Raw genomic sequence first — 288,358 nt, 5'->3', positions numbered from 1 at the left:
GATCACACTGCTAATAAGTAATGGAACTAAGACCAAAACCTTGGTCTGTTTTTTATTTCATAAGGTGATGCTGTGTTTTACTGGCATTTGGGTGGAGCCATCTCCTGAGGGTTAAATTTGGGGTATGCAATCAAGGCCAGGAAAGATTGAACACAGGGGCCAAGTGTGCACTAAACCTTATAGTAATAACCTACCAGGATTATCCAATGACTTCAAAAGCCCCTGTCTGCAGTGAAATGCCTTTCTGCCTATAGCATAACAAGGTTAAGACACGGTGGCTAAGGAGCCACAGGGACTTCCTAATGGTTTTGGCAACCAAGCCCCTTCCAGAGGATGTCTGTCTAGCACTGCTGCTCCCATTCGTCATTTACCACCTGTCCCAGAATGGAGTTTTCATTCAGCCTCAATACATTCATACTACCATGAGCAAGAAAGTAAAATAACTCAGTTCTGCTTTTTGTTCTGTTTTTCTTCTTTTTACATTTTTGTTTGGACAGAGTAGAGCAGTTCAGACCTGGAGATGAAAAGAACAAAAGGTCAGCTGGAGCAGGAAAAGCTACTTACCACACAAATGGACATGGTTACACAGTCAAAGCCCGAGAGGTAAGCGTGTTATTGTGCAGTGTGAGGCATTTCAGAATATTAAATTATCTTGAAAAAATTGTCCTTGGGTCTTTGACCTTCTTTATTTCTTCCACTTGGATGCCTTATTTATTTACCCCAAACATAAACCACAGCCTTGTTCTGAGGCTTCATCTATTTTGGGGGGTTAGTATTTAACTAAGCTATGAACGATTTGTCTCAAAGAACAATCAATCCTCATCCTCACGTTCCATCCTCCTACCCCATCCCCACAGCTTGGCCACTAACCCCTTAATGGAGCTCCAAATCTCTGTTTCTCCTTCACTCAGGAGGATTAGGCTTGTGGAACTGAGACCAGTCTCTGACAGCAGACACACTCTAGGCCAACGTCTATGGCAAGTTCTCCCCAACTCATGATATCCTTTCAGAGTCATGTGAGCTGCAGGTAGGACACTACTTGATTCCAGGACGCCTTCTAGTTGTTTCCAAGTTCGTGGGCTTGGTAGCACAGGTAGGATATTAGCAACCCCAAATATACATTAGGTTGTTAGGGCTGTGAGGAAGAATCTGTTCCAGGACTCTCTCCTAGCCTCTGGTGGTTATCTGTCAATCTTTTTTTTTCTTTTTTTAATTAAAAAAATCTATACATTTTCTAAAGCTTACTTTCCATTTACAGTTGTAACAAAATATTGGCTATATTCCCTGTGCTGCCCAATACATCTTTGAGCCTACCTTACACCCAATAGTTTGTACCTACCACCCCACCACCCCTATAATGTCTTTCCCCTCACTCTCCCCACTGGTAACGACTAGCTTGTTCTCTACAACTGTGAGTCTGGTTCTTTTTTGTTATATTCACTACCTGGTTGTATTTTTTAGATTCCACATGTGATATCATACAGTATTCGTCTTTCTCTGACTTATTTCACTTAGCATAATGCGCTCTGAGTCCATCCATGTTGCTGCAAATGGCAAATTTTCCTTCTTTTTTATGCCTGATTAATATTCCATCACACACACACACACACACACACACACACACACACACATACATATATATATATATACACACCACATCTTCTTTATCCATTCTTCTGCTGGTGGACACTTCAGTTGCTTCCATATGTTGGCAATTGTATATAATGCTGCCATGAACATTGGGGTGCATGTATCTTTTTGAACTGGTCTACAAATAACAAATGCTGGAGAGGGTGTGGAGAAAACGGAACCCTCCTACACTGCTGGTGGGAATGTAAGTTGGTGTAGCCACTACGGAAAACAGTATGGAGGTTCCTCAGAAAACTAAAAATGGAATTACCACATGATCCAGCAATCCCACTCCTGGGCATATATGTAGACAAAACTGTAATTCTAAAAGATACATGCACACCTATGTTCATAGCAGCACTATTCGCAATACCCCAGACATGGAAACAACCTAAGTGTCCATCGACAGATGAATGGATAAAGAAGATGTGATACATATATACAATGGAGTACTACTCAGCCATAAAAAAGAATGAAATAATGTCATCTGCAGCAACATGGATGCAACTAGAGATTATCATACTAAGTGAAGTACATCAGAAAGAGAAAGACAAATACCATATGATATCACTTATATGTGGAGTCTAAAATATGGCACAAATGAACCTACCTACGAATCAGAAACAGACTCACAGACGAAGAGAACAGACTTGTGGTTGCCAGGGTGGGGGTGGAGGAGGAATGGAATGGGAGTTTGGGCTTAGTAGATGCAAACTATTACATATAGAACAGATAAATGGCAAGGTCCTACTGTAGAGCACAAGGGATTATACCCAATATCCTGGGATAAACCATAATGGAAAACAATATAAAAAAGAATGTATATATGTGTATAACTGAGACACTTTGCTGTACAGCAGAAGTTAACAGAACACTGTAAATATTTCTATTAAAAAAACATAAATAAATAAATAAATAAAAGGAATCCAAAAGGAATCCAAACAGGAAAAGAAGTAAAATTGTCACTGTTTGCAGATGACATGGTACTATACATAGAAAATCCTAAAGATGCTACCAGAATGCTGCTAGAGCTCATCAATGAATTTGGTAAAGTTTCAAAATACAAAATAAATATACAGAAATATGTTGCATTTATATACACAAACAATGAAGTAGCAGAAAGAGAAATTAAAGAAATAATTCCATTTATCACTGCACGAAAAAGAATAAAATACCTAGGAATAAACCCACCTAAGGAGGCAAAAGAGCTGTACTCAGAAAACTGTAAGACACTGATGAAAGAAATGGAAGATGACACAAACAGATGGAAAGATACACCATGTTCTTGGATTGGAAGACTCAATATTGTTAAAATGACCATACTACCCAAGGCAACCTACAGATTCAATGCAATCTCTATCAAAATACCAATGGCATTTTTCATAGAACTAGAACAAATAATTTTAAAATATGTATGGAAATACAAAAGACCCTGAATAGCCAAAACAATCCTGGGAAAGAAGAATCCCTGACTTCAGACTATACTACAAAGCTACAGTCATCAAAACAGTATGGTACTGGCACAAAAATAAACACATAGATCAGTGGAACAGGATAGACAGCCCAGAAATAAACTCATGCACTTATGGTCAATTAATGCACAACAAAGGAGGCAAGAATACACAATGGAGAAAAGGCAGTCTCTTCAATAAGTGGTGCTGGGAAAAGTGGACAGCTACATGTAAAAGAATGAAATTAGAACATTCTCTAACACCATATAAAAAAGAGAACTCAAAATTGATTTGAGATCTAAATGTAAGACTGGATACTATAAAACTCCTAGAGGAAAATACAGGCAGAACACTCTTTGACATAAATTGCAGCAATACTTTTTTTGATCCACTTCCTAAAGTAAAGGAAGTAAAAGCAAAAATAAACAAATTAAACTTATAACCTTTTGCATAGCAAAGGAAACTATAAACATAATGAAAAGACAACCTACTGAATAGGAGAAAACATTTACTTGCAATCTCTGATGTTCCTTGGCTTGTAGAGGCATCACCCTGATTCCTGCCTTCGTGTTCATATGGTTGTTCTCCCTGTGTGTGTGTGCACGTGTCTGTGTCCAAATTTCCCCTTTTTGTAAGGACACAGTCATATCAGATGAGCACGCACCCTAATGACTTCATCTTAATTTGATCATCTGCAAAGACCCTATCTCCAAATAAGGTCACATTCACAGGTACTGGGGTTAGGACTTCAACCTATTTGGGAGAGACATAATTCAACACACAACAGATGTCTGTGCACTAATCCCTGGAACCCATGAATATGTTACATTACATGGCAAAAGGAACTTTGCAGATGTGATTAAGCTTACTCAAAGGATTTTGAGATGGGAAGATTATCCTGAATTGTCCAAGTGAGCCCTATAGCATCACATGAGCCCTTAAAGTAGAAAATCTTTTCCAACTATGGAGAGACAGATATGTGAGGATGGAAGAATGGTCAGAGAGATGTGATGAAGGTGATGGAAGAGGGCCCCAAGCCAAGGAATGTGGCAGCCTCTAGAAGCTAAAAAAAAGAAAGAAAGAAAGAAAAATCAAAGAAATTGATATTTTCCTAGAGCTTTCAGAAAGGAATGCAGCCCTGCCAACACCTTGATTTTAGCCCAAGGAAACTTATGTCAGACTTCTGACCTACAGAACTGTAAGTTTCTAAAATTGTCTTCTTTAAGTCACCAAGTTTGTGGTAATTTTTAAGGCAGCAATAGAAAATTGGTCTTAGGTCATGTTCCCTAGAGGCAGAGCCTGAGATGAGGATTTCTGTGCAAATGATTGGGTGGGGGGAGCAGGATAGGATGCGGGCGAGGGAAGCTAAGCAACGATGTGGTCTCTACTGGAGGCTGGCTTCAGCCTGATCCTATGATGAGCTCTGGATCACAAACAGCACCACCAAGTCGGTCAGAATTCCAAAAGGCTTTTCTACCCCCATGCCAGTCAGTGACTGATCAAGGTCGTGGGGGTTTGGGGGAGAGGTTTAAGTAAGGGAGGGGCAGAGCTTGCAGAGACAGGAGCAGCTATGAGTTATCAGCCAAAGCTCCCAGTAGCTGGGAAATGAGGGTCCTACAGATAACCTTTATGACCTTCAGCTGCCTCTCGTATAGACCACCAGGACAATTTTTTTCCCACAAGTTTAGGGCACATTTTTTCCTGTGCCTCTTCAAGGACATGACCTTGCCCTGGTCAGCCTAAGGCCTCTATCTACTGCGAGATGGGGTGGGGCAGGGTGAGAGATTATTTTCCTATAGAGGGAATGTGGTGAGAAAGACCAAAGTAATATTTGGCTTTTGACATTCAAAATTGAAATATGCAGCCAGCAAGGGGTTTGCAAGCCAAGAGATGGTCTTCAGGAAAGATTTTCCAGAATCCTTTGTCACCTCTTGGAGCCAGTCAGCAAATGAACTTGGACGACTCTGCTTCTGGGTTTTTACTATGGTGGAAAAGGGGAGACCTTTGTCTGCCATGAAGGCATAGCTGGAGTCAGGAAGAAGGAAACATGACAAAAGGGAAATAAAAGTCTACCCCTTTCCCACCCTACGAATTTGTGAAGAGCAGGAGAGTGTGAGGTGAGCAAGCAGTCACAAGGGTGTGTCCTGGGCGCCCCTTTCTGGAACGTGCAGTAGCCACACTGAGAAACAAGAGGGGCTCAGACCAACCTCAAAGTCACCTTAAAGTCAACTGGGAGGTAATGGGATTGAGCACAGGGGTCTCTGGTCTCCCCAAGCTGCCTTCGTTCCCGGGAGGGTATGACACCTAAGTTAAGAGCGAGAGGGCCCACTACGAGTCTACCTTGGCAGGACAAGGTCACCCTGCAGGGGGCTGCACAGAGGCATCCACAGGTACCCAGGGGGCTGCAGCCAGCAGGAGCCCCGGGGAGGCCTAGTCATCCTGGGAGGGCCACAGGCCTTGACCACCCCCAGAGAATGGTCCGAGCTCAAGCTGCACCAGCAAAAAAGACATCGGTCTAGTGTCCACAAGAGGCTAAGGAACCTGCCCAAGCCCCTTTCCTCCTGGAGTTGGGAAAGCGCTGTGAGAGCCAAAGTTTTCACCAATTCAAAGTCTGAATATCTCCTCAAAGGCCCATTTACATGATCGCAACTGACTACATCAAAACCAGATTGGACATTTCATGTACGTTTTTCCCCACCAACAAGCAGGTGGGGGCCTTAGCAGACTCATTAAGGATCAAATGATAACTTTTCGGCACAGCCCCCGCGCAGGTGTTTGATCCTGCCATGTGCACCATGACGAGGGTGAGCCAAAGGGTCTTCCATGTGCTTCCTAACCTTGACGTTTTGGGATCGTGACCTGCCGCAGCGGGAGGGCCCGGGAGTGGCGAACAAGTAGAGAAGAGGCCCACCCTGGCTCTCCACGGCCGGAGGCAGCCCTGTAGCCCGAGCCCTCGTCCTCGTCGTCCGGGTTTCTGGGGCGGAGCTGAGGGCCCTCGCTTCCATGCTGCAGCCTCAGGCCCGGGCCCTCCAGCTCGTACTGCTCCTCTACTATTCGCCCCGCCCCACAGCAGGAACTTTGTGCTTTTCAGGGCTCACGAGTACCTCTGTCATCGGAGAGAGGGCAAAGGGCAGAGAGCTAGCCTCTTCTGGTAGTTCTCAGGAAAGGTTTGCTGGAGGGAAGGCGAGGAAGCCCACTGAGGTTACCATGAGGTTCAGAGATGGTCAGTGAGTTCCAGCAGCTCAACCAACACCAACTGAACTTGACATTCTAGAACATGTCAGTTCTGCCCCCATGATCATGGCCTCACCTGCTTTTCCTTTCACTTCGACTGCTTTGCTTCAAGTGCATGGTTTCTCCTTCAAGCCCCACTCAAATGCCACCTCCTCAAGGAAGCAATCCCTGACAACTCCAGGAAGAGATGCCTCCCTCCTCTGGGCTACATTTTGTCCTGGCTGCTAATGCAGAATTAAGTCCCTTTCGAGGGTTTCTGCCTTATTTACTTACTTATTTACTTATTTATTTACTTATTTATTTATTTTGGCCGCATTGGGTCTTCGTTGCTGTGCACGGGCTTTCTCTAGTTGTGGCGAGTGGGGGCTGCTCTTCGTTACCGTGTGCGGGCTTCTCACTGCGGTGGCTTCTCTTGTTGCGGAGCATGGGCTCCAGGCCCACAGGCTTCAGCAGCTGTGACACACAGGGCTCAGTAGTTGTGGCGCACGGGCCCAGCCACTCCAGGGCCCGTGGGATCCTCCCGGGTCAGGGCTCGAACCCGTGTCCCTGCATTGGCAGGCGGATTCCCAACAACTGCGCCACCAGGGAAGCCCCTCTGCCTCCCCTTTTAAAAGAAATTTCCGAACTCAGGTGCTGCCTTGGTCTCAGTTCTGTGTCCCCAGGGCCTGGCACATTGAAGACACTCAACAAATGTTTCTGGAATGAAGGACAGGCAGGAGGTGTGTCCCTGGACCAGGGGCATCATCATCACCTGGGAGCTTGTTAGAAATGCAGAAGCACAGGCCCCACCCCCTGGTCATTCCTATATACGGTAATGCTTGAGCACCGCTGCCTCACACACCGTGGACTCAGGGACCTGCTGCCTGCAATGTGGGCAACGTTCTTCCTCAACAGCCAGACAGTAAATACTTTCAGCTTTGTGGGCCTTGTACAGTCTCTGTGGCAACTACTCAATACTGTCATTGCAGCATGAAAGCAGCCATAGACCATGTGTAAATGGGTGAGCAGGGCTGTGTTTCAATAAAACTTTATCTACAGGAACAGATGGCTGGCAGGATTTGGCCTGCAGGCCAGTTTGCCAACCCATGGTTTACCAGAAGGAAAGGTGAATGCACTCATGGAAACAATACTGTTTTGTCCCAAGCTCCCCTCCCACCCATGCTTCCACACTGAGCTTCTAAAAGGGGAGAAATTCCCAGTAACTCTTAGAGAAATGAGTAGCTTGACCTCTTAGCAGCTGAGCGCTCTTGTAGAATATCCCTTGCTTTTCATGGCGCCATTCGTAATTTGGAAGTGTTTTTTGTGTGTGAAATTTTTGAGAGGAGAGATGCTTCAGAACTCTCTTTTATTTTTTTTAAATAATCAATAAAAATGTACACGTACAAAAGAATGTATAAAACATATGTACAGTCCACAGAGGAGCAATGAACTGATAACCTATCACACGGCCTAAGAATTCAAACTTTATCTTCCCCCAGAAGCCCTTGCACCCCCATGTCCATCTATAATTGAACTATCCTGTCCACCCCCACCAGAGGTAACTGTTATCCTTAATTGTGTATTAATCTCCCTCTTGGTTTGCTTTCTATTTTTTTTATCATCTGTGCAGTTATTCTTAATTTTTTCATTTCCCCTTTGTTGAACTTCAGGCAAATGGAATCATTCTGCATGACTCCCTCTGTGACTTACGTCTTCCCAGCAACATCTAATTTTTGAGATTCGGCCACGTTGATGTAGGTAGCTGTAGTTCCCTCATTTGCACTGCTGTATAGTATGCCATTACATGCACTATGCTACCACAACTCATTCATCCAGTCTGTTGTTGACAGACACATGGGTTTTTTCCAGTTTGCAGCTGTCATGCGTCCATGAACGTTCTTGCACACACCTCCTAGTGCACGTGTGCAAGAGCTTCTCTAGGGCATACGCTGTGGAACGGGACTGCTGCTTTGTAGGGCATGCACATGGGCAGGTCTACTTGGTAATACTCAAATCTAGATTCGGCCATTCTCCCACAAGCAGTGGCTGAGGCTTCCTATTGGTCCACATCCTGGTCTCATGGATTTACTGATTCCAGTTCTTGCCATCCTTTTGTCTCCCTTTCAGTCATGGTTCTGGCCTCATGACCTTGGCTTTTTCCTTGGGTAACTCTTCAGTTCTCCCACACCATTCATTCAGCACCTACCCTACATCCAGACATCAAGTTGGGGGCTAGAGTTTGGACAAATATAAGATGTAGACTCTGCCCTCAAGGAGCTCAGCGTACTGATTACGACAGACATGTAAGAATTGCCATATGATCCAGCAATCCCATTCCTGGGCATATATCTGGACAAAACTATAACTCAAAATGATACATACACTCTTAGGTTCATAGCAGCACTATTTACGATAGCCAAGACGTGGAAACAACCTAAATGTCCATTGACAGATGACTGGATGAAGATATGGTACATATATACAGTGGAATACTACTCAGCCATAAGTAAAAACGAAATAATACCATCTTCGGCAACATGGATGGACCTAGAGGTTTTCATACCAACCGAAGTAAGTCAGAAAGAGAAAGACAAATACCATATGGTATCACTTATATGTGGAATCCAAAATATGACACAAATGAACTTATTTACGAAACAGAAACAGTCTCGCAGACAGAGAGGACAGACTTGTGGTTGCCAAGGGGGAGGGGATTGGGGGAGGGATGGAGGGGGAGTTTGGGATTCGCAGATGTAAGCTATTCTATATAGAACAGATAAACAACAAGGTCCTACTGTATAGCACAGAGAACTATATTCAATATCCTGCGATCAACCCTAATGGAAAAGAATACAAAAGAGAATGTATATATATATGTATAACTGAATCACTTTGCTGTACTGCAGAAATTAACACAACATTGTAAATCAACTATTCTTCATTTAAAAAAAACACAGACATATAAACAAATCTTTGTAAAATAATGTGGTTCAGGCAATGACAGAAATGCTCGCAAGGCATTACGAGAGTTCTGAGGAGGGACACTGCAGGGCTTGGGTCCAAGAGGCAAATGGCTCTGCAGACGGGGCTGGGTGGAGAGCAGTGCCAGCCCAGACACCGTCAACGTGGATTACTGATGCGCACACGTGCGCGCGCGCACACACACACACACACAGATTCCCACCCCCAGAGCGCAAGCTCAGCTTAAAAGGCTGTGAAGTATCAGATCTGAGTCCCTTTCCCACAGTGAAAGGAATGTGAATTAAGTTGAAGTTTCCTTTGAAAATGCTTCTAAGTTTCTAATGGTCTGGCTCCACGTGCCGGGCCACTGCCCTATACAGAGAGGGGCTTGGGAAGCCCCACACCTACAACAAAGCATCTCCCCAACCCAGGCCAAACTCACTCTGTGCTCTTAGCCTAAAGTTGCTATTAACGGCTGTTCCGCGAGGGAAAAGCAGCCTCCAACTGGGCACAAAGTCGGTGATGTCACTTATCCACCCACACGCCCTCAGAGCTATTCCCCATTTTGGCACATGGCACCTGGTGCGCTTTCCCACCCAATCACCAGTACCTGTGTCTCGTTTGGCAGGCTGCTCTGATCATCGACAACGAGCTGCCCAGAGACAGTGTATTGGTGACGTACTGACGGGTATAGGCTTTAAACACCTCGTCCCTTAATGCGGACACAAACTCCAGAGCACCGTTGCAGGCGTGAGTCAGTTACCCCCATGGGCTGTGCCAGTTGCCTCACCCTTGCCAGGCCCCCTTCCCTCCCCAGCCCCACTTCCCACTCCCCTCCCGGTCTTTAAATACAGCACCGTCCCATGAAGCCCGAGGCCAGGGTGTGCTTTAGGGAACCCATCCTAAGACAAAAGGCGAGTATGACTGGGGGTGGCTGCCTTTCCCACCGGCTTGATTTCGGTGAAGGCTGGGCAGGGGGAGCTGACTGCTTAAAGCCTCCGACCTCTGTCCACGCCATCTGGTGACAGGCACCCTGGCCAACACTGTTCCTTCTCCAGGCTGCAAGCCACAGTGTGACAGGGCCTGACTCCCCTCACCAATGGCCCTGTCTCTCCCCATCCTTGGCCAGGTATTGCAAGCTCACCAAACTTTCTGGGCCAAGACCTTCTCTGCTCAAATGCTAACAGGTCTCCTAGAAGCCATCGAAAGTAGCTTCCTCGGTCAACTTCGCTTGGGCTAGCCCGAGTGGTTCTGCCAGGTGTCAGGGTGACAGCACAAAGGTTTGAGTGCTAAGTACTCATCCTGGGGTTACAGTGGGAAAGGGTGTGGGAGCACTTCTCCCGCGGAGGGGAGACGACCAAAGAACTCTCACTCCACATGGAGCCTTTCCTGCCCATGTTTGTTCTGAAGGCAATTCTGTTAAGAGGTGTCCTTGACCACAGAGGAGCATGAACACACTAAGGGAACATTCCTCATCTGAATGGAGCGCCTCTAAATCATGTATCTTGGCTGCACAGATCCTGCTGACTTGGGATGTCAGAACTGGCAGGTGAGAAAAATCCCTACCGTCCATCACTTCAAAACTCATCTTCCCCCTGGGGTCCGAAGCTAGCAGAGCTGAGGAAAAAGAAAACACATCGAGGAGGAGACCCTGCAGGAAAACCAGCCAGGGCTTTCGGATTCAGAGACGCCGACATTCATCATCATTAGACAAATGAAGAGTTAAGCCAAGGGTCGGCAACCTACATTACTGGCTCCCTCCTCAGAAGGGCTGGCAGGAAGGCGAGCCACGTAGCTGGTGAGAGGCCCACGGACTGTGGCCCAGGTGCCTCGTGAAGACCTTCAGCAAAGCCGTGGCCAGGAACCCTTGATGCTCCTGCCCCAATGTCTGCATCCTAGGCAGAAACTTGGTAGAAGGTCCTTGTCAACCCGAGGAGAGCGTACACGAAGCACAAGATGGGCTCTGGAGAGGGCACAGGGAGGCTCAAGAGGGAGAGGGCTCAGGGAGGAAGAGATCCCCAGGGGCATGCAGGGCTATGGCCAAGGCTGCGACGTGTTCGCCAAATCCCTTTCCTGTCTTCACTGGCACACAGCAGGATACATTTCCCAGCCTCCCTTGCATTAGGCATTGACAAGTGACTGAGTTCTGGCTAACGTAATGTGGACAGAAACGTGGACGTCTCGGCCTCGTCTGGCCCACAGAACCTCCTCCAGGAGCCCCTGCGCTCCCCTCCCCCGCCTGCCTTCCAAAGGCAGAGGATCTCGCAGGCAACAGCGAAGCCCGGGAGAGCAGACCCACAGGTGGAAGGGATCTGGGGCCCTGCGTGACCCCGTGGAGCTGAACTCCCTCCCCACATGGCCAGCTGGGCTTTGTGTGAGCCACACACCAATGTCGCCTGTGTTAAGCCCCTGAGACTGACGGGTTTCTTTGTTACAGCAGCTGACATTACCTCCATTAATTCAGCAGGGAAGCTGAACCATGAGAAAAAGCAACCTTTGATGTTTCACAACTGGGACAAGGATGGGCCCCACGGACACTCATCCTCACAAGAATCTTGACAAGCGCTATGCAGGCTGACAAGACGTGAATCGGGCTTGGTCACTGGCTAGTTGTGTGACCTCACAAGGACACTTCACCTCTGAGGCACAATCTCCTCACCTGTAAGCTACAGAGAACCACATCCCGTTTCTGTGGTGGTTGTAATGCTCGGATTCAATGAGACGACACATCTGCTGTGCACACAGTGCCCCCCCTTAAATATGAGTTTCCATTCTCTTGTCTTTCTCTGGGAACTTCTCAACACTACCAGTTTTCCCCGTAATCACTGGGTGCTGTGTGACCTCGGTGAAATCGCCGAAACACATACCTCTTGCAATTTATCAGGTGCAGGAGAAAGACAGGGCCTGGTACTGGTCTGCTCTGTCACGCTGGGGTAACCGGACCGAGGCTTTCATTCCACTGATGGATCACGTTCATTTCAAGCTGCGTTTGGCTGCTCAGAGAAATTCATCCCCAGTCCTCACAGTGAGCTGGAAGGCTGGCCCGGCCCCAAAGACACCTCAGCAAATCTGCTACCCAGCTCCAGTGGCAGACAGCCAGGCGTCTGGTCCCTCGGCCTCACTCGGCCAGCTGTGAGTGACAGGCAGCAGGGAGCTGAAGATCTGCTCTGGCTTCTAGAAAAACAGCGGCGGCGGCAGCAGGCTCTACCGGAAAGCAGCCCTGCCAGCACGGCCGATGCAGACGCCCCGCTGCCCAGGGACCCACACCGGAGGGTAAAACAGCAGGTAATTGATGACTTCCCAAACTAACTTAGCAGACTGAGTCGACTCTGAAGTTTAAGACAGAGGTTTGATTCCAGCCCGACCCTAGTGGGCCATTTCCTGACAGCTCGGAGCAGCAAGCAGGAGCTGACTGTTGCTTCTTTGGCTGCAGACACAAATAATGCCTTGCAAGTGGCCGCGGCTCTAGTCGTGGGTCTCCGCCCTGCTTGCATAGTGGAATCACCTGGGAGCTTTAAAAACCGCCCTGCCTGCATAGTGGAATCACCTGGGAGCTTTAAAAAACCCCGCCCTGCCTGCATAGTGGAATCACCTGGGAACTTTAAAAACCGCCGGCTGCGCAGGCTGCTAACGTCAGCGTTTCCGGGGCTGGGGCCCAGGCATCTGGGGGGGCGGGGGGGGGGGGGTGTTTAAAGCTCCCCAGGTGATTCCACTATGCGGCCAAGGGCAAGAATCACTGGGCTACAGCCTCCAAGTTCTCACCCAGGCATTAGCTCCCTTGATGTTGGCCCCATTTGACAGAGCAGACAATAAACTCAGACAGGAAAAATCATTTGCTTAAAGTCAGATGCTTGGTAAGTGAAGGAGCTGGGACACGGCCCAGGCCTTTGGGTATTTAATTCAATCATCCTTCTCGTCAACCCTTCTGGCCTCACCTTGCTCTTCTATAAAATGAACATATCATTAACCTACCTCACAGGGTTGTTGTGAGGATGAAACAACTCGGTTTTCTTTATTTGTTTTACTTTGTATCTACATATGGCCTTCCGCTGTGCCCAGCACGACTCTAGCACTTTACAAATAATATGAACTCGGCTAGGTTCACTAAAATAGCCTCCTGCACCTTCCTACACCCCTGCGGGGAATTGCTCCAGGGAGCAGTTTAGCAGCCCTACCCGTTGCCTTCAAAATGTGTGAACTTTTTGACCAAGCGAAGTCTCCTAAGTCATGCAGAGGAAATAATTAAGGATGTCTTTGAAAAAATTTAACCACAAGGGTGATCACTGCAGTTTTTATAATGACAAAATGGAAACACTAATGTTCGAATATAATGGATTCGTTAAATAAATGATTGCACATCAAAAAACCTGAACTCGCATGGCTCAGTTTTAAATGGTGTGTGGCACCCCTTCCATGTTATCTGACTCTGATTCCACGGAAGCTATTTTACAACTCTTTAAAGTGTATAACTGATAGCGATGTGAAATACCTCTTGCTTAGAGACATGCAAATCCTGCCCTGTCCTGTCCCACAGAGGTTCAAGTGGCTGACCTCTCCCACTGTGGAAGAGGCTGGTTTTGTCTCCACTGGCACATTCATGCCAATATTCTTGATCTATAAATGTCTGTTCTTTGGATTTTCTTTCGAACTGGTTATACCATATTCCTGGTTATTCCATATTCACTGATTAATGAGTTAAAAAATCTTTTAACAAGGATAAAATAAAATAAAATTTCACCAAAAAAAAAAGTGTGCAGCAAACAGATTCTAGGGTAGTTTCATGTTCACACCCTGCATAATCCCCTCCCCTTGACTGTGGGCAGGACCTGCAAATTCTAACCAATAGAATATGGCAAAGGTAGACTTCCCTGGAGGCACAGTGGTTGAGAATCCACCTGCCAATGCAGGGGACACGGGTTCGAGCCCTGGTCCAGGAAGATCCCACACGCCGTGGAAAAACTAAGCCCGTGTGCCACAACTACTGAGCCTGTGGTCTAGAGCCCGCGAGCCACAACTACTGAGCCCGCATGCCACAACTACTGAAGTTTGCACATCCTACAGCCTGCACGCCACAACTACTGAAGCCCACACGCTCTAGGGCCAGCATGCCGCAACTACTGAGCCCACGTGCTGCAACTACTGAAGGCCGTGCGCCTAGAGCCCGTGCTCCGCAACAAGAGAAGCCACGGCAATGAGAAGCCTGTGCACCGCAATGAAGAGTTGCCCCCGCTCACCTCAACTAGAGAAAGCCTGCACGCAGCTAGGAAGACCCGATGCAGCCCAATCAATCAATCAATCAATAAAATGGCAAAGGTGATGAGATGTCACTGGTGTGGTTAGATTATAATAGTGATAGAGAGAGAGATGTAGACGTGGATATAGACATAGATAGAATACTGATCTTGCTAGCACACACTGGAGAGACTCTCCTGCTGGCCTGGAAGAAACAACCACCATGTTGTGAGCTGCCTAAGAGAGCCGCATGGCGGGGAACCACGGGTGGCCTCTAGGACCCAAGAGCAGCCCCTAGCCAATAGCCAGAAAGAAGCGGGGCCCTCAGACATAAAGCCTCAAGAGAATGAAATCTGCCACCAACCTGAATGAGCTGGGATGTGGATTCTTCCTCATCAAGCCTCCAGATGAGAATACAGCTGGCCTACACCATGACTGTAGCCTTGTGAGACCTCAAACAGAGGCTCAAGCTAAGCCAGGCCTGGGCTCTTAACCCATGGAAACTGTGAGATAATAAATGTGTGTTATTTTAAGCCGCTCAATATGTAGTAATTTGTTACACTGAAATAGAGACGAATAGAGGTGTCATCGAAGAACATTCTCTTACATGAAAGACATTTACAAAACATAACTAAATTATAAGCTCAGATTATAAAGCAATATGATCCAATACCCTCACACACACACACAGAATCTGGAAAAGCAAATATAGTAGAACTTGGGGTGACTTTTATTTCCTTCTTTTCGATTCTCTGTTTCTTCTAAAGTTACTTGCATTATTAGTATAACACTAGAAAACACTGAAAATAAAAATACTGAATAAAATATTCAAGTGTTAACAGTGGTTGTGTCAGGGTGGTAAAATTGTGGTTGAATTTTATATTCCAGAATTCTAGAAAGTTATTTTAATTTTTCTACTTTGAAGAGTTGACATTTCTTGGTGTAATTAAACAAAATATCAATCAATAAATAACTCCCAATTATTTTTTTCAATTATTGAAAAGAAAATTCCACCACCAGTGCTTCCAGATTGAATTAACAGAGGAAAACTAGCCACATTGAGTCTGTCTGCCACACGGAGAGATGCAGGATAACCTAGAGCTAACAGCACTAATTCTAGTACCACATGACCTCAGTTCCAAGCCTGACTACCCAATTGCTGTGTTTTCTGAAGTTGGGCAAATTATTTAGCCTCATCTATAAAATGAGAGAATAATAATGTCTACCTCATAAGGTAAGGATATCATGGAGATTCTATAAGTCAGTGTATATAATTTATTTTTAAACGAGCATGGTATATAGCAAGTGCTCAATAAATGTTTGTTAGTGTTCACCATCATCATTAGTATTATTAACCAACCTGTCATTGTAGCGGTGGCCAGTATTTCAGTCCTCGTGTTGTTCTTAGGTTCAGCTTTTAAAACAAGTGCAAAAGATAAACACAGGAATTATAATGATGGCACATTAATTCAGATATTAAAAGGAATATCACAACCCTTTAAAGACCTAAAGTAGATGCTTTGTTGTGGGTTGCTGAAGACACATTTTGCCCACTTCAATGGTAGAAAGAGGTTCTTAAATACAATTAGCGTTACGTTCTGCTAGGTGACATGGGGTGAACTGGCCCTTTAAGAATCTGAGCCAAGCTGGTTTGAGGTTGACTGCATGCTACATTAAACTGGTTAGTTATGGTGTGAGGTGAGCCAACTCTAGGGCAACGCTCTCTCTCAACATTCCAGGGGCCTCTGGGCACTGGGTGGGAGGTAGAAGCACTCCAAGGCCACCATGAAGCACAGCTGAAGAGCTACAGCTGCCCTTGGGATAGTGTCAAAATCTGGGTCGGCTGGGGCAGACCAGGCCAAGGAGACTTGACAAACAGGCTGGAGCAGGGGAGGGGCAGACATCACAGACCTACAGGCCAGGTGTCCGGTTGTGCGGCCACAGGCAATAGGCGAATGGCCAGCCAGACAGGCAGATGGAGTCAGGGATGTCCTACAAAGTTTTCATTGCCTGGGACAGACCTGGCCTTGGGTGTCTGGCAGAGACTGGTGGGCAGAGGCTAGGCCAAGCCACTGACGGCACAAGGGAGCCAAGCTGCTGGTAGCAGTGCCACAGCTAGGAGATGCTAAGGATGGCTTGTGGTCCCAAGGAGCAATTCTAAGGGATGAGTCTCCCTCAGAAGCGTGTGACTCCAAAACACTTCCAGGGACAGGCATGGAACTACTCCCGGGGGGACAGGGTAAAAAATGAAATCCATCCAAATCTTCCCCAGGAAAACGCCTAAAGGATCCTCACATCTCCTCAGGAGGACCTGTCTCCACACTCACGAGGAACTAAGCAGTGAAACAGTGGCATCCATCTTGTCTAGGTTAGGAGCTCGGTAGCACATGGGGAGGAAGGTGCCACTTATCCCCAGGCTTAGAGGAAGAATAGTGCCTCTCTGGTGGGTCAAGCTTTATCTTTATCATCATCATCATCCTTTAAGAAAACCCTTCAGATGTGTTTATTTTTGAAAAACTGGCCTTTTCAGATTCCAATCCTAAAATACCAGGACCCATTTTCTAATTCACAACCAAACAGGTGGAAACCAATTTAGGCATAAGCATTTTCCTGTGTATGTGGGAATGTCCACGATGTAACTAGTTTCCTCCCCTGGAAGGAAGGTGTCTAACTTGAAAGGACTCTCTACTTTGGTGCTATCCTTTTTGCTCTTATGGCCAAGGCCACATCCAGATTATTGTCTCCTTTGACCCAGAATACTGCAGGAGGCTTTTTACCTTGCATTTGGCTGCTAAAGCCAGCATCCCCAAATCACTGCTTTGAGGGTTCCAATACCCCCACTCAAAAGCTTGCGATGGTGCCTACATTAGTCTGGGTGAGTAATACCAGATGCTGTAACAAGCAACCCTCAAATCTCAATGACCTAAAAGTTTAATGTGATAAGGTAAAGTAGAACATGATAAAAGTTTATTTCTTGCTCATGCAAGGACCACTCTGCTGAGTGGTTCTCCTCTAAAGAGAGACTCAGGAATCCAGGTTGTATCCATCTTGAGGTTCTACCATCCTGTGTGTTCGAGGCTGAGCTGATATCACCAGCTGCCAGGTGGGGCATAGAGAGAGCATGGAGGATCTCATACTTCATACCTAGCCATCTCAACCTGGAGGTAACACAGACCCCTACCACTCACATCCCACTGGAGAGAACTAGTCATGTGAAAAGAGAGCTGGGAAAACATGGTTCCTGGCTGGGCAGTCTGCTCCAGCGACAACTCTACACTATGCAATGTGGAACACAAATGTTTGGTCATCAGCCAACCATCTATTCCACAGCACCTCTCTGCCCAGTGAATTACTTTCAAACTCTTTAGGGTGGCATTCAAAGCCTACCCCAGGGACTTCCCTGGTAGCACAGTGGTTGAGAGTCCACCTGCCAATGCAGGGGACATGGGTTCAATTCCCTGGTCCGGGAAGATCCCACATGCCGCAGAGCAACTAAGCCCGCATGCCACAACTATTGAAGCCTGCACGCCTAGAGCCTGTGCTCTCTGCAACAAGAGAAGCCACCACAACGAGAAGCCCGCACACTGCAACGAAGAGTAGCCCCCACTCGCCACAACTAGAGAAAGCTTGCACTCAGCAACAAAGACCCAACGCAGCAAAAATAAATTTAAAAAATTTTTTTAAAAAGCCTACCCTGGGCTTCCCTGGTGGCGCAGTGGTTGGGAGTCCGCCTGCCGATGCAGGGGACACGGGTTTGTGCCCTGGTCCGGGAAGATCCCACATGCCACGGAGCGACTGGGCCCGTGAGCCATGGCCGCTGAGCCTGCGCGCCCGGAGCCTGTGCTCCACAACGCGAGAGGCCACAACAGTGGGAGGCCTGTGTACCGCAAAAAAAAAAAAAAAAAAGAAAAGAAAAGAAAAAGAAAAGCCTACCTCAACTTGGCTCCAATTCAAGTCATGAAGACCATGTTCTAGCCAATCAGGATGACCCAATTTGCCACCAGACATATCGGTTAGCTTGTGTTGCAAAGCAAACCATTCAAAACTTAGTGGCTTAAAACAACCACCATTTATTTAGCTCACAATTCCTCAGACCGGCTGTTTGGGTTGAGCTCACCTGAGAGATTTCTTCTGGTCCAGCGATGCTCACTCATGTGTCTGTGGTCAGCTGCCAGGCTGGCTGGGACTTTGGGTCCAGAGGATTTCTCAGCTGAGCCCGCTTGCCTTTGCTTCATGTGGTCTCTTATCCTCCTGCAGCCTAGTCCAGGCTTGTAGACACAGCAGCGGCGGGCTTGGAAGAATGAGAGGAGACTGGGCGGAGCCACCTAAGGCCCACACTCCCAAGTCACTCACTTTTGCAGCACTTTATTGGACAAAGCCAGTCACAAGGCCAGTGCAGATTCAAAGAGTGGACAAGAGATTCCACCTCTTGATCGAAGAAACTTCAAAACGACTCCACCAGGTAAGTACTGTACTTTCCATGCCTTCCACACAATGTGCCATCTACCTAAAACCTCCCCCTCTTCTTTGTCTTTGCCTGTGGACCATTCCAGCTCAAATGCCTCCTATTCCACGGTGGCTTCTGCCTTAGTTTAGGCTCTCCCCCAGACAGTCTGAGACAAGGGCTTGAGTACAGATATCGAGTGAAGAAGTGTGAGGAGTAGAACAGAGACGCAGGAAAAGCCAATATAAGGATGCTTTACTGAGATCACTGCTATGGGCATGGGAGCTGATTCCACAGGGATCCGCTCAGCTACGGGATGCCTCTCAGAACCGTCCATCCTTCAAAGTGGAGGTGGAGCCTTTATCCACCAGCTCCCATTTTGATTGGTTGAGGGTGACCCCGGAGAGCAGTATCTTCTCTGCACTTTCAGGCTGCTCTTGCATGTGGACTGAGCCAGCTCTGCAGTAGGAGAGGAGAGACCCGAGGCAGAAAGATACACGTGCAGGCTCCAAGTGGGATGCTCTCAGCCTGAGACCCTGAGCTTGCCTGGAACAATCCACTACAGCTGTGTCTGAAATCAGAGACCAGGGAGTGTTTTGTGAGGTACCAAAGAGGTTAGGTATGATTTCTCTAATGTCTGCTTGGAGGGGATTTCTCCCTCCTCAGGGATCCCGTGCTCTGAAATTCCCACCATCCTATGGCACCAATTATACACTGTTTTTAATTGCAGACATTCACATATGTGTATAATCTCTCCTGCTGGACTACAAGCTCCTAAGGACAGTGGCCACACTGGATGGAACTATTTAGACCCCTGTGCTGGCCCCTAGCGCAAAGCCCTATCAGTTTTGCTGGCTGAGTAAGAGAAGAAACTTCCTAGATCCAAGACATTGTCATCTTTCACTCAGACACTCCTTCAACAAGTAACCGTAGGTACCTACCATGTGCAGTGCTACAAGGGTTGTAAAAAAAACAAAACCCAGCAGAAGATCCACAGTCCCCAATATTGAAAAAATTTAATTGGGTATATAAACCACACATACACCATAAAGTCTAAAAGTAAGCATGTCTAAGGCAGTGCCATGGGCATAATCTGGGGAGACGACGGTTACGCAGGGAAGCCTCAATGGAGGTGGTGATTTGGTCTGGAGGCCATAACGGAGGGTGAGCTGAAGAAGGAGATGACGCAAGAAAAGGAGGTGCCATTTTCACCAAATTGTTCAATATGTCTACAACGCCCTTCTGACCATAAATATGATACATGCACATTACAGAAGAGTTAGAAGAGCAAAAAAAAAAAACCCCAAAGAATAGAGCTACCACCCCGTCACAATCCTACCACCCAAAGGTATCTGCTAAAAACATTTTGATGTAGTTCCTTCTCACCTTCCTCCTACACGCTCATGTTACATGACTGAAGTCATTCCTGATTTACTTAGCATGAGAGCCAGAAGAGACAGAGAAAATTGAGCTCAACCTCTTCACTATATAAGTGAGAAACAGGGAGCTTCCCTGGCGGTCCAGTGGTTAAGACTCCATGCTTCCACTGCAGGGGGCACGGGTTCGATCCCTAGTCAGGGAACTAAGATCCCGTAAAATGCACGGCCAAAAAAAGAAGAAGAAGAAGAAAGAAAGAAATGAGAAACAGGAGGCCCAAAGAAATCAAGGGACGTAGGAAGGCCCTAGGGCTTGAGACCAGAATGGAGGTCCCCCATTCCCAATCCAGGGCTCCTTCTTCATGCTGCTGCCTGTATTTAACTCTTCTTCCTCCCCACACGATTGTGAGTACAGACAAGAAACTTATGTTCGGGGCTTGCGATTTTCCAAATCAGTACGTGATCCTAAAATTGTCTGTCTACATAGGTAAACATTGCTGGGGAGAGAGATCACGGCTGCCGACAGAGTCACTGTGAGAGGTTAAGGCAACAACACAAATGAGAAAGCACCCTGCATGCAGCAGGGGCCCCGGAAGTGTGGCTGGGTGGACACGTGACTGGGGCGGGGTGGGGGCCGGGGGACCCCGTCTTCTTCCACACGTCCTCGGGGATGGGCTCGCAGCGCTCTGCTGCCCACGTCCCAGGACAAAATAACCAGCTTCTCAGCCAGAAAGGTGGCTCTGCCAGGTCCCCTCTGTGTCTGGGTGGATTCAGTTTTCTCTAAACTTCATGGTCCTTTGCAAAGAATGACTACAAGGGCTGCAGATGTCGCATGCTCCTGTGAGCAGATGTTCATGCCTGTAAAAATCTCAGGGAAATTATACCTCAGCCTTTTAAGTTAATGAGCTAAAACCCAACAGAACATTCTGGGCTCATTTATTATTTTCCCCCAGTACAGCAGGCTGTGGATTAGTAGCCAGGAAACAAATACGCTTCCTGGGGAGTAGCCCATGGTCACTGGAGTCACAGAGAAGACCAAGCTCTCTGTGTCTTAGCCACTCTGGTTATCTCTCTTCTGGGCTTTGCTGATGACACAAACCCTCCGGTAACAGAGGAGAAATACATTCAGGGACTCTGTGGGTGGCAAAGGAAACAACACCTCCCCACCTCTCTTCCCACCAGCCACTTCCAAATCCTCCACTGCCATCATCACCCATGCCAGGGGCGAGAATCAGAGCAGCAACAGAGAGCTTGGCAATTATTTAACCTTCCTCCTGCGCTGGAAGCCGGTGCGGTCTTGGAAAACAACATGTGTAACAATCAGGAAGGCTTAAAGGAATTTTAGAAATAGAGCATTAGATGAAGTCACAGCTTGCTTGCTCTCTGTCTTTCTTTCTTTTAGTAAATGCAAGAACATCTCTTTTGGAGTGGACATATGTATACGTAAAACTGAATCACTTTGCTGTACAGCAGGAACTAACAATATTGTAAATCAACTATACTTCAATAAAATTTTTAAAAAATTAAAATGAAAAAAAAGAATCAGTGGAGCATATGGGAGAAAAAAAAAGAACATCTCTTTTGTTCACCTATACCTCAGCGTCTAAACACACTTTTGTGGGGAGGGATCAGGTTACCTGCGTAAAGCAATGCATCATTTCTCTTGGAGAATAAGGCCAGGGCATAACCTTCTCATCACCATGAGCAAAGAGGCACCCAGGCTGCTCTCTTTCCTCCCTTCCACCCAACCTCGCCTCCCTCCATAGCGGCCCCCTGCCCAAGCGTGGAGGTCAATGAGTGATGAGTAACAATCTCCCTAGCATGACGTTCTGATATGAGGCCAGGGCATTGTAAACGGCAGACTGCAAGGAACTTTCCAAAGCAGAGTCTGTTCGAAAACGCACTCCACTCCTCCCTCAGGCAACTCAGAAGGGTGCAGGTTGGGTCACAACCAGAATCCCCTCAGAGGCAGAGAGAGAGCGACATCCCTTGAAACAGAACTTGGAGAGAAAGAGCCACATGAAAATGTTGGGCTCACTTTAAATGCACAAGGGGAGAACAAGATTCCCAGGCGTTGAGAACAATTTTTAACCAGCAAACAAACAGGCACTTCATCGCTGAGCCCGTCCCAAGCGAGGCAGCCGGGATCCAATCTGGTTCTGTTGGTGGCAGTGGGCAAAGGTCCAGGTTCCCCTAGTTTCTCCCACTGGTTTGTCCATCTCTCAGTTAAATGTGCAGAGTTTGTTTTTAAAAGGCATTGCCAAAGGCTTCTCTCACAGTCTGACTGACTCACCGGATCTGTCTTCGGGTGGAGTAAATCAGGGCTGTTAGTAAGTTTGGGGGTCAGAAGCTGAGGAAGTTCCCATCTTATGCCTTCTGTTTTCTCTAGGAAAATGATGACAAGTTTATTTCCTGCAAATTCAATGCAGGTGGTGTGTGCCTGCGCGTGTGTGTGTCTTGGTGGAGGGCAGTGCTGAAGAAAATGGAGAAGTTTGAAAATAACTCTGGCAGAAAACGGGAGAGACATCTAAGGACACAGAGAATGACTATATAACAGTTTTGAGGACCCAGTAAACTTGGACAATCTAACTTTGTATATGCCATTGTCTGAACTTTTTTCCATGGGTGCAGCTACAGAGTGAATGAGTCTGAGCGCCAGACTGATCCAGGGTGGGGTTCTGTCGGGCGAGTACAATTAAAAGACAATGAGGACAGGGGGTTGAGGAGATTTTCAAGAGAGTGAAGAGTAGCTAGAGGGAAAAACAGGAACAAGATGACCTACAACTCATACGAGGCAGGATACAGCACCCATTCCCACCAGCCAGAGTGGAAAGTCTCAGAATTCACAGGGTATCAGGTACAGTATTCAGAAGCCTGTTGACTCAAAAGTGGGAAATAATGAGCCTTAAACTGAATGCTGCCCAGTCCTGCCTAGCAAATCTTAAAAGCAAGACCCAAAAGAATCAAACTGTTTCTAAGTAATTTAACCACATCCCAGAAAAAGGGAAAGCAATTTAGAAGAATGCAAAAAAAATATCCAACACCCAACAAGGTAAAATTCACAATGTCTGGAATCTACTTTTAAAAAAATCAGGAAAGCAAAGAAGCAGGAAAAATCAATCAATTGAAACTGACCAAGAAGGGAGAAATGATCGAATTAGTAGACAAACTCATTAAAACAGTTATTATAACTGTATTCCATACGTTCAAGAAGCTAGACGAAAGAGCACAAGTTAACTGGAAACAAAAATGGTAAAAATATAGGCAAATCATAGTTCTTTAAAGCATGCGTGAAGGTTGAAAGCAAAATATATAACACTGTATGATGGGGATCTCAACATAGGTAGATGTAATATATAAAACTATAGTATAAGGGGGAAGGAGAGAGGGATCCATATGGTCGTAAGGTTTCTACATTTTCATCGAAGTAGGAAAACACTGATTCTAAATAAAATGTGAAAACTTAAGCATGCATTTTGCAATCCCTACAGCAACTACTAAAAGATAAGTCAACTGTTTAGAACATACCATAGCACTGACCTGATGAAGGAAATACTACCTCTGCTGCAACAAAAAAGCTAATAAAATATCATAAAACTACCATCACCACAATTATTGCTCTAGGACAGGGGGTGAGCAAACTATGGCCCGTGGGCCAAATTTTTGTAAATAAAGTTTTACTGGAAAACTGCCATGCTCATTCATTTATGTATTGTATATGCTGGTTTTCATGCTACAATGGCAGACTTGAATAGTTGCAACAGAGACCACATGGCCCTCAAAGCCACAAATATTTACTATCTGGCATTCTATAGAAAAAGTTTATTCAAATATCTTTGATATCGCTTATATGTGGAATGTAAAAAAATGATAAAAACGAACTTATTTACAAAACAGAAACAGACTCAGAGATTTAGAAAATAAACTTATGGTTACCAAAGGGGAAAGGTGGTGGGGAGGGATAAAACGGGGGTTTGGGATTGACATATACACATTACTGTACTTAGAATAGATGGCCAACGGGGACCTACAACATAGTGTGGGGAACTCTACTCAGTATTCTGTAATAACTTCAATGGGAAAAGAATTTGAAAAAGAATAGATACATGTACATGTATAACTGAATCACTTTGCTGTACACTTGAAACTAACACAACACTGTAAATCAACTATGCTCTAATATAAAATAAAAATTTTAAAAAAGGAAAAAGTATGTTACCTCCTGCTCAATTACCATACAGCCTCAACAAAACAAAAGCCCCATGATCTGTTCCTCAACACCCATGAAGGGAGGGCTTCATACAGGGACCACTGTAAATGCTACTGCAGAGAAACAAAACTCTACAACTGTGTGTGCCATGAGAAGCATGGTGTCCACCTCATTTCCACTTAACAAACCTCTCAGGGAGGTTATCTTCACGGCAAAACCTAGGACACATATGGAATCCAAGCTATAAGAGAAAATGAGAAATGACTTTAGCTTTCAAATCCCCAGCATGCAGTAAGGCACGCTATAGAGGGTTGGAATGGAAGTGAGTGGGCAATTCGTACTATCTGTCAAACCGTCCACCCTGGTGGTCATTCAAAATAAGGAATCCACAATCAAGCCAACAGAAGGGGGACCAGGAGAAGGTTTAAAGCGGAGAATAAAAGGCACGTTACTTCTATTATTTAATTTTTCTTGAGATATAACTCACATACCATAAAATTCACCCTTTTAAAGTGTATGATTTGGTGATTTTTAGTAATGTTCACAAAGTTCTGCAACCATCACTACTATCTAATTCCAGAATATTTTATCACCCCAAAGATAAACCCCATACCCATTAACAGTCACTCCCTATTTGCCTCTCCTTCCAACCCCTGGCAACCGCTAATCTACATTCTGCCTCTACGGATTTGCCTACTGTGTACCCTTCATATAAAGAGACTCATGCAATATGTGGCATTTTGATTTGCAGCAACATGGATGGACCTAGAGATTATCACACTAAATGAAGCAAGTCAGACAGAGAAAGACAAATACCATATGATATCACTTACAAGTGGAATCTAAATTACAACACAAATGAACTTATCTACGAAACAGAAGCAGACTCACAGACATAGAGAACAAACTTATGGTTATCAAAGTGGAAAGGTGGTGGGGAGGGATAAATTAGGAGTTTGAGATTAGTAGATACAAACTATTACATATAAAATAGATAAACAACAAGGTCCTACTGTATAGCACAGGAAACTATAATATCCTATAATAAACCATAATGGCAAAGAATATGAAAAAGGATATATATATTCTTTTTACGTATATAACTCAATCACTTTGCTGTATACCAGACACTAACACAACACTGTAAATCAACTATACTTCAATTTAAAAAAATACGTGGCAGCTTGTGTCTGACTCCTTTTACTTAGCATAATGTTGCAAGGTTCATCCATATTGTAGCCTGTTTGTCAATACTTCATTCCTTTTATGGATATGTATAGACACACCATATTTTGTTTATCTGTTCTTTGATTGATGGATATTTGGGGTGGTTCCACTTTGGGGCTACTATAAATAATGGTGCTATGAACATTTGTGTACAAGTTTTTGCATGGACATTTCAATTCTCTCGGGTATATGTGTAGAAGTGGAATTGCTAGGTCACGTGGTAACTCTCTGTTTAACTTTTTGAGGAACTGCCAAATTGTTTTCCAAAGGAGCTGCACCACTTTACAATCTTAACAGCTTTGTACAAGGGTTCTAATTTCTCCACATTATTGCAAAATTTGTTATCTTTTGCTTTTTCTTTCCTATTACCAACCTAGTGTGCATGAATGGTATCTCAATATGGTTTTGACTTGTATTTCCCTAATGACTAACGGTGTTGAACATTTTTTCACGTGTTTGTTGGCCATTTGTATATCCTATTTAGAGAAAGATCTATTCAAAGACTTCACCCATTTAAAAAATTGGGTTATTTGATTTTTATTGGTGAGTTGTAAGAGCTCTTTACATATTCTGGTTACTGGTCCATTATCAGATAAATGATTTGTAAATATTTTGTCCTATTTTGTGAGTTGTCTTTTCACTTTCTTGATAGTGTCCTTTGAAGCACAAAAGTTCTTAGTTTGATGAAGTCAAAATTATCTACTTTTTTCTTTCATCACTTATGTTTTTGCTATCATAGCTAAGAAACTATTGTCTAATTCAAGAATATGAAGATTTATTTATGTGTATACTTTCTTCTAAGAGTTGTATAGTTTTAGCTTTTGCATTCAGGTTTTTGGTCCATTTTTAGGTTAAATTTGGCATATGATGTGAGGTAGTGGTCCAACTTCATTCTTTTGCATATGGATATCTAGTTGTCCCATCACCATTTATTGGAAAGGCTATTCATACCTTATCGAATTGTCTTGGCACCCTTGCAGAAAATCAATGGATCATAAATGTAAAGGTTTATTTTTGGAATCTCAGTTCTACTCCATTGATCTATATGTCTATACTCATACCAGTACCACACCATCTTGATTACTGTTGCTCTGAAGTATTATAAGTTTGCAACTGGAAAGTGTGAGTCTTCCAACTTTGTTTTCCTTTTTCAACATTGTTTTAGCTGTTCTGGTTTTTTTTTTTTTTTTTTTTTTTTTTTTTTGCTGTATGCGGGCCTCTCACTGTTGTGGCCTCTCCCGTTGTGGAGCACAGGCTCCAGACGCGCAGGCTCAGTGGCCATGGCTCACGGGCCCAGCCGCTCCGCGGCATGTGGGATCTTCCCGGACCGGGGCACGAACCTGTGTCACCTGCATCGGCAGGCGGACTCTCAACCACTGCACCACCAGGGAAGCCCTGTTCTGGGTATTTTGAGTTTCCATGTGAATTTTAGGAGAAGCTTGTCAATTTTAGCTTTAAAAACAAAGCAGCTAAGATTTTTATAGGGACTGTGCTCAATCTATAGATCAATGTTGTAATCTTAACATTAAGTCTTTCAATCCATGAACATGAGATGCCATTCCATTTATTTAAGTCTCCTTTAACTTCTTTCAGTGATGTTTTGTACTTCCTAGGGTACAAGTCTTACACATCTTTTGTTCAATTTACTCCTAAGCATTTTATTCTTTTTATTTCTTTTGTAAATGGAATTATTTTACTTTATTTTATTTTTGGATTCTTCATTGCTAGTATATAGAAATACAATTGATTTTTTAATATTGATCTTGTGTCCTGCAATTTTGCTGACCTGTTGATTAGCCCTAATTGTGTGTGTGTGTGTGTGTGTGTGTGTGTGTGTGTGTCTGTGAGAATTCCTCAGGATTTTCTACATACAAGATCATGTCATCTGCAAACAGAGGTAGTTTTACTTCTTCTTTTCCAATCTAGATACCTTTTATTTCTTTTACTTGCCTGACGGCCCTGGCAATAACGTCCAGTTAACTGTTGAATAGAAGTAGCAAGAAGGGGACACCCATCTTGTTCCTGTTCTTAGGGAGAAAGCTTTCAGTCACAAGTATGGTGTTAGCTGTGGGCTTTTCATAGATGCCCTATACCAAGTTAAGGAAGTTCCCTTCTATTCCTAGTTTGTTGAGTGTTTTTTTTTTTATAATGAAAAGGTCTTGAATTTTGTCAAATGCTTTTTCTTTGTCTATTGAAGTGATTATGGGGTTCTTCTTCCTTATTAATATGATGTATTACATTGATTGATTTTCATACATTGACACCATCTTGCATACGTGGGATAAATATCACTTGGTCATAGTGTAAAATCCTGTTTATATTTGGATTTGGTTTCCCAGTGTTTTGGAGAGTATTTATGCATCTATAATCATAATGGATATTGGTCTATAGTTTCTTTTCTTGTAACGTCTTTGGTTTTGGTATGAGGGTAATACTGACCACATGGAATGAGTTGTTAAGAATTCCCTCCTTTATATTTTTTGGAAGAGTTTGCAACAGCTTGGTGTTACTTCTTCCTTAAACACTTAGTAGAATTCATGAGCAAAGTCATCTGGTCACGGGACTTACACTGTGGGAAGTTTTTTGATTCCTGATTCAATGTCTTTACTTATATTTAGATTCTCTATTCCTGCTTGAAACAGTCTCAGTACTTGTATCTTTCTGGCCTTTACAGATTCCAATTTGTTGGCATATAATTGTTCATATTATTCCCTTCTAATCCTTGTTATTTTCACAGGGTCAGTAGTAATGTCCTCACATTCATTACTCACTTTAGTAATTTGAGTCTTCTCTTTTTTTCTTGCTCAATCTAGATAAAGGTTGGTCAATTCTGTTGATCTTTTCAAAGACCCAGCTTTTGGTTTCATTGATATTTCTCTATTGTTTTTCTATTTCATTAATTTCCACTCTAATCTTTGTCATTTCCTCCCTTCTGCTTGCTTTGTGTTTAGTTAGTTCTTCCTTTTCTAATTTCTTAAGGTAGAAAATTAGGTTATTTATTTGAGATGATTCTTTTTTTAATATAGGCGTTTATACCTATAAAATTCTCTGTAAGCACAGCTTGAGTTGCATTCCAGAAGTTTTGTCTATATCTGCCTTCAATCCAGTCAGCTTTTGTTTCATGATTTTGGGGAGTCTGTTGTTACATGCACATATATTTATAATTGTTCTATTTTCCTGATGAATTGACTCTTTTATCATTAGAAAACATCCTTCTTTGTCTGTAGTACCAATGTTTGTAATAAAGTGTATTTTCTCTGATATTAGTATAGACACTCTAACGCTTTTAGCTTACATTTTCATGTTATCTTTTTCTTTTACTTTCAGCCAATTTGTGTCTTTGGATCTAAAGTGTGCCTCTTGAAATAAAAGCAAAAATAAACAAATGGGACCTAATTAAACTTAAAAGCTTTTGCACAGTAAAGGAAACTATAAACAAAACAAAAAGACAACCTACTGAATGGGAGAAAATATTTGCAAAGGATATGATCGATAAGCAAAATATATAAGCAGCTCATGCAACTCAACATCCAAAAAAAAAAAAACCCAAATAAAACATGGGCAGAAGATCTGAATAGACATTCTTTGAAAGAAGACATACAGATGGCCAACAGGCACATGAAAAGAGGCTCAGCATCGTTCATCATCAGAGAAATGCAAATTAAAACTACAATGAGATATCACCTCACATCTGTCAAAATGGCTATCATCAAAAAGACCACAAATTACAAATGTTGACATGGATGTGGAGAAAAGGGAAGCCTCCTACCCTGTCGGTGGAATGTAAATTGGTGCATCCACACTGGAAAACGGTATGGAGATTTCTCAAAAAACTAAAAACAGAACTACCATATGTCCCAGCAAATCCACTCCTGGGTATTTTTCCAAGAAAAAACAAAAATAATAATTCAAAAAGATACATGCACCCCAATGTTCATAGCAGTGAGTGTCCATAAAGAGATGAATGAATAGCTGTGTTCCTTCTCCATAAATACAGCCCATTCTGAACTCTCCACAGACTGGCCTGTAACTTGCAACACTGAGCCTTCCAGAATTGCAGTTCCTCTGCTATTCCCCAGTAAACTCAAGTTCAGAAACCCCATCAAGGCTCTGGCCTAGAGTTTCCTCTGACTCCTGTCTTTGCCACCTGAGCAAACCCTGGACCATCCTCTGTGGCCCTGCATGGCATGCAGTAACTCCCCTCTGGGATCTCTGTGTGGCTGACAGGGTCTTGCTGTTCCGGTCGGGTGTCATGCGTGAGCCTCTGATGTGGGAGAGCCAAGTTCAGGACACTGGACCAACAGAGACCTCCTGGCCCCAAGTAATATCAATCGGTGAGAGATCTCCCAGAGACCGCCATCTCAACGCCAAGACCCAGCTCCACTCAATGACCAGCAAGCTCCAGTGCTGGATGCCCCATGCCAAACAACTACCAGGACAGGAACACAACCCCACCCAGTAGCAGAGAGGTTGTCTAAAATCATAATAAGTTCACAGACACCAAAAACACCACCGGATGCAGTCATGCCCAAGAGAAAGAAAAGATGCAGCCTCATCCACCAGAACACAGGCACCAGACCCCTCCACCAGGAAGCCCACACAACCCACTGAACCAACCTTACCCACTGGCAGCAGACACCAAAAACAATGGGAACTATGAACCTGCAGCCTGCGAAAAGGAAACCCCAAACACAGTAAGTTAAGCAAAATGAGAAGACAGAGAAACACACAGCAGATGAAAGAGCAAAGTACAAACCCACCACACCAAACAAATGAGGAAGACATACGCAGTCTACCTGAAAAAGAATTCAGAGTAATGATAGTAAAGATGATCCAAAATCTTGGAAAGAGAATGGAGAAAATAAAAGAAACATTTAACAAGGACACAGAAGAACTAAAGAGCAAACAAACAATGATGAACAACACAATAAATGAAACTAAAAATTCCCTAGAAGGAATCAATAGCAGAATAACTGAGGCAGAAAAACGGAGGAGTGACCTGGCAGATAAAATACTGGAAATAACTACTGCAGAGCAGAATAAAGCAAAAAGAATGAAAAGAATTGAGGACACTCTCAGACATATCTGGGGCAACATTAAAAGCACCAACATTCGAATTACAGGGGTCCCAGAAGAAGAAGAGAAAAAAAAGGGGGACTGAGAAAATATTTGAAGAGATTATAGTTGAAAACTTCCCTAAGATGGGAAAGGAAATAGTCAATCAAGTCCAGGAAGCACAGAGAGTCCCATACAGGATAAACCCAAGGAGAAACACGTCAAGACACATATTAATCAAACTATCAAAAGTTATTAAATACAAAGAAAAAATATTAAAAGCAGCAAGGGAAAAGCAACAAATAACATACAAGGGAATCCTCATAAGGTTAACAGCTGATCTTTCAGCAGAAACTCTGCAAGCCAGAAGGGACTGGCAGGACATATTTAAAGTGATGAAGGAGAAAAACCTACAACCAAGATTACTGTACCCAGCAAGGATCTCATTCAGATTCTACGGAGACATTAAAACCTTTACAGACAAGCAAAAGCTAAGAGAATTCAGCACCACCAAACCAGCTTTACAACAAATGCTAAAGGAACTTCTCTAGGCAGGAAACACAAGAGAAGGAAAAGACTTACAATAACAAACCAAAAACAATTAAGAAAATCGTAATAGGAACATACATACCAAGAATTACCTTAAATGTAAATGGATTAAATGCTCCAACCAAAAGACATAGACTGGCTGAATGGATACAAAAACAAGACCTGTATATATGCTGTCTACAAGAGACCCACTTCAGACCTAGGGACACATACAGACTGAAAGTGAGGGGATGGAAAAAGATATTCCGTGCAAATGGAAATCAAAAGAAACCTGGAGTAGCAATACACATATCAGACAAAATAGATTTTAAAATAAAGAATGTTACAGAGACAAGGAAGGACACTACATAATGATCAAGGGACCAACCCAAGAAGAAGATACAGCAATAGTAAATATTTATGCACCCAACATAGGAGCACCTGTATACATAAGGCAAACGCTAACAGCCATAAAAGGGGAAACTGACAGTAACACAGTCATAGTAGGGGACTTTAAAACCCCACTTTCACCAATGGACAGATCATGAAAATGAAAATAAACATGGCAACACAAGCTTTAAATGATACATTAAACAAGATGGACTTAATGGATATTTATAGGACAATCCATCCAAAAACAACAGAATACACTTTCTTCTCAAGTGCTTATGGAACATTCTCCAGGATAGATCATATCTTGGGTCACAAATCAAGCCTTGGCAAATTTAAGAAAATTGAAATCCTATCAAGTAACTTTTCGGACCACAATGCTATGAGACTAGATATCAATTACAGGAAAAAATCTGTAAAAAATGCAAACACATGGAGGCTAAACAATACACCGCTAAAAAACCAAGACATCACTGAAGAAATCAAAGAGGAACTCAAAAAATACCTAGAAACAAATGCCAATGAAAACACGCTGATGCAAAACCTATGGGATTCAGCATCAGCGGTTCTACAAGAGAACTTTATAGCAATACAACCCTACCTCAAGAAACAAGAAATATCTCAAATAAACAACCTAACCTTACACCTAAAACAATTAGAGAAAGAAGAACAAAAAAAACCCAAAGTTAGCAGAAGGAAAGAAATCATAAAAATCAGATAGAAATAAATGAAAAAGAAATGAAGGAAACAATAGCAGAGATCAATAAAACTAAAAGATGGTTCTTTGGGAAGATAAACAAAATTGATCAACCATTAGCCAGACTCATCAAGAAAAACAGGGAGAAGACTCAAGTCAACAGAATTAGAAATGAAAAAGGAGAACTAACAACTGACACTGCAGAAATACAAAGGATCAGGAGACATTACTACAAGTAACTATATGCCAATAAAATGGACAACCTGGAAGAAACGTACAAATTCTTAGAAAAGCAACATCTTCCGAGACTGAACTAGGAAGAAACAGAAAATATGAACTTACCAATCACAAGCACTGAAGTTGAAACTGTGATTAAAAATCTTCCAACAAACAAAAGCCCAGGACCAGATGGCTTCACAGGCGAATTCAATCAAACGTTTAGAAAAGAGCTAACACCTATCCTTCTCAAAGTCTTCCAAAATAGAGGAGACGGAGGGACACTCCCAAACTCATTCTACGAGGCCACCATCACCCTGATACCAAAACCAGACAAAGATGTCACAAAGAGAGAAAACTACAGGCCAATAACACTGATGAACATAGAGGCAAAAATCCTCAACAAAATACTAGCAAACAGAATCCAACAGCACATTAAAAGGATCATACACCATGATCAAGTGGGGTTTATCCCAGGAATGCAAGGATTCTTCAATATACACAAATCAATCAATGTGAAAAACCATATAAACAAACTGAAGGATAAAAATCATATGATCATCTCAATAGATGCAGAAAAAGCTTTTGACCAAATTCAACACCCATTTATGATAACACCCCTCCAGAAATTAGGCATAGAGAGAACTTTCCTCAACATAATAAAGGGCATATATGACAAACCCACAGCCAACAAACTTCTCAATGGTGAGAAACTGAAACCATTTCCACTAACATCAGGAATAAGACAAGGTTGCCCACTGTCACCACTATTATTCAACATAGTTTTGGAAGTTTTAGCCACAGCAATCAGAGAAGGAAAAGAAATAAAAGGAATCCAAATCAGAAAAGAAGAAGTAAAACTGTCACTGCTTGCAGACGACATGACACTAGACATAGAGAATCCTAAAGATGCTACCATAAAACTACTAGAGCTAATCAATGAATTTCGTAAAGTCGTAGGATACAAAATTAATGCACAGAAATCTCTTGCATTCCTGTACACTAATGATGAAAAATCTGAAAGAGAAATTAAGGAAACACTCCCCTTTACCAGTGCAACGAAAAGAATAAAATACCTAGGAATAAACCTACCTAAGGAGACAAAAGACCTATATGCAGAAAACTATTAGATATTGATGAAAGACATTAAAGACAATACAAACAGATGGAGAGATATACCATGTTCTCGGATTGGAAGAATCAACATTGTGAAAATGACTCTACTACCCAAAGCAATCTACAGATTCAATGCAGTCCCTACCAAACTACCAGTGGCATTTTTCACAGAACTAGAACAAAAAACTTCACAATTTGTATGGAAACACAAAAGACCCCGAATAGCCAAAGTAATCTTGAGAAAGAAAAACAGAGCTGGAGGAATCAGGCTCCTGGACTTCAGACTATATGACAAAACTACAGTAATCAAGACAGTATGGTCTGGCACAAAAACAGAAATATAGATCAATGGAACAGGATAGAAAGCCCAGAGATAAACCCATGCACATATGGTCACCTTATCTTTGATAAAGGAGGCAAGAATATACAGTGGAGAAAAGACAGCTTCTTCAATAAGTGGTGCTGGGAAAACTGGACAGCTACATGTAAAAGAATGAAATTAGAACACTCCCTAACACCATATACAAAAATAAACTCAAAATGGATTAAAGACCTAAATGTAAGCCCAGACATTATAAAACTCTTAGAGAAAACATAGACATAAAATTCTATGACATAAATCATAGCAAGATCCTTTTTGACCCACCTCCTAGAGAAATGCAAATAAAAACAAAAATAAACAAATGGGACCTAATGAAACTTAAAAGCTTTTGCAGAGCAAAGGAAACCATAAACAAGACAAAAAGAGAACCCTCAGGATGGGAGAAAGTATTTGCAAACGAAGTAACTGATAAAGGATTAATCTCCAAAGTATACAAGAATCTCATGCAGCTCAATATCAAAAAAAAAACAACAAAAAAAACCAATCCAAAAATGGGCAGAAGACCTAAACAGACATTTCCCCAAAGAAGATATACAGATTGCCAACAAACACATGAAAGGATGCTCAACATCACTAAACATTAGCAAAATGCAAATCAAAACTACAATGAGGTATCACCTCATACTAGTCAGAATGGCCATCATCAAAAAATCTACAAGCAATAAATGCTGGAGAGGGTGTGGAGTAATGGGAACCCTCTTGCACTGTTGGTGGGAATGTAAATTGATACAACCACTACGGAGGTTCCTTAAAAAACTAAAAAATAGAATTACCATACGACCCAGCAATCCCACTACTGGGCATGTACCCTGAGAAAACCAAAATTCAAAAAGAATCATGTATCACAATGTTCACTGCAGCACCTTTCACAATAGCCAGGACATAGAATCAACCTAAGTGTTGATCGACAGATGAATGGATAAAGAAGATGTGGCACATATATACAATGGAATATTACTCAGCCATAAAAAGTAACGAAATTAAATTATTTGTAGTGAGCTGGATGGACCTAGAGTCTGTCATACAGAGTGAAGTCAGTCAGAAAGAGAAAAATAAATACCATATGCTAACACATATATATGGAATTTAAGAAAAAAAAAAAAAAGGTCATGAAGAACCTAGGGGTAAGACAGGAATAAAGACCCAGACCTACTAGAAAACGGACTTGAGGATATGGGGAGGGGGAAGGGTAAGCTGGGACAAAGTGAGAGAGTGGCATGGAGATGTATACACTACCAAATGTAAAATAGATAGCTAGTGGGAAGCAGCCACATAGCCCAGGGAGATCAGCTCGGTGCTTTGTGACCACAAAGCAAAGGAGTGGGATAGGGAGGGTGGGAGGGAGATGCAAGAGGGAGGGGATATGGGGATATATGTATAGGTATAGCTGATTCACTTTGTTATACAGCAGAAACTAACACACCATCGTAAAGCAATTATACTCCAATAAAGATGTTAAAAAATTTTTTTAAGTTTTAAAAAAAGAAGAGATGAATGAATAAAGAGGATGTGGTACATATATACAATGGAATACTACTCAGCCATAAAAAAGATTGAAATTTTGCCATTTGCAACAACATGGATGGGCTTGGAGGATATTGTGTTAAGTGAAATAAGTCAGACAGAGAAAGACAAATACTATATAATATCACTTATATATGGAACCAATACAATAAAACGAACTAGTGAACTTAACAAAAAAGAGGCAGACATATATAGAGAACAAATAGTGGTTACCAGTGGGGAGAGGGAAGAGGGGAGGGACAAGATAGGGGTAGGGGATTAATAGGTGTAAACTACTAAGGAGTATAAGATAAATAAGTTACAAGGATATATTGTACAGCACAGGGAATATAGGCAATATTTTATAATAACTATAAATGGAATATACCCTCCAAAAATTGTGAACCACTATGTTGTACACCTGAAACTTAAATAATATTGTAAATGAACTATACCTCAATAAAAAAAGAAAAAATACATATGTGAAATGGAAAACCCAGCTTTGCAGATTGATAAGGTGATAGATGGCAATACCAGGTGTTAAATCAACTGAAAGTTGTTGACTCAGATAAACATGACACACACGCAAAAATATATTCTGCTCTATTCGAAATCCTGTTGTCTCCACTAAATAGCTGTGATCTTGCACAAGTTGCTAGAATTGGGAAAAGTAGTGATATCAATTATAGCATCAGTAAAATTATTAGTTTACTAATAATATTAATGTTTAATAAAAATATTTGCCTCAAAAAGATGAAGTGTGCCTATTGTAGACAGCATATCATGGATCATTTTTCAAATATCCATTCTGCCAATCTCTGCCTTTTGACTGTTTAATCCACTTATATTTTATAATATAGGATCTACATCTACCATTTTGTTACTTGTTTTCTAAATACATGAACTATGTCATTTTTGTTCCTATATTCCTCCATTACTGCCTTCTCTTGTGTTAAATACATATATTTAGTGTACCATTTTAATTCTCTTTTTACTTCTTTTATTATATTTTTTAGCTATTTTCTTAGCAACTGCCCTGGGGATTATAATTAACATCTTAACTTCCAATTGCCAAAGATAAAACAATTTGAACAACAAAATAACTAATGATAGCATTGGATTTTAACCCAATAAATAATATCCATGAGTCCATACTGAAATAAATAAATGATTGATTTGCATTTCGCTAATAATTAGTGATGTGGAGCATCTTTTCATGTGTTTGTTGGCCATCTGTATGTCTTCTTTGGAGAAATGTCTATTTAGTTCTTCTGCCCATTTTTGGATTGGGTTGTTTGTTTTTTTGACATTGAGCTGCATGAGCTGTTTGTATATTTGGGAGATTACGCCCTTGTCAGTTGCTTCATTTGCAAATATTTTCTCCCATTCTGAGGGTTGTCTTTTCGTCTTGTTTATGGTTTCCTTTGCTGTGCAAAAGCTTTTAAGTTTCATTAGGTCCCATTTGCTTATTTTTGTCTTTATTTTCATTACTCTAGCAGGTGGGTCAAAAAAGATACTGCTGCGATTTATGTCAAGGAGTGTTCTATGTTTTCCTCTAAGAGTTTTATAGTGTCTGGGCTTACACTTAGGTCTTTAATCCAGTTTGAGTTTATTTTTGTATACGGTGTTAGGGAGTGTTCTAATTTCATTCTTTTACGTGTAGCTGTCCAGTTTTCCCAGCACCACTTATTGAAGAAGCTGTCTTTTCTCCACTGTATATTCTTGCCTCCTTTATCAAAGATAAGGTGACCATATGTGCGTGGGTTTATCTCTGGGCTTTCTATTCTGTTCCAATGATCTATATTTCTGTTTTTGTGCCAGTACCATACTGTCTTGATTACTGTAGCTTTGCAGTATAGTCTGAAGTCTGGGAGCCTGATTCCTCCAGCTCCGTTTTTCTTTCTCAAGATTGCTTTGGCTATTCGGGGTCTTAACACAACATTGTCAATCAACTATACTCCAATAAAAGTTAATTTAAAAAAATGAATAAAGGGAGAAAAAAATGATTGAATAATAAATGGGGATGAAGAAGCAAATATCGCATACAGAAGAATTTCAATTAATTTCATATGCAGAAAGAACGAGAGAAAGAGAAAATCACCCTTAGAACACCACAGCAATACCTGCTGCAGGCAAGATTCATTGATGTGTATGCATATGTCAAATCCATCCAATTGTACATTTTACATATGTGCAGTTTCTTGTATGTCAATTATACCTTAATATCACTGGAAAATGTATTAATCTAATACATGCTATTCTCCAGTGAAAAGTTAATTTGGTGCCTCACTCAACTAGAGAAGGTAACCTTCTGTAGGCAGAGGAAGTGTTCCAATACCTATAGCTCAGGTACCAGAGCATATCCAGGCTCTTTTGGTGGTCTGCCCTCATGCCCACACCCTTACCACTTCCAACAGCCAGCAACTGTGTTTGCCTGATGGATTTCTCTAGCTACTGAAGCCTAGTTTGCCTGCCATATGTCAGGCCAGAAGTGCCAGGAAATTAATGGCCCCAGAGGAACTGCCTTCAACCAGTGACTGCTGGGAACCGATTGGTATATAAATATCCCAGCTTCCTCATCCCTTGGGTGGAGTAACTGAAATGCGTGTTCCACACCATTTTCCAGAGTTCCACAACAAGATTATGCTCTCCAATTGCCTACAGAAGTACCTGATAATGTATCTTTTATTGGCTGCCTTCCCATACTTGTCTCACTTCCTCACTTCCCTACTGGCATTGGCTTTACTTCCAAATAAACTACTTGCACTTGAATCCTTGTCTCAGGACTGGCTTCTGGGGGTACCCAAACTAAGACAAATATGTAGTGGGCACCTTTAGTGAATAATGAGCATCTCTTAGAAATCTTGCTAACGAACATACCCCTCTTGAATAGCAAAGCTACCAAGAACTTCAAGAGCCTAAAATTTGGCCCCTCCCTGTCACGTGCAGGGTGCATGTGCAGAGGCGTCCTGAGCAAGCGCAGTGAGGACCATGTTGCTTTGGAACATCCTGCTCACCGGTACAACAGGGATTGGGAAAACCGCACTAGGCAAAGAACTTCCATCAAGATCAGGACTGAAATATGTTACTGTGGGTGATTTAGTTCGAGAAGTCTGATCACCGTATATCATGGAGTCTGGCAAGATGGCTTCTCCCAAGAGCATGCCGCAAGATACACAGATGATGGCACAAATCCTAAAGGATATGGGGATTACAGAATATGAGCCAAGAGTTATAAATCAGATGTTGGAGTTTGCATTCCGATATGTAACCACAATTCTATATGATGCAAAAATTTATTCAAGTCATGCTAAGAAAACTACAGTTGATGCAGATAATGTGCGACTGGCCATCCAGTGTCATGCTGCCCAGTCATTTACCTCTCTTCCCCACAAGAGATTTTTTATTAGATATTGCAAGGCAAAGAAATCAAATCCCTTTGCCATTGATGAAGCTATATTCAGGCCCTAGACTGCCACCTGATAGATATTGTTTGACTGCTCCAAATTATAGATTTAAGTAAGTCTTTACCACAAAAAGTACCTACTTCTGCAGGGAGAATAACAGTTCCACAGTTAAGTGTTGGTTCAGTTACTAGCAGACGAAGTACTCCCCCACTTGGCCCACCAACCCAACAAACCATGTCTGTGTCAACTAAAGGAGGGACTCCAGTCAACCTCAGAGGTTTACAGTACAGATGCCCACTTCAAAATCTCCATCTGTAAAAGCATCAATTCCTGCAACATCAGTAGTTCAGAATGTTCTAATTACTCCTTCATGAAATTAGGTTCAAAATCATTTTCATTACAACTAACATGGTGTCATCACAGATACTGCCAATGAATCATCAAACGCATTGAAAAGAAAATGTGAAGAAGATTATGACGTGACTATGATAATTTGCAATCTAGCTTTGATGCATGTAATATGTATACTTGGTTTTGAATCCATCGCACTGAGATTAAACATGCGTGCTGGCTGTTTCCGAGTTGTGTTTTAAAAAAACAGTATTTAATGAGTAAATATGGTTACCATATTTTTCATCTGAGATGTTGTGTTGGACTTTAATAGGATTAGAAGTGGTTTTTCGTCAGCCTTTAAGTGTAAAAAATAACTTGTAATTCATCAGTTTGGGGAAAAAAAGAAAAAGAACCTAAAATTTGTGGGGTTTTAAAATTTTTATTTAATTTATATATATGTATTTTTTTGGCTGTGTTGTGTCTTCGTTGCTGCGCACGGGCTTTCTCTAGCTGCGGCATGCGGGGATCTACTCTTCATTGCAGTGCTCAGGCTTCTCATTGAGGTGGCTTCTCTTGTTGTGGAGCATGGGCTCTAGGCGCATGGGCTTCAGTAGTTGTGTCACGCGGGCTCAGTAGTTGTGGCTCGCAGGCTCTAGAGCACAGGCTCAGCAGTTGTGGCACACGGGCTCAGCTGCTCCACGGCATGTGGGATCTTCCTGGACCAGGACTCGAACCTGTGTCCCCTGCATTGGCAGGCAGATTCTTAACCACTGCGCCACCAGGGAAGCCCCAAATTTGTGTTTTTTTCAGCCTACAATATGTTTATAATTACTGTCTATAAAACCAGTGTGATTAAAAATAAGCAGTAATATATGCAACTGACTTAGAGTGGATTTGCTCCTCACCGTTTCTGATGGAGAACTCAGGCAATGTTGGCCAACACTCAGTTTATTCTCAGCCTAACAGTATATATTTGTCTATTTGTCAGCAACTCTTCACCCCTGGAGTTTTTGTTTTTGTGATCCCTTACTCATTTGTTTTCATAAGATACATGAGAAGAAAAGACGAAAGCAAGCTCATTGCACAAAACTGCAGCTTTTTAAGGCGATTACTTATCCTAATGAGAGGGGGTGCTGAGCTCAAGGCTTGAACACAGTGGTTTTGACAGTGAACAATTTGCATCACGCATTAACGTGGCAATTACAAGCCTTGAGAAATCTAGATACTGGAAATGAAATGGTTCTGGAAATAGCAGCAGCTGACATGGTTACTTAACACCTCTGAGGGGAGAATGTTGGTAACTGTGAGAGACTGCAAAAATTGCCCCAATTCTTTACCCTTCCCTGTTTCAATATTCTCTTTGCAAAGTAACTTTGCAGTGTTCTGCTGTGCCTTGGGGCTCAGCCATGTGGCTTACTTTAGGACACCCAGACAGAGACGAACAAGACACAAGCAGAGGCTTGAAAAGAGCTTCCATGATTGGACTGGCTCGCTCCTGCCTTCTGCCAACACCATGAGAACATGTGCAGGATGGCCTGCTGGTAGATAAGAGACGTGTGGAGCACAGCCGAGTAACCTCACTCATTTTAGCCAAGGCCATCATGGACCAGCTGACAGTCAGCTAATCGCCAGATAATGTGAGTGAGCTCAGGCAAGACCAGAGATACTGCCCAGTTGAGCCCAGCTTAAATCACCAACCCTCAGACACATTAAATTTTTAGTTAATATTTTAAGCCACTGAGTTTCACCGTGATTTGTTACACAGCATTTTGATGGAGATAGATAATTAATACAGTAAAGATGGAGACTGAGGAGTATATCCTTTCTTGGGCAATAAACCCCAAAATTCACATAAAATGGGTAAATTCAGCATGTCATCCGAATACTCATAAATACCTACGTAAGTGATGGATGGATTCTAAAACACCCAGGTCAGCGGGTGCAAACTGGTGACCCACCATCCATATCCAATCTAGAGATGCGATGCTATGCCATGATGAAACCATGATATCTTGTCTTCTTTTAAGCCAGCAAGAATAATTGAGTCTATTTTAGAGAGCTTACCTCCATTCGTTTAAACTTCTTTCACTGCTACGAATAGGATGTAAAAGCTAAAGCTAAAACCTGGGATCAGGAAAACTTGACTCTGTGTATCACAGGGTTCAGTCAGAGAAACAGAACCATGAGGAGTGACGTAGAGTAGGAATTTATTATAGGGATTTGACCTTGAGCAATTATGGGAAGAAGTGAAACGGTCTCGGTTTGGTTGCTTCTTCTGTGTCTGGTACAGAGCCTGGGATCAGGTAGGCATGAGGTAGGAGAGAATAGGGGCCACTGGAACTGGCAAGGAACAAACTGGAACTTGCATTGATCTCCAAGCCTCCAGCCGCGATGTTTTGGGTGACGAGCAGGAGAAGCTGGTGCTCTTGCCATGAAGCCACACTGACATCTGACCCAGGATTTGGAGAAGCTGAGGAAAGAGATCCCGCGGTAGCTGAATTGTGAACCTGACTGCTGCTCTGGAAACAAGAGCAGGAGATCCAGGAAAATGTGCACTCACTGTTAATAGGGCCTGACCCATGCTGAGTTTCTGAAAGCGAAACATGGCGACTGCGTCACTTCCCCTTTGCAAACCTCCTGCAAATGTCTCCTGTGACCAACTCTAACTAGAAACATACAAGGAAGGGAACTCTGAGAAATGTAGTACCAGCTTTTAGCCAAGTCGACACATCACAAAGCCACCACATCTTGACACTTATTTGAACAAGTGAAAACTTGGCTGGAAATCAGGAGGCCAGCTATTATAACCTAAGCTTTCAATTTTTGGATGAAAACTAGAGAGACAAGAGCCATCCAATTCATACTGTGTGTCTCAGGAAGCTTTTGACTGCAAGTGAGTCAAAATGGCTTAAACGTAGGGAGACTTCTTGTCTCACATGAGAAGTTCAAAGGTAGTGTGGTTTCAGAGAAGGCCAATTAATGGCTCAATGATTCCATCAGCATCCTTCCCATCTTCTTGTTCACCATCCTTAGCATGTTGGGTTTGTCCTCAGGTTTGTCTCTTCATGGTCGCAAGGTGTCTGAAGCAGTTACAACCATCACACCCTCACACACTAACATTCAAAAGTGTCTGTTTTTGACTTGTGAGGAAACCTTTCCAAGAAGTCTCCCTAGCAGACCTGTCTTGACATCCCATGGGACGGACTGGCCATATGTCCACCCTAAACCAACCATTGGCAAGGGGAATGGGATTATAAAAAGTGCGCTTCTTAGACTATGATTATCTTCTTGCCACTTTTTCTCTCATTTTGGTTATCTGCTTATGACATATGCTTCAAAGTACAATTATTAGGTCAAAAGGTATGACAGTACTTTTTTATTTTAAAAATGTAAAGCTAAACCAGCCCTGTTATTGTCTTCATTCTTCCTTCCTGAGTTCATCATTGGAGTGTTTATACACTGAGCCAACCAGCGTCTCAATGGTTTAGCCTCCCGTGAATCATATGGCTACCCATTACCTGAACCAAACTGGGTTTCTATCAGCAAAGAACAACAGGAAAGACGGGCGGGCAGTGGCTTTTTGTGTGTCTATCCATTCACCCGGCATTTACTTTACACCTGCAACTGTATCAGGGGCACTAGATATGAACGCTCCACAAATAACAGACAGGGAAGGGGGAAGAATCTCTTCTTGGCCCAGAGAAATAAAATGTGAGCATCATGTAAGTTCTGGAGGGAAGCTTTAAAATAGGCAAATGAAATGGCCAACAAACCCGTAAAAAAGATGCTCGAGATATAATTAGTTATTAGGGAGGTGCAAATCAAAACCACAATGAGGTACCACTTTATATGCACTAGGCTTTCCCAGAAAACAGGGTAAATAAGTGTTGGTAAGGTTGTGGAGAAACTGAAACCCTCATACACTGCCAGAGGGAAGGAAAATGGTACAGTTGCTGTGGAAAACCGTTTGGCGGGCCCTCAAAAAGTGAAACAGAATTATCATGACCTAGCAACTCTACTCCTAAGCATGTACCCCCCTGCCACCAAATACAAATACTTGTCCACACAAAAACTCATTCACAAATAATTCATATCAGCAGTATTGATAATATGAAAAATATGGAAACAACCCAAATGTCCATCAATGAAGGACTAGATAAACAAATTGTGGTCTACCAGGTATACAATGGAACATTACTCAGCCATAGAAAAGAACGAAGTCCTGATACATGCTACAGTACAGATGAACCTTGAAAACATGGTGTTAAGTGAAAGAAAGGTCGCATACTGTATGATTCCATCTACATGAAATGTCCAGAATAGGCAAATCCACGGAGGCAGAAAGCAGCTGAGTGGTTGCCTGGGGTTGGGGGAGGGGGAATGGGCTATGACCGCTCAATTAAACCCCATTTAAAGTATGGGGTTTCCTTTTGGGGTGACGAGGATGTTTTGTAACTAGATAAAGGTGGTGGTTGGAGAACATTGTGAATGTACTGCCACTGAATTCTTCACTTTAAAATGGTGAATTTTATGTTATGTGAACTTCATGTCAATTTTTTTAAAATCTAAAAAGTAATAGACACATGAGAGAAAATAGCTTTTCCCACCTTATTGTTAAGAATAAAGTGGTTGGGACTGCTAAAGCCACCCTGTGGTCAGGAAGAGACAAGTCTGAGGAATTACAACCTTCTAAAGACGGCAGAGCAAAAAGATGGAAGGAACCTGAGTTGTGGATAGGTTGTCAAGCCACTTAATCTGCCACAAAACCACTCTTGCTTAGGACTTTTTATTTTGTAAGATAATAAATTCCACTATTAAGATGTCCTGGGGTGGGATATTTGCCAAATGCTTTCATTTTTTTCTCTTTTATTTATATTTGCTGCCTGGAAGCTGGCAGGCTTCTGGAGGTTTCCCTGAATGATTCCAGATACTCCCATAATCATTTTCCGGCAACTCAGCTTTTGAAAACACTCCTTTTCTATTTACCTGCAGAAACCAGACATGTACCATTCCTGCTGTTATAAAAGTCAAGCCCTGTGAACGTAACCACTTACAGAACCTAACCATTCCAGCCCTCCCAGAAACAGAGACCAAGGTAGGACAGAACACAGGTGCATCACGTCCAGATCCTATCTGCAGTCCACAGGCCCTTGAGATTCCCCAATCAGGAGGAACCTGACCTTCAACAGAATGGATCTCTCTCTTTTTAGTCCCAATCTCACGTCAATTAATTTCAGTGTTTCCGTATACGCTGTGGGGGCCTCTTCCCAGGCCCACCACTATACGTGTACACGCATGCACAGGTGCACAGCTCCTCATACCATGCTCCTGGAGAAATGGTTTTTACCTGAAAAATCACTCAGAAATCAAAATGCCACGAATCCCTCAACGTAGCTACCTCAGCTTCCCCCAGCCCTCCCAAGAAAGCCACCTTGGGTGGAAGTGGAAAAGAGGTAGGAGGCAGCTTTCCACGTCCTGCCTCTGCCCCACACTGGAGCCATGAAGAAGGTAGCGATCCTCTGGGATACTGGAGATACGGCTGTGGGGGGATCCCATGTCGGCAGCCACATCTGCCATCAGCAGGAGCCATGGCAGGGTCTCTTTTATGCTCTCCAAGATGTTTTGTATGAAGAACTCAACTGATGTCTGTTGACTTAAGTTTTGTGTCAGTATCACAGTTGTCACAAATCCCAACCGTGACTTATGTGATGCTGTCTATACAGCTGACAAAATGCTTCCACGTGCATCATGTTATTTAATTGGGGCTACAGTTCCTTAAGGTGGATCTTCTCGTCTCCACTTTGTGAGAGGAAGCCAAGGAGAAGTTAGGAGAAGTGAATGTCACACAGCCACAGCCTGGAAGTGATCATCAAACCTCCGGCCCAGGCCTTCTGATCCCAGATCTCTTGCTCTTTCTCTTTCTGTTCTGTGTTGTGGACATCTGGGGCCCAGGAGCCAGTACTTGGCCCTAGGATCCTCCTCTGGAAGACGTGGGAGTCTCCAGGGACTCCTAACTCCCACCCCACACAGTCCAACTCTCTGATGCTCACTTTCCTAATGTCATTGTTACAGCATATATTTATAACTGTGCTAAGAAATGCTGCTTTCATGGCCAGGCTCATGAACTGGGGAGTAAATAATAACCCTGCAGGACTGATGTAGATAGGAACAGAATCTCCTCTAGAAACCCACTAGAAGAACCCATTGTACCTCTACTACCTTTTTTTAAACTTTTCAAGACAGTCTCGTTAAAAACTATGAATGCTGGGAGAGGTCAGAAAGGGCTTTTTATGTTTTGGCCTCTCCCCTATCCCTTCCTACTCCAAACCCAGGAAATTCTTGGTAGAATAAGGACTTTGTATTAGTTTCCTATCACTGCTGTAACAAATTCTGACAAATTTTGTGTTTTCAAACAACATAAATTTCTTATATTACACTTCTGGAAATCAGATATCTGGGTACAGCATGGCTCAAGTGAGTCTTCTGCTTAGCGTTTCTCAAAAACAAAATCACGGTGTTGGCAGGGCTGTATTCCTTTCTGGAGGCTCTGGGGATGAATCTGCTTCCACGCACATTCAAGGTGTTGGCACAATCAGTTCCTTGTGACTACAGGGCTGATGTCCTGTTTCCTTGCTGGCTGTCAGCTAGAAGCCTCTCTCAATTTCTTTGGCTGCCTGCATTCCTCATCACGTTGCCCCTTCCACCTGCAAGTCCTTCTCATGCTTCACATCTCTCTGTCCTCCTCTTCTGCATTTAAGAGCTGATGTGACCATATTGGGCCTGTTGGATAATTCCCCTACTTTAAAGTCAGCTATTAGCAACCATAATTACATCGGCAAAGTCCCCTTTACCATGTAACATAACTACAGGAGTAATACCAGAGGGCTAGGATCCTTGGGGGCAAAATTCTGCTTAGCACAATCCACCCTCTGGTGGTCCCCATGACTCCCATCCATTCCACATGAATCCATTCCTCATGGCCTCCTAGTCCAGATTTCTACTCAGTTTCTCTATGGTATTTAGGCTTTCTCTGTAATTGTCCTTAATCCTTCTGAGCCCCCACCAGCATCCTTTAATATCCGTATTTCTACTAAGAGTCTGTTCAAGGAAATCTAGGCTTTTCTCTATCATGCTGCCATGTCCTAAGTAAGTTACTTCACTTCTCAGGGTTAAAAACTTCCTCATCTGCATAATAATTCTAGTTTTAAATTTTAGGAGAGAGAATACTCCACAGAATGACCTTAATCATCTTCTGATGGGCTTTGGATTTCAGCCATTACCAGGCTCCACAAGAAAAATGTCATCAAATGACCCAGTGGTCACATTCTGGCCAGTTCGAAGAAGGGGAGAGCAGTTTGGCCAAGCTGTTTGCCCATCTTGAAACCAGGGCTTTGGGGCTCTGAGATGATCTCTGAGATAGGAGCACCTGTGTCTTCTACTTCCCAACACTGGACACAATGCCAAGGCCTGACAACCACCAACTGTCAATTTTTAATTTAACAAACACATGTCTAATGCTTACTAGGCACTATTCTAAGTGCTTTATATTTATATTAACATATAGGCACTATTACTGGTAACTTATGGATGAGGAAGTGAGGCACAGAGAAGCAAGTAACTTACTTAAGATCACACAGTTATTAAGAGACAGAGCCAGACATGAAAAGATGCTCAACACTGCAAATTATTAATTAGAGAAATGCAAATCAAAACTACAGTGAGGGCTTCCCTGGTGGCAGAGTGGTTAAGAATCCGCCTGCCAATGCAGAGAACTCGGATTCAAGCCCTGGTACAGGAAGATCCCACATGCCGCGGAGCCACTAACTGAGTGCACCACAACTACTGAGCCTGTGCTCCAGAGCCCACGAGCCACAACTATTGAGCCCAAAGTGCTGCAACTACTGAAGCCTCGCACCTAAAGCCCGTGCTCCACAACAACAGAAGCCACTGCGACGAGAAGCCTGAGCACCGCAATGAAGAGTAGCCCCCGCTCGCCACAACTAGAGAAAGCCCGCGCACAGCAACGAAGACCCAGCGCAGCCATAAGTAAATAAACATTTTTTTTAAAAAAAATAAAACTACAGTGAGGTACCACCTCACACCAGTCAGAATGGCCATCATTAAAAAGTCTACAAACAACAAATGCTGGAGAGGGTGTGGAGAAAAGGTAACCCTCTTGCCCTGTTGGTGGGAACGTAAATTGGTGCAGCCACTGTGGTAAACAGTATGGAAGTTCCTCAGAAAACAAAAAATAGAACTACCATACAATCCAGCAATCCCACTCCTGGGCATATATCCAGACAAACTATAATTCAAAAAGATACATGCACCCCTATGTTCATAGCAGCACTATTCACAATAGCCAAGACATGGAAATAACCTAAGTGTCCATCGACAGATGAACGGATAAAGAAGATGTGGTAGGTACATACAATGGAATACTATTCAGCCATAAAAAGAATGAAATAATGCCATTTGCAGCAACATGGATGGACCTAGAGATTATCATACTAGGTGAAGTAAGTCAGAAAGAGAAAGACAAATACCATATGATATCACTTATATGTGGTCTAAAATATGACACAAATGAACCTATCTATGAAACAGAAACAGACTCACAGACATAGAGGACAGACTTGTGGTTGCCAAGGGGGAGGGGGTTGGGGTTGGGGTTGGAGGAGTGACGGAGTGGGAGGTTGGGGTTAGCAGATGGAAGCTTTTATATACGGAAGGGATAAACAATAAGGGCCTACCATATAGCACAGAGAACTATTTTCAGTATCCTATGGTAGGGACTTCCCTGGTGGTGCAGTGGTTAAGAATCCCCCTGCCAGTGCAGGGGACACGGGTTCGAGCCCTGGTCTGGGAAGATCCCACATGCCGCGGAGCAACCAAGCCCATGAGCCACAACTACTGAGCCCGTGCGCCACAACTACTGAGCCCGTGCTCTAGAGCCCGCGAGCCACAACTACTGAACCTACACGCCACAACTACTGAAGTCCACGTGCCTAGAGCCCATGCTCCACAACAAAAGAGAAGCCACTGCAATGAGAAGCCCGCACCCTGAAACGAAGAGTAGCCCCCGCTCACCACAACTAGAGAAAGCCCGCACGCAGCAATGAAGACCCAATGCAGCCAAAAATAAGTAAAATTTTAAAATAAAAGAAAAATTTAAAGAAAATATCCTATGATAAACCATAATGGAAAAGAATATTTTTTTAAAAGAATGGAAATGAATAAATAAAAGAGATGGAGCCAGGATTTGAGTCCAGGCAAACTCCCAATCTCATGCTTTTAACCAGTGTGCTATGCTGCCAGAATGCCATCCTTCAGGCTCCACCTCTTCTTATTCATTCTAACAGTGGGATCAGAAGAGGCGACAATAGGAAATTATCCTCCCACCCGACGCCACTGCCTCCAACTGGACCATCAGAGAATTAAGGAAGAGTGGTGCTTGGGAGAAGAATAAAAGGAGGAGGCTGAAACCAGAGTCAGGGAAGGAGGTCGAAAGTGAGGAAGTTGGACATTAATGAGCTCAAAATGTTAAAAGTTTAACCTCTATTTCTCCACGTCTTCTGCCTCACCGCAGCTTGAAGCTGACTTCCAGGGATGCTGAGAAAATTTAGAGTTAGAGAGCAGAGTGAAGAACGGATCAGCTGTGGACTTCACAGAGCCCAGCAGGCTGAACACACAGTGGAGGCCAATTAAAAATACTTGATCAAACTTATGGCTACCAAAGGGAAGGGGAAGGAGGGATAAATTAGAAGTTTGAGAATAAAAGATGCACATTACTATATATAAAATAGACAAACAACAAGATCCTACTGTATAGCACAGGGAACTATGTTCAATACCTTGTAATAACCTATAATGGAAAAGAATCTGAAACAGAAAAAACATATATATATATATATATATATATACACACACATATATACATATCTGAATCACTTTGCTGTACACCTGAAACTAACACAACATTGTAAGTCAACTATACTTCAATTTTTTAAAAACTTGATCAAATCATATTTTAAATATTTTTTTCAATTATTGTGTCTATCAGAGGGAGGGAAGTGCTACTTAGAAGCTAAATTCATTATCAGCCACTCTGCCATCAAGGGAAAATTTCTTATTATTGAGAAATAGATCTCTACATTGTTTCTTCCCCTTACAGAGGCTGGCAAGGAAAGAATGAGGAAATACGGAAATGTGAGAGCTTCTATCGTTCTCCTATGCCGCTAAAGGTGAGGCTGCAAACTGGCCACGCAGGGGCCGAGCTGGCTCGCAGACATGTTAGCCTGCACAGTGGGGTTCCCCCCCCACCCAGTGTTTTAAATTGGAAATAGTGGCCAACATATAAAAAAAAATAGGCAAGAATCCTTTGACAGATGTATTGCAAATAAGTTCTACTGTTCTGCAGTGTGCCAAAACTCTCCTAGCTGTGAATTTTGACAAACAGAAGTTCCTAATTTCAATGAAATCCAATTTATCAGTCTTTTCCTTTATGGCGACTGCTTTGTATGCCCTGTTTAAAAAAAAAACCTCTTTATGAAATTCATGAAGATATTATCCTGTGCTTTCTTCTAGCAGCTTTACTGTTTTACCTTTCACATTTAGATCTAAGACCCATACTGAAATAATTTGGGGGCATGGTAGGGATCCAGGTTCATTTTTTGCCATGTGGATATCCAATTGCTCCAGCGCCATTTGTTGAAAACACCATTTCCCCACCACCCCCTACTGGATTATGATGGCACCTTTATTGTAAATCAAGGGATCATATATGTGTGGGTGTTTCTGGCCTCTCTATTCCGTACCATTGCTCTATTTGTCTAACACGTGCAACAATGCCACATTCTCAGTTACTGTGACTTTCTAGTAAGTTCTGAAACCTAGTACTGTAAGTCTTCCAATCTGTTCTTCAAGATTATCTTGACTATTCATTGGGATGGACACTTAACATTGGTGCACGTACGTATGTATCAACGTTAAGCCTCAATGAAAAATAACACAAAAGGGACTTTCTGGGGGTTAAGGGAGATGAGATACTGAGCCTCTCTCGAAGAATCAGAAAGCTAGCAACACAGAAGCCTGTATGGCAGTAGTCTAGAGCTGCCTTTCTAGACACGGTGTGCAAGCTCCAATCTGTGACAGGCCCCACCTACCGCTCCCCACCACTGAGGAAGATGGGCCACTGACATCTCTCATCTTACTCTGGACTTGCTTCACTCATTTACCTTGCTGCTTGGATCCTGGGCGTATTTGAACGAATGGACTAGTTTAGCAGAGCCTGTTGCCGTAGCTCTGGCCATATGAAGAGGCGTTCCTGGTGATGGTGAGAAGGCTGCATAGCTCTGGATAATTGAGGGAGACGGAAGGATGGCCGAGGGGCTCCTCCAGAGCAGGTTTCTCAATATGCACACTACTGACACTGTGGGCCAAATCATTCTTGGTGGTGGGACTGTTCTGGGCACTGAAGGATGTTCAGCAGTATCCCTGGATCCCACTAGATGCTCTCCCAAGTTGTGACAACCAAAAACGTTTCTAGACGTTGCCAAACGTTCCCTGGGAGCAGAGGCAGAATCGCACCCAGTTGAGAACTGCTGGCCTAGACCCAGAGCACAAACAGGAAAAACGAAGGGAGATGTGTAGGGGGTACGGGCCCTGGGTTAGGAACACAGGCAGGACCCCCGCAGTTCCCATCTACCCACCTTCCCTCAACACGCAGAACAAGAGATCTACAAAGAGGGAGAGGAAGACCGACAGAGAAAGAGTGGATGGTGCCATGGGGAGCTGTGAGCAGGACAGCGGCTTCACAAACTCCAAGGGGCATCTTCTGTGTAAAATATAAGAACAATGTCCCCTAGAGTTGTGCAATGTGTGGCCCTAGATATAAACTATTTAAAAAAGCTCCCATCTCTCTAAATAGTCTATAAATTCTGCCCCTTTCCCATTCCGAGTGACTAGGATAAAAACATCAGCTCCTCCACCATTACCTCTGCCTCTCAGAATCTCCAGAAAGATAAAGATGCAGGCTCTCAGCACACGTGGGTTGAGGTTCAAGCCAATTTCATTTGCATTTCAAAGGTCCTGCATCACTATTCTCCGTATCTGTCTTTAATTTGCTTTGTGGTCCCTTTATTTCATTCCCCAAGCATTATCTTTCTTCCCCTTGGCTTTCCTTCAGCCTCATAGCATTGATGAAGTCTAATGCAGGGGTGGAGGCCTGTACCCTGTTCCCCAGTGATGTACCAAGGATGGGAGCGGTCCACGCAGTTACAAGAATAAGGGGTAGGGCTTCCCTGGTGGCGCAGTGGTTGAGAGCCTGCCTGCTGATGCAGGGGACACGGGTTCGTGCCCCGGTCTGGGAGGATCCCACGTGCCGCGGAGCGGCTGAGCTTGCGCGTCCGGAGCCTGTGCTCCGCAACAGTGAGAGGCCCGCGTACCGCAAAAAAAAAAAAAAAAAACAAAAAAAAAAACAAAAAAAAAACAAGAATAAGGGGTACATTTTCGGTAGAAAATTTAAAAACATTAATAAATTTGACTAAAAGTCAGTCTGCTTTTATTAATCAGCGTGCACCAGCACTTCCAAAATTGTTTAGACATTTGTCAGTGATAAAACACCCCTCCCCCCGCCCCCGATTCCCTTGGTCTATGTTCCAAATGATTACTGTCGTTATTTTTTAATATACACATTTATAATCATAAGCAACATCAGCAGAGAACATAAATATTTTACACACACACACACACACACACATATTTATGTCCTCTGCTGATGTTGCTTTTGCTTATAATGCTACAGGATACTCACAGGTGAACCTTGAAAATTTCATACAGCTTCTGTGCCAATTCCTTTTTCCTATCAAATCTGCTAAGAGGATTTCAGGGCAAATAAAGGAAAGTATATCTGGGTTACAATCTTATTCTCAAAGATACTTTTTATTCAGTGTTTGAAAGAAAAATGCAGGGAGGGGAAAACCACTCCAATACCTGCAAACACTAAAGTTGGCTCTTCCAGAACACCTTATATTTACAAAACAATATGGCAGGGCTCTCTGAAGTTGCATTTAGCCATTGAGATGCTATACTTGGAGCATTTCCCCTCCAGGCTCAGGGGTTTTTCAAAATTGTTAAATAAACTCAACTGAGAATCCTTATTCAAATGGAATTGGATATTTCAGCTTCATTTCTAAACTCTTCATTTCTCTACTTTGATAAGCCTTCTTGCCAAAGAAAACGGGGAGAGGGGGACCCTGCACCTCTCGGTCACCTCAGAGCCCCTGATATCTCCCCCTGCCCCCAAAGAAAGAGTTGAGGATGGATAAAGTCTCATGTCATCCGGTAGGACTCCTGCCTACCAGGGCTTAGGCCCTTGTGTTCTGGGCTTTGCCCCTTTGTCCAAACACATGCCAGAAATGTAACAAATCAAACTAGCGGGCTTGGTTCATGACAGAAACACTAGTTTACAGTCTTCCAGTGAAGCATTTCAGGAGGAGGTTGGGGAAAAAAAATTGGGAGAACACAAACCACTCCTTGAATATCAGTGAAGTGACATCATTCACTGTGCTTAAATCTCAAAGCGGGCTGCAATGGCTGGGTGCTTTATGCCTTCCTGGGACATGCCAGGCCTTCTCTTCTGGCCTTGTGCCTGACTCTGGCCACTTCCTCCCCTCATTCCATCCAGAGGAGACTCTTTTGCAGTTCCCAGAAGGTGGCACGCTCTTTTCCAGCCTTGCCTTAGCACACACAGCTCCCTCTTCCTGGAACACCCTCTTTTTCTTGCTTAACGCTCCCTCTTCTAAGACTTCCATGAAGCCTTCCTGGATTGCCACAGTCTGAATTAGATGCCCCTCCTGTGTGTTCTCAGAGCCACCTGGCTTTGTGCCTTCTGGCGGATGCTGTGTTCACCGCAACTTACTCCTCCTGAGCTCACAGCTAGACTACATGTCCCAGTCACCCTTGCAGTTAACTCCTGTCACATGACCGAGCTCCAGGAAATGAAATATGCATAGAAGTGATGTGTGAAGAGAAATTGTATCCTCTCTACAGTTCTCTGTTTCTTCCACACACTGGCTAAAAGGAGAAAACTCTCTAGCCCTAGAGGAAGACGGAAGCACACAAAGAAGGGGTCTGGGTCCCTACATAACCACAAAGAAAAATGGCACAACCATGAACATCCACTCTGGACTATACATTGAATGAGAAACCTTCATTGCGTCAAGCCACTGAACTCTCAGGGCTCTTCGTTATAGATAGCAGTTAGCTGGCACTGACTAATACATCATAGTGCCTACCCCGCACTGCCTTGCAAGTCATCTGGTCTCTGTGAGTTCCTTGAGGGAAGGGACTCTGTCCTATAGGTCTCATCTCGAGCTCTTAACATAGTGTTTGATACAGAGTAGGGCCACAGTAAATATCTGTGGAAGGAAGGTCAGGAGAGGGAACAAACTTATGAATGGACACTGTAGCACAACAGAAAGTCGGCCCTAGGAACATTTTTACCCTTTGCTCAGAATTAGCTGAGACCCTAGATAAGTCACTTTTGCCTCTCTGCACCAGTGTCCCTGACTGTAAAATGTGGTTAGCAAGATCAGTAGTTCAATTTTAGTGAGCAGTCACTGTCCCCTAAAGGGCTTGTTAACAGGAAGATTGCCGGGCTCATTCCCAGGGTTCCTAATTCAGTTGGTCTGGGGTGGGTCCCAAGAATTTGCATTTCGAATTAAGTTCCCTGATGATGGTCCGGGGACCAGGCTTGGGAACCACTTGCCTAGATGATCTCAGATCCCTGGGAACGGTCAGGGCCTGGTGGTCTCCAGTGGTCAAGCTTATAAGCCAAATCATGCATGATTCTTCCAGAGTTAGTTTGGCATTTGGAACTACTAGATTGGAAATATCCTATGTGTGGCCAATTTGCATTCACAGTACGGAATAAAACTCCCACCTGATAGGAGACTGGTGGCTCCTAAAATTACCCAAGTATTAAAGATAAGAAACTGCAACTGGGGTGCCAGGTCACCTGGTGGGAATTTAAAACCAACCCTTCCTGATCCCTCCCCTTCCCTTGCACACTAGGTAAGGGTATTATGATGGAAACATTTCTGAGCACAAAGAATGCCAAGAAGAGAGCTTCCCCGGTGGCGCAGTGGTTGAGAGTCCGCCTGCCGATGCAGGGCACACGGGTTCGTGCCCCGGTCCGGGAAGATCCCACATGCCGCGGAGCGGCTGGGCCCGTGAGCCATGGACGCTGAGCCTGTGCGTCCGGAGCCTGTGCTCCGCCACGGGAGAGGCCACAACAGTGAGAGGCCCGCGTACCGCAAAAAAGAATGCCAAGAAGATGAGGCAAAAAACTTGACCCTAGATTAATCCAAGTTTTCAGTTCGGTGGAACTTTAAAATGCACTGTGAGCTGGCCATGATACCCCATGAATGCCGAGTGTCAGGTGTGCACAGATATTTAAGGACCCAGCTCAGATCACCAGGAGGTGAAAATAACCAGATCTCAGACTTTGATTTAACTGGGAAGACCTCCAACTCCTTTTCACGTCACTTGCATTAAATACACGAGACCAAATGCGGACCACAATATACTGACTGACGCTAAGACTCCACCAGAGCCACGCTTCGTTATCAGACATTTATTTTTTCACATAGCACCCCAGTTTCACAGCATGTACATTTTCCAGAGTTGGAGATTCTCAACCTACTATGTTCTCCACAGACTTTCCAACAAGTGTGAAAGAGAGGCAGTAAGGTTAGCTTGAGTCGACAAGTCACAATCCAAATATAGGACACCCTGTATTTATTTACGTTTAAGATCAATATACATACAGTTCCCAATGCTTAGCACCTGAACGAGACTCTGGCTGAGTAAAATACTAACACAACTTGCTAGCACATTATCATGAAAAGACAGAAGGCATCAAATATATACTTTGCTGTTCCTCATTTTACAGTTCAATGTAACTGTAGTGAAAAAATATACATTTTTACTTTCGAGGTTAAAATAGACCATCAACTCATTATCTCTCCAGGCCCACAGCTACAAGGAGCAAAATGGCTCTTCCCACCTCTGGCTCACTTGAACATTGGATTTGTGCTGAAGACAAAAAGAATGGCTAAAGGTAAGGGTACACCCCAGCTCCCGGGCTGGCTGCAGCTGAAGCCCTCACACAAGTTACCTTAAAACAAAATAAAACCAGCACAACTCAGTTGATCCAGTCTCCATACAAGGCGGTCCCTGCGCCACCTGTCCCATTCCCAGGTCAGGGCTCCCTGAAGGAGCTTTAGGATCCAGTCCTGATGTCTGACACAGTGCTTTAGGACAGAACTGGGACCAGAAGTTCCCCTACCGCAGCCCTCAAACTCCAGTTCTGGCCTGCTTAAGTTCCAGTGTCCTCTGGTCTTCAGAATCATAAACCACTTGCTCCAACCTCCCACAGTCCTGAACTTAGCTTAGAGCAGGGCAGTAGAACCCCCAAAACACAAAAACTAAACACTCCTCAAGTGCTGAGAGCAGAGCAAGACTTCTGTCACTAGAACAAATCCTGTCGATTGAAACGCTGTAATGCCTTTCGGAAAAGGTTCCTTTATCAATCATGTGCGTCAGTAAAAGCAGAAAATAACGAGACAAGCCTAAAAGTGACCGTGCACCTGGGATGTCTCCCCACATTCACAGACTGGCTGTTTCAGGGAACACTTAGTAAGGTAACCTCTGAAAGTCTATTTTGGGGAGAACCAGTTGGTATTGCTCTTCACGTCTGCCCCTCTTGGTCTGCTGTTCTTACAGTTGCTCTTGGGAGGGTCACATAACCAGCTACATTTCTCACTGCAAACAGCAAAGCGGGGAGGCTCCTAGAGTAAGACTCTCATGAACTGCCATCGATGACTAATCTTTGGGCGTTGGTGGGCAGCCTCCCTTAGCCTGGGCTGAAGGGGAAGCAGAATATGCCACTTCAGGACTGCAAAAGCCCACATCCCCCCACCTCTCACCAGGAATTTGAACCACACTGAGGCAAAAATCTGTAACAAAGCACCCATAACTAAAGTGTAAATTCAAGCGATCCTTTGAAATCAGTTTCAAAAGAGTACACTTGAAACAGAGTAAACCAGTCGGAAAGAGAAACCAAAGTTACTAGCATGTTCTCTTTAACTAGAGAAGAAAAAGACCTCTCAACAGAGATTTCATTTTGTTCACATTCATAACGTTCAAACCACAACCTACTGAGCCCTACTTCTCAGCAATATGGGAAGATCTGGGTGCTATGATATCTGTAATTCTTTTTCTTTAATATTTTACAAATCAAATTCCCTTAGCGATATCTTGTCAGGATAGCCTGTGCTGAACAAATGTTTTTAGCTCTAAGGTGTTATAATGAAACTGAGATCTTTCCAACTACTACATTTGCAAATGGCTGTCTTAATTTCAAGGAAAACATCCATTCCAGACTATTTTCTCATTGATATTCTAAGAGCACATCTATCATTACCATGGTTGTGAGCTCATCTAAGAAATGGACAACTATCATTTAGAAACAGACTAGAATCAAGTCACATGAAGAGAAGAATGTTTCATGATAGTTCAGACGCTACTAGGAAATCAAAGAAAAATCCATGTTTTTGATTACTCACCCTAAACTGTACTGAAACTAACATTTGCAACCCAAGTAACCCAAGATATATTGAAGAAAACTATAACTTACTACATATTGAGTTCATTTCAATCACAGTAGTCTATTTTAAAAACAAACTCCCATAAGGAATACAGGAATGGAATCTATTCAAAGCAACAGCTGTCAAAAGTTCTGCCAAGAAACTCAGGGTAATTTACTGCATTGTGAAAGATGAGGTGTTCTGAAGAACAAATACTTCAATCATATTCTTTCTCTTCAGATTTTAGTTTTTGCTTCAATCCAAGAGAATTATCTAGATCTAAAGCTCACTAAGACCTGTTTTCATATTAAGACTGATAAATTAAGTAAATAAAATTCAACATGGTACATAGAAAAAAACCCTTCTAATCTATTTTTAGTAATGCTCGTGGCGAGAGGACTCAACTGAGAATCCATAAAATCCCAACTCTGCCACCAGCTCCCTCCTTCTATGGATTCTTGGACTAGGAACTGTGGTTTCTTAGGGCCTTGGTCTCCCCACAAGCAAATGCAGGATATGGGAAGGGGTCCTCTCATCCCTGACATCTTACTGTGCAATGAGAAGAAAATGGGCACAGCTCCCAGCTAAGCTGCCTCCTTCTCCTAACCAGACCCAAAGCACTTCTCTAATATTTATCAAGCAGTCAGATCCCTCCAACTAAGGCAAATGCCTGCCTTGATTCCAACACACTCCCCAATTCCAGAAATCTACCTTTTGGGTTTGCTTCATGGCTGCTGGATAGGGAGGTGGCCAAAGCAATAAGCCACATACCAGAGACACTGAGGTACCCAATAAGCTGGTGATCTACTCCTACCGTGTTTTCACCCTCGGGACTGTGGGACTCCCATGGAGGAAGACCACTTAACAATAAGGTTATTAAACCCCCGTGGATGGGGGCAACGTCAACATTCTGCCCAGAGACTTCTGCCCAACAAGCTCTTACGCTTGAGTAGTTTTATAGAAGAGGTATAATGGTGATATCAATAACCCAGCCTTCCTATAAATCATATTAAAGGCTCACAGAAACATTATCAGGAGTTATAATCCTAAATTAAATAAAAGTATACATCCTATGAAAATAGAGAAAGAGAGGATGAGCGCTAGTTAGGTAATATCATGTTCTCTGTGTGTGTGGGGGGTGTAATTGTTTTTTTAAAAATCCACTTCTAGGCAACTAAGAGACTGTGGTCACTCTTAAGTCCAGTCAAGAAGGTGCGGTGGAGATATTATTGGTGTGGGCTTTAATGCAATGCCTATGTTAAATTACTGGTTAGACTGTGCAATGCATGAGGCTTCGATTGTCCAATGCAAGTTTTTTCATTTAATGAAATCCAAGCTAACTAAACAAAACCCCAACCTCCGAATTTGGCTCACTCTGGCCTTGGCTTGATCGGAGAAAAACATGTCAATATTTTAAAAACGCATAACATAGACTAACATTCTTTAGTTTATATGTCTGCTTAATGGATATGAAGTGCTATCTGGAGTGTGTGCATATGTCCTGGAAGACTATGAGATGAAGTGCATATGCTAGTCTTTCCTGGATTGAATGGAACAAAAGGCAAACATGATAATGAAACGTCTGTGACAAGGACACTGTTGATAAAATGTGTTGCAGCCCCCAGATCTCAAAACAGGTGAAAAGAGGTTACCTAAAAATTGTGCACTCACCCATTCATAATCTTAGGAAGGGTTTAAACTGACTCTGAACCCCTCCCACAGGGACAAAAAAGGCAGCCAAAAGGGAAGGAAAGGGGGACTAGAGAAATAGTTCAAGTCCTGTGATTTTCAAAATCCAAGCAATTCAGAATCCTTTAATATGCACAGAACAGAATCAACAATTTGGTTTGTTTTGGAAAAGCATCATCGTTTGAGCGTTTCTCTTCTGTCATTAAGCTATTGATAAAGCTTAATGGAGTAAGAAAGCATTAAAACAAAAGCCTACTTCTTCTAAAAGCAGTCAACTCTATTGAAATCAAAGGCTTAGTCCCGCGTACCGCAAACCTATCCTAAACCACTTCAGAAAGGACCTAGCACACCTCACCCCGCTATCCTAAGAATCGGTAAATTAGCAAAATGCACAAGAGACCGCATGTCTTGCCATCCGTCTTCTGAAGTGATGTTAAAGCTGGCGAGGCCGGATACCTGGGAGGGTCGATCAATTCCCACTTTCAACTTGAGCTTACAGGAGAAGCAGAGGCTATGTAAATTTCTATAGAGTACTGGCTCCTGCAATTTGAGCTTACTGTTTTACATCACTTACAGTGGAGTCGGTTGGGCGCCTCTGAACTGCACATAAAGCAATCCCTTCCCAAGGGTACACTTCACAGAGAACAAAATAGTCATATATCCAGTGTGAGGATCGGCTTTCTTTCATTATTTCTTCATACCCAATACACTTACGATCCGGGTTAAAATAACAAAGACAAAAATAACTACCAGAGATTGTTGCATTACTGGTAACAACCATCGCCCCTTCTTCCCTAGTTTGAATGCCTGGGTTCAGACGACAAATATTTATCAGTCCAAACAGTCTCATCAGCCGTTCACATTTGATGGGTGGTTTCCAAATTCATGCATTTACAGATACGTTAACCCGTGCAGGATAGAAGTAGAGACCTGACAACTATTTATTTAATTTGATCGGGCAAGGCAGCTCAGGCAGATTTCTCTTGCCCAAAAATCTACATGAAAGGGCTGAGTTGTCTGGGTTGACGGCTTAGCTGGGCCAAGTTAAATAGATCATGGACAAAACTACTACTTTACAGAGGTGTAAAGACTGAATAAGTCTTTGCCATTCAATAGAAAACAATAGTCATGTATTATTTATAGCTAGATATAATATCAAGATGGCACTAGAGAAGCAATTTTTGGCATATAGTGGTGGAGGGCACGGCGCCAGTCTAAAGCTAATGCTTTTGTTTTCTTCTCCTTTTTGTTTTTATTATCATCATGCCAAAGACTATCCAGTTGGAATCACAATTATTCAGGAAACCAATCTACTGTATATGATATACATATGAAAATAAAACAAGCATCCTGAAGGTACTGGATTACAAGGTTTTGTACAAGTCATAAATTCTTTAAATAAGTAATGCTCTAAATTGTTTTTATTTGCTAGAAGATTGGTTTTGGGTAAGGAGCAACATCTAACACCTTGAGGAAGTACTTAAGAATGGGAGGTAAATCCCACTGATAGTTACAATTTCAAGTGTGATAATCAGTTGTATTTTTTCCACCACAGTAAAACATACACGTGAAGCACAAAAGAAAAGGTGATATGGGTTATATTCCGCCGCTAAGAGCTTTTGACACAGTCTCAGACATCTATGACAAGTAGTTGCGTTGAAACATTCAAAGGAAAGATCTTGGCAGGAAAGGTCACCCACTGTTACTTGAATCTTGGGGGTCACAACACAGTGACTGGACGAAGTTGTTCCAGTTGGTTTTCCAATGCAATCCGTTCTTGATGAACCTCCTGAGTTGTACAAAACAAAGAGAAGAGAGGGGTCATTTCCTGGGTTCATCCCTACTTCATCAGATACTGAAAAGAAACTTATGACTGGACCCACAAGCATTTAGGTGCCATATGACTCAAGGACAAGTGGACTGGGAGGCATCATATTTAAAGCTGGTGACCGGACACAGGAGGCTTCACAATTTGCAGTCTCTCGACTCCTTTCTTAAAATGATGAAATGAAAGTGATTGACCAACCCTCCCCACCCCCCACACCTAAATCTCACCCTCAGTTTTAACAGCGACTGGCACAGAATGATGTTAAAAATTTTTTTAAATGATTGGAAGGGAGCAGAAAAGCAAAAGCAGACTCCTAATATTGAGAGGCGAGCCATCAGGACTACATCTCTAGTTGCAATCTCTTGTTTCCACTCCAGCACCATACTGGATTAGGACTGAGGGATGAGAAAGGGCACTGGTCATCCTTCCACCAAAGTGTCATCCAGGTTCCTGCATAAATTATGGCTGAAGGTGTGACTTCTTGGCTAAAGGTAGAAAACAGGATCCACAATCTGCTATTTGGGAATTCAAACTTTGAGCCCTAAAACAGACCTACTGGCAGGGAGAGATGGGGACACGTAAAGGCACTCTGAAGTAGAATCAGTCAAGGTGGGAAGGAATTCTGTATAAAGGCTCAATTCTGGGCTTCCCTGGTGGCGCAGTGGTTGAGAGTCCGCCTGCCGATGCAGGGGACACGGGTTCGTGCCCCGGTCCGGGAAGATCCCACATGCCACGGAGCGGCTGGGCCCGTGAGCCACGGCCGCTGAGCCTGCGTGTCTGGTGCCTGTGCTCCGCAACGGGAGAGGCCACAACAGTGAGAGGCCTGCGTACCACACAAAAAGCCAAAAAAACAAAACAAAACAAAACAAACAATAAAGGCTCAATTCTGAGACGTCCCAGAAGAAACAACATGCTAATAGTAGCGTAGAACTCAACAAACATTTATTCACCCACCCTCCTACCTACCATCCAACAGTCTTTGAGTATCTATCTACTATGGGCCCGATTCTGCTCTGGGTGTGATGATACCACCAAGGAACAAGATAGATCAAACCAATGCCCTCGCAGGGCTCATACTCAAATGGCTAGAGAAAGACAAGAAAGTCAAAAGAAAAAAGAAAAAAAACGAGATACTTTCAGAAGGAAATAAATAAGATGATGTAATAGAGAGTAATGTGGGGGATCTGGGAGAAAGGTGGAGAGGGTGGTCCGGGAAGGCTTCTCAAAGCGGATGCTACTGAGCAGAGGCTTGAATGAAGTGAGAGGTGAGCCACATGAAGATACAGGCGAAGCATATTCAGGGAGATAAAATGGCAACTGCTAAGGCCCCAAAGGAGGGAACAAGCTTAGTGTATTTGATGAACCAAAAGGCCTGTGTGACCAGAGCAGAGGAGACAATTAAGACCTTGGCAGGAGCTAAAGTCAAAGAGTTAGGCAGGCACCTTGTGGACAGAATAAGGAGTGTGGATGGATTCAATAAGGATTCAAAGTGTACGGCAACGAGGACTTTGAATCAGGAAAGGCATTCGGCCTAACTTAGAATTCAGAATTTTCACTCTGGCTACTACGTAGACAATGGATTGTAGCAGGACAAGAGTGGAAGCAGGGAACAGTTGGGAGGTTACTGAATGGAACCAGGTGAGAAATGAAAATGGCTTAGATCAGGTAGCAGCCATAAAGATAGAGAGAAGGAGATGGATTCTGGACATAATTTAAATCTAGAACTAATAGGAGATGTTGATGAAGGTGATATAGGAAAGAAGGAAAGGAATTTGGGATTGAGCAACTGGGCGGCTGGTAGTGTGGTATTAACTGAGAACAAGAAGATTGGATGAGAAATGGGCATTTCAAGGAGAGGGTTGGGAGTGAAGCATCTGAGATGTGTATCAGATATATTACGAGAAAAGTTGAATAAGCAGTTGTAAATACATGTCTAGAGCTTAGAAGAAAGAGAAGTAGGGCTTGAGGCATAAATTTATGAGGTTGGATAGCCTTCAAAGCCATAGGATTATGTAACAACACCCAGCAAAATAATATATTGGGTTGGCCAAAAAGTCCGTTCTGTTTTTCCACAGCATCTTTCGGAAAAGCCCGAACTTTTTGGCCAACCCGATAGATGGAGGCTGCAGGTAAAGACAGAATTTAACATATGTACCAAACTCATTCCCTACTGCAACTCTACTAAAACAATTTTTTTAACTGGCGGGGTGTGCATGGTCATAGACACACAAGGACAGGGAAGACAAAAGGGAAGAGGTGATAACGATAAAATTGGTAAACTGGAAGGCAAACTGATGAATGCTGAATGAATTAGCAAATCCAGGAAAAATAAATGTGGGGATTCTCCTAGGTGCTGAATACGTCTCTTCCAGTTACGCATCATGGAACTGGAGAAAGTAACCACAGGGTGGACTCGGGGATAAACTGAACCCACTGTGACAAGGACCTGAGCTACAACTCCACTGATCACCTGACCTCCATAAGCTCCTACTCTTAACTGGTGGATCATAGTGATGTTTTGGGTCTCCTGGAATAAGTATCAGTTCAGAGCCTGTGTCCAGTAATCCCCCCTAAATCTGATGAGTCCCTTTTCCCCAGTGCACAGTCAGTCACACACTTTGGGAAGGGCTGGGAGAAAGATTAACAATATAAACTTTTGGCTGCAGAGTACGGTCCTTCCTAAAGGTGACTCAGAGGCCCCTTTATGCAAGGGTTCTGTATCTGTAAACTGACTTAGTCTGGGAACTGACTGAGAAGCCATGACTAGAGCTCTGCTTGATGATTCTTCAGACTTCTGTCCACTAGACCTAGAACTTTTTCACTTCTACAGATCAAGTAAAGAAAAGTGAACTGCAAGCTAAGCATGGGGATAAAACAAGAACCAATCCGATTTCACACAGAAGAATCCCGAAAGATTCAAATTGGCAGCACCAGATACCTATGAAAGTGGGAGTGAAAGAGGGGAGGATGACTGGCTTAAATAAGTTTTGCTTGAAAGTCTGCTTCAGAAGTAATTAGATCCCCGAATCCTTCCTGCCACTATGGTAGAACACTGAAGGTTTATTTCTTTGAAAGGTAAAACAGATGGCCTCTGGATTAGCAATAGAGAGATACAATTAAGGACTAGAAATTGGACTGGAAATAGGGGGGTTAAATGAATGCCCTGAATGCTGAGAACCAGAGCCCTCTCCTCCACTGAACCAGGTCTTCCCTCCATGCAGGAGACCACAAGAGTCTCCTCCCTGAGGACTCCAACCAGACCAAGAGGAAACAGCAAATGACACTGTCTTTGGGGGCTCCCCAACTCTATAGCTCAGCCAAACTGGGGGAGAATGAAGCTCAAAGTTGACAAGCCCCACAACAGGCTATGAACTTGCAATATACATTCTCATCCTCCTCCTAAATATAAGCAGAGAAGGACCATCAGCTATTGAAGGAAAGTATCTAATTAGAAGTGTACACAACAACAAAAAAAGCAAGTATTGAGGAAGAAGAAAAACTACCATTAAGAGAAGATATTACAACACCGAAACAAGAATAGGATGCCATTGAAAAGAATCAGAGAACAACAACAAAAATGAACTCTTGGTTATTAAACACAGGAGATGTACAGTTTAAAAAATAAGTATGTCTCCACATATAGACAAAAGAAAGAAGAGAAAAGAAAGAAACTAGAAAAGAAAAATTAGAAAACCAAACTAAGAAGTCCAGTGTCTGAAAACTTTCAGGAAGGGAGAACAGAGAAAATGGGGGAAGGGAGGTCAATAAAATTCAAGAAAACTCCGAGAACTGAGGAACATGGGCTTCCCAATTAAAAGGTCCTACCAAATATAGAGACCAATGGATAATAGTGACCTACGCCAAAGCAAAGGTAGGGGCAGGGGGAGGCAAAAGCAAACTGCAAAACAGAAACGAGGTCACATACAAAGATCCATAAAACAGAATGAAGTGTGACATTTTACAAATTTTTTTTATTATCATATGGTAAAATTGACTCTTTTCTTTTATTGTACAGTTCTACAAATGTTAACACATATAGATTTGTGAAACCACCACCACAAAGAGGGTTCAATACAGTTCCAACAACCAAAAAGCTCCCTGGAACTGCTCACTGATATACAAACCTTCACCTCATGCATAACCCTTGACAACCAGTGGTCTGTTTTCCAGCACTATAGTTTTGCCTTTTCAAAAATGTCAAATAAAAGGAATCATGCAGTACATAACCCTTTGACACTGGCTTGTCTCACGTAGCATAACACCTTTCAGTTTCATTCAAATTGCTACGTGTATCATTCCTTTTGCCTGATGAGTACTATTTCATCATACTCCATTTATCCATTCATCCTTTGAAGGACATTTGAGTTTTTTTCACGTTTCCACTATCATATAAAACTGCTATGAACATTTGTGTACAGGTTTTTGAGTGAACATAAATTTTTCATTTCACTAAGGTAGATACCCAGGAGTGGAACTGCTGGGTCACAAGGTTAAATGTATATATAACTTCATAAGAAAATGCCCAACAGTTACTCAGAGTGGGGTATCATTTGGCATTCTCACCACCAATTCACGAGGGTTCCAGTTGCCAGCACTTGATGCTGTCACGATTTTCTGTTTTAGCAATTCTATCACTGTGTATACTGGTCTGTGATCATGGTTTCAATTTGCATTTGCCTAATGCCTAACAATGCTGAATATCTTCTCACATGTTTACTTGCCATCCTTATATCCTCTTTGGTGAAGTGTCTGTTCACGTCCTTTGCCCATTTTTAAATTTAGTTGGGTGAGCTTTGAGAGTTCTTATTACTGAGTTCTTTATATAATCTGGACACTAGTCCTTTGTCAAATACGTGGGCTGCAAATATTTTCTCCTAGTCTGTAGCTTGTCTCTTAATTCTCTTGACAGTGTTTTTGGCAGAGTAAAAGTTTTAATTTTGATAAAGCCCCATTTATTGATTTTTTTTGTTATAGATTGCGCTTTTGGCATCATTTCTAACCCCGGGTCACAATAACTTTTTCCTACGTTTTCTTCTACAGGTTTTATACCTTTATGTTCTACATTTGCATCTATGATCCATTTCAAGTTAATCTTTGTATCAGGAGTGAGGTCTTCGATCAAGGTTCATTTTTTTTACAGATGGATGACCAACTGCTACAAAACAGTTTCTTGAAAAGACCATCCTTTCCTCAATGAACTGATTTTGTACCTTTGTCAAAGATCGAATGCCTATATTCATGTGGTCTACTTCAGGACTCCCAATCCCTCTCCACTGATCTATCATCAATCCCACACTGTCTTGATTACTGAAGCTTGATACTAAAAGTGATTCCTCTACCTTTGTTCTTCTTTTGCAAATTTGTTTTAGCTATTCTAGTTCCTTGGCCCTTATATATAAATTACAGGATAGGCTGGTTTATATCTACAAAATATCCTGTTGGGATTTTGATTGGTTGCAATGAATCTCTAGATCACTTTGGAGGAAAAAAGTATCACTACTATGTTGAGTCTTTCAATCCACAAACAGCATATGTCTCTCCCTTTATTTAGGTCTTCTTGGATTTCTTTTAGCACCATTTTGTAGTTTTCAGTATACAGATCCTGTGTTTTACGATGAATTTATACTTAAGTATTTCATTTGGTGGAGGGGGCGAGCTATTATGAATGGTATTGTTTTTCAAATTTCTGTGATCAGTTGTTCATTGCTTGTATATAGGAATATAATTGCTTTCTGTATGACTTTATATTCTGTGACCTTCATAAGCTCAATTAGAAAATGAAATTTTAAGAAACAGTTCAATTTGCAATAGTGTCGCCAAAAACAAGGGAACAAATTTAACAAAAGACACATAATACTTACACACTCAGAACCACTGAGAGGAGTGTTTTCTAAAATCTAAACAATTAGAGAGAGAATCTTGAAAAATTTATACTACCTGATTTCAACACTTACAGAAATCAAGACCGTGTAGTACCAATATAAAGATCAACAAATAGGGGCCAGACTGAAGCTGGAATGGGGCCAGTGTGAGGCATCAGGTGAATAAATTTTCTTTTAAGGCCGAAAAGCGAGTTAACCTTACGCAAGATAACCATGAATTACAGCAGCCACAGCAAGAACTTCTAACCCAGATAAGCTTTTCCATTTACAAGGTGCCCTAGAAAAAAAAGGGTTCTCGGCCAAGCACTCACTAAAAAAAGAAGAGGGCAAACTAATTTTCCACCTCTTCGTGAGCTTCTGGTGGCCAGGATAAGACCAGGTGGGACATCCCACTCGCTCCAGAGCCTACAGAATCCTGGGGAAAACTGGCAGAAGAAAGCAAAGGCTGTGTGGCTGACAGGGGCTTGGTGCTCCAGCCAGGTGTCAGGCCTGTGCCTCTGAGGTGGGAGAGACGAGTTCAGGACATTGGTCCACCAGAGACCTCCTGGCTCCATGTAGTATCAAACAGCAAAAGCTCTCCCAGAGATCTCCATCTCAACGCTAAGACCCAGATCCACTGAACAACCAGCAAGCTACGGTGTTGGACACCCTATGCCAAACAACTAGCAAGACAGGAACACAACCCCACCCATTAGCAGAGAGGCTGCCTAAAATCATAGTAAGATCACAGATGCCCCAAAACACACCAATGATGCGGTCCTGCCCACCAGAAAGACAAGATGCAGCCTCATCCACCAGAACACAGGCACTAGTCGTCTCCACCAGGAAGCCTACACACCCCACTGAACCAATCTTAGCCACACGGGGCAGATACCAAAAACACCAGGAACTACAAACCTACAGCCTGCGAAAAGGAGACCCCAAATACAGTAAGTTAATCAAAATGAGAAGACAGAGAAACACACAGCAGATGAAGGAGCAAGGTAAAAACCCACCAGAGCAAACCAACGAAGAGGAAATAGGCAGTCTACCCGAGAAAGAATTCAGAATAATGATAGTAAAGATGATCCAAAATCTTGGAAATAGAATGGAGAAAATATAAGAAACGTTTAACAAGGACCTAGAAGAACTAAAGAGCAAACAAACAATGATGAACAACACAATAAATGAAATTAAAAATTCTCTAGAAGGAATCAATAGCAGAATAACTGAGGCAGAAGGACAGATAAGTGACCTGGAAGATAAAAGAGTGGAAATAACTACTGCAGAGCAGGACAAAGAAAAAATAATGAAAAGAATTGAGGATAGTCTCAGAGACCTCTGGGACAGCATGAAACTCACCAACATTCAAATTACAGGGGTCCTAGAAGAAGAAGAGAAAAAGAAAGGGACTGAGAAAATATTTGAAGATATTATAATTGAAATCTTCCCTAAGATGGGAAAGGAAATAGTCAATCAAGTCCAGGAAGCACAGAGAGTTCCATACAGGATAAACCCAAGGAGAAACACGCCAAGACACATATTAATCAAACTATCAAAAATTAAATACACAGAAAGAATATTAAAAGCAGCAAGGGAAAAACAACAAATAACATACAAGGGAATCCCCATAAGGTTAACGGTTGATCTTTCAGCAGAAACTCTGCAAGCCAGAAGCGACTGGCAGGACATATTTAAAGTGATGAAAGGGAAAAACCTACAACCAAGATTACTCTACCCAGCAAGGTTCTCATTCAGATTCCATGGAGAAATTAAAACCTTTACAGAAAAGCAAAAGCTAAGAGAATTCAGCACCACCAAACCAGCTTTACAACAAATGCTAAAGGAACTTCTCTAGGCAGGAAACACAAGAGAAGGAAAAGACCTACAATAACTAACCAAAAACAATTAAGAAAATCGTAATAGGAACATACATACCAAGAATTACCTTAAATGTAAATGGATTCAATGCTCCAACCAAAAGACATAGACTGGCTGAATGGATACAAAAACAAGACCTGTATATATGCTGTCTACAAGAGACCCACTTCAGACCTAGGGACACATACAGACTGAAAGTGAGGGGATGGAAAAAGATATTCCATGCAAATAGAAATCAAAAGAAAACTGGAGTAACAATAATCGTATCAGAAAAAACAGACTTTAAAATAAAGACTATTACAAGAGACAAAGAAGGACATTACATAATGACTAAGGGATCAATCCAAGAAGAAGATATAACAATTGTAAATATTTATGTACCCAAGATAGGAGCACCTCAATATATAAGGCAAATGCTAACAGCCATAAAAGGGGAAATCAACAGTAACACAATCATAGTAGGGGACTTTAACACCCCACTTTCACCAATGGACAGATCATCCAAAATGAAAATAAATAAGGAAACACAAGCTTTAAATGATACATTAAACAAGATGGACTTAATGGATATTTATAGGACAATCCATCCAAAAACAACAGAATACACTTTCTTCTCAAGTGCTCATGGAACATTCTCCAGGATAGATCATATCTTGGGTCAGAAATCAAGCCCTGGTAAATTTAAGAAAACTGAAATCCTATCAAGTATCTTTTCTGACCACAACTCTATGAGACTAGATATCAATTACAGGAAAAAATCTGTAAAAAAATACAAACACATGGAGGCTAAACAATACACTGCTAAATAACCAAGAGATCACTGAAGAAAGCAAAGAGGAAATCAAAAAATACCTAGAGACCAATGACGATGAAAACACGATGATCCAAAACCTATGGGATGCAGCAAAAGCATTTCTAAGAGGGACGTTTATAGCAATAAAATCCTACCTCAAGAAACAACAAACATCTCAAATAAACAATCTAACTTTACACCTAAAAGAACTAGAAAAAGAAGAACAAACAAAACCCAAAGTTAGTAGAAAGAAAGAAATCATAAAGATCAGAACAGAAATAAATGAATCAGAAACAAAGAAAACAATAGCAAAGCTCAAAAAAAGTAAAAGCTGGTTCTTTGAGAAGATAAACAAAATTGATAAACCATTAGCCACACTCATCAAGAAAAAGAGGGAGAGGACTCAAATCAATAAAATTAGAAATGAAAAAGGAGAAGTTACAACAGACACCACAGAAATACAAAGCATCCTACGAGACTACTGCAAGGAACTCTATGCCAATAAAATGGACAACCTGGAAGAAATGGACAAATTCTTAGAAAAGCACAACCTTCGGAGACTAAACCAGGAAGAAATAGAAAATATAAACAGACCAATCACAAGCACTGAAGTTGAAACTGTGATTAAAAATCTTCCAGCAAACAAAAGCCAAGGACCAGATGGCTTCACAGCCGAATTCTATCAAACATCTAGAGAAGTGATAACACCTATCCTTCTCAAACTCTTCCAAAGTATAGCAGAGGGAGGAACACTCTCAAACTCACTCTACGAGGCCACCATCACCCTGATACCAAAACAAGACAAAGATGTCACAATGAAAGAAAACTACAGGCCAATATCACTGAGGAACATAGATGCAAAAATCCTCAACAAAATACAAGCAAACAGAATTCAACAGCACGTTAAAAGGATCATACACCATGATCAAGTGGGGTTTATCCCAGGAATGCAAGGATTCTTCAATATACACAAATCAATCAATGTGATACACCATATTAACAAACTGAAGGATCAAAACCATATGATAATCTGAAGAGATGCCGGAAAAACTTCTGACAAAATTCAACACCCATTTATGATAAAAACCCTCCAGAAAGTAGGCATAGAGGGAACTTACCTCAACATAATAAAGGCCATATATGACAAACCCACAGCCAACATCATTCTCAATGGTGAAAAACTGAAACCATTTCCTCTAAGATCAGGAACAAGACAAGGTTGCCCACTGTCACCACTATTATTCAACGTAGTTTTGGAAGTTTTAGCTACAGCAATCAGAGAAGAAAAAGAAATAAAAGGAATCCAAATCGGAAAAGAAGAAGTAAAACTGTCACTATTTGCAGATGGCATGACACTTATACATAAAGTATCCTAAAGATGCTACTAGAAAACTACTAGAGCTAATCAATGAATCTGTTAAAGTCACAGGATACAAAATTAATACACAGAAATTCTCTTGCATTCCTATACACTAATGGTGAAAAATCTGAAAGAGAAATTAAGGAAACACTCCCATTTACCAGTGCAAAAAAAAGAATAAAATACCTAGGAATAAACCTACCTAAGGAGACAAAAGACCTGTATGCAGAAAACCATAAGACACTGATGAAAAGACATTAAAGACGATACAAACAGATGGAGAGATATACCATGTTCTCGGATTGGAAGAATCAACATTGTGAAAATGAGTATACTACCCAAATCAATCTACAGATTCAATGCAGTCCCTATCAAACTACCACTGGCATTTTTCACAGAACTAGAACAAAAAATTTCACAATTTGTATGGAAACACAAAAGACCCCGAATAGCCAAAGCAGTCTTGAGAAAGAAAAACGGAGCTGGAGGAATCAGGCTCCTGGACTTCAGACTATAGTACAAAGCTACAGTAATCAAGACAGTATGGTACTGGCACAAAAACAGAAATATAGATCAATGGAACAGGATAGAAAGCCCAGAGGTAAACCCACGCACATATGGTCACCTTATCTTTGATAAAGGAGGCAGGAATATACAATGGAGAAAAGACAGCCTCTTCAATAAGTGGTGCTGGGAAAGCTGAACAGCTACATGTAGAAGAATGAAATTAGAACGCTTCCTAACACCATACACAAAAATAAACTCAAAATGGATTAAAGACCTAAATGTAAGGCCAGACACTATAAAACTCTTTGAGGAAAACATAGGCAGAACACTCTATGACATAAATCACAGCAAGGTCCTTTTTGACCCACCTCCTAGAGGAATGGAAATAAAAACAGAAATAAACAAATGGGACCTAATGAAACTTAAAAGCTTTTATACAGCAAAAGAAACTACAAACAAGACGAAAAGACAACCCTCAGAATGGGAGAAAATATTTGCAAATGAAGCAACTGACAAAGGATTAATCTCCAAAATTTACAAGCAGCGCATGCAGCTCAACATCAAAAAAGCAAACAACCCAATCCAAAAATGGGCAGAAGACCTAAATAGACATTCCTCCAAGGAAGATATACAGATTGCCAACAAACACATGAAGGATGCTCAACATCACTAATCATTAGAGAAACGCAAATCAAAACTACAATGAGGGGCTTCCCTGGTGGCACAGTGGTTGAGGGTCCGCCTGCCAATGCAGGGGACGCGGGTTCGTGCCCCGGTCCAGGAAGATCCCACATGCCGTGGAGCAGCTGGGCCCGTGAGCCACGGCCGCTGAGCCTGCGTGTCCGGAGCCTGTTGCTCCACAACAGGAGAGGCCACAGCAGTGAGAGGCCCACGTACCGCAAAACCAAACAAACAAACAAACAAAAAAAAACTACAATGAGGTATCACCTCACACCAGTTAGAATGGCCATCATCAAAAAATCTACAAACAATAAATGCTGGAGAGAGTGTGGAGAAAAGGGAACCCTCTCGCACTGTTGGTGGGAATGTAAATTGATACAACCACTATAGACAACAGTATGGAGGTTCCTTATAAAACTAAAAATAGAACTACCATACGACCCAGCAATTCCACTACTGGGCATATACCCTGAGAAAACCATAATTCAGAAAGAGTCATGTACCACAATGTTCATTGCAATTCTATTTACAGTAGTCAGGACATGGAAGCGATAGATGAATGCATAAAGATGTGGCACATGTATACAATGGAATAGTACTCAGCCATAAAAAGAAACCAAATTGAGTTAGTTGTAGTGAAGCGCATGGACGTAGAGACTGTCATGCAGAGTGAAGTAAGTCAGAAATGAAAAATAAATACCGTATGCTAACACATATATATAAAATCTAAAAAAAAATGATTCTGAAGAACGTAGGGGCAGGACAGCAATAAAGACTCAGACTTAGAGAATGGACTTGAGGATGTGGGGAGGGGGAAGGGTGAGCTGGGATGAAGTGAGAGAGTGGCATGGACTTACATATACTACCAAATGTAAAATAGATAGCTAGTGGGAAGCAGCCGCATAGCACAGGGAGATCAGCTCGGTGCTTTGTGAGCACCTAGAGGGGTGGGATAGGGAGGGTGGGAGGGAGGTGCAAGAGGGAGGGGATATGGGGATATATATATATATATATAGCTGATTCACTGTGTTGACACACCATTGTAAAGCAATTATACTCCAATAAAGATGTTAAAAAAAAAGATCAACAAATAGGTTAATAGAGTGGAATAAGAACCCATAAATAAATCACACTTATATAGTCATTAGATTTTTGACAAAGGCACCAGAGTAATCCAAGGAGGAAAAGAAACTCTGTTCTTCAAATGGTTCTAGATTAATGATACTGGTATGGAAAAAAATGAACTTTGACCCTAATCTCACAGCATACAAAAAACTTAATTCAAAATGTATCATAGATATTGGTGCAGCCACTATGGAAAACACTATGGAAATTCATTTAAAAAATTAAAAATAGGGCTTCCCTGGTGGCACAGTGGTTGAGAGTCCGCCTGCCAATGCAGGGGACACGGGTTCGAGCCCTGGTTCGGGAAGATCCCACATGCTGCGGAGCAGCTAAGTCCGTGCGCCACAACTACTGAGCCTGTGCTCTAGAGCCCATGCCCCACAACAAGAGAAGCCACTGCAACGAGAAGCCCGTGGGTACTGCAACAAAGAGTAGCCTCTGCTCGCCGAGACTAGAGAAAGTCCGCACACAGCAACGAAGACCCAATGCAGCCAAAAATAAATAAATAAAATAATAAATTTATTTTTTAAAAAAAGAGTTCCTCTTTAAGACTCATTATAATAAATTTGTCAAAAATCAAAGACAAAGAGAAAAATCTTAAAAGCAGTAAGAGAAAAGAAGCTTGTAACTTAAAAGGGACCTATCATAAGGCTATCAGTGGCTTTCTCAGCAGGCACCCTTTGAGAGAGTGGGATGATAATCCAAAGTGCTAAAAGAAAAAGAAAAAAACTGCCAATCAAGAATATGCTATTCAGCCAAGTTATCCTTCAGAAATGAAGGAGAGAGAAAGACTTTCCCAGGCAAACAGAAGCTGAGGGAGCTCATCACCACTAGACCTGCCTTACAAGAAATGTAGAAAGGAGTTCTTCAAGCTAAATGAAAGGACACTAATTAGTAACATGAAAACATACAATATACTGGGGTAAAGTTAAGTATATAGTCAAATTCAGAATACTCTAATACTGAACATGGTAGTGTGTTAACCACTTAAATCTAGTATAAAGGTTAAAGGAAAAGAATATTAAAAATAACTATAGCTACAATAACTTGTTAATGAATACAAAATATGAAAAGAAGTAAATGATGACATCAAAAACAAAAAGGGGGAAGTAAAAGGGTAGAGTTTTTATACACAGTCCAAGTTAAGTTGTTATCAGCATATAATAGACTGTTATATCTACAAGATATTTTATGTAAGCCTCATGATAACAACAAAGCAAATACAAAAACCTAGAGTAGATTCACAAAAGATAAAGAGAAGACAATCAAAGCATACCTTTATGGAGAATCACCAATTCACAAAGGCAGGCAGTAAGAGAGGAAGAAAAGAACAAGAGCTACAAAATAGCCAGAAAATAGTAACATGGTATTCGTAAATCCTTACGTATCAATATTCACTTTAAATGTAAGTGAATTCAATTCTCCAGTCCAAAGGCATAGAGCAGCTGGATGGATTTAAAAAACAAGACTGAACTATATGCTGCCTACAGGAGACTCACTTCAGTTTTACAGTCACACATAAGAAAGAATTAAGGGATGAAAAAGATATTCCATGCAAGTAGATACCAAAAGAGAACAGGGTAGCTATTCTTTTACCAGACAAAATAGACTTTTGGCCAAAAACTATAACAAGAGACAAAGAATGTCATTATGTAATGTTAAAGGGATTAATTCATAAAGAAAATATAACAATCGTAAATATACATGCAGGCAACATCGGAGCACCTAAATATATTAAGCAAATACTAAAAGATCTGAAGGAAGAAATAGACAAGAATACAATAGTAGGGGACTTCAATACCTTACTTTCAACAGTGAGTATATCATCCAGACAGAAAATCAACAAGGAAATGTTGGACTTGAACTATACTTTATACCAAATGGAGCTAACAGACATATACAGAACATTCCAGCCAACAGAAGCGGAATACATATTCTTCTCAAGCGCACATGAAATACTCTCGAGGATATATCATATGATAGGTTACAAGATAAGTCTTAGCAGACTTAAGAATATCAAAATCATACCAAGTACCTTTTGCAACTGCAAAGTTATTAAACTAGAAATCAGTAACAGGAAGAAAACTAGAAAATTCAGAAATATGTGGAAATTAAACAAAACACTCCTGAACAACCAATGAGTCAAAGAAGAAGTCAAAAGGGGAATCAAAGAAATATCTTGAAACAAATAAAAACGGAAACACAACATTCTAAAACAAATGGCCAACAGCTACATGAAAATGTGCTCAACATCACTAATCATCAGGGAAATGCAAGTCAAAACCACAATGAGATATCACCTCACACTTGTTAGAATAGCTATCATCAAAAAGATAAGAGATAAGTGTTGGCAAGGATGCAGAGAAAAGGGAATGCTTGTGCAATGTTGGTCGGAATGTAAATTGATCCAGCAACTACAGAAAATAGTATGCACGTTTCTCAAAATTAAAAAAAAAAGAACCATCATATAATCTACCAATCCCACTTCTGGGTATCCAAAGGAAATGAAATCAGGACCTCAAAGGGATATGTGCACTCCCATGTTCACTGCAGCATTATGCATTGATACAATAGCTAAGATATGGAAACAACTTAAGTTTCCATCTACAGACGAATGGATAAAGAAGATGTACATACATAAAATAGGGTATTATTCAGCTGTAAGAAAGAAGGAAATTCTGCCATTTGTGACATGGATGGACCTTGTGGGCACTACGCTAAGTGAAATAAGTCACACAGAGAAAGGCAAATACCATGTGACATCACTTATATGTGCAATCTAAAAAAGGCCAAATTCATAGAAACAGAGTAGAATGGTGGTTGCCAGAGACTGAGGGGAGGGTCGTGCAGGAAATGGGGAGATGTTGGGCGAGGGTACATACTTCCAATCATAAGATGAATAAGTTCTGGGGATCTAATGTATAGCATGGTGACTACAGTTAACAACACTGTATTACATACTTAAAAATTGCTAAGAAAGTAAATCTTAAATGTTCTCACCACATAAAAGAAATGATAATTATGTGAGTGATAAAACAGAATGAAATTTTGCCATTTGCAGCAACATGGATGGACTTGGGGCATTATGCTAAGTGAAATAAGTCAGACAGAGAAAAACAAATACTGTATGATCTCACCTATATGTGGAATCTAAAAAAAAGTCAACAAACTTGTGAATATAACAAAAAGGAAGCAGACTCACAGATATAAAGAACAAACTAATGGTTACCAGTGGGGAGAGAAAAGGGGAAAGGGGCATTAGAGGGGTAGGAGATTAAGAGGTACAAATTAATAGGTATAAAATAAGCTACAAGGATATACTGTATAACACAGGGAATATAGCCAATATTTTATAATGACTGTAAATGGAGTATAACCTTTAAAAATCATGAATGACTATATTGTACACCTATAACTTACATAACATTGTACAGCAACTATAGCAACAATACTTCAATAAAAATAAATACTAATAATGAGGGTGAGAGGGAATTTTTAGAGGTGATGGGCAGTTTTATGGCATAAACTGTGAGAGACTCGTGGATTTATAATTATCTCCAAACTCATCATGTTGCATACATTAAATATGTACAGCTTTATTGAGGTATGTACAATCTTATCTCAATAAAGTAGTTTAAAAAAAAACAAATGTTATCATAGATCTAAATGTAAAAGTTAGGGCTTCCCTGGTGGCGCAGTGGTTGAGAGTCCGCCTGCCGATGCAGGGGACACGGGTTCGTGCCCCGGTCCGGGAGGATCCCACGTGCCGCGGAGCGGCTGTGCCCGTGAGCCATGGCCGCTGAGCCTGCGCGTCCGGAGCCTGTTGCTCCGCAACGGGAGAGGCCACAACAGTGAGAGGCCCGCGTACCGCAAAAAAAAAAAAAAAAAAAAAAAGAAACAGCAACAATAAATGTAAAAGTTATAACAATAAAGACTTTAGAAGAAAACATAGGAGAATATCTTCATAATTCAGATGTAGGCAAAGTTTCCCTATATAGGAAGAAAGTTAATAAACCGTAAGAGGAAAAAATGATAAATCAGACTTTATCAAAATTAAAAAGTTCTGTTCATGAAAAGATTCAGTTAAAAAAATTAATAGGCAAAACAAAGACTAGAAGAAAACATTCATAAAATATATACCTTGACAAAGGACTGGTAACCAAGATATATAAAAAGCATCTACCTACAACTCCAAAAAAACGGCTGAAAATGATTTTTAAATGGCCAAATATTTGGAAAAGACGCTTCATAAAATAAAATATATGAAAAGTAAATAATCACATAGAAAAGTGCTAAGGAGATGTAAAATAAAAACTATCTCACCACAGGACTTGCTAAAAATTAAAACAATAACACCAAGTGTTGGCGAGGATGAGGAACAACCAGAATTCTCACACAGTAGTGGTGGGAGTACTAAACGCTACAACCACTTTGGGAAAAGCTCTAGCAGTTTCTATTAAAACTAATTACACACAATCACCATATTACCTACTAATCCTAATCCTAGAAATTTACCCAAGAGAAATGAGAACATATTCCCACACAAAGACTTATCCAAGAATGTAGTTTTATTCAAAATAGCAAAAACTAGAATCATCTCAGGTGTCCACTAACAGGAAAATTGATAACCAAATTGCAGCATATTCACTCGATAGAACACCACTCAGCAATAAAAAGGAACAGATTACTGAGACATACAACAATGAAAATGAATCTCAAAAACATAATACTAAGTGAAAGAAGCTTTCCATAAAAGTACATGTCAGGGGACACCATTTACATAAAGTTACAGAATAGGCAACAGTATGGCCTAAGAAGTTTAGAATAGTGGTTACCTCTATGTGAGTGGGGCAGAAATTAACTGGGAAGGAGCATGAGGGAGCTTTCCGGGGAGATGGTAATGTGCTATATCTCTGATAGGGGGTTGAGATGCATAAGTAGATGCATTTGTTTAAAAGTCAGCAAGTGTACACTTAAGATTTGTACACTCATTGTATGTAAAATTTACAACATGAGAAAAACTTGTAAAAATATTGAACTCTAGTTAATGATATGCATGTTAAAATATTTAGGGGACGCATACAGATGTCTGCAATTTACTTGAAAACATGTTAAAAATAAGATGGACTGAAGGACAGGTAAGAGGGATAGAAAAACGTGATAAAACAAGTATAACGAGATGTGAATGGTAGAACTGAAGTGGTGGCTATGAAAATATTCACTGTATGATTCTTTCAACTTTCTTGTATGCTTGAAAATGTTCATAATAAAATATTAGGGGGAGCTCCCTGGTGGTCTAGTGGTTAGGATTCCGGGCTTTGACTGTCATGGCCTGGGTTCAATCCCTGATCTGGGAACTGAGACCCCACAAGCCACATGGCGCAGCCAAAAAAAAAAAAATTAGGGCGAAGCAGGGTAGTAACGAAAGAGAAAATAAAAAAGGAAGGGACAGCAGAGATTGCTAAAGAGGAATCACCAGTGAAGTAGAAGGACAACAAGGAAAGTATGATATCCCAAAAACCAGTGAGAAAGGACATTTCAGAGGAAAGAATGGTCAACGGTCAATGGCATAGATTTTTCTGAAAATCCAAATAATGTTAAAACAGGCGCACTGAATTTGGCTGTAAGAGGGGTGTAAGCGGAGGAGAATGAAAGCCACAACGAAGTGGAGGGAGAGAAAACTGCTGGTGAGGAATAAGAGACAATAAATGAAAACAACTCTTAAGAAACTTGGCTGTGAAAAGGAGACCAGAGAGACGGGGCAGCAGCTGAAGGAGGATGTGGCGTCACTACACTGGACAACACCAGAGCATGTTTATGTGTGGGTGGCAATGATCCAGCATAGAATCAGGGGGTGTCGTGGGTGCCCCGAAAATATATGTTTAACTCCCAACCCCCCGTACCTGTAAATGTGACCTTCTATGGAAATAGGGTCTTTGTGGATATAATCTAGTTAGAAATGAGACTGGGCTAGATTAAGGTGAGCCCTAACCCAATGACTGGTATCCTTATAAAAAGAGGGCACAATAAAAAGAGGAATTCCGACACAGACACAGAGAGACACAGAGAAAACGCCATGTGACAGCAGAGGCAGAAACTGGAGTGATGCATCTACCAGCCAAGGACTGCCAGCCACCACCAGAAACCAGAAGAAGAAAGGAAGAATTCCCCCCCAGAGCCTTCAGAGATAGCATAGCTCTGCTGACACCGTGATTCAGACTTCTAGCCTCCAGAGCTGGGAGAGAATAAGTTGCTACTATTTTAAGCCACCAAGTTTGTAGCGCTTTGTTAGGACAGCCCTGGGAAACTAATACAGGGGAGATTAATGGTGAAGAGAAACAGGCGATGAGGATGGGGTAATGTCCTTGAGAAGCTGATATGGAACCATTTCCAAGACACCAGGGCAGGAGTTAGCCTTCAAGAGGATCAGGGCCACCCTCTTAACACTGAAATAAGTATAGCATCATTCATGGAGGATCTAAACAAATGAGGGTTTTACCCAGAAGGCTTGGACAATAAAGAATGCTTCAAAGAGCCTTTGTAATAGCTTCTCTGTCTTTTTAACTAGCACACAATATGCAGCCTGCATATTAAAGGTACGAGTCTTCCTCTAAGCATCCAAGAACCAACCTATGAAACTTAAATACAGCAACTCTGCCTTCCAAAAGGAGTCTGAGAACGAAGAGCAAGTCTTACCAACAGGAATGGAACCAGGTGCTCAACCAATGTTTGTCAAAACACAACACAACAGACAGACACAAAGCTGGTAATCCAAATTCAGGAAGCTCCTTACCTTGAGCTGCTGCTGGAGTTCACTGTTCAACCGGGCCAGCACTGCATTTGCCTCTTTATTTTTGCGGATAGCAGTTTGAATAGCCTTCTTCTGTTTGGAAGACTGTCTACAAAAAAGTACAAACAGTTCACTGAAATAGGACTTAGAGGTCTGGATCCTTGTGGGTCAGAACTCTCCGATTCACAGTAAGTGCTAAACTAACAAGGCGTTAATGTCACAGGGCTCCAAAAATAAAATCAGATATTCACACAGGCAGGCAGGCAGGCAGGCACACACCAAAGGAAACAAATTTGTTGGGATGAATTATTTACACCTGAAATAATGTCCATTTTCTAACTTGAAGAAAAGCTGTGAATTGGGCCTTTTCAAACACTCTTCGTTCCATTTATCCAAAGACATTTTAATAACTATTTCTTCCCGACAAACGACATTAACTGAAATGCCCTTTTTGTGCAATTATTAATGGTGTTTAAAAGAACTGCAAGTGGCCCCGTGGACAAGTGTGAAGGAAAAGAATAGAAGAATATTCCCTTTAGCAAAAACTCCTACATTAACTTAGCCAGTCTACATACCTCTCTTTTATTTCTTTATTATTTGGCATGAATGCCTGAGTGTGTATGTGTGTGAGTGCGTGTGTGCGTGTGCATACACCAACATACATTCTGTGGCACTTGAGAAAAACACAAAAGTGTTTTGATACTAGTCTTCCCAAATTAAGTCAAGAGTAAATTCACAGAACAGGTATAACTAAGGGGACCACACATCCCACCCAGCCCATTACCGTCTCTGCTTACACTGCCTGTCTGGCCCTAATTTTTCTCAGCACCCTCTTTCCCCCTCAAAACTGTCAATGTGGTTGTAGAACCTATATCCTTATATCGCACAGCAAGAAATACTGAATCCTCAGAGCAAAAGGGCAATCTAAGTTCCCCTAGAAAAACAAACGTATTTGTAATCACTGGGAGAAGGGTTCTAGGCCAGAGCGACTGAACTAGAATGCATTGTGACCACTAGAGAGATCTGGTGACTGTTCACTACGAATACACACTATGCTAGCCACTCTGCTCACCTGTAGAAGGCATGCTCCCTCCCCAACAAGTTGAAAGATTAATATTTTTTTAACCCATAAATAGGCAGGGAAGAGGCTTCAAAATCTATTTTTTACAAGATATAGATTGCATTTCTGGTTTCAGGATAAGACGGAGTAGGCACACTTCTCTCTATTCCTTCCACTAAATACAGTTAAAACCCTGGACATAATATACAGAATAATATAAGATGACTCTGCAAAGTGAAGTGAAGTGGAGTGAAGAAGGTAAACCAGCTAGGGAACTCAGTTCCCAGGGAAAGAATAGCCATGAATTCCCTGGGTTTTCTTTTTTCACTTCATGCATCCCATCAATGCCAATGAGAGCAGATAATATAAAGCCTCCCCAAAATTCTGCTCTCTCTAGCCAAAGGACTTGGAAAGGGGCAACCTAACAAGACAGAAAATTAGACACAATATCCCTCCTGAATATAGATGTAAAATCTTTTTTTTTTTTTTGGGTTTTTTTTTTTTTTTTTTTTTTTTTTGAGTACGCGGGCCTCTCACTGTCATGGCCTCTCCCGCTGCGGAGCACAGGCCCCGGACGTGCAGGCCCAGCGGCCATGGCCCACGGGCCCAGCCGCTCCGCGGCACGTGGGATCCTCCCAGACCGGGGCACGAACCCGTGTCCCCTGCATCGGCAGGTGGACTCTCAACCACTGCGCCACCAGTGAAGCCCTAAAATCTTTAATAAAATATTAGCAAATAGAATTCAGCAATATAAAAAAATTATATATATCATGACCAAGAGGAGTTGATTCCAGGGATGCAAGACTGATTCAATATTCAAAAAACAATCAATATAATTCACCAACTTAACAGGTGAAAGAAAAAACCAGATGATCATATCAACTAATGTAGAAAAAGCACCTGATAAAACGCAACACCAATTTATAATAAAAACTCTCAGAAAGCTATTAATAGAGGTGAACTTCCTCAACTTGATAAAGAACCTCTACCAAAAAAACTATAGCTAAACATCATACTTAATGAAAAACTGAATGGTTCCCCCTAAGCTTAGGAACAAGGCAAAAATTTCTACTCTCATCACTATTTTCAACATAGTGCTGGAAGTCCTAGCCAGCCCAGTTATACAAGAAAAGGAAACAAAAGGTACAAATATTGAAAAGAAAGAAACAAAACTGCCCCTATCTGCAGATGACACAACGGTCCACGTAGAAAATTTCAAGGAATCTATAAAAAACTCCTAGAACTAACAAGTGATTTCAGTAAGGACAGAAGTGAATTTGCAAGATAGATTAATCTACAAAAATCAATAGTATTTTGATATACTAACAATGAACACCTGAAAATCAAAAATACAACTTCATTTATAAAGACTCAAGCTGATTTTCTTAGATATATCACAACATATATGTAATTTACATGCTGAGAACTATACAACACTGATGAAAAAAATAAAATAGTATCTACATAAATAGAGAAATGTTCACAGATTGGAAAACTCAACATAGTAAAAGATGTCAACTCTCCCCAGATTGACATAAAGGTTTAACATAACTCCTATAGAAATCCCAGTAGGATTTTTGTAGCTCAAGACAAAATTATTCTAAAATCAAATGGAAAGTCAAAGGAATCAGAATAGCTAAACAATTTTGAAAAATAATTATAAGTGGGAAAAACAGAAGACATATAGCTATAGTTATCAAGTGGTGAAGTAATGAAGATACTAATCTTCATTACTATCTTGTGTGGTACTGGCAGAGGGAAAGACACATAGATCAATGGAACGGAATAAAGAACCCAGAAATAGACTCACACTAGTACAACCAATTTATTTTTGACAGACGTGCAAAAGCAAGTCAATGGAGAAAGAACAGCCTTTTCAACAAAAGTGCTGAAGCAATTCAATATCCATAGGCCAAAAAATGAACCTTGACCCAAATCTCACACCTTATATAAAAATTAACACAAAATGGATCACCAACTTAAATGTAAAGTGTAAAATTATAAAACTTTTAGAAGAACACGTAAGAGAAAAAATCTTCAGGACCTAGAGCTTAGTGAAGAGATTTTAGAGGTGACAAGTAAAGCACAATCCATAAAAGGAAAAGAAATAAGTAAGTTGGACTTCCTTAAAATTTTTAAACTTTTGCTCTGCAAAAGACTCTTTTAAGAGGATGAAAAAACAAGCCACAGACTGAGAGAAAACATTGCAAACCACATTGATTTGTATTTAGAATATATAAAGAACTCTCAAAACTCAACATTAAAAAACAATTCAATTAGAAAATGGGCAAAGGAGGGCTTCCCTGGTGGCACAGTGGTTGAGAGTCCGCCTGCCGATGCAGGGGACACGGGTTCATGCCCCGGTCTGGGAAGATCCCACATGCCGCGGAGCGGCTGGGCCCGTGAGCCATGGCTGCTGAGCCTGTGCGTCCAGAGCCTGTGCTCTGCAATGGGAGAGGCCACAACAGTGAGAGGTCTGTGTACCACAAAAAAAAAAAAAAAAAAAAAAAAGAAAATGGGCAAAGGAGATGAAGAGACATGTCACCAAACAGGACACATGATGGCAAATACACACATGAAAAGATGTTCTAGCCATTAGGGAAATGCAAATTAATACCACAGTGGGATACCACTACACATGTATTAGAACAGCTAAATTTAAAAAACAGTGACAATACCAAATGCTGGTGAGGATGTGGAGACACTGAACCTCATACAGTGCTGGCTGGTGGGAAGATAAAATGGTACAGCCATTTTGGAAAACAACTTGGCAGTTTCTTTAAAAACTAAATATACACTTAGCACACAACCCAACAATCACACTCCTGGACATTTAGCCCAGAGAAATGAAAACTTACGTATACACAAGAACCCGTACACAGATGCTCATAGCAGCTTTATCTGTAATACTCGACAACTAGACACAAACAAAATGTCTCTCCATAGGTGAATGGCTAAACAAACTGTGGTACACCCATAGCATAGAATACTGCTTAGCAGTATTGATTTATACAACAACTTGGACAGATATCAAGGGCATTATGCCGAGTGAAAACAAGCCAAACTCAGAAGGTCACATGCTGTGTGATTCTATGAATATAACATTCAGAAAATGACAAAGTTATAGAGATGGGAAATTGATCAATGGTTACCACGGGTAAGGAGTAAAGAAGAAGATGGGGTAAGGGTGACTCCTGTACCTTGATTACAGTGGTAGTTACAAGACACACACATGTGATAAAATGGCAAAGAACTACACATATACACTATCCCAACGTCAATTTCCTAGTTTTGATATTATATTATAGTTAGATTAAATGCAATCATTGAGAGAAACTAGGTGAAAGATACACAGGACTTCTTTGTACTATTTTTGAATTTCCTATGAATCTATAATTATTACAAAACAAAAAGCATTGGTTTTTTTATAAATTTATTTATTTATATTTTATTTTTGGCTGCGTTGGGTCTTCACTGCTGCACGTGGGGTTTCTCTAGTTGCGGCGAGCGGGGGCTACTCTTTGTTGTGGCGTGCGGGCTTCTCATTGCGGTGGCTTCCCTTGTTGCAGAGCATGGGCTCTAGGAGTGCGGGCTTCAGTAGTTGTGGCACGTGGGCTCAGCAGTTGTGGCTCGTGGGCTCTAGAGTGCAGGCTCAGTAGTTGCGGCACACGGGCTTAGTTGCTCTGAGGCATGTGGGATCTTCCCAGACCAGGTCTCGAACCTGTATCCCCTGCATTGGCAGGCGGATTCTTAACCACTGCACCACCAGGGAAGTCCAAAAGTTTTATGAAAATACATGCTGATCAGAACTGGATGCCCCTACTTAAACAAATACCACGCTAAGTGTGCCAGCTTATAACAGTTTCCCCTCCTCTGGGAACTGTCTCCATCCCCTTCCCCCTCCCTCCACAGGGATGGGCCCCAGGCAGACAGTCCTATTTGTCTTAAGAAACGCTCAGCTCTGTTTTCACACTTGAACGGATGCTGGTCTGTGGTAAGCTGACCAGATTCTCTCTCCCAGGGATGTATGGGTCCTGGTTAAGAGTTTGGTTTAGCCTGGGCCCTGCACAGTGAGAATGTAACATCTGGAGCTGAAGGTGGTTGAGAAGTCTTCACAGATAAAAATGACAGAAAACAGAGAAGAATCAGGAGGAGAGCCAACAGGTATACAGTCCTCTCTCCCAATCCATCCCTGCCCCTGGTTTCCATGAGTCACCCCTGTACTCTTATAATAATGAACAGGGTTTTGCTAGCTCAAGTTGCTCTTTATGTTTTACAACCAAATGAGCCCTAAGTAACGCAAAGACAGGATCCGGCCCCAAAAACCTAAGGGTTCAGTAAAGGTGTCTAACTTGCCTCACCTCTTAAGACTTGCTTCTAGAGTTTGTCTCTCCAGGTTCTCCTAACTTCGTTACTCACTGTCCCAAGGTGGGCTCTAAGTGGCCTGGTTTCCAAGGAGGACGATGAGGGAATAACAGCAAAAAGGTGTCTATTTTGCCTGCTGCTGTTGTACGTCAGGCGATCTCTCGGTTTCGAACTGCGTACTGTGAGGCTCATCCACTGAAGGTTCTGTGGCAGACTGTCCTCCAATCCTATTCTCACGCCTTCCTGTTTTCAGTAGCATCTCCTCAGGTTGAGCTAGGCACATGGCCATGCAACTAGAAACTAGTGGCATTTCCATGTCTCCCTGGCAAGTAGATGAGGTCACATGACTAAGTCTGGGTGAAATGGATGCGAGAGAAGTGATGTATGCCACTTCTGAGTCATGCCCTTAAAAGTAATCTGTTTTCTCTCCATTTGCTCCTTTCCCCTTCCTGGGACCTGAAACACCAACATGTTAGAGGTGAGCCACCTCCGACCCTATGGATAAAGGCAACCCTCACAGGGATCTAAAACAAGACGACAGAAGGTACCTGGGTTCTGGGCAGGTACTCTTCTGGACCACTCACCAACTTAGACTTTTACATAAGAAAGTAGTTAATTTCTATGTTATGTGAGTGACTGTTACCTGGTTTATGTTCAAGCAGCTGAACCAATGTTTGAAGGACTATAAACTGGGGTCTGTAGATGAGAAAAATCTTCTTAGCCTTCACCCTGGGCCCTGATTTCTCCCACGGAATTCTGAGTACAGCTTTTAAGAAGTGAGTTTATACTGCCTTTTCTCTTCTTGGAAATGGTAGGTTTTCATTAGAGATGCCAATCATCAACCCCAAAGATATTCCAGTGTTGCCAAACATGAGGAGGGAAGGGAAACAGAATCCCAGCCACACTGAGAACGTCATACAGACAAGCAGACACTGCCACGCAAGCTCCTTGGAATGCCCTGGGGCGGCCCAGGACAATTCCTGGGGTTCCAGAGAAGAGCAAAGGCCACAGAGGCTGGCACAGGTTCAGTTACAGTACTGCCATACAGCATCCTCTAGTTCTAAACTGTTCAAACAACTCTTTTTTCCCAAAATCGATCCTTAGCAGATACATTAGATATGGGGAAAAAAATCAAGCTAACTTATTTCTAAGAAAAACCCACTTCTGTCCTTACGGGTAGCTCATTAATGATGACACAATCGGAGAGCTGTTTATTACTTGTAACCTGGACTCAGGAGCGCACACCCGGAGAGAATATTTTATTAGTTCCTCTCCCCTAAATGGAGCAGACAGTGATGATATCTGAAGCAGAATTTGTTTCTTATTAATAGATCAGTTCTAACGTTAATTTCCCCAAAGGCTGAAGACCATTTTGCAACTTGATTTGTGACTCTTTTCTCGGTTTTCCCAAAGACGGTATATAGTAACGACCACTCTAAATGCACTGGAGAGAGATTAACTTACTACATACAATGGATGTCTAAGGGCATCAGAGCTTAATTCTCTCCCAGAACCCTAGTTGAGAAAGGGCCATACAGACTAACCATCATGTGTCTGGCTGTCCTCTCTCCAGGTTTTAAAAAATTATGAATGCTAAGTTGCTCCTTATCACTCCAAAATAAACTGGTCTGGGACCTGAAGTAAGTCTTATAAAGTTCCCTGCCATTTACAGCACTATTTGTGCTGCTGGTGGGTGCTAGCCTCTCTCAGCCTGACCCCATGTGGTCACCTAACTAGTGAAAGAGTATCATGGTGCGGGCAGTGACCGAACAGGCAGATAAAAGAAAATATCTCCTTTCAACAAATGCTGCTGGGACAACTGGAATTCCATATGCCAAAGAATGAAGCTAGACCCCTTCATTATATAATACACAAAAACGAATTTAAAATAGACCACAGGGCTCAATGTAAGAGCTAAAACTATAAAGCTTTTAGATGCGAACACAGGAACAAATCTTCATGAACTTGATTTGGGCAGTGGTTCCTAAGGTAAATTTTTTTTAATATCTTTATTGGAGTATAATTGCTTTACAATGTTGTGTTAGTTTCTGCTGTATGACAAAGTGAATCAGCTATATGTATACATATAACCCCATATCCCCTCCCTCTTGCGTCTCCCTCCCACCCTTCCTATGGCACTGGGCAATGGTTTCTTAGGTATGACAGCAAAAGCACAAGTGACAAAAGAAAAAAATTCGATAAATTGGACTTGACCAAACTTAAAAATATTGTGCTGCAAACAGCACCATCAAGAAAGTGAAAAGACAATGCACAGAATGGGAGAAAATATTTGCAACTCATACATCTGACAAGGGACTTGTATCCAGAGTATATAAAGAACTCATAACTTAAAAATAAAAAGATAAATAATCCAATTAAAAATGGGCAAAAACCTGAGAAGACATTTCTCCAAAGAAGTTATACACATGGCCAATAAGCACATGAAAAGATGCTCAACATCACTATTCATTAAGGAAATAAAAATCAAGACTACAATGAGATACCACTTCACACCCACTAAGATGGCTATGATAAAAACCCTAAAAATCAAATAACAAGTGTTGGTAAAGAGGAGGAAAATTTGGAACCCTCATACTTTACTGGCAGGATTGTAAAATGCTTTAGCCACTGTGGAAAACAGTTTGGCAGGTCCCCAAACTGTTAAACATAGAGTTACCATATGACCCAGCAATTCTACTCCTAGGTATAAATACTCAAGACAAATGAAAAGGTAAGTCCACACAAAAATTTGTAAACAAATATTCACAGCATCATTATTCTTATTAGCTGAAAAGTGGAAACAACCCAAATGTCCATCAACTGATGAATGGATGAATAAAATGTCATATATCCATATAATGGAACATTATTCAGCAATTAAAAAAATTAAGTTCTGACTCACTATACAACATGTATGAACCTTAAAAACATGATGCTAAGTGAAAGAAGCCAGTCACAGAAGACCACATGTTGTATGATTCCATTTAAATGAAATGGCCAGAGCAGGCACATCTATGAAGACGGAAAGTAGAGAGTGGGGCAGGGGAGAATGGAAAGTGACTGCTAATGGGCACAGAATCTCTTGGGGGTGATGAAAATGTTCTAAAATTACACTGTTATGATGGTTGCACAACTTCGTAAATATGCTAAAAACCACTGAAGTATACACTTAAAAGAGTGAATTGTATGCTATATGAAATGTATCTAAATAAAGTTGTCTTTTGAAAAAGATGAAGAGGACTTCCCTGGTGGTGCAGTGGTTAAAAATCCGCCTGCCAATGCAGGGGACACGGGCTCGAGCCCTGGCCCGGGAAGATCCCACATGCCGCGGAGCAACTAAGCCTGTGCACCACGACTACTGAGCCTGCGTGCCACAACTACGGAAGCCCGCACGCATAGAGCCCGTGCTCCGCAACAAGAGAAGCCACTACAATGAGAAGCCCGTGCACCGCAACGAAGAGTAGCCCCCACTCGCCGCAACTAGAGAAAGCCTGTGCGCAGCAACGAAGACCCAACGCAGCCAAAACTAAATAAGTACATTTATATATTTAAAAATAAAAGATGAAAAAAGAAGATCTCTGCGTGAACTCCACCAGCGGCCCTGCCATCCAGTTTGGAGGATGTCGTAGCCACCACTGAGTGACTAGCATTGATGTGAAGTGCAGTTTACAGTGGAAAGCTGGGGAGAACATGGAAGCAAGTTTGGCTGTCTGTGCCCCTGACAGAGATGCATCCTCTAGGCTGGAAGGTGGCTGGAAGATGGCCAAAGCTTTCAGTGACTATTAAGGACAAAATACACTTCCTTTATGCACTAATACTACCAGGGAACTGTCTATTTGGAAAAAACAAAAGCCATTACCTGAAGAAGAGTGCTGCACAGATTCAGAATGGGGATTGGCTTCAAAGGCAAGCTGCACCCACAGAACCTGTTGCTTTTCTTCCCATAACAGTGTAAGCAGGAGTAACTCCGAAGCAGCCCCTGAGACCCACAGGGCCCCTGGAGCGGTGCCATGACGTATCCCGAGCATTTGTGTTACTGACTAGTCAGGCTCACTTGAAGTAACACGCAGCAGCAGTTTTCTGCCCTGGACACCTGGCTCAATTTCACTGAGGCAAGTGATGGCTCTTCTTAAAGCCAAAGCCTGGAGAAGGATGGTCTTCTCGGTCCCGGGCCATGTCCACAGGTGTCCCCACCCTCCATCCAGCTGATCATACAGACAGATATCTTAGAAGCTCTGCATGTGACCATTCTGTGCTGAGATGCTCAACAACAGAACCCCTTCATGGGGATGAAAGGAATCACACACCACATCTACTCAAAGTTGGGTCTGAGGGTCTTGAAGCTGGCCACGTGCACCGGGGAACATGAGGTAAGACAGGCAAAGAGGGAAACTGCCATTTATATTACTGTCTTCTTCCCAGGAAAACACACGCCAGAACAAAGAAGAGCGGTAGGAAGGAAAGGAAGAGGAGGGGAGGAGGGGAAGGAAATCAAACCAACCCAAAGCACACGCCAGCCTGGGACTTGCTGGTCCCTGGGGTCAAGTTAAGCCCATCACTTAGAAAGCCTCTTCCTATGTGACCGGGAGACTGTAATCCCATCATAGAAATGAGTAAGGTAAGACTATAACCATTAAAATCACACCTGTCCATGGTGATGAGAGTAAATGTAAGTTTACATTTACATATGTATATGCAGATTTAAAATAAACTTTCCGACCTTTCGCGCATTTATCCGTTCTACTTACTTTTGCACTGTTGGATGGGGTTTCACGGTTGCTACAGAAGCTGGCCCACCTACAGCCGTAGTAGGCTCTTGACTTTCTGTAGCTTGATTTTCAGGTCGGAATTTTCTACGGATGGGCTTTGATGGGGGCTGAGAATACGGTATATCCTGTGGATTTAAAAAAAAAAAAACCAAAAAGTTAAACAAATGCCACCCATCACGTCAATGCCCCATGTTGCTCTCGGCCTATCCCCAAGGTCAGTCGTGTGCTCTATTCAAACTCCACACCTCAGGACAAGTGGCTGATTCGTGGCTTGGCAAGACCTGGAGAGACCCGGGCATCAGATTCCAGGGGCCTTTCCTTCTTTCTTTTTCTTTTTTTTCATGCTTGCAGCCTATTACCTCTTTTGTCACCTGGAAGGACACAGGACTCAGATGCCCTCTCTCCCTCCCCTCTTTTCTTTTTTAAAGGCTGTGTGCATCTCACACCACAGGGCCTTTCCTTACTGAAGACAAAATTCACTCTTGCCTCACTTTGGGGCTTTTGGGAATATGTTCTGAATCTGTTCTAAGTTTTAAAGTTTGTAGGCCTTTGTCATATGCTCATCATTCTCCGACCCCCAGCTCCTACATCAAGCCAAGCTGACGAGCCACTGTGTCTTCTGGAAGGAGACAGCTGGCCTGCTTCCTTGGAGGCCCTGCCTCACCTGTGCTCCCGAGCCCAAGCCCACGTGCTCTGTGATGGGAGGAGGGCCTGAGGAAATGGGCAAGGAGAAAGGAGGGGGACAAGACAAACGGGAGAGCACAGTGAGTGAGCGAGCAAATGGCCCAGGACTTGGTGACATGGGTGGGCAAGGGGAGACCGTAGCAAAAAGACTAGGAAGGGGAGACCACCCCAGCCCCCAGCGTGCTCCTCGAGGCTTAGCAGGATGCAGGGCTCCCCACTGCACCTCTTGGTCTTGCCAAAAGCAAGGCCACCATATTTAGCTGGGAGGTTGAAGAGGGAAGTACAAACTGTCAGAAACATCAAGGTGGAGCCCAGGAATCATCAGGACCCTAATCTTCACAAAGAACCCAGATTCTAGGAAATCTGGACCATAAACATTCATGTCAGGGCATGAAAACTTTAAAACGGTATGTCTGCTAACAGCGGCAAGCAGCCCAGGGGAGGGAGGGGTCACAAGACCATCACAGTAACATCCTCACGCTGGCCTTACCTTCTTTGCTGGACTACTTTCCGCAGCTTGGGAGGGGGCTCTGTTCAGCTGGGGGTGTAACTCGGCCTCAGACGCTTGTTCAGACTGTAGCAAAAGATCACAGAAAGGAAAAAAATATAAAAACATAACCACCTAAACATGTACTGAAGAGAGCTTAGGAAAAGAGTTACTAAGGAGAAAGAGCCAAGGATGGTCAGGGCTGCCAATCCTCGAGAAAAGCTTCTGTAGACCCTGCTGTTCCCTCCCATCCCTCCTCCCAGCATTGTTCAATCTTAGGGAAAGAAGTCACAGGAACGTCTTCTATAACTGGACGTATGTATTGCTAAAAACTAATGCTTCGAAAGCACAAACTAAAAATAACAAAGCGTATCAGAAAAATAGGGTGGGGAAAGAAGTTAAAATTTCAACCCGATCACTAACAAAAACAATAATTATAATGAAAAGCACTGAAAGTTTTTTAAACATTAAATTTCTGATAAAACACTCTAGTAGATATGACTCTTCACCTTAAAAAAAGGTGAGGGGTAAGCATGATGGAAAGGGTAAACAGAGGGATTCTGGCTGCTGAGTGGTATGGAGTCCGTGAATGAAAGCACAAAGACGGGGGAGGAATGGCCCCAAAGGCCTGCAAGAGAGCGGGGCCACACAGCCCGGCGAAGAGCCCAGGGAGCGCGGGTGCCCCTGCTCAGCTTCCTATCTCCCGGGCTTGCTACATTCAGCGCTGCTGGAGTCCTTGGCTTTCAGCCAGTATTAGCCAGTGATGTAAAATGTTAATAACATGTGAACCAACGTGACCTCCACATTATCAGTCCTCTACTGACCCACAAGCTAATCTGCATCACAGAAAAACACACTGCAGCATACAACCTATGGGTCTGAGGGCACCTACCTCGTCGCTAAGCAGCCCTCTTCAAACCCTTGCGGGGCCCGGCTTCTTCCTTATTCTGACCCTACTCCTCCCCAACCACCGCCCCACCCAGCACGTTCCAGCTGCCTCTAGTCTTCAGAGACCAGCAGCCCAGCTCAGCACCCTCAGCTGTGTTTGTAAAGGTCCTGTCCCTGGCATCTGATGAGTCGCAGTCTCCTACTTGGAATCATTCTCTCTTCCTGTTCTGGCCCCTCTTGTCCCTCACGTGAGCGGTTTCTCAAGATCCTGTTTTCGGCTCTCCTGCTCCATGTTTCCCTCCCTGTCCACTCTTCCCCACAGTAAGCCCGTCTGCTCCTACACTTCCACTGCCCGCGCTGGAATCCTTGGTGCCCAAGCAACTCCCCGCCTCTTTGAAACCCACGCTGCAGGCACTCAACATGCGTGATTTCTAGTTCCAAGTTTTTCTTATAGCCTTCTCCTTTCCATTAAGGGTAACTGTATTATTATTGTTGTTGCTGTTGTTATTAATAGATGTGTACTATGAACCACCGAACACTTGCTATGTGTCAACGTGTTGCTCTAGATGTTTTGCATGGATTACTGCATTTCATCATCACAGTCTTAGGAAGTCGGGAAGAAACTAACGACCCAGAAGGTAAGGGACTCACCCAATATCACACAAATAGCAGAGTCCAAACCCAGGCCTCAGGTTCCAAAGCTGGGCTGTGACCACTATGCTCTACCGCCTCCAGCACTCTTGGGCCTGAGTGTTATTCACTCAAGAAGTACCTGTCCAACAGCCACGACAGGCAGCCCCTGTAGTAGCACCGGTGTTCAAGGATGAACAAGCTCTGGACCTCGCAGTCTAGCGGGAAAGCAGAGAATGAGCAGGCAAGCAGGCTTCAGGGGAATAAGGACTACAGCGAGGGTGTCCGGGGGCTACAACAGCAGCCGGCAAAGGTGACATCCCGGCCGCGAGCTGGGTGCAGAGGAGCACTGCACAGGGGTGGTGAGAAAGGAGGATTGAGGGGCCTCCCAGGCTCTGACACCCGGGAGGGCAGGCTGGGGTACCACGAGAGCACGGAGGCCAATCTCCGCAACAGGAACCGAGGGAGAAGCAGGTGGGAAGGGGAGCCTGCTTTGGGACACACTGAGTTTGAAGTACCCGGAAGCATCCAAGTGAAGTCGGTCAAGAGCCATTCACGGTCAGGCTCCCCCACCTTCTCGGGGGTTCGGACAGATGGCATCACACTCCAAGATGCACTAGTCCAATGTCAGCTTTCTGAATGGCTGAGCAAGGACCTGACAGGCACCTAGTGCAGGGCTGCCCGTGACCTGTGCTGAAGAACAGGACCTGGACCTGAGGCCCACACTCGCCTTCCACTGCCAATCCACGGCCTGCCCTGCTACGGCCCACCCGCTCTCCACAGGGACCACAGGTTTGCGCCCACATGGCCCAGCGGCCAGGCAGAGAGGAGAGAAGTGACGGACCAGTCACCCCACCTTTCAGTTGGTCAGTTCCCCTCCGCATCATCAGGCAGGTGGAGAGAGGTGTCCGTCCTAACGCTCCCTTTCCTGGGGAGTTGAGTGAAGTCTCCTTCTTGTGGAAATATTGAGGGAAATGATAAACTTCATCCTCTTTTCAACAAAAATGAGGATTCTGAGCACAGCAAAAGCAGTAGGGTGTCTGTATCACTGACTTCCTTTTCTTGTAAACATCTCTAAATCACCAACAACAATGGGGTGGGGCTTGGGAAGGATGAGGAGCAGTTGTGAGGCCTGAAAACTGTTTTCCATTTTAAAATTTACCTTCCTGGGCTTCCCTGGTGGCGCAGTGGTTAAGAATCCGCCTGCCAATGCAGGAGACACGGGTTCGAGCCCTGGTCCGGGAAGATCCCACATGCCGTGTAGCAACTAAGCCTGTGCAGCACAACTACTGAGCCTGTGCTCTAGAGCCCACGAGCCACAACTACTGAAGCCTGCATGCCACAACTACTGAAGCCCACATGCCTAGAGCCCGTGCTCCGCAACATGAGAAGCCACTGCAATGAGAAGGCTGCGCACCTCAACGAAGAGTAGCCCCCGCTCACCGCAACTAGAGAAAAGCCCGCGCGCAGCAACGGACACCCAACGCAGCCAAAAATAAATAAGTAAATTTATTAAAAAAAATAAAATTTACCTTCCTGAAATTGTATTCAAGGGCCTGGGTTTTCTAGCTCTATGACTAATAACAAACAACTCTGCAGTGTTAAGTCAGGCTGATCTAACCATCAGTCTCCTTAAGAGGAAACTCAAGACCTCCCCACCACTTTCTACTGGTCCAGGATCCATTCTAAATGCGTCCACCTATTAACATTCAAAAGAGCAAATCTCAGGAGGGGCCTAGAACACAAGAATCAGGAAGGACCTGGAAAGGCAGAGCCTCACCCCAGCCAGAACTTATCCCAGGAAAAGAGATGGAAAAAGAAAACTAGCTTTGTGGTTAAAAAAAAAGAAATTAAAAGAACCTGAAGATGAGACTTAGACACGCAAAAGCCCCTTTTCCCAATAAACTATTCCACTTCCCTTCATGAAAACAGTGTGAAGCTCACATAAGACTTAGCAGCTGGCAAGCAGGTCAAAGTGGGAGATTCTGTTGCTATTTCTTCAGACTTTTCTAAGTTAACAATTCTGGGAGAATGAAAACCCATGAAAACCGGGGGACCTCGGTGGCTCCCTTTCTTCTCTGTGTATTAGAGAAATGGGGGAACAACTCTGCTATCAATATGGACAATACGTCCTTGTCCAAAAGTTCTTGTTGTCTGAAGCGAAATCCAATGCCTGAACTTTATGAAAGAAATAAATATGTGGATTACAATTATACTGGAATATCAGTCCTTTCCTCATGGCTCCACGTGTAACAACACATACCTAGCTGGGATGTGACAAGCCAGGAAAAGGCACTTTTAGCCAAGAGTTCATTGAAACTTGAGCTAAGGTCCCTTTTAAAAATATAACTGTCATTTTAATACTCTCCTATCCAGAAATGAGAAACATATTTTCATTCTAAGTTTGCAATGAAAAACCTGGACAGGTCACATGGACTTGGAAGGTGCTGCCACTCAGGATGCTGAGAACTGCTGTGGGGTTTTTTTTTTTTTTTTTTTTTGCAGTACACGGGCCTCTCACTGTTGTGGCCTCTCCCGTTGCGGAGCACAGGCTCCGGACGTGCAGGCTCAGCAGCCATGGCTCACCGGCCCAGCCGCTCTGCGGCATGTGGGATCTTCCCGGACTGGGGCACGAACCCGTGTCCCCTGCATCGGCAGGCAGACTCCCAACCACTGCGCCACCAGGGAAGCCCTGCTGTGGGGTTTTGATGGAACAACATGGGCTCTGCTCAGTTGGCTCCCCGGAAAGGGACACAGGCCCAGGGAGGCTAAGCATTTGGATTCTCCACCAGAAGAAGGGATCATTCAGTTATTCAATTATACAGATAATTATATTATACATCTGATGTGTCACTTTCCAAGAATCCTCAGCTCAGGTTCTGCTTCTAGGCAACTGGACCTGAGACACCAGATAATGTGCTCCCAGAAGAGGGGAGTTAAAGTACTCTAGTATGTTTCTCCTTGGGCTGTCTCTTGAATCACTTGCTCTGGGGGAAGCCAGCTGCCATGTCCTGAAGCCACTCAGACAGCCTTGTGGAGAGGCCTACATAAGAAGGAACTGAGGCCTCCTACCAACAGCCACGTGAATGCACCGTCTTAGAAGTGGATCCTTCAGCCCCCATCCAGCCTTCAGATGACACCAGTCCCAGCTGATGTCTTGACTGTGGCCTAATGAGAGACCCTGAGCCAGAACCACCCAGATTAGTTGCTCCTGAATCTCTAACTCACAGAAGCTATGAGATAATAAATGTTCATAGTTTTAGGCCTCTTAAAAAAATACACTCTAGTAAGTCTGGAACTTGGGGTCTAGTAGGGTGGAATAAGTGTGAACAGTGGAGAACAATGGGAGAGCTGAAGTTGGAGAAGGGCAGTGGATTGGACCACACATGGTCTTACAGATTGTCATCCTGGACTATTTATCAGCCACTCAGTACCATTCCCCACATCTATGCTCTTCCCTACACTGCAGTGGGTCAGAACCTGGGAACTACATTTATAGAATCTCCTTTCAACACAGTTCCTTACTGCCACTGAGAGTCACTCACATGAAACCAAGGAGGTGAGAGAAAACAAGCCATATTACTGCTCCTCTGGCAGCGGCGGGCAGAAAAGCATGGGCTTCAGCAGTCAGAAGATCTTGCTGTGGCCTTGGGCATTTCCCTGCAAATCATGACTTCCATGCTGCAGGCATCCTGAGCATCTCCAGCTGTTTCCTTCAGTTCTTGGAGTATCTGCATTTCCAGTAAGTTGTGGTAAAGCTGATAGCGGCAGCCTTCACTCACCTCTGCTCCTCTAGCACATCTAATTCTTTCAGTAAGCACCTAATTCCGTGAATGAAATCTCTTCCAGTGTGAAACACCTAGAGCAGTTTCTGTTTGCCTGACTACACCTTGGTTGGTACAAGGATTTGGAGCTTATCCCAAGGGCCAAAGGGGCCAATGCAGGATTTCAGGTAGGGAAGTGAGCTGACTAGATTTGTGTTTTAGAAGGATCATTCTGGACCCAGTGAGTAAAACAAATTGGAAGCGACCCATACTGGGGGAAGGGAACTCAATTAGAAGGCTAAAGAAGAAAACAAGACAAGAGACGATGGTCATTCAAACCACTCTGGTGAGAGTTAGGTTAGGCAGATTTGAGAACTCTTTAGACTGGAAACTGGATACCTCCTTGGAGATTGGTGGAGTGCGGGAAGTGAAAGAACAGTGATACACGGAGTCCTGGCTTCCATCTTAGACAATGGGCAAATGGTTGAGACAGGAAACAGTTTACAGCAAGAGCAAAGAAACATGGCAGCACAGTAGCTGAAGAAATAAGCAGACTCATCACAAACCAGTGCTAGAACAACCCACCCAATAAGGGTTCCAAGGGAACACCAGTTCCACGAATTTCTTAGAGGAGGGACTGGCAAACATTTTCTGGAAAGAGCCAGATAGTAAATACTTTCAGTTGTCCCGGTCAGTCTCTGGGTCTCCAGGTCTCTGCTGCCAACCTGCAACTCTGCTGCTGAGTGCAAAACCAGGTGCAGACAATACAAGGAACGGGCGTGGCTACATCCCAATAAACTATTTACAGAAACAAGTGGCAGGATACATTCGGTGTGTGGGTGATAGTTTGCCAGTCCCTGACCTGGAGGGGAGAAGATTCTACACATAAGCTTAGGAAACACTGCAGAGTCTCTCCCTCTTAGAAATCCAGAGAGCGTACAGCACGCCACACACCCTGAACTCCTGTGAGGTAAAGGAAGCCACTGCCCTTGTTTAACCCAGCAGTTCACAAACGTATTTGGCTTCGACTCCTCATTCTCATGTAATTCACATTACCATCCAGCAAAACTAATGTTCTGTGGAACACACTTGGGGAAACACTGACCTACAGACTGGGTTCTAGAGGAATAAAGGAAAACCATTCCATTTGATTTGAATGGCAAACTCCATTCAAGTCAAATGTACATCCCTCTGCCTCTAGCCTTGGCCAAGCGTGTGAGGCAGGGTGAGGACGTGTTGTTGCTGGGCAAGAAGGGCTCCCTCCCTGCCTCTCTGCTTTCCTGCAGTAGCAGCTCTCGCTGCTGCTGCCAACTACTTCCCTGCAAGAATTTATTTACTGCACTCCTCTAAAACCTCCTGGACACAAACACAATAAAAATCATTCCTTATGGTAGTTAAAACACATGAACAGAACACTGATAACTTATGGATTTTTTTCTGAAGTAGCTTAAAAACAACACGTCTCAGGTTCCAGTTCCACCCAGGCAGGTGAGCTCACAAAGGCCCTGCGGCTCCCATCTGAGCCCAGGTGCTCATCACACCCACCCACCCACCCCCAACCTGGGCCACTGCAGAAACTTCAGTGGGTCTTTCTCCAGCCTTCGGTTTTTCCCCTGGTCTAATCCATCCTGCATAACACTGAGGAACTCATCTTGTAAAGCGCCTTCTCATCAAAACACTTTTTCTCAAGGCCCCTCGATGGGTCCCTAAGGCCTGTGGCACACAACACAACAGCTCAGCCAGTTAAAGATCTTCCATCGGGCTTCCCTGGTGGCGCAGTGGTTAAAAATCCACCTGTCAATGCAGGGGACATGGGTTCAAGCCCTGGTCCGGGAAGATCCCACATGCCGCGCAGCAACTAAGCCCGTGCACCACAACTACTGAGCCTGCGCTCTAGGGCCTGCGAGCCCCAACTACTGAGCCCGCACGCCTAGAGCCCGTGCTCTGCAACAAAGAGAAGCCACTGCAATGAGAAGCCCGTCCACCGCAACGAAGACCGAACACAGCCAAAAGTAAATAAATAAATCAATTAAATAAAATAAAGAAATAGGAAAAAAAATTTAAAAAAAGATCTTCCATCATTTGGCTCCAATTTACCTCTGCATCATAACTGCATTAGTTTGCCAATCGGGAACCCACTCCAGGCACATAAGTATTACCTGAATCTTCAAACACACCACAAGTTTCTTCTCAACTCAATTCTATTTATTCTAGAATTTCTAGCCCAATGGTTCCCAAATATAGCTACACAAGAGAATTATCTGGGGAACTTTTATAAATTACAGACTTTTAGATACTACCCCAGACTTCTCTAATTAGAATCTACTAGGGCTGGAACATTAGAACTTCTATTTTAACAAGCTCCCTGAGTGATTTTTATGTAGCCAGTCCAGACCAGCTAGGGACCACTGATGGCCCAAACTCTTCATTTAAGAAATGAGAAAACCAAGTCTCCAAGGTCCTGGTCTGGAAAAGGCCACAGGTGCTCCAGCAAAAACTAACCAGGCTTCTTAATTGTTTTCTTCTCCATTTACCATGGAGGCAATAGGTGGTATATGCAATATGGTCTCATAAATAAATAAATACATATTTGAAGCTGTGCAAAATTTTTACCAGTAAGACTTTTATTTAAAAGTCGAGGGACTTCCCTGTTAGTCCAGTGGTTGGGACTTCGCCTTCCAGTGCAGGGGGTGTGGGTTCAATCCCTGGTTGGGGAAGCTGGGATCCCACATGCCTCACGGCCAAAAAAACAAAACATAAAACAGAAGCAATATCGTAACAAATCCAATAAAGACTTTAAAAATGGTCAACATTGGGCTTCCCTGGTGGTGCAGTGGTTAGGAATCCACCTGCCAATGCACGGGACACAGGTTTGAGCCCTGGTCCAGGAAGATCCCACAGGCCGCAGAGCAACTAAGCCCGTGCGCCACAACTACTGAGCCCGCACGCGCCACAACTACTGAGCCCGCACACGCCACAACTACTGAAGCCCACGTGCCTAGAGCCCGTGCTCCTCCACAAGAGAAGCCACCACAGTGAGAAGCCCGCACACTGCAACGAAAGCAGCCCCCACTTGCTGCAACTAGAGAAGGCCGGCGCACAGCAATGAAGACCCAATGCAGCCAAAAGTAAATAAATTAATTAATTTTTTTAAAAAATGGTCAACATCAAAAAAACTTTAAAAAAAAGAAACATGAATGTGTTTTTAAAAAATAAATACAAGTCGAATTTGCAACAAGCAAAGAATCACATATTCATGCTACTAACAGATTAGAAAAAGAAACTTAAGCTTCATTTACCTCCCAAGAATCCAGGCAGATCCCAAGACAGAATCACAAAGGTCAAGACTAATTTCTAGGCAGATGAGCAGATAATCCTGCTACTGTATCTAGGGGATCTCCAGCATCTTAGTGGTAGTCTCAGTGTCATTTGGTGCTTGACTTTAACCTGACCCCAATCTCTGCTGGTTAAGGACACACCAGAAAGCCCTGTGGTCAAACCCAGGCATAGAAGATGCAGAACCAACAGCCAGCAGCACAGTGGCCACAACAAACCCCATCATTCGACAGTCAGTCTCAGAGAGAAAATCCAGAGGACTGAGTTGTCTGTAAGAACAATAACCAAAATCCATGAGCCAAGTCACTTATGAGAGACAGAAATGGAGCTGAAGCATAAGCACCTGGAGGGCAGGAGCTGGGTCTTGTTTCACTCTTGCTTTCCCAGTGCCGAAGCTAAAGACCAGCAAACAGCGGGTCCTCTGATCGATGTATGCAGTGAACTAGTAATGAATCCAACACTGTTTCATATTCCAGTGGACAAGTCAAAAACTTCATCCCATGGCAACTGGGGCCACAGAGCACAACAGGTACAGGGCACAGGCTTTGGAGTCAAATCCAGGCTTGGCACTGGCTCGGGCATGGGCTTAACCTCTCTGAGCCAAAATTTCATCATCTGCAAAAGGGGATAATCCATCTAACTCCTAGCATTGTGAAGATTGAGTGAAACATCTGTCTAGGGTGCTAAGCACAACGACCCAGTAGCTATCACTAACGGCAGCTACTAGCATAATCGGGAGTAAAGTTACAATTGGTTTCCCAGGCACAGGATCTACTTCTGTAAGTAGAAGCTAACTCAACACGAGGGACTCTTCCCCTCTTGCCAAAAGATGAAAACCTTGACTGGGAGAGTGTTGACTCTGGCTTAGATAATAAGCAGATCCCATAGAGCAGGCTGCCCACAATCCAAATTTGTGCCACTGGATATTACTGCTACCAATACTGGAGGGAAGACATTTTTACAAATAAAAGCAGATTTCGTGGCTGCCTCAGTACAAACATCTCAAGCAGCTTGCACTGAGTATCTCTGGTGGCCCTTACAGCAGGACAGTCCAACATCAGGGACACTCGGGGGAACACTGACAGAGGAGCTCAGAGACAATTTTAACGGAAGTGGATAATCAGCAACTATAATGGACAACTAGCCCCTGGATACGAAAGTCACAAAGCATAATCACTCAGGGATTCCTGGAACCTACTGGATTATGGACAACATCCACGAAACAGACTTCCTGTTACAACTAGAGGACTATGGGCACTGCATTTCGGTCTAAAAGAAAAATATTTGACCATAACTAGATTTGGGTTCTTTTCTAGTAATAGAACCAAGTCTGAGCCCCACCTTCTATTCATCCCATATGTAAAGCCGTATTATAACACAGCCCAAAGAGTCAACAACACAGGCCTCACAGATAAGGTGATATACGGCAAGATTCTCCTGAGACCCATTTTCCCCACTGTAGGGTTGAAGAAAGATGCTATATGAACGCCCCTCGCCACACCAAACAGACTCTTACTAAAACAGGTACCCACCACCATCAAAATTCAAAGGCATCTGGTTACGAGGCCTTTAAAAATCTTTTGCTGGTCCCTCACACCTGACATACACAGACTGGCAACAATACAATATAAAAATTTCAAAGCGCCTCAAAGTCCTAGCTTCACTCGATGTTTTACCACACTTATAATTTTGAATTCCTTTCCCATTCCCATTGCTCTGTATTAGTGATGGAGTGTTTCAATAACATTTCTTCTAACTGCTGATAGCTCATACTTAGACTGTGATAAATGTCCCCTTTTGGGATGACACGGCCCTTCCTGCATGAGCCAGGTCCATCAGAGAAAAGTGGCTTTAGAAGAAACTCAATTAGAAATAGCTGGCTAGAGAGAGAGCTGTAAAAATTATGTAAGAGTTAGGAACCAGCCATAAAATTAATTCAGTATTGATGAGGATGTGGAAGTGAAATGAGAACACTGTTGATGGAGTATAAATCAGTACACTTTATAAAACCATTTGGCAGCATCCACTAAAGCTGAACATATGCTTACCATATAACCCAGAAATTCTACTCCTAGGGATAGACCCAAGAGAAATGAAAACATACATCCACTCAGAAACTCGTACATGAATATGCATAGCAGCATTATTTATAACTGCCAAAATTTGAAAACTACCCAAATATCCATCAACAGTAGAAAACAGTGATATAGAACGTCCCTGGTGGCTCAGTGGTTAAGAATCCACCTGCCAATGCAGGGGACACAGGTTCGAGCCCCTGGTCCGGGAAGATCCCACAGGCCCTGGAGCAACTAAGCCCATGCGCCACAACTACTAAGCCTGCACGCACCACAACTACTGAAGCCCACACACCTTGAGCCCATGGCTCCACAACAACATAAGTCACCACAATGAGAAGCCCACGCACCTCAATGAAGAGAAGCCCCTGCTTGCCACAACTAGAGAAAGCCTGGCACAGCAACAAAGACCCGACACAGCCAAAAAAAAAAAAGGAAAGAAAGAAAACAGTGACATATTTGCATACACAACGGAATACTATACAGCAATGATCTACAACCGCATACAACAATCTGGATGGATCACACAAACAGTGTGTAAGCAAAAGAGGCCAGACACAAGAGTATATACTACATGGTTCCACTTATATAAGGCAGGAAACAAGTAAAACTCACCTATGCTGCTGCGAGTCACAACAGTGGGAACCCTAAGAATAAGGGATAGGAACTGAAAAATAGCATAAGAGGGGCTTTCTAGGCACCAGTAATATTCTGCTTCTTGAGTTGAGTGCCAATAACACACGTGTGTTGAGCTTGTGATAATTCACTGAGTTGAACACTCAATATGTACTCTTCAATACGCATATTATACTTGAATAAAAAGTTAAAAAATAAATCCAGTAAAGCCAATTTCCTGTAATGTCCTTAAAGTGCCACCTAGTGGCACAAGTTAAATGTAAACAAGAAGGAAGATTCATTTCAAGTTGACTTGAAAAACATGGCCCCATTTCTATCAGCACAGTTTGGGACTGGGCTGGAACAGTGCCCTAGATTTAAAAACAAACAAAAAAAAACCCCACAAAACAACAAAAAACCTTTCCCCTGGCACAGAGAACACTGACACAAAGATTCAGTGGCAAAATACAGCTGTCTACCACAGGGCACACTGGTACCAATGAGCCAATGATGATGCACATCCCTTCCCAACTGCACCTGCGATCAACCATGTGGGAATATTTACAACCAGAGGTTGGCAACAGCTACAAATAGGGGCTTTTTCTTTTCTCAGAGAGAAGATTTACCAGCACACAAGTAAGGGATACCTACAGAACTTGCTGAGCAGAGCAGGGTATTCAGGAGGGAGACGGGAAGAAACAACTCCTTTATCGTGTTTTCCCAGGACAAGTTTCTTTCCCTCTTCCTCACCTTAAAGGCAAGGCCTTAGTTGGTTTCTTCTAGTTATGCTTCAGAAACACAGAGTTGAGAAGGACCACCCACAGCAAGCCTTGGAAACTGCCAGGTGAATAAATGATATTTGCTCAAGGTTTTACTAGTAAAGTTGGAAAGACAGAGCATCTTGATCAGAAAAAGGTCCTCAAGGCAAAGCCGCAAACTATAGACACAGGCATTGCAATCCTTGTGTTTGGAGATGGTGGGTTAAAAGGCTGATGGGGGAACTGTCTTTCTGTTGATTCTTTTCCTTTTCATTTCCACTATTTACAGAAACAGGTGACATGTGGATTTGGCCTATAGATTGTAGTTTGTTGACCCCTGATGTAGGCAGAAGGCCAGCCGTGAAAGGTCACAGAAGGGAAAGAAGGTGGTTCAAACACAAGTAGTTTAGTAAGCCAGCCCGGCACTCATTCTGGGCTCGTGATCATGAAGTTCTGGCTGTCCTGCGTCTGTTCTTCTGTTTGCCAACTAGACTCCACCTCTGCTTCGCTGGGCCTGTACTGATAATTATAATAGCTCATTGTTGGTGAGAGCCAACCATGTGCCAGGCACCATCCTAAGTGCTTTACAGATATTAACTCGCTTAATTATCACAACCCTATGAGAGTAGACACTACAACTACCCTCATTCACAGATGATGAAATTGAGACGCGGAGAGGCTAAGTAAATGTGTCCAAAGACACACAGCCAGTAAGAGGCAGAGAGAGGATTTGTACCCCAAGCCCACGTTCTTAACTACTCTGTCAGGCTGCCTCCCTGGGCCCACCCTCTGGGCATCCTCCACCATCCTCTCCTAGTGACACCACAGCACAGGGGGGCACCCTCCCATCCCATCTTGCTTCTCCCCTGACACTTAGGGGTGCTTCCTGCTTTTTATCACTGTGTGGGGGTGTCAGAGAAGAGAAATAAGGATTCCTTTGTTCAGGAACCTAGAAACCAGCCGTAGTTGACTCCCAGGGGAAACACCGGGCTATCTTGTTAGTTATAGGAAACATGGTGTCCAGCTATCGCCTACAATCCTTGAGCACAGAGCATGAGAAAATGGGTTTAGATGAGACACATGGAAAATGACACAGTTACATACATACACCATGAGGGACTACAGGATGGAAGGTGTTAGGCGTGGCCGCTTTCAGAGGGTGGGGAAGGGGAAAGTAGCTGGAGGAGAAGGAGCACATCACAACCCTTGTGATCCCACAGCTGTCAGCAAAGTGTGGGCCTCTCGTAAGCACATTTCATTAACACCTGATGAATTGATTAGATGAACTTAAGGCATCTTTCAGAGGAGTGATACTAGCACAGTAAGCTTTACACAATAACATTACAAGCAAAATGTCATAAGGAGGGGAAACCGAGGAAAGAAAACAAGTTACCAGTGGTAGGATAAAGCTAATTTATTAAGAGGTTTCAGAACATAAAATGTATTGGTGATAATGTGTCAACTCTGTTGTTAAGAAAAAAGAGGTGGGCTTCCCTGGTGGCACAGTGGTTAAGAATCCGCCTGCCAATGCAGGGGACAAGGGTTCGTGCCGTGGCCCAGGAAGATCCCACATGCTGCAGAGCAACAAAGCCCGTGTGCCACAACTGCTGAGCCTGCGCTCTAGAGCCCACAAGCCACAACTACTGAGCCCACGTGCTACAACTACTCAAGCCCACGCATGCATAAATAAATAAATAAATAAGAGAGAGGTTAAGAAAATAACTGTGAGACATGGTTGCATAGCAGAGCATGGTGGGTGGAGCTGACTCTGAGCCTAGATAGTCAGGGTCAGAATCACAGCTTTAACGTGCTGTGGGTGACTGGGCAAATTTCTAGTTCTCTGTGCCTCAGTTTGCTTATCTGCAAAGTGACGATAGCAACAGAACCTACTGCACATGGTTGCTAGGATTAAATAAGTTAATATTTATAAAGGACTTAGAAGAGCATCTGACACATAAACACTATACTTAAGTACATGATAAATTTACAAAATAAATAATCGCAAAGCCTCAATGGTTTGTATACTTCTAAAATCAATTCTGAAATGCATAAATAATAATTATTTATGATGTAAAACTTCTGCCTTTTTTTCCCTTTTTGAAAGCAGGATGTGAATTACACTTGGCCTTCGGCTACACCAAATATGGCCCAGTGACCAAACTGTGCAACCTATTTTGGCAAAGCTGAATGTTAAGTCTTCCCTGGGGAAGGCACTTTAAACAATAAACGTTTTAGCTTAATATTAGGAAATATCGATACTTCATATTTAGAAAATGGGCACAGAGACTGAAAATCCTTATTAACTTGTGCTCAGCATACCTATAGTTAATTTTTATGATGTGCGACGAATGATTTCTCTCTCTCTCTCTCAAGGTTTATCATCAAATTTCCAGCACCAGCCCAGAAACCTTTCCCAGCTCTCCTGTTCTACAAAAGCTGGTTCTGTCACTTACTAACGAAGAGGTCCCAAGTAGTTCACTTCTGCTTTCTGAACTTCAACTTCCTGTTCTGTAAAATGCTATGCAATGACAAAGGAGAGCATGAGCACAGAAGTGATAAAATTCGAAAGACTAAGACACACTCAGCAGCAAGACAAAGATCCCCGTGGGGCCAAATCACAAAGTGGCAGGCATATGCATAAAATAGATAACTAATAAGCACCTGTTGTATAAGAACAATAAAATCCAAAACAGCCCAAAAAACCCCAGGTGGTAGGCCAGGCTGAGGGTTCAGCAGCAGGTGGAGGCAGCTGAGAGCTCATACCCAGCAGAATAACAGGGATTTAAATGCCCCACATGAGGCAGGGTTCCCGCACCAAGCTCATTCCCTAAAGTCAGAGGCTAAGGTGACACCTCACTACCTACAAACCTGCAAAGCCACGAAGAAGCCTGTGAAGGTGCTCGGGGCTGCCTCCTAATGAAAAGAAGCAGAAACAGATACAACACTTTAGCCTGGTCTTGGGCTCAGCCACCATCTGGTGACATCTGCATGATCACTTACATCTGTAACCAGACGGAAGTGCTGAACCTCAAGGAGAAGAATTGGCCCCAGACTAGAGGCCCATGGGCGCAGGGTGGTGGGGTATGGTTGGCAGGGACACCGCTGAACTGCTAGGAAGAGAGGAGCTCGGAGAACTGAGAATGAAATTGAAACTCCGATACCAAATAAGACTGCTAAGCAAATTTCCAAAAAGCATGGAAGGAAAAAAGCCAGCAGTAAGAACAGCCTCCCAAAAATAAGATGAATTCACTCCTGACTAAAATGAAGACAGAACAAGTTGAAAATAACTTTAAAATAATTTTGTTTAGAACCCACGAAGTTAAAAGTAGGGAATGCATCCTGAAAAAGAACAGAGAACTATGAAACAGAAATTGGGAAAAGTGAAACAAGAACAGATTAACATAAAAAAGAATGGACTATAAAACCTGGAATCATAAACAGTTATAAATTTGGAAGTCAAAGATTTCATCCACAGCCAACCCAGAGAGATCATGACATAAAAAGATGAAAGTACCACTACTAGAAATAAAAGATGTGTTACCAGATATAGAAGCATAGCTAATGAGTTTGAGAAGAAAATAGAAGAAATAAGTAGAGAATCAAAACCTACAGAGATATGACTAAGAGTCTTCTAAAATTAAAGACATGATTTTCCAGATGGAAAGTGCATACCAATCATCATCTAGAATAAATAAATTTAAATCTATGCCTAGACACATCACAGTGAAATTGCAACAGAACATCGAAAATAAAGTTTTAAAAGCCACCACAGAGAAAAGATAGTAACTCCAAAGGAACCCAAAATAGATTCACAGAATACTCAGCAGCAACAAAGATAAATGCCAGAAGAGAAGGAGATAATACATTCAAAATGCTGAGGGAAAATAATCTTCAACCTAGAATTCTATTCATACATGCAGCAAAATTACCACTTAAGAGAAAGGGCAATACGTTTACCATCCAGAGAACATGGATGAAAAAAAACTACTAGGTTATGTATTTCAGTAAAAGGTTTATGTGAACCTCACAATTGCTGGAGTTATCCTAACTATACGATTATGCAATATTATATGCCTCATCACAAGTTCTGAGAGCATGGTCTCTTAAAAGTAGCTTCCAAAGGCCATTTTATTCTGATAGAGCTTTGACTTTTTTTTATTCTAGTTGTCATAACAGAGAGCATTTTTTCCCTTTCTCCCAATCTTTAATTGAAAGAGGAAATCTTTAAAAGAAAAACTGCCTAATTTCCCCACCAAAACAGCTATTTAAACTTCCACCAGTTACTGCAGTCCACTTCCAAATGCTCAACAGTAGATACGTGACATTTATGATTGAAACGTATAGAGACCTTCAAGGATACCCAAATTCACAAATCTACCTCTCACAAAAAGTCTCCCCAAAATAGAGAATGTACTTATATAAACAATTTATCATAAGATGAGATAGCTAAATTATAGATGAATTACTTAAGCGACCCCTTCAGACCCCTAAAAAGAGTTAATGGGAATTCACTGAGGAGTTAACTTCAAACTTCAAAGGCCCAGTGAGGAGCGAACACTGGCCAGCAACAAAGGAAAAGGAATTTAAACTCTGACCACAGCAAAGGGGCCGATCAGTGTGTTCTATGGACCTTCAAGATCACTCTCAGAGAGTAGAATATCTTACTATCAAAGTTCTACTGAATACTTTTATGTGGTACAATCAGTAAACATTTCTGTATTTGGATCTTTTCTACTATTTTCCCTGTAAACATTCTAATGGATGTCTAATACTCTATTGGGTGGATATACATACAATACTCTTAACCAGAGCCTTCTTCTTGGGCATTTGTGTTGTCTGTATTGTTTTAATTTTTATCAATAATACTAAAATAAATGTCATCATAGAACTTTTCCTTTCTTTTGAACAAGCTCTTGGGGGAAATTCTAATGGCATTTGTTGATAGCTGGCAAACTTTGAGTGCTCCTTTTAAAAGGAGGGGATTTATACTTAATCTTTCCTCCTCTATTCCAATGCCAGTATTTCATCACTCTCTCTTCTCCTTGAACTTCTCACTACGGCCATTTCCTATGCCTTTTGAACTTCTCATTCAGTGCCAGCTGTATGAAAATAGTACTTTTCAAATTCCTTTAATAAATCCTTATAAAAGGACTTGGAGAGCTCTCAAAATTCTATCAACAAAGATTGGTCTAAACCACAACTGTTTCTTCATGCTACACCAACCTGGAAATATGATTAGCTTTTTGAGTAAACTATGAAACAATTCTAGAGCTAGGTACCATAGAGTAAAATGTACTGCCAAAATCAATGTATGAAAAAAGGTCTTACACAAAGCAGAATAATCTACTTGAATCTTCAGCCTTGATAAATTCAAAACAATGTTATCTACAGTGAGAGATAAATTTATCAGAACCTAATTTTAATTTAAAATACAGCCTTTTATTTTAACTAGAGGACAACACAAGAGGAGTTGTGTCAGTCAAGCTACAGGTTTGTCAATTTTGTTGATCATCTAAGAAACCCAACTTTTGGTTTCAATGATTTCCCTGTTGTTTTCCGATTCTCTATTTATCTCCGCTCTATTATTTCCTTCCTTCTGCTAGCTTCGGGTTTAGCTAGCTCCTCCTCTTTTTTTTTAATTGAAGTATACTTGATTTACAATATTATATTAGTTTGAGGTGTACAACACAGTGATTCAGCATTTTTACAGACTATACTCCATTTAAAGTTATTATAAAATAATGGCTATAATTCCCTGTGCTGTACCCTAACCCTAACCCTTGTTGTTAACCTATTTTATACATAGTAGTTTGTACCTAATAATCCCATATGCCTATCTTGCCCCTCCCCACTGGTATCCACTAGCTCGTTTTCTTTAACTGTGAGTCTATTTCTATTTTACTATATGCATTTGTTTACCTTTCAGATTCCACACGTAAGTGATAACACACAGTATTTGTCTTTGCCTGCCTGACTTATTTCACTAAGCATAATATTCTCTAAGTCCATCCATATTGCTATAAATGGCAGAATTTCATTCCTTTTTATGGATGAGTAATATTCCATTTTATATATATACACCACTTCTTTATCCATTCATTGTTGATGGATACTTAGGTTGCTTTCACACCTTGGAAATTATAAATAATGCTGCTATGAACACTGGGTGTATGTATCTTTCCAAATTAGCGCTCTCATTTTTTTTTTGGATGTATACCCAGGAGTGGAATTGCTGGATCATAAGGTAGTTCTATTTTTAGTTGCTTGAGGAACCTCCATACTGTTTTTCACAGTACCTGCACCAATTTGCATGCCCACTGACAATGTACAAGAGTACCCTTTTCTCCACATCCTAGCCAACATTTGTTATTTGTGGTCATTTTGATGACAGCCATTCTGACAGGTGTGAAGTGATGTCTCATCATGGTTTTGATTTGCATTTCTCTAATAATTAGCAACACTGACCATCTCTTCATGTGCCTGTTGGCCACCTGCAGGTCTTCTTTGGAAAAACATCTATTCAAGTCTTCTATCCATTTTTTTAGCCAGGCTGCTTTTTTAAAAATATTGAGTTGTGTGAGCTGTTTATTTATCTTGGATATTAGTCCCTTGTTGGTCATATCATTTGTAAAGTATTTTCTCCCATTCATTAGGTTGTCTTTTTGTTTTGCGGATGATTTCCTTTGCTGTGCAAAAGCTTTTAACTTTAATTAGGTCCCGTTTGTTTATTTTTGCTTTTATTTCTTTTGTCTTAGACAGATCCAAAAATGTATTGCTTCTACTTTTGTCAAAGTGTTCTACTTTTATGCTTTCAGGTCTTGCAGTTAGGTCTTTAATCCATTTTAAGTTTATTTTTGTACATAGTGTGAGAAAACATTCTAATTTCATTCTTTTACACGTAACTGTCCAGTTCTCCCAACACCACTTACTGAAGAGACTGTCTTTTCTCCATTGTATATTCTTGCCTCCTTTGATGTAAATTAATTGGCCATGAGTGCATGGGTTTATTTCTGGGTTCTCTGTTCTGTTCCACTGATCTATGTGTCTGTGTACCAGTACCATGCTGTCCTGCTTACTGTAGCTCTGCAGTATAGTCTAAAGTTAGGGAGAGTGATACCTCCAGCTTCGTTCTCTTTTTCTCAAAATTGCTTCAGCAATTTGAGGTCTTTTGTGGTTCCATATGAATTTTAGGATTCTTTGTTCTACTGTGGGAAATGTCATGGCTATTTTAATAGGAATTGCATTAAATCTGTAGATTGGGGCTTCCCAGCGCAGTGGATAAGAATCCTCCTGCCAATTCAGGGGACACGGGTTCAAGCCCTGGTCCAGGAAGATCCCACATACTGCTGAGCAACTAAGCCCGTGTGCCACAACTACTGAGCCTGTGCTCTAGAGCCCGCGAGCCACAACTACTGAGCCCACGTGCCACAACTATTGAAGCCTGTGCGCCTAGAGCCCGTACTCTGCAACAAGAGAAGCCACTGTAATGAGAAGCCCACACACCGCAACAAAGAGTAGCCCCCACTTGCCCCAACTAGAGAAAGCCCGCGCACAGCAACGAAGACCCAATGCAGCCAAAAATAAATAAATAAAATAAAAATTTTTTAAAAATCTGTAGATTGCTTTGGGTAGTATAGACATTTTAACAATATTAATTCTAACAATACAAGAATATAGGATATCTTTCCATTTCTTTGTATCATCTCCAATTTCCTTCATCAATGTTTTATAGTTTTCAGAGTATAGGTCTTTCACTTTCTAGGTTAAATTGATTCCTAGGTATTTTGTTCTTTTTGGGGCAACTGCTTTTTCGTTGTTTTTTTTTCTTTGCTCTTGCTTTCCGATAGTTTATTATTATTGTATAGAAAATCAACAGATTTCTGTATATTAATCTTGTATCCTGCAACTTTACTGAATTCATTAATTAGTTCTAATAGTTTTGAGGTGGAGACTTTAGGGTTTTCTATGTATAGTATCATGTCATCTTCAAATAGTGAGTTTTACTTCTTCCCTTCCAATTTGGATGCTTTTTATTGATATTTCTTTTTCTTCTCTGATTGTTGCTGTCAGAACTTCCAATACATTGTTAAATAGAAGTGGTGGAGAGTGGGCATCCTTGTCTTGTTCCTTATCTTAGAGGAAATGCTTTCAGCTTTTCACCACTGAGTATGATGTTAGTTGTGGGATTGTCATAAAGAGCCTTTATTATGTTGAGATATGTTCCCTCTATACCAACTATGATGACAGTTTTTTTTTATCATGAACGGATATTGAATTCTGTCAAAGGATTTTTAATGCATCTATCGAGATGATTACATGATAGTGATCCTTCCTTTTGTTAAGATGGTGTGTATTACACTGATTTGTGAATACTGAACCATCCTTGCATCCCTGGAAAAAATACCAGTTGATCATGGTGTATGATCCTTCTTATGTATTGTTGGATTGAGTTTGCTAATATTTTGTTGAGAATTTTTGCATCTATATTTATCAAAGATGTTGGTCTGTAATTTTCTTTTTTTGTAGTGTCTTTGTCTGGTTTTGGTATCAGGGTCACGGTGGCCTCATAGGATGAATTTGGGAGTGTTGTTCTGTCCTCTTAAATTTTTTGGAATAGTTTGAGGATAGGTAGTAGCTCTTCTTATGTTTGGGAGAATTCTCCTTTGAAGACATCTGGTCCTGGGCTTTTGTTTGCTGGGAGCTTTTTTTTATTACAAATTCAATTTCACTACTAGCAATAGATCTGTTCAAATTGTCTGTCTCTTCCTGATTCATTTTTGGCAAGTTTTACGTTTCTAGAACTTTGTTAATTTCTTCTAGGTTGTCCAATTTGTTGGCATATAACTGTCTATAGTATTCTCTTATGATTTTTTGTATTTCTGTAGTATTGGTTGTTATTTCTCCTCTTTCATCTCTTATGTTGTTCATTTGGGTCCTCTCTCTTTCCTTCCTGATGAGTCTGGCTAAAGGCTTATCAATTTTGTTTATCATTTCAAAAAAACAGGTCTTGGTTTCATCTTTTCTTTTTTTTTTTTGGTCTATTTATTTCCTCTCTGATCATTATTATTTCCTTCCTTCTGCTCATTTTGGGCTTTGTTTGTTCTTCTTTTTCTAATTCCTTTAGAACGCTTAGGTTAAGTGTTTGAGATTTTTCTTGTTTCTTGAGGAAGGCATGTATCCCTATAACATCCCTTCTAGAACTACTTTTGCTGCATCCCACAGATTGTAGAAAGCTGTGCTTCTATTTTCATTTGTCTCGTGGTATTTTCTCATTTCCTCTTTGATTTCCTCATTGTCCCATTGGTTTTTTAGGAGTGTGTTGTTTACTCTCCATGTGTTTGTGCTTTTCCTGTTTTTTTCTGTAATTGATTTCTAGTTTCATACCACTGTGGTTGGAAAAAATGCTTGATATAATTTCTATCCTCTTAAATTTGTTGAAACTTCCTTTGTGCCCTAGCTTGTGATCTATCCTGGAGAACATTCCATGTGCACTTGAAAAGAATGTGTATTCTGGTCTTTTCAGATGCAATGTCCTTACTATTAAGTCCAACTGCTCTATTATGTCATTTAAGACCACTGTTGCCTTAATGATTTTCCATCTGATCTGTCCATTGATATATGGGGGGTGTTAAGGTCTCATACTATTATTGTATTATTGTCAGTTTCTCTCTTTATGTCTGTTAATATTTCCTTTATATATTTAGGTGCTCCTGTATTGGGTACATATATATTAACAAGTATAATATCCTCCTCTTGTATTGATCCCTTTGTCATATAAAATGCCCTTCTCTGTCTTTTTTTATAGCCTTTGTTTTAAAGTCTACTTTGTCTGATATGAGTGTTGCTACCCCTGCTTTCTTGTCATTTTCATTTGCATGAAATATCTTTTTCCATCCCCTCATTTTCAGTCGGTGTGTGTCTTTGGCTCTACAGTGCGTATCTTGTAGACAGCATGTACATGGGTCTTGTTTCTATATCCAATCAGGTACACTATGTCTTTTGATTGGAGCATTTAGCCCATTCACGTTTAAGGTAATTATTCACATGTATATTCTTATTGTTATTTTGTTAATTGTTTGGTGTTTTTTTAGGTCTTTTTTGCTCCTTTCTTCTTTTGTTCTCTTGTGACTTGATGACTATATTTAGTGTTATATTTGGATTCCTTTTTTTTTTTTTTTTTTTTTTAGATGTTGGGGGTAGGAGTTTATTAATTAATTTATTTTTGCTGGGTTGGGTCTTCGTTTCTGTGCGAGGGCTTTCTTTAGTCGTGGCAAGCGGGGGGCCACTCTTCATCACGGTGCGCAGGCCTCTCACTATCGCGGCCTTTCTTGCTGCGGAGCACAGGCTCCAGACGCGCAGGCTCAGTAGGTGTGGCTCACGGGCCCAGCCGCTCCGCGGCATGTGGGATCCTCCCGGACCGGGGCACGAACCCGCGTCCCCTGCATCGGCAGGCAGACTCTCAACCACTGCGCCACCAGGGAAGCCCTGGATTCCTTTTTATTTTATGTGTGTACATCTATTATAGATTTTTGGTTTGTGGTTACCATGAAGTTTTTATATAGCAATATATAAAATATGCTATAAATATCATATAATATATGATTGTTTTAAGTTGCCCATCTCTTAATTTCAAATGCATTTTAACAACTCTGCATTTGTACATCTAGTTGTTTTGTGTATCCCTTAAGGCCACTTGGTTTTTTAAGAGTATGTCATCTAATTTCCACATATTACGGAATCTTCCAGTTTTACTTCTGGTACTGATTTCTACTTTCATTCCACTGTGGTCAGAGAAGATACTTTGTATGATTTCAGTCTTTTTAAATGTACTGAGATTTGTTTTGTGGCCTAACATATTTTCTATCCTGGAGAATGTTCCATGTGCACTTGAGAAAAAATGTGTAGGCTGCTGTTGTTGAGTAGAGTGTTCTATAGATGTCTATTAGGTATCTATTTCCTTATTGGTCTTCTGTCTAGTTGTCAATCCATTAATGAAAGTGATATATTAAAGTCTCTATTATTGTAGAACTGGCTATTATTCCCTTCAGTTCTGTTGGTTTTGCTTCACATATTTTGGGGCTCTGTTGTTATGTGTGTATATGTTTATAATTTTTATCACATTAATGGATTGACTCACTTATCAACACATAATGTCATTCTAAGTCTCCTGTAACAATTTTTGTCTTTAAGTTTATTTTGGTCTGATATAGTAGAGCCACCCCAGCTCTCTTTTGGTTACTATTTGCATGTAATATCTTTTTCCATCCTTCCACTTTCAATCTATTTGTATCACTGGATCTAAAGTGAAGTCTATTGTAGACAGCACATATTTGGATAGTTTTTAATGCATTCTGTCTGTCCCTGCCTTTTTAAAATACATATATTTTCTTTTAATGTATTTTTATTGAATTTGTTACAATATTGCTTCTGTTTTTTATGTTTTGGTTTTGGGCCATGAGGCATGTGGGATCTTAGCTCCCTGACCAGGGATCGAACCCACACCCCCTGCAGTGGAAGGTGAAGTCTTAACCACTGGACCGCAAGGGAAGTCCTGTCTCTGCCTTTTAATTGGAGATTTTAATCCATATAATTTAAAGTGATTACTAATAAGGAAAGATTTACTTTTGCCATTTGCTGTTTGTTTTCCAGGTCCTACACCTGTTTTCTTCTCAATTCCTCCATCACTATCCTCTTTTGTGATTAACTGACTTTTTTTTTTAGTGTAACATTTTTATTACCTTCTCATTTTTTCCATATTTTTTTTAGTTTTTTCCTTAGTAGTTACCCTAGGAATTAGTTAATATCTTAACTTTATAACAAGTTTGAATACCAACTTCATATCAATAGTATAGAAACCTCTGCTCCTACACAGCCCTGCTGCCTCCTTATATTACTATTGTCACAAATTACATCTCTATGCATGTGTGCCCATTAACACAGATTTTAAATTATTGTTTTAAGCATTTCCCTTTTAAATCATATAGAAAAACAAAGGAGTTACAAACTAACAATGCAACACTACTGGCTTTTATACTTACCTATGTAGCTACCTTTACCTTTCTTCATTTCTTTTTAGAGTCTCAAGACACTGTCTAATATCCTTTCATTTCAGCCTGGAGGACATCCTTTAGCATTTCTTACAGGGCAAGTCTACTAATGACAAATTCCTTGAGGTTTTGCTTATCTGGGAATGTTTCAGTCTCCAGTGACACTGTCCGTGGGGGAGTAAAGTGCCTCCCCAGGTGATCTGCTGCCATCAGTCACAGTTGAGAGACTAGATTCCCCCTTTGGTCTCTGCTGAAGCCATGTTTGCTGACTAGGAAAGCACCACTCTGGGCTGTCTACTGCTACCACATGAGGAACAAAATACCAGCCTCTCCAGTAGGTCTCTGCTGACATCAGAGGGGGGAGCATCCATGGTGTTTGGCTGGGGTACAGCAAGTATTGTTAAAAAGGTCTATATCCAGCTTAGCTACCTCCTTCCCAGTGCTTTGGCTGGGGAGTATATGTTTTTGTTTGCATCTGTCAGTGGTTCTGGGTTGCAGGCTCCTCCAGTGCCCAGTCCAGGATATATGAAAGATCTGTTAAAACTCAGGGGACTCACTACTATGCTATTCCTCAACTCCTGAGGCCCTAGTCAGCCTGCTTTCCTCTTTACATCTTTTGAAATCCTCTTTCTGCCATATTATGCCTAGAGTTTTTAGTTGTACTTAGCAGTGGGAGAGCAGGGAGAAATTAGTCTAAGCCATCTTGTCCTCAATTGTGTTTTGTGATGTTTCACCTATACTTGCAACAAAATTTTTCTTGGACCGAGGAATACAACACATAATCAGAAACTTTAAGCACTAAAAGGATCTATCTAGTCTAATCTTCTCATTTTCTAGAAGAGATAGTAGGTCCGTCAGATAAATTTGCTTACTTCCCATAAAGCCATAGAGCTTCATAATAGTAAGGCTAAGAATAAGACCACAGACAGACACATTTGTATAATGCTGTACAGCTTTCATTACGTTCTTTCATCATCGCAGATGAAGATAAATCCTGGACCTAGATCTTCTTTCCTTAATCACTGAAACACTCACTAACATACTGTGATTTTCAGCTAATCTTCAGCATGCACCGTAGGACAGAAGAGAGTAACACTTTGTAAGAAAATGAAGATGGCATCTTAGGTGATATATGTTTGTAAATTCTCTTCAAAATAATTACTGAGTTTCTAATACACAAATACATAGAAGACTACCTCTTGACATATACTAAATTTATATTTTGATGAGCGAAAATCAGGATGCCGTATATACCTTGGAAAGCTTACAAATATGCTTCATCTACAAACCAATATATTATGGTGATTTAGTAACTAATGTACATTACATGACATCATCTGAACACATTATAGCAAAAGATCTCATGATATGTGATATACGCTCACAGGGTTCTAATTTAATAAAGAAAAAAGCCACAAAGTTTTAGAAGCAGTAACGTTTCTATGTTGTTTACATTTCAAGAATGTTTCTTGCTGTTTTCTTATAGATATTTGAAAATTGCCAGTGAGATAATACTTCATTTTACTCTCCTGAAAATGGATTTAGTATGCATTTTAAATGGATTCAGTATGCATGCTATACTTTAATCAAATTTACATTTTAAAAACATATTACATAACCCTGTAAGAGACTTACATAATCACTAGTAATGCCAAAAAAGAGAGAGAGCTCTAAAACTCTTAATGTCTCCCAGGAGAATTTACTATTTTGTATCATCAACTATATTAACTTAAGGAAAACAGTCTTGAAATGAAAAGATACTCATTTACAAGGACAATGTATTTTTTTTTTAAAAAAGCAAGGAGTATCAAATATTTCAGAACTTCAGGGCCTACAAACTGCCATTTGAGTTTAAGTGAGCCTCAGTCTTCCCTTGCAAATTAAATGAAGAGAGTATTTTATATCAACTTGTATCTAAGAAATCTGGCTTTGAAGTAAAGTGGCATGCCCAGCATATTCCTACTGGATTCAGTATAGCCTTAGAGACCTGATCCTAGCCAGATGGCAAAGTCAGATGACACATTAGCTGAATGGACTATGGATTCCTTTCAAGGCCATCTGTGTTCATAGCTAGTCCTTCACAACAGTACACAGAGGACTGGAGACACACAGCGACTAGTCATTCCAGCAAGACCTTCCCATCATGCCCCCTGACCCTGCTGAAATCAGTTATCACCAGAAGCCCGGGACCCCCAGGCCATTCATTGTGATCAGGGTCCCTGTCCCCACAGGGTCTGGATATATCCCCTAACCGGACTTCGTGTCTCCCACCCTCCCCAGCTTGAGAAAGCCTCCCACCGTGCCCTTTAAGAACTCACGGTGGAGCATCAACAGATCCCCTATATTCTCAACTTCTTCTTTGAACATTCCTTCCTCTCACCTTAATCCAGTGCCTCTCAATCCTGACTGCACTTCAGAATCACCTGGGAAGCTTCTACAAACTCCCAGCGCCCAGGCCTCAGTAGGTCGCAAGCTCCCCCAAACGACGCTGGTGCCCGCAAGGGTGAGCGCTGCTGTGCTGGGTGACACCCTGTGCTGTCCCCTCAGCAGCTGCTCCCCAGACAGAACTCTCTCATCAGGGGGCCTTTCCTCTCCCACAGCTCTGGCACCACCGGGACTAAACTGAGCAGGCTGGCTGCTCTTCACTGCCACCTCCAAACATGAAATCTCTCTCGTCTAAAATCTCCTAGCTTTCCAAATTGCGGGCAGTTCCTCCAACACACAGGGACCTCTTGTACACCTGTTTCTTTGCATTTGCTTTTTCTCTACAGTAATGTTCTGAACCCCTCAGCCATTAAAAAGAAAAGTTCTCTTGTTTCTGTAAAACTCATTTCACTGGTAACCTTGGCCCTTGCATGAAGCCCTCTTGGTCTCTCTGAGCTTAGAAGTATTGCTAAAATGCTTCCTTCATAGCGCTTTCATCCCACAATGCTATTGTAGTGCTCACTGCATTGCTCGCGAAGAGCACTTGCCGTTATAAAGTGAGAAATTAGTGGTATAAGTAGGAAAATTCGGAGCACATGAGTCTACAGGGAGCTGCAATTCATCAAATGTGGTGCTAACACAAAACTGAAAATATTATCCTTTGGACCAAAAAAAAAATCTCCTCTTTATTAAAGATAATTACACTGAAGCTGTGGCTCTATCACAATTGCTATAAGAAATCTGGCCCGAGATCAACATTATTAAAGGAATTTGGCTATTGAAGTACCACACAGGCCCCGAGCAGAAAACAGACCTACAGGACAAGCACCAACCCTGTGAATGGCATTTTACTCAGTTCATATGCACACAATGAGCTAATAAGTTTAACTAACTCTCATTTTAACACTGCTCCATATGAAACAGTTACCTCTAATTGCTTTTTAATCATTTACACTATGAATCAGTCTTTTTTAAAAAAAAGTGTCACCTCTGGCCTCTAGCCTGAGACAAGATACTACACCCTGCTCTCTGGCCTGTCCACAGGAAAACATGGGACCAAAACATTTGATTCTTTATATACTCACTTGGTCCTTCTTGATCTTACCTATATAGCATGAAAAATAAGATCAGTTTCTTTGAATTTATTCCTTTTCCTAACTCCAGGGCCCCATTTGTATAACTTAATCCAGATGTTCATACCATGGTGGTGCCTGGTCTAAGTAAGGGCCAGTGAGGCTGCATTTTATGCTGAAAACCTAAATCTCATCTCTCACTTGATAAAATTAGAGACAGACTTTTGGTGTATGTATGCATGTATCTATCTATCTATCTATCTATCTATATATATAAACATATATATATATCTTTGTGCACGTATCTGCAACTGTACAAACTCTCTTACATACTTAAAAACTGATAGTGCATTACTGATTGGCCACATAGTTTTTTAAATAGTGTTCCTCTTGGGGGAATAAAATGTTTTCTTTATTATAATCTAGTCTTGCCCATTTATCAAGTTCTATAATATGAAAATGTTAAATCCAAAAACTTTTTATCTTAATCTCTTCTCAAAGCTACTAATAAATACAATGATTTTAATTATACCAGGCTTCCTGGTTTCTCCCCTAAGTACTACAGTTTAAGCCCTACAAAAGAAGTCTCTGTAGTTAAGTATATATATATATATTTTTCCAAAGTCACCTTGATTGTCCATATATACCAAAGAACAGTCAAAAAATTTTTAACATAGCAAAAGAATAACTCAGATTATTTAAGTTCTCTATAATAAAATTTGTTGCTTTTCTGTTCCTTCTTCCTCTCTCATGAGGAAGCAACGAAGAAAACACAACAAACCTAAAACACAACAATTTGAAATCCCAAGCTAATGTGTGGTAAACTTTCTTTTTCATTTTCACCTCTTCTAGGGAAACCTATTGGCATAAGATATAAAAATTTAACTTTAATCACATAATATACAGATGAGGTGACAGATTAAAGATGTTTGGAAATGTTCTTACCAATACCTTAAGGCTGGTGTATAATATAATCATGTGCTACGCCCTCAGGATATTAACAGTATTTTATAAATAAAGGGATGAATGGTCACAAGCTAGAAAGCTGCCAGCTTTAACAAAATTGAGCAGGTTGGGGCTTCCCTGGTGGCACAGTGGTTGAGAGTCCGCCTGCCGATGCAGGGGACACGGGTTCGTGCACCAGTCCAGGAAGATCCCACATGCCGCGGAGCGGCTGGGCTCGTGAGCCATGGCCGCTGAGCCTGCATGTCCAGAGCCTGTGCTCCGCAATGGGAGAGGCCACAATAGTGAGAGGCCCGCGTACCGCAAAAAAAAAAAAAAAATTGACCAGGTTGCTTTACTGTAGGACTTCAAAGCCCTTAATGAGCTGGCGTGCACTGCAAATCTCCCAGAGCAGGTACAGAGGCAGCAAATCTGTCTTACCATACAGCCCTATTAATATCTCCCAGGAGAAGGCTTCATCACAAGTAGTTTGGGAAAGACTGAAACATATAGGTGCTCCATACAGATGGTTAGGTGACTTTCTCCTGGGGCCAACAGTAGGAATTTGACACGGCACAAAGACTAAACACCACCATGTGTGGATCAGCCAGGACTTCCTCTGTTGACCGTGTGTGTCCCACGTACAGTGGGCGAGGAGGGGAGTGTAGGGGAGCGAAGTGGTGGAGGGCTCTTCTGCCTGCTTTTCATACACACCTGTTTCTATAGTCTGAAAACTCCATAGTTAGGCAGCTGAGCTGGAGGCTTGGGCTGAGTGCTAGGCTCACTGTTTACATTGTGATGGGAAATCTGATAGACAAACAAGCAGTCTCTTTCGTTAACAGTTGACTTCAGAATTCCCAGGTCCCCTCCAGCTCCTCAGTCACCAAGCCCCAGAGCAGGCAGGAAGCCCACCTAGAGCAGCTCAGATGAGGACTGCTGATAGCGGCAGCACGGTTCACAACCAGGAACTAACTACTGTCACTTGTGCAGCAGGAGAAACATAAGGAGGTTGGTCACAAAAGCCCTTTCAGACAAGTGTTCCAAGCATTCATCCAGGTGGCTCCCAAGTCCTGGTCTGAAACCAGCAGCTGGTAGATAAGCACCTCCGGAACGCCCACTAATGTTGCTGTGACAGGCTTGCTGTTGGTGTAAATCAGGAGCATCAGCTCATCTAGGTCCTCCTGGGGGACGTGGTGAAAGCCTCAACTGCCAGCGCAATGGCACCCTGTCTTCCTGTACACACGGATACTTTGACTCCAACAATGGGAAGGGGGAGGAAGCTTCAGGAGATAAACCTTGGCTCTACTGTTTACTAGCTATGTCACCTTGGGTAACTTGCTTAACCCCTGTATGCTTCAACTTCTTCATCTGTTTTTTTTTGTTTTTTTTTTAAGGTTAATATTTATACCTACACTTCATAGGGTTTTTGTGAAGATTAAATAATGCATTGAAAGCACTTAGCACAAATGCGTGCTCTACTATAGATGCTCAGGAAACACAGCTAATAATTTAAATGAGTAGAAATCACAGCCAAGGAAGGGCAAAGATGGAACTAAAGCTTGGCAGTAGTAAATAGCAGGGACTCAAACACTTGTTGGCTGGTTAATTAATCTCTCGTAAAGCTAACGCTGGAATATTGAAAAAACGGTTCTGACTTATTTATATGTGGTCAGGAGGAAGAGGGGTTTAATTACCCTTCAAACTGAAGGAGGAAGCCCATGTCTCATGGTATTTGCATCTCGAGGTTGAGTGGACACTAAAGACCACCTAATTCTCTAAAAGAAGGACAAGCCAATGTTTAAAGTGGTTTCAGTGACTCAGCGAGTCCTGAGATGCACCATATGGAAACGTATGCTCTGAACTACCCAGAGCAATGAGGTAGAAACTGGGTCGCTTTATAGAGAAATTTCTCAACATTTCCTGCCCAAAGTCAGAGAGAGTCTTTAAAGATAGTTTCTTCAGGAGCAATTAATGAAAGGAAGGATCTGTAGCGCTCTTTACCACACTCCACGGATTTGCTGTTTGCTTCTCATTTTCAACTCTACAAAGAGTGTTCATGTAAAAGGCCATAGTAGCACATGGCAATAAGGCGGAATTGATTCACAGGTGAAACAGATTCGGGCGATACAGTCTCCCAACGCTGCTGATTCAGCTTTTTGTCCCAAAGGAAAATACCATCCTAAAAAAAGCACTGTGGGCGCACTAACTCCATGCTGAGGACCATTTATTTTTAGTTTATGCAGAATTAACACAGCTCCTAAAACACTGAGGAAAATATAGGCACTCAGACTGCACATACTACACAGAAAAGCCACGTTCCCCAGCACCAATCGGAGAGGCACCCCTTCTGCTCCTCTCTCTGTAATGAAAACCACATGCAACCCTCTACAGCCAAGACTGAACTGTTTCACACATTTGCTTGGTTGCTTATTGAGGAAACTGTCCCCTTTCCACATGAGGCTGGGGGCTGGCTGGATAGGAAGAAATTCAACCCCACTCTGCTCTCCCGGTCCAGTCCAGACATCATCTTGGGAACCTGACCAGCCAGTTCTGTGGTGATCAACCCTCGCAAAGGAACCACAGTGGGAGGACAACTGCCTACTGACAGTTCTCAGAAATCAACGTCGTCTCCTACCTGTGATGGACAAGGTCTCGGAGGAAGTGCAGGTGGTGGAGGTAACAATCCTGACTTAGAAGCTAAAAAGAAAAATACACACTGTTAAGGACCACCGAAAACAACACACAGCACTCTTCAACTTGTTAACTGGGAAGAGCTATCGCATTTAACAATTTTAAATTTTTAAAATCTATCTGAGGGCTTTTTTTTTTTCCTTAAAAAAAAAGAGTACATGCTATTTCCAATTTCATTTTCCTCCTATCCAAAATCCAAATATCTATATAGGCTGTTGTGATTAAGACAGTGTTAAACAGTAAGGAAATGACACCCTTTGATCAAAAGACTGGAACCCAGCACAGGAAGGACAGTCAATCCCCAATTAATCTGATGTTAATTATTTAGTTTCAAATACTCTAGGCCCTTTGGCTCCTCTCCTATTTCTTCCAAGCTCTCAGCCATTACACTGCTCATTAGCTTGAGTTGGGAGCCAGAAATCCAGAATCCCAACAAGGCAGCACTGCTGCCCTGTGAGTGGGTCTGAGAGCAGTAGGAGAGGCTGCAAATGATAGACTAAAATGATATTTAGGGATTCTTCAAATATCTCAATTTCCTTTTCGCCCTCTGATCCTTATTATCAGGGATAATTAAGTCTGTTTCTAAAAAAATCTGGCCCCATTTGAAGCATCTTCTGAAAGAAAGTTTCATTCTAACTTTTTAAAAAATTTTTGTGAGATACAGAGAAAGCTGGAGTTAAGCCAAGAATGTCTGAGTTGTAATTTAACAATGAAAACAAACATCTGCTATCGAATTATAAATAAGGCTCATGATCACACGCAAGAAATAAGTTTATCATCACACACTGGCCAAGTTAAACCACATTCTTTACAAACTCCTTAGAAAAGCACACTGTGCTCTATATACCTATATGCAGTTATTTCCAAATCTGTAATATGTGGGCTAATATTTAAACAACTTTCTATGCCTTAAAAATAATTCATACCCTTTCTCCTGCTGCCAGGATAGGAACTCAACTCTGTGTTTCCTTGGCAGATTGCAATTCCACTGGGCACGTAGATCTTGGGCTGCGGTTCGCCGCACACCCACTACACTCCAGGTGCCCAGGCAGGGCTCCTTACACCATCCACCATGTGGCTGACATGGTCTTGGTGCTCCAGCCTGCTGTGAGGCTTGAGGCTCCCAGGTAGGAGAGCCAAGTTCAGGACACTGGTCCACCAGGCCTCTCAGCGCCATGTAATATCAATCACCAAGAGCTCTCCCAGAGATCTTCGTCTCAACGCGAAGACCCAGCTCCACCCAATGGCCAGCAAGCTCCAGTGCTGGACGCCTCATGCCAAACAACTAGCAAGACAGGAACACAACCCCACCCCCTAGCAGAGAGGCTGCCTAAAATCATACTAAGTTCACAGACACCCGAAAACACACCACCGGATGCAGCCCTGCCCACCAGAAAGACAAGATCCAGCCTCACCCACCAGAACACAGGCACTAGTCCCCTCCACCAGCAAGCCTACACAACCCACAGAACCAACCTCAACCACTGGGGGCAGACACCAAAAACAACAGGAACTACGAACGTGCAGCCTGCGAAAAGGAGACCCCAAACACAGAAAGTTAAGCAAAATGAGAAAACAGAGAAACACACAGCAAATGAAAGAGCAAGGTAAACACGCATCAGACCAAACAAATGAACAGGAAATAGGCAGTCTACCTGAAAAAGAATTCAGAGGAATGATAGTAAAGATGATCCAAAGTCTTGGAAACAGAATGGAAAAAATATAAGAAACATTTAACAAGAACCTAGAAGAACTAAAGAGCAAACAAACAATGATGAACAACACAATAAATGAAATTAAAAATTCTCTAGAAGGAATCAAAAGCAGAATAACTGAGGCAGAAGAACGGATAAGTGACCTGGAAGATAAAATAGTGGAAAAAAATACCACAGACCAGAATAAAGAAAAAAAAAAAGAAAAGAATTGAGGAGAGTCTCACAGACCTCTGGGGCAACATTAAACACACCAACATTCGAATTATAGGGGTGCCAGAATTAGAAGAGAAAAGGAAAGGGACTGAGAAAATATTTGAAGAGATTATAGTTGAAAACTTCCCTAATATGGGAAAGGAAATGGCCAATCAAATCCAGGAAGCACAGACAGTTGCATACAGGATAAATCCAAGAGGAAACATGCCAACACACATACTAATCAAACTATCAAAAATTAAATACATGGGCTCCCCGGGTGGCACAGTGGTTAAGAATCTGCCTGCCAATGCAAGGAACACGGGTTTGAGCCCTGGCCTGGGAAGATCCCACATGCCGCGGAGCAAATAAGCCCATGCACAACTACTGAAGACTGTGTGCCTAGAGCCCGTGCTCTGCAAAATGAGAAGCCACGACAATGAGAATCCCATGCGCCGCAAAGAAGAGTAGCCCCCGCTCACTACAACTAGAGGAAACCCGCACACAGCAATGAGGACCCAAGAGAGCCAAAAATAAATAAATAAATACATTAATTTTTTTTAATTAAGTACAAAGAAAAAATATTAAAAACAGCAAGGGAAAAACAACAAATAAAATACAAGGGAATCCCCATAAGGTTAACAGCTGATCTTTCAGCAGAAACTCTGCAAGCCAGAAGGGACTGGCAGGACATATTTAAAGTGATGAAAGGGAAAAAACTACAAGCAAGATTACTCTACTCAGCAAGGTTCTCATTCAGACTCCATGGAGAAATTAAAACCTTTACAGACAAGCAAAACCTAAGAGAATTCAGCACCACCAAACCAGCTTTACAACAAATGCTAAAGGAACTTCTCTAGGCAGGAAGCACAAGAGAAGGAAAAGACCTATAATAACAAGCCCAAAACAACTAAGAAAATGGGAATAGGACCATACATATCAATAATTACCTTAAATGTAAAGGGATTAAATGCTCCAACCAAAAGACTGGCTGAATGCATACAAAAACGAGACCCATATATATGCTAACTACAAGAGACCCACTTCAGACCTTGGGACACATACAGACTGAAAGTGAGGGGATGGAAAAAGATATTCCATGCAAATGGAAATCAAAAGAAAGCTGGAGTAGCAAATACTCATATCAGATAAAATAGACTTTAAAATATGAATGTTACAAGAGACAAGGAAGGACACTGCATAATGATCAAGAGATCAATCCAAGGAGAAGATATAACAATTGTAAATATTTATGCACCCAACATAGGAGCACCTCAGTACATAAGGCAAATACTAACAGCCATAAAAGGGGAAATCAACAGAAACACATTCATAGTAGGGGACTTTAACACCCCACTTTCACCATGGACAGATCATGCAAAATGAAAACAAATAAGGAAACACAAGCTTTAAATGACACAATAGACCAGATATATTTAATTGATATTTATAGGACAGTCCATCCAAAAACAACAGAATACACTTTCTTTTCAAGTGCTCATGGAACATTCTCCAGGATAGATCATACCTTGGGTCACAAATCAAGCCTTGGTCAATTTAAGAAAATTGAAATCCTATCAAGTATCTTTTCGGACCACAACGCTATGAGACTAGATATCAATTACAGGAAAAAATCACAAACACATGGAGGCTAAACAATAAACCTAGAAACAAATGACAATGATAACATGACGACCCAAAACCTATGGGATGCAACAAAAGCAGTTCTAAGAGGGAAGTTTCGAGCAATACAATCCTATCTCAAGACACAAGAAATATCTCAAATAAACAAGCTAACCTTACACCTAAAACAATTAGAGAAAGAAGAACAAAAAACCCCAAAGTTAGCAGAAGGAAAGAAATCATAAAGATCAGATCAGAAATAAATGAAAAAGAAATGAAAAAAACAATAGCAAAGATCAATAAAACTAAAAGCTGGTTCTTTGAGAAGATAAACAAAATTCATAAACCATTAGCCAGACTCATCAAGACAAAAAGGGAGAGGACTCAAATCAACAGAATTAGAAATGAAAAAGGAGAAGTAACAACTGACACTGCAAAAATACAAAGGATCATGAGAGATTACTACAAGCAACAATATGCCAATAAAAAGGACAACGAGGAAGAAATGGACAAATTCTTAGAAAAGCACAATCTTCCGAGACTGAACCAGGAAGAAATAGAAAATATAAACAGACTAATCACAATCACTGAAGTTGAAACTGTGATTAAAAATCTTCCAGCAAACAAAAGCCCAGAACCAGATGGCTTCACAGGCGAATTCTATCAAACATTCAGAGAAGAGCTCATACCTATCCTTCTCAAGCTCTTCCAAAATATAGCAGAGGGAGGAAAAATCCCAAACTCATTCTACGAGGCCACCATCACCCTGATACCAAAACCAGACAAAGATGTCACAAAGAAGAAAACTACAAGCCAGGGCTTCCCTGGTGGCGCAGTGGTTGGGAGTCCGCCTGCCGATGCAGGGGACACGGGTTTGTTCCCTGGTCCAGGAGGATCCCACATGCCGCGGAGCGGCTGGGCCCGTGAGCCATGGCCGCTAAGCCTGCGCGTCCGGAGCCTGTGCTCCGCAATGGGAGAGGCCACGACAGTGAGAGGCCCATGTTCCGCAAAAAAAAAAAATTTTTAAAAACTACAAGCCAATATCAGTGATGAACATAGATGCAAAAATCCTCAACAAAATACTAGCAAACAGAATCCAACAACACATTAAAAGGATCATACGCCATGATCCAGTGGGGTATATCCCAGGAATGCAAGGATTTTTCAATATACGCAAATCAATCAATGATACACCATATTAACAAACTGAAGGATAAAAACCATATGATCATCTCAGGAGACGCAGAAAAAACTTTTGACAAAATTCAAGACCCACGGGCTTCCCTGGTGGCACAGTCGTTGAGAGTCCACCTGCCGGTGCAGGGAACACAGGTTCGTACCCCGGTCCGTGAAGATCCCACATGCCGCGAAGCAGCTGAGCCCGTGAGCCATGGCCACTTAGCCTGCACGTCTGGAGCCTGTGCTCCGCAACAGGAGAGGCCACAACGGTGAGAGGCCCGCATACAAAAAAAAAAAAAATTCAACACCCATTTATGATAAAAGTGCTCCAGAAAGTAGGCATAGAGGGAACTTACCTCAACATAATAAAGGCCAGGGCTTCCCTGGTGGGGCAGTGGTTGAGGGTCCACCTGCCGATGCGGGGGACACAGCTTCGTGCCCCGGTCCGGGAAGATCCCACATGCCGCGGAGCGGCTGGGCCCGTGAGCCATGGCCGCTGAGCCTGTGCGTCCGGAGCCTGTGCTCCACAACGGGAGAGGCCACAACAGTGAGAGGCCCACGTACCGCAAAAAAATAAAAAATAAAGGCCATATATGACAAACCCACAGCCAACAAAATTCTCAATGGTGAGAAACTGAAACCATTTCCACTAAGATCAGGAACAAGACAAGGTTGCCCACTGTCACCACTGTCGTTCAACATAGTTTTGTAAGTTTTAGCCACAGCAATCAGAGAAGAAAAAGAAATGAAAGGAATCCACATTGGAAAAGAAGAAGTAAAACTGTCACTGTCTGCAGATGACATGATACTTATAAATAGAGAATCCTAAAGATGCTACCAGAAAACTACTAGAGGTAATCAATGAATTTGGTAAAGTAGCAGGATACAAAATTAATGCACAGAAATCTCTGGCATTCCTATACACTAGTGATGAAATATCTGAAAGAGAAATTAAGGAAACACTTCCCTTTACCACTGCAACAAAAAGAATAAAATACCTAGGAATAAACCTACCTAAGGAGACAAAAGACCTGTATGCAGAAAACTATAAGACACTGATGAAAGACACTGAAGATGATACAAACAGATGGAGAGACTTATCATGTTCTCAGATTGGAAGAATCAACATTGAGAAAATGACTATACTACCCAAAGCAATCTACAGATTCAATGCAATCCCTATTAAACAAACAATGGCATTTTTCACAAAACTAGAACAAAAAATTTCACAATTTGTATGGAAACACCAAAGACCCCGAATAGCCAAAGCAATCTTGATAACGAAAAACAGAGCTGGAGGAATCAGGCTCCCTGACTTCAGACTATACTACAAAGCTACAGTAATCAAGACAGTATGGTACTGGCACAAAAACAGAAAGATAGATCAATGGAACAGGACAGAAAGCCCAGAGATAAACCCACGCACATATGGTCACCTTATTTTGACAAAGAAGGCTAGAATATACAATGGAGAAAAGACAGCCTCTTCAATAAGTGGTTCTGGGAAAACTGGACAGCTATATTAAAAGAATGAAATTAGAATACTCCCTAATACTGTATATAAAAATAAACTCAAAATGGATTAAAGACCTACATGTAAGGCCAGACACTATAAAATCCTTAGAGGAAAACATAGGCAGAACACTCTATGACATAAATCACAGCAAGTTCCTTTTTGACCCACCTCCTAGAGAAATGGAAATAAAAATAAACAAATGGGGCCTAATGAAACTTAAAAGCTTTTGCACAGCAAAGGAAACCATAAACAAGACGAAAGGACAACCCTCAGAATGGGAGAAAATATATGCAAACGAACCAACTGACAAAGGATTAATCTCCAAAATACACAAGCAGCTCATGCAGCTCAATATCAAAAAAACAAACAACCCAATCCAAAAATGGGCAGAAGACCTAAACAGACATTCCTCCAAAGAAGATATACAGATTGCTAACAAACACATGAAAGGATGCTCAACATCACTAATTATTAGAGAAATGTAAATCAACTACAGTGAGGTATCACCTCACACTGGTCAGAATGGCCATCATCAAAAAATCTACAAACAATAAATGCTGGAGAGGGTGTGGAGAAAGGGGAACCCTCTTGCACTGTTGGTGGGAATGTAAATTTATACAGCCACTATGGAAAACAGTATGGAGATTCCTTAAAAAACTAAAAATAAGGGACTACCCTGGTGGCACAGTGGTTAAGAATCTGCCTGCCAATGCAGGGGACACAAGTTCAAGCCCTGGTCATGAAGATACCACATGCCACGGAGCAACTAAGCCCATGCGCCACAACTACTGAGCCTGTGCTCTAGAGCCCATGAGCCACAACTACTGAGCCCATGCGCCACAGTACTGAAGGCTACGCACCTAGAGCCTGTGCTCTGCAACAAGAGAAGCTACTGCATTGAGAAGCCCGTGCACCACAACTAAGAGTAGCCTCCGCTCACTGCAACTAGAGAAAGCCCACACACAGCAACAAAGACTCAATGCAGCCAAAAATAAATTAATTAATTGAAAAACAAAACAAACAAACAGAAAACCTAAAAACAGAACTACCATATGATCCAGCAATCCCACTACTGGGCATATACCCTGAGAAAACCATAATTCAAAAAGAGTCATGTACCACAATGTTCACTGCAGCTCTACTTACAATAGCCAGGACATGGAAGCAACCTAAGTGTCCATCAACAGATGAATGGATAAAGAAGGTGTGGCACATATACACAATGGAATATTACTCAGCCATTAAAAGGAACAGAATTAAGTTATTTGTAGTGAGGTGGATGGACCTAGAGTCTGTCATACAGAGTGAAGTAAGTCAGAAAGAGAAAGACAAATACTGTATGCTAATACATATATATGGAATCTAAAAAAAAAATGGTTCTGAAGAACCTAGGGGCAGGACAGGAATAAAGATGCAGACACAGAGAATGGACTTGAGGACACGGGGAGGGGGAAGGGTAAGCTGGGACAAAGTGAGAGAGTAGCATGGACATATATACACTACCAAATGTAAAACTGATAGCTAGTGGCAAGCAGCTGCATCACACAGGGAGATCAGCTCAGTGCTTTGTGACCACCTAGAGGGGTGGGATAGGGAGGGTGGGAGGCAGATGCAAGAGGGAGGGGATATGGGGATATATGTATACATATAGCTGATTGTTATACAGCAGAAACTAACACAGCATTGTAAAGCAATTATTCTCCAATAAAGATGTTAAGAAAATAATTATTCAGATAACAAAAAAATAAAATAAAATAAATCATAGCAATGTGCCAAGAACATAAAGGTTTTTGCGTATCACTTTTGATTTGACCCAGCTAGCTCAGAGAAGCTAGAAGGTGGAGCTCAGGGCTTTCCACAAAGGTAACTCAGAGTAATTTCATAGAGATTTTCCTCCTGAGCCAGTGCATGGATGTGGTACAACCATGTTGGCCCATCAGTGATTTCTCTCAATCTGTCTTTCATTAACATTTATGAAACACATCAGTGAGTCAAAACTCCAGAGGTGGTGAGACCTTGAACAGCCTTCGGTAACAAAGCATGTAGCAAGAGAGAATGACAAAAGCCTCAGGAATTATCCACCTCAGGGCCCCCACTCTATAGGTCCTCATGGATTGGGCCTTTAAATTAAGGGTTACTTTAAAAATAAAATGAAAAAACCAACAAAACACAAAATTTATGCTTGCTTTTAAAGGAGAGGTCTTGCACCAGAATGAAGTGTATGTTACAACAACCCTTCAGGGCTTTCCTGGTGGCGCAGTGGTTGAAAGTCCGCCTGCTGCTGCAGGGAACACGGGTTCGTGCCCCGGTCCGGGAGGATCCCACCTGCCGAGGAGCGGCTGGGCCCGTGAGCCATGGCCGCTGAGCCTGCGCGTCCGGAGCCTGTGCTCCACAACGGGAGAGGCCACAACGGTGAGAGGCCCGCGTACCGCAAAAAAAAAAAAAAGAAAGAAAAAAAATGAGGAAAGTAATGAAAAGTAAAGAAAGTTAACTGATAGGGGATCCTATTTCCCATCCTTCAGGAGAAGGGCGTAGACCCTTGAAGATCTGGTTCCAGCTACACCTCATGCTGTTTTGGGCTTCAGGATCCCTGCCCCTGTGGTCCCTTCTGCCTCTAATTCACCTGGATAACTCAGAATATAGTAAGTGACCAACAAATATTTGTTTGAACTAACATAAGAAAGAACTATACTATTATGCTACATTTTTAAAAAGCTGACTGAAGGAGTTTCGGAGCAGTTAGATTCTCAGATTTTTCTCACACATTCTGCACAGTTTCAGCCTTTCTCCCACTCCAGAAAAATGCTAGAAATATTTTCTTCTCCAGGGAGGACACAAGGCCCAGGTGAAGGCACAGGGGCCACACTGAAAACAGTAAATGTAGGACTCTGGACGCTGAGACACTTCCAGCCCTCTCCCTATCTGCTCCCAGACTATTTTACCCAGAGACTAGAAAACTGCTCCAGGGAATTGGACCAGCCAAGATGGAAGATCTAGATATCAACACCAAGAGATCTCCAAGAAGATGGTTCAGCCAGATCATTCTACCATGAAGCCCACGCATGGCAAGTCCCATCCACTTACTCATGAATTCCAATCAGCTTTTTAGCCCCCATTCTTAAATATAAGCAGGTGATGAACTACCACCAGATATCTGCAGAAAATTTTCTAACCTAAGACAGAGCAATAAAAATAGAAAACAGTTGGCCTCAAAGAAACAGATTAGATCTATACAAGGAGAAAAAATTTTAATGTTATTAATATCATCAGAATGATTATTCGGTTTAATCCAGAAATATTTAAACATTTACTATGTCCCAGGCACTGTTTAAGGCGCTGGGAAAATATCAGTGGGAAAAAAATACACAGGAAAAAAAGTCTTATCCGCATGAAGTTTATATTTCATTGATAAGACAGATAATGGGGTAGGAGTGAGGGATGAAATTTTTAATACAGTCAACAGGGAAAGCCTCAATAAGAGATAAAAAATGTTATTTGCAAAGATGAAATAATGGGATGTTACTGAAAACAGAATATTCAAAAAATTAAAAAGAGCGCTTGGAAATTAAAAACATGACAGCAGAAGAGGAAAAGCTTAATAGAAAGGTTCAAAGTCTAAGGAAATCTCAAAGAAAGTAGGGAAATATCCAAACAAAAGTTCCACAAAAAGAAATAGAGAAAATAGTAATAAAACAATTAACTAGTTCAAGAAAACTTCCCAGAAATGAAGAATATAAGTTTCTAAATTAAAAGAGCTCACGGAGGGACTTCCCAGGTGGTGCAGTGGTTAAGAATCTGCCTGCCAATGCAGGGGACATGGGTTCGAGCCCTGGTCCGGGAAGATCCCACATGCTGCGGAGCACCTAAGCCCATGCGCCACAACTACTGAGCCTGCGCTCTAGAGCCTGCGAGCCACAACGACTGAAGCCCACATGCCTAGAACCCTTGCTAGAGAAGCCACTGCAATGAGAAGCCCGCGCACCGCAACAAGGAGTAGCCCCCACTCGCCACAACTAGAGAAAGCCCGTGCGCAGCAACAAAGACCAAACGCAGCCAAAAATAAATTAATTAAAAAAAAGAGTCACTGTTTTTGAAAAAAATAAAATAAAATAAAAGAGCCCACTGAGTACCCAGGACGGTGGAAGAAAACAGACCCATGGCACAGCACATCAACGTGAAATTTCAAAAAACTGGAGTTAGAAGATTCTACTATTTTCCACTGGGGGTGGGAGAGGAGGGAAGGCTACATACAAAGGATCAGATGTCCAAATGGTTTTAGATTTCTTATTATACCACTGGAAGCTAGAATTCATTGGAGCAGTACCATCAAAATTCTGAAGAAATCTGATTTCCAACCTATGATTATATACCCGAACTAGCAGCCTGCGTGATGGTTCAATTAAAGATATTTTTAGACATTCAAGGTCTCAAATTGAGCACCATGTACCCTTTCCAGGAAAGCTACTCAAAGATGTGCTCTACCAAGACAAGAGTAAACCAAGAAAGAGTAAGACATGAGGTACAGGATGAAGGAGATCCAACATGGGAGAAATAGGAAGGGGATCCTTGGATGACAGTATAGGAGAAGCCATGATGAAAACTACATACCAGGCATAGAACACAATCATTTTAGATTTCCTCAAAAAGATGAAACTAATACCTGATGTTTCAGAATTTCATAAGAGTAACCTGAGAAAACTGAGGGAGTCTACAGTTGATTCAGGGGCAAGTACACTAAAAAGAAACATGATTATTCACTCCAAAGCAAACAAAAATCTGTGCAGTAGGAAAAGTGAAAAATTTTCTATATGACTACATAGCCATAGTAATAATATAAACACTTAATATTAATCTAACCAAAATGATAATATTATATTGGTGGGGTGGAAGAGGGGAAAGGTGACAGGGGAGGGAAGACAGTAAATGATGACTAAAACTGTAAAGTCAACGAGAGGTTATACAAGTATCTTATTTTGAAATATGAAGGAAATATCAAAATAAGCAACATTAAAAACTCTGTAGCAGGGCCTTCCCTGGTGGCGCAGTGGTTGAGAGTCCACCTGTCGATGCAGGGGACACGGGTTCATGCCCTGGTCTGGGAAAGATCCCACGTGCCGCGGAGCGGCTGGGCCCGTGAGCCATGGCCGCTGAGCCTGCGCGTCCGGAGCCTGTGCTCCGCAACGGGAGAGGCCACAACAGAGGGAGGCCCGCGTACCGCAAAAAAAATAACAACTCTGTAGCAGAGTGCATTCTCCCAAGTCTTGAGGTAAATCAATGGCCTCAGAGGAACTTCCCACACTTCAGTTTGTCCCGTCAGTTCACCACGGAGCCCTGGCCTTCAACGCCATGGTATCAGGATATCAGCTGTGATTACTCACTTCTGCAGCTTCTTCCCCCTCTTTCCAGAAGTCATGTCCACTGACCTTCAATCAAGAGAAGGGAAAACTAAGAGTTCCCACTCATTTCACTTCACTTCAGATTTGGAGCATCAGTAAGAAATCTCAAGACTAAAAGATCCCACATGCTGCAATGGAGATCCCACACAGGGCAACAAAGGTCCCCCATGCTGCAACTAAGACCTGGCGCAGCTAAATAAATAAATAAATATTTTAAAAGAAAGAAATCTTAAGATCTGCCTACTCACACACATGGCTCCTGGAAGGAGGCAGGCAGAGCCAAGAGTGCACCGCCAAGCCTCAGTTTTTCCCTTAGCTGCTACCCTTTCCCCCCAAAATGGCACTAGCTCATGCATCTTTCCTTGTTTGCTTGTTGCTGAGAAACTTCTTCCATGTGTTTATGATTCTGTGTTCATTTCCTTTAATGGCAGGAGATATTAATCTAGCTTCATTCTTCCAATTTTATGTCTAATTCATCTTTTGGTCTCCCGTGGCGCCTAAGCACACTACCTTGTGTTTAGTAAGTACACAGTGGGTGAATAACTGGAATTTAATTTAGTGAAAAGTCTTTCTTATAATATTTTCAGCCCATTCATGACCTTAAATTAGATTCAAATATTTTATCCAGCATGCTCTAATCACTTTTTTAAAAAAAGTACACCTTCAAGCAAAGTGAAATTGAAAATGTACTTCAGCTGAATAATCTCGTGTACACATGCAAAAGATGACAATATACCTGTTAATAGTACCACCTGCTTTCCCAGAAAGGAAGAGGAGAGAAAAGAGGGGAGGTGAACACATTTTCTGCATACATTAAAAGCAACCGTACCCGTGAAGCAATTACAGGTTTATTCCTAAAGTCTTAACAGTTAATAAGATGGGACACCAGATATCAGTAAGGCTTTGTCAAATAAGTGTCTATCAACAAATAAACGGATAAAGATGTGGTATGTATATGTACAAAATGGAATAGTACTTAGCCATAAAAAAGAACAAAATGTTGCCATTTGCAGCACCATGGATGAACCTGGAGGGTACTATGCTCAGTTAAGTCAGAGAACAGCCAGCACTGCATGTTTTCACTTGTATGTGGAATCTAAAAAATGAAATAAGTGAATGAATATAACAAAATAGAAACAGAATCATAGATACAGAGAACAAATTAGCGGTTACCAGTGGGGAGAGGGCTGAAGGGAAGGGCATGATAGGGGAAGGGGATTAAGAGATATAGACTACTTAGGTATAAAATAAATAACACACAAGGATGTAATGTACAGCACAGGGAATACAACCAATATTTTATAATAACTTTAAGTGGAGTATAATCTACAAAAATATCGAATCACTATGATGTACACCTGAAAGTAATACAACACTGTAAATAAACTATACTTGATTTAAAAATTTTTTGTAAGTGTAATCAGGGAAAAAGTAATAAATACCCATAACTTGAAAAATAGATTAAAAACTTCATAAAAGAAACTACCATTTAATCCTAAATTCAGAAAACACAGTAATAATTTCCAGTGTTTATTAAATTTATTGAAAGATATGCATCTTCTGACACTGATCTGCTGAATCTCAGCTTCTTAGTATCTTTATCCAAAACACTAAGCTCTAAAATTTTTTATCCTCTTACTACATTATGCTTAGAAATTTCCCAACAAAATATTATTCATTTATATTACTGCCTATTTACTAATTTCCTTCAGATTTTTACAAAGCCCCAAATCAATGACTAAATGAAAACATGTTCCAACTTACTGAGTGGAAATAAAGCAGCAGATGTAGCAACCGAAAGCTTCAAGGAACAGAAAGCCGATTCTTTGGGGGAATAAAACTTGGAATAACTTCAGCTGTGGAAAAGGGCTCCCATTCCCCCAAACTAGGAATATTTTATGAAAAAAATAAAAGCATTCAAATGCCAAAGGAAAAAAAACACCCTTAAAGGATGGAAAATGTTGAAAGAAGCCTGCCTGTGGGACCTACACTTTTAAGTATCAACCAAGTAGAGAGTTGGCCATATGCAAAACTTCAAGGATTTCATCAGTAAGGATCATTCTTCTTCTTGGCAAGTTTATAAAAATGGCTATTTCTTTGTAAAAGAAATTGTTCTTTCTTTCTCTCTTTTTTTTTTTTTAGAATATTTATTTATTTATTTGGTTGCACTGGGTCTTAGTTGCAGCTTGCCAGCTCCTTAGTTGCAGCACATGGTCTCCTTAGTTGTGGCATGCGAACTCTTAGTTGCAGCATGCATGTGGGATCTAGTTCCCTGACCAGGGATTGAACCCAGGCCCCCTGAATTGAGAGTGTGGAGTCTTACCCACTGCGCCACCAGGGAAGTCCCCTTTCTCTCCTTTCTAATCACAAAAGCATGTGTGAGCCTCTGCCTGCCCCCTGATCACCCAGTTACACATAGTGATGGGTTCACTACGTCATATACACCTATATATATATATATATATATGATGAAGTGTGTGCCAGGAGTACCTTTCCAACAATACCTGCCTTGATCCCCTGATAATGACCAACTTACCCTAAAAAGAATAAAAGATCATTAAATTCTCTGTTAAGCGGAATAATTTTTTCACCAGTTAAAAGAAATGTACTTACATATGCCTTGGAACTGTTCAAGAAGGAAAATACTAATGATTGCGTTTGGAAAAGTATTGAAATCAAATTCCATTCTTTCACTTTACAGATGAGAAAATTAAAGCCTGGGGCAGTAGAATGACATCATCAAGGTCACAAGGCTACTGTGATGCAGCAATCAGTATCACATTTTGAACCTATAGGACAAGTAGTGGTAAACAGCAGAAGAGGGCACTGAGATGGGAGATAAGCAGCTGCAAAGGGGTTATTCTATACCCAGAGAATAAGTATGTCAGAAGGCTATAAATCAAGAATACTGAAACTAAAGGATGCTTCTGCACATGCTACACACCACAAACTCATTTAAGTAAGATGCTAAACACTACCTAAAAATGTGCCACTGCAGCAAATGTTTAGCCTTCTGATTCATATGAATGCCTCTTCGCAAGCCTACATGTAGCTCCCCTGCTTTAGAAAATATTCAGTGTAGTAATGGCATACGGACATACAGATCAATGAAACAGAATGGAGGGTTGCGAAATAAACCCTTATATTTACAATCAAGTGATTTTCGACCAAGATGCCAAGGCAATTCAATAGGGAAAGGGGAGTATTTTTTCAACATACAGCACTGGGACACGTGGATATCTACATATAAACAGAGGAACTTAGACCCTTACCTCACACTATACACAAAAATTAAATCAAAATGGATTAGAGATGTGAATGTAAGAGCTAAAATTATAACACCTTTAGAAGCAAACAGGAGAAGATCTTCAAGACCTTGTGTTGAGCAAAGATTTCTTAGCTGTGACACCAAAAGCATGATCCAATCAGGAAAAAATTCATAACTTGCATTTCATCAAAATTCAAAACTTTTCTGCTTCAAAAGACATGGTTAAGAAAATGAAAAGACAAGGCACAGACTGGGGAGAAATCTTTGCAAGTCACATGTCTGATAAAAGACTTGTGTCCAGAATATACAAAGAACTCCAGAGTATACAACTCAACAATAAGAAGACAAACACCCAATTTAAAAGTGAGCAAATGATTTGAGTAGATATTTCACCAAAGAAGATATAGGAATCACTAATAAGCACATGAAAAGATACTCAATATCATTAGCCATCAAGGAAATGCAAATAAAAACCACAGTGAAATACCATGTCATACTTACTAGGATGGCTATAACAAAAAAGATAATAATAAGTGTGGGTGAATATGTTAAGAAATAGTAAGCATTGCTGGTTTGAATGTAAAATGGTACATGAACTTTAAAAACTAGTTTGGCAGTTTCTTTAAAAGTTAAATTTAGGGACTTCCTTGGTGGTCCAATGGTTAAGACTCTGAGCTTCCAATGCAGGGGGCGTGGGTTCGATCCCTGGTCAGGGAACTAAGATCCCACATGCTACTCGGAAAGGCCAAAAAAAAAAAAAGTTAAATATAAATGTACCATACACCCAGCAATTCCACTCCTAGGTATCTTGCCAAAAGAAATGACAACGTATGTTCACACAAGATTTTCATGTATTTAAGTCCTGACATCATTACTCATAATAGGCAAAAAGGAAAATCAACTCAGATGTCCACTGAACTGAAGAATGGATAGACAAAATGGTGTAGCCATACAATGGAATACTATTCAGCAATAAAAAGAAATGAAATACTGATACATGCTACAACATGGATGAACCTCAAAAACATTATACAAGTAAAGGAAGCCAGACACAAAAAATCCCATATTGTTATGATTCTATTTATTATGAAATGTCCAGAAAAGGCAACTCTACAGAAACAGAAAGTAGATTAGTAGTTGTCTGGGGCTGGGCATTGAGATTAACTCTAAGGCATGAAGGGATGTTACTGGGGTGCTGAAAATGTTCTAAAACTGGAATATGGTGACAGTAGCAAAATTTCATAAATTTACTAGAGATCATTGAGTTGTTCACTTAAAATGGATGAACTTTATGGTCTGCAAATTATACCTCAATAGTTGTTTTCTTTAAATTGAAGTTGATTTACAATGTTGTGTTAGTTTCCAGTGTATAGCAAAGTGATTCACTTTTTTTTATAGATAAAGATATATATTGTTTTTCAGATTCTTTCCCATTATAGGTTATTACAAGATATTGAATATAGTTCCCTGTGCTATGCAGTAGGATCTTGTGGTTTATTCAATATATTTTTTTAAAGCTACGCATGGAGAAAAAGTATAATCATATGCGAATACAGGTGAAGCAAGATGGGTGAAACACAGTGATAATTATTGAAGCTACGGGTTCAGCATTCTATTCCTTTTCTCTCTCTCACAGACACACATAAGGTTTTTTTTTTTTTTTACATCTTCATTGGAGTATAATTGCTTTACAATGGTGTGTTAGTTTCTGCTTTATAACAAAGTGAATCAGCTATACATATACATATGTTCCCATATGTCTTCCCTCTTGCGTCTCCCTCCCTCCCAACACACATAAGGTTTTTGATAATAACTTAATTTTTTAATCATTAAAAGAACAGATATATTCCTAACATCTCCAAGTACTTATGAAGGCAAAACTTCCTTTCCTGTCTCCCTGAAGTACCTCAGGGAAATCTGTCCAACACTGTAAATCACGTAGAAGGAAACAGGAAAATGATATTAGTTTCTTGCATATAGAGGGCAACAAATTTATTCTTTAATATATTATTTAACTTTAGATATTAATTAGTGTTATTACCCACAGAAAAATCGTAAGGCATGCCTCCCAAATTAAATTAATATAGATTGCTTTCGCTGACACCAAATCTGCTGCAACAAAGATCTGAACAAAGATTTCCCATCTTCAAAGGATTCTGATGGAGAACAAAACAATTACATTCTCTGGATCTCAGTCTCCTAGCCTGTAATATGTGAGAGTTGGCCAAGATGACAAGAGAACTCCAGTTCTCTTTTAGCACTGACTTTCTATGATTCTAGAATTTATTTGCCAGTGTTTACCAATAACTCCTTGTTCCTGCACCATGGGATATGTGACATGGGTTAGCTAGCTCTCAAATGGAGACACAGAGTTAAATGACAAAAACAGATAAGATTTAACTTCAGTGAAAGACAAGTTTCATTTCTCATATTACATTTACATAAATGTATTTCTCCTAATCATTTTACTACTAAACTCCTTAAATCACCAGCCTTGTGTGTGTGCACACACGTGCGTGGGCACATGCATGCACACGCGAGCATGTGCACGTACGCACAGGTGTGTGTGTTGGAAGGAAGGAAGGTAGGCAGGAAGGAAGGCAGGCAGACAGGCAACCTGGAGAAAGAGTCTATTGGAATTGTCTCTTTTCCACGATGAATTTTTAAAATATGACATATAGTCAAACCAACTTTTAGTCTTAAACATTTCAAAATGAATTTGTGATAACTACTTCACACCAAAGTTTCTTAATCACTCCACAACCTTTTGCAATCTGAATTAATCCTACCATGCCAATGGACTCCTCTGACTTCCTACAAACTCCTTCGCCCCTAGTCTCCATTCTCCTTGGCCAGTCAGTGGACTTTTAGACTTACAGTCTCCACCTATTCCTGAAATACACTCCTCCCTGGGTATGCCAGGTCATGGTACTATGTCCCTTACTGAATTCATGTACTCTAATGGCTTCAGGTCCAGTTGTCAAGACAGAGGAATCTAGCGTTTACACAGAAGGTCCTGAAGGGTTTTGAGGAAGGAGGTGACACATCATAGTTGTGCTCAAAACAATTAATCTTGTTGCTCTATGAAGTAAAGAATGAAGCAAGCAAACCAGACTGGAGATTGCTTAAGTAGCCTCCCAGGCAAGTGGTAATAAAAACTGAACCAAGGCAGATACCGAAGAAAAACGAACAGAATTTGACTGCAAAACTCATATCCACCCTTCAGAGATTAGCTTACACAAGTCTGCACACCCCTCCCCAACACATCCACAGATCATACTAGTTAGAAACCACTGAGACTCAGCACCCTTCTCCCATGTAACTGTAATACTGATTGGCAGGATGTGGCCATATCCATATTCCTCTTGGAATTCTCCATAGTACCAAGGACACAGTTAAGTGCTAAGTACTGGTTAAATGAATAAGACACTTTTCTGATCAACAGTACTGAAGTCTATTTCAGTTTTTCATACAATTCTATAAACTCAAATGCATATAAGGAATTTAGTGATGTACGGACAATTAAATTGTATTGTGGTACTCTTCAGCTCACTAGAATTATATGGGTCATAAGGAAATGTCCAACAATAGGAAAATGGTTAAATAGCCATGGTCCAAGTTAATAAAGGTAAAAGAAATAAATAGAGTATCGCCATTCTGCAACTTCCAATGAAAGCATGGATCTATAAGCAGTGGTTTGCTAGAAACAGCTCATACCAGCTTGTGAGAGCCAACTGTGCAGATCTGTCTAAACCCCACATTCAGCGACCCATCAGTAAGAGTGAAATTTGCCATGGCAGGAATGTTTACACCATAAAAACTGATAATGGCCAGTTGTTAACCATTTACTAACATGCCGCCAGATGCAGGCAATGGTGATCAATACCTGATAAAACCATTATTTGAAAGGCTGTTGGGGATCTTTATCATAATGGATGAATCAGGCTAATACTACGTGAATCCACCGATCAATCAAACATGACAAAAACAGAGGCATTAGACATTGAGAACCTCCTAACGTGATACAGTACGAAGTACACAGTTATCAGTTGGACGTCTTCTTGCCGAAAGTAGAATCTGATTCTAAAGAAGTCTAGATCTATCTACTCATTTATAGGAAATACAGGAGATGGAAGAACAGAGAACAAGTCAAATACAGAACGTGGAAATGTCTACGGGGTGGATGATTTTCTTACGAATGAATGAATAGCAAGGGAGGGGTTTAAAAAGGACCCTATCAATAAAAAGAGACTTAACAGATGGCAAAACAAGTACAATATGCATGTTGCCCTTGTTTGGATCCTGACTGGAACAAGCCACTATAAAAAAAGACATACTTGAGACAATTCAGGGAATCTGAACGCTGGCTAGATATTAGATGATATTGAGGGATTATTGCTAAGTTTGTTACATATGATAAAGCCTTAGTCATTTTTTTAAAAGGCCTTATCTGTTAGAGACACATATGAAGTATTTATGTATAAAACTATACACTACCTGGGATTTGCATCAAAATAACCTGGGGATAGGGGTTCTCTACTTTTACACACATTTGAAATTTTCCACAATACAGCTTTTAACGGAGTAGCCAGTGTGTAGAGCACATATAAAAAGAATGACATGGGCTTCCCTGGTGGTGCAATGGTTGAGAGTCAAGCCTGCCGAAGCAGGGGATGCAGGTTCGTGCCCCGATCCGGGAAGATCCCATATGCCGCGGAGCGGCTGGGCCCGTGAGCCATGGCCGCTGAGACTGCGCGACCGGAGCCTGTGCTCCGCAACGGGAGAGGCCACACAGTGAGAGGCCCGCGTACCGCAAGAAAAAAAAGAATGACAAAATTACCAGTACTGATATGGATATATCTCCAAGAAATAATATAGTATGAAAAAGCATTGGGGGAAACATGCACAGCGTGACGCCAATTATTTTAAATACAAAAAACAAAAATGATGTCACAGGTACACATATACATTAATAAGTGCACTAGAAAATGTCAGAGAAATACATTCCCAGGGGAGGACACTGGGCTTGGTGGGGATGAGGTTAAGGGACGCATCTGTAATGTATGAATTTTATACACGAGAAAGTATTTTTCTATTACTCAAACGAGTTTTACAAACATTTTAAAAATAAAGGTTACACTAATATTTCCCACCCCATCCTCCAGAGATTCCAGTCCTGTTCCTCCCCACACTCCCTAGTTAAAGCACTCAGCCAGCAGGGAGGGCTGTAAAACTGGACGGTGGATCTAAAAGAGAAAGCACGCTGCCCAACGGCAGGACCAGCTGTACCCTCACCTCAGTAGGCCTCTGTAAACCTCCAACTTTTTGTCTTTTACAGATACAAAGCATGCACTGTGCTACTATAGAAACTCTCACATCACTTACTGGAAAAGAAGAAACCTCTATAAATAGAGAAAGGAACAGGAAAAGGCAAAAAGAAGCCAAAGACAGACAGTACACTGCAACCACAGCTTCGAAAGGCTGAGACTGGCCTGAGTCTGGATGAACACACTGAACACTGGCACAGACAAACCTGAAGCACCTGGACTGTATTTTTTTTTTTTCCCAGTACACAGGCCTCTCACTGCTGTGGCCCCTCCCGCTGCGGAGCACAGACTCCGGACGCGCAGGCTCAGCGGCCATGGCTCACGGACCTAGCCGCTCCGCGGCACATGGGATCCTCCCGGAGCGGGGCACAAACTCGTGTCCCCTGCATCGGCAGGCGGACTCTCAACCACTGTGCCACCAGGGAAGCCCTGTATTTTACCTCCAAAATGTTCACCGAGCCCAACAGCCCAGTCACATCTACTTCTCTATGTTTAAATGAACTTCCAGACTTCAAATCTCATGACAAAGTGACACTATACCTTTCATAAAAGCCAACACCTTTTATCTATCAACCACTGAGAAGCCCAAGGGGAAAACTTCATGAATTCTGAGTGTGTTACTTCTCACGATAGACCCCTCCACAAACAAGACCAGGCCTGAAAGCAAGGATTCAGGTCTAGAAAATTGGAAGGCATTCCCTGGCCCTTCAAAGACAAATGACTGCAGTAGCAGCCAGTTGTCCAGGTCTGGAGATGAATCCCAGTCCTCGGCTGGCTGGTGAAGCAGGGTGAGGCCTGCAACCAACAGGAATAATAGCATTCTGCCTTCTACCCTCTCTTAAGAACTCAATCTGCAGCAGAGGCACCTGAACAGAGAGAGACGTGCCTAGTAAATATCTGGCCAAATAGACAAGTTGGGAGAGGCAAGTAGGGTAGAGAGAAGAGAAATACTTGCCCCTTCTTGAGGCAGCAGAGCACAGGCTCCAGCATTGGACTGCATGAGTTTGAGCGTTAGCTCCACCATCAACTAGCTCCATGACCTGGGCCAAATTAACTTCTGTACCTCAGTTTCTGCATCTCTAAAGTAAGTATAAAACAGCATCTACCTCATTAGGATTGTTGTAAGGATAAGAGTTAATGCATATAAAGTACTTTAAATGTGTCCTTTGTACAAAGTAAGCCTCGAATTCATATCAGCCGTTAACACTATGATACCTAGTACTTGGTGTTAATGGAGTAGAGAGCCCAGAAACAACTCTTGCAAATAGGGAAACTTCGCTTAGGACAGAGTGGACATTGCATACTGATGGGTAAAGAATATACTATTCAATAAATGGGACTAGATCAATCGGTTTCACAAATGAGAGAAAAAGTAAAACTGGTTGCAAGCATTCAGTAATGATTCTTTCCATGTTTCCCAAACACTAAAAGGGATTTCCTCCCTGACTTGTGGAAAGATGCAGGATTAGATAAACAGTTTGAAGTCGAATAATGAGTATGTTCCCTACCTCATTATCTAAGTTAAGGATAAGCTGTGTCCAGACAACAAATAGACGGGTTCAACAAAGTTACAGGATATAAGGTCAATATACAAAAAACAATTATATTTCTATACACTAGCAATGAAGATTGCAAAAATGAAATTAAGAAAACAATTTCTTTTAGAATAAAATCAAAAGAAATAAAATATAGTCGTTCCTCAGTATCCCTGGGGGATTGGGTCCAGGACCCGCTGTGGATACAAAAATCCAAGGATGCTCAAGTCCCTTATATAAAATGATGTAATACTTGCATATAACCTATGCACATCCTCCCATATACTTTAAATCAGCTCTAGATTACGTATACTACCTAATACAAACGGTTGCTGGTGCACAACAAAGTCAAACTTTGTTGTTTGGAACTTTCTGGAATTTTTTCCCTAATATTTTCAACCCACAATTGGTTGAATCGGTGGATGCAGAAACTGAGGATACAGAGGCTGACTGTAAGAATTTGAAGAAGTACAAATTTGTATGCCGAAAATTACAAAACATTGTTGAAATACTTAAACAAATGAAAGTACATTCTTCCATTAAGACTGGAAGACTTAATATTGTTAAAATCAAAAACAGGGCTTCCCTGGTGCACAGTGGTTTGAGAGTCCACCTGCGATGCAGGGGACACGGGTTTGTGCCCCCGGTCCTGGAAGATCCCACATGCCGCGGAGCGGCTAGGCCCGTGAGCCATGGCCGCTGAGCCTGCACGTCCGGAGCCTGTGCTCCGCAACGGGAGAGGCCACAACAGTGAGAGTCCCGCGTACCGCAAAAAAAAAAAAATCAAAAACACCATGCGTACACCATAAAATATATATGATTTTTATTTGTCAAATTAACCTCAATTAAGTTGGAGAAAAAATATTAAGATAGCCATACTAATCAAACTAATCTACAGATTCAATACACTCCCTAACAAAATCCCAGCTGGCTTTTTTTTTTTTTTAATAAACAGAAATTAACGAGCTGATCCTAAATTTCATATGAAAATGCAAGGTACCCAGAATAACCAAAACAATCTTGAAAAAGAAGAATAAGTGGGTAGTTATGCACTTTCCACTTTCAAAACTTATTACAATTCTCTGTAATAATCAAGACAGTATGGTACTGGCATAAGGATAGACATATAGATCAAGGAATAGAAATGAGAGTCCAGAAATAAACCTTTATGGTTGATGGTCAATTGACTTTCAACATGGGTACCAGGAAAATTCAACAGGAATCAATCATTTTCTCAACAAATGGTACTGGGACAATTGAGTAGCCACATGCAAAAAAAATGGATCTGGACCCCTATCTCATACCATATACAAAAATCAACTCAAATGGATCACACACCTAAATGTGAGAGCTAAAAATATAAAACTGTTAAAAGAAAAGGGGAGTAAATTTTTGTGACCCTGAGTTAGGCAATGGTATCTTCTTTTTTTGTTTAATTTATTTATTTTATTTATTATTTATTTTTGGTTGCATTGGGCCTTTGTTGCTGTGCGTGGGCTTTCTCTAGTTGCGGCAGGTGGGGGCTACTCTTCGCTGCTGCACACGGGCTTCTCATTGCCGTAGCTTCTCTTGTTGTGGAGCACAGGCTCTAGCTGTGCAGGTTTCAGTAGCTGTGGCGCACGGGTTCAGTAGTTGTGGCTTGCGGGCTCTAGAGCACAGGCTCAGTAGTCGTGGCGCATGGGCCCAGCTGCTCCGCGGCATGTGGGATCCTCCCAGGTCAGGGCTCAAACCCGTGTCCCCTGCATTGGCAGGCGGGTTCTTAACCACTGCACCACCAGGGAAGCCTTAGGCAATGGTTTCTTAGATATGACACCAAAAGCACAAATGACCAAAGAAAAAACAGATAAAGTGGATGTCATCAAAATGAAGAACTTTTGCACTTCAAAGGACACCATCAAAAAGCGTGAAAGAACCAACCCACAAAATGAGAGAAAATATTTGTAAATCATATATCTGAAAAGGGACTTGTATCCAGAATATATAATGAACCCTTACGACTCAACAAAAAAAGACAAATAACCCAATTTAAAAATAGGCAAAGAAAAAAAAAAATAGGCAAAGATTCTGAATAGACATTTCTCCAAAGATGACATAAATGTAGCCAATAAGCACAGGAAAAGATGCTCAATATCATTAGTCATTAGAAAATGCAAATGAAAACCATGATAAGACATCACTTCAGACCTACTAGGATGGCTAAAATAAAAAGGACAGATGGTAACAAAGGTTTCAAGGATATGAAGAAATTGCAATCCTCATACATAGCTACTGAGATGGTAAACTGGTACAGCTGCTTTGGAAAACAGTTCAGTAGTTCCTCAAAATGTTCAACAAAGAGTTAACATATAACCCAGAAATTCCACTCCCGTATATGCCCAAGAAAAAGGAAAACATATACTTGTTTACACAAAAACTTGTACATGAATGTTCACAGCCGTACTATTCATAATAGTCAAAAGGTAGAAACAACCGAAATGTCCATCAACTGATAAATGGATGAATAAAATGTGCCATATCCATAGAATGTAATATTATTTATTTATCCATAAAAGGAATGAAGTGCTGGTTCATTCTACAACATGGATAAACCTTGCGAACATGATGCTAAGTGAAAGAAGCCCATCACAAAACACTATATATATATATATATATATATATATATATATATATTTGTCTATAACAGACAAATTTATAGACACAGAAAGTAGGTTAGTGATTGCCCATGGCTCTGGGGAGAGGAGCGCGGTGTGGAGAATGATTGCTAACAGGTATGGGGTGTCTTTTGGGGTGGTGAGAATGTTCTGAAATTGGACAATACTGGTGGCTGTACAACACTGTGAATACACTAAAAGCCACTAAACTGTACACTTCAAAAGGGTGAATTTTATAGAACGTGGATTATATATACCTCAGTAAAGCTTTCATTTAAAAAAAGAACTGTCTAGACTGACAAACTGAACCCTTGGCTGGCTATGTACTGTGGACCCCAAAGTCTGGGCATGGGGCAGGAATCCCATAATTCCACTAGATTTCAAAATCCTACTAGATTTTAAAAGGGAACAAGTAGCTCTCAAAGCAATGATACAATAAGGAAATCTATAAGGTCACAGCCATCTGTGTGGCCAAATTCATCCTTTAGAAAACTTGAAAGGCAAGTTTGGTCTTGAGACCATCTCTTACTCCCAAGGGGTTTACCTTTTCTAAAGTTACAGAAAGAGGGCTTCCCTGGTGGCGCAGTAGTTAAGAATCTGCCTGCAAATACAGGGGACACAGGTTTGAGCCCTAGTTGGGGAAGATCCCACATGCCTCGGAGCAACTAAGCCCATGCACCACAACTACTGAGCCTGCACTCTAGAGCCCGCGAGCTACAACTACTGAGCCCATGCACCACCACTACTGAAACCCACGTGCCTAGAGCCTGTGCTCCACAACAAGAGAAGCCACCACAATGAGAAGCCCGCGCACCACAAGGAAGAGTAGCCCCCGCTCGCCACAAATAGAGAAAGCCTGTGTGCAGCAACGAAGACCCAGAGAAGCCCAATAAATAAATTAATTAATTAAAGTTGCAGAAAGAAATATTCATCTGTAGAAAACCCAGGACAGATTGTTCTCAGCTCATCACTCAATAAACACATCCCCCCCACCACCAAATTAAGACAGAGCCCTTATCACAACCCTTTGCCCATCCATACATCTCACAATGGAGGCTATGCGAAGTCCTCCAAAACTATTCCTCAGTGCTGGAGGGCCACTGAGGAGGAATCCGAAGAACATATCAGAGCCTTAAACAATGCTCTGGAATGCTCTGTCATTTCAGCTCCATTCTAGGAGGTGGCAGCAGATCGGTTGTAAAAATACCCTGGATACAGATTGGTAGGCAGGTTTGAGACAGATAGAGTCATCCGGGAAGGCCATCTGTGGTACTCTCAGGTGCCATCTGGTCACTGCAGCTATAGAGTGAAAAGTATATTTTTTGTACTCAGTAATATCTATACGTGAGGCAAAACTGAAGAGATACAAATGGATATTCGATGAAAAGTAAGTTTCTCTCTTACACCTGGGCCCCGGTCATCCTATTCTCTTCCCCAGAGGCAACCACTGTTACCACTTTTTCAAGTATCCTTCCGAAAAACTGTCTATACAATGAAAAACATACGTATCATGCACCAATGCCTTTCTCACTCGTCTCAGACAGCTCTCCACTTAGTACACGTACCTTATTCTTTTTAACAGCTTCATAAGATTCCATGAGATGGATGTACCATAATTTCTTAACCATGGAGTGAACTTTTATTATCAGTGTGTCTAAAGCAAAGAGAGGACATTATCTACCCATGGACAGATACTACCCATGGATGTGTTTCGTTTGGCCATCGTAATGGTTTTAACATGTGGCTCTCAGTGTCCTCGGCCATACGGGATGTGGTGGAAAGAGCTGTCCACCAAAATGCACTCTCCTTTCTTAACGTAAGCGGGGTGGCACTGGGAAGTGGCGGCCCTGCCAGGGACTTCCTTTCCCACTGCGCTGAAGCTAGCTCTATCCAAGGGACCAAGTTGCCCCTATTAGATTTGTGCGGACATGATGAAGATTCTTGGTCTGAATCTCTAAAGGGATGGCTACGTCTCCCCCCGCTCCCCGTAATCTCTGCCCTTTCTGCCAGGCGGAGGCTCAGTGGCTGGACAGGGCTGTGTGTAGCACTGAGGCAGCTGACCGTCACTATGGAAACCTCGGGCTGCAAACCCATGGCTTTGGAGGAGGCAGGGCAGTGTCAAGAGTGGGAGGAGGGGAGTTCCCACCCCACACAGTGAAACAGAAGAAACCCTTTTATGAGGGGAGGGGGGAAGCCTTATGAAAACAACTGTTCCAGTGAGGAAAAAGAGGTTAGGATCTAAAAAGTATCGTCTTCACTGGCTGATTTTTCTCACAGGAATTTCAGGAATAAAACATGTTACGTGGCTGTAAGTATAGAGCTATAAAATCTAAACCTCACTGAGCAAGTCCCAGGCTTGACTGCCTCTAGATTTTGTATGCTTGCATCATCACTGCCTTAGACCTTCTTGCACATTTTTTTCTCTCCAACAGAGCAGCTACAATGGGACTGTGAAAGGATGGCTCCACAGCCTGAATCAGCTATGACAAAGGTGAGCTCCCTTTTCCGCACAGCGATCCTATTATGTCAACTTCTCCCTATGAAAACACACGCTTTAGGTGTAATGCTAGCACCTACCTATCTCGAGCCCTGGGATAGTCTAGACTCCTGCAAATCACATGTTCACACCCTCTTTGCAGATATCAAGGTTAAAGCCAACTATCCCATGCTGCCAGAGTTGGCCTGGTTCATTTTTATAGATTTACAATCTAAAACAATCCTTCATTATTCTTCCCCATATTATGTTACCTATCATAAATTTGAAGGCATTAGTGCCACCCACTTCTGAGCTATTCCTTCCTTCCCAAGAGTCCTTTGAATGCTATCTGAATCTTACACCGAGTCTGTGGGCTCGCCCCCGCTTGGTCTCCTCAGGCTCTTATCCTATTTGCTTCTCCCTCTGTATAAACATCATCACCACTATGTAACAACCATCTCACCTTTTCCTTCATTTCCCTCTTTCACTCTTGCGTCTTTGCATCTTCTCTCCATCCTACTTCTTCTCCACACTATCGCTCCACCTTAGGCTACTCTGACTCAGCAACTTAGCCTCATTCACTCTGTTTTTCACAGTCCTGTGATTCTCATTTTTAAAAACATTAGCTTCACTTTATCTTTCCTTTTCAACTCAAGTTCATATCTTATTTCATCGCACATTATCTTTCCCTGTTTTCTTTACCCTTTCCTCGTTCTTCTATTGTTATAAACAGGATGGCCTAGGTAGAGTCTGTCTTAAGTGATAAAGTTGGCTAAACGATGGGGTACTGGGGGCTGGAAGAACACGGACCGCATGAAGGAGCAGGTTAGCTTAGCCTCCCCAAGGCCACCTTCACATTCCCAAGGGCTTGAGATAAGACAGGTCCAGGCCCTCACAGGAAAAATGAAGAGGAGACAAGCGGTTTCTGTGGTTGGGCAAAGAGCAGGAGCGCCGGAAGCTAAGTGTGCCTCCACTCGGGCAATTCACCAAAGAAGAAATATTAATGTCTAGTAACAACACAGGAAAAGATGTTCAGGCTCACTAGGAATCAAGGAAATGCAAACATCTGTCTATCAGATAGGTAACGATTAAAAAGATGAACATTACCCAGTGCTGATGAGGGTGTGAGGAAACACTCTCAGGCGACGTAACCAGTGGGATAAGTTCATAAGGTACAAGTTTTTGACAGCACAGTTTGGCAACCTGTATCTACACTTCAAAGGTATATGGCCTCTGACTCAGCATCTCCGACTTCAGCCCAAGAAAATAAGTAGACAAGGAAACAAAGACATAGATACGAAGTCATTAATAACCTCTACCTTGTTTATGACATGAGAGCAGAGAGAGGTTGGTGGCGGAGCCTGGGAAAGAGAGGTCCATGCCTCCGTGGGGGCGGGCGGAGAGGACAGAAACAGAGAGGGAAGGGGAGGAGAGGGGAGCAGCATGTGAGCACGAGAGGACACTATGAGGAAGAGACAGGAGAACGAGATGGGGGGAGACGGGGACACAGAAAGCCCCACAGGGCGCAACCAACCACGTCACCCAGGCACGAAGAAATGACACAGCTCCATATTATGAAAGAGGGTTAATCAGGAAGCTCAGGATATAGGACAGCAAGCACAGTGTGACCCAGCTTAGCTAGAGTGACACATAAAGACAAGTGTGGCAGAGGGGTGACTATGTGGGCACCACGGTTCTCGCTGACGGTGCTATGGTGACTGGTTTAGACTCTACCTCATGCTTTCCTAGCTTGTCAGAGTTTTAATAAGTAATTTCTAGCAATATGCACTACGCTAAAATTCTACACAGTTTAGAAAGAGCCTTGTACTTTCCTGTGAGAATTAACCCACAGGCAAACAAATTAAGTAGATGAAATGGTACCACCTGCTTTTCATAATGCAGACATGCTGTTTCTCATGTGATCACTTTAAACTGCTTGTTAAAATTTCATTTGTGTAAACCTGTACTGGAAAGACAGTGGAATTAAGCTATGAATACAGATGTCACCCACCTAGCTATTCTTTGGCATTTATCAAATGAAAATACTTTTCCCTTGAAGTCCTATCAACATCGGAGACGTAAAGAGAAGCCGTCTGAATTCAGGCTCTCCTGAAAGCAGCCCCTACCGCTGGGACTTGGGAGCGGGCATTTGATTTTGGTGTGAGGCGAGCACGACAGGGCAGGAGGGCAGCGGACCCAGACAAGGTATGTTAATGAGGGGCTACAGCCACAGGTGGCCACGGCTCGGTACCTCTGCGAGCCGTCCTGGGGACTGCGAGGAACGAGGCACAGAACTGTCCCACCGGGGGTCAGGAAGTCAGGGGCTTTCCTCAGAACCCCCTCTCCCCGTCGGTCTGCCGTGGGAGTGAGTGCCTAGGAGCCAAACATGGCACTACTTGAATGACATCTATTACCTCATCAACACCCTGTAATTCTCTGGAGGGTTGGTCCTGTTTTCGAAATTAGGAATCTGAGAGGCAGAAAAGATTAAGCCACTTGCTGAAAATCAGACAGTTAATAAGCAGCTGAGCTGAACTCCAAATTCAGTCTTCTCTCTCCCACTCTCGGGTGCCACGTGGTAAAGGCCACGGCCCGTCCATTCTCCAGCATAGCTGGCGCTCCTCGTGGGGAGAGAGACACAGCCTGAGGGGGAGGGGCATGTTTCCAGCCTCTCTCCTTGCGAGGAAAACGTATGGAGATGGCTGCCCAGATTGTTTTAATCTTCTTGTGTCCACAGAAAAATCTTCTAGGTCAATATCCACCAGCCACGTGAATTTTTTATAGCATCATCATCCGTGGCTACTCCCACCCCAAATACCAGTTACTATGAAACTATGCCAGAATTTGGATCAAAGTATGGGGGAAAATTCAAGACAAATTTTTATCTGATGAACTCATGGCAGAGAATCAAATTTCATAGAGAGTTCCAGATTCTGGTATATTAATAAACAATCTATAACTTTACGATGAGGAGAGTACTTTATTAGAACAAATAAAACATGCTGAGCTCTGCCGGGACACAGGGGTCATGCTCATGTGTGAGCCAAGGAGATTCTTTCCTTGCTTTAGTAAAACAGATAATCATCTGCAAATCACTAGCATCTGAGGTTGGCTTGATTTAAAATGCACAGAGATACAGAAAAAGTTCCAGGAAATCATTGTATTTAGAGCTTGCCTGCATTAGTCAGTGGAAAGGCCCTTGCGCCTCCCAAAATAACACTTGGGACAGCAGCTGTACGCTAGCACCTTCACTCATGTGAAGGCATGGCTCGCATCTGCGGTTCCGCAGGCTCCCGGGAGAACAGCTCCTCTTCACAGGGAGCCAGGGGAGCAGACAGGCCGCCCCACACTCCCCACCTCCAGCCCAGCTGTACAGCAGCTGCCTTGAGCAAGTCCCATCCCCAGAAGCCCCAGAGCAGCCCAACTGAAGGAGCCCTTGACCCAGATGCCCACATTAAACACCTAACCATCAGTCAGATTTAGAAAGCAGAGCCCCCTTAAGCATTAAGCCTGGAGGACACAGGATCTGCACCAGAAGGATAAAATGCAGAAAATTCTGGCCAGGCATTGACCACCGAGACCTTTCACAGAAGAACGGCATAAGCGTCTGAGGAAATCACAGATGGCAATCCTGGACACAAATCACCACGACGCAGAGAACAAGACCCTGGCCACACACTCAGTGCACTGTCTGGGGAGGAAGCATTTTCATCCTCTGGGTACAGAATTTCATAATTCCTGGTCCATAGCAAGTGTGGGCAAGGCTCCAGACACACGTGATATCTATGTGCCAGCCACGTGAAGGCCATCCGGGCCAGGTCTGCTCATTCTCTGGACCCACAGAGGCCTCTGTAGTGACACCCATCCAATGACTCCAACAGGAAAGGGAAGGGCTGGGGCGCAGAGGGGCACTTCACCTGGCACACTGGGCTGGAAGACTTTATTCAGATCCAAGGAGGAGGCTCTGGAATGGGTTTTCTGTGGCCGCGGTGGCGGGGTGGGAGGGTCCTCGCCCCTCTTCATGGCCTCTTCTATGGAGGTGCTAGAGTAGGATCTGCAGCAAAATAAGGGAAGGTCAGAAGGCAGACAGCAAAGCTTTCCTCTCTGAAACTGGGCTGAAACAGAAAATACCCACAAAAGGCAAAGCGACTGCCAAGGCTTGCTGAGTTCCCGGAGGAGCCAGGCACGGTGCTGCTCCCTGGATACCACACCAGCTGCAACAAGCGCCCGACCCCCAAACCTGAGTCACAACCTTTTTTAACCTCTTTGCTCTTATTATACCTTAGACCTGAACTTACCCCAGAGGGAACGCTTTCTGTAAATTCAAATCCATTTCGATTGGAATTGTTAATAACACGTAAACCCTTCCACTTAGGTACTTCCATACTTTAATAGAAGGGCTTCATGGTATTAACTGACCGCAGAACCCTTCTCCTGTTTACATGCAAACGTGATAACAGGCACATATGGAACTGGGACAGATAAGCTGAGAGTAAGAATCAAATGTTCAACGGAATATGCCACAAATGAAATTCAGGAGAGGAAAACACACATCAGTCAGGTTGAGGGGCCTTGGTTGTCTTACCATGAGAAATACAGGTTTGGGGAAATTTTCAAAGCAAAAGCCTCCTCTTAACCTTCTCTCTCAATCTGTAACAAGGCAGGAGCTAACTAGGCAATTTCAGAGATTATAACTCCAATTCACGGCATTTAATGAAAAAGGAACTAAGTAAGTTGCTAAAGGTCACATAGCTAGAAGGTTACATAGGTTTCATTCAAATTCCAGTCTCAGTTTCTAAATTATATCTTTAAAATGTTCTGAGACTGCCTGCCTATAAGCCAGGGAAGAAAACTTGGGGCACAGCTAGACTATATATTAGAGCCCTACTTATTTTCTAAATTAATTCAACTCAGTACATTACTCTATCGCTTGGGAATAAGTTTGCGGATGAATTCCCAATATGATTTTCTAAGAAGCTCATGTGTACATCTTATATCTGTTCTATTCAGCTTCTGAGCTAACTTCCTGTCAAAGAAGAAAATGACCTTTGATCAGAGATGTGTCCTACAGATAAATTAAACTCAGAAAAGTGTCTTGGTATTTAGCTATTACAGTGGCACTTGGGAAATTAGAATCTATCCATTACTATTAAGCAACTTCAGTTCTCGGTAAAGCTGGTTTTGACATAGCAAGTTCTTATTTTCCTGAATAACTTCCTCAAGGTTTCTTTGTGGTAGTTCAGAGGTTTTTTGTCATGCAAGGTTGCAATCTTTAATAAAGCCACCATAATGGCATGTGACATGCTCTGGGGTGGTCCCTGTAACACAACTGGCAAGACACGCAAGACAAAGGCAGGCAGGAACTAGCAGGAAGGGTGCTCTGATCCTTTCAACCAGAATAAAAAGGAATCCATAGAAAAGGACAACAAAGTTTTCAAATGGGAACTCTTGATTAAAAAAGGAAATTAGAGACCCTGGCTAGAAAGAACTTTCTATGTCAGATACAGCTCTAGTGACATTTTTCACTCAAGAAAGAGAAAATAATGTGTACATGTATAAATCATGTGTGTGCGTGTGTATATATACACACATACATATAATTGAGCACACAATCTCAAACTACATCTTATTCCATTTTACTTCCATATATAACCTGCGTATTTGTATTTTTATATGGAAAGTTAAATGAATATCCAATAAGTGATACAGTAAAACTATGACTGCAACCAATTAAAACATAAATGTGCAGGGAATCAACAAAATGATGAACGTAGCAGTGTTAGAAGGGTGATGTCCCTTTCCCTTACATTTCTACATGGCTTTATTATTCTAAAAAGGAGGATTAAAATAATTTAATTCTCACGGTCTCAGTAAGGACCCAGTTGGGTGCAGTGAAAACAAAAACATCCAAATTAGACCAAGAGACCAATCCCTAAAAGAATCGTATATAAAATTTAGCAGACATATTAATAATAGAATATGTGACTGAGATTTTGTCATTTCACTTGCTTTGAGAGGAAGCCAGCAGAAGTAAAAACTGTGAGGTTCAATTTCTGCCATTCAGAGAAGGGTTTGCCTACTAGGAAGGCAGATAAATGTTACTATTCATACATCCTAAAGCCAGCATGGACTAACTTGTAAAAGATCCATTCATCCTTCAAAAACAGGATGAGCAAATGTGGTGGCCATTGAGAGAAACAGGAACTATAACTTCTTTTCCTACCAAAATGAATTAGTGTACCTATTATTTTAAAAAATATGAACACAGATATCTGTACCTTCTACAAGGGGGTAACTCTTTGACTTACAAGGAGACGAGAGCTCCTTAAATTGGCAATATTGCAAGCATACAAAATACGATCCGATTTAAATTCACTTTCTCAGGAATACATCTAGCAGCCAAAGGAAGAAAAACGTCACTAAGAGCCAAAGCAAAACTTGGAAAACACACACGTAGCATCCTGTCTCCCACTGCAGTCTACTGGTAAAGAGCAGTCTCAACACCATTTCCCCTCTCTGAGGTTCTAGTATTTCCATGAGAGTCTGTATTTCTCTTCATTCCTCCCTTCTGATGTCTGATGTCAACCACAGCACTGCCTTACTGGCTCTCCCTCTTCTACTAACCTCTACTGACTTAAAAACTGTGAAGTTGAGAAGAGGCTCTAAGAGGATGAAACAGTCCACAAACACTGCTTACCTGAAGTTCCGAGCTGCACTGAAATTGCTGAAGCATTTTAGTTCCCTACTCTAGATTTTATCCCCCAGACTTCCTATTTTTGGGTGTGCACCTTGTCATGATAGGACATTTCAGTGTTAGTTACCTTTTAACGGTATTTCCCGCTTTCCAAAGCTACTTTCCCCCTATTCGTTATCATCCTGCAGCAAGAGGGTCACATCACATTGCCCCTTCTTTGTGTCAGGTGGCTGGAGAGCAGCAGCCCCTCCCCCAGCACCAACAAACCCAGAAACTAAGCGCCTCCCCAGCAGCACTGCGGGCTCCAGTCAGGCCCCTCATGACGAGTGAACTCACCCTCATCCTAAGCTTCAAATTGAAGGGAAAAGATTTTGGGTTGGGAGGTTTGTTTCTAGTCAGGGGCATGGCACAAAGGGCATTCAAGTAGAAGTTAAACAAACACTACCTGGATCTTGGTCTTGCTTTGAGACTGTTGGAATCCTTAGGAGTGGCTGAAACAAAGATTAGTTGTTGTTTGCTTGGGTTTCATGTCTGCAGTTAAACAGGTTTTAAGCAGCACCTGGGCTAGTACAGAACACATCAACAGGTAAACATGAGGTACAGGTATCCGTGTGGAAAACTTGACCGCTTCCACATTTTTGTGATTCCATAATTTTATTTCTAAAGCTAAAGGCACAATTAAAAAGAAAGAAAAACCAACATATTTTTCCTCTCATCAGAGCATTAGCCATGAAGCCATTCTCAAATCGAAGTTGATTAATGAACCAATTCCGGCCTAAAAGACAACTCTCTCAAGAGGTTATCTATTTATACAATGATGGGTTCAGACTTGAGGGTTTCTTGGTCTATCATGATAGCCTAGTAATAATAGATTTTGAACCAGTCTCCCCTGAAGGCTAGGAAGAAATCTACTGGGCTACATATTTTTAAGATTTTCTTAAAATACACCACCAGGACCACATGACCACAAGAAATCAAAGTCCCACAGTTAAGTCTAAATGATCTATGCAGCTTTTCCTATAAGAAAATATTCTTGCGTCCCAAATCGTAGAGAGAATATTATGAAGTGAAATCACTAAAATATTTTGTCAACCATACAACTTTTCCTTCTCCAATTTAAATCATGAACTAGCTTGTTCACTACCAACACACATGGAGCCTACTTTCCCATCATAAGTTGTTGGGAGTAATGAGAAATACTTACAAAAACATTAATCCTCTTTTTACGTTTTCAATCCTCTGTGGAAGACAACTTTAGAAACCACTAGCTGTGCTACGGTTTTGCAAACGTTGTAAATTTTTCATCATAAAATGTCATAAAAATTCAAAGAAAAAGTGCTACTAACTAGGAGCAAGGAGAATATAGTTTGTATACTGTTTGCACAAATTTTTCCGGAAAGAAAATGTCACACTGCATGATGCCATCCTCTTGAACATTACTCCAAAGATAAAACCCCTCCTTGGTATGAAGCATGCTGGATTTCTGACGATCATTAAACTCCTTGGGTTGGATAAGCAGGGCAGAATGCAGAGCTGAGATGCTAACAAGGCCCAAAGCAAACTAGCAACACACGTCCCCTTAGCTTCAGTCAGCTATAGAAGACGTGCTTTTCTCCCAACTGAAGCGCTCTGGCTTCTTGGAGTGAGGACACGGGCACCTTTTCACTGCAAACCACTGAAAGGCTGCTGGAGCCCCGAGAAGCACGGGAGGCCCAAGCAGCGTGAGCCTGCCTTGGCCGGTCTCGTGCGCCTGCACGAAGATGGACAACCACCTCCCCTGCTCCAGCCCCCTGGCGGCAAAAGATGGCGGCCCAAGAGAGCCTTTCCTCCAGCCCAGCAGGCTACCTGGGGCCACCTGGGGCTGCAAGGGCCACCCGCCACGGGGCTGAGGGCCACCCTCCAAGCGGGCCGCCCACGGCTGGCTCCAGCCCACTTCTCTCAGGCCCCACTGCTTCCCAGAAATATGTGCGCAGAAGTCTCAGCCATTTTAAAACACTGTTCCCCAAACCAGACCGCGGTGACCGTTACTTCCTTTGTCCAGTGCCACTATCTTTGTCTTTGTGACGGGGAGGCGGGGGGGGGGGGATGGGTGTGGAAGGAGCGGGGAACCCTGCTGGTGAGAGATAGACAGGCAGGCAGATGGCGTGATGGGTGTGGCTGAGCCGTGGAGACCAGGCTAGGAGTCCTGAGGTCCAGGGGCTACTCCTGGCCACGACCCTCTCTAGCTATGACCTCCGTGAACCTCAGTCTCCTCGCCTACAGAATGAAGATAATAAAAATGAGGCCCCTTTCTCACTCAGAGAGATAAGAAAGTGAAGGCACTTTAAAAACTTAAATGTATTCTAGAATTGCAACGTATTACTGCTGTAGGGTGTTCCTAATTTTTCAAGCTTAGAAATCTGGTTTTGAAATTCAGTTCCTTCTAGGACAGCACGGGAGGTGCAGGTGAGTGCAGGGAATGGAAAGAGAGACCAAGGGGTGGCCGCCAGCAACTGGGCAGCTGTGAGAATCACCAACAGCAGGCTGAAGACTACAGCGTGAGGGCGAGCAGGCCCTACGCCCTCGGCAGGACCTGGAGACACACAGAAAAAGATGGCCACGGTGCAGTATAGCCTTTTGAATTAGGCTAGAATGTGCCGTTAGCTAAGAAATCCATCAGATTCCACTAATATGTACATGTTCAGTACTTAAAAGGGTAAGGGTCTATGAGAAAAATATGTAACAAGGAATACCGCATTCCCTGATGACAGAGTCCCATATCCCATCTGTAAGCCACCACATTTTCTTCACCACCATTACTATTATCATGGTTATCACCACCCACTGTGGAAGGAAGAGCAAAAGAGGGAAATGAGATCCCAGGCAGGGCTGGTAAGCTTCCACAGGTTCGAGATCAGAAAAAGCTGGAGCACACGATTTTAAAGTCTTCCATCAGCCTCCAAGCCCCTGAAAGTCAGACTCAGCATTTGGAGCATGTGAATATCCACAAAAATGGCAAGGGCAGGTTGGGTCAGAATCCAGGCAGAAGCCCACGGGCGGATCACAGCTTCTCACTGAGCTGGGCAGAGGGAAGAAGAATGAGAACTTCCTAGAACACTCCAGGCATGTCATCTTTCCAGGAAACAGAAACAGGATAGGAGGGCAAGCCTAAAGTTTAATTCTCCAGAAGGCGGCAACTCAACTGAGGTGAACTGCCCACATGGCACGGACAGCCTTCCAGAATTAGAAACCACCACCTTGAAACTCTTGTGTCTCCCGCTAGGAATCCAAACATTCCCCGGAAAAGAGGGTATTAAATACGTTTTCAGATGAGGGATTCCCTCATATCCACTCCAGAAAGGGCAGCAAAGGGAAGAACAAATCAGAAACCACATAGCATGCTCCCAGACAGAATGTGAAACAAATTCAGATATACTTCACGTACTGTGGCACGCACACCCTGATAGGTTCTGTCTGGTGACGCCATGCCCCATTCAATGAAGGAATGTTGAAAATGACATCTAAAGCTCATGCCCCAGAGAACACGTAATGCTCATGGGAAAAATAGGAAGAGTTATTAGCCTAAAAGGCTGTTGGAGAAGCACAATTTAACTCTCCAAATTTAAATAACTTTTACTGATACCATAACACGAAGTTTACAAAAACTAGGATGTATCCACTTCATTTCCAGAAATTAAGAGTTGGAAAGTACCTACCTCAGGCATCTATCCTACACAAATAGAGCATTTCCGCCTATGATGAAGGAACCTGAATCAGTTCCAAAAGCCAAAACTAGGCTTGAGAATTCCTACCACTTTTGGAGTCATAGTTGATCTACGATCTTAATTTTCTATTTCTTAACGTCGCTTTCTAGAGGTAGTGGTTCCCAAAATAGGCTGAACACTGGAACCCCCTGGGAGGGAGGGGCTGCCTAAAAATACAGATTCTTAGGCCTCATCACTGCAATCAATCATATAATCTCGTTCATATTCATTCTCCCTCCCTCCGTCCCTCTCTCTCCCTCTACCCTCTCTCTTTAAACCCTAAATGAACTTAGTGTTTGGGGAAATACTGTACTGTAGCATAAGCCTCGATGTATATTGATTCCTTCGTTCCAACTTTAAAAAAATAAAGCCTGGATGATAGCTAGTAAACCAAACAAACATGATTTACTTATGAATATTAACAGAGATAACACTAAAAGAGAAAGCAGCAACTTCTTTCATGTGCTCATAACCAGAGCTCCAAAACAGTAATGCCATCCCTAGCCAGTTTGTTCTCAGCTAGGTTTCAGTGATGGCTCTGTCGAGAAAGCTGAGGCCACAGGCCTGACCATCTCCATGGTTCCCAGACACAGTTCTGACTCTCCAAGAACCTGGGCAAATACGACTTTTATTTCTCTCCTTGGAATCCACTCCATGTGTAAGCACATTTACCTGCCTTCTTGGTGGTGAGCATAATGAAAGCGTTTGAGATTTATGCTTTGGAAATGGAGTTTCACCTGTGAGCCTCCCATTAATCCACCCCATCAGCTTACTCTACACAGAAATCACAATGGCTTGTTGAAATCTTCCCAAATCCAAGCCTTCTCAATCTTATACTTAGTGACAATGAGACCCTCGATTCAAACTGAGAAATCCTTTCAGTAAAACCTATATTCAGAAATTAAAAAGAAATCACCCTCTTCTCATACCTGAGAAGAGGGGAGGAGTAAAAAAGAAACCAAAGGTTTCCTTAGAATAAACACAAGACAAATATTTGGACAGAAATATTATATATATATATATATATATATATTATATATATACTATCACAGATGTACCAGTTTTCTCACTGAAACTACAGGGTTGTTTTTGTTTGTTTGTTTGTTTTAGAAATAACTACATTAAAAATGTATTAAATTGGTTTTCTCCTACCTGAATCCTCGACATATCCTTTGGTAAGGCTTCATCCGTAGCACTCTTCAAAGCTAGCAGTGTTTCGTTTTGTTTTTAAAGAACAAGAGAGGGAAAAGTAAAGAAAAAAAAAATTTATGTCTCAGACACATTACATTAAAACAAAGAACCCCTAGTCATCACTTATGAAAACGGTGTTACAAACATCTATAAGTTGCTTATAGCACTTACTAAAACAATAAAAGTCTCCTAAACTATGGTAACAGGTTCTCCTCCTACAGAGAACAGAGGTATTTTCAATGTTCCAGAGAGAGTGCCTCTAGTGGCTGGGAGGAGTATTACCAGGAAGTATCAAATTTCCCCATTTCTTTCCTGACATCCAGAGCAAAGATATAAGGACCTCTCTGAGAGTGAGAGCCAGGATTCAGGATTTTTAGAGCTCGCGAGGTTATTCCAATGGGTAGTCAAGGCTAAGACCCACTAGTAAAGACAGTAATCAGAGTACTTGCTGCCACAGACAACATCTAGGTCTGTCTGCCTCTCCTGAGCAAATACTGAAACAGAGAGCATGCAATTACTGTTTCCTAATGGGAAACATTTTTCATGTTTAACTCCCATACAAAGCTACATCCATGGCAGGGTCACGATAACAAAAACCTGAAATAACTTCACTGATTTTTAGTCCCTTCAGATAAGCCTTTCATTCATGGGCAGTGAATCAATAACAGATAATAGAAGGAATACGGGCTTGAGAATTCGAAAATCTTGGTTCTCATCCCTGCTCTTTTTCTTACTGAGCAAATAATTCATACTGCCTGAACTTTAGTTTACTCATCTCTATATTTTATGTGATAAAACATACCAGCCTCCATTCCATTTTGTGAGGACTGAATCATACAGTGCATGAGGAAGGACCTGATAGATTATAAAGCATTATATAGAAGTACGGCAGGAGGTGGGGTGTTCCTCCTGCTCTTCTAGATAAGTCCCAGGCCAACTCATCCCTGTGCTTGATGCTAGCTGTAACACGGAACACCGTGCTGCACTGCTCTCACCCGTCCAGTAAGATAAGCAAATCATCACAACCCAACACCCACAAAGTCACAGAGAATAAAGCCCAGGGGCAGAAACTCTCTCCAGAAGGTAACTTCCTCGAGGATTAGACCTGTGTGCAAATGTGCATGTATATTGACATTCTGGGATCACATCTGCCAACACAAGATGTTATGCTCACAAACCGTTCAGCTTCTAGTCATTTCCTAATTAGTACGACCAGATTCCAATAAAAGGTGTTGGAGTAGCCTGAGGGTCAGCAGTGAGCACAGGGTCATAACTGAAGGGCTGTGGACACTCAAGGTCTTGTTACCACTTTATGAACTATAGTTTCGTCACAGCAACTGGAACTACTTAATCCATCCAAATGTTTTCATATACAGAGAACAGTCCTCAGATGCTCTAGAAGCCAGCCACTCCAAGAGAAGTAGATTAAAAATATACATAGGTAAAACGTCCCTAAAGGGAGAAAACTCATTCTTTCCATACCTTGTTTGTCATCACCAGTCACATCTTGGGTAGGGACAGGAAAGTCGGCCATGTCTTTAATAGATAGCTTCTTGGAAAAGAAAAGTAAATTAATAATATGGGTTGGAATGGAAATGAAGTGATGTGCACATCTGATGCAAATGTTTTTAAAAGCTATGTATCTTGCCAATATTTCTGTCTCCCATAAACCCTGACATTTAATACTATTTTATTTTTTAGATTTCTAGTGGGGTATAAGTTAATTTGTATTGAAAAATTTATATACATAGAGGGAAAAAATAATGACTTAGATTGAAGTACATGTATAGACCACACATTATATCTCAATCTGGTGTGGGACTCAGCCAGAGTTGTGGAGCGTTTGCCCACGACTCCAGTCAAGAACAAACCTGTGCTCTAGGTACTTTCTCACAAGCAGAGAGAGGTTCTGACAAGTGGCCCCATCACATGGGTATTTGCCAGGATCTCTTATGTAGAGGGTGTTCAACCCTGATTCAAACAGCCTCCTTGTCATGGAATAAGAGAATTTTACTGATGAGCAGAACAAAATTTTCTGCTAACTCACTGAAGGAAGAAGTCCTCACTTACACTAAGAAGATGAATACCCAAATTGATCAAGTATTGATTAGTTTAAAATTCTATGTAAAATCTACTTACTATAATTTCTTCTACACTCTCAATTAACATGGACTCTGTCCTCTGATAAGATTAAAGGATAATACATATTCATAGTTGATATATATATGTAAACACATTCTAGAAAGATATATAAAAATTGAAGGGTGATTGGTAGGTGGGAATAGGGATAAGAGGAGAACTTGCCATTATATGCCTTTTGATATTCTTTTTATTTTAAACATATTTAAAAAATCAAATAAAGATAAATTTTAAAACTTAAAGAAGTAGGGTAAATTCCTGGAGTTAGCTGGTGCTCCAAAAGGTTAACTGGTTTACCTCTCAGAATCTGAACAGCCCAAGAGACCTAAGCAATACTTCTGTTTTCAAACTGTTTCAAAGAATGGAGTTAGAATACTGCTTGGTGGTAACCTGATCTAGGGTTTAGCCATCCACAGGCAAGTCATTCTTGGCATTACAATGAAGCCTCCAGATGTAACTGAGAACAGAGAATGTATCTCAACAGCGCCCTTCTTTCATTTTCTTGTCCCACGTGGATTGTAATCCAGATCCTTAGCAGAATAAAATAATTTAGGAGTAGAAAATATGGATAAAAAGAAATCCAAAAGAACACTGTTGAAAGAAATTTTAAAAATCTAAATAAAAGGAAAGACACCCCGTGCTCGTGGTCAGAAGACTTAATATTGTTAAGATGGTAATATTCTCTAAATCCATCTACAGATTTGAAGCAATCCTTCTTGCTTTTTTGCAGAATTTGACCAGCTGGTCGTAAATTTCATATAAAAATGTAAGGGACCCAGAATAGCAAAAATATTCTTGAAAAAGAAGAACAACTTACCAGAAAGTTATAGTAATCAAGACACTGTAGTACTCACATAATGACAGACATATAGATCAATGGAATAGAATTGAGAATCCATAAAATAAACCCTTAAATTTGTGGTCCACTGATTTTCAGTAAGCGTACAAAACAATTCAGTGGGAGAAAACTGTCTATTCAAAAAATGATACTGGGACAACTCGATATCCATATAAAAATAAAGAATGAAGTTGGTCCTCTTCTTCACAGCATATATAAAAATTCACTCAAGATGGATCACAGACCTAAATGTAGACCTAAAACTATAAAAACCCTTAGAAGAAAACATAGGAATAAACCTTCATGATCTTGTATTAGGCAATGGTTTCTTAGATATGACACCAAAAGCACAAGCAAAAAAAGAAAAAAATTAGATAAACTGAACTTCATCAAAATATAAAACATTTGTGTTACAAAGGATACTATCAAGAAAGGGAGGGAAAAACAAAGAAAAATACTTGCAAATTATACATTTAATAAGAGATTTATATCCAGAATATATAAAGAACACTTACAACTCAATAAACAACCCAGTTTATAAATGGACAAGGGATAGGAATAGCTATTTCACCAAAGAAGACATACAAATGGCTAATTAGCACACAAAAAGATGCTCAATATCAGTAGTCATTAGGAAATTCAAATCAAAACCACGAGATACCACTTTACTCCCACTAGGGTGGCTCAAATCAAAAAGACAGATAATAACCAATGTTAACAAGGATATGGGGAAACTGGAACCCTCATACACTGCTGGTGGAGGAATGTAAAATGGTGCAGCTGCTCTGGAAAGTAGTTTGTGAGTTCCTCAAAAAGTTAAGCACGAGGTACAATATGATCCAATGATTCCACTCCTCAATATATACTCAAGAGAACTGAAAACATGTGTGCACACAAAAACCTGTACATGGACATTCAGAGCAGCATTTTTTCTAACAGCCCAAAAGGGGAAACAACCCAAATGTCCATCAGCTGAAGAATGGACCAACAAAAATCGTGTTAGTATCCATACAACGGAATACTATTCAGCAATAAAAAGGAATGAAGCACTGATACATGCTACAATGTGAATGAACTTTAAAACATTACACAAAGTGATCTCATCACAAGAAAAAAATTTTTTTCCTAATTCTTTAATAGCGTATTTATGTGAGATGATGGATGTTCACTAAACACAGTAATCATTTCAAGATGTATGTAAGTCAAATCATTTTGCTGTATGTACACCTTAAACTTATCCAGTGCTATATGTCAACTCTATCTCAATAAAACTGGAAGATCAAAAGCAAACATTATACTAAGTGAAAGAAGCCTGTCACAAAAGACCACATATTTTACGTTTCTATTTATATGAAATGTCCAGAATAGGCAAATTCAGAGACAGAAAATAGCTTAATGATTACTAGAGGCTGGGGAAAGCGGGGAACAGTAGATGACTGCTAATGGGTACAGGCTTTCATTTTGGAGTGATGAAGATGTTCTAAAATTCGACTATAGTGCTGGTTGCACAACTGTCAATATAAAAAAATCCACTGAATACTTTATACAAATTGTATACTTTAGATGAATATGGTATATGAATTATATCTCAATAAGCCTGTTTACAAAAGAAAGAAATCCAGTAATCTAAGAAGCACTGCTAAAGACAAGTGTCGCTGAAATTATAATCTTTAATTCTTGATGGAAATAAGTACATGGTACAGCTCTGCTGTCTTTAGAAAAAGATGTACTGCTGAGCAAACTTCTCAAGACCTGACTCAGCTATAGCTCCATTCACAACAAACACCTTTATGGAGTCATCCTTCACAGGGCTGCTACCAAGATCTATCTAAACTCCAAGCATGGGGAATTCCCTGGCAGTCCAATGGTTAGGACTACACGCTTTCACTGCCGAGGGCCCAGGTTCAATCGCTGGTTGGGGAACTAAGATCCCACAAGCCATGTGGCGTGGCCAAAAAAATAATAGTAATAAAATAAAATAAACTCCAAGCATGCATTCCTGTGTTTAAAATATCTCCATTTCCAGGCTTCACAGACACCTGGATATTCGCTCCTTTCCTTTTAGAGACGATAAGTGAGTACATGAAGAACAGCAACATGAGTCAGTAATTAATTTCCCCAAAAACAAACAGCATTATTTATCTCTGTTGGAAAAGCAGAGACCATCTGATAGCATGGCAAGTTGGAACAAAATGTTTAACTAGAAAAAATGTGAATTATGACGTTTTTAGTAAATCACCCAACAACAACATAATTTTACACAAGCAGGGGTACCCATAGCAAAAAAAAGTTTTAAATAAAACAAAAAATAAACCAAAACAAACAAAAAATAAAACAGGGCAACTGTATAAGACAGTTGTAGAGATGTCTGTCCTGGCCTGACAGACAAACGTCTCCGTACACTGTCAGCAACCCCAGAGTACACCGAGGGCCGGGAAAAGTGACTGACAATCAGACTTGCTTCACCATCACACACATTCTACAGAAAAAGAAATTGAAAAAGCCAAAACTCTTAGAATGCACCTCTATCGCTCCACCTGAAATCACCTTATCTCCTTCCCAAGAGTAGAAATCTGCTGAGGAAAGGAACACGGAGGCTACGACTCAAAGAGCAGTAGAGAGGCCAAGAGAGACGTTATCAGAGGGGGCGCAGCAGAAGCAGGCTTGATTCGCTCAGAGAAGAGCAGAGGATGGCATCCACAACATGCACTACAGGCACGAGAGCCTTGTGGGAAAGAATAAATAATCACACACAATCACAAGAAATTTTTTAAATGGCCCTGTATCCTGCCTTTGACTTCTATCATCTTGCAACGTCAGAGCACTGTAATAGGAGTCTATGAACAAACCTCCATTTATGAAACATTTCCAGACTTTTTTCAGGGTGGGAACAGCAGATATCATAAGTTGTCATCACAGCAATCATAATGGTGGTGACGGTGACGAAAGTGCTGATATTAACAATAACCATAAGGACCCCTAAAGCACACAGTTAAGCCCCTGCATCAGCGGCCCAACGTTATAGGAATTCTTCAGGTTTCTCTTGAGGATCATCCAAATCAGGCAGCTTTCAATGTGATCTGGGGCCCTCATATACAGTTCTCAAACCTCCTCTCAAAACTGTTCTGATTCATTACACCTTGTTAATAATCAGCTGCTAAAAATACAACTTTACAATGTTTACTTCAAAATTAAAGCTCGGTTAAAGTAAATAACCTGGCTTACGTTTTCCTGGCTTAGTTTGGCTATACCTAAATTTCACCTCTAAAAGGTCAAGAGGCTACTTTGCTTTTTTCACCAAATCTAGTTTTAGGGAGAAGAGAAAAAAAGATAATTATAGATATATCTGGTGTCCAGATTTGAAATGCTGAGCTCCAAAGTAAGTACTAAGTATTAAGAGAAATCGTTATGAAAGCAAGTTTTCCAGAGTTTGTAAAGAACAATCAGCTAATGGATTTAATAGTACACACATCCTTACTTATTAACATATGAAGATCTTTTACCTCCATCCGATTCAAGTCACGGGGTTGTTGGTTTGCTGGCACTGACTCAGAATAAGAATCAAATAACGCACACTCCCACTTGGGCTTAGGAAACGCTAAGAAGAAACAAAAGAATGCATAAGAATATATACTATAGTCATGGTGGTCATTGCTTCCTAGCAGCTTTTCTGTGCTTGGTAAATAGAGCAACAAAATCAGCCAGCTCCTATATGCGAGAGATGGCACTAATCACGCTGAGGTAGTATTTCAAGTTCTTTACGTATACAAGCTAGTACTTCTGCCATGCCCACTTTACACGCAATAAAACTAAGGGGCAGCGAAGGTAAGCACCTTAGTCAAGGTCAGAGAGCCAGTAAATGAAGAGCAGGGGCTTGAACTGCCAGCACTCCTGCTGGAAGGTCCATGCTGTCAGCATTTCATGTTGTAACACAGAAGTCATTTTCCACCTTAACCATCACTATCACAATACTTCAGTTTCAACTAAGCTACTAGCAGCATTTTAAAATGGCAGTAACTATGGTGATAGTTTGAATACCATAAACATTAACTGAGGAAATACTTCATTTTAGCTATTACTACTGGAAGTAAACAGACAAGATCTTACAATGATATGTGCCGAAGAAAGCTTTATGAAGTACTCATTTCTTTTGGTTAGCAGGAATAACAAAAATAAGAACACAAGTTCTTCCTGATTTATAACTATGAAATAATCACATTATGGGTTTCTGCCAATATAGTATAGTGACAGCAGCTATTAGCTGGGTAGCTGAGTGGATCAGCATAAGAAAAACCATCCTACCTGGTAAGCTAACACTGAACACTCACACTATTTCTTAGAAACAGATTCTGTTTCACCACTTTTGTCACAAAGTAAGTAAAAAATAAATGTCTCAACAACTAGGAAAATTGTCATTATTCCAAAGAGGAAAAGCAGACTGTGGTAGACAGTAAACAGAAGCTACAAATCAAATTTGTCAAGACCAGCTATTAAGAAATCAAAATTTTAGTGCCATGTTTAAAAACATTTTTTGAATCAAATGTTAAAAATAGATTGGCAGGGACTTCCCTGGTGGCACAGTGGTTAAGGATCACCTGCCAACACAGGGGACGTGGGTTCGAGCCCTGGTCCAGGAAGATCCCACATGCCGCAGAGCAACTAAGCCCTTGCGCCACAACTACTGAGCCTCGCGCTAGAGCCTGCGAGCCACAACTACTGAGCCCGCGAGCCATAACTACTGAAGCCCGCGTGCCTAGAGCCCGTGCTCCGCAACAAGAGAAGTCACCACAATGAGAAGCCTGTTCGTCGCAACCAGAGAAAGCCCGCTCGCAGCAACAAAGACCCAACACAGCCAAAAATAAAATAAATTTATTTAAAAAAATTTAAAAGCACAGAGAAGACCCAAAGAGTTCTGGCCATTTTCTTGAACCAAATACAAAAATAAACAAGGTTAATAAACCATTTAAAAGTCAACTACTAAACCCTTAGGGTTTGCCATACTATCACTAAGTTTGATGGGACTTTATGAGGTCTCATGGTTTTTGTTAGAACTATTTAATTATTACTTAAGATTAATCCCACAAACTCTGGAAATGATGTGCAATTTTTGTTTAATTGAAGGGTATATGATGGATTCTTCTTCAGTTGTTTCTATATAAATGCATGCTCCATAAAAGGCCATTAAGAAATGGGGGGTGGACTTCATTCAAAATAAAGGGAGATGCTCTTGACTGAGGCTCTATTTTTTACACTCCCCTGTACTGCGTAAGCAAGGTAAACGCAGCCATTTGCAGCAGTAAAGGAATCAAGAGGCTATTTCTCTTTTGTTAATACACTTTTTGCTCAGGGCTTTCAGACCTTTAAAAATTTCATCAGTGACTTTTGAAACACTCCGTGAAACACCTGAACACCTACAAAGTGACTCCTCAAATAAGAAGTCATGACACCCAGCCTAGGTTCCATAGCCACACCACATAAGAACAAGGAAACAGCATTCCTCAAGACCCCAAACAGGAAAGAGAGGGAGGAGAGAGAGCGAGACAGAGACAGGGACACAGAGAGAGACACTAAAGAGGAAAAAGAGCAGTGCATCATGCTGCCCAACTGCAAACTAGTTCCTGGGGACCCCTGAGGGTCTCCCCCAGACTGTAAGGAAGGGGAACACGCTGGAGTTACGGCCCGCTGGAGTCAGAAAGCAGCTGCTATTAGCAAAGTCCAAGCTCTGAAACAAGTAATAGCTTTTGCTCTCTGAACCCTCCCCTTTGTACATTTTCTGAGGGTCTCTGGGCAAGATCCCAGAATGGGTCATGCTTCCCCCAACATGTTCACCGGTCCCTGGCACCAGCCACATAATTAGTCTCTTCCTTTTGGTTGAGCCTCCACCCCGTCACTACCTAACACAGAATGACAGACTTTTTATTTAAGAGTCAGAGACCCGAAGACTGACTTAGATAAGTCACTGGGTACTCTGAATCTAGTGTCATTATGAGGAGGGGACAAGACAAGATAATCTAAGGCCTTTCCAGATCTAACCAGGAAATTTATGATCTGTTCATGACTAATCACATTTTCTTTAGACACTGTTTCCCTCATGCCAATAATCATCAATGACTAAGCTCTCATGTTTTAGAGGCCCTCTCTAAAAAGTGAGAAAGTCTGTTGAAAGCACCAGCTATTTCTGGACCCTTTCGATGAAGGCTATACTTCTGTGAATAATAAAATTCACATCAGAAATCAGCCCACTGCCTTTGAAAGGGCAAGAGACACTATTAATTTTTTCAATCTTCCAAAGAAGTTAATACAAAGGTTGGACTCACTACGACTCTTTCCTATCCAAAGGATTTGGGGGTAACTGTTTTATTAATGAGAAAGACAAAGAGAGCTCTATTCTAACTTTCTGGCGTGCTAGAATGTTCTATATCTGATTGCAGTTACATGGGTGGATACATATTTTAAAAATCGAGTGTACATTTAAGATCGGAGCCTTTCATACATTTCACTGCATGTAATTTTTAAACTTTTTCATTAGGTACAAGACTCCTAGTCCATTCCGTTGCCCAAGGCCACTCGGGGACATCGGGCTGGGCCTAAAGATGGTAAGTCAGCATTGGCTCTACAGGAAGATCTTCCTCCTAATTTTTTATCAGCTGGGGATTCAGTAGTTGCCTGGTCCACAATTTTCATGAAAGGGTTACGTGGCTTTGGTTCAAATCCACCCAGACAGTACTAGAATGGAGATAAAAGATGACTCACATTTGCTAGATCATCCCTATGACTCACATTATAAGTTGTGAGAGTCTAATATCAGTTAATGAACAGTAACTGTATATACAAAGGACTCCACAAAGTGTCTGGACAACATCTTAAGGAACAAAACTCTCTTCCAAGATCTGGAAGGAAACGCCTAAGGTTTAGGATTTATGATGAGGCATTACCTGCTTGCAGGTACTCCGGCTGCAGAGTTGGAGGCAGGCTCTCAGGCAGTGGGTAGCCGTTCTTCCGGGCCACAATGAGATGAAACGCAGCACAGAACTCCGGCAGGCTCAGGGCTCCATCGCAGTCAGCATCGCTCAATTCCCTAAGGAAAGCAGATGTTATGAGCGCCTAACACGGGGCTCAGAAGGAAAGTTACTCAGCCTCAAACATGCAAACACGACTCCCAGGCTCTCTGGTGGAGGCCCTGCAGGGTCCCCAAACCCATATAAAATCTCAGGGGGCCACACGGAGGAAGAAAAATTGACACCACTAGCATGAGTGGCACTTTATAAATAAAAATTGAAATTCTCCAGATTCTCCAAATAGATCTGTTTTACAACAGACTACACGAGTTAAAAAAAACTATGGGACAAAAAGGAAAACGATGCCCACAATTCACACTTAGTTGACAGTCATTCAGTAAATGAGTTGTGTGAACAGCCCCGGACTTGGTGCTCAAAACAGTCAGAGGAAGGGCTGGCCCTGCCCTTTCACCGGTGTCCTGGCCATTATTCAGTTACCCAAGCTCAGATACAAGCACTTCATTTCTCAGCTTTAAGGAAAAACCTTGAACTTTTCAAGTTGCAAATGTTGTATCAAAACTTTGCTTGAGAATTCCCTCCTGGGAAAACACAAGTAAGCTCAGTAAATACTGGCTGAACTATGTTTTCAGATAAAACTAGCAACTAGGGAAGGCTGGAACCAGATGAGATAGAAAGGAAGAAAGGGAGAGGCTTGAAAAGGCTTATCTTTGCTTCAGCCGTTGTTTCCCACTGAAAAGCAGAGGCCTATCTGCCAAAGTAACTAAGACCCCATAAGCTCAACCAGCCTCTTAGGTGTACAGAGATGAGTACGCTTGTGTTAGGACAAGCAGAGCGAGAAGGCATATACAATCATAGTAGAAAGGGGGTTACTATTTGAAAGAAAAATCACGGAAGGTAAGCTCCGGAACTTTCCTTTGGACCCTTCACATCCTTGTCCCCCTTGAATATTCAGAAAGCACCAGCTCCCCGAGGTGAGGAGCCAACAAACTGTTTCAAACACTGGGTGGAGAGAATCCCACAAAGCTTACATGGATATGTCTCAACAAAAAGAGAGAAATCCTCATGCCAATAATGTTAAGACTGGGAATTCTGCCAAAACAGACTGTATTCTTTACAAAATGATAGTTTCTCTTTTTTCCTAGCTTTAAAGCCTAATAAGGCTTGCCACTTTTTTTTTGAATGCTATAATATATTGCCGAAAAACCGAAATTCAGCTCAGGATCCCAGATACAGTGGCATTCACAAGTGTCAGTGGAATAGTTTTCCAATATGATGCACAAAACATGACAAGCAATTTTAAACCCTAATTTTTTTGTAAATCCTCATGAAAAAAGTTTTACATAAATATTCCAATACTTTAATTATATATTTATCACAGTGTGGTCTCCCACCCAGTCTTGAGGAAGAAGAGCCCACACGCAGCCGGGAGTTTACAGAGGTATGGAGCGTTTTCATAAACGCAAACAGAGCCATCTGGACCAACCAGCGCAGCCCTTCTGGAGACGGTGATGGAGCCGGCACAGCAGCAAAGCACCGGGCACGCCACATGTGCAAGTCTGAACCAGGGCCCAGCTGATAAACACCAGCCAAATTTACGAAGCTCAGAGGCAGTGAGAAGAGTCAAATTTAACTTAATTCCAAAATATCTGTGGAACTTCTATTCACCTGGCCTCATAAAATATTATAAAGAATAGCTTTTCAAGGTTCTCTGGTCACTTACACCACATCAAGTAGAAAAATCTGAAAATAAAACACACAAGATGGAAATTCTCGTATGCTCACACAACTGCTTAGACTGAAAAGGCATCTACGTGAGGACGATAATTAGGAAATTGCTTTTTAAATAAGAGCCCAAACAGTGCGTAGTATGTGCCAGACACTATTCATTGTGCTTTTCATATAACTTACTTAATCTTCAAAGCAACAATAATCTAAGTTCTTTTCATTCTCTTAGTCTGATTTTTTAAAAATTCAAAAGATTAGATTTTTAAAATGCAAAAGTAGGAGCTAAGGGATGGCTATGGATAACAGTATGATACTATGAGGCATTAACTGTACTTACCATATATAGGAGAGTTCTGGAATGGAAAGCTTTGATTTGGTGAAGAAGTTCTTGGCCACAGAACCTGTCAAGAGCCATTGTTTAAATAAATCATGAATTACTTATCTAGAGCAGCTTTTATATTTATATGTAAATGAATCACCATTTTTTTCATTCAGCAATTCCTACCATATAACCACAAATATAACAATTATTCATCAAAGAAACTACGAATTGTGTGGCTAAAAGCAACATACAAACGGCTTTTAAAAGAGTATGTAAATTAGAATAGGGCAAAAGAACTAACGGCATAATACTTAATTATGACATGAAAATTATATGAATTCCTTCTTTGTATTTCCAAAAATCTTCAAAATTTACTAAAAATTCAAAAGATAGCTATCAAAATTATCAAAGTAAAAATCTGTCGAGCACTTTTAATGAACAGATGCAAAAGTAATACAGGATCATGGTAGGAAACAGCAAAAAAGAAAAACTAACACCATTAATCTCATCATACTAGAGATAAGACAGACATCTTGAGAAAGCGTTTCAGTGAGATTTAAGATCTCTTGGTGGCTCTTCAAGAATCGTATCCAGGAACCTCTTGCTACTTTCTTTATTCATTGCAAATTTACCAATATCAATGGAAATCAGGTAATCATTTCATTTTACATGTAACGTAGCTTCAAGTCCCAACTGCACTTAAAATGTTTAGACCCAATCCTTATTGAGATTGAAATTTTTATGCTTTCTGCTCTCAAAACAGTTTCACAATTCAAAAGCCTCAAGTCTAACACAAAGAACACTCAAATCAAAGCCCTAAACTCTATTCTAAACTGATAAAGTCAAAAATCTTTCCTTAGCCAGCACGAGACTTCTAACTGGCCTTGAAACAAAGGATTATAGTGGACCCTAAGGCAGACTTATTTTCCTTTGATAGATGAAGGATCAAAGACAAAGTACCCTATAAACGAATGAGCCGTCTCCCCAAGAGCATCCTGGAAATAATGCTGACCCAGGACTGTTGGCCATCCATGCAGCCTCCTTGCCTTGTCAAACATTTGTCAGAAATGTCTTGAAAGCCCATTTGCCAGCTATTTTATACAAAGAAAGGCATTCTCCCCTAATTTCATTCTTCTTTTTCCCTCCTGATCTCCTTTCTTGAAAGTATAATAGGCTCAAACCCACAGCTAGAGACCTGGCCTGGCCTTCACACCGTAGAGAGAGACTGTCGGCCCACGGTGTCCCAGAGTGGTTGGGTGGCGCCCACAGGGAAGATGATGGCTAACGAGGTCAGAGAAGGAGCACTTGAGCAAGCCAGGTGCTCCCTCCTTCGGTGCTGACAGAAGTTCAAACGGGGAGCTGGAACCCTCGCCCCAGCCCCACCCTCAAGCAACAGAGAAACCCCAAACAAGCCTCCTTTCCTTGCTCTCTCCAGCCATTTTCAGATCCACCCGAGAGCCACATGTGGGGCAGAAGAGGTAGAAGGGAGGCTTAAAAGCTGTCAGCAGTCAAAGATCAAAACCATGAATCCAGACTTTTTCTTACAAGGGGTCTCTCAGCCCAGTAAACTACAGCTACCCACAGCATTGATCCATCAGTGACTGAATGTTAATATATCCAATATATACAGATCTTTAAAAAATAATAAAGACCAGTAAACCACTGTAAAAATGGATTGAGCTATGAGAGTTCAAAGAAATAGATGCAACTGACTCTTAATCATATTGAAAAAAAAATGTTCAACCTTGTTCGTGAGACATCTGTAAGTTAAAGCCACACAAAGACATGATTTCTTGCCTATCAGATGGGAAAAATACAAAAGTTCAATAACGTGTTTCAATAACAAGACTATGGGAAAACAGGCACCTCATACAATGCTGGGGGGTGACAAAATGGCACAACCCCAAAGAAGGGGTGTTTTGCAAAATCACATTTGACCCGGTAATCCCACTTCCAAATTATCCAAGGATACACTAACAAAAATATAAAAAGACATATGCAGAAGGCTATTTACAAGAGAAATATATGTAATAGCAAACGACTAGAAGTAATCCCAATAAAGAATTGGCTGAATAAATGACTGCACATTCACACAATCTGTAAGAAGAAACAAGAAATATCTCTACATACGACTACAGAGTAATCACCAGAATATATTAAGTGAAAAAAGCAAGGTGGAGGAAAGAGTAAGTAGTATGCTACCACTTATCTAAGAAAATATGGAGATAACACACACACACATATATAGAGATATGCACATATATGTATTTGTTTCTATTTTTAAAAACAGACAAATAGGCCATTAAACAAGATGTTTACCTATAGGAACAAGGAAGGAACAAGGTAGAGGAGATAGGGACAGGAACTAGACTTCTTTGAATGTAGCTTGTTTTGTAGACTCAACTTGAGGACTGTGTTAATATTTTATATAAGTAAAAAATTAAATTTTAAGAACACAATCCCTAAAACTTGAAATCAAAACAAATAAAACTGAAAAGCACAAAGTTGGAGAACTCTCACTATGCAATTTCAAATACTTACTATAATAATCAAGACAGTGTGGTATTGGCATTAGGCTAGACATACAAATCAGTGAAACAGAATTGGTAAAGAAATAAACCCTTACACTTACAGTCAGTTGAATTTTGACAGGGAACCTAAAACAATTAAATGGGGGAAAGAAAAGTTTTTTCAACAAATGGTGCTGGGACAACTAGATATTCACATGCAAAAGAATGAATTTGAATCCCTACCCCATATCATATGCAAAACTTAGCTCAAATTGGATGAAAGAACTAAATATAAGAAATAAAACTGTAATATAGGGAATTCCCTGGCAGTCCACTGGTTAGGACTCTGCGCTCTCACTGCCAGGGCCCAGGTTCAATCCCTGCTCTGAGAACTAAGATCCCACAAGCCACACGGCGCGGCCAATAATAATAATAATAATAAAACAAAATTAATATGACCTTGGATTAAGCAATGGTTTCTTAGATATGACACCAAAAGCACACGCAACAAAAGAAAAAATAAACGGAACAGCAAAATTAAACTTTTTTGCTTCGCAAGATACCATTAGGAAAATAAAAGGACAAGCCACAGATTGGGAAAAGAATATTTACGAATCATATGTCTGATAAGGAACCTGTGTCTAGAATACACAGAGAACTCTTTCCACTCAACGATTTTTTTTAAAAAATGGCAAAGTATCTGAATAGGCATTTCTCCAAAGAAGATATACAAATGGACAGTAAGAGCATGATAAGATGCTCAATGTCATTCTCCATTCAGAGAGATACCACTTCACATCCACTAGGACGGCTACAATCAAGAGATAAAAACAAGTGCTGGCAAGGATGTAGAGTAAGACACTACTGGTGGCAACGTAAAATGGTGCAGCCACTTTGGAAAACAGTCTGACTAGTCCTCAAATGGTTAAATACAGAGTTATCCTATGATCCAGCAATTCCACTCCTAGGTATATATCCAAGAGAAATAAAAACATACATCTACACAAAAACTTGTACACAAACGTTCACAGCAGCATTATTCTTAACAGCCAAAACAACCCAAAAGTCAATCAACTGATGAACAGATAAATAAAATGGTGTCTATCCATACAATGGAATGATATTCATCCATAAAAAGGAACGAAGCTCTGGTACATACCGCAACATGGATGAACCTTAAAAACATTATGCTAAGTGAAAGAGGTCAGACACCAAAAAACACTTATTATGCAATTTCATTTATATGAACAGCCCAGAACAGGCAACTCTATAGAGAGAGAAAGTAGTTTAATGGTAACCTAGGGCTGGGGGGTGGGGAGAGCAGGAATGGGGAATAAATGCTAATAAGTAGGTAGTTTATTGGGGGGAGGTGCTCTAAATCTAGATTGTGACTATACTACACTAAAATCATTGAATTGTATACTTTAAATGGGTGAATTTAGAGTATGTAAATTACATCTAAATAAAGATGCTTTCTAAAAAGGGACATCAACTAATTGCAATGTATGAACCTCTCCTGACCTTGATCAAACTAAACTTTTTTAAAAGGCATTTGTGAGACAATTGGGGAAATCTGAACAAGACTTGATATTAAGTAATTTGTGGGGTTTTTTTTAATGTGCTAATGAGTTGTGGTTATGTTTTTAAAAGAGGCCTTATCTTTACAGATACATCCTGAAATATTTTCAAATGAAATAGTCTGGTAATTGCTTCAAAACCATCTAGGCTGAGAGAGGGTATAAATAAAACCAAATTGTGAGAGCTGACTGATAGGTACATAGGAGTTTGTTATACTAGCCACTTCAGTTGTGTCTGTATTTGAAATTCTGCAAAATGAAAAGGTTAAAAGAAAATAAAAACATTCCTAACAGCTGCCTATTTGTATCTGGCTAAATATCTGTATACATTGTGAAAAAACTCACTCAAGCAGTGGGTAAAGTTAGCAAGTGGTCAATAAATGCAATCTGGGTTTCTGCTTTTTTTTAAAATCATGTTGTCAACGTTAATTTTTTGTATCTACAATATTCTGCCTTCAAATAAAGCCATTACCACCAACCAGAAAATGATATCTGCGTTTATACAGGTACATTTCAACTACGGACCTTATTTCACGAGAGAAAATTAATCTTAGTCCACACTGCGATATGTCAGGTTACAATTATCAAGGACATATTGTTATTCTTCACAATTGAAGTATAAAAAGGAAGTTTTATGAATTTGTCTTCCAGACTCTACTATTTCACTGTTTGTTTAGTCTTCAGCCGGGTGAAATGTAGGCACGTGGGAATTAAATCAGTTCCTCTCAGCTTGAATTTTGCATGAGAATTCGATAGGAATATGTATTTCTGAAGATAACCCAGAAGAACTAACATGTGGACATAAAAATGCTGGCCAATTTTCCTCCCATATTTTCTCTCAGAAAAACCAGAGGAGAAAGACTGCAGCCAAAGAAAACGAACATGAACTTGAACTCTAAGGTGTATATAACATAAGGAGACCTGTGACAGCAACTCTTTGGGAGGCTACACTATGTCCTTGCTGTAACACCAACATAGTGAGTATGCAATTAAAGGTGCGGCACTAATTTCAGGAACTGCTCCAGCTAATAAGGCACAGGATCTGAACCAGGATGCTCCAAATTCCCATTTAACCCCCCTTTGAAACGGAAACATAACTTTCCCAATATCACTGCCAAGTGTTTTTCTGCACGGTTTATAATTGATGAGACATTCAACCTCAGAGAAAAACAAACTAAAATCATAGAAGGTTGTTGTACTCATTTTGTGTGGACTATTTCTCAAGATGGGCGCTGTTATTTATGTGAGACAGTGAGCTGGGACCCGTGTTCTCACCCGCCAGACTTTGTTACCTGAAATGAAGGAACTCGGATCAGGCTGAAGGGACCGGAACTGGTTGACATAATACTCTCGCTGCTCTTCCGTTATCCTCCAGGGTTCATCTGGGTAACTACTGTTGTTATCCTGCAGTTCTCTCTCCACTGAAAAGGACTTTAAAAAGAAATCAATAAGCAGATGCTCACAGAATCTGTCTTTTGTGAAACAAAGTAGAAATATTAAACCCAAGCATTATAATTTTTTTTCCTCAAGGGAATGAATTTAAACACCTTGTGAGGAGAATTTAATGGGAATGTAAACTTCTGAAGGTCAGATATCATGCTTTATACCTCTCTTTTGTATTTCCTAAAGTTGTTAACAGGTCTGAGCATGAAATACTGAACACTTGGGTGAGTGACAAAAGATTTTCCAATGTGATGAAGGGGAAAAAAATACAATCGTTCTTTTCTTCAAATATTCACCACATTTTGATCCTTTCAAATTAGTTGAGTAGATAGTAAGGTAATCTAGATTCTTTTTAAACCATTTTTTAAAAATCTAGAACAGCTATAACCACACCATCTTTCTTTCTGAGGTATTCCCGTTGTATAAATCTGGGAATCAAAAGCTCCGAATCAAGTCCCACGTCCCCAGGTCCCACCTGAGTGGCAAGTCAGGATCACCAAACCTCTCCTTCCACATCTGTGAACTGGGGGTTCTACTTAGTAATAGAGCTGAGTGCAAAGATGGGCTGTCATGGTACCACAACAAACAGGGTAACAAGGGGTGCATCCGACCTGCCACTAGGGGGCATGCAAGTCAAATTTGAGATTTTAAGGATACAGAGAACCAAAGTAGTAGCGCAGGAGAAAAGAGCTCTGCTAAGCAATGGGGAAAGAAGCAAAAATGGTGATTCTGGAAGGAGCAGCACAGGGCTTTGCTGCATCCCTCCCATCTACCCTAAGGCTAAGGTGCTACTTGCCAAGGGCCACCTTCATGGAACTAAAAGGTAAACACAAGGAGGGTGAGCCTTTAAGACAAAAGGAGACTAGGAAAGAAGGGGAGAGGTATTACTACTAATACCCATCAAGGTGCCTGCTTCTGAATGAACACACTACCAAGTTATTAATCATTAGGAGGGTATTCTACTCACTATCCCCAGAAAAGACAGCAGACCATCTCTGCCCCCTGCCTCAACCTCCCCAACAAACACACACCACATTCTGGAAGTAACTCTTCCCTGGAACACTTGGCTCTCCTCTGATGCCATTCAGAGAAGAAACAACTCTGTAAAAAGTTTGAGCTGTGATATGACCTTGAGATGCCATCTTTGAAGTTTGCATACTAGATGAGTTTCCACTAAATCTAAATCAAACCGTTTTTAAATGCCCTGAAAGTCACTATCCAGTAGTTAATGCCTTAAATTCATAGAGTGTTTTGAAATTTACAAAGCATTTCATACACCCCTATCTCACCTGAGCACCTCAAACATTTGAGAGGTAGACACAGCAGGTATTAGTATCCTTTTCCCAGATGAGGAAACCAAGGCTCGGAGAGCTTAAGGGACATGCCCATATCCTTCACTGAACCCCTGCAGTCAGCAAATACGTGCCCACTTTTTTTTAATCTGTTGCCAAAATCTCCATGCTAGGTATTGGCTGCGCATTCCCTGGCGCTGACATGGAAGCTTCTACTCCCCTAAAATGCACTCTCCTTCCCACCTGGAACCGAAGCTGCCATACCCAGTCGTTGCTGGTAGTGTCATCCCATAACCATCTGCTCACCCTATTTCCTCTCCCATATTACTTGACCCCTGAGCGGCATCAGTGGTCTCTTAGCAGGTCTCAAGTCTAATCTGACAGCAGGAATCGGAAATGGACAGGAGAAAGTGACCGATTCCTCTGCTTAAAAGCTTTCAGGATGACCTATTGCCCAATAAAACAAATCCCCCTCCTCCACCTGGCTTTTAGGGCCCTTATAATCCAGCCTCCTCCTTGGTCACTCATATCAGGCTTCTGATAGCCCACATGCTCTCTCCTCATGGGTCAGGTTTGCATCTTCTCCCCAGACCACCCTTCCTCTGATCCCAGCCCACTCAAATCCTACCCATCTGAGCTTCCCTGGTAGTGCAGTGGTTGAGAATCTGCCTGCTAATCCAGGGGACACGGGTTCGAGCCCTGGTCTGGGAGGATCCCACATGCCACGGAGCAACTAGGCCCGTAAGCCACAACTACTGAGCCTGAGCGTCTGGAGCCTGTGCTCCACAACAAGAGAGGCCACGATAGTGAGAGGCCCGTGCACAGCGATGAAGAGTGGCCCCTGCTTGCCACAACCAGAGAAAGCCCTCGCACAGAAACGAAGACCCAACACAGCCAAAAATAAAATTAATTAATTAATTAATTTTTTTAAAAATCCTACCCATCCTCAAGTCCCATGGCCCCAAAGGACTCTCTGACGTACCTGCCAGGTCCACAGCCACCGCAGAGGCGCTACCTGCCCCCAACCCCCAGCTCAGCTTGGCTACGAAGATGGGTCTGGAACCACATGTGCACAGCATGGCCCACCTCATGCCCGGTCTCCCCCAGCTGAGTCCAAGTAAGTGTGGGTGGGCTCACAGTTGCTGGCCTCTGGGATGCTCTGGCACAGAAAGCTTTTCTCTAGCGAGAACAAGCTGCGCCAGATGCTCATTCTTGTGGATGTGGATAAAAAGTAGAAAGATCAACAAGCAGAGAAAGCAGACCCTGAGCAGATGCATAGCAGGGCGGGGGTGCCAAGCAAAGGCCAACTGGGACTTAAAGTCACAAGGGAGCAAGAAGTGAGCACAAGCAGAATCTGGGAGGAGCGCAAGTACTAGAAAGAGTCCAGGGTGAGGGTGGCTGCTGGCAGCCAAAAGGCAAATGGACAGTGAAGTCTACTTCAACTAGTCTGTTCATGGCGGAACAAACGTGAATAACCAAGAACTCCCATTCCTGGGGACCACTGGGCCAATCCTTGTCTCTCATTTCTTGGATTCCCATGAGAACCCCAACCCCTTCCTCCTTCTCAAGAAAACTTAAGAGCTAACAAGGAGAATTCCTGCTCCTTAAAACCAAAAGTGCCAGGGCTTCCCTGGTAGCGCAGTAGTTAAGAATCCGCCTGCCAATGCAGGGGACGCGGGTTTGAGCCCTGGTCCGGGAAGATCCCATATGCCGCGGAGCAACTAAGCCCGTATGCCACAACTACTGAGCCTGCGCTCTAGAGCCTGCGAGCCACAACTACTGAGCCCACGTGCCACAACTACTGAAGCCCGCACACCTAGAGTCCGTGCTCCGCAACACGAGAAGCCACTGCAGTGAGAAGCCTGCACACCACAACAAAGACTAGCCCCCACTCGCCACAACTAGAGAAAGCCCGCGCGCAACGACAAAGACCCAACGCGGTCAAAAATAAATAAAATTAAATTAAAAAGTGCCTTCCAACAATGAGAGAGGGCATGTGAACACCAGGCAACCCGTACCTGGTGTGGCCCTTCTACCAGCCTGCCCGAAACATCTTAACCTACCCCCATCTCTTTCCCCTCGCTTCTCACTGCATGTTTTGAAGTAATTTGATAAATCAAGTGATTTGAGCATCTTAGAAAATATGAATCCTTATTATAAGTATGCTAAGTATCACACAGTTTGAACATTTAAAGTGCTGTTTGTTACATATCTTCATTCAGGTTTCGATCTGGAGGGCGAGAACCATATCATCTTAGCCTTCATTCTGCACATAGCCCCTAGCAGGCTCAGCACAGACACTACAAAAGTCGGGTGGGGGCCACTTATTGACGGGCTCTAACAACTTCACGGGTATGTCTTATGCTGAAAGAGATGCAAAAACACTACTCTATGCTGCGTGTAATGAAAGAAAGCCCATGAGTCCATTTCATATTTTATTTTATTTTTTTAAAGAATAACTTGATTTTTTAAAAATATTTATTTATTTGGTTGCACCAGGTCTTAGTTGCGGCAGGCAGGCTCCTTAGTTGCGGCATGCATGTGGGATCCAGTGGGATGGAACCCAGGCCCCCTGCGCTGGGAGCGCAGAGTCTTATCGACTGCACCACCAGGGAAGTCCCCATTTCATATTTTAAAGTTTGAGATCTATCAACAGACGTCCCTGTCGGTCCCATGGTCTGATCTCTATGGAGAGGTTTCAAGTTCCTTATTCATTAAGTGAGTGATTTCAGAGACAGGTGGAAGGGGCGGATCACATTCCACGTTCCCTGAAGCCGAAATATTCCAAAAGAAAGCTAATCTATACTACAAGAAGCCAAATGATGCGAACTTTGCTGCAGAAACACTGACCTGCTCATTCATTCATTCATTCATTCACAGACACTTATTCAACATCACCAACATCCCAGACACTAGTCACTAGGGATACTCTCTGATGGTCAAACACATTCTTTTTCCCAGGAAGCCTAGAGTCCAGTGAGGGAGAAAGACGGGCAATCGCAAAACAGTGAGGTGTGAGCTATGGTGAGACAGGGAACTCTGGAGCTCCGCGGCTGGGAGTCGTTCCACCGACCGCCCGCATCCGTATCACCTGGGGACTCGTCAGAAATACAGAAGCCCAGGCCCTACCCCACACCTAGTGAATCATCAATTCTGGGAGTGAGGCTCAGGCATCTGCGATTTAACAAGCACTCTAGATGATACAAAGCACACTCAAGTCTGAGAAGCAGTGCTACAAAACACGCAGGGCAAGGCAAGGAAAAGGAACAGCATTGGCAAAGACATCTTAAAATGCCAGAAAATAGCTATCTCCTGAAAGTAGCTTGGTTGAGCTACATACGGATAGAATGGGCTGACAGTGCAGAGGAGATGCGAGTGGAGCTGCCTCAAGACGGTCCAGACCAGCGGTCCTCAACCTTTTTGGCACAGGGACCAGTTTCGTGGAAGACAATTTTTCCACGGACCGGGGGCGTGGGGCGGGGAGAGGATGGTTCAGGCGGTAATGCGAGCGATGGCGCGCGGTGGGGAGCGGCAGATGAAGCTTTGCTCCCTCGCCCGCCACTTACCTCCTGCTGCGCGGCCCGGTTCCTAACAGGCCTCGGACCGCTACCGGTCCACAGTTCAAGGGTTGGGGACCCCTGGTCCAGACCATGAAGGTTCAGGTGCACCAGGTTAAGGGCTTTAAACTGTATCTAGAAGACAATCGGGAGCCACAGATAAGTATGACACAGGCCAATGAAATAATCAGATTTGAGTTGCAGAAAGATCACTTCAGTGAGGAGAATGGAAGGGAAGACTAAAGGTCAGAAGACCAATTAAGGCCATATCGGCAACCCCGGCCAGAGGTCAAGGTGGCCCAGAGGTAGGGAGGGCTATGAGGGGAGTAAGAGAAAAAAGCCACAGGGCCCCCACCAGATGAAGGCCCATTCCAGCAGCAGGATGGCTGCTTGAGACCTCTCTGGCAGCAGCTAGGGGGCCATCTCCTCCAAATGAACCCATAAGGCAACCGTAACAAAGACGTGAAATCGGTCACCTAAGAGAGAATGTCTAATTGCAAAGACTGGAGGCACTGGGCAATGGGGGCGGGGGAACGATGGAGCCTTGGACTTCCGAGGAGAAGCCGGAACCAGGAAGAGACCCACCTCCGTGTGCACCCAACAGGAGCCCCAGTTCCACTCCAGCTGTAGTGATTTGCTTGGCTGGGTGGAGATTTTTGCTACTTGGTGCCAATTTTGAGCTCTACCAGCGTTTTTAAGAAAATATAAAAGGAGGGAGAGAGAGAGAGAACAAGAGAGACAGAGAATCTTCCGCATCTGTGTGCTTAAGCCTCATACATATGGTTCATTATACAGTTTCTCTAGACACAGGAGAATTAGATTTGCTTATATTTAAAACATTCAAACCCTTGGTTTTGTTTCAAGTGAAATGCAAATATCTGGCACTGCAACTCGTTATCTCTGGGGAATACAGGCTGTTTATAATGAAAGAGACTTCAAAAGACTCATTAAAAAGTAATACTATTGGGCTTCCCTGGTGGCGCAGTGGTTGAGAGTCCACCTGCTGATGCATGGGACACGGGTTCGTGCCCCGGTCTGGGAAGATCCCACATGCCGCGAAGCGGCTGGAACCGTGAGCCACGGCCGCTGGGCCTGCGCGTCCGGAGCCTGTGCTCCACAGCGGGAGAGCCCACAACAGTGAGAGGCCCACGTACCGCAAAAAAAAAAAAAGTAATACTATTAATAAAATCCCAAAAGGTGACATTTACCCCTGAAGTATCTTAAAATCAAATATAGATGAAAAGTATGAATTGCAAGGAAGCACTGCTGTCAGGGAGAACTTAAGAAGGGGGTGTGTATTGTTTCAACCACAGAACATTTCTCTTTAGAATATAACCCCACCCTGCAGGCCTCCTGTCAATGCTGCCTTAGAGTCCAGCCACTTCACCTAAGGGTGCGATGATCTTTGTTAGAACAACATCCTTTTGGTGCCTTAGCAAATAAACTGTCTGGGGGAGGAAAACCTCCTAGCAAGCCCACAGTGACTCTGTGAGGACACCTCCCCTGCCAACGACCTTTTGGAAATAAGAACACCATACTGCGACCACTGATCAAAGCATGATCTCATGAGCAAAGATATGAGAAGACTCAACCACCCTAAAGGGGAAGACTGGCTCACAGGCTGGTAAGACTAGAGCATAGCCCACGTGACAATTAAGCTGCCTACAGAAAGATCCAGGGATTGATCCGTCATGGGGCAGAGAAAAAAGAAGAGTCAGGGAAGCAAACGATAGCCGTGCTTCTATGTGCGGTTATGGTGGCTGTCCTCTGACCACTCACGCCCTACATGCCTGGTGTACAGGTGTCACCGAGTGGCTGCCCAGACAGTAATGACATTTTCCAGCCCTTCCTGCAATTAGCCACAGCCATGCAACTGAGTTTTAGCCAATGCAGTGGGAGCACAAGTGACCTGCACCACTGCCAGGCAGGCCTAGCACCCCGTGGTCCTCCTCTACGCTTGTCCCCATCAGCCCACTGAGAAGGGGCGGCACAGCCACAGGACAGAAGCAGCCTGTCAGCTGAATCACCATGTGGGGGAAAGCTGCCTGCCAATCTGTGAGATGAGTGAGAAGCAGACCTGCTGTGGGAAGTCATTAAAATGCGGGGCGTATTTGTTAGAGCGGTTGTTACTCCAACCAACCTACCCTTCAAGCGAGGCCCAAAGGAAAGGCACACCTGCTTAGCGCCAACAGCACAGCCACTCCTGCATTGAAGACGAAGCATGAAGCCATCTTCCTTTTGTAATCTGACCACCTAATGACCTGAGACCGCTCTGAGCCCAAAAAGCTTTCTAATTTGATTGTTCACGAAGACTGTCTTCAGGGACAGCATGTGGATGCATCTTTACAGCCGTCTTTCTATGCTTGGTTAATATGAGTTTGATAGGAGATTCTCAGGGAGGAAGTACAGAGTAAAGAGAAAAGACGGTTGTGGTAAAACTGGAAAAAACTGGGAAATGGGGAATGAAGAAAGGAGCTAAAGAAGGAGGTGGAGCTCTGCGATTTTGTTTTTCACATTCGACTGTTCCGTATCATACTCTATAGCCTCATTTATACTGTTTCCCACCTCACTCTCATTCTAATGTTAAGGCCCATGAGGACAGGAAATTTTGTCTATTCTGATAACAGCTATACCTCAGAGCCTAGAAAAGTGCCTATCACATGGGAAACACTCAAAAGACGTGAACAAATAAAATAAACAAATGATAAGTGAACAAATAAGTGAACAAATAAAATAAACAAATGATGGGACAAGCTGTCAATTCTGACTCATAGACAGAATGGTTAACCTGAGCCCTCCTATAATGACTGGAGCTGAAGTTTAGATGCACTTACCAAACAACTGTCACCCAAGAGTGTAAAGGCTGGGCCCTCTCCCTTACCTATGAAATCAGAGGGGGAAGAAAACTTTTTTTTTCTTTTTCTTTTAAAATACTATAGATTCGCTGGAAGTTGCGATAAATAACTTCTGTTTTTACCTGTAGCAAAGTTAGTTACAATTAAATCCTAACAAAGCAATTCAACTTTATCAGTTTCTTCGTGGAAATAAATTCACAAAGATGCCTTTAATCACATACTGCCTAACTTACTTAGGGATCTAATCTCAACAGCTTAGAAGGCTGAAGCCCAGACTATAGGAATCTGAGTCTAATGAGCAATGCACAGTTGCTGCTTATTATGATAAACTAAAGTTTTCAGATGATCACCACAGACATCAGAGAATGTCAGATAACATGTATTCGTTACGTGCCAGACACTGTAAGCACCTAATACTCAGGATCTACTTTCATCTTCACAACAACCCTGCACAGTAGGTCCCATTAGTCCCATTTTGCAGAACAGGAAGCTGAGGATTAGGAAAGGGAAGTGACTTACCAAGACCACACACCTAGTAAATGGTAGAGTCAGAACATGAACGGAGTCCAGAGTGTATACTCACTCAGCGAGCTCTGTGGTTCCCCACTCTTAACCATCCATCCATCCCTTAGCCATGCATCATTTCCTTTTAAGAACTAACCTCACTGTAATGCCTAAAATATTGCCGCAATTCTGCAGATTGAGGATCTGAGTTGAGGATACAAATATCCTATACTTCCACTTCCCCCTCCATTACCTAGTTTAGTTGTAGATTTGGGCCAATGAACTATTAAATCATACAGACAGAGCACCATCTTATTTCTCACATAACTTTTGCTTATAAGCATCTGGCATGTTTTCGCATCAGGAAAGAACCCTGTAGAGAGCCATACAATACAGATATTAAATCACTGCGCTGTTATTTTAGTATGTGGCACTAACACTATTTTGATTAACAAAAGAAATGCTTATGAGTAATCACTGTCTCCAATTCTTCAACCGGGAGCCAAGATCTCCTGCTCAGAAGGGCATTTTTCCTTTACGATTGTCAGGATTTTGCTCTCCGCTTAGAGGGGAAGAGCAGGAGAAAGCAAGAAATCAGCAGTAAGAAGAGCCTTGGATGAGGCTGCGGGCTTCCAGTGCTATTACACTAACATGCCAGCCCCATCCTTGCTGATGAGGTCAAGGCTGCCTGTCTCTTCCCCACTGTCGTCCCCTTAACACTCAAGGCAGCCTGAGGTCAGATGGGAAACAGATGCACCAAGAACTCAGGCTGAATCCACGGAATGCTTTAGAGAGTGAGGCTACAGACTGGAGGTGCAACAAGAGTGCAGGTTCTGGGGCTTCCCTGGTGGTGCAGTGGTAGAGAGTCTGCCTGCCGATGCAGGGGACGCGGGTTCGTGCCCCGGTCCGGGAGGATCCCACATGCCGCAGAGCGGCTGGGCCCGTGAGCCGTGGCCGCTGAGCCTGTGCGTCCGGAGCCTGTGCTCCGCGACGGGAGAGGCCACAACAGTGAGAGGCCCATGTACTGCAAAAAAAAAAGAGTGCAGGTTCTGGAGGCAGACAGGTTTGGGTTCAAATCTGGTATGGTCACTTACTCACCATGAGACCTGGGTCACTTACTTCACTTCTGAGCCAACAGTTCCCCACCTACCTCTCCGGCCTCACCTCCCCACGACTCCAGGCTCCAGACACACCAGCCCTCTTCCAGTACTCCATGCTACACGGGGCACAAGGGCTCACTAGACACGGGCTCCACCCCCTCTTAGCATAACGCCCTGCACTGCAGACAATGGCTACATAAAAACTACACCTTCTGAACACCTCTGCTGTTAGAATGCCACACTGGAGTCAGGTTCCACTAAACACGCCCACGGAAGACATGAAGAACTGAGTCGCACGGTTAAAGAGGCAGGGAACACATCGTTCACTCTGCCAGCCTTGGTCATGCAGGTGGGGCACCGGGGTGAAAGCTAGGGCAGCAGTTGCCCCATTCCACAGCTCTGCTCGCGGCAGAGGCCAGGCTTCCTTAGCTACCAGTTCTGCTGTGGGGTTTAGGAATTGTTCCTGCAATCTCAGAACACAGTCTGAATTTTCAGTCCTTCCAAAGAGTTGGCAGGCTCTCCACACCCCTTATTATAAATCCCTATTTGCTTCAGCTAGTCAGAGTAGATTCTGGTGTCAACAGTGAAGCATGCCCTTTGTCCCGACTTTTCCTGGGGTGTGAGACACCCCTCTCCTCACCTCCAAGCACCATCCCTCCAAGTCCTCCTTCACAGCTTAGCCCAGCATCACTTCTTCAGGGAAGCCTCCCTTCACTTTCCAGCCCCAGGGCCGATTTCTCTGTTATACGCTATCCAACTGCTCTCTTGCCTTCAGGGCAATTGTCAGTTTTCCATTACACATGCAGAGGCAGGATCATGCGATTCCCAACCATCTCCCCCCCGCTCGACTGCTCCTCCACAGCAGGGACCATGTTTGTCATCCTCAGGGCATGCTGGCATGGCGGCTGACCCACAGAGGCCACTTAGTAAGTACTTCTCAATGGATGAGTCGAGGACACAATCTGGCAGGCAGTCCACCCTGCAATCAAGACTGCTGGGAGGACGAAAGGGCACAGACTAGTGAAGAGGCCGGCACAGCACGGGGCCCGGAGAAGCACTCTGTCGGCAGTGCCTCTTGCTGGGACAGATGATGGGGAGCATGACATCGCCTGCTGCCCTGAGATCGGGGGATACTGATGCACTTAGGGGTAAAATGGTGCCCCTGTAAGGGAGCCTTTCCTGTTCACACCACACTATCTACTGAGACCAAAGGGTCCTAGGAAACAAACACCACACTCCCTTCAAGCTTTACAAAGTACTCTCTGACACCAGGAGTTCAACTGGGTGTTTCCAGTTATATCCAAGAGGCTAATTCAGAGGCACCTTGTCTACCAAATCAGTGCGGGCCCTAGCTACTAGCAGGAAAGTTCTGGACACCATAAGCCTTTAATGAAATGCTCACAGCTGGGGTGGAAAAGCAACACTGACCCCACAAATAAAATGTGCTTATTTGCTTTCATCTAACCAACCTGTCTAACCCCATGGATGCTAGAATCCTAATATGTACCAGCCTACCATTCTTACGTTCCCCACCGCCTCTAAGCATGGATTCTGAAAGGCCTTAAGGCGGCACCCCAATCAGTCATTGGGGTGCCCCCTTTCCCCTAACCCTTCCATTTTGGTCAGAGGAAGAGAATTTAGTTGTCTGAGCAATGCTGAGAGGTACACACACACACACACACACACACACACACACACACTGTGGTGACTTTTACCATCCCTAAAACAGAAAATTTTCCCAGCCCTAACCTCTAGCCATAAGCTAATTCAACTTTACTGCCATAAAGGTAGAAACAAGAAATCAGTGCCAATGGGCCTGGGGCACTCCAGAACCAAAGAGAAGTGGGGTCCCTAACCTCCTCTAAGGGCATCAGGGGCCCAGGACCTCCTCTCGACCACACAAAAGAAGTGCTAATTAAAACTACATCAAGATTTCATTTTTCACCTATCAGATTGGCCAAGATCCCTAAGTTTCTTAGCACACTGCGTTTGCACGGGTATGAGAAAATACACACTTTCACACATTTGTTAGTAAGTGTGTAAATGGCCACCGCCTCCAATTTGAAAATCTCTACCAAAAATTTAAAATGTGTAGCCATTTCACCCAATTATTCCATTTCTAGGAACTATTCCTACATATATACAAACACTGTGATTGCAAGTTCTAGCTATTGATCAGAGGGGACTGGTTACATGATTTCTGGCAGATGTACACAAGGAAATACTATGCATTCAATAAAACCAAAAAGATGAGGACATACTCTGTACTCTTACAGGCTGTTATTAAAGCTTATTGATAAGTAAAAAAAATGCAAAGTGCACAACAGATGTATAGTACGCTACCACACATGTAAAAAAGTGGAACGATATATTTTGCATATATTATATATAATTACATATAAGAATACCTATATTCACTTGCATATGCATAAAATAATCCTCTAATGATACAAAAGAAATGGGTCATGTCAAGTGCCTTGGGATGGGGAACTGGATGGCTGGGAGAAAGAGTGGGAAGGATACTTTTCTCTCTGTACTCTTTTGTATCTTTTGAATTTTTTACATTTTTAAAAAAATTTTAATTGCTCTGAAGAACAAGAGTATTTGAAAGCTCACAGCCCATAACCCAATAAAATAACAGCATGGTGTTTACTGCAGAATCTGAAACAAGCAACCAAAATCTTCGGGCGCTTTGGCTGCCGCCTAGTGAGGAAGGAGATCATCACTAGGCGGTGTTTGGGCTCCAGCCACTCGGGAGAACGGCACATGGTCGGCCTGCAACCTGAGGACTAGTGGAAGTGGCCCTGTGCTGGAGGAGACGCGGGGAGCTTCACAGGGGGCAAAGTCAGAGCTCGCAGAAAAGGGGCGAGGGGAAAGATTCCTAAGTAAGGGGGAAAGGCCTGAGGCCCTACTGAAAAAAAAACCCAGCCCACACACAGACCAAATGATGCCTTGCTAGGGACATCCCAGACCCTGAAAGAGCCACCACGGGCTGGCTACCTCCTGGATCATCGCCCCGGGCTGAGCATCAGGGAAGGGAACCACAGAGGCTGGGACAGGACCTGGTGTGCCCTACTTGCTTCCTGCTTCTTTCTGCTCCAAACTCGGAGCACCAGCTTCCTTATGACTCAACTCTCAGCCACCTCACTTCATCCCACCCCAATCCTTCGCCACAATAATCTCTAGTTTCTAGTCTCCTTGTCCTCCTGGCATGCTGGTCCAGTCTACCTATAAAATAGCTTTCCCACCACAGAAAGTTCTCTCAGTGCAGTGTCAGCCTCCCTGAAAGACTGTTTCTCCCTGTTCCCATCAAAACTCTTAAAATGAACAATTCACTTGTGGTGACTATCAATTCTCTCCGGATTTATGCCAATGCCACTCCAACAGAGTGTGGGGGTATTCATTTCTTTCACCACCCATGACACGGTCTTTGCTATTTAGATCCACACCAAAAGGACCAAAGGAGCAGACAGTACCCATCTCTGGCCATAAGTACCTATGGGCTAGGGTAGGGGGGCACGGCAAGAAATTGAGATTGAGTGAGAATGAGGGGAAAAAGGAGACAACTAAGTTAAATACATGTTTTTCAAGTTGCAGACTTTTAGATTTATATGGTGGCTGGCTACCAATGTCTAACATCTCCTCCTATACCTGCTCATCAGAAAACTTTCACCGAAAACATAGCCAAACCCCCAATTAGAATGGCACGATGATAAAGTTCTCTAAATTCTGTTTGTCATTATTTTGTCTTTGAAATAAGAAGAGCACCAAGTATTGAGAATTTGCCCCCAAAAGACTGTTAAGTTCATCCTTCCATAAAGAGAAAAAAAAAATCACAGCATGTATGTTTTGGGTTTAAAAAGTAAGTGTGAAAAAAAAAAGTAAGTGTGTTTGGTTTAAAATAAAAGATATTTTTTAGTGGGATCTGGCTGGAAGGAAATTGCATTTCCCAAACCAGTCTCCCTAAAGCCACGTAAAGGTATACTGCATATATTAGATATATAAGAATACCTGTATTTGCTCATATACGCATAAAACATTCCCGGGATAATACAAAACAAACAGACCATACTGGCTGCCTTTGGGAAGGAAAACCAAGAAAGATCAGACGCCCATCCCTCCAGCTGATCCTCACGGATAAAAGAGCCGACGAGCAATGAACTGCTTTTTTTTTTTTTTTTTTTTTTTAAAACATCTTTATTGGGGTATAATTGCCTTACAATGGTGTGTTAGTTTCTGCTTTATAACAAAGTGAATCAGCTATACATATGTTCCCATATGAACTGCTTTTTAAGAATGAAAATACGTTAACCTCACACGTACAAGAAATATTAGGAAGTTCTCACACTTCGTGTTATCAATGGAGAAAAAGCATAGATGAATTGAGACAAAGGAGAAAACCCAGAAGGCAAGACCGAGGCTGAAGAGTAAGGTTCCCATGCAGAGAACACTGACTGTGTGGGAAACACTGGGCAGCTGTGCGGGGCCTGCTGTGGCTACGGGAGTGCGCAGGGGCCCGACACCAGCGCCCCGAGAGCCGCGGGTGATCTGCTGGGAGCAGTGGGCAGAGAGGGACAGGCTTCAATCAAGGGGGCAGGAGGATCACATTCGTGTTTTTTAAGATGATTTTTGTCCAAGACGAGGATAACGGATTTGAAGAGGCCAGTGGTGGAAGCAGGAATAAAGAGTCAGAGGCTGACAGATTAGATTAGGTGACAGAGGGCAGCATGAACTGAGGAAGTGCAGAGAAACGGACAATGGAGAGAGGTATTTAGAAAGTGATATGGCTAGTACTCAGTAGCCGATGGGCAGACGGGATGAGAGGGGCATCAGAAACAGCCAGCCGTGTACTGGCCCACGTGCCAGGGGCGTGGAGCCAGGGGCAGGAGGGTGAGAACTGCTTTTGTGGGGAAAGACACATTTAAAGTGACAGTGGGGGGACTTCCCTGGTGGTCCAGTGGCTGAGACTCCGTGCTCCCAATTCAGAGGGCCCATTTCAATCCCTGGTCGGAGAACTAGATCCCACATGCATGCCGCAACGAAGAGTTCGCATGCCGCAACTATCATTTAAAAAAAAAAAAAGGATCCCACATGCCACAACGAAGATTCCGCACGCAGCAACAAAGATCCCACGTGCTGCAACTAAGACCTGGGGCAGACAAATAAATAAATAAATAAATAAATAAATAAATAAATAAATAGATATTTAAAAAACAAAAAAAAGTGACAGTGGGACATTCAAGTGAAGACATCTGGCAGGTGGTGAGATGTGGCCATCAGGGTCCATGTAGCTAAATAGTAACAGAGTGAGAACTAGACCCAGGGATCCCCAACACACAAGGGGCAGGTGAAGGAGGGAAATTGAAATAAAAAGCTTAGGAAGAGGCAGTCACAGAAGCAGGAGACAAACCAGGAGAGGACAGTGGGAGCAGGAGGGTCAATTCTAAACCCATGCCAGCAAAATCACAAACGACTACATGACCTACGTGGTTAGGATCACTTGTGAACAGTAAACCACAAAATGACCTATCAACACACCACGACAGAGAAGCAGGAAAGAATATTTACCATTTCTTTACACACCACTGTCAACCACCCACCAACATAGGACGTGCTCAGTATCTGAAATTTCAAGGGGAAAAACATCCAACACCTGAACGAAAAAATCAAAAGTGCGAAAATATTAAGACTGTTCATTCCAATGGCTGGGACTGAATTCCACATAAGCACCTCTGAAATGCCAAGCCCATGAGCTGCAACACTGCTGACCCAGAGTCCCTAAAAGCCTTCCCCCGTTCCCAGAGGCCACCCCTCTTCCAATCAGGCAGGAAGGACTTGAATACAAGGCCACAGAGGAAGCTAGGAGAGAGCGAGGCTGCCATCAGCCCATGCGCATGGCAACATGGGGAATGAGTGACCCCGGCCCAGCCTAGCATCACACCCAATCCCTATTAATCCCCTACCACCAAAATCTTCCACTTTACATCCTCTCATCTACATGGCTAACTCAGGTTGGCATTTTGCTGTCTGGGACATGGAGTTCAACCAAACCAAGTTGAAAGGAGTAAGAAGGAAACCTAGGAACTGAAGAAAGAAAAACACATCAGCCATGAAAACCACAGACTGCTGTCCCGAAAAAGGCCCCTTGCTCTCATCTTAAACAGAAGGCAATGCTCCAAACAGGAGGAGGGACCTACACTGACACCAAACAAACATTAAGGGAATCAGACTGCTGCAGAGTACTACAATGGTCTGTTAAATCCATTCCAGCTCATTCGTGTTACAGAAAAGAGAAGGAACTTGCCCAAGGGCATGCAGAGTCTGCCTGGACCTGGGTGAGAACGTGTCTGGCTTTTCTGCACAATCCCATGAGTCCTTCTAATGGCCAATGGCTGCCAAATACTTCTATCCAGCCCCAGCTCTCCCCAGAGCTCCAGCCCCATATATCCTACCGACTCCTTGACACGTCCTCTTGGCTGTCTCTAAAGCTCAAATGCAACACCGATCTCATGATCTTGCCTCAATACTCCCAACACTAGCTTTTCATTCAGGGCTTCTAGGCTTAACAGATGACATCACCATCCATGCGGTTCCTGAGACAAAGGCCAGGAAATCGTGTCCAGTGTTTGAAATCTAGCCCTACCAGTTCCTAGCTGTGACCGAAGGCAAACTAAGTAAGGTCTTTATACTTCAGGTTTTGTCATCTGAAAAATGGGATAATGACAGGAATTACCTCCTAAGATAGCTCTGAGCACTGCAAGAGAGGTGTGTATAAAGTGCTAAGCTCATAGAAAACATCTTTGTACGCACAGCTCCCTCTATCCTCTTGCCTGCTCTCCCCCGCCCCACCCCCCACCTGGTTAACATGGTTCAACCCTTTCCCTTTCAGCTGGAGTGTGACTCCCCTCTGCAAGCCTTCCTTGATCAGCCCCTGCCTGCCACGGCCAGGACCTAACTTCCCGCCACCATTTTTCATCCTCAAACCACACTGTAATTTCCACTCACCACATATCATAATTATATATTTACTTTGTGATGGTCTGATCAATGGCCATCTCCTCCAAGAGTCTATAAGCTCCATGAGGGCAGGGACTGGATGTGTTATACCTCATTTTTGTATTCTCAACACAATACCTGGCACTTAATAGGTATTTAGTAAACATTAGTTGCTTGAAGCGCTCAAGAAGCACGTTTACCAGCAGAAAAACGGACCTAGAGATTAGAAGAGAAGTCCCAGGACACCAGTCCAAGTGAGAGCCCATGGCAATCTCAGCCAGGTGGCTACGCAGAAAGAGCCCAGTGAGCCCCATCCAACCACGGCGAGGTTCGGGATTTACTGCTTGTTTGACCGTCATTCTAACAGTTCAGGATGTGGTCTCCACAGCACTAGAACAGACTCTGTAGAAACATGCATGGCCACACCTCACAGATTTTTTACATGAATCCCAGTCCCTCCGATACCTTTCCTAATGTAACCATCACTCCACAGTGGGTGTGATTCTCATGTTTAAAAACACGTATTTTTGTACCACAGGACCTCTAAATGCAGCCAACTACTCCATCTGCGGCTCAGCTGAAGAAACAACTGTCTGTTCCAACCTGGGGGTAAAACTGAGCTCTACTGGACCTAGGTACCAATAAGGGATTTTCAGGAATATTTTTACTACACCCTATGTTTATTTATACAGCAACTCTAGAACCCAGCCTCCTTGTAACATGGGACTCTAATGTATATAGGAAAGTATTTGAAAGAGCAGGTTTTGACATTGGGCAGGCCTGGTTCGAATTCTGGCTCTGCCACTTACTAGTTATGAATGAAACCTTAGACCCATGACTTGACCTCTCTCGGCCAGTTACCTCATCTATACTAAGAGACACAACAATACCTAGATCTGATAGTTGGAGGAAGAATTATACACAAATACACAGCATATGGCTGAATTATCTACCACCTTTAAGAAAATTCTTTGTACACAGAGATCTACCGCAGAAGTTAAGTTCTGTACCACGCCTAACACAGAGCCCCATCCCCAGAGGCTATAAAGTGAACACCTCAATCTCCCTTTGCCTTGTTTATTCTCTTCTAGAATACCAGCCCACTTCTTTATGGGACTATCTGACATCACCCATCTACTGTGAGAAATCCCTGAGCATAAATGATCCTTCTTCCTAAGTTGGACAATTCAAATGTTATACAAACCACCCTACTTCCTCTTGTCTTCAGAATCAAACAGCCAATCCAGTTTTCTCAGGGTTTTTCTCATGCTGACATACACATACACCCTTTTTCGGGACTATGACTTCACCAGCATAGGACTCAGAAATACTACACAAGATAACAGTTGCAGACACGGGAAAAAATAAGAGCTCTTTATCCAAAGGAAACACTGGAGAAAGGGAAGCTGAAATTTGTTAAGTTGTGGTGTAGCCAGGAGAAAGTGGGAGATCACTTGTGCTTCTGCCATATGGTATCGATTACAAACAGGAAACTAGTTGCTGCCACTTGTAAAATAACTGTTCTCCAAACAGCATTGAACTAGGCACTGAGAGAAAATACAGGAGAACCACCTCTGCCTTCCAAAGCTTGCAGTATAACTGGAGGCACAAAACAAAATGGGCAATAGCGAACTATGCACTGAATAAGTAATATTAAAGAATAAGGCAGAGATAAGATAGGCTGTTTTGGGAAAAGTAGAGGCCTCCTGAAGGAGGTGCCTGCTGATTAAGCAGATAAAGGTGGAAGGGCATTTTAGACATACCAAAGACTAAGAACCAGCCCGGATTAGTCTAGAGACACTGAGAAGGGGAGAAACACACACAGTAGAAACAATTTAGGAAAATACACAAGCAACAGAACAAGAAGTACAATATTTGCATTAGGGGGCAGTTTTATGTCCTGCTTACAAAACCAAAACAAACAAACAAACAAAAACAGGGCCATCAAGAAGCCATACCCCCGAAGTCTCCCACTGGCATAACCCCACAGCGGCGTCACTTACCCGGATAAGGGAAGCCTGATGCCGAAGGGGTTTTGCTCCTGGGCCCCCCAACGAGGGTCCCTCAGGCTGGACAAGGGGCTGTCTAGCTTCATAAGGAGCTGAAACAGCAGGAGGGAAAGTCAGCATGGTAGACAAAGATTCCACGCAAAAATTATGATTTCACACACAAATTGCTACAGTGTCTGCTTTTCAGGGAAGAATTAGCAAAAGAATTAGAGTTTACAGGGAAAGGGCAACCTAAGACAAACAAACCTTGGTGCCCCTGGGTACAATTTAACTGAACAATCTAAAGACAGTCACCCAATTCATGATAAGGCAGGAAAATATTTATATCAGGTTAAGATTAGGAATAAATTAGAAAGGTGGAATGGTGTGAATCTAAACTGGGATAAAAAATAATGAGAGTAGTTAGAAAAGTGCCACGGGCTTCCCTGGTGGCCCAGTGGTTGAGAGTCCACCTGCCGATGCAGGGGACACGGGTTCGTGCCCCGGTCCGGGAAGATCCCACATGCTGCAGAGCGGCTAGGCCCGTGAGCCATGGCCGCTGAGCCTGCGCGCCCGGAGCCTGTGCTCCGCAACGGGAGAGGCCACAACAGTGAGAGGCCCGCGTACCGCAAAAAGAAAAAAAGCAAAAAAAAAAGAAAGAAAGAAAAGTGCCATGTTTTAAGTGTTCAAATTCTAAATATAAGGTAAATTCTATATATACCCTGCTATTTAAACGGCTTCCATTCATCATCCACACCCCCAAAGAAGAAAAGGAATATGCATTTTGAACATTAAGAATCAACATTGTCATTTATTTTATTTTTTTAATACTTCTTTTAAAATTTATTTATTTGACTGCATTGGGTCTTCCTTGCTGCATGCAGGCTTTCTCTAGTCGCGGCGAGCAGGGGCTAGTCTTCGTTGCGGTGCATGTGCTTCTCATTGTGGTGGCTTCTCTTGTTGAGGAGCACGGGCTCTAGGCGCGTGGGCTTCAGTAGTTGTGGCACACGGGCTCAGTAGTTGTGGCTCCTGGGCCCTAGAGTGCAGGCTCAGTAGTAGTGGCGCATGGGCTTAGTTGCTCCGCGGCGTGTGGGATCTTCCCGGACCAAGGCTTGAACCCGTGTCCCCTGCATTGGCAGGCTGATTCTTAACCGCTGCGCCACTAGGGAAGCCCCTATTTTGTTTTATTTTTGAAAATAAATGCCACTGTCATCTTTTCCTTAACGGAAAGAATGTAAAACCAAGTAGAGAAAACTACAAAAAGGAATAAATGCATTTTATATTTATTATTTTATCACTTAATAACCAAACTAAAAATAATTTTGCTACCTTGAAGAAAAAGTTTTAAGCCACCAAAATGAATGCATTTTTTTCATTCCTTTTATTTCCAGAACACTTAATAACAACCTTGCCAATATGGTAGGAAAAGTTAAATGTAACCAGGTAGTATTCAGCTCCAACAGAAAGGAGAAATTATCACTTAAAATGAAACCATTTCTGATCTCTGTGGGTTAACAGTTCAGGTTTTTGGAAGTATATAAACAAGTAAAATGCCTGTTTTCTGTAGCTTCTTATAAATAAAATCAGGTAGAGACAGCAGAGCAGCCTATTATGGCATCACCTTCAGCACACTCTGAACTTTTTAAAATAAAGAAGGTATAACAGCACGCTAAGAACAGCAAACCACTCTTGGCTCACAACTGCTCTTTGTATTTCCTCCAAGGAACTGGAACACAGTATTATAACACATTAAATTACATTAAAACATCAAAATCACTGCCTGGCAAACCATGACATGGATTTCCTGACCCTGCTAAGAATGTATTAAAAATACAAAACCTGCAAAAGAAACATACACAGAGAGCACATAGTCCAAATCTTAAATAAGTCTCACATGGTAAGCAGGTGCTGCCCTCAAAGAAGGATTTTTAAGATCATTCCATTTTGATGGAACATCAAATTTAACTCCTGTCAGGAGGCTTGAACCACAGCAAACTGTACCACGGCTGGGATACCAGTGGTCACGAGCTTCTCCTGGGAAGCTGACCTCACATGCCTCTGCCTCTGGCTCCCCTCAGAGGGAGGGAGCTTCTACTGCTCAGGAGGGACACGTGTGGAGGGAGGGCGCCTGGCCCATAGCTCCAGTCCCTCACCAACAAGGGTCTTCCTTCCCTTGGAAGAGACAAACACATCTTATCAATAAAGCCTGAACACTCAGCCGCATGGTGGGTCATTTTTGGAGAAGCCTGGCCTCAATGGCAAATTTTCTCTTCCTACTCCTGTGGGAAGTCTGAGTTGTCCATACCTGCCTGTGACTGGAAAGATGAGTGTCTAAAGCCCTCTGGTCGCAAATCTTAGACACGTGCTCCAATCAGCTCTACTGGCACCACAGCTGATATTCAGGCCACCATCAGTCTGACTCCTGCCTCGCTCCTCAACTAAAGCTGAACTCAGGAGATAAAAAGGTAAAAGGTAAAAGGCTCGTTGCCTCTACTCTCCTTCCTCCCAAATAAAGCCTGAAACATGCAACTCAATGCAAAATAAACAATTCTTAGATCCCCTTGTAAGAGGCTGAATAAGGAACTAGAAGTACCACCTTTCTCCAAGGAGAGGAGTATAAAATGAACCCTAAAGATTTCATCACTCTGAGATTCGTGTCAAACTAGAACAGAGACCACAACTACCTGCCCCATAAAGACTCCCCATCTGCAGTCACCCAATGAATGATATCCAGAAGGTGACTTTCAAGAATACTTAAGAGCTTCAAAAATAAAACGGGGGCTTCCCTGGTGGCGCAGTGGTTGAGAGTCCACCTGCCAATGCAGGGGACACGGGTTCATACCCCGGTCTGGGAAGATCCCACTAGCCGCGGAGCGGCTGGGCCCGTGAGCCATGGCCGCTGAGCCTGCGCGTCCGGAGCCTGTGCTCCGCAGAGGGAGAGGCCACGACAGTGAGAGGCCCGCGTACCGCAAAATAAATAAATAAATAAATAAAAATAAAACGGGTGCCAGATTCTAGAGACACAAAAGGAAATATGAGGGAATATCTGAGCACCTACAATGTGCCACGAGTTATGCTAGGAACAGATGTTTACATAACATTCCTCGTTTCATCCACAGAGCAAACCTCTGAGGCAGAGATTATTCCATTTCACAGATAAGGGAAACTGAGGCTCAGAAAAGCAAAATACCCATAGTCACAGAGGCTAGAAATGGACAGAAATGAGAAATGTAGGCCCACTAAGTCTACCTTTAGGCCCTGGAGACGAACATCACAGCCCATGCTCTTAAGTGAGAAGATAACTAGAACTGATACATCAGAATAAGATGTATAAGAAAAAGTGGAACAGACATTGATTTTAAGGTAAGACATTAGATATCAGAAGAAACAGGTTATAAGAGTCAAAAGTAGTTGCCTCTGCCTAGAAGGAACATACCTCAATGTAATAAAGCTCATATAAGACAAATGCACAGCTAACATCATACTCAATGGTGAAAAGCTGAAAGCATTTCCTCTAAGATCAGGAACAAGACAAGGATGCCCACTCTCACCACTTTTATTCAACATAGTTTTGGAAGTCCTAGCCATAGCAATCAGACAACAAAAAGAAATAAAAGAAATCCAAATTGGAAAGGAAGAAGTAAAACTGCCATTGTTTGCAGATGACATGATACTATACATAGAAAATCCTAAAGCTGCCACCAGAAAACTATTAGAGCACATTAGTGAATTCAGTAAAGTAGCAGGATACAAAATAAATATGAAGAAATCTGTTGCATATCTATACACTAACAAAGAAGTATCAGAAAGAGAAATTAAGAAAACAATCCCATTTACCATCACATCAAAAAGAATAAAATACCTAGGAATAAACCTACCTAAGGAGGCAAAAGACATGTACTCAGAAAACTATAAGACACTGATGAAAGAAAACGGAAGACACAAACAAATGGAAATACATACCATGTTCTTGCACTGGAAGAATCAATACTGTTAAAATGACTACACTACCCAAGGCAATCTACAAATTCAATGCAATCCCTATCAAATTACCAATGGATTTTTCACAGAACTAGAACAAAAATTTTTTTTAATTTGTATGGAAACAAAGACCCCGAACAGCCAAAACAATCTTGAGAAAGAAGAATGGAGCTGAAGGGCTTTCCTGGTGGCGCAGTGGTTAAGAATCTGCCTGCCAATGAAGGGGACATGGATTCGAGCCCTGGTCCAGGAAGATCCCATATGCCATGGAGCACCTATGCCTGTGCGCCACGACTACTGAGCTTGCGCTCTAGAGCCCGCGAGCCACAGCTACTGAGCCCTCGTGCCGCAACTACTGAGCCCATGCACCTAGAGCCTGTGCTCTGCAACAAGAGAAGCCACTGCAATGAGAAGCCCATGCACCACAACGAAGAGTAGCCCCCACTCGCCGCAGCTAGAGAAAGCCCGCGTGCAGCAACAAAGACCCAATGCAGCCAAAAATAAATAAATAAATGTATTTTTAAAAAAAGAATGGAACTGGAGGAATCACACGTCCTCACTTCAGACTATACCACAAAGCTACACTCATCAAAACAGTATGGTACTGGCACAAAAACAGACACATAGATAAATGGAACATGACAGAGAGCCCAGAAATAAACCCATGCACTTATGGTCAATTAATCTACGACAAAGGAGGCAATAATATACAGTGGAGAAAAGACAGTCTCTTCAATAAGTGGCGCTGGGGAAAGTAGACAGCTACCTGTAAAAGAATGAAATTAGAACATTCTCTAACACCATACACAAAAATAAACTCAAAATGGACTAAAGACCTAAATATAAGACCAGATACTATAAAACTCCTAGAGGAAAACATAGGCAGGACACTCTTTGACATAAATCAGAGCAATATATTTTTGGATCTGTCTCCTAGAGTAATGGAAACAAAAACAAAAATTTAAAAATGGGAGCTAATTAAACTCAAAAGCTTTTGCACAGCAAACGAAACCATAAACAAAATGAAAAGACAACCTGTGGAATGGGCGAAAATATCTGCAAATAATGTGACTGACAAGGGCTTAATTTCCAAAATATACAAATAGCTCATACAGCTCAATATCAAAAAAACAAACAACTCAATAAAAAAATGGGCAGAAGACCTAAATAGACACTTTTTCCAAAGAAGACAAACAACATGAAAAGATACTCAATATCGCCAATTATTAGAGAAATTCAAGTCACAACTACAATGAGGTATCACCACACACTGGTCAGTATGGCCATCATCAGAAAGGCTACAAATGGGGCTTCCCTGGTGCAGTGGTTGAGAGTCCGCCTGCCGATGCAGGGGACGTGGGCTCATGCCCCGGTCCGGGAAGATCCCACATGCCGCGGAGCAGCTGGGCCCGTGAGCCATGGCCACAGAGCCTGCGCGTCCGGAGCCCGTGCTCCGCAACGGGAGAGGCCACAACAGTGAGAGGCCTGCATACCGCAAAAAAAAAAAAAAAGGAAGTCTACAAATAATAAATGCTGAAGAGGGTGTGGAGAAAAGAGAACCCTCCTACGCTGTTGGTGGGAATGTAAATTGGTACAGCTACTATGGAGAACAGTATGGAAGTTCCTTAAAAAATTAAAAATAGAGTTGCCATATGTTCCTGCAATCCCACTCCTGGGCATATATTTGGACAAAAGTCTAATTTGAAAAGATACATGCACCCCAATGTTCAAAGCTGCACTATTCACAACAGCCAAGACATGGAAGCAACCTAAATGTCCATCAACAGATGACTGGATAAAAAAAGATGTGGTGTGTATACTTATATACATATACACACATATACATACAATGGAATATTATTTACCCATAAAAAAGAATGAAATAATGCCATTTTCAGCAACATGGATGGACCCAGAGATTATCATATTAAGCAAAGTAAGTCAGAGAAAGAAAAATATATTACTTATATGTGGAATCTAAAAAAGTGATACAGGACTTCCCTGGGGGTACAGTGGTTAACACTCCGTGCTTCCACTGAAGGGGACACGAGTTCAATCCCTGGTTGAGGAATTAAGATGCCACATGCTGTGTGGAGAGGCCAAAAAATAAATAAATAAATAAGTGTTTACAAAACAGAAACAGACTCACAGACATAGAAAGCAAACTTATGGTTACCAAAGGGCAAAGGAGGGGAGGAATAAATTTGGAATTTGGGATTAACAGATACACACTACTGTATATAAAACAGATAAACAACAAGGACCTACTGCATAGCACAGGGAACTATATTCAATATCTTGTGATAACCTATAATGGAAAAGAATCTGAAAAAGAATACATATATGTTATATATATATATATATATATATATATATATATATATATATATATATCTGAGTCACTTTGCTGTACACTGAAACATTGTGAATCAACTGTCCTTCAGTTAAAAAAATAAACATTTTTTTTAAAAAGGAAAGAAAGTAGTTGCCTCTGGAGACCAGAAACAGGTTGAGTGGGAAGGAGAAGTATTACTGCCATTTAAACATCATCTTTTAAAATATAGATAAAATACAGATGGCAGTATCTGCCTCTGAGGGTTGTGGTAAGTAGAAAATAGCGCACATAAAGAACTCTGAACAATGCCTGACACGTAAGTCTTACCCAATGAGCATAAGCTATAGATACATCCAGCAAAGGAGGCTAGCAGGAGCCCGGAAGAGAGGCAGAAGAGAGGCTCTGAATCACAGACTGGTCCAAAGATGCTCAGTCTGATTTAAAACATACACATACACCCCTTTAGCCAGGAATCATGGCAGGGTCTTGGACAGAGAACCACCCCAGAAAAATGTATTCCTAGAAAATTGTCCTAGCAGCTAAGCTGCTTTCTGAAAATGCATAAATCCAAGTTTAAGGATCATGATGTAGGAAGGAGCAACAGAAACTTAGAAAACAATGTTTCAAGAACAAAAGAGTACCCACAAGGAGATGTCACTTCACATGTAATAGAAAAGCTAAGATTAAAAACACTGAAGAAAGAAACTAGAGTACCAACTGCTGGCAAGGAGCACTGAACTCTCATATATTGCCAGTGGGAGTATGCAGCCACTTGGTGAAACTCTTGGGCAGTTTCTTATACACCTACCCTAAGGTGCAGTAATTCCACTCCTAGGTGTCAGGAAAATGACAACAATGTCACAAAAAGACACACACGAATGTTCATAGCATCCTTATTCATAACAGCCAAACCCTGGAAATAACCTAAATGTCCATCAACAGAAGAATGGATCGTCACACCATGATACATTCATACAATGGAACAATACTGGGTAATAAAAAGGAACAAACTATTGAGATACAACACCATGGAGAATCTTAACCACTGTGCTGAGGGAAAGACACCCGAGAGCACAGTCATTCAATATGATTCCATTTATATGATGTTCTAGAAAAAGCAAAACTAGCCTACGATGATAAAAATCAGAACTATGCTTGCACTGGGGGGGCACGGGCGGGGAGGGAGTGACTGGAAAGGGGCATCTCTGAGGTGATGGAAATGTTGGTTTTAATGTCAAGCAGACTACTTTTTTATTGAAGTATAGCTGATTTACAATATTAATTTCAGCATAGTGATTCAATATTTTTATAGATTATATTCCATTTAAAGTTATTATAAAATAATAGTTGTATTTCCCTGTGCTGTACAATATATCCTTGTAGCTTATGTATTTCCTACATAGTAGTTTGTACCTCTTAGTCCCCTACTCCCCCACCCTGCAACCACTAGTTTGCTCTCTATATCTGTGAGTAGGTTTCTGTTTTGTTATATTCATCTATTTTATTTTTTAGATACCACATATAAGTGATAACATACAGTACTTGTCTTTCTCTGTCTGACTTATTTCACTAAGCGTAATTCCCTTTTTAGGTCCATCCACATTGCTACAAATGGCAGAATTTCATTCTTTTCTATGGCTGAGTAATATTCTACTGTGTGTGTGTATGTACGTGTATCTTCTTTCTTCATTCATCTGTTGATGGACGCTTAGGTTGCTTCCATACCTTGGCTATTGTAAATAATGCTGCTATGAACACTGGGGTCCATGTATTTTTTCAAATTTGTGCTTTCATTTTCTTCAGATATATACTCAGGGGTGGAATTGCTGGATCATATAGTAGGGAAATATTTTATTCATGATCAAAATGGTGGATACATGAGTATATCCATTTGTTAAAACTCAAATTGAAGATTTTATTTTATTTTAAAGAGTTCTTTTTTGATATGGACCTTTTTTTTGTTTTAATTTTTGGCTGTGTTGGGTTTTTCTTGCTGTGTGTGGGCTTTCTCTAGTTGCGGCGAGCGGGGGCTACTCTTCGTTGCAGTGCGCAGGCTTCTCATTGCGGTGGCTTCTCTTGTTGCGGAGCACAGGCTCTAGGCACGTGGGTTTCAGTAGCTGTGGCCCGCAGGCTCAGTAGCTGGGGCTCGCGGGCTCTAGAGCGCAGGCTCAGTAGTTGTGGCGCACGGGCTTAGTTGCTCCGCAGCATGTGTGATCTTCCCGGACCAGGGCTCAAACCCGTGTCCCCTGGATTGGCAGGCAGATTCTTAACCACTGCGCCACCAGGGAAGTCCTGATGTGGACCATTTTTAAAGTCTTTATTGAATTTGTTACAATATTGCTTCTGTTTTATGTTTTGGGGTGGTTTTTTTTGGTTTTTTGTTTTGTTTTGTTTTGGCCCCAAGGCATATGGGATCTTAGCTCCTTGACCAGAGATCAAACCGCACCCCTGCACTGGAGGGCGAAGTCTTAACCACTGGACCGCCAGGGAAGTCCCTCAAGTTGAAGATTTTAAATGTGTGCATTTTATCACATGTAAATTTTACCTCACTTTTTTTTTTTAAAAAGGCTAAGAAAGAATGAAAGCATGGACAACCTTGACACACGCCGCTAAAAGAGCGAAGGAGAGAAGCAGGTCATTTCCTTGCCACTGGGGGAATGAAAGCCCAATTTGAATGGAATGAGGAGAAAATGGAGCATGAAGCAGAGAGAGCTGGTACAGACAAGTTTTTTAAGGAATATTAGAAAAAAAGAGTAGAACCTGGTGACTCGGTAGAACAAAAAACGACCCACCTGTGAATTAAAATCCAAACACTAGGCACCATGCTAGGCATAGGACTCCAATTTCCAAACCCAGATGAAATTAAGGAAAAAAAACCCACTTCTAAAAATAGGGAAATTCGGAAGGAGAGACTATAAGGAAAATGAAGAATTCTCAACCCCGTTTTATTTCAGACACCAATGGGACACTCAGGTTCCAGGGGAGTGATTTTTCGTTCCTATCCCCCAACAACATTATCTTGCATTTGCATAGGATTCAATTTCCAATCAGATTTTATACTCATGTTCTCGCTTATCCTCACAACACCCCTATAGGATACTATTACTCCATTTAAAAAGAGGAGAGGAAAATCATGGTTCAGAGCAGTAAGTGGCTTGCCCAAGGTCACATAGCTAGTCACATAAACCCTCACCTTCTGATTCCAATCAAAAGATTTTTCCATCATGCTACACCTGCTTCTCTCGGCAAGATTATAGTCTCTTTAGTCCAGCCTAGCACACATTTTGTTTTAAATCTGTTTCCCTCTAGAAGTCACCACTATTTTCAATGCAGCAAAAACCTGCAGTAACTGGGTCACTTTCAGTTACAGCTCACCGAATTTTAAAAAAAGGCGGGGAGGCGGGGGGAGTTACGGATATCCAATTCTAGAATACCTTTAATTGGTCATATCTTAAGCTAGGAACCTGAGCCCCACAAGGACAAGATGCTACAGTGAATTTATGGAGCTTTAAGCATTGCAGCCAGGGAGTCAACTCTGCAAGTTATTCTCAGAAGCAAGTAACGTATTCTACCACTAACATGGCCAGCACAGTGCAAATGTGAGCAAGCAGGCAACCCCACAACTGGGCACTTCACACACCTGAGCACAATGCCTCCCCTGGCATTTCCCTTATTCTTAGTCCCAAACACAAGAGCTAAATATTTTCATTTATGTGCTCAGTCTTTAAAGGTTGAATCAACTCTTCTGCAGAGTTCTATTTTTTAAGTAGTTTCATAAGAGCAGTTATCATATAAATATGTTTGGTGGCTTTGCAGAAAGGAATAACTATTCCAAAACAATACAAATCCTTCACGTGCTATGTTCCTGTGTAATGAAATTTGTATATGAAGGATTAAATCATCTAAATCATTATCTACAAGTCTAAAGATGAACTAGTTTGTAGGACAGAAAACAAGGCATTACTAACACAGATTTCATTTTATATTTTTTTTAACCTTGCTTGAGAGTATAAAATTAAATTCAGCCCTGTCTCCAAAGCCAGAGGTAATTAAGTCAGGAGACTGAGCAGCTGGTGGCGTTGCTGCCCGATAGATGAAGGAGCCTCTAAGACACTGCCTGGGACAGCTGGCCTCTTACCTGGATGCATCTGCTCCGTGCTTTTCCGCAGTTTGCTGTAGCCATGGCTCAAGGGCACCCTCTGGTAATGAGGCGGGGAAGAAGGAGGGGAGGCGAGGGGTGACATCGTGGGAGACTGCGTTTCCTGCTTCAAAGAACCAGAGCAGAGTTCAGAGACGATCACTCAAGGAGCCTGGCGCTCTGAGCTGCGGTTATGAAGTATAACGCAACTCTACTGCCAGTAAGCAGGCTGCTTTAATAAATGGAGGAGATGTTTTCTCAGAAACGCAGCTTGGTTAAAAAGCAGTGTCTGAGGATTCAAAAGTCTCCCAGAGAACAATCTCGCCGGAGCTCAGTTACCTAAATTACTAAAACAAGCCTGAAACACTTCCAGTTACTCCAATAATATTTTCCTTGGGGAAACGAAAGACACTGATCACATGAAATAACATTCATACTCCCCAATTTTGATCTCTTCGTGAACAGATTCAATTTTCATTCATTAATAAAGGCTCCTATTTCCTGGATTTACACTTACCAAGTCTTCCAACAATGTGGATTTTTTTTTTAATATTTTAAATGGTTAATGCTAAATATTCTGGGACCTGGCTAGCCAAAGTAAAATGCCAGCTTTTTTTTTATACTGAGAAATTGCAAAACAATTCATTATGGGTAAACCACTCCAACTAGCCTATTCCTAAACACTAGGATGGAGCCTTAATAAACTACAATTCAAATCTCAACTCGAATGTTAACTTTATGTAGGACCCCAGGCAAGACAAGCAACCTTCTAACTCAACTACTGGGTTTCCTCCTTTTTTTTTTTTTTTTTTTTTTTTTTTAATGCTACCAATAGACTGGTAACTTTGGAATACCCAAGTAACAAGGAAACAGTACTTTTCATCAATATAGAGACTATATAGGTGCTCTTACTCAAAAATAATAATAATAATGCAATCTGAGATACTAATCAAGTACTCTTTTTCAAGTAAAAGAAAAGAATATTTGCTTTGAATTGTAAGCTCACACCCACAGACTGGGTGGGCCTAGCATAAGCCCAGACTGAAGGGAAGGGATGTGTCCTCAATCACGCAGCCAGGGGATGGGCCTGGAAAGTTCCCAGGGCATCCAACCATCCTGGGATAGTGGACCCTCATTCCTCTCCAAATGCTGGTGGGAAAACATGCCAAAGAGTATTGGCTGAAGATTCTGATACAGGCATACCTCATTTTATTGCACTTCACAGATATTACTCTTTTTTTTTTTTTTTAAACAAATTGAAGGTTTGTGGCAACGCTGCATCGAGCAAGTCTATTGGCGCTGTTTTTCCAAAAGCATTTGCTCACTTCACGTCCCTGTGTCACATTTTGGTAATTCTTACAAATATTTCAAACTTTTTCATTACTATTGTATTTTTAAGGTAATCTGTGATCAGTGATCTTTGATGCTACTACTACTTGCTAAGATGACAGCAGTTTTTAGCAATAAAATATTTTTTAATTAAGGTATATACATTGGGGATTTTTTTAGCCCTAATGCTCTTGCACACTTAGTAGACTACAGTATAGTGTAAATGTAACTTCTGTATGCACTGGGAAACCAAAAAGTCGTGTGACTCGCTTTATTGTGGCCGTCTGGAATGGAACCCGCACTACCTCCAAGGTATGTGCCTGTACACCTTTTTAATCTAAATCCCTAAAAAAAAATCAAATCAAATCAATCAATCAATCAATCCCTGAAGAACTAGTTTAAACATATGAGAATTATGAAAGCAACAGAACATGCTACACCTAACTTAAATATGAAACTTCTGCAACGATACCTCAAATATCCAGCATTATCAAGGTGAGCCATATACATTAGTTTTCCAACTTAATCCTTTAATTGTCTTGCATTTGAAAACATTTTGATTGGTCTTCCTAAACATAACAGATTTCTCTTCCTTATAGAAGATACTATAATTGAATATAATTTGACTTTTCTGCATAATTCAGTATCTTATCTTCTTTGGAAGTATGCGATGTACCCTGATGCCCTGAGGGTTCACTAATGTGTAAGTCTATTTTACCTCTTCTTGATAGGCTCACTCATCTGGAATTTACACTTTGGTCTCTACCAGTCACTATCTGACTATTGCAAATAGTGGTCTAATTTTAAAAGCCCATCCACCCTATTCTTGTTCCGGCTACACATGTAATGGCAGCATTTCCCAACACAGCACTCCAAACATGCTCCCCAAGAAGGGATTCCCTGGTGAAAGGAGTTTAGTACATGCCGATGTCCATGTCTCTTTATTGCAGGACTTCTCAGGGCTTTTACTGTGCTAATGTGCACTGTGAACGTCTAAGACTGAGTATTTAGCCTTTCCCCCAAGAATAGGCCATGAAGCAGCATTCTCCAAACATATCTAACCAGAGAAACCTTTTCTCCAGGTTTTTTTGGAAGAAGGGACTTATTAAACACTCCCAGAAGTTACATTTCAAAGAACCCATTTGGAAATGGTGATTAGAGACATCAAATAAGTGTGTTAAATCAGTAGCCTTACTTGAGACACAATTCTACATTAAAGTAAGCTCTAAATGGCCCATAGGTGGCTCATGGTAATGGTAATTTCTATGCATCAGCCTCTTCTCCTTGCTACAAGGAAACTTTACTGGCTCACTTCCAAGTCTATAATTGTAACCCAGATGGTGCAATTCACTGGAAGCTCGACAGCAGCTAAGAGGCACTGCTCTGTGAGGATTCACGGTCAAAAGCAAACAGACATGCCTGATCAGACTATTTACCTGTTTATCCTCATCATCCATTCTTTTGAAGGTATTTTTTTCTGTGATTAAATACGGAATCTGAACTTTAGTTCCATGCAGCTCAGCCATGTTCCCAAACCGGATCTCAGCATCAGTTTTTGACATCATAAAGCGAGGCAGCGGCAGTTCTTTAGGAGCAGAATCAGAGAAGCTCAAGTGAGACTTTATTTGAAAACTGCAAAAAAGGGAACTCAATGGCCAAAAGATGAGTCACTTTTGAGGAAAAATTCCAGAACACTAAATATAGATTAAATTTGATTTCAACACAATAAGGACTCCTATAATAATGTCATAATAGAAAAATGCTACAGTTTAACACGGTATCCTGGCTCAACGTTTTTAAATGCTGTTGAATCATCGCAGAACAAATTCAGGTTTTGGACAGATCTCCCACTTCAGCCTTCAGTTCGGCACCAAGAAAAAGGATGTGACATCGTAGAACTCAGTATCAAGTGACAAACGGTAGCAGGCAGAACTTATATAGTGCTTATTATATGCCAGACACTGTATTAAGATCTGCAAATATTAACTCATTTGATCCTCACAACTCACTACAGTAAGATGATCATTAGCCTCCTTTTATAGATGTGGAAACAGAGCAGAAGGAGCTAAGAAGACACAGCTCATCTGTGGCAGAGCTGGCTCTTCACCAGCCAGTGCTGCTGACCTACAGAAAGGCCCCTCATTCCCAGGACAAACCTACTGCATACAACACTTTCTCTCACCTTATGTCATTGCTTAAAGAATTTTCACACTCAGTCTCCAGTTGTCTTTTCATAATGGAATAAGGAAAATGGTATAAAGTTAGAGCAATCAGTCCAACGTTCAGTCAGATTCTACTGTCAAAACCATTAGCTACACTCTATGCCACAAAGAGCTGAAACCCAACTGTCTGGTATATTTACTTAGCTTTCAAATTTCTAACAAAACTATTCTGAAAACAGAAATGATACTTTGGCACACTTCGAGTTCTCAGCACAGCAAATCACACACAACACAGCACAAGAATGCCAAAAATGGGTATAATATTCTGGATTAGGCATAATGATTTGCATCTGGATCCATTGTTCGGGATAATACTCATCAGTGTGCCTCTGCCTTCCCTTAGCTCCCTCTTCCAAAAACACAGCTGCACTTCCAATGATTGAAGCTGTGCTAAAGCCAGAAAACCTCTTAGCAACAGCAAGCAGTATCCCAGCTCCCCAGGCAAAGAAGGCCCCTGGTTCTCTAATATCCACATCATGTTTATTTTTAGTTGCTATGTCCACATTTGATTTAAAGAAGTAGGCAATATGACAAATCCCTGCGTGATCAATCAGCCAAGGGCCCAAGAGACATAAATAGAATAACCAATCTGGAAAATTAAACCAAGACTTTCCTCTAAAGACAGGATGGCCACCATTTTTAATGTTTTACTCTTCCCTAACCATGGCAGCTCTCCAACACTCAAGGCAGGAATGGACTTCAAAAGAAAAAAGGCAAGAAAAAAGAAAGTCTAGATTCTTAGTAAATCAAATATCAGCTAATCCTATGGTTCTCTTCTCAGAAAGGTATTTGTTTCAACTCAGTCTGCAAAAAGGATCTAAAACACATGGAACGAGATCACATAAAATAACTTGCACTCTAATCTGCCCATGAGAGGATGATGCTACTTCCAAGCCCTATTTGAGGGAGAAAAGAAGTAAATGCTTGGCATTTGTAAGCTCCCTGACCAGCGTTTCACTGGTGTTCAACAGATAACTCTGGGAGCAATGGAACACAAACCCGGCTGATGAATATCAACTATTACACTAGAGCCCCCAGCTGTCCTTTAGGACACCGTCACATCACACGCTCTCCTTCCCTGGCTATGACATTTCTCCAAAATTGTTCACCTGGGAAAGAACCTCCCTCCCCCCGCCAGTAGCAAAAGACAAAATACAGCTGAATTTCGCTCGTACTTTCTTTGTCTACAAGGTTTTAAACAACTCTCACTTAACACAACTGTAACCATATATAATGATATCCCTATCATTGAAAAGGTTAATGAAGGTGCTATTTTTCTTAAGCTGCTGCAAGCTTTTTTTTTTAATGCTGCAAGCTTTTAAAAAGTGAAAAGTAAAACTCTAGTTTGTCGATGTTCAGTCTAAATGTTGTTTCCTAGTCATGTGTACACCAAATGTAACAGGGCAACTTTATTAGAAAATTAATCAATAAAGTACCTGCTATCCAGTGCTTTATGTCAAGTAATCACAGGAGAAGATTTATTTGTAGTAGTTGTTTAGAATCTTTTCTCCCAAACTGAATTAACACCAAGAAACACATCAAGAGTTCAAATGAAATACTGATAAGGGCCAAGGACACCATGAGCACAGCAATCATTTGTTTCACAATGGCATCTTACATTGTATTCTTTGAACACAGAAATGCTTTGTATATTAAATAGAAATGACTACTTTTCCCTTCCACAAAGAGAACTATGCCTCTCCTTTTTTAAACATGTGACCCTCTAAGGGAAAAAATCCTGTTTTCCCACGTTTGATGGAGTCATGAATATAAGAAATACTTCAATCTCTCCAATTCATTAGAAGAAACATAAGCAGCATAAATGCAGTAACAAATGGCAAATTACAAAGTGGCAGCTGCTGTGCAGTGTCCTCCAACGCTGTCCACTGGAAATATAATGTCAGCCACATATATCATTGTAAATAGTGTAGTAGCTACATTACCAAAAAAAAATGTTAAGTAAAGAAGCCAGTGACAAAAATACAAATACTGCATCGTTTCACTTACATGAGGGGTCAATCGTCAAACTCGTAAAAACAGAAAGTAGAATGGCGGGTACCAGGGGCCGGGGGTGAAGGGGAGTGGGGAGTTGTTTAACGGGGGCGGAGTTTCCATTTTGCAAGGTGGGGAGATTGGTCGCACAACAACGTGAATATACTAAACACTACTGAACTGTACACTTAAAAATGGTGAAGATGGTAAATTTTATGTTCTATATATTTTGTCACAATTAAAATTTTTCAACGTTGAAAAAAGCACAAAAGATACAGGTGAAATTAATTTAGTGTATTTTAACCCAATGTTATAGATTACAGCATGTGATCAAGATAAAAATTAATATAATAGTTTACATTCTTTTTTCAGACTAATGCTTCAAACCCCCATGTGTACTTACCTGTACCACAGACCTCAATTCAGATACACCACATCTCAGGCACTCAGGCGCCGCAGTAGTGTGGCTACTGGCTGCCCTACTGGAACAGCACAGTTTGGCTGATGGTTGCTATGAAGGAATATGGACCATTATGGCCAGAAACCTGGATTTGACTAAGAAATACTATAATGTTAAATGTTAACAACTAACTGATTTCTTCTTAAATTACGTAAGGAGTATTTTGTATGGAGGGATGATGTACATAAAGCTTAAGTGTACCACTTGAAGACTTTTAACAAATGTATGTATAAGCTCATAGCAAACACCCAAATTAAGATACATTTCCATCATATAGAATTTGCCTTCATATCCCTTTCTAGTTAATCCCCTCGCCTTGTCCCACTTAGCAACCTATTCTAATTTCTAAATCCACAGATTACCTTTGCCATTATAGAACTTCACATAATGGAATCATACAATATTAATCTTTGTGACCACCTTCTCTGACCAACACTTTGTCTGTGATAATCATCCAATGCACCACATAATCATCCAAAGACATAGTTCATTCTTTTTCATTGCTATGGAATAATCTATTTTTATGAATACATTGAAATTTTTTAAATCCAGTGTCCTGTGATGAACATTTGGGTTGTTTCCAGTTTGGAGCCATTAGGAATATAGCTGCTGTGAACATTCTTATAAATGGTTTTTGACAGGCATGAATTCATTTATATTGGGGATATACCTATGGACCACATTCAACCTGCTGCCTATTATTATGTACAAAATAAGCTATAAGGATGTATTGTACAACAGAGGGAATATAGCCAATGTTTTATAATAACTACAAATGGAGTATAACCTTAAAAAATTGTGACTCACTATACCGTATACCTGTAACTTATATAATATTGTACATCAAGGTATACTTCAGTTTTAAAAAATAGTATTACCATTAAAAAAAGAATGGGTTTGGGCTTCCCTGGTGGCGCAGTGGTTGAGAATCCGCCTGCCAATGCAGGGGACACGGGTTCGAGCCTTGGTCTGGGAAGATCCCACATGCCGCGGAGCAACTAAGCCCATGCGCCACAACTACTGAGCCTGCGCGTCTGGAGCCTGTGCTCCGCAACAAGAGAGGCCGTGATAGTGAGAGGCCCACGCACCGTGATGAAGAGTGGCCCCCACTCGCCGCAACTAGAGAAAGCCCACGCACAGAAACAAAGACCCAACATGGCCAAATAAATAAATTAATTAAAAAAAAAAAAAGAATGGGTTTTACATTTTTGAGTGTTTGGAAAACATCAAAAGAAAAATATTTCAGGACGTGAAAATTATGAAATACAAATTTCAATGTCCATAAATAGTTTCACTGGAACACAGCCACACTCTTTTGTTTACATATTGTCCACTTCTGCTTTCACAGTTCTGGGGCAGAGTTGGATATTTGCAACAAAGGCCATATGGCTCACAAAGCCTAAAATATCCACTACCTAGCCCTTTACAGGAAAAGTTTGCTGACCCCTGTCTTACACAATACAGTGGTTCAAGTAAAATGCAGTCTTACTAAAACAATACAGTTGCATTTAATGGAAAAATATTTTACATTAATTGACTTTTAAATTTTAAATAATTTAAATTATTAATTTAATTAAAAATTCAATTCCTCACTCGCACTACACACATTTTTAATGCTCAGTAGCCAGCCGCATGTGGCTAGTGACTACCATATGAGACAGCACAGTTTAGATGGTTGGCCAAAAAACACTACAAGGCGGCTACTACTGGTATACCCCTTCTCCAGGTCAGCCATTTAAGCTCAAAGAGATTAAGAAACTTGCCTGAGGGTACACAAATAAAGAGTGATGGAGCAGGGATTCAAAATCAGGTAGTCTACTGCTAGGGCCTACACTCTTAGCCACTAGGCTACACTGTCATCCTGAAAATTAAAATAGTCTTTGTATTGCAGGTTTGAACATTCAGGCTGAAACTGTGGCGTGTCAGAGGGGGAAATGGTCTAGAGAAAATCTACTGGAAGTATCCACATCTTACAGGTGAGGAACTAAGCCCAAGAAGGGGAGGGTGGGTCTTGTCTTACTCATGCAGCAAAATGGTGGCAGAGCTACAGCCTTAACAACACTCCTGGCCTCCTGGGGCTCCCTTCTCTTCCCACTACTTTTCGTCACCCATCCACTTATACCAGTTACTTATAGGTTAACAAAAATTAATTACAACGATGTTCAGTAATTCCAAAGTGAAGCCGAACACACACATTTTCCTTAAGTTACTTTGGGAAAACATCAGGTTGGTCTTACTAACCCAAACCTGGGTTGATCAAAGCCTTATAATTGCCTACCTGCGCTATCCACCTGTTAATTTGGAAAAATTTGTTGCTAATTTGGAAATGGGAAGCTAGAGAGCTAGATGAGCAGGTAAAGACTGCTGCGGGAAGGCTGATCTTATAATTTTTTGGAGGGGTGATGGTAAGTTACAGTTATCCATTATCAATTTCATAAAAGAGCATTTAACAAAAGGAAACCAAAAAAACCATCTTAAAATTGAACACATTTCCTTTTATAAATAACTCACTCCTTTGTCCTAATTCTTCCTCCTTTCCCTGCAGACTGTGCCAGACTACCACCAGGTCAGGAATGAGGAACACAGCCCTAGAAACCACATGAATCACATTATTGCACTACTGGGGTTCAGAGACTCCCCTTTAAAGGGGCTGTGGAAAAAAATCAAGGGGTCTGTCATGTTGGATAAGAAAGTAAATTACATCTTTATTCTCCCTACCCTAACCATAAGTTAGCATTTCTTTCAATTATGAATGTAAGCAATGAACTGCTGTAATATCGTCAGCAGTGCTTGCAACTTTGTCACCCGCCGAAATCAGATATTTTTATATCACATTACAGTTGCTGTGGACATCCTGAAGTACTGTTTATGTTCATCACTACTCTGAAAGTAAGCTAGTTATTTGGATCACAGATCTTTTATTTAATACATTAATAAAGAAGCATGTATACTGCTATATAACAACTTTTTAAAATATCTCAGTTTTAATTTCAAAATACAGCTGACCCTTGAACAACGCAGCTTTGAACACTGTGAGTCCACTTATACGCGGATATTTTTCAAGAGTAAATACTACAGAACTACACGGTCTGCGGCTGGCTGGGTCCATGGATGCGGAGGAACCGCGGATATGGAGGGCCAACTATAAATTATACATGGATTAACCCTCCAGTTGTTCAAGGGTCAGTTTTAATTGGTTTCCTTTATAATCCCACATCGTTGTACGCATTTAAAATATTACTCCAAAACAGAGACACAGATGTAGAGAAAAAAACGTATGGCTACCAAGGGGGGAAGTGTGGGGGGGTACAAATTGGTGGATTGGGAGTGACATAGATACAGTACTATGTATAAAATAGAGAACTAATGAGAACCTGCTGTATAGCACAGGGAACTCCACTCAGTGCTCTGTGGTGACCTAAATGGGAAGGAAATCCAAAAATGAGGGGATATATGTATACATATACCTGATTCACTTTGCTGTACAGCAGAACACAACATTGTAAAGCAACTATACTCCAATAAAAATTTTTTTTAAAAAAACAAAAACATTACCCCAAGAAGGGGTCCAGAAGCTTCACACTGCCAAAGGGGCCCATGGCACCAAAAAGCTTCAAAACCCTACTCTTGACCCCGCTACACCTTCCCTCGGTCCTCACACCCACTCTTGGCCTGTCTTCAGAAAGGAGGAAGGTACAGGAGTTCCCAGGGCAAATGTTCGCACGTGGTTTCCTCTGCAGGAATTCTCTGCTGGCCCTGAACTTCACACCCGCCGTCCGCACTTCTAGGTCAGCTTTCACCAAACGTGTCGCCCCATCTCCCACTAGGGTGAGGCCAGAGAGAAGCCTGGGGCCAGCCCTCTCAGGGCCGTGGAAAGGCAGTATCAGCACTTGCAGGGCCCGGGGAGCGAGCGCAGGGAGTTATACACCCTGGGCGCCTCTTGTTCAGGCCCTGATGTGACCAAATCTGTACTCAGAGCTTAAGCAAAGCTCCTGAAAATACTCCACCCAGCTGTCTTTAGAAGTCACTCTGAACCCTGGCTCCACAGAAGAATCATCTGGGGAGCTCTGAAAACCCCCTCGCTCAGGCCACACGCCAGACTAACTTAATGATAATTTCTGCAGGTGGCCCCAGGTACTCGTATTTTTTATTTTGCATTTAAAGTTACCCAGATGGGGCTTCCCTGGTGGCGCAGTGGTTGAGAGTCCGCCTGCCGATGCAGGGGACGCGGGTTCGTGCCCCGGTCCGGGAAGATCCCACATGCCGCGGAGCGGCTGGGCCCGTGAGCCATGGCCGCTGAGCCTGCGCGTCCGGAGCCTGTGCTCCGCAACAGGAGAGGCCACAACAGTGAGAGGCCCATGTACCGCAAAAAAAAAAAAAAAAAAAAGTTACCCAGATGATTCTCAAGGGCAGACGAGGGTGGGAACCAAAGCCTGAGAAAGATGACTTCTGTAGGCATCCCTCAGGAGTTCCAGGTGAACCTGAATTCCAAATGTTTGAGTTTAAAGAGTGGCAGCTGATTAAGACTCGCTCCCCATGCACAGGCATTTATGTCTTCACTCATTCAGTCATTCATTCATTCAGTCATTCATTCAACAAACATGCTCTGAGTACCCACAAGGCCCCTCAGTGCAGGGATTACCAGAAGCTCCTCCTTTCCCCTTGGACTTGCAGACTGCTAAGGAAGACAGACAAAATACTTGTCAAACCTGTAAAGGAGTATTTACAAACTCTGATAAAAGTGCTAGGAAGGAGCAGGCGGTGAGAGAGAATAAAGTAGGGAGGGGCCTGCCACATTACCTAGCATTATCTAATGGGCCCATCCAAGGAGTACCTCATTCCCTAGGGATGTGTGCTTTTTAAGTTACTATTTACTCTTGATTAGGCATTTTACAATTCTGAAAGGGTAAATATTAACTTGTAGAAAACTGTTAGCTAACAAATACTTCTTGTCTGACAGCAATGCAAATGAATTTTATCTTAGAAAAGAGTGTAATAACCCAGTTACAGTTTTATTGCACTGTAGGGCATTAATCAATTTTATATGTAATTTAGCAATCTTATTCCAGCATTCTTTCTTTCCATGACTATAAATACTTCTGACTTTCTTGAACCAGCTTTACTACATGCTGGTTCCTTTGTTGATGAATTAATTTGACAGGACATACTTTAGAAAGGATGGTGGGGGGGCTTCCCTGGTGGCGCAGTGGTTGAGAGTCCGCCTGCCAATGCAGGGGACACGGGTTCGTGCCCCGGTCCGGGAAGATCCCACATGCCGCGGAGTGGCTGGGCCCGTGAGCCATGGCCGCTGAGCGTTCGCGTCCAGAGCCTGTGCTCCGCAACGGGAGAGGCCAAAACAGTGAGGCCCGCGTACCACAAAAAAAAAAAAAAAAAAAAAAAGAAAGGATGGTGGGGGCGGCCTCGGAATCCTGAAGAATAAGGAGGAGGAGCCAGCATAGGAAGGAGAGGGGGAAGAACAGACCGCTAGCAACCCAACACCTCGACATACCATATGGTCTTTCCTACAACAGGAAAAGAGGTGGCCCAGAAATAGCTAGAAGGCCAGTGAGGCTGGGGGACAGACTGCAAGCAAGAAGAAGAGGTTTGAGATGAGGATGGAGAAGTAGGCAGAGACTAGGTTATGCAGGGCCTTACAGATCAGTGTAGGGACTCCGAACTTAGCACTATGTACAACAAGCAACCACTGGGAGGGTTTCAAGAAGCTGGATAAAACGATCTGTTGGCTATTTTGAAAAGACCACTCTTACCGCTGTGTGGGAAAAGAGACTGGTGTAGAGAATAGAGAAGGCCAAGAAACCAATGACAAAATCATCGTGGTGCTCAGGTGTGGCTGCAGGTGGCCTGGTCCAGCAGAAGCAGAGAGATGGAGGGAATGGGCAGTGGATTTTGATGGATTATATTGTGAATGAGGGAAAAGGGGGAATCAAGAAGGGCTTCTACCCACATGCTGTGCAGTGCAGCCATAAAATAAGAAAAAATAAATATCAAAAAAAAAAAGAATGGCTTCTAAGTTCCTGGCTTACGCAACTGCATATGGTAGGGGTATTCAGCAAAATGGGAATGGCTAGGGGTTAGAGGTTAACATACACACAGGCACATGTCATTCATGAAATAAGGGTATGACTCTTACAGAAGGAAGGGTAGACTCACAACTCCTTGGGTGTGATAGGGCCTTTTAAAGATAGCAGCCTTTCAGATTAGGTTCTCAGAGAGCATTCTCTTTGGCCTTCAACGTTTGTGTCATCAAACATTAAGCTAATGGATTTCAAGCAACAAATCGGAAAATGCTAAGTAGCAGCTCAAAGTTTGGCCCTGTCTTGCCCTCATCCTTACTCAACATATGCTGACTACAAATAACTATCACTTAATACATCTTTAAATGAAGGAAGGAAATTCAGAATTAACTCTGAGTATACTTAAACCCTCAGAGGTAAAAGGCAGCATCAGGATTTATAAAATACAATGGAGAAAGCCTTGTATTTGGGAAAAGGGTTAATCCTTTACACAAGTGATAACTTAGTCCATCCCTTCCACCCCGTCCCCCCAGGAAATTAAGCTGTAGATCTGAGCACAAATCAGGTAAAAGACTTCAGTCTAACCAAATATAAGCAACAAAGGTGTCAGAAGTTTATTCTTTTATACAATAAAGCAGCTCTTAACTCTTCCAGAAGATGAAGCTGGGGGATACTACAATAAAGCTTAATGACCATTTACAATGGAATGGAAACTATCACTGCCTACCACAAATCGAAATTCAGTGAGCTGTAACTTTGAACTAATCACAGCAAGTGAATGATAGCAGTGACCATTAGACACCAAACCGGCCACTGAAATAATACTTCATCATGAAACCTATTTTGGAACCAAATTTTCTAATACTGAGGGATGCTTTGAGGGTCAGATTTTTCTTCCCGTTCGGAAAACATCCAGGATTACAGATTAGAGTCAGCACCTTACTAAACAGAAAGAATCATCAAGAAGAGACTACTCTGCATAGCAATGAAGAGCACGGGAACTGGAGGCTGAGCTCCTGGCTAGAGCTGGTTAGAACCCTACAATCCTTAGGCAAGTTACTCAACCTGACCCACCGCAAAGCAGGAAGCGAGCCTTTATTCCATTAGGCACTGAGATTTCAATGGTACTCGTTATCACAGCTTATCGAAGGCAATGGAAACTGACACAATTATCTAATTTAGGTAGATGTCATGAGGACTAAATGAGACAGCGTCTGACACCCACTAAGCCTTTAATAAAGGTTAGCAGGATGATTGCGGCCTCCTGATGGTTAGTGTAAAAAGGTTTCATTTCCCATAGTCAAGCTATCAGAATCTTCTCTGCTATTTGCAGCTGTCCTACAAGGTTGTCATGGACTAACCATAAATCCTCAACCCACGTCGAGGTCCACCAGGGACTTCACAGAACAGGTAGGAACAGCGGAGTCATTTTTATCTCAAAATGAGGAAAAGGACAAAGTTCCTGCATAGCTGTGTGGCCATAGGAAAGTAATTCATATCAGAGTGAACTAAAAAAGGACCTCAGCACATCCACTGAATAATCAACTTCTTTAAACAGCCTGGTAAAACCAGTACTGAAGCAGTGCAAATGATGCTAAGAGTTTGGGGCTTTACTTTTGGTTTAAGTGCTCAAGTATGTCCTGGGTTGGGGGCAGGGATAGCAAGGTAAGAAAATGGTAAATCAAAACTTTGAGAAGATAAATTCATTCTGCAAAAATCTTGGTAGCCCCCGAGTACTTAACAATCATGAAAACAGTGCTTTGGGAATTGGGAGATTAAAAGATGATCATACCTGACGTGCCTGGCAGGGAAAGAAGAGAGACAGAAGGGGCAGTTCCACTCAAATTCTCCTAGTTACTCAGCCCTAATAGAGCCTTAAACGACATTATAGATTCCTCGAGTGGAAAATTAAACGGTCTTATTATTTTGCCACAGGCTCTAGAATCCCCGTCCCAATCTTTGCCGGCTAAAGAACGAAATCTATTTTTAACTGCAAGTGAGTTAAAAGGAACTAATCTCAGGTCACTCTCTGAATTTTTTTCTCATTAAAAAAGAAAAAAAAAACACTAAGATACCTGGTAAGTTTTATTTTACTTTAAAGAAGAGTTGGAAGAAGAAAGGAAAAATTCCACAAATGCTTATAGAACAGGCCTTAAACCCACTAAAAATGGTTATCATAAACAGGAAACCTGTCATGGATAATAAAATGTATCAACGGGAGATACTTACCACATTTAATACTCTCTATCCGCACGGGGAGGCCAGACTGTGCTGCAGCAATTAATTTCAGGGCAACGTAAAACTGTGTTGGACCAAAATAACCAACCCGCTTGGCACCACAGAGTTCTGTGATCTGAAAACAGACAAGAGAAGGGATGCTGAAAACTCCATTTCATAACAGCAAAATGAGACAAAATAGATTATGAAATCTCAAGGATTTCATGGGGTAACTAACCAAAAAGTCCCTGGAGAACCTATGGGTACACGCTGGTTGGATTCTTTTTCCTCCAGTTTGCAGGGAGGTTTTCGATTTGGATAATTCAATTCTACCTACGCGTGATGTTTCAGGACTGGGTGGTTATTCCTCCTCTTCCAAAGATAAAAATAAAGGTGACAAAGAATGGCTGTTAAGCTTCTTACAAAAGAGTGACTTTTTCAGGGGGTGGATTGTAACATACAAAGTCTAAAGTCTAGAAAGTCACCGGGGTGAAGAGAGAACAGATTAGTCATAATCACTACTTGTGGATTATCCTAGTTGATCGAAATTAAAAGTGAGTTATTTTTTTTAATTATTTTTTTTTAATTTATTTTATTTTATTTTTTTGGCTGCACTGGGTCTTCGTTGCTACGCATGGGCTTTCTCTAGTTGCAGTGAGTGGGGGCTACTCTTCGTTGCAGTGCGCGGTCTTCTCCTGGCGGTGGCTTCTCGTTGCGGAGCACGGGCTCTAGGCACATGGGCTTCAGTAGTTGTGGCTCACAGGCTCTAGAGCACAGGCTCAGTAGTTGTGGTGCATGGGCTTAGTTGCTCCGCGGCATGTGGCATCAGGGCTCGAACCCATGTCCCCTGCATTGGCAGGCGGATTCTTAACCACCGCACCACCAAGGAAGTCCCTTCAATGACTTCTTTAAAGTTACTTCAAGGTAACAGATACTCAAAAGTTCAAATAATAGTAAGTGGGGGTGAAGAAGTAACAAGCACCCCCCACTCCCTTTGGTGCCCCAAAGGAAAACACTATACATTTCTTCTAGAAATGTTCTCAGCATATATATATAGCACACACCTGTTTTTCTTGTTGCTTATTCAAACTTTATGAAAATAAAATACCACATACTATTTTGCAACTTGCTTTTCATTTAGCATCATCCCCTGAATATTTTTCTCTAGCGCACAGTTAAAATGACCACTTTATTTTAACAACTGCATAATATTCTGCTATAAAGATACACTGTGCATTTTTTATTATTATTCTTAGTTGGTCCTATGGATAGAGTTTTAGACTTCCAATAATTAACCTAACAAACACTTTCAGAACAAACTATAAACAGATACTAAGTAATCTGAAGAAAATTCCTATTGAAATTCAACTGGGATGTCAACAAAAAACAGCAGAATAAGGGTCTCCAAAAATTCTCTCCTCCATCAGAGCAATGAGAAACCAACAAAAATGGACACAACTCTGGAAATTAACCAAAAGTCTGCAGCAATGCGGGGAGTGTTTATTCAAGAAAAACAGCTGAATCTCAGGAAGAACAGCAAGCTTTGTGGCATTTTAAGTGGCCTTACTTCCGTTCTCTCCCACCCGCATTCCAGGTATTTTCACTGTATTGCAGGCATCCCCTGCCTGCAGTCACAGCGAGACTGGCAGCCACAGAAGGAGTCAGGACAGAGCTGGGCTTCTTGGATGTGAAGACTACTGTTTGTCATCAAACTCGGGTAGTTTTTCACTATTATTTCTTCAAATATTTTTCTGGCCCTCTCTCTCTTTCTCCTGGTGGTACTTCTGGTACTTCCAGTAGCCCACAGTCCACCTCTCCTAGCCCTAGACTATGAGCTGGGGTTGGGGGGAGTGAGTCCTGTCTTCTCGGCTAGACCCACCGAAAACAGAGCCTCCACCATGTGGAACTGGTGGGGTTGGGGAGAGGAAGAGGTCGTGGCTCAAAGGCTGCTGGCTCACTGTTCTTACTAAGATTTAGGAGATTTTCTTGAATAAATGTTTCTACGTTTGCTGTATGTCTTCAGGTCAATCTCCAGAGACTTTAAATGATTATCCTTTACAATTTTTACCAGTTAAAAGGCTCTTTCACTGGAAAGAGGATCTGCTGAGTTTCTCACACTGCCATTCCAAAGTCTCAACCCTCCCGGATTCATTCTTGAGTGGAGAAGCAATAGGGTGTTATGGTAGAGAACAGTTCTTGGAGTAAATGACTCAGGTGTGAATCCTGGCCCTAGCACCAACTGGCTACCTGTATAACCTAAGGCAAGTTACTTACCTCTCGTGCCTCAGTCTCCCCTTAAGTGTAAACAGGTACTTACCTCATGAAGGCTAAAGTAGTAGTGCCCACAATAGTGTCCATTCAATAAACATGCCATTGTCTAATTTTTTGGTCTACTTGTTTATTTTGTTCCCATTCTAGCTGCATATTAGAATAACCCGAGGAGCTTTTGAAAAATAGAGACCTAGCCTCCACCCCCAAAGATTCTGCTTTAATTGGTCAGTGGTGTGGCCCAGGCATGGGTATTTTCGTAAAGCTCTCAAGGTAATTCTAATGTGCAGCCAAGGTTGAGAATCACTGCTCTTTGGTAATCTCATTCTTTCCCCAGGCTTCAGTGACCATCCAAATGCTAATGATCACCAAACCGCTCTCTCCAAACCTAACAACTCAGATACTTCATGCACTTTTCCAAAACCCTACTGGACAACTCTACGTGGATACCCTAAGCCATCTCAGACATAACATAAATTAAATAAGCCCTATTCATCTGCCCTTCCCCACATATCCTTGAACCTACAGATCTTCCAGCAGCCCTCACCTCAGTTGCTGGCATCAACAATTCCATATCCCAAATCAGAAACTTATCTTCGATGCTAACCACATCCACATCTATCACAGAACCATCTGCCAAATCAAGGCTATCTTCTCCTTTGCCTTGCCTTAATCCTTCCTAATATCTCACCTGGCCATCGTGACATATTTTATTTTTTAATAGAATTCACACAAATTACTGTACAGGGACAGGTTTCTTTTTTAAAGTGTGACTTTCATATAATAGTGTGTCAGTTTTCCTCAGGTGTACAAGGAGGCATCAATACTTATTAACAAAATTTGTTTCTAGAAGAAATGTTGCTCTTGAAACTTAAACTTTTTTCCAATAATTTATATATTTAGCTTTTTATTGAAGTATATTTCTATAGAAAAGCATAATATACAAACAGAAAAGCATACAAATAAGTGTATAGTATGTAGTTAGATGCGTTTTCACAAATTGAATACAACTACATAACGAGCACCCAGATCAAGAAATAGGGACTTTGCTGGTGGTCCAGTGGTTAAGACTCCACGCTCCCAACGCAGCGGGCCTGGGTTTAATCCCTGGTCAGGGAACTAGATCTCACGTGCCTCAACGAAGATCCCGCATGCCCCAGCTAGGACCCGGCGCAGCCAAATAAATAATTTTTTTAAAAAAATGTAAGAAATCCAAACTTACAAGCCTCTAGAAGCCCCCCTTCGAAGCTCCTTTCAGTCACTACCCACCCGTCATTTTCCTAACTTCTAATACTACAGATTAGTCTTGCTTGTTTCTAAACTTGTTTGTGACATTCTTCCAAGTTGTTGAGTGAAACTGTGGTTCACTCATTTTTGTTGTCACTCAGTATTATTTATCCCCTGCCACTGGACATCTGTATGGTTTCCAGTTTCGGTGGGGATTGCGGGGGAGTACTGAAAGTTCCAACCCTCTAGCCATCTGGTTCCCTGGAAGCAGCTTCCAACCATGTTACCTAGGGACTTTTCCAAAAGTCACCCCGTTAACATAAAAGACACTTTTATTGCTCTTATCACAGGAAATCCCAAGGGTTTTTGAAGCTCTGTGCCAGGAACTGGGTTGAAGACCAAATATATATTTCTTATTATAAAATCACATCACAATAGGCCATTTGCATGTAACTGATTCTCTACTAGGCTAAGCTCCATGAAATAGGGAGATGCATGTCTTGCTCACCAGTTCCTTTCCCTGCCACGTTGATTATGCTTAATAAATAGTGGTTGAACAAATAATTTTCTCGAACCAGTCTCTCCTCAGCTCATCTTCCAACTCCAGTTCATCCTCCATAGTGCCTGCATATCTGCCTTTTAAAAGCTAACAATACTGTTCTCATGCTTAAAGGCATCTCAGCCTGGATCCCCACCACCTCAGGACAAAATCCTATCTTCTTAGTGCAGCATTAAAGTTCCTTCACAACCTGGCCCTGAGCAGCTTCTCTAGTTTCATCTCTGGACACACACATGCACACAATTCTGTAGCTGCATTCAGCTTCTCCTGCTTTCCCAAGCACATCCTGACCTTCTACATTTCTGTGCCTAAGGTACACGGTGCAGAAGACGGGAAACTAAACAGCCTTGAAGTCAAGGTTGGTCAGGCTGAAATCTAGTTTCCTCGTATATATTGATAAAATAGAGATATTGCCTCCCCCATAAGACTATGAGGGAAAAAATTAAATAATGTACTAAATGAACCTGATATGATGCTTAACGGTGTTCAATAATTGTTGGGTTCCATCCCATTCACCTCGACCTAGAACATCCTCACTCCCCACTAGATTAAACTCAAATGTTACTACTCTGTAGCTCCTTCTCAAGTCACCAGGTATAGTCTCTTTTCCCAGTGTACTCTCTGACTATTCAAATGTCTATAAATGTCTATCACATGATACCTTATTGTCTTGGATTTGCTCCAAAATAAAAGGAGGAAAGGGAGTAACTGGAGAGTATGGGTGAAACAAGCATTACCAAGAGTTGAAAATGCCTGAAGTTGGGTGACGGGTTTGTGAGGGCTCATCCTCCTACTGTGTATGTTTGTATACATTTTGAAATTCTCCATATTCAAGCTTTTTAATGTCTATTTCAGCACTTATCAAATATTATAATTATCTGTTTATCTCTGCCTCCCATTAAAATGTCTTCTCTCCAAGGGCAATGGTTAATTTCTATTTATCTCCTAGCGCAAGGATAGGCATACAGGATACAGTCCAAAAAATTCTCCATCAAGTGAATGAAGCAACCCTCACAAATAAAAAGTAATTGAGTTGTTTGTTTGTTTGTTTTTCTGGCTGCATTGGGTCTTCGTTGCTGTGTGCGGGCTTTCTCTAGTAGCCGCGAGCGGGGGCTACTCTTCGTTGCAGTGCGCGGGGTTCTCACTGTCACCACTTCTCTTGTTGCGCAGCACAGGCTCTAGGTGTGCAGGCTTCAGTAGTTGTGGCCTGCGGGCTCTAGAGCGCAGGCTCAGTAGTTGTGGCACACAGGCTTAGTTGCTCCGTGGCATGTGGGATCTTCCCGGGCCAGGGCTCGAACCCATGTCCCCTGCATTGGCAGGCGGATTCTTAACCACTGCGCCACCAGGGAAGCTCAAGTAATTGAGTTTTATAATACATTCCTTATTGTGAATAAATAAATTACACATCTTCGAATACAGGATTGCCTATACATGGAAAAAAACTAACATCATCAATATAGGTGTCTTGCAGAGTAATTCCTAATATTAAGAAACTGTAATCCTTGCCATGTGAACAACTTAACAACTATATTTCAGTCAGTGTTAATTTATTATCAAGGTAACCTTCCCTTACCACAACTATCACATAGAACTAGAAAAGCTCTTAACTAAAGGTAACTGAAATTGCTGCTAAAATATTCACTGTGGTACTTCAAGACTAACACCCAAATCTGGCATTAGTAAACCTCCTCATTTACCTTGGAATCTGTCCTTTGCTCCCATATACCAGTAGAATCACTGCTTTGTAGCCAATGTAGAATATACACACATAAGTGAGGTAAGCCCATAGGCCACTCTTCTTGCTCTTTGTACACCAAACCTCCATGAGACATGCCAAGAACTTTCTGAAATAGTCAAGCCCCAAGGATGATAAATTATAGGCCTTTGGAACTTACATATGGAATCTCGTAAGCTTGAGACTTCTCAGTCCAAACTGCAGGTTAATTCTGTAAGTTTTTTTTTCTTTATTGAGGTTCAAAATGTTCTAAATCTAAATTCTCCGTGGAAAAGTTCTAAATTGTGGGTAGAAACGTTTTAATGCAATCTAAAGAAAAAATTGTGGTGCTTTATCCCAGATACTCAACTAGCAGGAGATATTTTATGTAACTGCTCCTTCAAACAGTCCCAGTTGCCAAGATTTTCTCAAAATAAAGAAAAAATGAAAAGACTCCACTCCTCTTCTTTAGTCTAAACTCCAAACCTGCAACCCTCTCAGCTGGACCCATCTTAGGTTACACATTGTGCAAAGTTCTGACACATAACAAGAACCTATGGACTCATGTTTGTTTTCTCAGGTGGAAGGCAAGAGATGGGATAAAAAAAAAAAAGGAATGGATGAAATCAACTTCCTCACAGCCTACAGATGTACGCTCAACTGTCGGGGTGCTGGACACGCATCAGAAAAACTCACTGACCATTTGGGAGGAACCTGGACCAAGTTCTGGAAGAAGATGGAAGGCCACTAAAATAGCTTCCCTCCTACCTAATTCTGAAAGATTAAGTGGCTGTGCTGAGTAATCAGTCCACACCCGTTCCAGTTTGCCTGAAATAATACTTTCCTTCCGAGCTGAAATGTAATAAATTTTCAAAACTGTTCAAAGGTTTGAATAAGCTTCCTCCTTCAAGTATTTTTAAAGACTTCCTCAGAGAGATTTAAAAATTCAAAGTCCTGGTGTGAGGGGTTGGAAGAATTCTCCAAGAACATTAGTGGACCCCTATTTTCTATTCTCCCTCCACCACAGCTCCCTAAGTTCATAGTCTCTGCTCACAAACCTACTCCTTCAAGTCCGGCCCCCAGACTCCTGAGACCTCACACACCATCCTCCACATTCCCTCCAAGATATCTTATTAAAACAAGACCGCCCCCCCAACTCAAGCAGGCTTCCGGGGCTCCTCGTGCCCTTTCTTGTAAAACCCAGAGCCCTGAGCATGGTTTTGAGGCCCTCCCGTCTGGCCCAAACTACCTTGCCAACAAGCTTGTCTCCTCCCCTTCCTGCATCCAAGGCTGCAGCCACTCCAGATGCCAACCGGCCTCTCAACACAGCACAGCCATGCAGGCCTCTCGGCACCTGGCATGTCTCCCACCTGGAAGCTGGATGTCTCCGCACTTCTTTTTTGTTCGTTTGTTTTTAAATGTTTCTTTCCTTTCTTTCTTTTCTTTCCTCCCTCCCTTTCTTCCTTCCTTCCGGCTGCGCTGGGTCTTAGTTGTGGCACATGTGATGTTCGTTGCGGCATGTGGACGTCTGAGTTGTGGCATGCGGACTTCTTAGTTGCAGCATGTAGACTCTTACTTGTGGCATGCATGTGGGATCTAGTTCCCTGACCAAGGATCAAACCCAGGCCCCCTCCATTGGGAGCGCAGAGCCTTACCCACTGGACCACCAGGAAAGTCCCCCTTCCCCACATCTTTACCCACCAGACTCTTTCTTCAAATCACCTCAAGACCAACCTTATCTTTGAAACCACAGTCAATTCCATTCTGTATTCCCATAGTCCTTTTCACTACTTTTCTGTCACATCACTAGCCTTTTAATAGAGCAAAATCACTATTCTGGTCATTGTCTCCCCTGTACCCCATCTGTTTCCCATACCCCTCAAATGCCCAGCACAAGGCAAGAGTATATCTTTATCATTTGTATCCCCCAGGACTAATACTTTAGGATGCTTACTACATAGTTGGTTGCTCAACGAATGTTTATTGAATTAATTGGCTTTTACAGCCCATAGTACCAGAATGTTCTTCTTTCTCTCATCTTGTAATTACTTTTACAAGTGACTGCTAAATGGGCTTTAGTCATCTCACACCATAGAGGCTGAAGAGCTCCTGCAGGAATATAACAGCATATTAGCTGCTCTGTCCCCTCCCTGCTCAGTCAGCTAGGAGGGACCAGGCAGGGTCAGAGAATCAGGATCAGACTACACCACGCTCTGCCCTGGCCCTCAGCCCCTTTCCCTGACTCTCGGCCCCTTCCCCTGGCCCTCCACCCCTTCCCTTGACCTTCGGCCCCTTCCCCTGGTCCTCCACCCCTTCCCCTGGCCCTCGGCCCCTACCCCTGGCCCGCAGACCCTTGCCCTGGCCCTCGGCCCCTACCCCTGGCCCTCGGCCCCTTCCCCTGGCCCTCGGCCCCTATCCTTGGCCCTCGGCCTCTACCCCTGGCCCTCGGCCTCTACCCCTGGCCCTTGGCCTCGCAATCTAGAACACCTCAGTGGTTCTCCAGCCACTCAGTGTGCTAAAGATGCATCACGGCCTTCTGCCTCCAGCCTCCTTCTGCTTAGCATACCCCCAGGAGACGCCAGCCTCCATACAGGCCCCCTCGAAAACAGAAATAAAGAGGATTTAAAGTACATGTGTAAAAGTTATACCTCAGCCTCTCGGGAAAGAACTGAAGAGTGAGGTCCACTGTCCTGGGTTTTCCTCTCCCACTCATGTAAATGTTCTAAATATCAAGAGGGACTTTCAGTCCAGAGGGACCTGGGTGAGCCACCCGAGAAAATACAAACCCCCAGGTCTGATCACCCAACATGAGGCGCCCCAGCACATGCCTAAGCCAAAGCCCCATCCCGTGAAAGAGAAAACAGACATTCAGGGCTCACGTGTGATTTCAGACACGGAAGCCCACTAATACCTGAAAGTACTTATTAAAGTATCCTGGGCACCTCCCCACTGAAAGTACCACACTCAGTGCCAAGACAGGAAGTAAGCCGTGCTGAACGAAACGACTTACTCTTTTCTCTCTCTCTCATCCTCCTCCAACTCCCTTTTCCTCCCTGCCTCTTTTTCCTCCCTCCCCCACCTCTAAATAGTTTACCATTCACCTACCAAAACAGGACTATTCTCCTACACTATCCCCCCATCACCACCACATCTGAGGGAGTCAACATTAATATTATCACACAACATATGGTCCATACTCTCATGTCCTCAATCGTCTTTAAAATGGCCTATAGAACTGAATTTCCCTTCTCCCATCCAGGATTTAATCAATGTTTGTGCATTACATTTTTATCTTATGTCTCCTCTGTCTTTCCCTAATCTAAAACAATCCCACCTCCGTTCTTCACTGACACTGAATCCTTTCAAGAGTTCAGGCCAGTTGTCCTGCAGAATGTTCCACATTTTGGATTTCTGTTTCCTTGGGATAACATTCAAGTCAAACATTTCTGGCAAGAACACCACACAGGTGGCACTGTGATATAGTAAGAGGTACACAACAGTGAGGGGTACATAATTTCAGAACATCCCACCACTAATTGCCAAGCTTGGCCATTTGGTTAAGAGGGTGACTGCTAGATCTCTCCACTGCAAAAACATATTTTCACATAGTACATTGAGACCATTTGAAAATTCTATCCCCTGACAAGTCAGCTTTTGACTCTGCCCAATACTAATTGCAAATAAGTCTAGCTAAATTACATCAGCATCTAAAGAACTGGAATCTTAACACAAAAATCGTAACAAACGTGGGGATGATATTTATTCCATGAGGTGGCTGTCCTTACCTCCAGTTTATGCACAAATAAATGCCACAATTCAGAAAGTTCAGTGAGATGTTCAAGGTCACAGGTTCAGAGCCAGTACTCAGACTTACATGTGCCTGGGTCCAAATGTAAAGGTTTTTCCATTACATCAGGGGTTGGAAAACTGATGTTCACAAGCCAAATCTGGCCCACTGCCTGGTCTTGTATGTGCTGAGAATGGTTTTTACAGATGAACATTTGCAGTCAATTTGACGACAGGGAACACTAACTTTGAATTCTGTGAGGTAAAATGTTATCCCCAAAACAAGAATTCCATGCTTCTTACTAGTAGATCTGTATTAATCCCCCACCCCCGCAAAAAAACACTTGTACTCAATTATCATATTTTGAATTGTGTCAATAAAAACTTTGTGGAAGTTTGCTTTCTCTCTTGTCATATAAGTACTTATACAATATCCTCAATTTTGCCTCTTGGCCCGCAAAGCCTAATATTTACAACCGGGTCCTTTACAGAGAGGGTTAGCAAGCCCTGATAAGACACTGCCTCCCAGAGGCATTACATCCTGCAGATACGCTCAAAGCCGGGCAGAAAGGTATTTTCCTAAACTAATCAGCCACACTAAGTAAATTCCAACTTAAAGAGTGAACATTTCCAGTAGAAGAAAAGAACACACATGTATCCCCACCCATTTTCCACCCATTTATATACATTTGTTTAAATTTTTCAGGAGCTTTTGAACTAAGGCTTCCTACATTACTATAAACTTCCACAACAACCAACTGGAGCCATATTTCAGATATGAGCAAAATCTATGCAGTAATTCACATGCTAAAAATGATATTTTGCTTTTCTCAGCCTTATTGAGGTAGTATAATTGACAAATAAAATTGCCATATATGTAAAGTGTACAATGTAATGACTTAATGTGCGTATAGACTGTGAAAGGATTCCTACCATCGAGTTAACTGACACATTCATCACCTCTCATATTTACCTTTTTTGTGTGTGTAAGAACACTTAAGTTCTACTCTCTAAACAAATTTCACTTACACAATACCATTATCAACTACAATCACCATGTTATATAGTAGAATCTCGTATCTTATTCATCTTAGAGCTGAAAGTTTGTACCCTTTCACCAGTGACTCTCCCTATTTCCTGTACCCCACAACCCCTGGCAACCACCATTCCATTCTGTTTCTATAAGCTCAACGTATTTTTTTCTTTTTTTTAGATTCCATATATAAGTGATACCATGCAGTATTTGTCTTCATCTGTCTTATTTCACTTATTTGCTTTTTAGTTTTAAAAGGAGAAGGTGTTATAAATCTTCATGACCATTCTTCTTCATAACCATCCCTATGCATCTGTCAACACATAATGATCCAAGATCTCCCAACATGTAAGCTACTCCCAAGTTGCAAATCAATTCTGGAAGCTCCATTATCTTTCAGATCCCCCAAGATGCCATTTAATTTAGGACCAGAGAGCCTATACTAAATTGGAGACCGAATCCAGCCAAGATTTAATTGATAGATGAATGAATGAATGAATGGCAGAGGTTATGACCCCAGATCCAGCTTGTCAACATTTGTGGCCCAAGGCCAAAGCTCACCCCAGTAGTAGGGAAGACCCAACCTGCCACTCTGGCTCACATGGAATCTGAACAGGGAAAAAACTCTGGGCAAAAAACTAGGAACTTACACACTGCCAATGGAAGCACAGAACAGTATAGAGACCATTTGGCAACACCCATAAAAATTACAATGAAAAATAATAATTATAATCAAACTTTGGATCTAGTGATCCTACCTCTAGGAATTTACATTCCACTTTATACAAGCAAAATGACATATGTACAAGTTCATTCAATATGTATCATCTAAGATACAGATTTGAAAACACCTAGAGGTCCATCATCTAAAATATTAATCAATCGCGGTTCATTCACACAACAGAATTCTAGGCAGCTCTGGTAGAGATCTGTCATATCTGTGATTGCCCATCATCTCTTAAAAAGCCTTTCTCTACTGAGAAATTTCTCATATTACAAATCTCACGTCCCAGCTTGAAAGCTGAGAATCCAATTCCTAGGCTCCTCTGCAGCTAAACTGCAAACACGTGACCAGGTCTCCATTGATGGGAATATCCACACAAGACTTTGCTTGAGAAGTAAGAAGTGTAAGACAAGAGACTGCTCAGAGCTTCTACTTTTGCAGGGGAAGCTGCCTTCCTGGCTCAGGATGATGGTGGAAGCAACTGCAGTCCAGTCAAATCCCTGCTCCCTGCTGTTCAGTACAGGCAGGAGCACGGGTGGCTCCCACCGAATACTAGAACTATGCACGGCTTGGCCATTGTTTCTGGAAAGTTAGATGTGCCCTCTTCTTCCAGCCCTCCAAACGATTCCATGAGTTACCTAAAAATCCTAATACCTTTTTGGCTTAACCATCTGGAATGGATTCAGTTGTTTGCCACGAAAAACACCAAATAAAAAAGAATGAGGAAGCTCTTTGTGCACTCATATGGAAAGATCATTAGGTTAAACTGCTGAAAAGAAAAAAGCAAGATGCACAATAGGGCATGGCAGGTATTTTTTTTAAAAGGGGTTGAATCATGTGAATGTATGATCTATTTTTAAAAATGAATTCAGAAAAATTGTAAAGAGACAAAGCCTGGACTTCCCTGGTGCTACAGTGGTTAAGAATCCACCTGCCAATGCAGCAGACACAGGTTTGAGCCCAGGTCCAGGAAGATCCCACATGCTGCGAAGCAACTAAGCCCATGTGCCACAACTACTCAGCCTGCACTCTTGAGCCCGTGAGCTGCAAGTACTGAGACAGGGCACCTAGAGCCCGTGCTCCGCAACAAGAGAAGCCACTGCAATGAGAAGCCCACGCACAGCAACGAAGATTAGCCCCTGCTCGCCGCAACTAGAGAAAGCCTGCATACAGCAATGAACACCCAACGCAGCCAAAAATAAAATAAATTAAATTAATAATTTTTTTAAAAAAAGAGACAAAGCCTAAACCCACGTCAGCAAGAACTAGTATAGACATACCCCAAAACCATTCACCTGTCACCTGCTCGAAGGGCGATTTCAAAACAAAGTGCCCACCTGGAGAAAGCTGCAAAAGTCCTTCCTCACCAAGCCCAGATTTCACACATATAAAGTGCTGTTTCCTCTAAGTTGTCAACATAGGACAAGGCAGCAGCTTGCTTTATCATTTTTTTGATCTCTATTTTATTTATTTCCTCTCTGATCCTTATTATTTCCCTCCTTCTGACTTCAGGTTTTGTTTGTTGTTCTTTTTCTAATTCTTTTAGGTGGTAGGTTAGGTTGTTTATTTGAGATTTTTCTTGTCTCTTTGAGGAAGGTCTGTGTCGCTATGAAGTTCCCTCTTAGGACTGCTTTTGCTGCATCCCATAGATTTTGTACAGTTGTGTTTTCATTGTCATTTGTCTCAAGGTATTTTTTTTTTTTTTTTTTTTTTTTTTTGCTGTACGCGGGCCTCTCACTGTTGTGGCCGCTCCCGTTGCGGAGCATAGGCTCCGGACGCGCAGCCACAATAGCCATGGCTCACAGGCCTAGCTGCTCCGCAGCATGTGGGATCTTCCCGGACCGGGACACGAACCCATGCCCCCTGCATCAGCAGGCGGACTCTCAACCACTGCACCACCAGGGAAGCCCTCTCAAGGTATTTTTTAATAGCAGCTTGCTTTATAAAAACTAGTCATCTTTGTCAAAGGTAGCTCTATCTAGCTGGGTGACCATGAAGAAGGCACCTGACCTCCCTCGGTCTTCCATGTCATCTACCGGAATGAAGCAGTCAGACTATATAGAACACAAAGCTTTCTCTAGATCCAAAAATTCTAAAAAAAGGAATTGAACCTCTCCCTCTGGCACTTATCACTTCTACTTGTATTATGGTTCTAAGGATACCTGCTACATCCCCCTAAAACAAGGCTATAAGTCTCCTGAGGGCAAGTCCTGGATTTCTTTTTAAAAACCATCCTTGCATTCCCCACAGCACACATCCCACTGATTTCTCGTTAGGAAGGCTTACGGAATGAATTAAATATGCCTACTTTGACTTAACTCTTCACTCACTAATAGAACCCCTATGCATGTTGCTTTGTACCTCTGAATTGTGACTTACAGGTGAATATATCAACCTATTCCCCCCAAAAATTTTTAAGTTTTAAAGGATAGCAAGAACCTGACATGAGCTCAGGTAAATCATTTTGTAATCACCAAATTTCAAGCAAGCAAAGGCAAAGAGAAACACAGTTGACCCTTGAACACAGGTTTGAACTGCACAGGTCCACTTACAACATGGATTTTTTTTTCAATAGTAAATACTACACGAGCTGCAGCTCATTGAATCCACAGATGTGGAGGAACCGCATATATGGAGGGCATACTCCAAGTTACATGTGGATTTTCAACTTTGGAGGATCAGCGCCCCTAATCTCCATGTTGTTCAAGGGCCAACTGTACAACATATCTTCCAGGGCTTTGAATGTACTCTGTTTTGTTTTGGTTTGGTTTGGTTTGGTTTGTTTGGCAGGGGGGAGACGGGGGAGGGAGAAGGAACATTTTTGTATTAAAAGAAAAAAATATGGGGCTTCCCTGGTGGCGCAGTGGTTGACAGTCCGCCTGCCGATGCAGGGGACACGGGTTCGTGCCCCAGTCCGGGAAGATCCCACATGCCGCGGAGCGGCTGGGCCCGTGAGCCATGGCCGCTGAGCCTGCGCGTCCGGAGCCTGTGCTCCGCAACGGGAGAGGCCACAACAGTGAGAGGCTCGCGTACCGCAAAAAAATATATATATATATGCTAAGGGGTCGAATATGATATTAATACGGCTCTTAAAGACAAGAATTCAAAGACATTCAACACTCAGGCTAGCTTCTTTGGTTTTTGCACAGTGGACTGGCATATATAGGTTTGACAGAGTGATTCTACAGATTTTTTTCATCATGTACCTAGATCGTCTTCTGGAATGAGGAAGGATTATAGGTAGTGAAGAGATTTGATAACAATGATTTCTCATTATGACTTTTGTTATCTAGGCCTTCTTCGGCAAGCCAGTGCCACAGCTCTGGAAGCTGCCCAAGCCAGCTGCACACATGCGGGCACCCTCATCAGGGTCAGGAGTTCCTCGGGGCTGGCACCTGCCCAGGGTGAAACCAGGAATCTAACAGCTCAAGGCGGAGGAGAGGGGAAGAGTGCACCGGGAGTGAACCACCGAGGTACAAAGGAAACACCCCCGCCACCACAAGAAGAGAGTCACTGTGATGGAGGAGAACGGTTAGGGGAGGAGAACAGTAGAATCCCCAGTAAGAACTAATGTTCACTGACGGCCGACTGTGCGCCAGGCACTCTCTTAAACGCCAGGAATTGATGAGATGAAGGAAACATACACACACAAAAAAGCAGTCTTAACACTAGAACTGAATTAAAATGCAATTACAGGTCAGATTACAAAAGAAACTTTGTTTGGGGATTGTGACCCAGGTTTCTAGCCTCTACACATCACAGTATTTCATACTGCTGGAGGCGGCAAAATCTCAGGTGAACACACATGCTGCCAGGATCATACAAAGCTTTTACTGGTTCTGGCAACTCAGACTTACCTCAGCAGCCAAAGGGTTCGCGTTTCAATTTGTTTACTGACATTTTTAGTGCTTTTCATAAATAAACTTACAGGTTGAGGTTATTTGGCATTTTTATAAGTTTGTTGATTTTGGTCCATTCTATATTTTATATCTTTTATTTTATACATACTTGTGCACACACGCGCGCGCGCACACACACTCATACACACATTTCATTTTTAAAGAAACTAGTGCCAAAAAAAATGAGAGAGAGAGAAAGGAATAAAGAAACTAGTGCCTTAGCGAGACGAACAGAGCACACCAGGACATCTCACGTAAGTGGAGCATCCGTTTATTATACACAGATCCCTGAAATGCTTCAGAGGGAATGAACAAGTGCAAGTTCAGTCTCAGATCACACCAGAGTTCTCAGTCTCCAGTATGAACCCAGACAGATTGGAACCTTCCAGCAGAGTTAAACTTATACCAGGCACAGCAGTTTCTGGTGGGGTAGGCAACCTGACTTCATTAATTGGGTTTCTTTGTCGAGTTCCTAGTGAAGACCCTATCCAACTGTTAAAATAACAAACGCCCCACTCACCTCCCCTCTGAGGATGCTGACCCCCATCAAAACAGGCTACTGCAGGGCACCAAAGCTGGAGACGGCCCCTCCCTGTTCAAGACAGTTCTCCTCCACCCAGCATGGCCTTGTGACAACCAGCACACTCAGTGCCCCGCATCATCATGGCAAATCCAGATGGCTTTAAGGGGCTTCAGCCCAACTAGCTGGAACCCAGCCCCAAGCCTATCATGCTATTGCTCCTACTGTGACCCAGTGGCTACATTATATTGACCAAACCCACCTCTTTCCATGACCAAATAAATCCCCTTTCTATGCCCCAGCTACACAAGTCCATGCTCTTCCCTCTCTAGCATGACAGACACCCATCACTGAAGGCCTGGCCTTGCTCTCACCTGTCTGTCCTTGTCCTGCACCTCACCCCCAGCTACCTGCTGACACTTCCCTGATGCCCAAACTTTCCCTGCTCTTAGATCTCCTGCCAATGAGCTGTGCTTGCCAGGAGGGACATCCCTAGGACCCAGGAGGGGTGGGTCCTCCCTTCAATCACATGGAGACACTAATTCATCAGCCCAGACAGACTGCATTGCCTGACCTGATACAATCTACCCGTCCCCCTAAACAGGTGCCCCCACCACAATGGATGAGCTGAGACCTAGGTCCTGATTCCTCCCAAGGTATTCTTTCCCAAGTCTGCTCCACTTTCACAAGTCATGCCTAAAGATTTGACAACTTAGAGATAACTGACGCAGAAAGAAGAGTCCCTGCCCTCAAAGGGTTTCTAATCTGTTGTTATGGACTGAACGTCTGTGAACCCCCCAAATTCATATGTTAAAACCCTACCCGCGGGCTTCCCTGGTGGCACAGTGGTTGAGAGTCTGCCTGCCGATGCAGGGGACACGGGTTCGTGCCCCGGTCTGGGAGGGTCCCGCATGCCGCGGAGTGGCTGGGCCCGTGGGCCGTGGCCGCTGGGCCTGCGCGTCCGGAGTCTGTGCTCCGCAATGGGAGAGGCCACAGCAGTGAGAGGCCCGCGTACCGCAAAAAAAAAAAAAAACCCTACCCGCCAATGTGACGATATTAGGAGATGGGGCCTTTGAAAGGTGATTAAGGGGACTTCCCTGGCAGTCCAGTGGTTAAGACTCCACGCTTGAACTGCAGGCGGCACAAGTTCGGTCCCTGGTCAAGGAACTAAGATCCCACAAGCCGCGCGGCAAAAAAAGAAAGGTGATTAGGATGAGATGAGGTCCTGAAGGTGGAGCCCTCAGGAATGGAATTTGTACCTTACAGAGTCACAAGAGAGCTTGCTTCCTCTCTCTGCTCCCCACCATGTGAAGACACAGCCAGAAGTCGGCAGTCTGCAACCCAGAAGAGGACCATCCCCAGAACCCAGCCATGTTAGCACCGTGATCTCAGATTTCCAGCCTCTAGAAATGTGAGAAGTAAATTTCTGTTGTTTATAAGCCACTCAGTTTGTGGTATTTTGTTACAGCAGCCTGAGCTAAGTAAGACATAATCTGATTGGGGTGTGTGTATCTAAGAAGTCTGAGGAAAAAGGATGAACATTCCTCAAACACCCACTACCCACCCTCCAGGCAGTATACTTTTCTCTTTTATGTTTCATTTCTAACATTTAAACTAATCCTACATGAATGGTTTTTCAGATAAGTACTTCAGGGTTTAGAAAGGTTATTAGAGAAATTCTGGAAAATGAGAAACCACCTGAACTGAAAGATCTTGCCGCCGACAATTTCTATTAGAGATGTCATTTGAACCAAATTCACTGAGCGAATAGGCAACCCCTTACGTTCACTAAGATACCATCCATTCAGTCCTCTTAGGTAGCACACTATGGCAGTGAATGGAATCAGGCTTACCAACTGAAAGATACAAACTATCTGCACCTTGGCAGCCACAGATAATACAAATTAGGTCCCACGATTCCCCGGCCTTCCAAATGGCCATGGACACACATGTGTGAGAGAAGGAGCAGGTGTAAAGGGTACAGCCTCAGAACTCAGTATATTCTCTCACATGAACCAAGGAATGAACCACAAAGCACACTCCATCCTAACCGTGTTGTAACCAGCTAAGCTAACCAGAATACAGAACAGAAACTGATTAACATTTGCCACTTTTCTTTTGCTGCCCAGCATCAGAACCCCTTTCCAACGTTTATGAAATTTTCCACCTGCCTCCAGCTCAATAAGCTAAAAACGTGAGATACCCACTTTCGTGATTTCTTCTCAATCAGGGTATGGGCACAGCACCTAAGCGTGGCCAGATACAACACACAGGTGTTTGAATCAGTAATGAGTGATGTGAGGCAGCAGGAATAGTAGACCATTGTATTCTGGAAACAGCAGCAACCCCAGTGCCCAGGGGCGGCAAGGTGCCCAGCCTCATGCCCGACGTCCAGGGCAGGCAATGTGTGGTGTGGCTGGAGGCATCCAATATTCAGTAGCTACAGTTCCAGCATCCTCACCGGACCAATTCTGTGCTGTAATGAGCCTGTTGTTCTGGCACTGTTGCCCTTAGCTGTGCATTTTTCAAGATGTTTCTCCAGTTTTCCGAAAGAAAGACTGAGCTACCCAATATCCTGCCAATAAACTCCCTTTCTGCCTAAATTACCCACAGGTAATTTCTGTTACTAATGGGACAGTGTTACTAAGAATCCTGGGTGTTACAGAGGACAGGTCAAAGGCAAGCCTTGATTGGTCCAGAGCATCCAAACCTGGCTGTATCAATCATTTACTGCTGCAAAACAAACCACCCCAAAACTTTAAAACAACATTTATTTAGTTCATAGTTCTGGGGATCAGCAATGTGGGCTGAGCTCAGCTGAGCAATGATACCGATCTAAGCCAGACTCTGCTGAACTCAGGTGGGACTCGCTTATACTTCCGCAGTTAGCCTTGGGCTGACTGGGCGCCTCCATTCTCCTCCACATGGCCTCTCATCCTCCAGCTGGTGAGCCTGGGCTTTTTCACATGGTGGCAAAGTTCCCAAAGGAGCAAGAACTGAAGCTGAAATCCTTCTTCAGGCCTAGGTTCAGAACTTACCCAAGGTCTCTTCTACTGTATACTATGGTCAAACCAAGTCACAAGGCCAGCCAAGACTCTAAGGATGGAGACACAGGCTCCACCTCTTGATGAAAGGAGCTGTACAGTATCGGGGGAATTTTGAAATCTACCATACCTGACTGTTTCATACATAGCCCCATGGGGAAGCTGTCACAATAGGGATTCCGATTTATTAGAACTGCTTACATCTAGAATCTGTGCTCTCACAACCATTCCCTTTGACCACCACCAATGCCAGCCACTGATTCAACAATACCTAACTAGAAGCAATAAACACACAGTGCTCAGCCTGCCAACTCTGCAGCCTGTGAACAGTTTTGTACAGGGCAGGCCCCTTGGATCTCCCTTACTGTAGGGCATGCTGAAGATTATGGACTACAATCATGTGGCATCAGACAACCAGATCTCTGGCTCTGGGCCTTTCTCTGAACGTCAGCTTTCCTCCCTGGCAAAGCTCAAAATCAACATTTTCTGCATATGAACAAATCGGTACTTTGACCACTTCAGGCAGAGGACTAGTTAATATGCCTAAGTTACAGAAAAACTTACTATAACTTGAAGGGAATCTTAAAAAGCTCTGAATTTATTTGAAAAGATTTAACTATATCCTTTTCCAAGAGCCACTCAAATTGTCAGACCCACAAACTGAAATTAGATGTTTCCCTGACAACTGTTGAACTGAGAAAGGGAGGACTCCTGCAAGAAGTCTCCATGGAAACCACCCAATCCTTGCATCAACCCATTTACCTTAGACTTTGGCTGACATTCAAGCACATCAAATCAGCAATAAAAATGTAAGCAAGATGGGTGTTCCCTGGCAGTCCAGCGGTTAAGACCCTGTGCTCCCACTGCAGCGGACATGCAGTTTGATCCCTTATGGGGGTAAGATGCTACATGCCGAGCAGCACAGCCAAAAAAAAAAAAGTAAGGAAGATGGAAGGGCTTTGGAGCAATGAAGAATGTCAGTGTTTGGTACAGTGAGATTTTCCAGAAAAAAGAAGGCATGATCAGTCCAAACATATCAGGACTCAGATTAAGAAGCCTATGCATAGCCAACGCTATCTTTTTTTTTTGGCTGTGCCACACGGTACGTGGGACCTTAGTTCCCCGACCTGGGACTGAACCCAGGCCCTCTACAGTGAAAGCATGGAGTCCTAACCATTGGACTGCCAGGGAAGTCCCCAACCCACTTTTCTTAAATACACCAAAAAGAGGTTTTGAAACAACAGTGTCTGGTTTTCCTAGGGCTGCTGTGACAAAATACCACAAAGTCAGTGGCTTAAAACAACAGAAATTTGTTGCCTTACAGTTCTGGAGGCTGGAAGTCCAAAATCAAGGCATCAGCAGGGTTCGCTCCTTCCAAGGGTTCTGAGGAAAAATCTGTTCCATGCCTCTCTTATGACCTCTGGCAGCCCCAGGAGGATCCTTGGCTTGTAAATACATCACTCCAATCTTCATCGTCCCATGGCATTGTTCCTGGGTGAATTAGGAGTCCACCCTTCTCCAGTATGATCTCATCTTAACTTCATTACATCTGCAAAGACCTACTTCCAAATCAGGTCACATTCCAAGGTACTGGGGGTTAGGACCTCAACGTATCTTTCTACGGGGACACAATTCCACCCACAACACACAGTTTTTATATAAAGTATTTGATTTTACCTGTTCACTAAGTGTTTGTTACAGCAAAATGATAGCTCTGTTTAATGTACAGCTTAATCAAAACATAAGGCTTGTACTTGGTGACACAACCACACTGAACTACAATGAAATCTGAGCAGTGCAACATCTACTCTGGGCAGCCATGTGCCCACCTCAAAAATGGACTTTCTACTACCATAGAGAAGAAGGGGATAGGGATCAGGGAACAGCAAGAAATCTCTATCACACAGGCAAAGAGAAAAATCACTCAGGAAAACAAGTCAGTGTCTAGACACTCTGGTCCTTAGGTGAGCACCCACTGCAGGAACAAAATGATAAAAGTTAATGGTGGTTGGAAATGACCTTGGAACTGAAATGAAAAAACCAGTTTCTGTATAACAGAAAACCAGAGGCAAAAGGTACTCAAAGGGCATACACTGAATAGCATCCCAAATTAGCAGTACTTGAGGAAACAAGTCAATCATATACCTTTGTACAGAGACTCACATGGATCCCTCCATGGCTCCATTTCAGAACAAAACTGGGCCAGGGCCTTAGAACATCACCAAATATAAAAGTGCTACATTATTTAATATTTATGATTCTTCTGACTCTGATCCTTTCAGATCATTTTTTTCCTAAAATACTTCTTTTTAAATTAAAATTTTTATTTTGAAATAATTATAGATTCACATGCAGTTGTAAGAAATTATACACAGAGGCCCTGTGTAACCTTTACCCAGTTCCCCACAACGGTAACATCTTACAAAACTATAATGAAAGAACAAAACCAGGTTACTGACTTTGACACAGTTAACATAGAGAACACTGCCATCACCACAAGGACCTTCATGCTACCCTTTTACAGCCAATCATTTCCTTCCCACCCCTGCCCCCTCAACCACTGAGAACCACTAATCTGTTGTCCATGTCTATAATTTCGTCATTTAAAAAAAGTTATATAAATGGAATCACATAATATGTACCATTCAGGACTGTCTTTGTTCACTCAGCATAAATCTCTGGAGATCCATACAGGTTGTTGTGTACATCAGTAGTTCATTCCTTTAAACTGCTGAGTAGTATTTCATGATACGGATGTACCAGTTTGTTTAACCATTCACCCAATGAAGGGCATCTGTATCATTTACAGTTATGGGCTATTAGGAATGAAGCTGCTATAAACATTTGTGTACATGCCTTTGTATGAACATAAATCTTCATTTCTCTGGGATAAATGCCCAGGAGTATAATTACTGGGTCCCATATGGTAGTTACATATTTAGTGCTTTTAAGAAACTGTCAAACTATTTTCCAGAGGGGCTGTATCACTGTACATTCCCATCAGCAAGGGATTAGTGATCCCATTTCTCTGCAGCATTTAGTGAGGTCACTATTTTTTAATCCACCTACTCTGATAGGTATGTAGTGATATCACATTTGGCTTTAATTTGCATTTCTCCAATCGCTCATGATGTTGAACATCGTTTCCTGTGCTTATTTGTCATTTGTATATCCTCTTCACTGATATATTTCTTCATGTCTTTTGGCCATTTTCTCTTTTTTTCCATTTTCTACTTGGACTGTTTGCTTTTTTTAATGTTGAGTTTTGAGAATTTTTACTATATTGCAGATAGTCCTTTGTCAGACATTTGCTTTGCAAATATTTTCTCCCACTCTGCAGCTTCTCTCCTTTTTTTTTTAACATCTTTATTGGAGTACAACTGCTTTACAATGGTGTGTTAGTTTCTGCTTTATAACAAAGTGAATCAGCTATACATATACATATATCCCCATACCTCCTCCCTCTTGAGTCAGCCTCCCACCCTCCCTATCCCACCCCTCTAGGTGGACACAAAGCACCGAGCTGATCTCTCTGTGCTACGCGGCTGCTTCCCACTAGCTATCTATTTTACGTTTGGTACTGTATATATGTCCATGCCACTCTCTCACTTCATCCCACCTTACCCTTGAGACTCCCCGTACCCGCAAGTCCATTTTCTACGTCGGCGTCTTTATTCCTGCCCTGCCCCTAGGTTCATCAGAACCATTTTTTTTTACATTCCATATATATGTGTTAGCATACAGTATTTGTTTTCGTCTTTCTGACTTACTTCGCTCTGCATGACAGACTCTAGGTATTTCCACCTCACTACAAATAACTCAATTTCCTTTCTTTTCATGGTTGAGTAATATTCCACTGTATATATGTGCCACATCTTCTTTATCCATTCATCTGTCAATGGACACTTAGGTTGCTTCCATGTCCTGGCTATTGGAAACAGAGCTGCAATGAACATTGTGGTACATGACTCTTTTTGAATTATGGTTTTCTCAGGGTATATGCCCAGTAGTGGGATTGCTCGGTTGTATGGTAGTTCTATTTTTAGTTTTTTAGGGAACTCCATACTGTTCTCCATAGTGGCTGTATCAAATTACATTCCCACCAACAGTGCAAGAGGGTTCCCCTTTCTCCACACACTCCAGCATTTATTCTTTGTAGATTTTGGATGATGGCCATTCTGACCGGTGGGAGGTGATACCTCATTGTAGTTTTGATTTGCATTTCCCTAATGATTAGTGATGTCGAGCATCCTTTCATGCGTTTGTTGGCATTCTGTATATCGTCTTTGGAGAAATGTCTATTTAGGTCTTCTGCCCATATATGGATTGGGTTGTTTGGTTTTTTTGATATTGAGCTACGTGAGCTGCTTGTAAATTCTGAAGATTACTCCTTTGTCAAGTGCTTCATTTGCAAATATTTTCTCCCATTCTCAGGGTTGTCATTTCGTCTTCCTTATGTTTTCCTTCGCTGCGCAAAAGCTTTTAAGTTTCATTAGGTCCCATTTGTTTATTTTTGGTTTTATTTCCATTTCTCTAGGAGGTGGGTCAAAAAGGATCTTGCTGTGATTTATGTCATACAATGTTCCGCCTGTGTTTTCCTCTAAGAGTTTTACAGTGTCTGGCCTTACATTTAGGTCTTTAATCCATTTTGAGTTTATTTTTGTGTATAGTGTTAGTAAGTGTTCTAATTTCACTCTTTTACATGTAGCTGTCCAGTTTTCCCAGCACCACTTATTGAAGAGGCTGTCTTTTCTCCACTGTATATTCTTGGCTCCTTTATCAACAATAAGATGACCATATGTGCACGGGTTTATCTCTGGGCTTTCATTCCAGTTCCATTGACCTATATTTCTGTTTCTGTGCCAGTACCAAACTGTCTTGATTACTGTAGCTTTGTAGTATAGTCTGAAGTCAGGGAGCCTGATTCCTCCAGCTCCGTTTTTCTTTCTCAAGATTGCTTTGGCTATTCGGGGTCTTTTGTGTTTCCATACTAATTGTGAAATTTTTTGTTCTAGTTCTGTGAAAAATACCATTGATAGCTGGATAGGGACTGCACTGAATCTGTAGATTGCTTTGGGTAGCACAGTCATTTTCACAATGTTGATTACTCCAGTCCAAGAACATGGTATATCTCTCCATCTGTTTGTATCATCTTTAATTTCTTTCATCAGTGTCTTATGACAGTTTTCTGCATACAGGTCTTTTGTCTCCTTAGGTAGGTTTATTCCTAGGTTTTTTATTCTTTTTGTTGCAATAGTAAATGGGAGTGTTTCCTTAATTTCACTTTCAGAGTTTTCATCATTAGTGTATAGGAATGCCAGAGATTTCTGTGCATTAATTTTGTATCCTGCTACTTTACCAAATTCATTGATTAGCTCTAGCAGTTTTCTGGTAGCATCTTTAGGATTCTCTGTGTATAGTATCATGCCATTTGCAAACAGTGATAGTTTTACTTCTTCTTTTCCGAATTGGATTCCTCTTATTTCTTTGTCTTCTCGGATTCCTCTTATTTCTTTGTCTTCTCTGATTCCTCTGGCTAAAACTTCCAAAACTATGTTGAATAACACTGCTGAGAGTGGGCAACACTGTCTTGTTCCTGATCTTAGAGGAAATGGTTTCAGTTTTTCACGACTGAGAACAATGTTGGCTGTGAGTTTGTCATTATATGGCCTTTATTATGTTGAGGTAAATTCCCTCTATGCCTCCTGTCTGGAGGGTTTTTATCATAAATAGGTGTTGAATTTTGTCAAAAGCTTTTTCTGCATCTATTGAGATGATCATATGGTTTTTCTCCTTCAGTTTATTAATATGGTTTATCACATTGACTGATTTCGGTATATTGAAGAATCCCTGCATTCCTGGGATAAACCCCACTTGATCATGGTGTACGATCCTTTTAATGTGCTGTTGGATTCTGTTTGCTAGTATTTTGTTGAGGATTTTTGCATCTATGTTCATCACTGATATTGGCCTGTAGTTTTCTTTCTTTGTGACATCTTTGTCTGGTTTTGGTATCAGGCTGATGGTGGCCTCGTAGAATGAGTTTCGGAGTGTTCCTCCCTCTGCTATATTTTGGAAGAGTTTGAGAAGGATAGGTGTTAGATCTTCTCTAAATGTTTGATAGAATTCGCCTGTGAAGCCATCTGGTTGTGGGCTTCTGTTTGTTGGAAGATTTTAATCACAGTTTCAACTTCAGTGCTTGTGATTGGTCTGTTTATATTTTCTATTTCTCCCTGGTTCAGTCTCAGAAGGTTGTGCTTTTCTAAGAATTTGTCCACTTCTTCCAGGTTGTCCACTTTATTGACATATATTTGCTTGTAGTAGTCTTTTAGGATGCTTTGTATTTCTGCAGCGTCTGTTGTAACTCCTCCTTTTTCATTTCTAATTCTATTGATTTGAGTCTTCTCCCTTTTTTTCTGGATGAGTCTGGCTAATGGTTTATCAATTTTGTTTATCTTTTCAAAAAACCAGCTTTTAGTTTTATTGATCTTTGCTATCGTTTCCTGCACTTCTTTTTCACTTATTTCTGATCTGATCTTTATGATTTCATTCCTTCTGCTAACTTTTGGGGTTTTTTGTTCTTCTTTCTCTAATTGTTTTAGGTGTGAGGTTAGGTTCTTTATTTGAGATGTTTCTTGTTTCTTTTGGTAGGATTATATTGCTATAAACTTCCCTCTTAGAACTGCTTTTGCTGCATCCCATAGATTTTGGGTCATTGTCTTTTCATTGTTATTTGTTTCCACGTATTTTTTAATTTCCACTTTGATTTCTTCAGTGATCTCTTGGTTACTTAGTAGTGTACTATTTAGCCTCCATGTGTCTGTATTTTTTCAGATTCTTTCCTGTAATTGATATCAAGTCTCATATCACTGTGGTCAGAAAAGATACTTGATAGGATTTCAATTTTCTTAAAGTTACCAACGCTTGATTTGTGGCCCAGATACGATCCATCCTGGAGAATGTTCCATGAGCACTTGAGAAGAAAGTGTATTCTGTTGTTTTTGGATGGAATGTCCTATAAATATCAATTCAGTCCATCTTGTTTAATGTATCATTTAAACCTTGTGTTGCCGTATTTATTTTCATTTTGGATGCTCTGCCCATTGGTGAAAGTGGGGTGTTAAAGTTCCCTACTATGATTGCGTTACTGTCGATTTCCCCTTTTATGGCTATTAGCATTTGCCTTATGTATTGAGGTGCTCCTGTGTTGAGTGCATAAATATTTACAATTGTTATAGCTTCTTCTTGGATTGATCCATTGATCATTATGTAGTGTCCTTCTTTGTCTCTTGTTACAGTCTTTATTTTAAAGTCTATTTTGTCTGATATGAGCAGTGCTACTCCAGCTTTCTTTTGATTTCCATTTGCAGGGAATATCTTTTTCCATCCCCTCACTTTCAGTCTCTATGTGTCACTAGGTCTGAAGTGGGTCTCTTGTAGACAGCATATATATGGATCTCATTTTTGAATCCATTCAGCCAGTCTATGTCTTCTGGTGGGAGCATTTAATCCATTTACATTTAAGGTAATTATCAGTATGTATGTTCCTATTACCATTTTCTTAATGGTTTGGGGTGTGTTATTGTAGGTCTTTTCCTTCTCTTGTGTTTCCTGCCTAGAGAAGTTCCTCTAGCATTTCTTGTAAACCTGATTTGGTGGTGCTGAATTCTGTGAGCTGTCACTTCTCTGTAAAGTTTTTAATTTCTCCGTGGACTCTGAATGAGATCTTTGCTGGGTAGAGTAATTTTGGTTGTAGGTTTTTCCCTTTCATCACTTTAAATATGTCCTGCCACTCCCTTCTGGCTTGCAGAGTTTCTGCTGAAAGATCAGCTGTTAACCTTATGGGGATTCCCCTGTATGTTATTTGTTGCTTTTCGTTGCTGCTTTAAATATTTTTTCTTTGTATTTAATTTTTGATAGTTTGATTAATGTGTGTCCTGGCATGTTTCTCCTTGGATTTATCCTGTATGGGACTCTCTGTGCTTCCTGGACTTGATTAACTATTTCCTTTCCCATATTAGGGAAGTTTTCAACTATAATCTCTTCAAATATTTTCTCAGTCCCTTTCTTTTTCTCTTCTTCTTCTGGGACCCCTATAATTCGAATGTTGGTGCGTTTAATATTGTCCCAGAGGTCTCTGAGACTGTCCTCAATTCTTTTCATTCTTTTTTCCTTATTCTGCTCTGCAGTATTTATTTCCACTATTTTATCTTCCAGGTCACTTCTCCGTTCTTCTGCCTCAGATATTCTGCTATTGATTCCTTCTAGAAAATTTTTAATTTCATTTATTGTGTTGTTCATCATTGTTTGTTTGCTCTTTAGTTCTTCTAGGTCCTTGTTAAACGTTTCTTGTATTTTCTCCATTCTATTTCCAAGATTTTGGATCATCTTTACTCTCATTATTCTGAATTCTTTCTCAGGTAGACTGCCTATTTCCTCTTCGTTGGTTTGCTCTGGTGGGTTTTTACCTTGCTCCTTCATCTGCTGTGTGTTTCTCTGTCTTCTCATTTTGCTTAACTTACGGTGTTTGGGGTCTCCTTTTCGCAGGCTGCTGGTTCGTAGTTCCCACTGTTTTTGGTGTCTGCCCCAAGTGGCTAAGGTTGGTTCAGTGGGTTGTTCAGGCTTCCTGGTGGAGGGGACTGGTGCCTGTGTCCTGGTGAACGAGGCTGGATCTTGTCTTTCTGGTGGTCAGGACCACATCCGGTAGTGTGTTTTAGGGTGCCTGTGACCTTATTATGATTTTAGGCAGCCTCTCTGCTAATGGGTGGGGTTGTGTTCCTGTCTTGCTAGTTGTTTGTCATAGGGTATCCAGCACTGTAGCTTGCTGGTCATTGAGTGGATCTGGGTCTTAGTGCTGAGATGGAGATCTCTGGGAGAGCATTCGCTGTTTGATATTATATGGAGCCGGGAGGTCTCTCGTGGACCAATGTCCTGAACTCAGCTCTCCCACCTCAGAGGCACATGCCTGACACCTGGCCGGAGCACCAAGACCCTGTCAGCCACACTGCTCAGAAGAAAAGGGAGAAAGGAAGGAAGGGAGGAAGGGAGGAAAGGGTGGGAGAAAGAAAGGGGGGGGGAGAGGGAGGGAGGGAGGGAGAGAGGGAGGAAGAAAAGAAAGTTATTAAAATAAAAAATAAAAAGATTATAAAAAATTAAGAAGTAATTTAAAAAAAGAAAAAAGAAAGAAAGAAGAGAGCAACCACACCAAAAAACAAATCCACCAGTGGTAACAACTGCTAAAAGCTACAGTTTAAAAAAGAAAAAAAAAGACAGACAGAATCCTAGGACAAATGCTGAAAGTAAAGTTATACAGGCAAAATCACACAAAGAAGCATACACATACACACTCACAAAAAGAGAAAAAGGAAAAAAAATATATATATCTATATAAAAAGGAAGACAGCAACTAAATCAATAAACAAATCTACCAATGATAATAAACTCTAAATACTAAACTAAGATAAACATAAAACCAGAAACAAATTAGATGCAGAAAGCAAACCCCAAGTCTACAGTTGCTCCCAAAGTCCACAGCCTCAGTTTTGGGATGATTCGTTGTCTATTCAGGTATTCCACAGGTGCAGGGTATATGAAGTTGATTGTGGAGATTTAATCTGCTGCTTCTGAGGCTGCTGGGAGAGATTTCCCTTTCTCTTCTTCATTCGCACACCTCCTGGGGTTCAGCTTTGGATGTGGCCCCGCCTCTGCGTGTAGGTCACCTGAGGGCGTCTGTTCTTCGCTCAGACAGGACGGGGTTAAAGGAGCAGCTGATTCGGGGGCTCTGGCTCAGACAGGCCGGGGGGAGGGAGGGGTACGGATGCGGGGCAAGCCTGAGGCACGCCGTGCGTTCTCCCGGGTAAGCTGTCCCTGGATCATGGGACCCTGGCAGTGGCGGGATGCACAGGCTCCCAGGAAGGGAGGTGTGGACAGTGACCTGAGCTTGCACACAGGCTTCTTGGTGGCAGCAGCAGCAGCCTTAGCGTCTCATGCCCGTCTCTGGGGTCCGCGCTAATAGCCATGGCTCGCACCCATCTCTGGAGCTCCTTTAAGCAGTGCTCTTAATCCCCTCTCCTCGCACACCAGGAAACAAAGAGGGAAGAAAAAGTCTCTTGTCTCTTCGGCAGCTCCAGACTTGTCCCCGGACTCCCTCCCGGCTAGCCTTGGCGCACTAACCCCCTGCAGGCTGTGTTCACGCCGCCAACCCCAGTCCTCTCCCTGCGGTCCGACCGAAGCCCGAGCCCCAGCTCCCAGCTCCACCCACCCTGGCGGGTGAGCAGACAAGCGTCTCGGACTGGTGAGTGCCGGTCGGCACCGATCCTCTGTGCGGGAATCTCACCGCTTTGCCCTCCACAACCCTGTTGTTGCGCTCTCCTCTGCGACTCCGAAGCTTCCCCCCTCCGCCACCCACAGTCTCCGCCCGCGAAGGGGCTTCTAGTGTGTGGAAACCTTTCCTCCTTCACTGCTCCCCCCCACTGGTGCAGGTCCCGGCCCTATTCTTTTGTCTCTGTTTATTCTTTTTTCTTTTGCCCTACCCTGGTACATGGGGAGTTTCTTGCCTTTTGGGAGGTCTGAGATCTTCTGCCAGCGTTCAGTAGGTGTTCTGTAGGAGTTGTTCCACATGAAGATGTATTTCTGATGTATTTGTTGGCAGGAAGCTCCACATCTTACTCCTCCACCATCTTGAAGGTCTCCCCGGCAGCTTGTCTCTTAACAAGATCTTTACCAGCATAAAATGGATTTGATGGTATCAATTTTATCATGTTTTTTTCTTTTATGGATCATACTGTCAGTGTCAAGTCTAATAATTCTTTGCCTAGTCCTGGGTCCTGAATATTTTCTATTTATTTTGAAAAATTTATAGCTTTAAGTCTTACATTTAACTTTGTGACCCATTTTGAGTTATTTTTTGTATAAGGTGTGAGATTTAGATAGAGGTTCTTTTTTTCCTTTTTACTCTCTTTTTTTTTTTTTTTGCCTACTGATGTTCAATTGATCCAGCACCATTTCTTGAAAAGGCAGTCTTTCCTCCTCCATTTAATTACTTTCACACTTTTGTCAAAATCAATTGGGTATATTTCTGTGGGCCTATTCCTAGGTTCTTTGTTCTGTTCACTGATCTATGTATCTATTCTGCCACCAATACCACATAGTCTTGATTACTATAGTTATATAAGTCTTGATATCAGGCAGATTGATTCTTCCTACTTTATTCTTCTTTTTCAAGACTGTTTTAGCTATTCTAGTTCCTTTGCCATTCCATATAAATTTTAGAATAACCATATCTGTATCTCCAAAAAATCTTGCTGGGATTTTTATAGGAATTATGTGAAACCTATACACATCAATTTGGGGAGAACTGACATCTTACTACATTGAGTCTTCTAATCCGTGAACATGGCATGTCTCTCTATTTATTTTGATCTTCTTTGACTTCTATCATCAGCACTGTGTACGTTTCAGGATACAAGTCCTGTGCGTGCTTTGTTAGATGTACACTTTATTTTCTGAACAACTGTAACTGTTATTGTGATTTCAATGCTAATATACAGAAATACAATTGATTTGTATATGTTTTATCCTTATCGTGCAAACTTGCTGAACCCACTTATTAGTTCTAGAAGTTATTTTGTACATTCCTTGGGACTTATACAGAGACAATAACATCCTCTACAAATAGGGGCAGTTTTATTTCCTCCTTTCTGATCGTATGCCTTTTATTTCCTTCTCTTGCCTAACTGCACTGGCTAGAACTTCCAGAGCAATGTTGAAAAACAGAGGTAGGAGGAGACATCCATGCCTTGAAAATGAACCCAGAAGAACCTCAGAGATGTAACAAGAAATGAAGAAAAATAAAGTAGTAAATATGTAGATAAATATAAATTAGTAGTTGGCAAACTAAGGTCTGCAAGCCAAATCTGGTCCACTCCCTGTTTCTGTAAATAAAGTCTTATTGGAACATAGGCATGCACCATCAATTACATATTATCTATGGCTGCTTTGGCACTACAACAGTGGAGCTGAGTAGTTGTAACAGAGCCCATATGGCCCACAGAAGCTAAAATATTACCATCTGGCCCTCTACAGAAAAAGATTGCTGAACAAACAATGCCTGCATAAAATAATCTCTTGCAGAGTTTACTATATAATACTAAAGAATGTAAGACCTGAAACCATAAAACTCCTAGAAGAAAACATAGGCAGTATGCTCTTTGACTTCAGTCTTAGGAATATCTTTCTGGGTATGTCTCTGCAGGCAAGGGAAACAAAAGCAAAAATAGACAAATGTGACTACGTCAAACTAAAAAGCTTCTGCACAGCAAAGGAAACCATCAAGAAAATGAAAAGACAAGTTACTGAATGGGAGAAGATATGTCAGATATCAGATAAGGGGTTAATATCCAATATATATAAATACATGCACCTCTATTTCATCACAGCATTATTTACATCACTACAATAGCCAAGATATGGAAACAACCTAAGTGTCCATTAACAGATGAATAAAGATGTGGTATATATATACAATGGAATACTACTCAGCCATAAAAAATGATGAAATCTTGCCATTTGCAACAACATGGATGGACCTTGAGGGTATTATGCTAAGTGAAATAAGTCAGATGGAGAAAGACAAATACCATGGGATTTCACTCATATGTGAAATATTTTTTAAAAAAACTAAATAAATGAACAAACCAAACCAAACAAAAACAAATACAGAGAACAGAGTAGTGGTTCCAAGGTGGGGGGGGAGTTAAATGAGTAAAAGGGGTCAACTGTATGGTGATGGATGGAAACTAAGCTTTTGGTATGAATATGCTATAGAGTGTGTATGATTAGAAACATAATATTGTATACATGAAGCTTATATGATGTTACAAACCAGTGTTACCTCAATTAAAAAATACATACACAATACTAAAATATACGGTAAAAACACATTGGGAGGTGGGAGAAGTAGAGTTAAGAGCCTTGAATTGTCCAGGAAAAAAGATAAAGACAAATATTAATAACATCCCCTAAACACATCCTCTTAGGTTCAGAAGGTAGAAGAACCTCCATCTACTCTCGTTTTATTGTTTTTCAGACAAATCACAGCAGAATCACTCACCTGCTAACATCACTGAACAGCAAGATGCTATGTGTCTATAATAAATCCCTCTTTAAAATATCTACAAGTGGTACTCACCAGTGCCAAACCATCCATCACCATGCTATTCACTGCTAGGATGACCAGACCAACCATCCTGGTTTGCCTAGGCCTGAGGGGTTCCCAGGATGTAGGATTTTCGGTGCTAAAACTGAGAAAGTCCGAGTTGGTCACCCTCCTTCCAGCTCCAATGGCCCACACTAGTGAAATGGACTGAGCATGGCAAGACTAGTCCTTCTCTTTTCCATTCACTTCTAGTAGCCTAGTGAGCAGGTAAACAAGTGGAACTCATTAAAGTCAAGCACACCACCTCGCCTACAGGTGTCACTTACAATTGCTCCCCAAATGATGTCTCTAAGAGAACACAAACTCCTTGGCTCCTTAAAGGTGCAGTGTGTCAACAAGTTAACTGAAAGAGAAGAACTCATGGATATCTTGTCAGGCTCTAACTTCTCACTTCCTAGATCCCAGCGTCCTACTAAAGAATACCAATATGTAGCACAAAAACAAAATCTATTTTAATCTAAGAGAACTGGGAAACTTCCAAAGAGCACCGACCTGAAAAATCTTGACAGAGCAGAAGAAATTGATTTTCTACCAAAACCATGCAGAAGATTAGACTCAGATTTAGGCCAATAAAAGATTTACATTCCATCCAAGTCCCAATATAACATGATGCACAGATGAAAACATGCTTGTGAACTGATATAGCTGACACACATTAGAAAGGCCAAAGTAAAAATCAGCTCTTAAGAATGCTAGTCCCAAAAAAAAAAAAAAAAAAAAAAAGAATGCTAGTCCCAAAGGCAAAAACACAACATATAAGTTGCATAAAATGTCTGTGATGAATCATAGCATAATCGGTTTTTCAAATAGATTTTCATAATTAATTTTTATTCTCATTCTGGCCCCTTTTCAAAATGATTGCCCACAAAACCACAGGATCAGAAAATAATATCTGTCATGCATTTATAATAATCAGAAAATTCTTAAAATTAATAATGGATATCTTAAATTACTGAAACTTCCAACTTTCACATATTAGACAACTACTCCACCTCCCCACTACCACCCATGCAGACAATTGTTGATATCTCGTTTTTATTATAACCTCTATTAATTATGGTAAGGTCCCCAGCACTAAGAGTCAGTAGTAGTATTGGAGACCAGCCTAACCTTGATTGATATAGGCACCTACCCTGGGCAGTGTACAAAGAAAGGCAGGTCTGCCCATCAGGTGGCCACCTATTCTGGCTACAGTGAAAATTAAGATTAAAGCTGTCTCTCACAATGCTCTTCACTTTCTCAAGTGTTCTTCAAATACTGATCTTTTTTTCAATCTTCCTATATCTAAAAAAGAAAAATATGGTGCATAGGATATCAAGTCAACAGATAAAGTCAAGAAAAGGCATCACTGTATAAATGAAGCATGACATTGGGACAGTAGGAATCAAAAACGAAAAGTGAGTTAGCCAGCCTCCATGTCGAACTGGTCACATCCAACTGAACACAATTTTGAAAGAAAAAGGGGGCTTCCCTGGTGGCGCAGTGGTTGAGAGTCCGCCTGCCGATGCAGGGGACACGGGTTTGTGCCCCGGTCCGGGAAGATCCCACATGCCGTGGAGCGGCTGGGCCCGTGAGCCATGGCCGCTGAGCCTGCGCGTCCGGAGCCTGTGCTCCGCAACGGGAGAAGCCACAACAGTGAGAGGCCCGCGTACCGCAAAAAAAAAAAAGAAAAAAAAGAAAAAGGAAAATACTTAAAGGAAGCAAGAAGCTCTAAGCCAATGCAATCAATAGTGGTTCAAAGTAATGGGTTGATCCCTGAGGTGGAAATGTTTTTGATTTCATGGTCACACAGTTAAATACAATAAATCCATATAGCTCTGTACCTAGGCAAGGCCCTTCCTTAATTCCCAAAGCTCAAACCAAGTGTAATAAACAAAAGTACAGTTAAACTGCTTCAGGAAGAGGACTCATCAACATCCTCAAGTTTCAGGAAAACCTATGTGAACCTTAAAGATATCTAGAAAAACTCAGTTCTGAATCTGTTTAAACAAACCCCCTTTCCAAGAGCCACTCGAATTGATGGGCACCACATAAACTGGAAGGGGATGCTTCCCAGCAATGGCTGGCTGAAGAAAGGAAGAGCTCCTGCAAGAAGCTTCCACGGAAACTGCCCAGTCTTTTTACCTACCATTTATCTTATACTTTGGCTGTCACTCAAGTATACCAAACCAGCAATGAGAACATAAGGATGTTGGAAGGACTTTAGAAAATGAAGAATTCAGTGTTTGGTAGAGGGTGATTTTCCAGGAAAGAAAAGAAAGCATCAGCAGCCCAAACTTCTCAGGACTCAAGAGGCCTCTGCTAGTTCAGCCCACTGAAATACAAATCTCCCAAATGAAGTATTTGCAACATAGCTTTTATAATAAGTATTTGATTTTGCCCATTCACAAGTGTTTATAAAGGCAAATTTATAAAGGCAAATTTATATTTTCATTTATGTTGTGAATGATTTGGGTATTTTAAAGTATGAAATTCTGGTTTGAAATTTTAGAATATGAAAAGGAAATGCAATTTATAATTTTGCAACTATGGGATATAAGGATCCTACGTATGTGGCAACCAGCCTCCAAGATGGCCCCCAATAATCTCCACCTACTAGTATTCATGATGTCTTTGTACAGTCCTCTCCCACATTGTATCAGGGTTGTCTGTGTGACCAACTGAAGTGATGATATGTGACTTCTGAGACAAGGACATAAAAGATGCTACGGCTTCTCTCTTGCTGTCTCTCTCAGACCCTCACTCTAGGGGAAGCCAGCTGCCATGTCCTGAAGACACTCAGGCAGCCCTAAGGAGAGGCCCACGTGGTGAGGAACTGAGGCCTCATGCCAACAGCCATGTGAATAAGCCATCACGGAAGCAGATGCTCCATCTCCAATCAGGCCTTCAGATGATGGCAGCCCTGGATGACCACTTGACTGCAACCTCAAGAGAGATTCTGGGGCTTCCCTGGTGGTGCAGTGGTTAAGAATCCGCCTGCCAATGCAGGGGACACGGGTTCAAGCCCTGGTCTGGGAAGATCCCACATGCCACGGAGCAATTAAGCCCATGTGCCACAACCACTGAGCCTACACTCTAGAGCCCACAAGCCACACCTACTGAGCCCGCATGCCACAACTACTGAAGCCCGTGCACCTAGAGCCTGTGCTCCACAAGAGAAGCCACCACAATGAGAAGCCCGCACACCACAACAAAGAAGAGCCCCTGCTCGCCGCAACTAGAGAAAGCCCGCACACAGCAACAAAGTTCCAATGCAACCAAAAATTAATTAATTAATTAATTAATTTTTTACAAAAAGAGAGATCCTGAACCAGAAACACACAGCTTAGCTTCTCCTGGATTCCTGATTGTCAGAAACTGTGTGAGATAATAAATGTCTATTGTTTCAAAGTGCTAAGATTTGAGGTAATTTGTTACACAGCAATAGATAACTAATACAACACATAATTGTTATCACTTGGGCATCGCCTTCCTTTCTTTAGGTTGAAGCCAATGCTAAACAGGTAGTATGGTAGTGTGGAAAGAACAGGGTTCTGCAGGCAAACAGATTTGGGTCAAATTCTTAGGCCCACCACCTACAACCTGTGTATTCTTGGTCAAATTACTTAATTCCAATGCCTCAATTTCTTCATCTAAAACAATATGGAGATGAGAAAATCAATTTCATAGAGTATTTGTAAAAAAATCAAAACAGAGTGGCTCCTTGAACAACATGCATTTGAACTGCACAGGTCCACTTACGCACAGACTTTTTTAATAGTAAATACTACAGTACTGCATGACCTGTGGTTGGTTGAATCTGTGGATGTGTAATCACAGATACAAGGGAACTACAGATTCGGCGGACTTCACACATCATTTTCCATTGTGGGGAGGGTCAACACCCTGAACCCCACATTGCTCAAGGGTCAACTGTACATATAAAGAGCCTGGTACTAAATAAGCATTTAATGTTAGTTCCCTCGCTATTTTAAGGGGTAAATGATTCTGCTAAAATTGAGACAATTTATGAACAAAACTTCAATTAAACTAAACTACTAAACCCTAGGAAAGCTGGAAAAGAACCCTTCTCCCAAGGATGCGAGGGAAGACTTTGAAGCCATCGCCCGGGCCTACCACGTAATTACAAAAACAAGGGGGCCACCCTGTGTGCTGAGTGTTTTATATAATTTAATCCATTTAACCTTTTCTCAACACCCCTGCATTAATCTGGGTAAACTAGGTTACACTAAAGCAAGGTTTCTCAGCCTCAGCACTACTGACATCGTGGGCCAGATCATTCTTGGCTGTGGGGGCTGTCCTGTGCACTCAAGGGTGTTTGGCGGCATCTGCCCACTACATGTCAACAGCACCTTCCCCAGCTCTGACAACCAACCAATGTCGCCAGACACTGCCAAATGTCTCAGGGGAAGGAGTGCAAAAATGCCTCTTACTTGAGGACCTGTGTGCTAAAGTATCAAACAGTCACCAAATCTTAAAGGCTTAAATTGACATTTTTTTCCTTGCTCATGCTACAAAGTCTATTCAGTACTGGGACTCTCTCTGCCCAACGTTATTGTCATCCTGTGTCTACATCACCAGTCGCCATGGCAGAAGGTAAAAGAGACAAGACAAAGCACATGCTAGCTCTTAAAGCTTCTGCCTGGAAGAAGGCACACATCGCCTCCCCTCACAGGCCACTGGCCAAAGCAAATCCATGGCCAAAGATGATATCAAGAAAGGGACACTGAACTTTTGTAAGCAATTATGCAGTCTATCGACCCCTAAAACATCCAGAGGTACTAACATTTTATAGACGAAGAAAGGTATTCACAGGTAACTTGACAAAACTCACCACAGTCTATCAAGATTCAACCCATATTTACTCAACACGCATACAAAAAAATCAACGTTCTCTCCACTTTAACACTGGTTTTCAAACTGTTCTCTATGGAAGTGAACAGTTTCTATAAGTGCTTCAGAGATTCTATAACATCTAATTTGTTTTTCTTTTTTTTAAAATACATGTTTTTTTAATTTATTTATTTTATTTTTATTTATTTTCGACTGCATTGGGTCTTCCTTGCTACACGCAGGTTTTCTCTACTTGCGGTGAGCGGGGGCTACTCTTCGTTGTGGTGCACAGGCCTCTCATTGCAGTGGCTCCTCTTGTTGTGGAGCATGGGCTCTAGGCGTAAGGGCTTCAGTAGTTGTGGCTTGCGGGCTCTAGAGCTCAGGCTCAGTAGTTGCGGTGGGCGGGCTCAGTTGCTCCACGGCATGTGGGATCTTCCCGGAACAGGGCTCGATCCAGGGTCCCTTGCATTGGCAGGCGGATGCTTAACCACTGTGCCACCGGGGAAGCCCTAAAAATATATTTGATTCTACTCCTAAGTATATAGCCAAAAGAACTGAAGACAAAGGCCCACATATAAACCTATACATGAATGTTCATAGCAGCATTATTCCTAAAAGCCAAAAAGTGGAAACGACTCAAATACAGTAAGTCCCCTACATAAGAAAAAGTTCCATTCCAAGAGCACGTTCGTAAATCCAATTTATTCATAAATCCAACAAAGTTAGCCTAGGTACCCAACTAACACAATCAGCTGTATATCAATAGTACTGTACCATAACAGGTTTATAATACTTTTCACACAAATAATACATAAAAAACAAACACAAAAAATAGAGAAAACAGGGTTTCCCTGGTGACGCAGTGGTTGAGAGTCCACCTGCCGATGCAGGGGACACGGGTTCGCGCCCTGATCCATGAGGATCCCACATGCCGCAGAGTGGCTCGGCCCGTGAGCCATGGCCGCTGAGTGTGCGCGTCCGGAGCCTGTGCTCCGCAACAGGAGAGGCCACAACAGTGAGAGGCCCGCGTACCGCAAAAATAAAGAAAGAAAGAAAGAAAATATAAAGAAAACATTTTTAGCCTTACAGTCCAGTACCTTGAAAAGTACAGCAGTACAGTACAGCAGCTGGCATCCAGGGGCTGGCATCGAGTGAACAGGCAGGAAGAGTTACTGACCGGAGGAGGGAGAGGAGGTGGGAGGTGGTAGAGCTGAAGGATCATCAGCAATAGGAGATGGAGGGCAAGCTGCAATTTCACTCATGCCTGACTGTGATGCCACCGGTTCTGGCTCCTTGCTGGATTCAATTCTATCTACCCTCTTGAAAAAACGATCCAGTGATGTCTGGGGAGTAGCTCTTTGTTTCTCATCATAGATGACACGGTAGCACTGGACTGCATTCTGAACGGCTGCTGCAACCTTCATGTACCGTTCTACGTTTGGATCCTGTGCCTCAAAAACTAATAATGCTTCCTCAAATAAAGAAAGTCACTTGCTTCCGGACATCCTGGGCTTGAAATAAGGATACTGTACTACTGTACTCTATACAGTACTGTACAGTAAAGTGCACGAAAGCACAACCATTTCTAGAGGATGCATGCATGTAACAATGTATGCCAGACACAAGAACTAACTTACGTGACTGGACGTGCGAACGCACGTTCGAATCTTTGAAGGTTTGCATGTAGAGGACTCACCGTATTCACCAATGGATGAATGGATAAACAAAATGTGGGGTGTGTGTGTGTGTGTGTGTGTGTGTGTGTGTGTGTCCACAAAGTGGACTATTACTTGGCCAGAAAAAGGAATGAAATACTGATACATGCTAAAACATCGATGAACCTTAAAAACATTCTGTGAAATCAAAGAAACCAGACACAAAAGACCACATATTGTATGATTCCATTTATATGAAATGTCTACAGTGGACAAATCTATAAAGACAGAAAATAGATTAGTGGTTGCCCAGCGCTAGGGTGGGGGGCTGCTAAAGGGTATGGGGTTTCTTATTGAGAGTAGTGAAAATGATCTAAATTTGATGGTGGTAATGGTAGAACAACCCTATGCATATAGTAAAAACCACCATATTGTACACTTTAAATGAGTGATTTGTGTGATATGTGACTCATATGTAATAAAATTATTACCCAAAACAAGTTTCCCAGAATAGAAATGTTTGACTTTTTTTTTTTATCGTTGCCATCTCTTTTTTCCAGATCACTATAAAATAAACATGATACAATTTTTGCCGACAGGTGGGGATAATCAAGGTTCCCAGGTACAGTGCTTGATCCCACTCTGAAAACCTGCTTCCCTACAGGGAGAAGGAGAAAATGTAATCTGGACACAAAAGGTGGAGGACCCAGATTCACAAACCTGATGGAGAATAAAAATGAATTTGAAATTTCACACACAAAAAAATTTTCTTTTGGGCTTCCCTGGTGGTGCAGTGGTTGAGAATCCACCTGTCAATACAGGGGACACAGGTTCGAGCCCTGGTCTGGGAAGATCCCGCATGCCGCAGAGCAGCTAAGCCCATGCGCCACAACTACTGGGCCTGAGCTCTAGAGCCTGCGAGCCACAACTACTGAGCCCACATGCCATAACTACTGAAGCCCGCGTGCCTAGAGCCCGTGCTCCACAACAAGAGAAGCCACCGCAATGAGAAGCCCATGCGCCACAACAAAGAGTAGCCCCTGCTTGCCGCAACTAGAGAAAGCCCGCGTGCAGCAACAAAGACCCAACACAGCCAAAAATAAATAAATTAATTTTAAAATTAATTTTTTTTTCTCTTACAGGACAGCACTTGTCATACAATCCACAAGAAACTGAATCAGAAACTTTTCTCCCCTCCCTTGGATTTAACAGTGTTCTACTGCACTGCAGCCCATCAAAGACCAAAAACCTTTTCTTCTCAAACTTCTGTCCGTGGTAATAACTTATCCCCTGAAGACAAATCCTCAAATGAAAGTCAAAGGTGACTGCAAAGTACTTTGCAGGGCCTACATATGAGCCAACAGATTCCCTTTTAACCTTTCATTTGTTTTAAAAGATTTTCGATGAAAAGCCCTTAAGTAGGAAGCTGCTTTCTTAAATTATGGTCAGAAAATAAGATATGATAACTCTTATAATCTGCACTCTATTAAGAAAGAGGTTCTTCATTTTTTGTGCCATGGACCCTTTGGCAGTCTGGTGAAGCCTTTTGGATCCATTTTAGGAATGACGTTTTTAGATGCAAAAAATAAAATATAGGACTACAAAGGAACCCAATTATATTAAGACAGTTATTAAAATATTATAGAAATTTGTAATATAGTAATATATATGCTCTTTTATTATGGCATCAAGTATCAAGAAGTAGCAGAAACTGATAACTGCCAAAATTTTGAAGTAGTGATCAGCACAAATGATATTTCAAGATATCTGCAACAGCTATGATGCAATGTGGAACTGATTTGCTGATGACAAAGTCACAGGTGGGGCTAATAGTACTGTGATTCGTCGCTTGCATTCATTAATTCATGAAAATACTAAATATCCATTGTTAGTCAAAATAAAAATTTCCTTTTTCTCCATTCAAGGTCAGGGTCCCCTTGAATTCTATCCGCAGATCCCTTGGAGATCTGAGAACCCAGGTAAAGAATCTATGCTTTAAAATGAGTATAATAACCTAAGATGTGAATCCTTACCAGACAGGTGCAAATTTTAAGATGTCTGGAAACATCATTTAGAATGTTTTCTTCAGAAATGACATAGAAACAAAGGTTGTGATTTTTGTCATTTGTTTTTTATACTGCCAATGCCTTGTACCCAGCACACGAGAAAGTGAACATTAAATAAATAAATAAATAGTATCGCCGGGGATAAAAGAAGCCAGCCACGTTCACTTTTATTCTGGACATTCTCTTGACATAAATCCTGTTGTTAGACTTGGCTGAATGCCTAGAATTTTATCTGGACTAGCCCTTAACCACAGGAGAGAAAGCAAATTTTATATACACTACCCCCAGAATTTATCCTCCACCTACCTCCTACACTCCTTGAGATTGTTCTCAGATTTCTTAATCAATATTGAAGCAAGTAAAATCTCCTGTGGCTATGAATTTTGGCAGTCTTAATGGTATCCATGGAAACGTCCTAATTGAAAACATTCAGTTCTCATTGGATCATCTTATCGCATGAAGCATTTAAGAGAATTCGTTTAAATCCTCCCACATATTTGACACCCTATAAAGAGTCTGGCAGTGCTAGGTAATACATATATGGTACGGGGGGAAATCTGCAATCTGTGCATTCAAAATAATTCTAGAGAATGGCTTATGGACACTCAAAACCCCGACTAGGATGTGCTCACAACGCTTGGTAAATTTAGCATTTTGTATGCAATATAAACAGCACTCTGAAGCTTATCAGAAGTTTCCTTTTTTATTGCATTAAAAACTGACCATTTATTAACTTATGCCATAGAAGGTAAGGAGTCAGAAACCGGGAACCCCTGGCTTTCTCACCTTTCAATTTTCCCTCACATGTTATTTATTAAAAGGTCCAAAATTTCTAGATAGCATCAACATTGCTTTTCCTACTTTAAAGATCCAGTGCTACAAATAATAAACATAGCATCATGAAAAGATCCAGCTCTACTATTTTTCTCTTGTCCAAGGCACATCTGTTTTGTGTTACCCATCGGTACTAGTGTGAAGAGGGTAGAAAATCAGATGCTGCCAGTAAGGAAAGCCATTTTATCTCTTTATATTACCTCATCTTCCTTATGCGTAAAACGGTGGCGAGGATGCCGGGCCCCTCTTTGACCAAAAACTCAGATGACTGTGACTGAACCCAGGCTTTACTGTCACCCATCCTACACCCCAGAGGCGCTGCTCTTCCTCCTCATGCTCCAGGGCTCACTCAGCAGGAGTGACTCACGAAAAAAAGGAAACACAAGGGCACAGAGAGAGCATGGATACCAGCCAAGGCTGACAGAATTTCAATAACCCGGGATTAGAAAAGCTGTACAAATATATTTATTATCAAGATGTTTCAACTTGTCATTATTACCAGCTTACTTCTATTGAGTAAAAGGTTCTGTGCTCATGCCAGATGGCCAGGAGAGCATTAGGAAATCATTTCCGAAGGACGGTGCTCAGTAATCCGAAACAAGGCAAAAGTTGAACCCCCTGCTATTTGGACAACCCATCATCCACGGGAAGAGCAGAGGCAATGAAGTGTTCCTTGTTTCCTTCAGGTTTCTACCTTGATTGGGTTATGACAAAATAAAATGATAACTATCACAATCCCAGTACCAAATATGTTTTCCAATATTTAACTGAATTTAAAATAGAGAGGAAAAAAAATAGAGGCTTTTGTTTCATCACCACCTAGAAGAAGCACAAGTATCCAGGGCCCACTATGAGTGAAAAGCCTAAGTCGTGTGGTATTTCATCCCCACATGATGAAATACCACAGGGAAAGAGATTGGCCACGGACACCGACAGGCCATTCCTAAGAGTAAAGAGGCCATGTTGAGAGGGGAGTCCCAGCCATCCAACCAACACCACCTAGAGCAGAAACAATCTGCCCAGCTGACACCTTCCAAAATCCCCAACTGACAAAACTGTGAGAATGGTTATCACTGTAAACCACTAAGTTCTGGGGTGGGTTTTTAGGTGGCAATACAGAACCACAACAGGTGGTCATCACTTCTTGTCATGAGTTTTGGTACCAGCAGAGAAGTAACGGTGAGGTCACCTGACCATTCTTCAGATTAGTAGAAAGTGAACGAGGCTCCTTTCCTTGTAGCTGGCTCAGGAACGCAGAGTCACTTACCCTCAATCCTCAGGCAAAAGTTCGTTTCAGCAGGAAGTGGGTCACCTGACTTCTGGCCAATTCATCCCAATAGGAATCATTAAGGCCCAGGGGCACTAACAGTGAGGGGCTACCTCATTCAAGTGAACGTGAAGGTCTCCCAAGAGCAGGAAGCCTGGAGTCGCACTCTGGAGTAACTGCCGACTCTTCAGATGAATGACCTCTTGCCTCTAGGAATCCTCTCTGTGTGAACCCCCAGAAAAATCCTGTGCACTGTCTGGCAGGCACCTAACTAATAGTGGGTTATGCGGCCAATCAAGGTGCTAATCTCTCAAGAGCAGGACACTCACAGGCTAGCCCTGGAATCTCCCATCCATCTACTGCCCACCTGAACCAAGGAATCTGCCAACAGTCGCAAGGTCTTGTCAAATTTGCCAAGGAAACCAGGCTACTTGGCTGTGCTACCTATATTCTACGGTGCTATTAAAATTAGTCTATAAATATTCCTAATACGGTTAGAAGAATGACTGGGAGTGGGTGAGCCCTCAAAGAACACTGACGACTGTTACTAAGAATAAGGACTCCTTTCTACTATGCAAAGTGTGTTACAGTTTTGTCCCAAAGCACCCTTTGGAGAGAAGTTAATTTTGTTATGTTCACTTTACAGACCAGGGAATACGGACACACAAAGACCACAGTGGGAAAGTGTCTTTATGAACGCTGGGCATCTAACACTGCTAGAATTTATTCAAATTTATATGTATCTATATATATATATACCAAGCCATGTACAAAAGCATGGATGATGAGAATGACTATATCCAATTGGTAGACAGCCAAGATGGAAAACATAAGAGGCAATGTAAACTCTGGTCTGCCACCCTAGAGGAGTAATTTTACCTCTCCGTGCCCTTATCCCATCTAAAATACCCAACCCCAGAGGTAAAGATCATCAAACTAATGACTATTTCTGTTAACTTTCACAATAAAACTGCTTCCCTTACCAGGTTTTGGAGTTGCTAAACAGTAACTCGTGGCAAAATTCAGAAATTGCCCTACATTACACGGCAAGTAAATTTTTATCATATTTCTGGTATGGGAACAAAAGTCGAGTGACCTTATCCCAGGTAACACAGGAAGCTGGTGTTTACTCTAAAATACCATTATTATGGCATATAAAACAAGGTTACCAGGAGCTGGGGGAGACGGGCAATGGAGAGTTATTGCTTAGTGAGTACACAATTTCTGCTTGGGATCATGAAAAAGTTCTGGAAATGGAGAGCAATGATGTTTACACAACTTTGCGAATATACTTCATGCACTGAAATGGACACTTAAAAATGGTTTAAATGGTATATTTTGTATATATTTTACTACAGTACAAAAATTTTAAGGGAAAAAATGCCTGCATATGAGAAAATCCAACAGCTGTGAATGGCTAAATCATGCATTAACATTTCAATGGTAGAAAATGAATCAAGCAAAAAAAGTTAAAACAGTTTGGATTTCATGTTAGGTATATGTCAATCTGAATGATTCTGAAAGACTTTTCAATCATTATTTTTCAGTCTAAACACTGTTGTGAGAGGCTTCACGGTACTGATCACTCAGATACTTCATACCTAAAAACAATTCAGGCTTAGACAATACTTTAAACAAATGATTAAAATTTAAATCACCAATGAAGGGCAATGAGACATCATGTGTCCCCAAAGCATTCATTACCTGAGAAGGGCACGTCCCTGGTGCAGTATCCAGACAAAAATGCACAATCTTCATCTAAACAAGAGAAGCCACCAGCCAAACCCAAATGTGCTACATTCTACAAGACAGAGTCATGAAATGTCATTGCTCAGAACGTGAATGTCGCAAAGAAAAGCTTACAGGAACTATTCCAGATAAAGGAGACTAAAGAGCCATGACGAATAAATTCAATTTGTGATCCTGGGTTGGATCCTGTATCAGGAAAAAACAGAAAGATTCCTACAAATAACATTTTGGGGACAAGTGATGAAATTGGAATATAGGCTTCAGACAAAAGTACTGTATCAGTATTAAATTTCCTGGGACCTCCCTGGCGGTCCAGTGGTTAAGACTTCACCTTCCAATGCAGGGGGTGCAGGTTCGATCCCTGGTCGGGCAGCTAAGATCCCACATGCCTCGCGGTCAAAAAACCAAAACACAAAACAGAAGCAGTATTGTAACAAATTCAATAAAGACTTTTTAAAAAATGGTCCACATCAAAAAAAATCTTTAAAAAAATTAAATTTCCTAAATTTGAATAACTTATGTCCTTATATACAGTTTTCGAATTTAATACTTCAGTGGAAAACTGTTGAAAACAATATCTTGACTAGATACTCACAGTAAGGCTAAAGAAAAAACAACTGTCCTGCTATAATCTAGTTAGTGAACGTGTTTCTCACAGGAATGTGAATTAGCCATTATGAAACTTCTTTATGTGTATACTAGAACTAAACAAATAGATAAATATATGAGTTTAAACTATTAAGGCATAAAAGTATGATGTATGCAACCTAATCGCAAATGGTTTAGAATAGATAGATGATAGATAAATGGATGGATGGATGAACGGATAGATATAAAGTACATATCTGGAGTGAGAGAAAAAAATAAGGCACATGTGGCAAATGTTAAATCTAGGTAAAGAGTGTACAAGATTTCTAGGTACTATTTTTACAACTTTTCTGTCAATTTGAAATTACTTCAAAATAAAAAGTCTAGCCTGGGGTCCTTGCCACTGCGTGGCAGAAAACCACCTCCATAAACAGAAATGCCGACACCAGGAAGGAAAGCTTCTGTTGTGTTAAGCCCCTGAAAGTTGGGGTGCACAGATGCTAACATTACACTAACCAAGATGATAGACTTTTCTGTAACTGATCTTTGCTTCTTACAGGGCACAGATCTAGTTTCACTTAATCAAATGTTTATCACAAATACTCTAGAAAATGATATGAAATTAATGGATATAGATCAACCAATAAATGGTAAAAATTAATGGGCAAAAGTCTGAGGAGATATAGGATATGTGCATAGCCTCAAAACACCTCCTGCAAGATGCTTTAAGTATAAGGGAAAACATATTCCCCTAAATTAGTGAAGACGCCAATTTAAACAAGGGATCTTGGTCAATGTCACCATGTAATAAGGCATATTAACATTAGGAAATCCATGATACAATGCGTCATCATGGAAAGGATGAAAAGGATGCATCATCATTTTTCTAGTAACCTTGCCAGAAATGTACAATCTCATTCAAAAAGACTGAGGGACATTCTACAAAATAACTGATCAGTACTCTTCAAAAGTGTCATGAAAGACAAGATTAAGAAACTGTTACAGACTAGATGAGACTTAAGTAAATTCAACATGGGATCCTCGATAGTATCCTGGAATAGAAATAGACCACCAGTGGAAAAACTGATGAAATTTGAATTAAGGTCTGTAGTTTGGTTAATAATACTGTAGCAATGTTAATTTCCTACTCTTGATAATTGTACTATGAAATATAAGATGTTAACATTAAAGGAGCAGGGGGAGGAATAGAGGGAACTCTGTACTATTTTTTTGCAACTTTTCTAAAAGTCATTTTCCGTAAACTCAACTCTTGGGTGACTGAATGAATATTCCTACTGGATTGAACATACATGTTAACCTCCACTCTCACTCAAAACTCCACTAGAATAATAATGCGAGACTTTTTTAAAAAGAAAAAAAAAGGCTTAAACCTACAAGCCCAAGAGAAAGGGAAAGAAGAATAAAATCATAGTGGCTAGAAAACAGATGGACATATAGTGACTGCAGGAAGCGGAAAACAAAAAGGTCATTTCATAGAACTGACTCCGGGAAAGGACCCAACTCCCTCTGAGGTGGTAAATACAGCTAGAAGCAGGAATATAACAGTACTTCAAACCTAAGACACCAATATTTCAGGTAGCACTAATAAAACACAGCCAAATAAGATATGATATAATACTTTACCACTTAGCATTTATCTTAGACTTATTAAATGAGTTATTTTAGACTTAGATTTTTCATTTATTACTCACACATTCACAAAAAGGAAAATAAGCAAAATTAATTGTTCAAGGTTTCCCTAAAACTTCCTCACATTCAGAATAGGACTTTTGTCAATCTTTTTGACTAAGAGTGGTCAATGTCCCTATTTTGCACAGTGTTGTCCTCTGTGCCATCAATAGCATTCAGTGATGCAGTATTTCTTAAAAGAATCCACAAAAAGAAACTGGAACCATTAGTACTCAGCTTTGAAATTATGTAAAGCTAGACTATTTTTTTAATAAATTTATTTGTTTGTTTATTTACTTTTGGATGCTTTGGGTGCTCGTTGCTGTGCGCAGGCTTTGTCTAGTTGTGGTGAGCGGGGCTACTCTTCGTTGTGGTGCGCAGGCTTCTCATTGTGGTGGCTTCTCTTGCTGTGGAGCACGGGCTCTAGGTGCGCAGGCTTCAGTAGTTGTGGCACGCAGGCTCAGTAGTTGTGGCGCACCAGCTCAGTAGTTGTGGCACACGGGCTCTAGAGCGCAGGCTCAGTAGTTGGGGCGCACGGGCTTAGTTGCTCTGCAGCATGTGGGATCTTCCCGGACCAGGGCTCGAGCCCGTGTCCCCTGAACTGGCAGGTGGGTTCTTAACCACTGCGCCACCAGGGAAGTCCAAAGCTAGACTATTTTTGACTCTTGCTTTCAGTTTGCTGCTAAACACTGAGGGAGCATCCAATTTACCACCTTTCTCACTATCCTCATCCCCATCTCCTACCCATTCAGTTCCTAAGAGTTAACAGTGCTCCAATCTAGACTCTAGTATCCTTTCTCAACCCACTAACACACAGTATGCAAGTTTTGATGAAATTTAAGATACCACCAATTGTGAAATGTCCTAAGTTTAAGTGGTGGGGGAAAGGGGAACATGTGTCTCAAAAATAAATAAAACAAATCAACAAAGTGTGGTACTGGTATAATGACAGAAATACAGATCAATGGAATAGAATGGACGGTCCAAACATAAACCCTTATATTTATGGTCAACTGATTTTGGACAAGGGTTCCAAACCCATTCCATGGGAAAAGAATGATGCTAGGACAACTTTGCAACAAATGATACTAGGACAACTGGAGAGCCATATACAAAAGAATGGGAGTTGAACCCCTACCTCATACCACATACAAAAATTAACTCAAAAGGGATCGAAGATCTAAATAAAAGAGCTAAAACTATAAAACTCTTCAAAGAAAACACGGGGGTAAATCTTTATGATCTTGGATTAGGCAATGGTTTCTTAAATAAGATACCAAAAAAAGACGTAACAAAAGCAAAAAGTAAATAACCTCATCAAAATTTTTGAATTTTATGCTTCAAAGGACACCATCAAGAAAGTAAAAAGACAACCCACCGAATGGGAGAAATGTTTAGCAAGTCACTTATCTGACAGGAGACTTGTATCTAGAATATATAAAATACTGAGTTGTAAGAATTCTTTATAAAGACAAATGACCTAATTTAAAAACCGAGGACTTCCCTGGTGGTGCAGTGGTTAAGAATCCGCCTGCCAATGCAGGGGGACATAGGTTCAAGCCCTGATCCGGGAAGATCCCACATGCCGCAGAGCAACTAAGCCCGTGTGCCCCAATTACTGAGCCTGTGCTACAGAGGCCACGAGCCACAACTACTGAGCCTGCATGCCACAACTACTGAAGCCCGTGCGCCTAGAGCCTGTTCTCCGCAACAAGAGAAGTCACCGCAATGAGAAGCCCGCACTTCGCAACGAAGAGTAGCCCCGGCTCGTCACAACTAGAGAAAGCCCGTGCACAGCAACGGAGATCCCACATAGCCATAAATAAATAAATAAACAAACAAACAAAACAGTGGTGGTTTGAAAAAAAATAAAAATAAATAAAAACGGGCAAAGGGCTCAGACATTTCTCTAAAGAAGATATACAAATGGCCAATAAGCATCTGGTATCATCAACATCATAAGTCACCAGTAGAATGCAAACTAAAACCACAATGAAATCCCATTTCTCATCCACTAGGATGGCTATAATCAAAAAGACAGACAATAGCAAATGTTGGCAAAGATGTAGAGAAATTGAAATCCCTGTATATTGCTGGTGGGAATGTAAAATGGTACAGCACTTTGGGAAAGAGTCTGGCAGTTTCTCAAAGACTGAACATGGAGTTACTGTGTGACCTAGCAATTCCACTACTAGGTAATTAACCAAGAGAAATGAAAACATACATCCACACAAAAACTTGTACCAAAATGTTCATAGCAGCATTATTCATAATAGCCAAACAGGAGAAATAACCCAAATGTCCATCAACTGATGAATGGATAAATAAAATGTGGTATGTCCATACAACAGAATATTTCCGGGCCATAAAAAGTACTGGTACATGCTACAACATGGACGAACATTGAAAACACCGGTGGCCTAGATATATTGGGATTGGAGGTGACTGTTAGTGGGTACAGGGTTTCTTTTTGGGGTGGTGAAAACATCCTGGAAACACGGTGTGGAGAAAAGGGAACCCTCCCACACTGTTGGTGGTAATGTAAAAATTGGTACAGCCACTACAGAAAACAGTATGGAGGTTCCTTAAAAAATGAATAATAGAGTTACCATATGATCCAGCAATCCCAGTCCTGGGCATATATACAGAAAAGATGAAAACTCTAATTCAAAAAGATACTTGCACCCCAATGTTCATAGCAGCACTATTTACAATAGCCAATACATGAAAGCAACCTAGATGTCCATCAAAAGAGGAACAGTGGACTTCCCTGGTGGTCCAGTAGGGTAAGACTCCACACTCCCAATGCAGGGGGCCCAGGTTCAATCCCTGGTCAGGGAACTAGATCCCACATGCATGCCGCAACTAAGAGTTCGCATGCCACAACTAAGAAGTCTGCAGGCCGCAACTAAGACCCGGCACAGCCTAAATAAATAAATAACAAAACACTGACTCCTAGGTAAGATGAGGTATAGATCCAGATGTACAGAGCCTCCCACCAAATGAAATGGAATAAACAAAACTTTTAAAAAAAAAAGAAAGAAAGAGGAATAAAGAAGATGTGGTATATATATACAGTGGAATATTACTCAACCATAAAAAAGAATGAAATGATGCCATTTGCAGCAATATGGATGGACCTAGAGATTATCATACTAAGTGAAATAAGTCAGTCAGAGAAAGACAAATATCATATGACATCACTTATACGTGGAATCTAAAAAAATAATATAAATGAACTTATTTATGACATCACTTATATGTGGAATCTAAAAAAATAATACAAATGAACTTATTTACAAAACAGAAACAGATTCACAGACATCGAAAACAAATGTATGGTTATCAAAGGGGAAAGGGGATAGGGAGAGATAAATTAGGAGTTTGGAGTTAAAAGATACACACTACTATATATAAAATAGATAGGGAATTCCCTGGCAGTCCAGTGGTTAGGACTCCACGCTCTCGCTGCCAAGGGCCCAGGTTTAATCTCTGGTAGGATCCCACAACCTGCCAGACACGGCCAAAAAATAAAAGATAAAATAAAATAGATAAATAACAAGGATTTGCTGTATAGCACAGGTAACTATATTCAGAATCTTCTAATAATCTATAATGGAAAAAATTTGAAAAAGTATATAAATATACTTATAACTGAATCACTTTGCTGTACACCTGAAACACACCATTGCAAAGCAACTATACGTCAACAACAACAAAAAATATTCTGGAACTAGACAGTGAATATTCTAAAAACTGAATTGTATACTTTAAATGGGTAAGTTGTATGGTATGTGAATTACATCTCAATAAAGCTGTTATTTAAAAATTGGGGAAACGAGAAAAAGGAGAAAACATATTGCTTTAAAATAATTGCACGAATGTTCCAAAGTTGATTATGTTGAGTATGTTAAATCCAAAAGGATGAATGTAGAAGATACAATCTTTATCATACAGAGGATTTACTAAATTGAAATAGCACAATCAGCGCAGGTGGTTTAGTGAGGATTACTAAAGTATCAAATGTTTATGTTGGCTGATAGCCCAAAAGTAGAAAGCAATATAGTTAGAAATAAATAGAGCTGGGGGAATTACAATTACTGACCTAACGAAGGAAACATATTAACTAGTAAAATGATAAAATTCATTACGCTCCCTGATTTGGGAAGGGTTATGAATATCTGTTACGATAAAAACCAATATGGGTATAGAAAGAGAGCTGAAATCGAGTATATTTGAGATATGCCATAGCACAGGAAACTACGCTAGTAAGAACAGTAACAAGTAGAAGAGAGGAAAGTATAATACACACCAAAAGAGAACCTGTACATAAATCCCATCTGCTTTTATTATTCAATACAATCTCCCATTCTAGATGTAGAAGAATAAACAGCAGGGGTTGGCAAACTTCTTCGGTAAATACTCTAGGTCCTATGGGCTATATAGTGTCTGTGAGAACTACTCAGCCCTCCATTCTAGTGCGTATAGGCCACGGACAATATGTAAACATCTGAGTGTGGCTGTGTGCCAAGGAAACTTTGCTTACAGAAACTGAAATTTGAATTTCACGCAATTTGCATGTGTCAAGAAACATTATTTTTATTTTTTCCCAACCCTTTAAAAATTTACAAACCCTTCTTAGCTCATAAGCCATACAAAAAAATATAGGCAACAGGATGGATTTGGCCCATGGGCTGTGTTTGGCCGTCCCCTGGCAGAAGAATGCTTTCAGTATCAGAAACACTTCAACACACTGGCAAGCAAGAAGGAGCAATCAAGTCTTACATAGCACAGTACTTACTCACCAGAAACCAAAAGGCATACTAATAAGTATGCCACATCTGGAAAACAGTGACAAAAACCTTTCAGAATGTTTATGGGAATTAAGTGAGTTAATACACAAAAAAAGTTCTAAGAATAGTACTGGGTACCCAGCAAGCCATTCACCAACTATTTCTGATATCATCAGCAAAAACATATTCATACTGACTCCAAGAGAAAATACAAAGGTAATGAGTCCATTTCTGTAGTAGTACAATGCATATGAGAATTAGAGCAATAACTTTCAAGGCTAAAACTCCAAGCCATGGTATTTCTCGAGAGTCTAAAATTCTAAAAACTAGAGTAAACTTTATTTCAGCACTAGGAAGCTGTTATTTACACATAAGACAAATTTCTAGAAGGAAGGTGAGAGGATGACAAATGTTTGAGAGTTACCACTAAGAAATTGCCCAAAGGATTTTTTTCAAGTAAAATTCAAGATTAGGATCAAGAGTCCATCCTTGGCTACACATGAAACCAATGCTAAAACCAGCAGAGGAAACTGACTTTCATCAAGAATCTGTTCCATTTAAGAACCTGCAAGAAATGAGTATTTGATCAACAGCTCAGAACTCATCTAGTCCACCTGACCACATGCCACATTTGGATTTATAAGGACAAGGCACTTAGGAAGAACCATTTGTTGAAGAATGAGAGAATTATACTACTTGCCCCCCACTCAATCTTGTGTTGCACACCCTGTAGCATCAACAGAAAGAATAGAGAAGACATTTCCTTATCACCATGAGAGGTGGCTTCAATCATATTTACCTGACATGCAAAGAAAGACATAATTCACAATACAGAGCACCACTACCCGCCCTTTACAGATTAAATTGCATTTTGAGAGAGAAGAGCAAATCAATACTCGTTTCTATTTCACAACCTTAAACAATGGAATGCTGACAAAGCACCCTGCTAAACACTCACCCAACCACCTGTCACCAACATCACCCTCGACACAAAGGGCTATTTTTATGTAGTACACTACTGAGGTAGATAATATCCCATTGCCATGGCAACAAGTTTTCCAGAAGATATGCTAGCCCATGAAGAAAGCAAAAAAAAAACCAAGCTATTTCTTTGCATTTGAGTTTACTTTGCAGTATATGAGGAGGATTCTACGTTTTTTAACAGCCTTGGTTTGCTCAACAGGGCCTTGGTGAGTTTGAGCAATGCACAGAGAAATCCTGAGTCTGCGCGCACATGCGTGCAGACACACACACACACACACACACACACACACACACACACACACACACACACACACACACACACAGCTATTTTGGGATGAGGAAAAATCCCTACAGGAATCCTATCCTTCAGGGAAAGAAAAAAGCCAAACTAACACGAGGCCATATCCCTAAATATTATAATACACTTTCCACTCCCCTGAACTAACTCATCTCCAGTTCTAGGGTGCCGTTCCCACCATGTGCAGCCAGTCCTCACAGAAGCTCCCAGAGGCTCCATGGCTGCATGTTTCCCGGTGCCCTGAACAAGAACAAACACTGCAACCGTTGGAAATGCCTGCCCCACTCTGATCGAAAAGCACCCACTCGTACACACCCCCATAGCCTCAAGGCCTCCCGGGAGAAGTGAGAAGAAGCCCTCTCAGCCCTCCTGGAGGGCAGGGCAGCAGGCCGGCCCATCGCGAGTGGACTCCCACTCTCCCCACACCGGCTGTGCCCCCTTCTCCCGAGGATCCAGGGCTCTGGGTCCCAGCCCAGCTGGCACCCTGAGCTGGCTCTTCCTCCATCCGTCCCCCAGAGCCCCCTCCAGCCCCTCGGCCCACACTCTGCACAAGAGGCCAGCCTCCGTGAGCTTCCACATGCAGGCTCCCATGCCTCCGGCCTCCAGCACGGCAGCCAACAGGGGACAGAGCCGGCCACTTGTCCCTCAGCTCCCATCCCACGCCCTCCTGGCCACGGGGCTGCCAATGACCATGCCCTTCCAGACCACTGTTCCTGCAGGCGAAGCACCCTTCGCAGCCCTGACAGCAACATTCCCGCCCCTGGCCCCTCAGAACCAGGGAGGCCGAGGCCGCCAGCCACCACTGCGCTCCACGCCTCCGCGCTCCTGCTCTCAGTCAACCTCTGGGCACACCACGCCTGAGGGACCCTGAGAACCCCAACTGCTGATGGCTTCCTTGGCCTCAAAGTTGAATCGGCCTGGCCCCGAGACTGTCCCTTGTTCTGCTTCACCCTACCACAGAAGCACCTCAGAAACGGTCCAAACCCTACTCAGACACGTGCCCACATGATCACCGCTTCAAGCGAGAACTCCCACACTTAGACAGAACTGCCATGGAAGCAACAGCCTCTCCACTGAGAGGTCATCAGGAAACCCCCCTTTCTTTTTTAGTTTGCCTCTTTAACAAAGACGGAATTCCATAACACGACACTGTAAATTAACTATATTTCAATAAAATGAATTTTTAAAACTTTTTTTTAATTTAAAAACAAAGACTGAATCCCAACCCAGATAATTCTTTAAAGGACTACTAGAAGTCACTTATCTACGTGACTGTGGGCAAGTTACTGAACCTCTGCGCCTCTGTTTTGTTTTCTTCGAACTGAGGATGATAATACCTAACCTAGTGGCTTGGTTGTGAGAATTAAATGACATGAGCGCTCTACAAGTTATAGGACGAGGCCAAGTACATGGTAATCAGTTAATAAATGGTAGCGGCTACCACGACTGTATATATGTGGACACCATATATCTACAACCAGAGTAGATTTTGCCCCAGGGGCATTTGGCAATGTGTGAAAACATTTTTGTGGTTTATTTTTTAAAGGTTGCTTCTCTTTTTTTCTTTTTATTTTTTAATATTTATTTATTTGGCTGCACCGGGTCTTAATTGCGCACATGGGATCTTCGTTGAGGCATGCGGGATCTTTTTGTTGTTCTTGTTGTGGCATGCGGGCTCTTAGCCGTGGCATGTGGGATCTGCTTCCCTGACCAGGGATCGAACCCAGGCCCCCTGCATCGGGAGTGTGGAGTCTTAGCCACTGGACCACCAGGGAAGTCCCTGGAAACATTTTGGTTGTAACAACTGGGGAAGGGACAGATACTAACATCTAGTGAGTAGAGCCCAGGGATGCTGCTAGACATCCTACAATGCATAGGACAGCTTCACTGTAAAGAATGATCTGGCCCAAAGTGTCAATAGTGCTGAGGTGGAGAAACCCTGATCTAGAACAAAGAATAAGTTAAAAGAAGCTAAACATCCACGTGCTAATTTCACTGCTTCACTTCCATTGCCATCTCTCAGTAATAGGACCATAAAACCACCAGAGCGTATGCAAAGGACAGGAGTTAAAACATTTTTAAATAATTTTAAAGAGAGCCTAAAAAAAAAACAAACTCAAAAGGCAAGCACATCAAACATCTCCTGGGGCAAAAAGCTGTTCATGTATAATCATCTGTTTTTCACAAGGCTGACCCTGAACTAAGGGAGAAACAAAGAGATCACTGTATTAAATATGTTCTTTTGAAGGCATCAGGGGCAAACATTATGCATTTAAGAAAGCCTGCTTTGAAAAAACAAACAATTCTTAATTGCTGGCATTTATGGGATTTACTTCAATTAGTCAGTAAATTAACACAGGTGAAACACTTAATCACCCCCAGGAGGCTGAACAAAAATATTTTTCTGTAAACTGAGGGCAAAGTGTTACAAATGAATTAAGTCAAAGCACACATTTACTACTAGCCTAATATTAATAGCCTCTCCTGGTCCTGAATTAAATTATGAGGATAGCTGAGTTTCTCCAGTCTGTAAAAATCACTTTTTCCTGTAAGTCCATGTTCTAGCCAGCCTCTGAAGTAGAGATAATAGTGGTAAATAAAACAGGCCCAATAGCCAGCTGGCGCGTGCTCCAGAGGGGCTCTCTGGAGTGAAGTGAGATTGAGAGGGCCAGACAGAAAGGTCAAGAGCAGAGACGGTTCAGAGCTGGAACTGCAGCACGGACTTGAGGGTGAGGTCCTGGAGGAAGCAGCTGAGCATCCATTCACTCTGGGCTTCCTTCCCCCTTACAGGACAGACAGGGGAGGAGGGGGGAACAAGAGCCTTATGGAATCTCATTCCTGACCCAGACTTGCCAGCACTGCTGCTACCATTCTGACTTTGGAAACAATTAGCTACGTAGAACCGGAATTTCTAGACACCTCACAAGTCTTTCAAGCAGGGCTTCTTAACCACTTTTGTGCTTTGGACCCCCCTTGGGCAGCCTGCATTGACCTCTTCTCAGAATAAATTTAAATGCATAAAAGTAAACACTTAAAATACACAGGATTACTGTATAGCACAGGGAACTCTACTCAATGCTCTGTGGTGATCTAAATGGGAAGGAAATCCAAAAAAGAGGGGATATATGTATACATAGAGCTGATTCACTTTGCTGTACAGTAGAAACTAACACAATATTGTAAAGCAACTATACTCCAACAAAAAATTTTTTTTAAATATACAGGATTATTGGGAATTGCCTGGCAGTCCAGTGGTTAGGACTCGGCACTCTCACTCACAGGGCCCAGGTTCGATCCCTGGTTGAGAAACTAAGATGCTGCAAGCCGAGCAGCACGACCAAAACTAAAATACACAGGACTGTAAACAAAATATATTGAACTACAGCTATCAAATATTTAAAAAAACAAGTTTGTGGTGGAAATACATGTGTTTATTAACACAATGATAAGATCAGCCAGTGTCTACAGCAGGGGTCCCCAACCCCCGGGTTCCTATTAGGAACCAGGCCACACAGCAGGTGAGTGGCCTGCAAGCAACTGAAGCTTCATCTGCTGCTCCCCGTCACTTGCATTACTGCCTGAGCCATTCCCCACCCACCCCCAGAAAACTTGTCTTCCACAAAACCAGTTCCTGGGGCTTCCCTGGTGGTGCAGTGGCTGAGAGTCCATCTGCCAATGCAGGGGATGCCGGTTCGTTCCCCTGTCCGGGAAGATCCCACATGCCGCAGAGCGGCTGGGCCCATGAGCCATGGCTGCTGAGCCTGCGCGTCCGGAGCCCGTGCTCCGCAACGGGAGAGGCCACAACAGTGAGAGGCCCGCGTACCACAAAAAAATAAATAAATAAAATTTAAAATAAAAAACAAAAGTTCTATTTCTATAAGTGATCAAGTCACAGGAATTGCTAATGCTACTGTGGTTTATTGCCTACAATGCATAATAGAAGGAAATGCTCAATATCAGTTAGGGGTCAGTAAAAAGAAAACTGTATTTTTTCCCCACATCTAAATTCAAAGACCCCTCAGAGCTGGACCCAGATTAAAAAGGCCTGCTTTATTCTGTGCAGGAGCGAGCATGCACAGCATTCACATCTGCTTTTCCACTTTTTTTCCCGCCTCCTACTAGTTAAGAGGAAAAGCAAATTGTCTAAAGACTAAAATTGAAAATAATGCCTAAGAAGATTTGCCAGTCCTACTTGGCATAAGAAAATGAATTATGCATGAAAATGTTTTTTTAAAGACAAAGAAATTTGACATGAGTGGCTGAGCAAAAATATATCTATTCTGACCCCCCAAAGCTAACCAGAATAATTTTCTGCTTCAGAAAACTCTGGAAGGCAAGCGTGGTAGAAAGATCCTAAGGTGACCCCCCTTCCAAAAATTCTCACCTCCTGGTAATCTGTGCTTTTTTATAATCCTCTCCCCTTGAGTGCAGGCAGAACCTGTGACTTGCTTTGAACCAAGAGAATATGGCAAGGTGATGGGATGTCGCTCATCTAAGGTGACTGGAGAAAGTGAATCTCCTGCTGGCCTTAAAGAAGCAAACAGTCATGTTGTGAACTGCCTATGGAGAGGGCCATGTGGCAGGGAACTGCGGGTGGCCTCTAGGAGCTGAGGGCTCCAGTCCTAAAATCACAAGGCACTGAATTCTACCAACAACCATGTGACCTTAGAAGAGGTCCCCAGATGCAAAGAGGAAGGCCACCTGGCCAATGCCTTGATTTCAGCTTTGTGAAACCCTGAGCTGAGGACCCAGTTAAGCCATAGAAACAATTAGTAACAAACATGTGTTGTATTAAGCTGCAATTTACATTTCTGGAAATTCATTCCAGAGCAATAAACAACTAGTGCAGTAACCAAAAGACGGGGTGACCTACCATCCAAGTTTGCCTAGGACTGTCTTCGTTTGAAAACGGAAAGTACCATGCCCTAAGAAACAACTCAGTTCTGAGCAACCCAGGTTGGTTGGTTGCTGCTATGGTCTGAATATGTATGTCCTCCCAAAATTCCTATGTTGAAATCCTAATGCTCAGTGTGATAGTATTAGAAAGTGGGGCCTTTGGGAAGTGCTAAGGCCATGAGGGTGGAGCCCTCATGAATGGGATTACTGCCTTATAAAAGAGGCTCCAGAGAGATCCCTAGCCTTTCCCATCATGTGAGGACACAGTGAGAAGTCACAGGCTATGAACCGAGAAGGGAACTCTCACCAGAAGGCAACCACGCTGGCACCTTAGTCTTGGACTTTCAGCCTCAAAAACTGTCAGAAATAATTGTCCGTTGTCTATAAGCCACCCAGTCTGTAGTATTTTGTTATAGCAGCCAGAATGGACTAAGGCAGTCGCCCACTAATAGACGTGTACTGAATAATATAAATACAAAATACTAGACCCTGTGCCTATAGGAAACAAACAGAAAGTTTGAAAAAACCTGGAAAGGAACCAAACCCTCTTTTAAAAGTTACCAGTAATTAGCAAAACAACTCAAGGGAATTCCCTGGCGGTCCAGTGGATAGGATTCCAGGCTTCCACTGCCAGGGAAGGCTGGGGGGGGTGGGCGGTGTCAATCCCCAATCGGAAACTAAGATCTCGTAAGCTGTGTGGCACAGCCTTTAAAAAAAAAACCTCAAGATTTCCTCAAAACCAATTTTCTATACCCTTAAAGTAGAGCATTCCCCAGTTATGTGTGGGAAACTAGGACAATGTTCAAATCCAGCTTGCATTTCTAGTCTTCACGTTGTTTTTCAATTTCCCTATTGGTTGCCCCAGATGATTTATTTTAAATCAGTACTCAAACATCATTACCTTAAAGACTGGCAATGGCTCAATGATATGAAACCATCATTCACTCTTTTTTTTTTTTTTTTTTGCGGTACGCGGGCCTCTCACTGTTGTGGTCTCTCCCGTTGCGGAGCACAGGCTCCGGACGCACAGGCTCAGCGGCCATGGCTCACGGGCCCAGCCGCTCCGCGGCACGTGGGATCTTCCCGGACTGAGGCACGAACCCGTGTCCCCCATATCGGCAGGCAGACTCTTAACCACTGTGCCACCAGGGAAGCCCCCCATCATTCACTCTTGCCATTTAACCATAAGCCACAGGTATTAAACCCATGCATGTTCCCATCCCCTCTGACCATCCCCAGGTTCCCTCCTTAAAGATAAACCCTATGGAATCATATGATGTCTGAGACTTGCTTCAGGATAAAAGAGGGGGCAAGGAACAAGGTAGGAATGCAGATGGAATGGAATTGACCGAGTATTGATGGTTGTTGAGCAGGGGTGGCAAGTGCAGAGGAGTTTAATGTATTAGTCTATCTGTTTGCTTGTTTCCATTTTTTTAAAAATTAGAAAAAAGCAAGCCTATGACACCCTAATCAATTAACTGTACTGTAACACTATCAACAATACCAGTGTGCTTTCTCTATCTAAGAAGGCATTTTGAATGTTTGTACATGTTTAGAACAGTTCCCTAGTCATGTAACATTCTATATATATATTTTTTAAAATGCCACCTACTTTCCATAAGCATAAAGGTCTCTACAGCCATTGGGACTTCCCTGGTGGCGCAGCGGTTAAGCATCCGCCTGCCAGTGCAGGGGACACGGGTTCAAGCCCTGATCTGGGAAGATCCCACATGCCGTGGAGCAACTAAGCCCGTGTGTCACAACTACTGAATCTGCACTCTAGAGCCTGCGAGCCACAACTACTAAAGCCCACGTGCTGCAACTACTGAAGCCTGTGTGCCTAGAGCCCGTGCTCCACAACAAAGAGAAGCCAGCGCAACGAGAAGCCCGCACACCGCAACAAAGAGTAGCCCCTGCTCGCCGCAACTAGAGAAAGCCCGCGCACAGCAACGAAGACCCAACACAGCCAAAAATAAATAAAAATAAATAAATTTATTAATAAATAAATAAATGAGGCATTGTAAGAGCAGGTAATGAAGATTTTTTAAAAAGAAACATAAATGAACTACAGCTACCTGTGTCAACAAGGGCAAACCTCAAAAACAAAACAATGAGAGGAAAAGCAAGTTGCGGAAGGTTACGGAGTACTATACTCCTCCTTCTGAGTTGAAAAGCCATACAAAACAATTTATCATTTTAGTGACACATGTGTATATATATACATGTATGTACACACTATATATATACACACACATATAGCTATAATAAAAGTACAAAAACGTTTCAAATCATGCACACCAAATTCAGGACAGTAGTAACCTCTGAGGTGAGCAGGAAGGGGAATGGGACCAGAGAAGGGGTCACAGGAAACTTTCACACTAACTGGGCTGTTTTACTTCTTATGCTGAGTAGTGGGTACACACTTATTGTTGGGTAGTCCTCTAGTTTTACACACCAGAAATTTTTTTTTATAAGAGTTAACAAGGTACTATTATGCAAATGTCCTCCTTTTAACCAGACAATGGTATGGCTCTGGAACTTCCTTTATCTGCTGGCATTCATTCTCTTTTACAAAAAAAGAACACTGTTTATCTCAAAAGCACATATTCCAAGTTACCCTTTTAGCATGCTGGCCTCTATCTCCCTAAAGCATATGCTACAAAGGGATATGATATAAAGATGTAAAAACAGAAAACTGTTTCATTTGCATTAAAAAAATAGTTCTGGCTAATAATCCAACAACTGGAAGAAGTTCACAAGAATTTTGTCTTTTGCCTATAGTTGTTTTTAACGATTAAACAGTTGCGTTAAAGAATTACAAGAAAACCCTTAAATATGAGTTCTTCCCAAAGGTGAGTCCGTGCGCAGAAATTTTTTAAATATCCTCTACTTCTCCTAGCTTTGTTTTACTTCTTTTCCTCAATCAAAGCCACTCAAACAATCAGACATTACTTACTGGCTTTTTTCCCATTCAATAATTTCCCCTGATAATACGAAATCAACAGTGTTTCATAACTATTTCCCTTAAAGTCTAAGAGTTAACTGTCAAGTCAGCGAAAGACAAATAATGTATGCATGATCTCACTTTTATGTGGAATCTAAAAACAAACCAACCAACAAAAAACTGGAACTCATAGATACAGAGAACAGATTGGTAGTTGCCAGAGGTGGGGGTGAGTGAAATGGGTGAAGGTGGTCAAAAGGCACAAACTTCCACTTATGGGACCTCCCTGGTGGTCCAGTTAGTAAGACCCCGCCCTCCCAATGCAGGGGGCCCGGGTTCGATCCCTGGTCGGAGAACTAGATCCCACATGCATGCCCCAAATAAGAAGTCCACATGCCACAGCTGAAGATGCCGCATGCTGCAACAAAGGATCCTACATGCTGCAATGAAGATCCCACATGCCGAAACTAAGACCTGGCCCAGCCAAAATAAATAAATATTAAAAAAAAAACTTCCAGTTATAAAATAAGTAAGTCCTGGGGATGTCATGTATAGCATGGTGACTAAAATTGATAATACTGTATTATGTATGTGAAAGATGTTGCAAGTAAATCATAAAAGTTCTCATCACAAGAGAGAAATTTTTGTTAACTATGTTTGCTGATGGATATCAGCTAGACTTACTGTGATGATCATTTCGCAACACATACAAATATTGAATCATTATGTTATATACTTGAAACTAATACATCATATGTCAATTATATCTCAATAAAAAATATTATCTGAAAACAGTTAACCATATAAAAATGAAAACTGGGGGCTTCCCTGGTGGCGCAGTGGCTGAGAGTCCGCCTGCCGATGCAGGGGACGCGGGTTCATGCCCCGGTCCGGGAAAATCCCATATGCCGCGGAACGACTGGGCCCGTGAGCCATGGCCGCTGAGCCTGCGCGTCCAGAGCCTGTGCTCCGCAAGGGGAGAGGCCGCAGCAGTGAGAGGCCCGCATACCGCAAAAAAAAAAAAAAAAAAAAGAAAAAAGAAAACTAATTATAATGACTACTTGAAATATGCACAGCATTCTCAAAGACTAAGACACCATCCTGAAAGACAGATATTATAAAGGAGTCTATATAGTTTGTTAATTCATTACATCAAGCAGAAAACTTGCCAGTTTAAGGTAGATACTTTTGTTCTAGCTGTTATATTTTCTTACTCAAGCCCTAAAAAATAAAAACATTTGCACTGCGGGACTTCCTTGGCGGTCCAGTGGTTAGGACTCAGCGCCTTCACTGCCAAGGGCCCGGGTTCGATCCCTGGTCAGGGAACTAAGATCCCACAAGCCCCGTGGCAAGCAAGCAAGAAATAAATAAAACATCTGCTTTGGAATGTAAGCTCTGTGAGGACAGGGGTTGTGTTTGATTCACAGCTGTAACCTCAGCATCTAGAACAGTGCCTGATGCACAAAAGAAACTCAGATACCTCAAATACACATCCAACCCAAGTCTATGCATTCTAGTAAAATGCTGGCCTTTCAATACCAATGAAATACTTCACAACCTGGGAAACCAATCACTCTAACATCTATAGCTCTTTGTCTTGAAGTATTAAACAAAAACTATTTACCTGTTTCTCAGACATCCATATTTACTTTTTCTAATTTCAGTGTTTTACTCTAACATTTTTGTACCTAGTACTAGAATCCTGTTTTAAAATAAATCACGACTTCCCTGGTGGCACAGTGGTTGGGAATCCGCCTGCCAATGCAGGGGACACGGGTTCGAGCCCTGGTCCAGGAAGATCCCACATGCCGCGGAGCAACTAAGCCCGTGAGCCACAACTACTAAGCCCACGTGCCACAACTAGTGGAGCCCGTGCACCTAGAGCCCATGCTCCACAACAGGAGAAGCCACCACGATGAGAAGCCCACACACCACAACGAAGAGTAGCCCCACTTCGCCGCAACTAGAGAAAGCCCACGCGCAGCAACGAAGACCCAACACAGCCATAAATAAATAAATAAATAAATAAATTTATTACAAAATAATAAAATACATCAACACCTCTCTATAAAGAGACCAAAACGCCTTTCAAAATAAGCTATTATGATGCACTTAAATATAATCCAAGACAGAAAATAAGCATATGGAAAGATCCTAAACATCATATGTCTCTAGGGAATTGCAAATTACATCAACAAGATACCACTATATACCTATGAGAATGGTGAAAATCTAGAACACTGACAACACCACGTGTTGATGAGGATATAGAGCAAGAGGACCTCTCATTCATTCCCGGGGGATTGCAAATGGTACAGCCACTCTGGAAGACAGCTTGGCAGTTTCTTACAAAACTAAACTCACTCCTACCATATGATCCAACAATCACACTTACTGGTATCTACCCAAAGGGGTTGAAAACTTAAATGCACACAGATGCTTACAGCAACTGTAAGCAATCCATAACTGCCAAAACTTGAAAGCAACCAAAATGTCCTCCAGTATGTGAATGGATAAATTGTGGTACATCCAGACAATGGAATATTATTCAGCACTAACAAGAAATAAGCCATCAAGCTATGAAAAAACATGGAGGAATCTTAAGTGCATACTACTAAATGAAAGAAGCCAATCTGAAAAGATTACATACTGTGTGATTCCAACTATACGACGTTTTGGGAAAAGGCAAAACTCTGGAAACAGTAAAAAAGATCAGTGGTTGCCAGGGTTTGGGAGTAAGAACAAGGGATGAATAAGTAGGGCACAGAGGATTTTTAGGGCAGTGAAACTACTCTGTATGATACTACAATGATGGATACATGTCATTATACATTTGTCCAAAACCAAAGAATGTACATCACCAAGAATAAACCATAATGTAAACTATGGACTCTGGGTGATTATGATATACCAATGCAGGTTCACCAATTGTAAAAAATGTACCCCTCTGGTGGGGTGTTGATAATGGGGGAGGCTGGGCATGTGTGGGGCAGGGTGTATATGGGAACTCTGTGTACCTTCCCCTCAATTTTACTGTGAACCTAAAACTGCTCTGACAAGATAAAGTCTATTAAAAATATATACATATGTATTTCAACTGAAAACAAAATCCCTAAGATAACTCACTTCCATAACAAAGTAATAGGTATAGTGGTTTATTTTTATTCCAAGGAGGAGACAAAGTAAAGTATTTTTATAGAACATTTGCTTCAGGTAAGATTTTCAACCTTCCTGGAACATTATGGTAATCTTAACTGTATGCTTATTAAAAAGAAAAAAAATCTGTTACCATAGAAACTACCAGGGCTAGTTAATGACTCCATGACTTGGGCAGTTATACCTGTTGGGTCACTTAATTAAACTTACAGGTTCCTGTTTAACAGAGAAAGGCTAAAAACATCTACATCTGTTTAAAGAGAGGCTAAAACACTCATGGGGTAGTGCAAATCAGGATAAATGGAGTGCACGTGTGTACTGGGAGCACACACACCCAGACACACCACACCACACACCACCAAAGTGGTCAGTAAAAATTAGGTGGCTGCCGGCTGCTGGCTTTGGTTTGAATCTCTTCTGATTACATTTCTCTGTCCAGGATGCCTTTGATGTTCATGTTCACCTGTACGAAGAATATTGGGTTACTGCATTGCGTTAAGTTAATGGGGAAGGATATATTTTGTTTTGCTGGGCTGAATAAGGGAGCTTTAAAGCTCTGAGAGATTTACCACAAGCAATATTCTAGGGATGTCCCCTTTTGCCAGCATCTTTTGCAAGCAGGTTTCGACTAGACATCAAGAATATAATCTCATCCATACAATGGCACTGTGCCTTGAGTTCTTTTTTTTTTTTTTTTTTTGTGGTACGCAGGCCACTCACTGTCGTGGCCTCTCCCGTTGCGGAGCACAGGCTCCGGACGCGCAGGCTCAGCGGCCATGGCTCACGGGCCCAGCCACTCCACGGCATGTGGGATCTTCCCGGACCAGGGCACAAACCCGTGTCCCCTGCATCGGCAGGCGGACTCACAACCACTGCGCCACCAGGGAAGCCCAGTTCTTTTTAAATCTTAAACACCTCAAGGGAGCATAAGTTCTCACACCAGGAAAGCCCCTTCCCCAAGTCCTTAGGAGAAGTCAACCAACATAATTCATATTTAATATGCCCACCATCTCTTATCACACTCCATATATTACTGACAACAAAATAAGCCTTAACAGGTGCCCAGCTGTCACTTACTTGCTGTGTGGCCTCAGTCACTTACTCCTCTTTCAGTTGAGAAACAGCAACAGCATTTAATAAATTTATTATGCTTGGGAGTATTCTGAGGGCCTCATGTAATAGCTGTGGTTTGTGTTTTAAAATATTGACTTTTCCTCTACCTGGTCTAGCTTAACTGCTCAACAACAGAGGCTGAACTGTCTCCATAGCAAGGACTTCTTAAGGGACAAACAGCCATGTTAAGGTCTGTGAATACTAATTATATCTTCAGAAATCTTGAATTCTGAAAAGTGAGAGATTACAGGGTGGCTAAAGTTATGCTCACAAACAGACAGAGTGTATGCATGCCCCAGAAGTATAAAATGCAGTCAAGTGATTAAAAAAAGTCTACACACACAATGATATTATAAGTGAACCATAAAACCCTCAATACTCCTTTGGAACTGGATTTTAAAATACCACTCCCCACTTGAAATATACAACTGATGTTAACGTTCATACTGACTCCAGCTTTTAAGAAAAGGTTCATTTCACATTTGGGGCCTGATATTAAGAATCACCAGGCTTCCCTGGTAGTTCAGTAGTTAAGAATCCGCCTGCCAATGCAAGGGACGCAGGTTCGAGCCCTGGTCCGGGAAGATCCCACATGCCGCGCAACAACTAAGCCCGTGCGCCACAACTACTGAGCCTGCGCTCTACAGCCTGTGAGCCACAACTACTAAGCCCATGCTCCACAATTACTGAAGCCCGAGTGCCTAGAGCCGATGCTCTGCAACGAAGAGTAGCCCCAGCTCACAGCAACTACAGAAAGCCCGCATGCAGCAACGAAGACCCAATGCACCCAAAAATAATTTTTTAATAGTCATTAATTCTAAAAAAAAAAAGAAAAGGAAAGCACAAAACAAAAACAGTATCTACTGTGCATCATCCGCCTCCTTTTTCAGGTACGGAGCAGCCAAAAGGATGTAGCTATGACACAATTACTTTGTAATTCTATTTCAAGTCCAAATAATGATAAGACGGGAAACTACAACTGTCCCCCACGGTGGACGTCTGGGGTCACCTCTAGCCCTAAATAGGGAGTTTGTCTCTGCCTTGACAGACGTCCTCTTGCAGCCCTGTGTCCCTGTTCTGCAATTTGTCATTAGACTTGCCAGTTTAATTCTAATATGCAGAAATATGTTACCGGGCAAATATAGATAGTAGATACGTATATATTACAAGTAGTATATAAAGCGGACAACATTCAGTGGTGGGCCCCCGGCCCTACAGACAAACACATACCCTTCAAGTTCCAATCCTGCAAGCGCCCACCCACCCAGGAGAGGGAAGGGCAGGAGCCTCGAGCAGAGGTTAAACCAGACATGAGCCAAAACAAACACCACTTCCAGAACAAGGCAAACTTTGGGTCTGGGAGGCTGCAGAGCCCCAGAAACGGCCGGGGAGAGGAGGGAGTGTCCGTCAGCCTCAGGGGAGGAAGATGAGGAGCGCACCCAGCATTGCTGAGCTGCGGAGGAGGCTGGTGTCCCCTGGGGGACAAGGGCGTCGCCGCCATTCCCGGCTGCGAAGCCCCTCTTCTCCGCAACCTGGCCAAGGCCTCTGGGTGCCTGTCGGTAGCCCTGTCGCCCCACCCCGCCCCCCTGTCCCCGTAGAAATGGTCCCCACAGACCCACAGGGGCAGGGGCGCGGGGACCTACCTGGTGCAGCGTCTCGGCGGGCAGCTGCGACGCCCGGAACAGGTCGGCCACGGGGCCCGAGGCTGCGGTGGACGCGCCGGGGGCGGCCCTGGCGGCCTCAGGGGGCCCGGACCCGGGGCCCCCGCCTGCGGCGCCGGCGCAGCGCGCGAAGAGCTCAGAGTAGCACTGCTGCTCGCCCTCGCTCAGCAGCAGTGGCGGTCCAGAGCCGCAGCCCCCGCTTGCTGCCGCCTCCATGGAGCCTGAAAGGGGGCCCAGCGGAGCACCGTCCCCGGTTGAGGCGCCGCCGCCTTCACCACAGCCTCCGCCGCTTCAGCCTCGGCCTTAGCCGCCGCCGCCCCGACGCCCCGCAGCTGCCGCGCGGCCGCTTCCTCCCGGCGCGCGCCGGCCCCGCCCCCGGACTTGAATGTTGTGCCTCCGCCGCGCGGCACATGGAGACAGGCGCGGCGCGGCCCAATCACGGCCTGGGATCGCACCCCGGCCCCGCCCCGCCCCGCCCCGCCCCGTGCGCGCCGGGCCAGGTAAGTAACTCCGCGCGCCTCCCGCCTTACGGACGGTCACCTGCTCAGCTCGCGCTGCAGAGTCTAGAGGGCAGGAGCCAGCGCTGTTCCGCGTCCACCCTGCGCGAGAGGGGCATCT

At 42.2% G+C, this 288,358-nt stretch overlaps 1 protein-coding gene and 1 pseudogene across 2 annotated transcripts; one reads left to right on the top strand and one right to left on the bottom strand.

Annotated features, from left to right (window-relative positions):
* The first annotated feature begins 38,759 nt into the window (after positions 1-38,759).
* Positions 38,760-39,575, top strand: LOC116747778 (annotated as a pseudogene).
* Positions 39,576-60,233: 20,658 nt separating this feature from the next.
* REPS2 (RALBP1 associated Eps domain containing 2) lies at positions 60,234-287,993 on the bottom strand. 2 transcript variants are annotated; one of them, XM_032620885.1, is made up of 18 exons: positions 287,723-287,993; positions 221,237-221,360; positions 209,735-209,883; positions 206,970-207,096; positions 196,531-196,628; positions 178,073-178,211; positions 172,709-172,772; positions 170,563-170,705; positions 167,131-167,225; positions 162,133-162,202; positions 160,625-160,664; positions 156,162-156,233; positions 152,940-153,076; positions 122,089-122,150; positions 90,905-90,988; positions 89,710-89,855; positions 79,540-79,645; positions 60,234-60,499 (listed from the first exon to the last, which is right to left on the bottom strand). In XM_032620885.1, the coding sequence occupies exons 1-18, from the start codon at positions 287,954-287,956 to the stop codon at positions 60,431-60,433; spliced, it is 1,959 nt and encodes a 652-aa protein (XP_032476776.1). In that variant the 5' UTR covers positions 287,957-287,993; the 3' UTR covers positions 60,234-60,430. The 2 variants fall into 2 exon arrangements, with proteins under 2 accessions (XP_032476776.1, XP_032476778.1); XM_032620887.1 differs by having other exon boundaries at positions 206,970-207,093.
* Positions 287,994-288,358: the final 365 nt, after the last annotated feature.

The sequence above is a fragment of the Phocoena sinus genome, chromosome X (assembly GCF_008692025.1).
Source record: "Phocoena sinus isolate mPhoSin1 chromosome X, mPhoSin1.pri, whole genome shotgun sequence".
In the NCBI taxonomy this organism is placed as follows: Eukaryota; Metazoa; Chordata; class Mammalia; order Artiodactyla; family Phocoenidae; genus Phocoena; species Phocoena sinus.
Note: the sequence above shows the minus strand (reverse complement) of the source record. Positions and strands in the feature narration are given on the sequence as shown.

What these genes read in the sequence shown, in the direction of transcription:
- REPS2 (XM_032620885.1), bottom strand. Translation starts at nt 287,956, where the DNA reads ATGGAGGCGGCAGCAAGCGGGGGCTGCGGCTCTGGACCGCCACTGCTG. An exon ending in CCGCCGAGACGCTGCACCAG is followed by an intron (nt 221,361 to 287,722) that starts GTAGGTCCCCGC and finishes GTCTGTTTTCAG; the next exon opens with ATCACAGAACTCTGTGGTGC. An exon ending in CCAGAACTCTCCTATATATG is followed by an intron (nt 170,706 to 172,708) that starts GTAAGTACAGTT and finishes TGCTTTCCTTAG; the next exon opens with GGAATTGAGCGATGCTGACT.